General features: G+C 33.3%; 1 protein-coding gene, 1 long non-coding RNA gene and 1 other non-coding gene across 3 annotated transcripts; 2 read left to right on the forward strand and 1 right to left on the reverse strand.

Annotated features, from left to right (window-relative positions):
• Positions 1 to 12,119: 12,119 nt before the first annotated feature.
• Positions 12,120 to 236,678, reverse strand: LOC129748803 (uncharacterized). The gene is made up of 4 exons (XR_008737830.1): positions 236,653 to 236,678; positions 90,649 to 90,676; positions 47,595 to 47,660; positions 12,120 to 12,151 (listed from the first exon to the last, which is right to left on the reverse strand). It is a non-coding gene; the product is annotated as an uncharacterized LOC129748803 (long non-coding RNA).
• Trnar-ccu (transfer RNA arginine (anticodon CCU)) lies at positions 122,457 to 122,529 on the forward strand. Its single transcript has one exon. It is a non-coding gene; the product is annotated as a tRNA-Arg (tRNA).
• LOC129748802 (cytochrome c oxidase subunit 6A2, mitochondrial-like) lies at positions 180,833 to 181,351 on the forward strand. The gene has a single exon (XM_055743555.1). It carries the CDS (start codon positions 180,885 to 180,887, stop codon positions 181,239 to 181,241), a length of 357 nt encoding a protein of 118 aa, XP_055599530.1. The 5' UTR covers positions 180,833 to 180,884; the 3' UTR covers positions 181,242 to 181,351.
• Positions 236,679 to 288,358: the final 51,680 nt, after the last annotated feature.

A 288,358-nucleotide genomic window follows, 5' to 3' on the forward strand; every position in this document is an offset into this window, starting at 1 on the left:
TTTTTGGAAAAATTTAGCAACTCGCCGACTTTGACATTTTCTGACAGCTTGTAACTTCAAGTTTCTATGCTCCAAAAATTAGAACGATATTTGAACCCGTTGATGAACAAGAAGCATTTTCGTGGGAGTAAAAAAATTGCGATTTTTCTGAAGTTATGGGAGACTTGATCCCTTTTTAAGGAGACTTGATCTTTTATTCAGGAAGCCCTATTCCTTGTATAAAAATCAAACAAAACCCCAAGATAGAATTTTAATTGACTATTTTGGTCATGTTTGTTCTCATTTCACAATTTATAGCAGATATAAGAAGAAAATTCTATAACTTTGTCTCAACGCTAATAACATTGCATACTTAAAGGCGCTATTTTTTATAACTAAGAGAAATCAATTATTTTTGCTCTTTTCTTCAGACAATTGTTTGATAAATATTAGTTTTTGGATAAATATTAGTAATATCGTAATCAGCAATCATATCGATCAATTCAGAAGAAGAATACGCCGTTTGGTCTATTTTGGCACATTTTTCTAGAACATTTGATCTTTGTAAGACATTCCAGTTTCGAGATATAGCTAAGGAATCAAGTATCCCCAGGGATCAAGTATCCTCATTCTCCCCTATAGTTCTTTAGTTCGAATATATTAAAAAATAAATAAATCTCAATTTCCGCTTATGAGAGGTAGAGAAAAACTGTACGATAGAATAACATTTTGTCAATTTTAAAATTAAAACGTGTTATTTGATTTGCTGTCCAATAGTGGCTCCAGAGATATTCTTTCAACAACGTGATGAATTATTTAAATTTTTTTTTAAATTGTTACGAACGTTTGGTTTATTATTTTTTGATAATTTTAACATAAATTTCATTTTTTCAACAAAAACCAACTTTTCTTGGTTTGTTGACGATTTAAATTATGGCTATCAAATTGTGAACATTTTCGGAAAATTTCGTCACCAGCTGCCCGGGAAAATGGCTAGCAGCTTCAGCTCCCATATAATAATTCATTTCAACAAGCACTGCGGTAAAGCTATATATTATCGACCGTTTTCATGAGGCCTCTCGAAAAAAGCTTGTGGCAGATATCTTATGTTGGGGCATGGCATGGCTCGAAACCGCATCCATTCCATTTTTTGAGTGGTCATCTCCCCAAAAATTGAGTGGCGTTTGTTCGATAGCTGCTGCCATGTTGATGATGTTTACGACTTTGCTGGGGTCAAGTTTTTTTTTTATCGAGATTGACCAATCAATGGCTGGAGCTGTCTTGGAAAGACCAGAAGTTGTAGAATAGGGGGGGAAAACACACACCCCATAAATAAAATTTTTCGGAACCGGATGCGGATCGCTTTCAACGATTTAGGCTGGAACGAATCAGCTTTAGGGTGAGGATACAAATCTTAATCGGATCCGCTCCGATATCATAATGTCTGTGAAGAATTTGTTGAGTAGGACTCAGAAAACTTTATTTCGTTAACTTAAAGTTTTTCTAAATTTTCAATTTGAATATTTTAATCAATTTCATAAGTGAACTTGATCAAAAATTTCAAATTTGTTTCGTTTATTGTATCAGGAAACCCTCAGTTTGTCATCTGATGATACTCGTTAACCTGAAGTCTGAAAATCTGCACCTGCCAGGGCCGTTACCAAAATACTCCGATTATTACGTGGACGAATAAAAATGGCTTCCCAAGTCCTTTCCGAACCCATGATCCTCCCAAGTGTATTTAAATTTATGACACATCATGCGGATCCATAAATTATGAAAACGGCCAAGCAAGGACTAAGACAAAACGACGGACGACCCAAAACATTCTAACGTAACATATATCCAACGTTATTCGGTCCTTTGCCTAAGTCCTGGGGAAAACAAATGAAGTCCATTTGCCTGGTACTAAGAGGAAACTTCTCCTTCCTTTGTTGGCACAAGGTTTGCATGATATCGGCCCATAAAATCCTCATCACTGACTGAGACTGTAGAGAGACCCCGGGGAATTTCGAACGAATGGAAATTTGTACCAACCAAATATTCACCGGCACCGACGAAAGTTTTGTTTTCATTCACCAGTAGGTATCCATTGATTGGTGGCTGCTCGCTCGCTCAGGAAAGACGAACGACGGGCATTGTCTTTCGCAAAACTAGGCGATTCATTATCTGCTACAAATAATCTCGTCTGATTAAGACAATCCACCCTCCCCTCGCCCTGCTTGAAGGTGCTCTGTAGTATGGAACCGCCCCCTTTTAGACTCTTCTCCCCACCCACAGCGGAACGTAATCAAGGTTAATCCGTTTCACTAATCGAAGACGTGTCTGGCCGCCATCCTGCACCAGTTAACAGCAGTCCAAATTTAGTCCTGGGAAGGTTTGAACGGAGCGGAAAGCATCGCCCTTTTTTTTTTCAAGGGATATGAACCGATTAGAGCAAATTGGATCGGAAGGGGCGCGATGAATAATTGATTTGGTATAGTTCAGGACTGCTTTTTCGACGAGGAGCCCCCTTTTTGAGTACTGAGTGGATTGGTGAAAATCAATCTAGATTCGAGTTATTTTGATGGCCCTTTTGAACCAAACGAAAAAAGATAGCTTAAAAGCTTTCGACTGGATTAGCGATGGCTCATGACAGTTTGTCTGCCGAAGGTAATAGCGATAAGTGATTGAGACTGTCGTAAGATTTAGCGAGTTCAATGGAATCTGAGAATCGAAGTGTCTTTTGAAAAGATGATATCTCGTTTCATTATAATTAATACGGCAATTTAATGCTTGATTAAGGATTTATTGTATTGTTTCAGACTGCTGAAAACTCACTGTTCATTTTGTGTCAATCAACTGAAATTTTAGGAACAACCATTTGATGTAAGTTGATTTTCAAACATAGTTTATTACAGAGTAAACATCTGAACATAATTTACATAAGTTTAATGGTGGGAAATCAAAAAAAATAAAATTGTAAAAATTAAACGCTGTGTTAGTGAATTCCTGAGTACACTTGCTTTGAGTCAGGTTCAATGAAAAATATATATATTTGATATGTTAGCTTGAAACTCAGAAAAGTAACTAAAATTCATGAAATTATATACCACGACAAATGTTGTTTGGATCCACTTCAAATGTGGATTTGTCAGATCTAAATGTTAAGTATGAGAAGTATATTATTCAAATTGTGGGGAAAAATTAACAAAAAATTATCAAATGACGTTAAATGGTGCAACATGTGTACAGAGTTTAGAAATGTTCAACAAAGTTATAGATTGTATCTTTTGAAGAAACTTTGCTGAAAATATCAAAGTCCTGTAATGAAACAATTTCGTTCTATGATTTTTTTCAAAATTGAAAAAGTAGGGTGTGTCTTAAAAACGAGTTTTCGCTAATAACTTTTTTTTTATAGAAACTCTACAAGTGTGATGAATTTTGAACAATTTATCAAAATAACACAACCTTTTTTTTGCAAGACTGTGCATGGATATCTTATTGTCTTTTGAAACTAAGAGCATTATTGTGTTTAAATTAATCAATTTTAGAGCTGCAATATCTCCAATTGGGTCTAAAGAAGAAATCTGCCCTTTGTTGTATAAACTAGGTTGTAACACAAGTATGAGATTCTTAAAAAAACTGGAGAGGCGTTTTTTGTTTACCTCGAGATTTTGAATTTGAACATTAATTATTTTCATGTTAAAAAAAAATAATCAAATCCCCCAATCAATGGTGGGTTTTCTGCAAGAAGTGTAACTGAAATTAGATACATCAACAAGCCATGTGACAGGCTTTTATTAGGAAAAAAAAATATTTTGAACTTATTGACCATTACTTTTTAGCAAATCACTTTGATTATACATTTTTTTGTCTCTATAAGTTTTAAGCTGAATTGAAATATTTTTTAGAAAACTATTTCTGCCCCAAATTCTCAATTTTACATTTCAAAGGGGTTTGATAAATTGTACAAGGCAACAAAATTCATATTTCTACGTGGTGTAAAGAATTTATTAACTTATTTAGATTCATTTGAGGGCCCTGAATCAGGATATGGAATCAATTATCAGGTTTCGATTTTTAAATTCCTTTTGTTAATTTGAAAAATCTTTGAAGAATTTCACCATTTTGTTTTGACAAATTGGAAAATTTAACCATATTTTTAAAAAAAGATTTATATATTTAAAAATGATCAAATTGCACGAAGACCGCAAATTATTTTGACTTTTGCGAAAAAAAAAAGTTTTCTTCACATTTGCATCTCCCCATTCTGTAAAAAAAGAATTTTGACAAATTTGAACAAAATTGAATTTGAGTATTTTTTTTTATAGAAAAAGGCAAATGTGTCATTTCAACAATTTTGTCAAATGAAATGAAACCCTTTTTAATCTTTATTGTGTTTTTTTTTTTTTAAATTTGTTATCATAAAATGTAGAATTTCACTTTTTAGATCACTGTATTTTTTATATTAAAATATCTGAGCGGAATATTTTAATCATCAGTTTTCGTTTTTCATTTTAGGTTTTTTTACATCAGTTATCAATGATTGATTTCACCTTAATCTGGTTCATTTCAAAAATTATATATTCTACATAAACAAAACTAGGGGTGATGGACGAAATCCGACAAAAGATTCGAGATCAGAACTTAAAATTCATCAAAATCAGTCATTAAACAATAAGCACCAAAAATGCTGTTCCCTGGAGCTATCAAGGGAATTTTATAACCAAGTTTCCAATAAAAATTTGAAATTTTTTTTAAATTTAAAATGCTTTAAAACTTTTATTTGGTATTAATGTTTAAATAATTTAACCAAATTTTTAAAGTCTTCTTATTTGGATTTTTGCATTTTTTTAAAATAAGTATGTTATTGTTTTTCAATTTTAAATTTTTGTGTACAGAAAAAAATATTTTCCTGAAATCCAATGAATCTAAAAATTCAATATGAAATACGAAATACGATGAACTTATATTTTTCTTTTTAAATCTTTTTTTAAACTTAAAATATGGATTTTTTTTATTAATCTTTGAAAAGCTCAAAGAGTGAGTTGATGTAGCAACTTCAAAGATTAATTTTAATTGGCTGTGTTATATAAATTAGTACATCTTTGTGTTTTCATTATGTATAACAAAACTTGAAATTCTTTTTATTAATTTGTATCAGTTTATAATTGTTCAATAAATTTAATCCTTTAATGATAAATTGAACACACAAATTTGTGAAGTAATTATTGTGATCTTTACAAATCAGCTTTTTTCAGCCTTGTATTTTTATAACTAGGAAAAAATGAAAATAAAAAATCAATGCATTTCTGATTTTGATCACTTAAATTCAAATTTAGTAATTTTTCCTGTCATAGTAATAAAAAATCAAACATCAATAAGCTTTGTGCTTTGTGTAAATTCTCTAAATTTATAAATGAATTTTAATTTTTCCTTTCCGTGAATTCATTTTTCAATTCATGATTAAATTTTTCTCTAATAATTGTTCGAATCGTGGGATGTTTTGATCAACATTTCCATTTTAAATGCTGAAAAAAAAATTTCAATCAAGATGAAAGAAAATTTACAATTATATACATATCATCAGTGTTCGGCATCGCTAACTGAAAAATTAGCGCCGCTTATTAAAACGCTAACTCATACAAAGTTAGCGATCGCTAAATAAATACACTAAATATGCCAAAAAAGTTATCGCTTTAAGCTTAAAGCGCTAATCGCTAATCGCTAACTGTTTACCAACAGGTCGGAACAAATATTAAATTTTTCTTTAGTCACGCACTTCCCCCTTTCGATTTTTCCAACTCCCCAAGGGGGAATTAATGAAGTTTCAAGTATTTAAATTGAAAACAGATAAATTGATCGTGCTTTCATAAAATTATATGAGCAAAACCAAAACTGTCAAAGATAGGAGTATTATCGAGTCTCTGTGTTCTTTAAATTAAAACAAACATTTTCGAACAATTAAAGAAAGAGCAAAAGAACAGAATGTGGAAAATGGGAGCTATATCTCTCTTTTTTTTTTATTGCTCATACCACTTGAAAACAAATGGTGATGAAGAGATGTTTAAAATAGTTTTATATTGTTGAACACCTTTTATAGTTATCTTCTTCAGTAAAAGTTGCTAAAAAAAAGTGCTTAAAGAGAGAAAAATGACACTAAATACATCTTTTCTCTAACTCTAGTACGCATTCCTCCAATGGATCCAATCAGAATGATGCACAATAGACTGCCCCAAATTTGTATGGGAAATTCAAAACCTGTGAAATGTTATGCGCTGCAGGCTAAAATTGATCCTTGGCCTAGTACAAGATCTCATGCCAAATTTGGGCCAGATCGGACCACGGGAAGGGGTCGCTCAACGAGCCTGAAGTTTGTATGGGATTTCGAGACATTTTGTTCGAGAGAAACATGAGAAACCAGTTTTTCATCAATAACTTTGATTCCCGCCGGTCGATTTCTTTCAAAAACGGTTTTTCTTAAATCCTAAATTATGAAAAATATTTCATCCGAAGACTGCATTTCAATCAGAGCTAAGATAAGAAAGTTATTAGGCTTCAAAAATGGGCTAAATTTTTTAAGGATGGTATTCATCACTGTTAATGAGTCGAGGCAGTCGAACATATTGACGCCTCATTAACAGTGCTGAATACCACCGTTAAAAAAGTTAGCCCATTTTTGAAGCTTAATAACTTTTTTATCTTAACTCTTATCGAAATGCAGTCTTCGGATGAATTATTTTTCATAATTTAGGCTTTAAGAAAACCCGTTTTTGAAAGAAATCGGCCGACGGAAACCAAAGTTATTGACGAAAAACTGGTTTTTCATGTTCCTCTCGAACAAAATGTCTCAAAATCCTATACAAACTTCAGGCTCGTTGAGCGACCCCTTCCCGTGGTCCGATCTGGCCCAAATTTTGCATGAGATCTTGTACTAGGCCTAGGATCAATTTTAGCCTGCAGCGTATAACTTTTTCAAAAGTCAGGTCATTTGGGGCAGTCTAATGCACAATGTAACTTTGGTTTGATTAATGAAAAAAAGTTTATTCTATCACTAAGAATTCGAGAGATTGATACAAATATATGGGAGTTAGCGATCTTCAATTAGCGGAACCAAAAAATAGCGGAACTTTTCAATTCGCTAAATCAATTCAAACTTAGCGTCAAAATTAAACCACTAACAAAAAGTTAGCGGACTAATTAGCGAATAGCGGATTAGCGCTTTTATGCCGAACACTGCATATCATCATTTTGCTTTACAATTCTTAACCATAGTTGATTGCTGATTTAATATGAAATTTATTTTAAAACTCGGTATAAATTTTTTTAATCTACACTGCCGGTCAAAGTTTGGGATCACCCGCTAAAAACATGCAAATTTTGATCGTTCATATCTCAGCCGTTTTAGATCATATTGCAAATTTTCTGATCTCATTTGAAAGATAATGAGCAATAGCTATTTCGGAGGAATTTTGCCTAGAAATAATGATTTAGTTTTGTACCTTATACTAAACCTAAAGTTAGAACATTTTCAAAAAATCGCTCTCAATATTCAAAGCCGATCATCTCGAGATAGGGTGGACCATATTTCAAAATTTGAGTTGGATTAGAATCCTTATTCTATACTTTTCAAAATACAATCAAAAAATTTTGTGCAAAAATTTAAGAATGTACCTTTAATTAATAAAATAGACACTTAAGTTATCGACCAAAAGTTTGGGATCACCCCTCAGTATGGATCATTCTTTTAAAAACATGCGTATTCATCTCATTCATATCTTTCTCATCTAACATCGTATTGCAGATCTTAAGGGTTCATTTGGAAGCTTAGAAATTGTTGTTTTTTCGTAAATTTATACAATAATTACATTTTAATTCGATAATGATTAGAAATTTACCTGAAATTAATTTTTTTTTTTGAAAATTCAAACTTATGAATTTTTTATGCTTATCGATTTCAAATATAATTTTTGAATGAATTTACGTAAAAAAAAACAATTTGGTCCACCCTATCCCGAGATGATCGGCTTTGAATATTGAGTTCGATTTTTTGAAAATGTTCTAACTTTAGGTTAAGTTTAAGGTGCAAAACTAAAACATTATTTCTGGGCAAAATACCTCCGAAATAGCTATAGCTCATTATCTTTCAAATGAGATCAGAAAATTTGCAATATGTTCTAAAACGGCTGAGATATGAACGATCAAAATTTGCATGTTTTTTAGCGAGTGATCCCAAACTTTTGGCCGGCAGTGTTTTAGGTTTAATATTTCTGATTATTTTATCCGATGCTTTAAATTCTGGTTTTATTGGAAATGATAATTCGTTTTCATTTTCTGGTACTCCGGAAATATTAGTATGAAATTTGTAAACAAGACTGTTTCAAATTTATTTCTCAGCAAATTTCTAGTTCATAATAAGAAACATCATTAAGAATAATTTTCAAATGACTTACCAGAAAAAGCATTGTTTTGAAACTTTGATTCTGATTTATTTTCGATCGTTTACTATAATTTATTATTATTTCGAAAAATGTGATGGTCTTCAGGAGAAAAAGAGTTAAAGAAATCAATTTTCTTATTTATCGGGCATTTTTGGTGCCGTTATTATTTCTAGCTAAATTCAATTGTTGATGTATATATATACAATTTGCGAATTTTATTTAACGTATTTTACCCCTGAAATTAGGCAACGCCACTTACAGAAAAGTGAATTGAACCAAACTAAAGTAGATTTGCTTAGCTGGAAATCATGCACTCATGAACGTTTGATGCGGTAAAAATTTTAACAATTTAATTTTTGCCATTTAACAATGTTCGAATTCTGGGAGTTCATCAATTGAATAATTCAATTTGAATTATTGCTCTCCCGATAATAACATTTGATTGTTTTCTTTTATTTCAATCAGTTTTATAAAAATTCTCCAATAAACAGCACATAAATCCAATTGTTGGCTGAAGAATAATCACAAAAATATGTAGGCCGCCTACGAATCTGATTCTTTTCTGTCGTTATGTTTTTAACATTGAATATTGCAGTTTGCACCTTTAAAAAAATTGCTTTTTTAAATTAGCTTCAGAGCCCTCAATCATGAATCCATAATTTAAATTCGAATAGATTTCAACTTTGAATATTGTAGTTTGCACCTTTAAAAAAAATTGTATTTTTTTACTTTTATTTGAGATAACAGGTTGTGCAAACCTAAAATAAATTCCTATTATATTTGGAGTCATATGAACATATTACAGTCTACTTAAATCTTCTATAAACCATCTGAGAAGTTCACAGATGATGCCGGAAAGACCTAGGACTGATACAATTTTGAAAAAATTGTAAAATTTAAAAAATTTCAAGTATTCAAGAACAGATAGAAAAACTGATAGAAAAGGTTTTTTTTTTAATTTATGTACCATGTTTGTTTGTATGTTTTTTTTTTTATCTGAACTATATAAGATCATCATGATTGTAAACGAACGAAATAAACTTTTCAGAAGTGCTTTTAAAAGAAATCACATTTAATGTTGTGGATTAGTTTTTAACTTCTTTGTGCCTAAATTTTAATTTGTGCCTTTAACGATCTCTGATATATGTATATTTGCGTGATATTTATTTAATAGATAACAAAATTTCTCCATTTTACCATAAAATTTTAGAAAAAATATCTATAGCCATATTGTTTTAATTTTTAACTCAAGATATGCACAGCTTTTTTGTGGAACCATTCACCAATACTACTGATTAGAAGTTTGAAAGTAAGGATTTTATTGCGTTAAAAAATCGATTTTGTTGAGTTTTCAAATATGTTTATGGGAATAAAACTTCAAATGTCTACACAGAATTTTTTTTAACTATTACGTGTCACTGAAACTGCAACCTTTAAAAAAAATCAACCTGTAATTTTATATTGTTTTCCTTGAAAGTTAACGAAGATTCATTTATTATTACAGCAAATGTCCTGTAAAAAAGTTGTACACTAAAAATTAAATGTCACGTAATGTGTTTTTCGACCTGTAAAATTACGGTAAATGTCCTGCTCCTTTTTGTTATAGGACACTTGCGTAATTTTACAGGAAATAATTTTTGCGATATAGGTAAAAGCAGTTAACTCTCACCCGTCCCTGAAATTTTCACCAGTTACAGTCTCTGGAGTGGTTATTCGATACCCCTGACTAAAACCAATCTTTCTCTCTTGTTTCTCAACCAATTTTTACAAAATTTAAAGTTTTGGAAACCAAATGTCACAGAGTTTTTAAAGAATTTTTAAAGGTAGCTGTTTTTTTTTTAACTTTTTGGCAATTCGATCGATTTTATAACACTTAAATTCGATTTTGCACTGGATTTTGAGTATGCCATCGCGAGATTTCCATTTTAAATTTATATTCATCAGAAATTTAATTTCAAACCAATTCAATGGTGTAATTATAGCAATTATAGAAGCGAGTACATATATAAATTTCCAAATAAATTTTGTAAAAATCTGTTAAGAAATAAGAGAGATACAGCGGTTCTTAGTGAGGAGTGTCTTATTGACACTCAAGGTCTGATTGAGGATTTTTTTTTTGCTGGGCTTCCAAGGTGCGTCTCTATAGGAAGTGATACAAAATTAAAAATATCAAGAATTCATTGAGGGTTCTCAAAAAAATTGTTTTATTTGGATGTACCCGAATTTACAAGCCGCCAAACTTCCATTAGTGTCATATTGACACTCAAGAGTGGATTAGGGTCAAGCAACGTATTATCCTAGAAAGTAAAAATTAAAATTCTTTAGTCATTTAGAATTATGTTCTTTAACTTTGATTGTTAAAAGGTGTCATTCTAATGAAAAAAATCAGCTCTTAAACTAAATCACTACGAATAGAAATGAGGCCCTCAGAGCCAAAAGGGTATATGTGCAGAATGGTAGATTTTTAGTCATCAACGTCAAACGATTCTTCATACTCCAAACAATATTTGATGATTTTTTTCATTTTTTTTTTCGAATATTATTTAGGTACTCTTACGTTTGAAGATATATCAAAATTATCGATAAATATATGGAAAATGGTCAAACACAATAACTTAAAAGCGTGATTTTTCTGAATTAGCTTTTATGCATTTATATCTTTTTGACTCCAAGGTCTTTGAAAAGCCTCTGGAGCCACCATTTAACAACCAGTAAAATCGAGTAGAATCTAACAAGTTTATAAACCACCGTAAAAAGAGTACTATGAATGCCGTGAACGGAATTTGATCTCAAAGCTCATTGATATTGAATGCTAAATACCAACTAACCCTCAGCAGTCCTTTCAAAGGAGTTACTAGTAGAAAGTTTTCTTGTCGCATAATCATCTAAAAAAATGTAACAAATTCACAAAGTTTTATGATCATGATCATAATTGCATTTTAAACTCTATTTTTGTTGAATATTAACTTTTTTAAACTTCATCTAAGCTTGAAACTTGTGATTCCACTAAGAGTTTAGAATAATAACTCTGAATTTTACCTCGAAACGATTTTTTTTTCCTGAAACTTAACTTAACGTCATCTGATAATACAACCACAATATTCTTTAAACGTTTTTCTTATTCTGAATACTGATTTTTGAATCTATTTATTTTTAAGATAAGTTAACCACCGTTAATTAATTTTGTAAATATGTTTTTCGGTATATCGGTGAAAAGTAGTAATGAAATTGATAAAGATGGATAGAGAAGTGAGAAGAAAATTTACAGATGTTGAAAAGAGCGAAAGAGCATTTTGCGAGGAAACTTATTAACGTATACCATACTTACAGAATCTATTTATCTGAATTCTAAAACTGAATAATAAACGCAATATCACAGCTTGAAAAATAAGTTTTACTCAGTACATTTTTGAATCTGGGTTCAAAAATTTAAATTTTAAAGTTAACAAATTCATCATTCATTATAATGTATTCTTTATTCTGAGGTAAATCTTAAATAAACTTTAAACAAATAAAAGGATGAAAAGTGTGTGCCCCATGTGAGGAAGTTTTATTACAAATTTTTTATCCGCCCCAATTCATCCTATGCAATGCTATTTTTTTCCAGTAGGGAGATGTAGAAAAAACTAGCGCCAAATTGGTGTAAAAACTCTTTATGACTTTGAGAATTCTATTTCAACGAAAATTATGGTTTTTCACAAATCAAGCATACGTACCTTCATCGTTTGTATTGGGTGTTGATGAGCATTCTGAAAATAAAAAAAAAATCATTAATAAACATTGAGTAAGATTTCTTTATTGTGGTTCTTTATTAATAAACTTTTAAGTAAGATTGACTTTATTATGTTTCTATATATATTTGATCTAAAAGTACAGATTTAGTATAAATAGAAGAATTTAATCGCATAAATTATAATCTTTAATATTCACGAAATATCTTATCAGTAACTTGCAGTCAAAAAATTGATTTCTCGATAAGCTTTTGCAGTTTTCAAAATTCAACAATTTCCAAGCACGTTTTTGCGTTATTTAGTTAGTTGAATTATTGATTGTTTTTAATTTCTAGTGCTGAAAAAAGTAGGGGTAAAGGGCTACAGGTCATTTTCAGCTTTGCCAAAATGAATTGAATTGAATTTTGAATACTATTTTTTATAAACCAGTGAGTGCAATGAACGAATTTATTCACCAAGGTTTTTCTTTCCTAAACACATCGGTTTTACTCATTTTAGTTGGTTTTGCCAACGTAAGAACAACGGTTTTCTCAAACCACCCCGGTATGAAGCTTTCACAGTTTTTAAGATATTTAAAAATAAGATCAATATTTACTTGAGAAAAGCTTGAAAAAGCCAAAAAACCATCAATCGAGCCTCTAGTTTATAAGCTTGATTTATCATCGTTAGCCCGAGAAAAAGAACAAAATTCTAAAGCCGCTTTGCATCATCTCCTCCGCTTAGGTAGGACGAATTCCAAGGGACCTCACTCAATCAAAAAAGTTTTCTGTTTGCTGGTGTTTTTATTCGGCGGCACCCCAGCTAAGAAGGACTCCAAACAGCCACGGGCAATTTATTTTTGTGGCAACGAAGTTGTTCCGCTTTTTTTGGTTCGAGTGAATTCAAAATAATGTCAGCAAAAAAAAAAAATGTCAGCATCACCTCAGTGATTCGGTGTGATTTTTTAACTTGCAAAGCAAACGACTCGGAAGACACGGAGGAAAAAGATTTGATTTGAAAACTTTGTTTGAAGTTTTAAAGATTTGTCATTGTTTTCAGAACGGAAATTTAATGTTTGTGAAAATACATAGATTTTAAGAAAACAAGAAGTTTTTTCTTAGTGTCCTCCGAACAATTGTTCCACGAAAGGACAAATGTCACACGTCTTGCCAAGCATTGGCATTCAGTCAGCTGGTACCAGTCAGTGTATCTTCGTAAGATACATGTGTATGTTTTGACAGCACAAGTCGATGTCGAAAAGTCGAAACCCCTGACAGCCGGCAACCAGCACAACAGATTGAAAACAACAATCTTTTTGCGGAGACAGGCCCATGACAGAAGGATTAGGTTGGTGGCCCCCGCCCTTTTTTCCTCCCCATCAATCCACATTTCCCACCAAACAGCTTATTCTCAATGAATGTGTCTTGTTGTTTGGTCTTCTATGGATCCTGCGGCAATTTTTCATATTCCTATGCCGGAGCCATTCTATCCACGGTAGACTGACTGTGTCAGTTTTGGGATGCTGTTTCCCGGATTTTCACGGAAACCACCAACAAGAGAGTGACTTCAACAACCTCGCATGTTGTCTCTTTAGTACATTTATGTGCCTATTCATGGCTTTCTGAAAGAAGGAACCGGAAAAGCACCACCAGAAGAGAAGAAGATATTGTTCCAGCTCTGCTGATGTGAGCTGGTGATTATTTGAAATGAAGTCTCAAAAACGCGACTCTGGGAAGAGAAATGTGTTGGCACCTATATTATGATGTAGTTTCTTGTAGGCGCAATTGTCGATGATTTATGGAATTGTTTGTGCTGTCAGTTGGAACGCAGATTGTTCATGAATCTCCGGTTCTGTACATGTATATCAATCAAAAAAGGAAGCAGAAAATTGAGAGAAACCGACGCCTCGGGGTGAAGTTCATCTATCATTCTTTTAAGAGGATCATAATTGCCTGTTTTTTAATGTGTGTTGTACTAACTCGCAAGATCCCTTAAGAAAGACAGAAAGAGAGAAAGACAGAAAGACAGAAAGACAGAAAGACAGAAAGACAGAAAGACAGAAAGACAGAAAGACAGAAAGACAGAAAGACAGAAAGACAGAAAGACAGAAAGACAGAAAGACAGAAAGACAGAAAGACAGAAAGACAGAAAGACAGAAAGACAGAAAAAAGAGAAAGCTAGAAAGACAGAAAAAAACAGAAACAATATCCTATCATAAATCTCCAACTGTCCAGAAGTATGAAAAATAAAAAAAGGAGAAATATTTTTCGCTTCAACCAATTTAAAGTAACCAGTAACGCAAACGGACGAATTCATTAGAACTCTCCCGGTCACTTTTTTATGATCCACTCGGCATTAACTGGTACCCTGGACCTCATCAAATGACAAAAAAAGTCCAGCAGTGTGACGACACCATGCTCATTTCCGTGTTTTCCTTACTAAAAGCAGCCGAAACAAAACAACTTCTCAGTGGGTCATCCGCAGCCTGACCAGAGAGAGATCATAATGGCCAAACTGGCTGGTAAAGGGGGATGAAAATAAAAAAAAATACATAAAAGCAACAATACAACCAAAAGCTGTGACTTTGGTCCATTACTAATGTATTTTTTTCGTTTTGTTTCGTGCTTCCGGTCCTCGCTTTTGTCGTCATAAAGTCACTCACTTGACCATGTTGCGGACTTCAGGGATGGAATGGAAACTGGGAAGCTAGGAAGGGAAGTAGAAACCACCACCAAGCATCAACAAACCATCACAGATTATAAGCTTATCAGTAGCGTAATCTGACGTTTGATGATTTTGTGAGTGGTTTTAATAGACATGGTTTTGGATTGTTTTTCAGTTATTAGAAAAGCCGAACAAAATTCAATCCTATTTAGTGCTATTACTTAAAGAGCTTGTTCATTAAATACGAAGCATGAATCTTTCTAAAATTCATAGTATTTTTTATTCATTTTAATGAAAAGTTTTTTAAGAAAAACACTTAATAACATTAAAATAACTCAAAACTTTGTGGCAGTGATTAAAAGTAGCTAATGGTATTTTGCTTTTTTTTCATCCACGTGTGAAGATGTCTAGTTTTTGGAAAACTGGTTTGTTCTACAGTTTTGGAGAATCCAACCTTTTTTTGGCCTTAGCCAATCACAAATAATTATAGTAAAACAATAAAAAATCAAACAATTTTCAACTTTGACGAGTGATCCCTATCACTATACTCAGAAAAATTCCTATTCTGAATTTGATAAGACACGTCTTATGAACCTCTTTTTTGTGACCAAAATAATTTTTCATAAGAGTCTTATGAATTTCTTTCATTTTCATAAGAATATATTATGAAGAACGGAAGAAACTGCTTTGTGAAAATAAATGAACACATTCATTCTAAGCGACAGGAAAACGCACAAGATTGTTTATCATCAGAACCAATTCAGAGAAAATAATATACATTTCTATGTAGTAATCGTGACATTGATCTTCTCAATGGTAAGTTTATTTAGCAAATTCTATTATTTTAGTGAATTTTAAAAATATTTTGAAAATATTCATAGTCTTTGAATTTTCGAAATTTTTGTCCGCTCTTTAGCTTACTGGCTGACCAAAACCGAAAGGCCCAGAGACCGAAACCAGTAGCGGATTTTCACAAGGTTTTTTCGTACATCCACCAACAACTGACGTGTCTGCTGATTCTGTGAGAGAATTTCATGTCTCATTACGAGGATAGCAAACAAATAATCTTTTTTACTTTGTTTTTTGGACAATTTCAGCCGGAATAGAATTGCTTCTGATGGCCACGATTGTGAATTAAAGATTAATAAAAGGTGATTAAATTCAAGAAATGGGACTCAAATTATCAATGTCTCGGAAAAAAAATGCATTTTTATGACATTTCTATGCTATTTGAAAACAATCTTATGAAATGCCAAATGTTTTGACAATATCATATGATTATCTTATGAAAAACCAAACTTTCTCTTTAAAAAGATGTTCATCCAGAAAGTTCATTTCAGTCATAAGATAATCTTATAATTTTCATTAATTTTCCTTATGGCGCCAGTTCATAAGATAATCTTATGGCATACATCATAGTATTTTTCAGAATGTAGAGAATAACAAAATATCAAGATGAGATATTTTCATATTGAATTTTTCCTATCAACATAAGTTATAATTTTGTACTCGTATGGGGTCGTTTAAATATTACGTAATACAATTTTTTATCATTTTGGACCCCCCTTTCCCCTACGTAACACATTCTTGTGAGATTTTCTATCTAAAATTTACAAACGGTAACACCGTATCAAACTGCTATACCTCCTTTCCCCTCCTAAACGTATTACGTTATATTTGAATGGTCCTTAGGATGTTAAAATATCACAAATGATTTAAAAAATTCCACGCAAGAATAACTAAACTATGTCATCTCTTGATAGCATAATATCAAGATTACAGCTCATTCAGATAGGATATTGAATACCACATATGCAAAAATCTAAATCATGCATACAAGCTATCATGCAGTGCTTGCTATTGTCCTGCAATGTTCAACTGCCTCTAGACTTGTACTGAAAGTTGTTTACATTGTTTTAAACTTGCTCAACTTGAAAAGTTTGGGTACAGCCAGGAGGATTCGAACCTCGACCTTCAAGTTGAGAGGTGCACAGAACCATGCCTGATGCATTAGAATGAGAGCTTCGAAATTCCTATATAAGCTTTCGAAGCAATATTGAGGCAGAAAAAAAAACATCTGATTGTATAAAAGGGGATGTAATATTTTTTCGCAACGACAAACAAAAATGATTTAAATTTCAAAGCTATATCAGAATTGACAATAATATCTCGTTAGGATGGGTGTGTTAATAAATTTTGATATACTTTCCTGATCGGATTAAATTTTATAAAACTGAAAATAACGTTTTCAAACCTATTCTTTAAGGTCTCACATTGTTCCTAGGCAGAAGGTCTCATTACAATTTTAAGTTCAATCGATCAACTCGTAGGGATCACTCAGGGATGTTCAAGTTTATGTGCGACTTTGTCTTAGCTTTTCTAACTTGAACAACTGGAGGTTGAATGTCATACAAATTTGAAAAAAAATCCTTTGAATGATTCTCCAAAAATGTTTTCACACGTTTTTCAGAACTTTCTCAAAAAAATAGAAATATGGTGTGGAAATCGGTTTAAAAAATAAGACACATCCCCCACTGGGGATTTTCGAACAAAAAGATACTTATTTCGTGTTCAATCACATCGCGAGTTTTAAATTTTTGTAAACCGTCATATCTTATATAAAAAATATGCGAGGAATCGATTGGTGTTAACCGTTGTAAGATACAATAACTCAAAAATTCCTCATTTTACCCAATTTTTTGACGTTTTAAGAATAGCTAGATAATTTCAATAGTAACAGTCAAAATCGCCAAAACAATCAAATATTTGTTTGTGGGAAAACATCTGCTGAATCGATTAGTGTATATAAAATTGGTTTTACTCTTTCAAATGGCAAATTTTGCCTTTTTTCACCTAATTTACCTGTTGTGCTTGTAAAAAAAAGTATAAAGTTGCTTACATTATAACCTTTGCTTGACTCATAGTCACCATCATTTTTTGACAGAGCCTCTTCTGATTCTTTTTAATATGTCATTAAATTATGGAAAAGTACCCAAATTTTGGAAAAAATCTTTTTTAATTCCGATTTTCAAGTCCGGAAAAAAATCAGATGTACGAAATTATAGAGGAATAGCTATTTTGTCTTGCATCCCAAAACTTTTTGAATCAATTATAAATGAAAAAATTTATCAACATGTAAAAAATATTATAACGAGTAAACAACATGGTTTCTTCAAAGGACGCTCTACAGCAGTGGTTTTCAAACTTTTTTCCTTCACAGCCCCCTTTTGAAAAATTTTCGAGCTCAACGCCCCCCTGGGCAAATTTTAGAAAATCTTGAAAACAAAACAATCTTGATCGTTGAAAAACCATTAGCTTTTGACTATATGTTGTTGTAAAACTTAACTCAAAATTCATTCAAATTTATTTGAGGGATAACATATGCGTTGTTTTTCGAAATTAGCTTTTATGAACTTATAACCCTTTGGCTTCAAGGGCCTCATATTACTTGAAACTTCCAGTAAACAGTTAATTCTGTGTAAAGTTTCCTCGACAAAATTCTATAGTCAACATTGATTTGCATTATTATTATAAGGTACTAATAATAACTAATTACTGTCAAGCTGGCAAAACAACGTAAAAAAAGTATTATTTCTTAATATCTGAATTTCAATCCTGTTCAAAGTTATGCAGCATTCACGGGTCTTCAAGTTTAAATAAGATTTTAATTACTGAATTCCAGCAATGTAAGTGATAACCGAACAGATTAAAACATTTAATTTAAATTTGAAAGATTATCCATGGCAAATGGCACAATAGATTTTTTTTAAACCGATTGAAATAAAAACTTAAAAAAAAATTTCTTTCCTGAACCATTTTTTTCATTTTTTCTTTCTAAGAAATCTATTACTAAATCATAAATAACGCCTTTTTACACAGATCTTTTTGAAGGTTAAGCAGATTTTTTGAGATAATAAATTTTAAAGATTATGAAGCATTCTAAAATCAATTAAAAATCAAGCCATTAATCCTTCTAAGCATAACCCAAAATAATCTTACAAAACCAGATCATCATGTGGAGCGTATACAAAATCTGTGACAGTTAAAAAAAATGTAGATACTTTTTAAGAAAAAAAATATTGAGATAACGGAACAAAAATTTGCTTGCAGCTTCGAGGAATTATAGATATTTAAGTCTTGAACTTGATGTTTAGTTATGTAACGTAATTCGTAATTGTTATTTCAAATCAACATTGTTTCGTGATTTGTGAAAATGGTAATTACGACCTTACCGCCCCCTGGAGCCCTTACAACGCCCCCCGAAATTCAAAATGGAGCTCACCGCCCCCCTAGAAGCTCTAAACGCCCCCAAGGGGGCGGTAGGGATCACTTTGAAAACCACTGCTCTACAGCATCAAATCTTCTCGAATTCGTTACATACGTTATCGATTCTATGAGCAAAGGCTTTCATGTTGAGGCTATTTATACCGACCTTAGCAAAGCCTTTGATAGCATTGAGATACCCCTTTTAATCTTCAAATAAAAAAAAATTGGCTTTCATCCAAATCTTCTCTCCTGGTTACAATCATATTTAACTGATCGAACACAAATCGTTCGTTTCCAAAACGAATTATCCAAATCTGTAGCTGTGACCTCTGGTGTGCCTCAGGGGTCTCATTTAGGACCTCTCCTTTTCATACTGTTCGTTAACGACATTTCCTTTATTCTAAAACGGATTGAATACCAAATATACGCCGACGATATTAAACTATTTCTGAAAATAAAAACAACCGAAGATGTTGAAACATTTCAAAACGATATCAATGTTTTCTTTGAATGGTGCAACAAAAGTTTACTTCAATTGAATGTTAAAAAATGCAACTCTATATCATTTAGCAGAAAGCAAAGTTACCCCATCATTGAAACAAAATTAGGCAATCAACCAGTTCAAAAATGCAAAATTGTAAGGGATCTCGGCGTCATACTGGATTCAAAACTCACGTTTGTAGAACATCAGAACAATATCATCAATAAAGCAAATTGCATGCTAGGATTTGTAAAACGTTTCAGCAAACACTTTCAAGACCCATACACCATAAAATCACTTTATATATCCTATGTTCGTTCGATACTGGAGTATTGTAGCATCATATGGAATCCTTATTAAAATATTCACGAGCAACGTCTCGAATCAGTTCAAAAACAATTTTTGTTTTATGCGCTACGTAAAATAAATTGGACCACTTTTCCTCTGCCATCGTATGAATCTCGTTGTAAGCTTATTGATATAGAACCTCTCAGTAAACGCAGAGAATTTTCCCAAATTGCATTTGTAAATGATGTTGTTACACAAAGAATAGACAGTCCTGAATTACTTTCAAAACTAAATTTTTACGCACCCTCCCGTCCATTAAGAAAAAAACATTTGTTCTACATTAAACTTTACGACAAAGACTATGCAAAACATCAACCTATTAATCAAATGATGTACAAATACAATTTACAAAGTGAAATTATAGACGTAGCGATGAAAAAAACACAATTAAAAAAGGCATTCAAAAACAACTTCATAGAACAACAAAATAGCTTACATTAGTTTTAAGTAGTTTTAAGTATTGTAGTCTACATAGTTTGACTTAATAAATAAATAAATTTAACACATTCTGAACAGTGTTCCGAAAATCGGAAAAACTTATGATACTATCAACAGATTCGTAAAAACAACACTGATTCTTGTTCTGATCTGACAGAAAAAGAACTTTGTAGTGTATTTATATTTGCTCCTATATGAAAATTTTATGTGATGTTGTTTGTATGCCAATTCCATGCAGAACTTTTAATGATTTTAAAACCAAAAATTGAATATTTTTGAGAAGTAAATTTCAAAGTTAAAGGTGAAGTTATTTGCCAGCTATTTGTCTTGTGTTAACAATTTGTAATGCATATCTTCAATATTAACCTTCCCTCGCGGTTAGGGTCTATATCACTCGAACTGTACTTTCTCTAAGTGATATCTCAAGAACAGTTAAAGCTAGATTTCCTGTCTTTTCCTAAAATGAGAACCTCTACAATTAAATTTTTAGATTTTTAAAAAGGAATACCAAGGTCACCCAGCAAAAAAAAAACAGACAACTGGCCGGTTAGAGCCAATTAGAGCCGAATTATTGTTTGGGTAATGAAACCAAAACTACTGAACCAATTTTCATAAACACTACCATTTTGAAATTGTCTAAATGTCTGCTGCAGATGTTGCTTAAAAATTTTAAATTTTTATGGTCTTCAGAAAACGACCTTAAAACTTAAAAGTTCTTAGAAAATGGTTGTTTTGCATCAAAGATAAATAATTTTGTTTATGACTTCTTGAGAAATTTTTGATTGATATGAATTCAAATCGATTTAGTGCTCATATTTATAGAAATAAAAAAAATCTTGGTTTCAGCTTTAAATTCAAAAAGTTCATCAAAAATATTTTTTTATGATTTTTTAACTATATTTTTAAGAGGATCAATGAATTGTGATGAAAAAATACCATTTTGTTCAGTTACTTCGAATTCCAACAGTTAGTGCTGAATTAACAATGGAAAGACTGATAGGGTGATGAATAGTAGTATTAAATCATAGAATTTCGACATATTGAGGACCAAATCTGAGGTTAATCGACTTTTACTTTACGCTTTTTGTTACCCTGAGCACAACTGCTCTAAAATGTAAAATTTAATTTTTAAGTAATATTTTAAGAAATCAAAAACGACTATTCAAATTACTCAACAACTGGAAATCTGCATATTTCATCCATTTTATGTTAAAATACGGCTAAAAAAATTTGTGAAATCACTCGTTGTATGTTTGTAACGATTCATGTGATAAAAATATCACAAAAAAAATTAATTAAATTAGTTTCCATTGGTTTTCATGATTTCATAGATTGAATAATTTATCAGCCCAGTTGTATGAATATGAGCTAATTATCCAGTAGAAAAAAAAATGGTTTTCGAAGGGAAAATTATTGATTTTCCATTTTTTTCTTATATTTCCATTGACAATTCCATTCAAAAACTTTTTTTACTTTGATTGAATCTTTAAGTTTGCCAAAGTTTTGCTAAAATTGCGAAATTTCAATATACGAACCGGGATGATCACGATCTTGGTTAAAAAGGCCATCTTTTTTGACCATTTTGTCTCTCGGCTAAATTTTCAGACATCAAAAGACATCAATCGCGGTGATAAAACCAAAAATCCAACATCAAAAGAGTTAATTATAACATTTCTTTCTTCATAAATAGATAGTGAACATGTAAGCTATTCCAAAATGCTATAATGGATGAAAATCGGTTCAATAGTTTTGAAAATACAGCAAAAATAGTAATCCGGGTAATTGTCCTTTTTTTTAACCGTAAAGAAAGGTTTAGGGAACATTTGGTGAAAATTTTCAACGATTTACTGTCATGTAATAAACAATCCTCGAAAAACATTAGTTCTGGCATCATAACTTTATTCTACAAAAAAGGATCAAAATTGCGATAACAAGTTATTTGCTGTCCCTCAAATAAAGACCAAAAAAATAATTTTCTAAGATTTTAGCAAACGGAGTCAAGGAATGTTTGGATGGTCTTTAGGTCCGGAGCAAGCCGATTGTAGGCAAAATCGATCATGCATTAGGGATCTCATGGATTTGACCAGAATTTTTCTTAGAGTTAATGAAACTTGTAGATCCAAAGGAGCGCTAGTGAGCATCGATTCAGAAAAGGCTTTTGATAATATCAATCAAAATTATTCATTGAAAATTCTTGAGATATTTTACTTCTCTCTAAAATTTATTCAGTGCTTTAGAAATTTGTATTGATCAGCAACATCTCGCGTTCTTTTTAACGGATTTTCAACAAACATTATTAATATAAGATGATCAGTTCTGCAAGGTTGCCCTTTTAGTATGTATTTATTGGCTTTATACGTAGAAAATGTTTAGCCATAATCCTGGAATACTCATCTATAACAAGTTTTTAAATTCTATTGCTTACGCAGATGATATTAATGTTTTGATTACAGATGAAATAGAGTTCGATTCGCTTATGGTAAGTATAGGGGAGAATGGGGATACTTGATCCCCTTTTCTTATTTTCATCATATCTTTTTGGGAAAATTTAGCAACCCACCGTCTTCTGCATTTTACATAGAAAGATACATGAACTCGTAGATGAACTAGAATCATTTTCGTGAGACTTAAAAAATGTGGTATTTTTAAGGTACAGGAGACTTGATCCTCAATTCAGGGTGAACTGACTCTAGGACCAAAACCTAGTATAATCCGAAGATAAAAGGTCCGTTGACCATTTTTCGCCATATAAGTTCTCATTTCACAGTTTGTAAGTATCATACAAAGAGAATGCTAAAAAATTGTCTACTACCCTAGAGCCATTGCATACCTTAAGGCGCAATTTTCTAGTTTTTGGATAAATACAGTATTTTTGGTCCATTTTATCAGATAATTACTGGAAAAACATTAGTTATTTGGCAAATATTAGTAATTTCATTTTTCACATTTTAAAGTGATAAAAAAAAGTCTTCAAATCACATTTTGCTTAATTTCTCAAACAAAGTTGAATAACTCGTAAAATTTTTTTTTTAATATTTCGAGATAACAGAATTGCGGTTTAGTTCTATTCGGCACATTTTTCTAGAGCATTTCATATTGGTAAGACATTCCTGATTCGAGATATAGCGACGAATCAAGTTTCCCCAGGGATCAAGTATCCTCATTCTCTCCTAAATTATTTTGATCATTTTATAGGAATCAATATGAACCAAATTGTAGACCCGAAAAACCAGGATGGTTAAAAGGTCTCAAATAAATTATAATAACAATAATAATAATATGAACCAAAGCAAATTAGTGTTTATGAGATTTAACAACTGTGAGTTGAGACCACAGCAGATCAGAAAGGTAAACTCACTAAACGTTCTTGGAGTTGATTTTCATTCGAAAATATTTGATATTATAAATGTGAATTATGATTATTTGATAGAATATATAAATAACATCTTCTATCTACATGGGTCGATGAACTTGAATTTATATGAGAACTATTAACTATTCTAAATTACACCTGCTTTCATTGAATTTCAGAGATCGAATTGATCAGGAAAATTGTCTTAAGCAAAGCGGATTTAGAAACTTGTGATTTGATTTATAACAGTTATTTTTTATAAAAAAAAAGTTCCAAAGGCCTATGCTGACGATATCAACCTTTGTATAAAAAATGATAATGAATTTGACTTGGTAAATCGCTGTTTTGCTAATTTTGAAACTTTTGGTAGGATTAAAATCAATTCGAAAAAATCATTTTTTTTTTAGATTAAACAAATGCAATCTAGGACCCCAACTGATTAAGGAAGTTAACTCTTTGAAAATTTAAGGTGTTGAATTTTGCTGTGAAATTTTGGATATTATTAATTTAAATTATGATCGAATTAATAAAAATAGTAAGTATTTTTTCTATTTACATGGATCGAGAAATCTCAATTTGTATCAAAAATGTTGGCTTATTAACGCTTTTGTGTTATCCAAGCTCTGGTATATGGCCCAAATCTTTCCTCCTAACAACAAACATATAGCAGTTATAAAATCAGAAGTCGGAAAATTTTTGTGGGCTGGATTTATTTTTAAGGTAAATAGGGATCAATTATATCTAAGCTGTACTGATGGAGGTTTGAGTCTTGTAGATCATGAATCTAAAATAATGGCTTTATTTGCGAAAAATTTGAAGACTAAAGATACAAACAACATAATGACAGAAAATTACATTCTAAGTCATTCCAAACCCCGTGTATTTCCTGTCTCCTTAAGAAACAGTAACTCAGTGCAAACCCAGATTTAGTCGAATGTGCTCAGATATATACAGATATACTAAATAGAATTAATGTTGTCCCAAAAGCAATATTAATCATCCCCATATTAACTTCGATATAGTTAGGAAAAATTGTCATCAAAAATATCTATCATCTGAGGACCGAGCTAGGATTGTTGTATTCTGTAACGATATTGTACAAAATCGCGTGAAGCTTTTTGCTTATGGTGTTGGAAATTTGGTTGATGGTAATTGTCAAAGGTGCTCCATGGCTGATAATAATTATCACAGAATACCTGAATGCCCAGAATCTAAAAAAGTGTCAGATTAGTGAAAGAAATGATTTGGAAAAAGGTGTAAAATGAAAATTAATAATCTAGAAGATCTTCTCTTAAAAGAAGTGGATTCGAATAATAAGAACGAAAAGGCTGCTCTGTGGTTTTGTAGCAAAGCAATGACGCATTGCTTTAAATTTTTTCCGAATGTTTCATTGTACCAATTGAAAAGAGAGTTGCGCAATTTGAGATGGGAGAATCGAGAAGTGTTTGAAAAAGAATTAGGAGATCGTTTGAATTGCTTTTAATTGTATGTGGAAAGAAAAAGGTTAGGTTAGGATGTCAGGCTGGATAATTATTGTAAATTAATTGTAAGGCTTCTTTTAAATAAATAAATTTAAAAAAAAGGCACAATTAGATTATCTAACTATTAAATGCAATATAATATGTCAAAATTTCAAATTTTCGTTTGTTTTTTCTTTGTTTTATGCACTGATTTGATTCCGTATAAGGACAAGTTTTCCACGTTCAATATTGGAAGATTAAATACCACCTTAGGTGAATCATGTAATGATGATAATCACCATTGAATGTCAAAATGTCCTTCTGCTACAGAAGTTACAGATTAGGCAAAAAATTTGATAAGGAAAAGTTATAAGATTACTCTTCTTGATCTCGCAGATTTTCTATCACTGCAAATTGACCAAAACAGTCAAAATGAAAAACCAGCAATGTGGGTAGTTATTTATTGTTTGTCGCACTGCATCAATCATTTTCCAAACGCTAATCTATACATGTTAAAAAAAAACCGAAAATTGAGATGGGATAATCAAAGACGATACGAAAAACGTTTTGGCCTAAAACTATTATATTCAAGAGTCAGGAAAAATTTGAGGTCGTTGTTGTAGCATAAAAGACAAATGTACAGTTAGTTTTTAGATGTTGATTTAATCTCAATAAAATAAAGGCTGATAAAAAACAACGCAAAATTGTAGTGATTAATCAAGATAACCTTCAAAGGATTTAAAATCATCACCTTATAGGGCTTGTGATATAGCTCAGCTGGCAAGTCTGTTGTCTCCTGAGCAGATGTCCACTAGTTCGAGCCCAAGAGCAAACATCGAATACAGTTGTACCGGATAAGTTTTTCAATAACGATCCGCCAACTGTAACGTTGATAAAGTCGCGAATGCCATAATGATGGTAAAACGACTATAATCGAAACAAAAAAAATCACCTTACTCGATTTTTTATACACTGCCGGTTAAAAGTTTTGGTTCACCCCTTAAAAACATGTAATTTATGATCGGCCATATCTCTGCCATCTTGCGACTTATTGCAATTCTTTTGATCTTTTTCAAGAGATCGTGAGCAAAACCTTCTTTCAAAAAGTATATGTCAAGTTTATATTACCTAAACCTACCTTACAGTTGTGACACTGCTCTTAAAATTCAAACCCGATCATCTCATGGTGGGTTGGACTAAATTTCAAAATTCGACATGCATTCCAATCCTTTTTTCATACTTATCAAAACATTTTTATTAAGTTTTGTGCAAAAATTTGAAATATATTTAAAATATATAAAATAGCTTCTTAAGCTACCGTCCAAAAGTTTGAAATCGCCCCGTAGTATTTATGATGTAACGGCCAAAAATTTGAGATCAGTCTTCTAAAACATGTATTTTTATATCTCGCGTATTTATGTTATCAAACAACGTATTGTTTGTTTGGTAAGCTGATTTGGAAGCTAATGACTTGAACTTGCTTTATGGATATTCAGTTGAAATAGTTTTGAAGACTAACTTTATTAAACCATTAGCTGAAGTTTGATCATTTTCTGTTGGTTTTCACCAAACAACCCGACCGTTCAAAAAAACATGCAAATTTGTTTTGACCATATTTTTGTTGCCCTACAAGTTATTGCAGATCAGATTGGCTAATTTGTAAGCTTATCAACTACACTTAGTTTGGAAGGCTTAGCTCAAAAAATGTAATAGATTATTATCACCGGACTGTTAACTTAAATTAGAACACTAGTTTTTAAATAACTTTGAAGTTCTGATAACATTAATAATATGATTTTAAGATTTATGCTTTCAATAACTATTTCATAAGTAAGTGCGGTCACCTTACTCGATTTTTACTGATTTTAACAAAAGATAACATATAATAACTAAAAGCAACGATCCATTTTCAACCAACTGTGACTAGCATGGACTGACCCCAGGTGAATTTGTTACCTCTTAAGCTTATCTCCCAAATTAAGTTAGAACCATTATATTAAATCCACAAAAACATGAAGGTGATAAATAATCGTTATATCAGTCTATCTTCTTAAGCTGAAACCCTAGGAAAAAGCCAAAGAATAAACCCGCACTGCCAAGAACCGGTCAATCTGTCCGGGGCCAAGCATAACATAATTGAAAGGTCTCGGAAAAAGGTGGATGGACTCGACTCGTCCAGCTCCCCCATGAAGCGTTTCCATCGTTAGTTGATTCAATTTCTTTGCCGGTGACACTTTTCCTTTTTTTTCTCGTTGCTTCTCTATGCTTCGCCTTGTTTTTGAGCTAAAGATCTGGCAAACATCTCGCTCGTCACACTTGGAAAATGATAAATGTTTTCCTGTCGACTCTTTAAGGAGACCATTATGACTTTAAGGTTAGATTGCCAGATTTTTTTCAGCAAGTATCCAGACAAATCCAGCCAATTTTGTATAAAACCTGACACAATCCGGGTATTTGATTTCCAAATTGATGACCATAATTTCAGTCAATATCCGGAAATTTTTTGTCAAAACCCAGAAACTACTCAACAAAAATAAAAAAAATCCATCAGGATTCCAAAAAACCTTTCATGATTATTTTTATAAAACTTGCTCAAAAAATTTCGTTTTGGAGGAATATAAAAAAAATTACGAATCAATTTATTTTTTTGTTTGATTTGCCAAATAAAATGAACAAATTCGGGCATTTTCAATTAAATCCGGATAAGCGGGCTGGACTGTTCCCAAATTTTGTATTAAATATCCGAAGAAAACCCGGATAAAACCGGGTAGTCTGGCATTTAAGGAGACGATCTTTACAGTATCTTTTTTTATTCTCGAAAAAAAATTATCAGGATTTAACTGGTTGAAAAGTGATTTCTGGGATTGTAATAAATTTTCTCCCAAAAAAAAATGGCAAGTAGTGATTCCCGTTTCCTTTGAAAATTCCTGTCGCTGTAAAAATAAATAAAAATTCCACACAATTCACAACGCTATAAATTGTGCCAATTTTTCATCCTGTCATCAGGGAAATGCTTAGATTTCTAAACCGTTTTGAGTCCCATTTAGTTTTGCATTCTTGGCTTTAGAAATCTCAGTTGTCAAAATATTTAAAAAAAAAAACATCGAACTCCACAGTCCGATACTTGCAAATGGAAAATCAAACAAGTCAGGGAAGGAAAAAAAAAACAAACTCCACCGCACTCATAATAAAATATTTAAACCAACCATTTATCACCAGTTTCAGTTTGTGGACAGTTTTTCGCATGTTTGTTTTTTTTCCTCCATCGGAACAAGTGTGTTTGTATGTGTGGGCGTTCATTGTTTTTATTTCAACGAAAAAAAGGAGGAAATCATTGAAATATGACCTGCGATTTGGCCACAATTTGCGGAATTCCACAAAGCCCACACGTTTTTTCCCCAACTCTCCTTTCTCTTCCTTGTTTAAAAAAATTGAAACAACAACAATGACACATGGGAGGGTCGAAAATCAGTCGGGAAACTCTTGCTTGCTTGGCAACAAATCTCCCTACTTGATTTTTTTCTGATAAATAAATAATACGCAACCCTGAATGGAAACAATATTAAAAAGTCAGGTTTCATTTAGCCATCTTTTTTTCATGCTTCCTAGCTGCAGAATTGCAGCCCAGAGAAATTTTTATTTGTTCTGCAACTGGGAAGACTCATGAATGTTGCGTGAAATAAACTATCAATTTGAATCTGAATTTTAAATATTAATTCTAAATTTGAATTCTGAATCTGATCAAGAACTGAACAAGAAGATCAAAAAATCCAATCCGACACATGAACTGATCAAGAATCTTTTCTTTAAATTATGTAAGAAAAGACTGACGTGTACATAAGTGAAAGGTATCAGTGAAATAAACTGATTTTTATTGACCAAAAGTGAGGGAATTCATTTTCCCAAAGAATTTTCATTCAAGGTAAACTAGAGCATGTTCAAACGTTCAACTTTTCTCTGTTACAAAAAAAAAATGTTTTCTTCTAAAAATTGTTACTTCGGCCCAAATACATAACTAAAACGAATTTAGAAATGAAAATGGGAGCTTTTAATTTTTAATAATTCTGAAAAAAACATCGTACTTTTTGCTTTCATACCAATTCATGTACGTACTTAACATGAAAAGTGTTTTTGTGTTACATGGCTGCATAAAAGAGACTATTGACCCGCTTCTTTTTTGAAAAGTGAGACTTTAGAACTGATATTCAACTGGAAGCAAAAATTTTATGAGAAATTTTTAGTATACTTTTAAAGTGTTCAAAACAATATTCCCTCCTGTGTTGACGGTCACACGGTGGGGCAAGGGCAAACGTCGAACTTTTAAGAAATTCATCTTCAAAATGATTCAATATGTTGGAAAGACCAGAAAGGGTATTCCGAATGTTGAAGCAGATATTAAAAATTCTTAAATGTCTTTGTGAATGAAGGTCATTTGCTTTGGACAGCATTCGTTAAAAGTGGAATAACAAACATAAATTTATACTGCTGGAATACTGCAGATATATCAATGAAACTTGATAAAACAAACAAACAGATATAAAAGAAATTTGCACTGTATAAAATCGATAATTTTCATACCATGATAAGTGTTGTTTGGGAAAACTATGTATCCCATCCACGAGTGGCATATGGTGAAACATTTTTTTAACATAATTTTGGCGCGAACAGGATGGATATTCAAACTGCTTCGAAGGGCGAGGATGGTGAAAAAAGCTGTTTGAAAATGTTTATTAAAAATCCTTTTCATCGTTTTTTTTTCAAATTTCGATAGCTTATTTTTTGAACACAAAAAAAAAATACATCATCTAAAGCTAATCAGGGGCTGGAAGTGCTCATAATAAAGAATTTTATGAATATACTCAAAAAACTGTCCCGATTCACGCTATTGATCGGTTTTCAAAATTCTATTTCCATAAAGTACAATGTGCAATAAATTCCAATATGCGAATCTTTTTCTTTCAATTAGAAACTTATGTAAAATCGAGTCGGGTAAATCAGCCTACCTTCTTCAATCAGCGGGGGAAAAAATTGGAAAAGATGGGAGAAGTTTAAGATAATAAGCTTTCAAAAAAGGGACCATATTTTAAAAAAGGGTTTTTTTTTTGCGTACGGATATTAGGCATAACTCAAAAATAGATGTGATAAATGTTTTTATGGAAGTTCGTAACTTCCCACTTTGGGAAAAAAGGTGGAAAATCCATACATTTTTAAAACTTTTGAATCATTATGAAGCTTTTAAAACAGAATACAAATTTCAGATCTTGAAAAACAAGTTTAGAGATCAAGCTTCAGTAAATAATATATACCATCTTTGAATTGCAAGTCGGAACTCCAGCTGCAGCTCTCAATTCAAAGTTGTTTGTTCTAAACCGTGATGAGGTTTAATTTAGAAAAATACTTACAAAAATCTAAATTTTAATAAATTTTTGCAAATTTCACTTATTTTTTCAAGGTGTAGCAATGCACACCGGGTCAGCTAGTTCCTAATAAAAACCGGAAATCATATTAAAGAATACTATTTAAAAAAAGGATACCCAGCCATGTGTTTCAAATGATTCAACGTTTATTCTGAGAAACCTCTGGAGTGCAGGATATGGAGATTTGCAAAAAATAGTTGGATGGAAGCATATTTGCATCTCACTTACTCTCAATCATGATATATCTATTAGTCATATTTGTGTCAGTTTTATTAATTAGGGCATATTGTCAAGTTGGTCAATTTTGTAAATTAAGTTTGTATAGTTTTTGTCATTTTTGTCATTGTTATCCATTTTTTGCTTCCAGGCTTCATCAACAAGTCACCGTAAGTTATCACATATCCATTTCATAACAGCTAGATGGGACGTTCAAGGTATAGATTCGTAAGTAGAGTAACTTACGATATCCGAAGGGTTAGGATCGATTGGGCTCGAGATGTTATTGCCGAATATAAAACTTACTCACTATGCAAGTCTCTGTAGTCCCCGTCCCCGTCCCCAAGATTTGTTTTAAGCAGAAAGCGTCTATTGAAAATTTGGTCAGTTTTGTAAGATCTGTTATTTTTGTGAAAAAAAATGTTATTCTTGTGATTTTTGTCAGTTTTGTCAAATTTAGAAAAATTAACAGATTTTGCATTTTTGTAAAATTTGCGAATTTGATCAGTTCTGTGAAATTTGTAATTTTGTCAATTTCGTAATTTCGTAATTTTGGTTATATTTGTCATTTCTTTTTTCAAATTTGTCATGTTTGTCATTTTGGTTTAATTTGCCAAGTTTAAGAATTTTGTCAATTTAGTAAGTTACGACATATTTATAATTTTTTTCATTCACTCAAAGAAAACTTGGTGTTGGAACCAAGACAAAATTGATATTGATCCAAAAAAAAGTTCTATTGAAACAAACTTCTTTTCATTTGAAACAATGTATTATGAGTTTGATTCTGAAGAAAAAAATTTGAAACAAAGGTTTATTCTTTGAACTTAACAAATCTTTAAATCAAAGAATTTGTTTTGATTTCGAAGAAAAAAATTCTTTGAAGTAAAGGAAAACAGGTAAGAAACAGAAAGAATTTCGATTTGTCCTAGAATAAAAAAAATCCTTTGTTTGGCGACTAAACAAAGAAAAATTCCTTTGCCCTGAAAAATTTTTTTTTCGCTGCAGGTTCTTGTCAAATTTATCAATTTTGTAACCTTTGTCAATAATGTCAATTTTGTTAATTTTTCCAATTATGTCGATTTTATCATTTTTTGTCAACTTTGTCATTTTTATTATTTACATGTTCATTATTTTGTCACTTTCGTCATTTGTTATTTTGATCATGTTCATTCATTTTCGTATTTTTCACATTTTTGACATTGCTGTCATTTATATTCATTTTCGTAGTATTTGACTTTTTGTCATTATAGTCATTTTTGTCATATGGTTATTTCAGTCATCTCAGTTCATTTTCGCCATGTTTAGTCAACTTTTTTTTTACAAATTTGTTATTTGTACCATTTTAGTTATTTTATTTTTGTGTTTTTTTCTGGTTTTAGATGAATTACAAATTATTTGTATATGGATTATGCTGATATTTTTAACGAAAAAATTTTATCTCAAAGAACTGCTTTTTAGTAGGTATATGTTTTTACCAGAGGTATTAAGTATTCATCGAATCCCATGTAAATCGAAAATCAAAGCTGGAACGCACATCTGATGAACTTTTCTGCACACTTGGTGACACTTGATGAATTCTGTCGCATATCTGATAAGTTTTGCTACACATCTGGTGTATTTCTGCCCTTCTCCTTTACTTATCTTTGCTAAAGTCTACTGCGGCGTTTAGCAAGATAAATAAATTTGAAGATACTAAATTTCATTGAATCTTAATTGACACAGCCGTGTAAAGCTTGACCCTAGTATTCATGAATTTTCGAACAATATGTACGGGATTTCGAACAAAATAACGATTTATGAAACAGTGAATGCTTTTATTGCCCAGAAAGCTTTCAGCATTCGGACAACGGGACAGTTGTTTTTTTTTTGTAAATTGAAAGTATTTAGCATAATATTGAAATTTCAAAAACTTGTTTCAAATCATTTTAAAAAATACGCTTTAATTAAGAGTTGTTACAACTGGTACTGAATGTTGTTTACTTTAAGATCTCACATAAATCGAAGATGGAATTTTTTAAATTTTTTTTGATTGGCCTACTAATGCATATGCGAGGAACTAATATAGTTTCGTCTAAAATCAGGACTATGCGAAGCTAAAACTCAGGATTTTTCAGGACACCTCTTGATTTATGGAAATAATATGCAGTTCTGCTTATATTGCATTAACGAAGGTACAATACAGTTGCTGTAAACGCTTCGATTTATGCAACAACAGTACGCAGCTTTTTGGCTGACCTGCTGTTCATATTGAGAAACATACCATTTAAATATCATCTGAACCGAAGATTACCATCTGTTAATTGGGCTTAACTATTTATTATAGATTGATTAGATTTTCTCATAGTTTAACTACAAATTCGATTAAATTTGAGAGGTTTTCATATAAATCAGGACAATTCAGGACATTTTAAGCACCAATTTTAAAAAATCAGGACAACTCGAGAATTTAAAAAAAATGAGGACGGTCGACGAAAATCAGGACAAATCCTGATTGATCAGGACACCTGGCACCTCTGAGCACAAGAAAAACAACAACAACAACTGAACAATTGTAATGCACGTCAAAGGTGCCAGGTTACTTTATTGTTCAGGATTTGTTCTCGCTTTCGAGAGGTTATCCTAATTTTCAAAAACTAAGGATTTTCCTATTTTTCGAAAATTTGTCTTCAAAATGACCTGAATTATCCTGATTTGTCAATTTTGACAATTTTGTAAATTTTGTCAATTTTGTCAGATTCGTGAACTTTGTCAGATTTGTTAACTTTGTCAATATTGTCAATTTGGTCAAATTTGTCAATTTTGCCAATTGCGTCAATTTTGTCAATTTTGTCCATTTTATCAATTTTGCCAATTTTGTCGATTTTTAATTTTGTCTTTTTTGGCAGTTTTTTTCTATTTAATCAATTTTGACAATATGTTTAGTAAATTTTCTTAAGAACAACTTATACTTGACAATATTCAAAATATGTATTTTTGATATTTGTCTTCAACAACTTGTCAGGATACATGCTACTACTAGATGAATTGATCCTAGTATGGCATTTTTTTCCAATAAGATTCTATTTTCCCTACCCAGCATGAGATCAGCGGCGGTATCGATTATTTGAAAAGGACGTATGGCCAAATGTAAACAAATCGAGTTGTCAGCTGGGTGAAAAAGTACCTTCCGAAGACCTACATTACAGCTCAATTTCTTCATTTGTCACTCCGAAATTTCCAAAAAACCCAAAGGGGAGGATAAATAAAGTTTGAAATATTTTATGTAAATTTTGAAAAAAAAAAAAATTAAAAATTCGAAAGATTACAAGATTAAAAATCAAATTTTGGAAGATGGGAGTTATTTCACCTTTTGTATTTTTGATTTTATTGATTGATTTATAGATTTTGCGCAATGATGTAATATGCCATTTTGTTGCACATAAACTTTCGTGCAATTTATTCCAATTTATTTGTTTTTCGCACTATTTTTTTATTGCTCCCTCCCTCCCCCCTCGCGATGTTCCAACAGGATTTGACTAGATATTCTGAAATTTCAAACGCGTTTTTTTCGTTCCGAGCTAACTACTAGTTTCGCCCTTATGAAATGTTACGCTAGATTTGTTTACATTTGGCGCGTTCGCCCTTTTCCAAATTTACTACAAAATTTTATGGCAGATTCCCGCTAGCGTCGTAACCCTTTAAAATTTTAGCACAAAACGATCACGGTTTGGGCACAGACACTTCCCGGCAATGCTGTACAAACCGTATGGAGCACATCTCTCAGATTTTCCCTCAGATTTCCCCTGTTTTGACAGATTTAAGTTTTTTTCATCAGATTTGAGCTTTCATCTCCTATGCTCTCAAGGCAAAAAAAGCTTAAATCTGAGGAAAAAAGCTTAAAAACGAGATTCACGAGCACATATTTAAAAGATGTTGGTCACACGATACAGAGACAAATCGTGTAACGTTGCAGGGATCTGGGCACAGGCTAAAAGTTTGAGTCAATGCTACTAAATGGAGAAATTTGGTGCGTATGATTCGGACGATGCACACCAACCCAATTTTTCTCATGCTGAATAGCATGACCACGAACGACATAAGCTCGAGCGGTATGAGAGAAATTGAGATGGTGTGCTCCGCTTGCGTCCCTTATGTGGTTTCTCCTTCTAAGAGCAACCTTTGCTTGCGAATATAGCGCAGGGCGAAGTATCGAAGCCCGCCATCGCTGCAGAAGAATGCGATATCGGATGTTACACCCATCGATTGGATAAGTTAGGTTCGGGGTCGTACCGTACCCCTTTATAAAAATCCATATTATTGTAATGTGGTTTGGAGTTTCGACTCCAAAATTTTTGAATCCGGTTCGGTTAATACTGAACTGGTGCAAGATTTAAACATTAACTATCTAGCGTGTAGATAACTTTCTCATTCCTTCTACTATCTCCTTTCACTCATTTTGTCGGCATGATGACATCATGAGTGGGAGTGGAAGCTGTAAATTTTACCACTGCACACAGCGAGCGCGCCCATCGTGTATATGACGTCATGTATAATATGACGTCATATATACGATAATCTTGTTGAGTGATTGCTGGATGTGGAAGGCAAGCCAAATCGACACGTTTTTTGGAGTGCTCATTTTATGTTAATTTGTATGAAATTTTTTTTTTCAAACTATTTTGTTTTTTTTTCTTCCTCTTATCTATTGGAGGGGGAAAAAATCATTTTTTTCAAGATAAAAATCATTTTGATTGTACTACCCTGTTTCGCAAAAAAGGTGAAACAAAATCACACTAATACACACAAATACACTGACATCGTCTGCACTCGCCGAGCTGATTTGATAGGTACCTATAAAGGTATATCCAAGACCTATAATTAATGATCTCCCAAATCGACCGATAACTATACCTTTCTGAATGAAAGGCAAATAAAATAAAAAAAAATGAAAAACATTAGAAAAAGAAATGAAATAAATGAGTAAAAAATCTGATTTCTGAATCTGAATTCTGTGTCTGAATGCTGAGTCCGAATTCTGAATTGGGATTTTAAATTCAAACAATTAAATGCCAACATCACTTTTTGTAGACTTTTCGGAAAGACTCATTTCTGACGGTCGCCATGCAATGTTTTAGGTAGGAATTATTCTCCTAAAATGGTTCATCCACTGCACGATCGAATTCAACAAATTTGGTGGTTTGAGCTTTGAGTTCATTTTCTAGTATTTGTACCCACTTATTTAATTTCGATTTTGTAGAAGATATTTAATTCGGCTAAATACCACACTTTTATCGGAAACGTGCATCAACTAACAACTATGCTCAATAAAGCAGAACAATAATATCGGTCTAGATCCAAATGTGGCAATTGTATTGCAACAAACCAAACGACAAAAAACCCAAATGAGTTAGTAATGCAATATGCGATCCTAATCTCCCGGTTGCGAATTATTACCCAGCAAATTTTAAGCTCTTTTCGGTTGTATAAACGCGTGACAAAATTTCCCACTGACTTTTGGGGTTTTTCGGCTACTAATAACACAACACATGAATTGACCGAAAAACTGCCCGAATTAGCGGCGCCTGATGCTGGAAGTAATTTGTTTTTGTTGTTTTTTGTTTTTTTTTGCTTGATTTTCCGTTCATTTTCGTCCAAATATCGTTTCAGGGGATTAGAGTTTGGCTACACGGGTGGGTAAACATTAGCATCGGGTGGGATTTTTCCAGGGGTTGGGACTTCTCGCCTAGATAGACAGACTAAGGGGTGCTTTTTCACGGATAATATAGATTTTTGGCTTTTGGGATTTCCTTCCATACAATGCACTGGCTGACTGGTTGAGCTGAGCTGATTTTGTGAGTGTTTATTTTTGGTTAGGTTTTCGGATGTTTATTTTAAAGTTGTCGGGGGTGGGATTTGGGATTATTGTTTGGGTTTGTCGTTTATGAAGCATCAGCATATTTTGATCAACCGTAGCCAATGGTTGAATGGTTTCGTTTGGTCTGGCTAGTAATTTAGCTTTTTGCGCTATTTTCTCTTACATTTTTTTCCTTACTTTTCAAGCCAAAGGACTTAGTATCAGATTGTGATCCACTTAATGAAAAACCGAAAACCGTTTTCGGACAAACCACATTTTTTAAACTGCTTTTCAACTTTTTGACGGTCGCCATGTAAGGAAGACAGCTAACACAAAAAAAACAAAACGTCTGCGGGCTTCGTACCACTACATCAATCTGCATTCTAAAACTATATTTTAAAGAAGTTCGAACAACATTTTTGATATTTTGTAATACAATGAGCCAGGCATTTGATTTTTTCAAAACTTTGAACACAAATTCATGCCACCACTTAACCTTAATCGAATCCCATTAAAAAAAAAAAAAAAGTTGACCTAACCGATACTGGTCAGAATGACCTTCCAGAATGTTTTTGCTCGCTTTTTTCTCCCGAACCAAATTGATCAAGTCCATTTTTATAACTGTTGGGCATAAATCACGCCATAATTGGGAATTGAGGAACATTTTTCGCGCGCAGAAACCGGGGCGCTAGAAATATTTCCAATAACTGTATCCGACATAAATCTGCAACATCTGCGACTGCAGGGCGCATATATTTCAAAAACCCGACACGGCCCGAGGGCTTGATTCATATGCAGTTCAAGTTTTCCCGTTCATTTTCTCTCGGTGTGGATCCGGATTTTTTTTTCAAATTTCTGTTCAGGGGCCAGAAAAAAAGTATCCGAAAATTCGTACATTCCGAAATACAGGAGGTAGTTCCCTGTTGCCGTTATGTCAAAAAAGAAACATGAAATTGAGTTCGAGTGAAGCCATTTGAGGGCAAATATATGCAACAGCAGTAAAACATTAATACCTTCTGTGTTTTGTGAAAACTTTATCTTCTCTCGTTTACCGAGGTTCGGGCTTAGAGAGAAGGAGAAAACGTCCACCCACACTTGGTTTGCTTGAGCAGATTTTCCCAGATGCCACCCGGTGGGGAAAGTAGAGAAAGGGGCTGACGAGACAGATTCTTTTAAAGTGACCACTTTTTGCGTTTTTCTGCCTCTGTTCTGACAAACTTGTCAGCATTGTATGGCCAAAGTTGGACAATTTTCTCTGGTTTTCTTTATTGTGGTAAGTTTCGACAAGTTTCCCCGAGGGAACAGCGTCAGGTCAAGGTGAGCTCCGAACTTCTGTTGGTTCACAGAAGTAGAAAATGTTGAAAAGAGGTACTCCTTAAAAAAACATATTAGAATCTTGGATCACTCATAAGTTTTCAGCTCAAATTATTAATTCATGTTTCAATTTTTTAAGCTCAGGTCCAACATTTTGATTTCTTAATTAACATTTTGATTTCTAAATAAAACTTCCAATTCAATTCCGTTGAAATTAGATAGTGTCTCTTATAGCAGATTTACCTGCTTTAAACTTGGTTATTCAACCTTACTTAGCACACTGCAACTTGAAACTTTAGGTGAAGATTTCAAAATTCTCATGATGAATTTGTATAAACTTCAGTCGGTAGTTCCTGAATTCAAATCTTAAATTTGATTATCAGACTTAGAATTGATCAACTTATTTAAAATTTTACCTTAAACTTCAGGTCAATATATATTGAAATTAAATTCAAATCCTAATTTGGAATTCAGATCGCCCAAACAGACCCAATGTTTGAATTTTTAAATGAAAATTACAGATATCATACTCAGATAACGGATTTAGATTTGAAACAAAAAAGATAGTTTTAAGATATAAATTTCGATTTGGTAGTGAAGTTTCAACTTATTTCTCATCTCGCCTCCTGCCCCATTGTTGTACATAAGTCCGCAGCAAAATTTGAATGAAAATTTCAAATTTATTAATTTTTTTTACCTCCAAAAACTTTGTTGGGTTGTTTTTATTGCCAAAAATCAATAGCAATAAAATTTTTGAAAGTAATTAAGTGAGTCCTGAATTCGCGCGTTTTGATTTGTACGGGAAATGGAAAAAATTTCATTCAAAAATCACCAGAGATGTACTGAAAGTTGCAACACATTTCCTGTGAACAAAAACCCAACCTAACTTGTACCCCAGTATTAATATTCGAAGTCATACAAAAAATTCGAAAACAAAATTAAATTTTAGTGATTTTGATTGCGAATTTGAAAGTTGTTTAACACTATTTGTACAGGAGGGGGTCAAATGACATTTTTTGGGCCGGGGGTCAAATGACATTCGCTTAAACCGATTTTTACAAAATTTATAATTATGGAATGCGTGTAACGTGACTCAAATATAGTTCGCAGACAATATTCAGCTTCAAAGTCTAAGAAAAAAAAAATCCGGAAAACCAGCTTCGGGTAAAAGGCTGTAAGTCAGTTATAAGGAGCTCGACCAAAAATGCACTTAGCGCCTGAAAATGCTGAAGTTAGAAGCGATTTTTCAATTTTTTTTAAGGTCATGCCAACAAAAAATGTAAAAAAGTGGTTTAAAAATCGTACTTTTTAATGAATCAATCGCCAAAGCTGTTCTAGTCACAGAAGAAATTTTTTGAAAAGTGACTTGGAAAATTGACGTAATTTGTGACATTTTGACATCTTTAAATTCATTAATCACGAAAAACAGAATTTTTGACAGCTTTTCAAATGTAGCCATTTTTAGACATTTTTATCAATTAGCATTTTCTGACAATATTCTTACAATTACGTTCGGCTTTGCACCGAATTTTAAGTATTTTATCGCAAGATTTAAGCAATAATGTTACATGCAGAAGAATTGCAATTTCATACTGTTTCTAGTGATGTGACAATTTTTGTTTTTGCTAAACAAGTGGATATTTACGTTTAATTATCAATTTTAGTAATTTCTGTGCACTAATTAACTGTTTCCACTCCGAATTTTCATATTTTGTGCACTTTTTGTTGATTTTCAATAATTCAACCTTTATTCAAAGACATTTAATTTTTCCATTAATACATTTACCTTATCTTCAAATATTTAAATTGACGTTTTTAGATTACTGAACTCGTTGAAAAACTCATCTATGTATTAAAAGTCAGATAACTTGCAATGTCTGAAAAGTGTCAAAGCCACTTAAAGTTCTTTGTTGAGGGACTACTTTTTTATCAAATTGATTTTGAAATTCTTTGTCCCGACCATTCACTAAACATTTTATGCAAAGAATCTGCAGATTGTTCTAAAAAACCCTGTTTCTCAAATTTCAAGACGAAAAATCCCAAATAACTGTATTCTATGTCAACAGCAAACTCCTTGCTTTTGATAATAATATTGTCACATAATACAGTAGTAAAACTTTGACTCTAAATCCCAAAAAACTTGAAGTTGCAGGTTGGAAGACCCGAGATATCACTTATCATGTGCATTTTTTTTTCAATTCTAATCTACCGCCAAGCTAGACCGCCGACATTTGGTGAAACTTTATTTGGCTAACATAAACAGCCATAACTTCGTGAAACTTTATTTAATGATGATATTACATGATCTTTTTAAAGTAGGAGTCTCTCTGATTAAAACAATGTCACCAATAACTGAAAGGACTTCAGATGACTTGTCGCTTCTAGAAAGTTTATTGCCAAAGAAAATGAGTGTAATCTTTGCGTCGAAACAGATGCCAAGCAATTTCAAATTGCCTCTTTAATATCGAATTAGATGAAAGACGAATTTGAGCAAGATATCTTCAAAATAGAACGATGATCTTTAACCTTAAGCATACCATACTTTCAACCTCACGATCGGGTAATTCAGTACAATTTAAAAAAAAAAACAATGTGAAAAATGGCAAATCTGAACAATATGCAGGCCAAAAACACCCGAGCAGACTTAGATGCCCAAATTGATAGTAAACTGAGACCTTGATAAGCTCAACAGCAAACTGATAGCATTTTTTTTTTGTCATGAGAAATCATGTATAGATAATTCGAATAAAATTTAAACTACAATTCAGCTAAGCACGTAATAGGTACTTAACTTGGTACATTTAAGATTACTTCCAAACCAGACAATAGAAAATGTCAAAACAAATCTTATATATTACTGAACATTTGTCTTTTGTATGATGTATTAATATTAGCATAAGTAAAATGATTATTAAATGCTTTGACGTAAGTCACGTACTATGGATTTATTACAAACCAAATCGCGATTATTATAAAACGTTGTAGTTAATTTAACCTCGTCTGATAAACGCCTGAATGTTTGTATCTAATTACTTAATCAACAATAAAATGCGAGACGTTATTTGGTTTATTTACAAAATTCTAAGATTTTCAAATTTATTATTTGAGCAAAATGCACATTCATCGAGATATTATTAGTTTTGACGTGATAAATCTTGTTATTGAGTCAATAAGGATACGAAATGTATCGAAATCAACATATCAAATTATTGTTTTTTTTTTTTGGATTTTTAACCGATCAGTTTATCCATCCCCAACTTATCATATTCAATTATTCACAGATAAAAAAATGTAACCTTACAATACAAGTGATTTTACATTTTTACATCGCCACTTGAAAAATTTCGAAAAAGAGTATAGCAGCTCAACCATTTCTATGAAAATTACATGTCAATGCATGCTTATTCCAGCGCCAGTGTCAGTTTGTCAGTTTTGTTTTGTTTTCATTCCTGTTCGTTTCCCGTCCCGTACTGCGTCGGCAAAAGTTGTTAGTTTTTTTCATCAATCAGACCGTGGTTGTTGATTAAAGGTAAATCAATATTAAAAATAAATGTGATTGACTTGATAATTTCACACTCATTGCTGTTATTTAAAGGAAATTGATGCTGAGTTCCCAAAACATCATAGCCCCAACTGTATGACATGTTTCCGTCGTCGGGGGAATCGGCTGGGAAGATCAGTTCAAGTGTTGATAATCAACCAGGAAGTGTGATCAATGTGAAATAAAAGTTTTTTATTGCTTCAAACCAGTGACTTTTTTGATTTTGCGAAACCACTCCCTGTCCAATAAGATTCGTGAGATGTGCTAAATAATGTAAATGTACAGTAAACAACAGCATTGAATGCGACCGGGAATTTACATGAGATGTGCAGTATCATCACTTGTAATTAGCCGATTCCTTTCTACCCATGCAGTTGCATGTACCTAAATCTACTTGGATTTTTCTAAGTGTGTTGAAATGACTTTTTTGGGAAGAAACAGACAAATGATTCTAAAGTATTGATCGAATATACTTCGCAACAAAAACAGGAAACCAAAATTAGAGCTCCAATGGAAGATTCCAGGCGACCTCTCCTCATTCCCCCTGTTTTCATTTTTCATTATTTACAAAAAAACCACATTTCTTTGAATTTATTTTTCTGCCATCACTGTGAGGGTAATAATATGTTTTGTTGATTTGTTTATAGAAAACGTCAGCTTTTAAATTGTTACGTAGGAAAAAATAACAAGCTTTTACAATTTTATGCTCATACTTCTCTGTTTCTAGGAATATAAATTTTCGAAAAATGATTGAAATATGACTCGACATGTTGGAGGCGCTTATTCTTGCACGAAGCCGCTAATACGCTGCCTACACAAAGGCGCTTATCATCCAACTCGGTTTTGAATGCGAAAACTTGGAAGCAAAGCGATGCCGAATTTAGCTTTTTTGGAGATCCAAATGATGCCTCGATTTAAGATCGTTTTAAATGATTAATGATGCTAAATTTAAAAAAAACCCACTCTAAATCATGATAGAAGCCACTCAGATCAGGTAAAAGATCAATGAGACAAACCTTAAATGTCACTTAGAGATTTGAAAAAGGCTACTCAGAGCCTTGAGAAAAGCTTTTCGAAGCTACAAAAAAGGGCCCCTTAAAAACCTCAGAGAGGCCACCAAGTTTTGTTAAATCAGGTCACTAAGAGCCATCCCGAGCCTCGGAATTGCCGACAGACGGAACAGTCAAAGAACAGTGGTGTGGAATCAAGAATGCCTTTATCACGACGAGCCATGGTACTCTTGGTAAAGTTCGTGGAAGAAGAAGTGATTGGATGTCGGATGAAACTTGGAGGATGGTCGATGATCGGAGAAAGGCGAAAGTCGGAATTGAGCAGGCATGTACCGGGTCAGCCAAAGCAGCCACCCGCTTACGATATGCGGAGCTGGAAAAGGCAGTTAAACGAGCTTGTAGACGAGACAAGAAAGCCTGGACAAACTCCCTAGCCAAAGAGGGAGAAAGAGCCGCCGCCAATGGAGATATCCGATTACTCTATGGCATTTCTCGCCGCCTCATTGGGCAAGGACTAATGCAAAATGCCGCTGAAAGACCGAGCAGGTCAGTTATTGACCGATCGAACAGACCAGCTCAAACGATGGACTGAGCACTTCTAACAACTCTTCCGAGTCACGAATAGCGATGGCCAATAGAATCTGCAGCTCGAAGCGCCAACAGTAAGTCGCATAAATGGAAATAGAAGCGGCAATCAAAAACATGAAATCCAACAAAGCACCTGGGATCGATTGCATCACTGCTGAAATGCTGACCCTGCCCTGTCAGCACAAATGTTGCACCGTCTTTTCGCTGACATCTGGGATACTGCAACATTCCCGGCCGACTGGATGCAGGGTATCCTCGTAGAGGTCCCGAAGAAAGGAGACCTGACAGAGTGCGGTAACTGGCGAGGCATAAGGTTGATCTGTACAACCCTCAAAGTAATCTGAAAAGTGATCCTGAACAGGATCCAGGAGAAAATCGACGCTACACTACGACGGCAACAAGCTGGATTCCGACCCGGACGATCATGTGTGGACCACATCACAACGCTACGAGTCCTACTGGAACAAACAAACGAATTCCAGGACTTTCTTCTGCTGGTGTTCGTTGATTTCGAAAAAATATTCGACCGACTTAACCATGAAAACATCTGAACGGCTCTAAGGCGAAAAGGAGTACCAGAAAAATTATTCCATCTCATCGAAGCACAATACGAGGCATTTTCGTGCAAGGTCTTGCACGACGGTGTCTTGTCCGAACCAATCCCGGTAACTGCTGGAGTGAGACAAGGATGTATCTTATCACTGCTACTTTTTCTAATTGTAAAGGATGAGATTCTGACTTAATCGATTGACTCTGCACCGAACCGGGGATTGTCGTGGAATCCTTCAACAATGGAGCAACTGAACGATTTTGACCTGGCTGGCGAGCAAAACGCCCAAACACAACCGGATATGCAGAGCAAACTCGACGACATCACCGAAAGTTCCAAGGCAGCAGGTCTCAAAGTCAATGTCGGAAAGACCAAGACGATGAAGATCAATACAGGAAATCCCTCCAGTTTCATGGTAGCTGGGCAACAGGTTGAGAAAGTGGAGTGCTTCCAGTATCCAGATAACGCCTTATGGTGGTACCAGGAAAGACATCGAAACCCGGATCAGAAAGGCCCGATTTGCGTTTGCGAGTCTTCGAAACATCTAGCGGTCACGCCAGATCTCTCTACGAACGAAAATCCGAATCTGCAACTCAAACGTCAAATTCGTATTGCTGTACGGCTGCGAAACTTGGTGCACATATGCGGTGACGACGCAAAAACTTCAAGTATTTGTAAACCGCTGCCTGCGGAATATCACCCGCGCTTGGTGGCCTGGCAACTGGATCTCGAATGAGGAACTACATCGTCGGTGTCATCAAAGGGCGCTAGAAATCGAGATTCGGGAACGTAAGTGGAGATGGATTGAGCACACGCTGCGAAAAGATGAAAACGAGATTTGCAGAGAGGTGCGAGTGGAGGTCTTTTACCACGGCCCTATGCACCGGAGGATCGATCGGCGCGGGATCATTAAAAAAAACTAAGAGCCATGAGAAAAGCCCTTCTGAGCTTTGTCAGTCAGTGCTGTGAAAAAGGTCTGTCATAACAAAAAAAGTCACTTAAGTTCAAAAAACCACTAGAAGCTTTTGAAAAAGGTCACTCAATACCGTGAAAAAGTCTCTTCGGTTTGAAATTAGATTCTTTTTTCAACTTTTTGGTTTTGATGTGTCTAAATAAAACGTCAGGAAATCTGACAGCTAAATTAAACAACATGTATTCGGGAAACCATTTTTCCGTTAACCTCAAATCTCATTGAGAAAGAGGCACTCCCACTTAGAGAAAAAAAATGCTACCATAATCCGGCGGAACCATTAAAAAGTAGCGCTTCTGTTCGTAAAATTTACCTTATTTCAATTGCAAACAAACAAAAAGACACGATTGTCGCATAATGTTCCGGCCAACACCCTCGAGTGGCATAATTGTTTTACTGGGCCACCCCCACTCTGGCTTTCCCTCGTCGAGCGAGGGCCTCAGGGCAATAAGGAAAGCCAACTGCCGCAAAAGCGCCTCCATTGCAGCACGTGTTTCTTGCTTACTTCCGGTTTTTGCCGGTATGAAGGAAAAGCGTGGGATGGGCGCGAAAATTTCGGAAAACCTAAGTGCGGCAACCAAACGCCGACACACGTAAGTAGGTACACCGAAGAGATAACATTGGTTTTTACGACCGGATTACAACTTCGGGGAGCACGTTCCGTCATTACCGAAAGAACTGGCAAAACCGGGAGGAGGCAAAATGTGTAGAAAAAAAAGAGAAAAACGACGCAACAATAACAACAAGAACCTCAATTCAAAAATGGCCGGGTGGGAGAGATGCCAAAACTTTGACTGACGACGTGCGAAAAACTTCGCTTGGGGAAGATTCAACCTCAACCAGTGCTCTGTGCTGTGCTGATTCTGTTTCCGGTTTCTGATTCTGTTGATGTATAGGGGAGAATGAGGATACTTGATCCCTGGGGATACTTGATTCCTTAGCTATATCTCGAAACTGGAATGACTTACAAAGATCATATGTTCTAGAAAAATGTGCCAAAATGAGCAAAATAACAATGCTTGTAGTTTAAAATTTTTTAACAAAATAATTGTTTGAGTAATTGAACTTTGTTTGAAAAATTTCACAAAATGTAACTTTAAGATCTTTTTTCATCACTTTAAAATGTTCCTTACATGGGAAAATTATGAAAAAAATATTTGTTCCAATGTATCAATCGTTCGAGCGTAAAATGAACTTCATAATGCCATATTTTCAAAGCAATGGAAAACTCTCAACTTTTTTCAGAAAAAGTTTTCTAAAATGTTGATTTTGGGTACAATTGATCCCCTAGAGTTGGGTACAATTGATCCCCCTTCCAAACGGCATATTCTTCTTCTGAATTGATCGTTATGATTGCTGATTACGAAATTACTAATATTTATCCAAAAACTAGTATTTATCAAACAATTGTCTGAAGAAAAGAGCAAAAGTAATTAATTTTCTCTTAATTATAAAAAATAGCGCCTTTAAGTATGCAATGTTATTAGCGTTGAGACAAGGTTATAGAATTTTCTTCTTATGTCTGCTATAAATTGTGAAATGAGAACAAACATGACCAAAATAGTCAATTAATATTCTATCTTGGGGTTTTGTTTGATTTTTATACAAGGATTAGGGCTTCCTGAATAAAAGATCAAGTCTCCTTCAATAGGGGATCAAATCTCCCCTAACTTCAGAAAAATCGCAATTTTTTTACTCCCACGAAAATGCTTCTTGTTCATCAACGGGTTCAAGTATCGTTCTAATTTTTGGAGCATAGAAACTTGAAGTTACAAGCTGTCAAAAAATTTCAAAGGCGGCGAGTTGCTAAATTTTTCCAAAAAGATATGGTGAAAATAAGAAAAGGGGATCAAGTATCCCCACTCTCCCCTACACATTTATGTGACGTCGCGGAAAAAGTATTGCGCCTAAATGGAGGCTACAGGCGTCTTTTGTGTAATGTGTGGTCGAGCTTTGACGGTTGACGTCACTAATGACAGCACAGCCGGGACGTTTGGGTTGACTTCGTTGGCTGAAAAAATGTTTTCTGTTTAATTGAATTAAATTGCAGGATTTGGATTACAAGACAAAAGGGAATAGAACCGGTTTTATTCCAGAAGAACAACAAAAGGGCTAGATTTTTCTTTAATGTTTTTATTTAAAATACCTAACGACACAAGTTTTACATTTTTAAGTCGTAAATGATATATTCTTAACGTTATTTTTATGTTATCTTATCTGCGTTATTCGCGAAATTCTATTGCTATTTTCGCTAGGTTTAAATTAAGGGTTCTCATCAAAAAATACAAAAAAAATATACACAAAAAAATGATTCAATTGGAATTTTACATTTTCTGTCAGCGTCATTCTAATCGAGCAAAACACTCGTCAAACCAAAAATTGGATTTCAATTAAATATCAAAATTGAAATTATCGCGCCAGTATTTTTTTCCATTTTACGGCTTATTTTAGCAAAATTTGATAAACAAATTTCAAATCCTCCTCTTGTCACTCGGAGTTGAATCATAGCGAGGGAGGGGATAGTATAAAAAAATGCGAAAAACAAAGAAATTGCAATAAATTGCTCGAAAGACTGTATACAACTAAATTGCATACTATATCATTGCACAAAACCTTTAAATCAAGTAATTTTTAATCAAAATAAATAAATTTAATAAAATCAAGAAAACAAAAGGTGAAAAAACTCCCATCTTAAACAATCTGTTTTTGCTTTTGTAATCTTTGGAATATTTGAAAATTTTTTCAAAGTTTCCATAAAACACATCAAAATTTATTTATTCCCCCCTTCGGGTTTTTTTTTTTAAAATTTAAAGGAGGGGGGGGGGTGACAAAAGAAGAAATTGATATTTATTTCAGCCTTATTGCATTTTAAAAAAAAGTTAATGTAATCAATACATGAAATAACATAATATTGATCAACTTCGAACAAAATGTTGATGCAGAAATGTTTACGAGAGGGTGATTTTTCGAGGTTTTGAGACAATTTTCATTTATTCTAAGCAAAATTTTGGCCTTTTGGATCCTAATATATTACCTTAGTAAGGAGACAGACTGGAGTCAGTCGGTAAAACTACTCATGTGGTAATCCCATAGGCGACATCTGAAATGAGAAAAAGAAAGGACAAATTAATCAGTGTAAGTGGCAATAGTCTAAGTCGAAGAACATTTATCTAGGAGAAGCCTATAATGATTTGTGTCTTGGAAAATCCACAGAGTTCGTGGAAGAAAGAAATTCGTGTACGTGAATAAAATTCCAATAGAATTGCATAGATGCAGACTCCGTAAGCTCACAAATCAAATGAATAGGGGAGAGTGGGGATACTTGATCCCCTTTTCTTATTTTCACCACATCTTTTTGGAAAAAAATAGCACCTCGCCGTCTTTGACATTTTCTGACACCTTGTAACTTCAAGTTTCTATGCTCCAAAAATTAGAACGATACTTGAACCTGTTGATGAACTAGATGCATTTTCGTGGGAGTAAAAAAATTGCGATTTTCCTGAAGTTAGGGGAGACTTGATCCCCTATTGAAGGAGACTTGATCTTTTATTCAGGAAGCCCTAATCCTTGTATAAAAATCAAACAAAACCCCAAGATAGAATATTAATTGACTATTTTGGTCATGTTTGTTCTCATTTCACAATTTATAGCAGACATAAGGAGAAAATTCTATAACTTTGTCTCAACGCTAATAACATTGCATACTTAAAGGCGCTATTTTTTATAATTAAGAGAAAATTAATTACTTTTGCTCTTTTCTTCAGACAATTGTTTGATAAATACTAGTTTTTGGATAAATATTAGTAATTTCGTAATCAGCAATCATAACGATCAATTCAGAAGAAGAATATGCCGTTTGGAAGGGGGATCAATTGTACCCAACTCTAGGGGATCAATTGTACCCAAAATCAACATTTTAGAAAACTTTTTCTGAAAAAAGTTGAGAGTTTTCCATTGCTTTGAAAATATGGCATTATGAAGTTCATTTTACGCTCGAACGATTGATACATTGGAACATATATTTTTTATAATTTTCCCATGTAAGGAACATTTTAAAGTGATGAAAAAAGATCTTCAAGTTACATTTTGTGAAATTTTTCAAACAAAGTTCAATCACTCAAACAATTATTATGTTATAATTTTTAAACTACAAGCATTGTTATTTTGCTCATTTTGGCACATTTTTCTAGAACATTTGATATTTGTAAGACATTTCAGTTTCGAGATATAGCTAAGGAATCAAGTATCCCCAGGGATCAAGTATCCTCATTCTCCCCTAACTATTTCAGAGTTTGTGGCAGAGTATTCAAATAATAACTAATTACCAAGAAATGGTACAATTTCAGCCACTTTGGAGGACCAATTTAAAGCATTTTTGGCCAAAAGTTTGCACCAAACTTTTCATGAATATTTTTTTAAATATCCGAGAGCTGTGTATAGAAGAAAAGCTTGCTCAGATATTGTAGTATGTAAGCTTTAATGTTTACATCAATTCTATAATCTATTTGCAAAATCAGAAGTTCTGATGTGTTTATTTAGTTGCATAATATTTACCTATGCATGAGACTTTAATCAATAAATTCTAAATTATCGAAGTCATTATCTTCCTAGTGATGTGATAGTTGATTTAAGAAAAGTGGAAACATAATCGGTTCCAAGTAGAGTGTCCTACCCGGTCGAAAATTTCCGGGAATAAAAAATAATTCGAGAATTCCGATTCATGGGAAACGATAAAATATCCTTGGAATTCTTGAAGCCAATAAAAAGTGCTATAATTACTAAAAAAATACACGATCTTGATTGGAAAAATGGATCAGATTGAACAAACAAAATTATAGTTTCAGTTTTATATATGGCTCAGACTAATATGTTTTTTTTTTGTTTATTCTTAAAACTCGTAAATACATTGAATTTGTTTTAGAGAAACATGTGTAAAAGTGAAAAACGACAAAGAATCCATAAAAACAAACAATTCCAACAAATAAACGCTACGAAAAGAATTTGAATGTTTTATTTTGCAACACTCATCATATCGCTTTTCCGTTTACCAAACATTTGGCGGTAGGGGATATTTTTTTTATTACCTGACAGGTTTGCGCCAGAGGTGTTTAGATCTTCCCCAAAACTGAAAATTTGATTCATTCTTACGACTTAAAAACACATGTTTTTTTTCCAGATTTCAGATTCATTTTTGTTTTTCGAATTAGATTAGAAGATCGGTTGTATTTTTTTGTAAATAAATTAAAACCATTTTTCAAAGCTTCATAACTCTGTTATTTTTCAACGGAAATCCTAAAATAGCACATCAAAACGCGTTGAAATTGCATCAGCTTTCCAAATCAAATATTTTTAAAAAAAATTAAGCAATGACCTTAAACATGGAAAATTGAAAATAAAATTTAAGTGATGTCTAAAAGTACCGTATACATCACCGAATATTTTGCAAAAAAATACCATTGTATTGCCCAGCTCATGATGCAACTTTCATCTCAAGACACCAAAATGAGCCATCAACTCCTTTGAGAAGTATTTATTTATTTATTTATTTATTTATTTATTTATTTATTTATTTATTTATTTATTTATTTATTTATTTATTTATTTATTTATTTATTTATTTATTTATTTATTTATTTATTTATTTTTTTATTTATTTATTTATTTATTTATTTATTTATTTATTTATTTATTTATTTATTTATTTATTTATTTATTTATTTATTTATTTATTTATTTATTTATTTATTTATTTATTTATTTATTTATTTATTTATTTATTTATTTATTTATTTATTTATTACAAATCAACGGAACACATATTGGTCCAAATGATGACTTAAAATTAATATAAAAAGAGTACTAAGTCTAATTACAGGGTTCTCAATACACTTAAAACTAAGTATGAAAGATATAATGAAAATATGAAAATATTTTTTTTTTTGCTTTAAAATGAAACAAAAGTCGAACGACTCCAAGCCCGCCGCATTAGAAAGGGGGCCGAAGAAATTTTATACTCAAACATTCCTTTCTCAAGAAATCTTTACAGTAAATTTTTGCTTCGATATCCTGCAAGAAAAATGCTGGAAAAGTTCACCAATTTTTGCTGGAAACCAGCAAACATTCTCCGTATTGCTGATTTTTCCAGCACTTTATCTTCATTGCTGAAAAACTAGCAATCAATCTGTCAAACTCGATTTTGTTTTTTTTTGTTCATCATTTTCAATGCACACGAATAGTGTTTGACTACATATTCTAGCGAAGAAGCATTTATAAAGGTTTATTTTCGTGAGATAAAGTATTTTGTTGAAGAAACTAATAATTTTTATTTTTATTTCAGATGAAGCATGATGTCCAATACTTGGCAAAAAGTGGCCATGCTACTGGCAGATATTATTTAATTTTGTTACTTTAATGTTAATTTAAATAAACGTCGCTGAAGAAAAATTTGCGAACAAATTTATTTTTATACATGTGACTACCATGGGGGTTTAAATTTACAGTCTAATTCAGATTCCAAAAAATTCCGGTTGGTTTTTGAGAAAAAAAACCGATTTCCAGCAATTGAGATTGCTGGATTTCCAGTAATTTTGTTTGCTGGATTTTCCAACAATCAAAAGAACTGGAAATTTTGCAGGAATGCCAGCAGGACAAAATCCAGCAAAATCTCGAATGTTCCACCTTAATATAGGTAAAGTGGGCCCTACAGTTAACATAGCAAAATTTTTTCCGCAGTTTTGTTGGTAGAGCAAATTTTAAAAATACCTGGCAAAATCTGTGCAAATTTTTCAACACATAATCTGAACAAATCTAAGCTGAATTCGATGAAAATTTAAAAGAAATCTATATGAAAGTGACTTAAACCACCTAAAATTTTATTTTTGTTTTATCAAAACACGTCAGCAGTATTTGAAAATCTTCTCGAACTCCCAAAAATCAATTTGGAAAGAAAAAGCACAGAAATATCAATTTAATTTAATTTTATCAAAACACATCAGAAGTGTTTGAAAATCTTTTCAAACTCCAAAAAACACCATTTGAGATTAAAAAAACAAAAATATTGAGCCTAATTTAGACCTGAGTTCGATTTATTGGCCCTTTTACTTTGAAAACTCAGGCATGTTCGAACATATCGGGGAAATCTGGAATGCATTACATACAATAAATAACTTTCTCTTATTTATTGATTTAAGAAAATACTCCAGGAGTTTCCAGCGAATCAAGCATTATGTTCTGATAAGAAAGTATTTTTCTCTCACTTAAAAAAGTATAACGACTTTTACGGGGGATTGATGAACTTTTTCTCTAATTTGTAAAAAATTAAAAAAAAATACAAATTATCAGTTTTTGAAGGATGATGATATATATTTAAGACTTGTTAACCTCAGAGATCTTTCGGGTCTGAAATTTTTAAACGAGAATTTGCAAAAAAAATTAAGTAAAACGATTAAAATGCTTTTAAATTCAAAGTTTTATCGTGCTTTATTGGGAATCAAATTCATTGAACCGGGAATTTTAAAATGCTCACTTTATAAGCGTAAGTATGAGTATGTTTTATGCAAAATTGATGTTAGTTTTCAACCATTATTGAAATATGCGTTGATTTATACAATCTACAAAATAAACAAAAAGGAACTGAAGTGGACTAAATACGATCAACCGGCAAAACTTAGTTCTGCTATTTATTGAACTTTTATTCCAATTTGAATCTTATATTGGAAATTCTAATTGAAACTTTTCTCACTGGTTAAGCCGAAAAAAATCCATACTATTTAATGTTATGTACCGTAAACTGGGGAAAATTTATGACTTTTTCAATTTATTATCGAATATTTTGGAAGGGGATGCTTTTTTGTAAGTATAAAACATGATCATTTACAGCAGAATATTCAAACGAAATTAGGCTGGAGCAAATATCCATTTCTTCTTTTGTCACCCACCCCCCCTTCGAAATTTCCAAAATCTCGAAGGGGGGAATAAATAAAATTTTAATTATTTTAGGTAAATTTCAAATAAAAATTCAAATATCCGAAAGATTACAAGACCAAGAACCAACTTTTGGAAGATGGAAGTTAATTCACATTTTGAATTCTTGATTTTATTGAATTTTTCAATAAAAAAGATACATGATTTCTAAGTTTTATGCAATAATATAGTATGCAAATCGGTTGCATACAAGCTTTCGTGCAATTTATTCCAATTTATTTATTTTTCGCATTATTTTTTATTGTCCCCCCCTCGCGATGTTCCAACTCCGAGTGACAAAAGAAGGATTTGAAATTTGTTCCGGCCTTAGTGGCTATAACTAAATGTTTGTTACCAAATCAGATTTCAGTGTCAATTAGCACTGAAAGCTTTAAACATCAATAACATTTATTTTTTGTCTGGATTCAATTGATATTTTCAACGTTTTCTTTCTAAAACATATATACTCAAAAGATGGATAATGTTGCTGCATACATTTAGGGGCAAAAATTATACACATTTCTCAATATTTTATGGCCTCAAAAATAAATATTTAACCTTCATGCAATTGCCTAGATCCTCCCTTGTTTCAATGTTCTTTTTTTCATTCAAACTTAACCATTTTATAGAATATTTAGCCATTTGTTCTACATATATTACAGGCTTTTTCAAAGAAAATGTCCGTTTTTTATACACAAAAATCATCATAGAATGACCATAAAAATAACTTTAAAACTATTCTTTTACAAAGAAAAAAGTTAAACTTTTAGTTGAAACAATGCATTTGCTTCTAAATGCTTTCATTTTATCAGGAGAGGTTTTTGTTTGTGAGTCTTCGAAAAAACAGATATTTTAAAATTTAAGAACAAGATTTTAAGTTATAAAAAAATCTCCAGCTACAAACCTAATTTAGCCAATTTTAAACTCAATTAAAAGGCTTTCAAACATAGAACACAGGTTTCCGATATTTTAACTTCAGACTTAGTTAATGATGATAATCTGAAAAAAAAATCATGTTGATCAAAGTTACCCCAGATTACGGTACTTTTTTTTTAATTATCCTTTTCTTAAGAAAATACCCTTAGTTGAGCATATTATTTTCCAAATGATCGTTCTCAAATTATTGTTATCATAAAAACTTTCTCATAGTTAAATTGCGAAAATCATAGAGCGATTCTCTAATCGTGAATATTTTAATATTTTGGATCTTATCTTTTTCCAGATTTATGATTCCGTGTCTTTATCATATAACTTTCATTCTGAATTAATGTTTTCGAAGATAACTTTTGTGACATTTAGAAGAACTGTTTGGCAAAATCTACCATTTTTTAAGTTTTTTTTGTGTAAAATAAATAAAAAATTTATCAATTCCCGTTTTACTCTGATTGCATTTTTGGCTCTCAATTTCAAGTCCGATTTTAATTTTTGAATTTCGCTCTTGCTGATACAGGCTTTCTATAAAGCCTTTTTTCCATAAAACCTGCTTCCTTCACAAAAAGCAGAAATTTTGTTTTCATCAATTTGTATTATTATTGAATGATTGATTATTTGATTAAAAAGTCTTTAAATGTGGGTATTATCATTATGAAGTATTTCGAATTTCATATAGTTAACAGTTTGGGTTCTAGAAGTGGTTGAATTGCTTCTGGGAGAGTTTTTTTTTTCAAAAATCAATACTTTTTTACAAACCGTTCCAAAGTTAATGATTTAAAAATTTCAAATACCGCATTTTTTTCTAAAATTTTTCGATTCGTATCGAAATTCAATTTTGTTGGATTTCAGGCTAGTTATTTATGCAAAGTTCAGGATTTTCATATTCTGACATTTTTAATCACTTTCGAGATACCTTGGAGTCGATTTGATGCACACGTTTATCATTTATTTACTCGTACATTTGAAAGCCTTAATTTTCATTGATTTTTTTTTTGAGGTGATGTAATAGCCATATAAGTTATATGGCTTTAAGCGTTCGAAAGTTTCACATAGAAGGAAAAAGTTATTTTTTCAAATTCATGGTGTCAAAAAAGAATTTTTTGCAAAAGTTCTTCCTCAAAATAAAAAGTCACTAGCTTTTCAATGCAACAGAAATTTTCTGGAAAAATTTTTGATCGCCATAATTATTTCTAGATTTGTTTATTTTTAGTTTTTTTTTTGTCTTAACATTTAAGATAACAACTTATCTTCTGAAATCCTCGACGTTTCACAACCATTTTCGGTGGTCTTTCTCAAAGGAATTCTCTGTCTGTTGTAATGGAAAATTTTGTTTTGTCCAACGTTTAGGAGTTCAGTGTTCGAAATTAATCACCAAAAATGGTCGAAACGTAAGGCATTTCAAAAACAAAATTGTTTGATTGAATCCCTAGATAGAACAATAATTAAAAATTTTTAATATCTATCGGCTAATCTGACGCATTCTTTTAGAATTTATAGCTTTCAAAATATTTGTGATGTCCTTACGTTTAAAGCACCAACTTCAGTAATTTTTGGCTTTGTTCGAATTAAATTTTACATTTTTCTGTCAAAATGTTTTAAAAGAGAAAGCATAAGGGTGTTGCATACATTTAGGGGTAAAAAAGACTAGAAAAAATTCTACTAGCTGAAACCATAAAAAATAATGATTGGATGAATCAAATTTTGAAGTAAACAATTTCGTGATGCAGAGTAATTATATTTCAGCATATGGAAACGAGATTTAAGAGGGGAATTTTTGATATCATTTTGCACTGGTAACTGAATGATAAAAATATTTACTTAAAAAAAGTTGGTGATGGTGTGGAAAATAGTGTTGGTAAAAGATAATTAAAGCAATTTGAAGTTTGTAGGTGATACTTATCATTAAGCCAATCTGTCATACTGGGTAAAGCTTTTACAGCATCCAAAAATGTTAAAAATTGAACATCTATTGTCTGATTTTTTAAATTTTCTATAGGAATCAAAAACTTTTAGAAAATATCTCACGATATGAGAAACTATGTCATGATTATTTTGTTTTCATAAAATGATAACTGTATTACATTATATTAAAATGAAAATTGAATAAGTGTTGTGGTATACAAATGTTGCAACTAACCATACTGTTGCATGATGCCCCGTTTTACTGTAAGATTATGCAGTATTTTATTTAAACAGTTGAATGAAGTGTACCTAAATATTTTATTTTGAGTAGCAAATATATTTCGAAATTTTTGCTTAAGTAGTATATATAATTATAAAAAATAATTTTCACGTCATGACACTTCGAGCTTAAGAATTTTCATTGGTTTTCATCACGGTTTTAAATTTTTTAAGTTTTTTTATAAAAACCCGTCTTATAATTGAAAAATTGATTTTCAGAGAGGGTGGAAAAATGAGATTATTTATATCGCAAATCTACATTTCTGTACAACATTTTCAAACATCCAAATTCACGTACATATCATTCGGTTCCCACGCTTTCCCCGACGCTTGCCAGAAATCTTTTTCGAATTCCTTTTGCCATAAACGTGGCAAATCGAGAACAGATTGTGAGAAAATTCGATTCATTCTTCCATTTTTTCTGTTGTTTTTCCTCAACAAACGCTGCTGCTGCTGCTAGACAATACTCTCTCTTGACCCCTCGGGTTCCTTTTTTTTCTATAATCTTCATACTTAAGCTTTCCCCGAAAGTTTTCTTCTATCATCGGCTGTGCGGGTTTTGTGTTGCATACTTTTTTTTCGCTCCGTCCTTATGCTCTTTCCTTTGCTTTGCCACAATCCCACTGCGCCAAAGATTTTCGCTGCAGATTATGGCCGATTAATTATTATTCCGATGGCGATTGGGGAATAATTGGGCGTAGCAAGAAAAAAAACTGAAATGGTGTTCGAAAAACGAGATGGAAAATTGTTTTTATTGATCGGGGTGCCGGGACGAAGAATATACACGGTTGATTGATTCCGATTGATGAGGAAATTATGACTTCGAGGGAAAGAGATCTGGAGCTGGAAGCGATTGAGAGTAAACGATTTGTGGTCGGGTTTCGACCATATTCTTTTTTTTTGTCTTGGAAATAAGATCCGATTATGATATTGAAGTTTGAATGTTGCTTTTTATCGAATTTATGGTGAGCTCTTGAAATTCTAGTTTATTTGAAAACATTTGCGAAAGATTTCGTAAATTTAACTAGGATGTTGATATAACACAAAAATATTAATAAACGAAAACCTGACGGTTGTTGTTATATTAATTTCTTTTCCAACTCTGTTGATTGTTTCGTGCCCAAATTATGCCATCAAAATTTCCCGGAAGCATTCCTCGAGTGAGTCTCACTCAAGCTGAAGTGATTTTTGTTTTATTGTGGCCTTCACAAAAACCACAATGTGCCTGGCCCCATTAAACGGGCCCTAACAAAATTGCAGGACAAACAATGAAACGGCAAAACCCGACGAAAACTATCGGCAAGAAAGGGAAAACTTATTCTTAATACCGGGCAACCGAAAGGCCAAATTCCTCTAGAGGCGTGTTGTAGTCATTGCCTGGATGGAGCCACGTTGGCGCCACGCCGGTTTTACTTTTTTTGCTTTTTCATCATCATGCCTCCCCCCGAAAGAGTCCTCCTCTTCCTGCAGAACGGCTTCTGGTTCTGATTGCGAGGAGAATCTCAAGCCCCAGAAAACCTCCGGAAAGCTGTGGAACATGAATGAAATTGCGGAAGTGAAAACGAATGAATAGGGGCTTCTAAATTGAAACTGAAGCTTCCTATCACGGGTTTCTTATGAGAGTGCTTTTTGATTTTCTATAATCGAGCAGGGTTAAGTCTGTGTTTAGATATAGATATAATTTGAACCGGGGGGTTGAAAGCAAACTTTTGAGCTCCACTTTCTGGAAGTGAATTTTGCTGACAAAGCATTCCGCAACTCCGCCCTTCCGATAACACCAGACAGTGGCAGCAATCATCTAGATCATGGGTGGCCAACATTTTCAACACGCGGGCCAAATTTTAGAAAAGAGATTGGCTGGCGGGCCACAAAAACTAATTATTGTGGTGTATTCAAAAAAGATTTAAAACATATTTTTGAAAACGCTATGGAAAAAAATTAGCATAGGTTAGCATTAGCAAATTGTATAAATATTATGCAATACGATATTATTTATACTTCCCAACTTATGTATGATTTTAAGGGATCTAAAATCTCCTAGGTTTATTCATCCCAGAAATTCAAAATTGCGTGACTGCAGTAAGTCAATTTTGTGGTTTCCAAATTTAAAAAAAATGACTGCATATTTTCCATCAACTCAATACAACTCATTTGAAATTTTCCAGTATCACGAATTTACAAGTTGATTAAGAAGGCCTTCTTTAAACAGGACGTTAACGAATTTTATTGTTTTATCATCATTGCACCTTATTTATCTAAAATTTTTACTGAAAAAGTGGTTCTTCTGAGAGATTTGTCAGTATCAAACCGGTTCTAGTTTATTTTACTACCCTACTTTTTTCGATTATAGTCGTTTTACCATCTTTATGGCATTCGCGACTTTATCAACGTTGCAGTTGGCGGATCGTTATTGAAAAACTTATCCGGTATAACTGTGTTCGATGTTTGCTCTTGGGCTCGAACTCGTGGACATCGGCTCAGGAGACAACAGACTTGCCAACTGAGCTATATCACAATCCCTTACTACCCTACTGTAAAATCTCTCTTGTTTCTAATTAGAGATGTACACAAATATGAAGAACTTTTCCAACATAAATGTATTTGGATTTGGTTTAATTTTCAAAAATATACTCTTTTCTTGAAAGTTGAGCAAAAAATTACGAATTGGAAAAAATACTGAGCAATGTCACATAATTTGTAAAAGTTATAAAATTTACATGGATGAACGAAGGTTATGTAATAGAATTCAAGTTACGAATAGTTGAAGTTGTTGTGAGAGTTAAATTTCAAAAATGATGTTTATATGGCTTGGTGATTTAAAAAATTAAATTTTTTTAACGATATTGATAGAGTCTTACTATCTTTCTGAGGCCAGCCAAACTCCTCAATATTAAAACTAGAGTCCGCTTGAACGCTCTTCATATCAATAATAGGTAGTCACCAAACCCCAATCGGAAAACATGGAAAATGTGTGATACAATTTACAGATAATGTGTGAAATACCGTACAATATTAATAATTTAAAAATTGTAATTGTTATTGTTTTTACTTTCAGTGACGGTAACTTTTTTTGTAAAATTATATGAGGTCCTTAGAGGGTCAAAGGGGGTATAAGTGCAAAAATTATCGATTTGGAGTAACTAATGCCAAATGATTCTTAATATTTCAAATTATATTTAGTGATTTTTTTAATTTTTTTTTTTAAATTATATTCGGACACTTTTAGTTCGACTGCAAATTGCAAATGTTAAAAAAATGTATGGAAAATGACAAAACACAACAATTTAAAAGCGTATTTTCTCGTAGTTAGTTTTTACACTCTTTTAAAGGCTTTTGAAGGCTTATATATCATTTCAAAGAAAATTTCCGATCTTTGATTTGAATTTAACTAGTGTTGATGCAAATATATTTATCCATATGATATATGAAGAACATGAAAAAAAAAACGTTCAGTTCATAGAACATGGCTTTTCCAAAATGAGCTTCGCGGGCCACAAAAAGTTGGTCGCGGGCCACATGTGGCCCGCGGGCCATGGTTTGGCCACCCATGATCTAGATCTTTCACTGAACAGCAGTAGAGATGATCTGTAAAAATGATTCGGAAATGTTGGAGGAAAAAAATCGAATGTCGTCGATTCCATCGGATAACGCCCAAATCAAGATATCAGATGCTGCGAGATGACTAAAATATATCTGACAAGACAGCTTGTAATGTTCGATAAAAGAATGACAGGGTTTTTTTTTCGTTTGCACTCGATTTTATGCGGGTTGGTTGAAATGTCCTTCGAATGTTGTTTTTTTTTCGGGATTTTCATCCTCGCGGATGTCCTTCGAAGAAATGGAGCACATCATCCATAACTCTATCAAATTGAACATGAATTTGTAGCAGGTTGGTAAACCGGTAGAAAAGTGATGTTACTATGTAATGTAAAGGACAAATTTATCTATTGATAAGATTCGGAGAAGGAATTTGGGTCTAGCTTTTCATATCCAGATACCTTAAATATGCCAAATGTAGGTTTCACTGAAGCCAATAAGGCCGGAACAAATTTCAAATCCTTCTTTTTTCACTCGTAGTTGGGACATCACGAGGGGGGGAATAATAAAAAATAATGCGAAAAACAAACAAATTGGAATAACTTTCACGAGAGCTTGTATGCAACAAAATTGCAAACAATATCATTGCACAAAACCTCCAAATCAAGTATTTTTGATATCGAAAAATTCAATAAAACCAGTTATACAAAAGGTGAAATAATTCCCATCTTCTACAATTTATGGTTTTCATGGTCAATTCATGGTCTTGTAATCATTCGGATTTTTACATTTTTTATCGAAATTTTCATAAAATACCTCAAACTTTATTTATTCCCCCATTCGGGTTTCTTGGAAAGGGAGGTGGGAGGGGGGGGGGGGGGGGGTAGGGTTGACAAAAGAAGAAATTGATATTTGTTCCAGTCTAATGTTACCTTGTTTGACTAACGTTCCACAAAGAATTTTGATACCAAAATGATACCACTTTTCGTTATAACTTACAGCCAAAATTTGAAATCATTGTGCTATTTCTTTTACAAAAAGCCACCAAAACGAGGCATAATTCAACTTTCATTAAAACCAAAAGATGGCTTAGCTGTAAGTAGTATTTGTGTAATTCATTAAAATTAATGACACCTTAGTGAAGCTTTGTTTTGTTATCAATTTAAATAACACACCAAAATATGGTATCAGTTTGCTGTTAGTACCTAATTTGGTGTCAGTTCACTATCATTTAGCAAATTTTTGGCACCTAAATAATGCCTAGTTGTACCATTATGGAAAAATCGAAACCAAATTATGGTGCAACAAATCTTAATATCATTTCCATCTCACTCACCTACTCGATGGAAATAAGGAAACCTTGGTGGCCTTGTTTCGTTATCTTGGGAAAAGCAATACGAAACAGTGCTTTCATTTTGGTCTAATTGCTTTATTTGGCAGTTGGTTGGGCATCATCTCTCGACATATTGATGCATAAATGCCATCAGAAAAAATTGCTATACAAAATTATGCTACCATTTGATAGCCATTGGCATTGGTTACTGTTTGTTATCGAATCAGGCATCAAAGTCTACACGGGGTTTCTAACAATTGCAATAATTTCGATGATATGCATGTTCCATTAGACCGCTGCAATAATTAACTTTTACATCCATATGTTTTGCTGCCTTTTCGGTCACTAAGAATCAGTGTGAAATTTCATTTAGATGACTTGGTTGATTCCTGAATCAGTGCAAGGCGTTTCGATTAGTAGAGAAGTTTGTATGGGGGAACAAAATTTTTCATTTGAAAATCATCTGTCTAATGTGCATGTACTCAATTTCAATAGAAATGAACTATACTGCACACCTCCAGCCAAAGTTGTTCAGATAAAGTAATTAAAGCTGGATATTTTTAGATTTACTTTGAAAACTTGAATACTCAAGAAAAAAACCATCTTTGTATGCATTGGACTCTGTTGAAAATGTTGTTGTTGAGTGTAATCGTAACAACAAATTTAAAGAAAGGTACTGATTTACCTGATTCATTAAAAATGCGTTTTGATAATCCACCAAGTAAAGTAAAAGCTAAGTAATTAAACTTGTTTCTTAATTCGTGCATTAAAATAAAAGTTATTCAAACATTCATGGTTTTAAAACATACACATGTTTACTGTTTGATTAAGAATAGAAAAATATAAATAGAAAAAAAAAAACAAAAACAGTGACTAATTTGCTTAAAATTAACGGAAACAAACTGTGCAAAGACGATTTATTTTTAGAAGGTGGGTTATCGGTGTGTAAATATTTGATTGAAATGATAATAAAATTATTAACAACGCCAATTGTGAGAGTCAGGGTGGCCACAACTTTTTCTGTTTTGAATTCCCGTTTTTCCAGGTTTTCCCGGTCATTAATTCAAGGTTTTGTAGGCTTCGATTGTCTAATTTATTCAAAATATAACAACATTTTCAACTTGTTTTACTGATTTTGTTGCTCTTTGATCATTTAGACGAGCTCGATTCTTGTGTATGGTTTTCATCACATTTTCTAAAATAGATTAAGAAACCATCCTTCACAAAACAGTGATGTGCACAACAAAACTGGGATTAACGACACTGCAATGAATTTTAAACATATTTTTGAAGGATGTTTTTAGATCACGTTCACAAAAAAAATAAAATGGTGTGTAAAACAGTAAACTTCAATAAATTTAAGGAACCAAAATGTATTCAAATGTGATATTATACCATTTTTACATAAATAACACTCATAAACTGGCAGTTTAGCTACACCAAGTGAGTTTTAACTGTCGTTTATCAAAGCCAATGAATTCAAATGAAAATCAATTTGATTTTTAAAATTTTTTCAAACCATTAATCAAACATTGCTTTTGCATCTTTTGAGGTTCTCATTGCAGAATTTGGAAATCAATATCTCAATTTTGAATTCTTATTTCAAAAGTTAAACAAAATATTGGCAACAAGTTTCTGTGGATTAATTTACAGTTCTGTGGATAATTTTACAGCACATAAAAGTCAAAGATATTTAAAAACTTAGAATTGTTTTTTTTTTTTAAACAAAAATCACCCACTGAACTTTTAAAAATTCAAACTTCTTGGAAACTACTATTTTGAGACAAAATAAGCAGAAGGATTTCATAATTTGGAACTTTAAATATGTGATCTTTGGAACCTTAGCAAAATTTGAGAAAACACACTTTTGAGTTGTTGTGTTTAGTCATTTTCCAAACATTTTTGGATAGTTTTTTTTTAAGTAAAAAATATAAATAAAATTCCAAAAATCTTGAAAAAATCACCAAATAAAGATTGACATTAAGAGAACTGTTCGGCTTAAATAACTAAAAAAAAAAGAAAAAAGAAAATAGTAAAACATGTAGTTTCAAACAGTTTTAAGCGAATTTTCATAACAGAATCTGTATCACAAAACACAGAATTTTGGAATATACATAGATTTCTCAGAATTTTTGGATTCGGAATGGATTTCTTATATATACATTTTTTGGTCAATATTAAATTAAGATTTTGAACTTTGCATTTGAAAAGTATGATAAGATTATTAATGTAAATTGATTTTCCCAACCAAAAATTTAAAAAAATCTCCAATTTATCTTGAAATTTCAATCAAATAAAAGGAAAAAGCACCACAGAAACTTATCACATAATTTTATGAAAAATCATATTTCTCAAAAACTCAGAGTTTATTCCGGCAACCCTACACTGAGGGCCGTTATAATTAGAATAATCCTTCAATTGTTTATTACGCAGTTAGCGTAGAAAAATTGTAGTTAAAACCTTTGCAGTTCAAATTTGGTTGGAACACGAATTCAACTACACTATTTCTAAAACCTCGACTTAGAATTCAGAACCCATGAATTTAGAATCCTTTGTTTTAGTAATCATAGATCATTTTCTTTAATCAGTGGTTTAAAGTTTAGATGTACCGAATATTATCCGAATTCCTTTCGGTGCAAAGCAGCGGCTCTATACTTCAAGGAGTTAAAATTTTTAAAATCTCAAGTGTTTACTTATGATCTTTTTCGATTGATGTCTCTAGGTGTTTTCATAGAACAAAATTAGGCTTTTTGGTTTACTGCCTACTTGTGTTCGGCCATCATTAGAAAATAACTATATTTTGAGAAAATGTTTACAATAACTAATTAATATATGAAATGAACTGTATATTATAAACTGAAGTTAACTAGAAAAAGTAAGCACACTCAACGTAAGTTTTCTTTCTTGACAGATGAATGTTTTCCTTGGATCTAAAAAGAAAAATTAAAGAACTACATTGAGCATTATTGAAAAATCTTGTCGAGAGCAATCCACCATATCCAGTTTGAAAAAATGTTGAGATTTAGAAAACAGTTAACGTTCTTCTTTTGAAACTGTGATACAGTCGTTAAGGGTCCGAAGCAATTTTTGCTTGAAGCCAGAAAATTTTCGCAAACTTCGTTCAAATTTAATCAAAAGGAACTAACTATGCGACTATGCGTAAAAAGTCTTAATTTTTTAGGTTTAGCTTTAATTCTAGAAAATCATCGAATGATGATAACCGGAATCTTTTCTGCTCATTTGAAATTCAATAAAATATCTAAACTATGTTTTTAAATTTTTCGAATTTGAACTTGAATTTGAATCATGTTTCTTTTGAACTCTTGAAAATGTGTCATAATTTTGCAGAAATCAAGTTCTTCGTTTTAATTTTTTTTACTCAAGTTCGTAATTCGCAAGATCGTGTTTTGAAGCAAAACTATATTGTTTACTATAAGCTATGTGGTGAATCTTGCTTTGGAATTTTAAGAACGGACAACCCTTTGAAAAACAATACAACAACCGCTTTGAAAGAAAAAAATAAACCAAATCTATTCATTATCCTCCATTCGATAAAGGAATATGATTTTGGAGGAAAAAAAGGTAACTAGGTATTACTGATTACATTTATAATGTTTTGTTATACAAGATTTCAGTTTCATCAATTATTTGATGAAGATTGCGAATCGATTTAACTTATGCTTTATGAAAAATCTATGATTCATTTTAATTAATAATTAATTCGATATTCTGAAAATTCTCATATTTTACTAGACTGTGATAAATGAATTGAAAGAAAACTTCAGTAACTTTTTTTTTTCAAAAGTAAAAACTACTGCGGTTTTTGAAAAAGTTGATCATTGATTTGACACATACGAGTTGACTTATGTTCTAAAATTTTGACCAACAATTTTAAATGGATTTTTACTTATTTTTATGAGTTAACATGTTGCATATTTGAATTCAGTGCCTTTTCTTCCTTTTGCATTCACGAAAAAATGTGAATTTTGTTGTCTTTTGTTATCGAGCAAGAGAAAAATAAAGTAGAAAAACCAACTCTAATATAATTAATTTCTTTTTTGTTGTTGAAATGATGAAACAAAGTCTCTTTTTTCACTCAAATACAAGGATTTATTCTAAAATTCTTCACCTGAAACACAAATACATTTTGAGGGAGGTACAATTTAATCTTGAATAATTATAACATTTTTGAAAGATTTAAACCATGTCGTCTTCAATATTCATAAACACTATCTCGTTACAAAGCTATTCGAAATTCTTGAGTGTTACAAAAACTCCTAGGTAAACCTTTTCTAGAAAAATTCCTCTAGAAATGTTTAAATTGTTTTCGAACTTTTGCCACGTATTAGGTTAGAAATTTGTTTATTCGTAAATTTCAAAACTTTTGAAAATTTTTAAAGAGAATGTAACATATCTATTAAACAGCTGCAAAAATGAATTGGGCCGTGGGAACGGGGAGGTTTTGGGGATTAAACCCCCACCCCCAAGAGGAAAAATTTTGAACGTATGAATAAAAAAAAAGATTTACAACACAATTTGATTTTTTTTTTAGTTTGATTCAAGAATGAGAGCAAACCCGGGGAAAATCCGGACCTTTCCAATGAAATCTTTGCAACCGGGTCGCACAAGACTTTTCCCAAATTTTGTATTAAATATCTGGTCCAATTCGATTAAATTTGGCAACCTTATCATAGAAATTCTGGTCTGAATATTAAATTTTAAATTAAACCCATTTTGGACGTTCTCGTTCCATATTCCTATAACCAAAATTGTATTTCTGCATATTTTCGTATTTCTGTTTTTCTATCAAGTTTAGGATTCTTGATTTTCAGTACGGATAATCATAAGAAATTAGAAATGAAAAGCTGCTGGAAATCCTTGTTCGAATTCGTTTTTGCATTTCATATCAAATCTGAATCATGTTTTTCGAAAATCAAATGCATTTTTAATATTTTGATAATAGTTTTCCGAATATGGAAACAGAAAAAATGGTTTTATATTCAAATTCGAAGTTCTTAAACTTTATTCCAACACAACATTTAACATTGAAAGCTTCTAAATGGCGATCCAAAATTGAAAACCATATTCTGATTCATCATTCGAAATTCACATTTTAAATCAGATTCACAAAACAGATTAAAAATAAATAATTGAAGGCTCTGATCTGGAAATAAGGTTAGGAAATCGTATTTGTTGTACATTCCGGAAATCGTATAGAAATTCGGAAACAGATTAAAAGTTCAATTTTTGAATTCAGGTTTAGAGTTCAGATTTAAAATTCAGAAAAAGATATAGCTTATGAATGAGTTTTTCAATCAACATAACATTGTTTAAAAATTCAAGAAAACAAAAACTTTAAAATTTGCTTGTCAATTTAATTTCCAGATTTCAAAGCTTTTAATCAGAATAAGTTTGTACACACAATTCTGCTGAAATTCACATATATAAAGAAGAATTGGAGTATATTTTCTAAGTTTTGATTCATGGAAATATCCCAAATTATATTTATAAAAATCATCCACAGGATTTTTAGTATGGAATTGATTCTTTATGAAAAATATTTCCTGTTTTAGAAACATGTACCTGATTTTCACCGAAAAAATCTGCACAATTTTTTTTATTTTTTAGGTGTTTGTTAAACATTATTAATATTGCAGCTATTTTTAAAGCCAATTTTCAAACTAAAATCATAAATTTAGTTCAAAACTGTATCAAGCAAATTTGATTCAAATTTTTTTTATCTCTTACTGTTTTTTTGGAAAATTTTGTTTATTTTCATCAAAGGTTATAAACTTGGAATTTGCTAAAGAGTTAAGAATATTGGGCTTGTTTGATTTGAGTAAAGTAATTAGTTTTTTTTTGGTTACAATTTCATACAAAAACTATTAATGAGTACTCAAAAATGAATAATCATAAAGGTTCCAACATAATTTGTTTCAATTTTTTTTATTCGTGTTTGGTTAGACAAAAAATCATAGGAAAAAATTAGTCACGAAACCTCCCCTCCCCATGAGTCGGTTCTTCCTACGGCCCTGGCTCCCATATTTTTTTTCGATGCCTTTTGGATCACCAAGCATCAGTGTAAAATTTAAGATGATTTGGTTGATTTCTGAATAAGCACAACGCGATCCAAATTTGTATGGAAATTTGTTTCGAAGTAGACATTTTTGCGAATTAAATCGTTCAGCAAATTCAAATAACCATGAAATAAAGTTTGTCTTTTATTAATGGTTTTGCATATTCAAAGCTTCATTTTTTGGTAATATGAGAATATATTTTTTGGAACTTTCAGCACATCGATGGCGATTTTTGAATGAAAAATTTTTTAATCCCAAATAAATTTCCATACAAAGTTAAAATGCGTTGCGTCAATTCAGGATTGAATGGATTGCTTCCAAAATTTTTGTGACTATTTGTGGCAATAAAAACAACAACAAAAATGTTATTAGAGGTGTAAAAATGTATAAATTTGTAATTTTCATATAAAGCTAGCAGCGGTCTTATATTCATGCTTTAGAAAGAGTAATTCGAAAATTTCTGTAAAAATTAAGACCACTAGTTTGAATAAAAAAAGATTTTTTTTTTAATATTATTCCAGACTTTCTGATAATTCATTTTCATAAACCGTTCGTTTTCTGTAAAAATTAAGATCACTAGTTTGGATAAAAAAAAGATTTGTTTTAAATAAAGTTCCAGACCTTCTGATGGATTTTTTCATTAACTGTTTGTTTGATGCCAGAATGTTCCTATTTTTTGTTTTGCTGCTGACAAAAAAAACCAAAGTGCAGTACGTAAAAACGATTTAAAGATATGTTTTAAATTATTTTCAATATTTTGTGTTTAGCTCTTGAATTAAACACTATCATTGAAAAATTATGATTTAGGTCTTTTTTTTTGCATTTCCAAGTTTGCAACAAAAATTCTGAATTCAAATTCTTTTTTTGATTTATTTGTTTTAATGTGATTGTAATGAAATGCGGTACATGAACAAATTTTAAGTGATTTTTTGAATTTCTTATCTCATGCCTCGAGACTGATTCAAACTCTGAGATCCTGTAAAAAATATAAGAAATATAAAAGTAGTTTTAAAATTCAAAACTCATGATTCTGGGTTTGAGTTTTTCCGGTTTATCCGGTGTGATTTTCAATTCCCGATTTTTCCGGTGGTTATCCTGAAAAGTGTTCTTATATAAACGTTGGATTAAGCTTGTGGTAAAGGTATGTTGATGATTTGTTAATAACATTGAAACTTTTATCGTCTTCCTCCATGTTTGGATTTAAAAAAACGAGCAGTAGAATTTAGCGGGAAAATGCGAAAATATTTTAAACTACGCTTAAATAAACTTAAAAAAGCATCATGTCAAAAGTGATTCATGATTTTATTCTGTATATTTTTAAAAGATCCTGGAGGCATAAGCCTATTTTTCGTCACTTAAAAATCTACAAATTGATCTAAAAATTATAAAAAAAAATGTAGTTGAGCAATCAGGTTCTAAGCTTCAGAATTTAAAATTCAATTCAATTTAGCATGAAATGTACTTAACCCTCAGGCAAGATTTTCCATGCCAAGCTCGTGTATGTTCATTTTCCCGGAGCTTCATTCATTACCTTCCTATTCACAATTTGCTTTAGTTGATAAAGAAATGAAGAGAAAAAAAAACTCGAAGAAAATCAAAAGCTTACCCGCAACATAACAGCTCGTGGTGGTACCTTCTTACTACACCTATCCTCATCTACCCCTTTCTCGGAAGTTTAGAAAATTCCTTTCCACAAAAGTCGATGCCAAAGTGTAAAAGACACTTAACCAGACCTGGTGTTTCCGTTGAGGCTTGCGAAAGAAAGCCTCCAACTACCCACCCACCCACATCCTTCTATGAATGAACGTACTTTAACGTGCGAAAAACTGGAGGGTTAATAAATTTAGTTCGTCGTCTTCTCGTAACAAACCGCAGAACCCACATCGGAATTTTGCTGAATCCTACCGGCATGGACCCAAAGGATCGCTTTCTTCGCTTCTGGGAGGCAGGGGATTGCAAAAACACTGTCTGGAGTTCCTCGTCTTCCCTCATTCCCAGTAGCAAAAATTTTCAATTGAAGACCATTATTTTACATTCTTTACGGGAGATTTCGTTTTGCTCGACCCCTACCCCTACAAGAAGATTTTCCAAGTCTTTTTTTGCCATATCTTTCACCGGAAACGACAAAGAGTTTGCTCCACGGCACAAACGCTGGCGGCAGACACACAATTTGCCCTTAGATATCTGGCGTTCAGCTGATTTTCCCTGAGGCAATTTGTCGTTCCGAACAGGAAATGTGGGAATAGTAAATTTTCCCACGGAATCACCATCGGCATCAGATGGGGAAGATTTTTGTTCGCCGATTTGCAGCTGGGTTGTATTGAATATGATAGCTGAAAGAAAACTGAGAGGGAATGAGGTTTTTGAACATTTTATCTTCAAATTCGAATATTTGAAGTGAACTCATAAAAATATTTAAAAGGTTAATAGAGGTAAAATCGTGGAATTCAAAATTCTGATTTTTTTTAGCAAAGATCAGATCAAGGGTACGATTCAAATGGATTAATCAGAATAATAACAAACATTCAGGATCAGAATTTAACAACAAAATACAGATTCTTCAAAATTTCCTTTTAAAGAAAAACTTAGGGATAACTTCATTTAAAAATATTGGTTTGGCCTCCATTTTTTTTCTTTTCAAGCGTTTTGTTGAATCTTACGGTGGCTCCAGAGAAACGTCTCAAGGGCCACTGATTATAAAATCATATTTTACTACACCATACTAAACCATTTAATACACCACTCAAAACATATTAGCGAATATTGCAAAAAGTTGAGGGATAGTGGAGTATCGTGGGCCTTTTTTTCTATGCTTCATATAATCTTGATTATAAAACATAAAATAAAAAAGGTTATACGGTAAGGTTTTCTAAATTTGTGACGCAGATTTTTTTTTATCAATTATTGGTAAATAATTTACCCGAGTTCTGACTGTTTAAAAAAAGTATTTTTTTTTTATTTTGAAAAGTTGTGGGGAATTGTAGGCCACAATATCCAAATAGACCAAATAACAAGTAAAGTTTATGAGATGACCCAAAACTGTAAATTAATGATTCATTGAGTTATATTAAACCAAATTTAGATAAAGAAATAAAAAAGATAGTTTTTTGTCGGATAGATTCTAAAGCATGACTCGTTTACGTTTTGGCAAAATTCATTATAAAAGATTTATGTTCGTCTCTATCGCATTGAATAAAATTGACAAAAAATTGTCCACATCTCTTCATTTGGCATGATTTCCCACCGAGGCCAATTTCGAATGCTTGTTGTATTATGTTAGTAAATTTAATTAGCTAGTTGAATAAATAAAGCATACGATGCGTAAATAAGTCAACATCATATAGAAATATATGCTTACAACGATGGCAGTTGGCTTGAGATTTTTATCTCAACACACCGCTGAGATATTTAGAGTAGTCCACGTTTTCTCATGGCCCACGTTACCCCACACTCCCCTTGTAAATAAAATTATAGTACTAGATATATCTACCCAAACATTTAGTTATCTTTCAATATTTTTTTTTAAAGTGTTCTTCAATTGGTATGAAAAATATGATTTCTTAACAGAATGGGTGCTCCAGAGACGTTTCTCTGGAGCCACGCTTACACGCATGAGACTTGTTTGTGTGAGAAATATCCATTCTCATTTTTTCGCTTGAAAATTCCTATAAGCACATTTCATGTTTGTTATGAAATAATGAAATTACTGATTGTTGAACCAAAATTGTTTTTATGATAATGCTTGGGTAGTTTATTTGTATAAGAAACGTGTAAAACTTAAGATTTGCCATTCACTCAAATGTAATATTAAATTTTTTAAGCTTTTTGTTCTATCCGACTTAAAAATTCTTAATTTTAAATCTAATTCGTTTATTTCGCATGTTAGCAGTTGCAGCTAACGGACTGATCGAAACTTCTAGTTATCAACTAAAACACGCCAGTCCTAAGATTTTAAATAGAATTTCTGCGGAAAGCAGTTTCGACAACCATGAATCTAGATATTTGCACATAACTGATAGATTGCGTACTGATTCCATTTATGATGGGTGAAATGGATTCAATCAAGGATTCAGATATTCCCTTAGTATTATAGATTCAGAAATATATGGCTTTGGAAAATTTAATTCAACAATTTTTAGAAATTTTAAACAGATAATATTACAACTTTTTCTGACACCGCTGAAGAAAGTCTCCGAGTAGTGGGTATTTAAGATTTTAACTCATTTATGAACTTCGTTGAAGACTGCAAAACGATTGGACTTATGGATTGAGAAATATCTAATATTCAATGTGGGTTAAAATTTCACAAAAAATTTGCCAAAATTTCAGTGTTTTGCAAAATTGGAAAACATAAACAATATGAGAACGTCTATAACTTTTTTCTCAGAGGCCAAAATTACTTGCGGATCTTCGGGAAAGTTGATCATTGAATTAAAACCTTCAATTTCAAATCTTTGTAATCTTCTAAAGTTATGCCAAAAAAAAATTCACAAATTGAATTTATGATCTTTGACCTATTTTCTAAAGTTACCCGGAAACAAAAGCTGTTAATAGCATATTTGGAATAAGCGTTCCAAAATACGTCTTAATCAGCTCTTGAGGTTTATGCACCATTTTGTTGCCATGAGTTATCATTAGAAGTTTTTGGTTTTTAAATCAGTAATGTTAATAAAGCAATATCAAAACATGTAAGAATAGCAACTCTTAGGAATTTCCAAACGTAAAATGAGTATTTTCTTCTTTTTCTCAGCTATTTCACAATTTATTAGAGTGATGTTTCAATAAAATATGTGTAATTTTAAAGATTCATCGAATGGCATACATATTTTTGGTGATATTCTGTTCTAAATAAAAATGAACCACAAAAATGTGTGTGCGCTTCATGGCCGTGCAAAAGGGGAGGGAGGTTTAGAGGTTTAACCCCCCTCCATGGAGATTTTTTTTCGGGTTAAATGTTCACATGAATATTCTCCGGAAATTTTTTATCCCCAAAAGGTGTTGAAAAATAAGTTTTGATAAACATGTCAGAAAATTGGCTCACCTCCAGCGGAATTCAGTAAAAAATCATTCTAGGTCAGAGATATTTCATTTTACAACACTATATGACTTTCACGAATTGTAATTTATTTTTTTATTGTAAGCAATTCTATTCAATAAACCCTTTGTTATGAAACTCTTGTTTTGAAACTCAAATCTTGACACGCAAAACCCTACACTAAGAATGAGTTTTTATTAAGAAATTTAGCTAAAAAAATTTCTGAATTTTAAACAATCCATTTGAATTAAAAAATCGTCCATAGAATCAGCAAAATAAATCTTAATCTAGTTTCTTTTACTTTATTACTAAACATTTCGGTTATAAAAAAAATGTTTTTGTCATTGCAAATTTTATGCTACTATGAAATATTCTTCAAGAAACCAAATTCAGCCTCAGTAAAAAAAATCTTGTTCTTCAAAATTCTCAACTCCACATTCAAAAGGGTTTTAAAAACTACACAAGGCTACTAAATTCACATTTTTCAAGGTGCAAAGAACTTAAGACCTGATTCATCTGGGCGCCCTTAAGTATTTTCTTATCAGCCATTATTTTTTGAATAACTTATGAAAACAGGTAAAAATCAGTTGAGTAATTTCTGCATTTTTTTTACTAACCTTAAAAATTGAAAATAGTAGTTTGAAACCTATCATCAACTACGAAAAAAATTAAAGAAGATTTTTTGTCTGTTACGTTACTCCATTCTGTAAAATGCGCGAGTATAAACGATATTCAAAAAAAAATAAACAAACTTCAGGTATCAGAAAAGGGGTAGGCTTGATAGCGGCACGTTATCCAAACAAACTGGAAAATTGTGCCTAGCCTTTTTTTTACAGATTTCATCATATACCTGAGAAACCTGAAAACCATAAAAGGATTAGAAAATAAATAAATATTTAGGGCATGAAGCCGATCCCCGTAGGAATTTTGAAGCATTGAAGCTTATAACCACATTGGGTGAAAAATGACAGATTGTTATTTTAGTTTAAATTCTTAGAATGAGGCACACTTATATCAGGATAGGCGAGAGTACATAAAAGCTTTCTAGCAATCGAAAAACAGGCATATATGAGCTAAAAGAATCATACATTATTGATTCACAACTACAAAATTCAGGAGATTTGAGTTTACAACGATTAGAAAATGTTCTAACCAGGATGCTACCATGAGGGCAAATAAACGATTTTATAATGGCAAAGTTGGCATTTAGCCTATCCACATAGGGATTTTTAAGCAATGAAGCTTTTTTTCAATCAAAATATTGGAAATAAGTACATTTTTTTAAACTTCCTTTGTTAAATTCTGACATACATTAAAAAAAAATAGAAGTCGGGCAAAAGAGGGACATGTACATACTAAGTGGAAGGTAAATATAGGTACAACAGTACCTCTGAATCATAGCGATTATTGCAAGTGGAGTGGATTGCCAACCATTGTAGGTTTCTTAGGGTTGGATGCCTTCTCTCGACGAACCATCGGCCGTGGAAGCCCTAGAAGTCAATTCGAAGGCCAAGCCACACAGACATAGGCTGGACCTTGCTACCGATGGGGGAATCATACATACATACATACATACAATAGTACATCTGAATCATAGCTTAACCATAAAGCAGATTCAGAGCACAAAGTCTTGAATTTATATATTTTTATTTAACTGACCAGTTAGCGCTCTGGTTAGAGGACTTCAATGAGCTTCTGTGACGCCAAATTTGAAACAGGCGATATTAACACTGCACGAAGCTGTAGCAGTGGATTCCAGAACCAGGATTGACGTATGATACGGAATATCAGAGTACGATATTAGAGGAGCTTTGACTCTTCTTAACACTATACCATTCTAAAGCTAAGGGAACATGTGTCAATACAAGAGAAGTGACATATATTAGGTGAAACAGATATGACTGTCGACATGCGGTACAAGTTTTGATCAAAAACTTGATTTAATAGGGAACATTGAAGCCTTTAGGCAACCCTAAAAAAATATATTTTTTTGAAATTTTTTTTTTCCACAGAAACGATATTTGTACGGCTTCAATGATTGAATAACCATGATGCAATTTCTACAATTTAATATCTTTATATAAACGGACGTTTATATCCACAAAATTCTGTTGCCAATCCAAAGATAGAAGGGACTGAATACTTGTCCATTATAAGGAAAATACACTAATTTTGCGCTTGACGTAACAGATATAACTAACGTAATTTAGATCATATGCTTCTATGATTTCAAATCGGTTAATATTAACAGATAGCCAGAAGCAATGGGACCGTAAGAGATTTTATTGAACGGAGTTACTAGGAGAGCAAAGAGATTTGTTAAATGAAAAATCATATTCCAAATTGGTAGAACGAGAAAATATGGAAGAATACAGCTTGTGCAAATGCATATGCACTATTGGCATACCCTTCTCGAGAGAAAATACGTACAAAGGTTAAAAAATACTAGCAAGAATTTAAAACTGATTCAGATTCAAAACATTTCCTTCCAATGTTTTGAACTTGAAAAACTAACCTTAAAAATTGAAAATAGTAGTTTGAAACCAATCATCAACTACGAAAAAAATTAAAGAAGATTTTTTGTCTGTTACGTTACCCCATTCTGTAAAATGCGCGAGTATAAACGATATTTAAAAAAAAATAAACAAACTTAATATTTGATATTTAGCCGCCGACCGTGGCCTAGAGGATAGCGTTCAAGTCTTCCAAGCCAGAGGTCATGAGATCGAATCCCGGTCACGGCATACATAGAACACTTTCTGTGGGTCGGTGGTTTTAGCATTTGTAAGATGCTTGCCATCTTATCCTTGAAAGATGTACGCCTTAGAGTTAAATAAATTAGATCTCTTCAAAGAAACATGAAGTTTCACTGAGATCTTATATGTGTGTTCGTTTTCTTTCCAAATCATCAAATCGTTCTGCAGGATGAAAGAATTTTATTTCATCGTAATGAAACCTTTTTATTTCAAGCATTCTTCAGTAATGTCAAAAATACTTGTGATGATATGTTTTCAAATTTTTGAAAAATTTCGAATTCAAGTTTTTACATCATTTATCATTATCTTCATCAAAATATTATTCTTCGATTAAATGAAGAAGAAGAACAATAAAAAAATCTACAACTTTTGTATTTCATTTAGATTAGTAAGTTCATCAGTTATAAATGATTTATTTATCTCCAAACTCAACTCACCTTGTTTTAATACTTATAAACATCGTAAACCCAAAACTAGAGTTGATAATTTTGAATAAGCTTTTTCACATGGTATGAAGGTTTTATTGAATTTTTTTTTCAAATGTAAAATGTAAAAAAATATTTTTAATTTTCATATTTTGTTTTCATTTTCAAATTAATTTACCAGAATGTGAGTCGTTTTTAAAGGTTAACCAAATTTTTAAAACATACTTTCTAATTTTTGTATAACATTTTGATTAAGTTTGTCTTTGTTTTTCAATGCTGAATTTTTATTGTTTTGAAAAAATAATCTTCTTAGAAGCCTATAAATCAATATTTTTGATTAGAAAAACATATTTCTAATTTTTGTCCTTCCCAGGACTCAATATTCCAATGCTTTAACTTTCAATACTTTCAACAAATCTGTGCATTCCTTATTTTTATTTCTATCAGTTTCTTTTGAATCATTGAAGAAATTACCCATCACCCAACCGTTACATTATCAGTTTAAGCTTTCAGTGATGAATTGAACATGTTGTAATGTGAACCTTTCAATTGAAAATGAAAAAAAGACATTTTAATTAAGATGGTCACCAATCCATAATTATTATCGTTTTGCTGAACAATTTTTAATCATGGTTAATTTCTAACTTGGTCTGAAATTCCTCATCAATAAGGATTTGATTACTTTCTAAAAGTGGTGTTAAATTAAATGTTTGTGTATTCTATTTCTGTGCACTGATTCTCATGTATGAGGCTTTAAATTACGATTTAATTGAAAATTTTAATTTGCTTTCTATTTCCGGTGTTTCTGAAAGCCTTGAGTCCAGAGTTATGAGTTCTGAGCTTCGAGTTTTTAGGTTTTAAGTCTTAATTTCTATTGTGTCTAAACCTAACATATTGCTTTTTGAATACTGAAAAAAAAAATCAAGATGTTAAGAGTTTAAAAAAAACTTAGTTTTATCCAGAAAATAAGATATAAATGAAAGGATCATCTCAGGAATTGATAATTTCGATTCCGTTTACAGTATTCCAATTATTTTTTATGAAAAAAACTCTTATATAGTAAAAGTTAAGAGCTCTAATGTTTACTTTATTTAGAGATAAATTAAAAAAAAAATATTTCCACAAATGTTTGTTGTTATCAATTTCGATTTTCGTTTTTTGAAAGAAATAGAGACAGTTATTCAACAATCCTTTTGACATTTCAGGATAAATAATGTGCTGCTTAAAGAAATTTAAAAAAAAAAATGTAAAAAACTCATAAAATATCGATTTTTTCCAGATAAAAATGCAAACAATGCAGATAAAAATATCAAAAATAAATCGGAGTAGAGTTAAACAGAGTCTTACTAAAATAATGAACACGGATTCGAAAATTAATTCAAAAATATATTGATACAAAATGAAAGTTTTACGATTAGCAAGCAACGAAGAAAATGAACTATCTTTAAAACAAATTATTTTGTTGGTTGTTGAAAATTCTGTGTCGAAAAAGAAAACCAATCCGATGATTTTTAATTTTTTTTGTTTAAATTTCAATTTAATTTAAAGTAAAAAATATCAGAATTTTCACTAAAGTTTTCTGGAAGTCGTTGCAAGAAAGTAGCAAATACGCTTCCATCAGACAAAAAAATAATTTGCTAAATACCTAAAAATCAATTGTTACGAAATTTTGATCATTCGATATCAATTTCTGATTAACTATAATGAATTTCGAGTTTAAAAAAAATGTTGAAAATTTTAATGTTGAAAATTATAATGAAAAAAAAATAACTGTAAAGTATATCATTGCGATTTGTACACAACTGGATGAGATCATCTCGGGCAGGTTCTTTTCAATATTCGAGAGGTAATGGCAGATGACAATATGACAAAAAAGTTCTACGATACCTTAAGTCAATTCAATTTGTATGATGAATTTAAAAAAAAAGAAATCGAATTATAAATATAGGTTTTTTTTTTGACAATTTGCGCAGGGGGTCTTTAGATCTTCGCTAAAATTTAAAATTTGGTGCATTTTTACGACCTAAAACCACATGTTTATTCTCAGATTTCTATTATTTTTATATTTCCAGAAAATTTGGTTAGAACGGAAATCATAAAATAGCACATAAAAACGCACGGATGAAATTGGAGTCAGTTTTGGCAAACACTCTACAAGGCGACATTTTTGTGTTTTCAACCTGCTTTTATAAGTAATATTGTTCCCATGTTCTTAGGAACGCGCGTTTCCTGCATATGTGAGTGCTATTGTTCGACAACTTTTGGCGCCGAATACCGCCAAAAAACCGTTAAGCCGAATATTCGGCTCACCGAATAGTTGAGCTAGGTATTCGGCCGAATAGGCCGAATAGGCCGAATATTTATCTTTTCAAATATATACAAAAAAGACTTCTCAAATTTTTCAAATGATGTTGGATAATTCATAAAATATCTAAAAGTTATGTTGAAAAACCTTCAAAATCTTCAAAAATTTATGGTTTCAGTAAAACATTTTAGATGTACCCGTGTATTTTTTCTCTGTTGACAGCTTTATACTTTGATTATCGATTATTCCAAATTTTTTTCATACAGCCAGGCTTGCCCATAAACTAAATAAAAAAAATAGAGTTAAATCTCACCGGGATTGACACATATTTTTTCTAAAACATTCCGAATTTTACCGGGGCTTATTCAGGTTTTTTGCTAAGTCAAATAAAAAAAAAATCAAATTTGAATTTTCTTTTACAAAACGATTTTTAAGCGTAAATTTATTCGTTTATTTTAAATTGAACACTGCTGATGTAATTTGATGAAAACTTTAAATTTCAAGTAATTGTATTTCTTTTTCCTCTTGTTTGTTAGAGAATAATGCCTTGTTTCTGTTCAGATTTTCCCTATTTTTTACAAGTTTTTCAAAAAATCATTCAGACCCAGAAGTGTAGATAAGTGTCGTAGAAAGGAGTATTGTATGCTTAAAGTTAGAGATCATCGTTCTTTTTGTCAACTATTTTGATAACATCTAGCAAAAATTAGACATTCATCCATTGCAATATAAAAAAGCTTTTTCAAATAGCTTAACGCCTGTTTTGACATGTTTTTTCCCAGATTTCACTGGAATCCAATCTCTTTTGTGAATAACATCCTAGAATCTACAAGCCAGCTGCTGTCTGATGGTGAGCTAATGGTGACATTTTGAAAAGGAAAGAGACCTCTATTTGAAAAAGATCTCATACATCTGATTGGAAATATTCGACTTGAAAACATGAGGGACATTAAGATGGCAGACATAGAAGATTTCTATTAGAAATAGCGGTAGAAATAGAAGTATTTCTATTGAAAACTCAGCGGAATATTCAACCGAATATTCGGCCGAATATTCGGCCGAATATTCGTTTGGCCGAATAGTTGAAAAGGTCAATATTCGGTATTCGGCCGTTCGCCGAATACCACTATTCGGTACATCTCTAGTTTCGATGCAGCACTTTATGATCGCTGTTGAAAAATAACAGAGTTATGAAACTTTGAAATATGGTTTATTTTATTTCAAACCTAATCTAATTAAAAAAAATAAAATTCTTGGAATCTGAAAAAATCATGTGTTTTTAAGTTGTAAAAATGATCCAAATTTTCAATATTGTAAAAACGCAGGTTTTAGTTGTGGGAAAAAATTATATTTATTTATGCTTCGTCAGTATAGCCGTTACATTGTTATCTGTCTGTGTCTGTGTCTTCACTCATCATCTTCCCTAACCGAGAAAGTACTAATTTCTGAATGAGTAAATGAAAAAACTGCTCATTTCTGTGCGAATGTTCTAAGTTATCCACTCAGAATATCTGGCAGCACTGCTGAGTTACCATGAACTTAGTTTGAGAAGTTTTATTTAACCGTGTGATGATGTAAACATTTATACTGTCATCATCTTCACTATCCTATTGTTCGGCAATCATTAATTGCAAATTGCCCAAAGCAAGTGGAGAACCGAAACAAACATTGTTTTGGTTCTGCTGCAATAGGCAACAATGTGGAAGCGGCGGATCGGAATGATCCCATATATTTCTGAATAAGGATCTAAAATGGGCCGAAACCATCATCAAAATTTATTATACACAAGTTATTTTTGAATACATAAACAACTTTTAAACATTATCATCTCAGCAATTTGTTTTCTCATGATCTGGTCCTTTGAAAAATAGGGCTTACCTTCAAGAAATAATTTTTCCTATAAAAAAATAATTTTCCATGAAAATAAAGAATTTTTTACAAGAACTGCATAACATTAACGAACATTTTTCTCATAGTTTTCTAGCATCTACAACCACACTCCCACAGTAAGGAGACGCCAAGCGTGACTTTGACGTAGACGAGGTAGCTGACTTCACGTCGTCATCACCGCCGCCATCATTTCAAGGCACATCCCAACCCATTTCCTCAATCATGCCACGCGTGACGAATTTGATGAAAGGCGGCATGCCCCGGAAGAAAAATCGGAGGAACAAACTCGTCAACAAGCAGCCCCCGAAAAGATCTTAATTTCAGCCTTTTTCTACTGGGTTCCAGCCGAGGTTTTTGGTGGAAAATCTCAACTATCAACATATGGATGTTTGAATCGTAAGTGTGTGTATGTGTGTTTGGGTTCCGTTTCGAGGTTAGGTTTTTGTGCAAGGGAAGTTACACACAATGGAAAGCTGAGCTGGCAAAATGTCGTGTGTGCCTCCTAGCTAGGATCCGGCTTCTTGCATGGTGTGAAAAAGGTTCCTCTGGAGAAGTTCGTTTTTGCCTGCCGGAAGGAAACGTTTCACTTGATTGAGCAGTTTATCGAGCGAACTTGTGAATGTTGAATCATGAATTGATTAAATATTGATAGACCTTGAAGGTTGAATTTAGAATGCTCTTTCGAGATGTTTAACAATTTCTGCCTTTGAATATTTGATATCTGACCCAATGATTTTGGGTGGTATCGGTTAAATTGATCAGCAACACAATTTCATCAACGTGAGGGAAATCTTCATCAACGTTCGAAGCCAACCGATTTGCATATCTTCTCTACCAAAACATATCAACATTTTTACTGCATCGATCAGACTGATTGATGGTCTAAACCATTCTACTCAAAAAGCATCAGAATGAAAACATATTTTCCACTCAGTCACCTTTCTCAATCAAGGTTCATGTCGTCATTCGACGGAGAGTGCAAACATCTCATATATTTAGTATTCATACTTACAACGAAATTCGCCACCCCGAAGCAGCACAAACGTCAAAAAGTTATATCATTTGAATTTTTTTCCCTATCCAGGCTGTCTTCCCCGAATAAAGCGCCATCCTTTCACCAGAGCTCCAGGGTTCAGGGAAACTGCTGCAAAAGTGGTCATACGAATACTTTTTTTTATGATGAATTGCTTGCCGGCTGATGCAGATGATGATCAGAAATTCCGACGAGCTTCCATCACCATCATATCACCATCAGCAGCATCACGGTTCTGATTCAGGATTTTCCGTTCTTCGTTCTGATGCTGCCCTCCTCTAGACGTCTAAAACATCATACAGCTACGAGGGATGCAAAAATATTTTCCAAACACTTTTGCTGCATTGAGCCAGCAGCAGCATAACTGGCAACCAGATTTATGGAAAGGATGGTGAAAGACAGTGAAGCATGAAATGTATTCAAAACCGGAGATCAGAGCCTGTTTTCGATTGGATTTGTAAAAAAGTTAGGTTTTGTTTTCAGAGATATTTGAAAACAAAATTAAAAACTGAATTAACAAATTGAAAAGGTTATACCGTGTGTGAAGATGAGATGATGAATCTAAATTAGGAAAAAAGTAATAAAAAGTAATTAAATAAATATGTGGCAACACTGAAATAGAAGCTTCACAGTGTAAACATGACACTATTCAGTTATAAAAAAAAGTTCTTTTAAAAAAAGACATACACCGTCTTAGCCGATTAAGGCTTTACAGACTCTTTTATTCAGTCTGGACGTGGCCAACTTAAGATTAACATTTAACACCCATTACCGAGATGGGAATCGAACCCATGCTATCAGTGGACCAGCGATTACTGTCTTACCACGCTAACCACTCGACCACCGAGACCGACTCTTGTGAGAAACAGACGTGTTAGAGCGAGGTTCCTAATTAGACTTAACTCAGATTAATCGTCAGTTCACTATATTGACGTAGTTGGTACGATGAGCACATATTTGAAAGACTGCTGCTTTGTTTGTTTTTGAATGATGCCTATTCCGGTAAATAAGTTCGACTGAAGAAGCGCACAAAGTTTGGTGCTTTGGTTCTTTGATATGATGGCATTTCCGGTAAAATGACGGACTGAAGGAGCGCACATTAGAAAGCAGCCTTTCGCTTTGTTTATTTTTAAAAGATGGCAGCTACAGTAAATAAGTCAGATTGAAGAAGCGCAGATTTTAAAGGCTTATGCTTTGTCTGTTTTAGAATGATGTCAATTCCGATGAAAAAGGCGGATTGAAGACGCAAAGATTTGGAAGGCTACTGTTTTGTTTGTTTTTAAATGATGATTTTTCCGGTAAATAAGACGGACTACAGAAGCGCAGATAAAAATTGCTTCTGTTATGTGTGTTTTGGATTGATGCCAGTTCCGGTAAATAAGACGGATTTAAGAAGCGCAGATTTGAAAGGCTGCTGTTTTGTTTTTATTGAAATGGTGCCAGATCCGGTAAAAAAGACGGACTGAAGAAGCGCAGATTTGAAAGGTTACTGCATTGTTCGTTTTAAAATGATGCTAGTTCCGGTAAATAAGACGGACTGAAGAAGCGCAGACTAGAATAGCTGCTGCTTTGTTTGTTTTGAAATTATGCCAGTTCCAGTAAATAAGACAGACTAAAGAGGCGCAGATTAGAAAAGCTGATGATGTGTGTTTTTTGAAATGATGCATTTTCCGGTACATAAGAAGGACTGATGAAGCACAAAATAGAATGGCTGCAGCTGTGTGTGTTTTAAAATGATGCCAGTTCCGGTAAATAAGACGTACTGAAGAAGCGAAGATAAGAATGACTTTTGCTTAGTTTGTGTTGAAATGATGCGAGTTCCGATGAATAAGACGGACTGAAGAAGCGCAGATCCAAATGACTGCTGCTTTGCTTGATTTAAAAAAATCCAATTCCGGTAAATAAGACGGACTGAAGAAGCGCAGATTGAAATGGCTGCTGCATTGTTTGTTTTGAAATGGTGCTAGTTCCGGTTAAAAAAGACGGACTGAAGGAGTGCAGATAAGGAAGTCTGCTGCTTTGCTTGATTTTGAATGATACAAATTCCGTCTAAAAAGATGGCCTAAAGAAGCGCGATTAGAAAGATTGCTGCTTTGTTTGTTTTGAAATGATGCTAGTTCCGATAAAAAAGACAGACTGAAAAAGCGAAGATAAGACTGGCTGCTGCTTTGTTGATTTTGAAATAATGTCCGTTTCAGTAAAAAAGACAGATTGAAGGAGCGCAGATTAGAATGGCTGCTGCTTTGTTTGTTTTAAAATGATGCCAGTTCTGGTTAATAAGACAGGCAAAAAGCGCTGATTAGGAAGTCTGCTACTTTGTTTGTTTGAAAAAGATGCTAGTTCCTGTAAATAAGCTGAATTGCAAAAGCCCCGATGGAAAAGGCTGCTGATTTTTTTTTTTTTTTTTTGGAACGACGCCAATTCCGCTAAACAAGACAGACTGAAGAAGCGCAGATTACAATAGCTGTTGCTCGGTTTGTTTTGAAATGATGCAATTTTTGGTAAATAAGACGCAAGTTCCTGTTAGTAAGACGAATTGAAGAAGCGCCGACTAGAAAAGCTGCTGATTTTTTTTAGAAGGACGTCAATTCCGGTAAATAAGACGGACTAAAGAAGCGCAGGTTAGAAAGTCTGCTGCTTTGTTTGTGTTGAAATGATGCCAGTTCCGGTTAATAAAACTAACTAAAGAAACAAATACTTGACTGGCTGCTGCTTTGTTTTTTATTATATATGATGCCAGTTCCGGTAAACAAGATGGATTGAAGAAGCGCAGATCAGAATGGCTGCTGTTTTGTTTGTTTCTAAATGATGGCTTTTCCGGTAAAAAAGGCGGACTGAAGAAGCGCAGATCAGGAAGGCTGCTGCTTTGTTTGCTTTGGAATGATGCCAATCCCGGCAAAATAGACGGCCTAAAGAAACATAGAGAAGGAAGTCTGCTACTTTGTTTGTTTTGGCATGATGCCAGCCCCGGTAAAAAAAAACGGAGTGAAGAAGCACAGATTAGAGTTTTGGAATGATACCAGATCCGGTTAGTAAGAAAAAAAGGCTGCTGTTTTGTTTGTTTTGAAATGATGCTAGTTCTGATAAATAAGACGAACTTATGAAGCGCAGATTAGAATGACTTCGTGTTTGTTTGTTTTGGAATTATGCCAGTTCCGGTAAAAAAGACCGACTGAAAAAAATAAGATAAGAAATGCTGAAATTCGTTCTTTTTGAAATGATACCCGTTCCGGTAAATAAGACGGGCTGAAGAAGCGCTGTTTAGAATGGCTGCTGGTTTGTTTGATTTGAAATGATGCGAGTTCCGGTAAATAAGGCCGCCACTGAAGAAGCGCAGATCAAAATGGCTGCTGCTTTGTTTGTTTAGGAATGATTCCCACGATCAAATTTCATAACAAATTTTAACTTTGGACTATCCACTTCCCATGGCTTGTGATAAGGAAGTTCCAAATAATTTAAGTACTTCCCAATCACTGTAGCCATAACTAACTCTCATATATGCAGCTAAGTCCGACTATTTATGCTCGCTCGGAAAAACCTTCAACATAAAACCCGAACATCAACAATACAACAAACTATATACCATACACGTATAGGCATTCTGGCGGCATTTTCGAACAACAACATGCACCGAAGATTTATATCGTCTACCCGAAAATAAATGCGATTTTAATTTCAGATAAAAAGTTTATTGAGCTTCTACGGGTGGTATTCGGAAGCCAGTTAGTTTCCCTTAAAATGGGCAAAATTAAACTCTGGAGCTCAGAGACTGCCCCTAGTGCAGCACACTAGTTTGGATTGCATGGGTTGGGCGCCGTTTTTGCTGATTCTGGTGTTATTGTGATATTTTTTTTTTGCATTCGCTCCTCTTTCTGGGTGGGCCATGGATAGAAACTTTATGTTGCGGTTTCGCTAACTATTACTCATTTTTGGGCGAACCTGCGTATTTTGCTGCACTTTAGACTAAGGATGCCAAATTTTACGTGTCATCAGAATCTGACTTAATTCCCAAAGGCAACAGTGAGCAGCCGTAAATGTTCTCAAATTAGTTGATTTGAAATAATTCATTGCAAACAAAAAAAAACGAGCAGCAAAAGTGAATTATGCTCATAATTGTGACAGCTAGTACAGGTAATTGTCAGCTCGTTCATCTTGTTGCTGTTGCAAAATTCCTGTTCTGAAATGGTAAGGAAGCTCACAAAAAAAAAACAAATCTTGGAAGAGACAGCTTGGAGGTAATTTTCAACCCGGCTTGAAATTTTTCTCTGTCAGCTCAAAATCTTTTTTTTTAGCGTATCTTGAATGGTGCAACGTGGTTTGGAATTCCAAGCGGATAACTTTAAATTCAAGTTTTTATCTCGTTGTGAATCCTTTTTCAAACAAAATTGCCGAGAAAAAAATCTTTGATTTGACGAAAGAAAAAATTCTTACTTTCTGTGATTCTACCCAAAAGTTCTTATCTTACTTTCTGTGAAAAAAAAAGAAAGTTCTTAGACGGTGTTTTATGATACTTTTTTTGTTAATTTCATTCAACATTTATGTCAAGTTGAGTCTTTTTTTAATTTTAAATTACTTCTAAAAAATTAATTTAAAAAACCAATTTTTTTAAATATTTCCAATTTATAATCCAAAATTTATGTAGATAAAAAATTTAATTTTGAAACATCGTTCAAAATTTTCAATTTGTTGAAATCTGAGATTATTTCAAAAACTTTGTGTTTTGTGACAAAGATTTTGTGATGAAAATTTGCTCAAAAATCTGTCAGTTCGCGTCGTGCTCTTGCCGTGTACGGATGATTTCTCTCTTCCTCCTGTGCGCCGGTGGTATGGTTTAGCAAAATCGGGTGATAGTTATGTGTAACATAATGGTTTAAAGTGAAGGATTGGCGATAGATTCGCGATTTAAAGCTGAAGGACAGCGTGTCGTTTGAAGATAATTAATAAATTTGGGAATATTATGGTGTTTGCTTCGCGTTCTTTGCGTACTCCAGCCGATTCCTTTTTGCTCGCGTCCGGGGAGTGCAGTGGCGCAAATTTTTAGGCTCAGAAACGGCGGGCTGGCAGTAGTATCTCTAACATGACGGTTTCCGTGATTTGGTTGAGAAATTGACTACCTAATAGGTTTCGAAATAAAAAGAAATTTGAGGAATCGAAGCAATTGTCAAAATTATCCATTGAATGTCGCGTTATTGTTTGATTGTGTGCGTGTTGGTTTGGCTTCTATCCTTTGCAAACATAATTCATGGCCTACTTTGTCCGAACGAGGGAATGGACAGGCACAGAATCGGTGAGAACGGAAAATTGGGGTTACCAGTTGATTGAAATATGCGAAACGAGTGTTTTCAAATATAAGTTGATTTTTGGGAAGGGCTTACGCGGAGTGTTTTGGTCGTGAAAAAATGGAAAAAGAAGAAATCGTGGTGAAAGTCTTCCTGTTTTCGATGCGGCAATCAGAGTCGAAATTTCACCTGGGAAAAAATTTTGTTTAAAAATATGACATTTGTAAATGGAATCCTAGAATGGGAAAAAATACGGTATACATGATTTTTTTTTTTTGTCATTTCTTCAAAATTTCAATTCAAAAGAAATGTGTAGCGGTGAAAGTGATAGGAGAAGAGCTGCTAAAAGTTTTGAGTGTTGCATAAAGTTGGAGTATAAAGAATTACATGCGATGTGTTTTGGGGGAAAATGAAAGTGTATGAAGAAGGAATGGGCGCTATTTGGAAAAAAGTTAATAATGCAGTGATGAGGTGAGAGCGAAATGACGAAAAAGAAGCAAAAATAAATATGAAATTAATATAGCACCATTTAAAGTTATCCTGATTGGTTCTGTGGTGCTAGTATGGCCAAGGTTGTAAGACAAATTATTTTGGATCATGAGGTCGGCTGTGAGTAACGGGTTCAAGTCCTGTTGTCAGCCGACGGGTAAGATGTATTTTTTCGTAAAATTGTATAAATTAGAATGATCAATCAGCTGCCAGCTGGCCAGGTATATACACGGATGCCGGAATACCTGTAGTAAATGTATAATATTGACAATGTTACACATTTTTAACTGGTTGTGCACTTGATTGATTCATTCCCCCAAAATATACTTACATAAACACGTTATACATTCATTTCATAACAGCTTACACGAAGCCATGGTTTCGGGTACAGGGTTCACTGCACTGGAGATGTGTCCGTCAAATTGTATCATCTAAAGAGTGCATGTGAGCACATACTTTGATCAAACTGCGGTGAATCCGTGCACCCATGGTGGATTATCATACATACATACATACAAAATTTGCTCAAAAATCTGTAAAATTATAAATTTTTCTGTGGTTTCGGCAACCTTGGTTTGCACAGGTGCAAAAAATTTCCTAACAGAAAATTTGGTCGAAATATCTCTAATTTTTCTCTAATAGCTTTAAATTTGGAAGATTAAGAGGTGAACTTATCAATAAAAAAAATTGCAAATTGTGTCAACATGTTAATATCAACAAACTTCCTTATAACTCTTAACCCTTCGTTTCATGATTTTTTATTTTTCCTTTAAAAAATCATTTTAAACAGTTGAAAATGATGTGTACATCAAGAAAAAGAATTAAAAAAAAATCCGATTTTTTCATTTTTCCATACATTAATTTTTGCAAATTTGTAACTTTATGAAACGAAGGGTTAATTATTTTGGCTTTGGCAAACAAATTACATTAATAATAGTTTTATTTGGTAAAATAGAGTGATTTACAAAAAAAAAAGTTATCTAAAACACAAAACCAAATTCAATGTGCATAAAAAATACGAGACGGGATTCGATAAAATTAAAATGGATTCTATGATTTTGGACAGTATGGGTTTTTAACGAAGTTTAATTTCCATTCAGGTATATGGACAAGAAATGCTACCAACCATCACTGTTTCCATGAGATTAGTTTTTGTGTTAAGACTCTAGGTATTCGCCTTTTGAATTTTTTGAATTTTTTTAAAAGAAGACCCGATGCGATGGATGAGTAACAACTGATCTAAATTTAATCTAGTTTTTTCTTATATATATATAAAAATGAATGTTTGTCTGTCTGTCTGTTCCCTATAGACTCGAAAACTGCTGAACCGATTATCGTCAAAACTGGCATCTGAGGGTTTTTGAGGCCGGGGATGGTTTCTGTAATAGTCAAAACTCCATCCGACTTAAGAAAGGGGGGGCTTCCATACAAAATTTGTAGTTTTTTGAAACAAATTAAAGTCATGGGTCATTGGGTGGTTTGTTTTTCGTCTCTATGGTCGAGGCGTCGCGAGTAACCCAGGCATAGCATACTGATCAGTAGGAATATTTTGGCGCGTATTTCTCAACCAAGCATATTTTCTTTGAGTGGTTTGTTTTTCGTCTCCATGGGCGAGCAAACGTCGTCGCAAGAGGATAGTAACCAAAACACACTGTTCATTGATTGCTGGAAAATTTAACAATAAGGCGCCTGTTTCTCAAACACGTGGGGGCGATATGCAACCTAGATGTGTTTTTTTCTTGCTTATTTGATTTGTACACAGCACGTGTTAATAAATGACGCTTAGATGTGACACGGATTGGTATTTTATCAATCGAATCAAAACCAATTTAAAGATTTGAAAAATACTTCCATATTTAGTTCATGTTAATGTAGGTAGCATTCGAATTTTCATTCAAGGAACATTAGAACATGTTCAAACGTTCAACTTTTTCTGTTAAAAAAAATAAAAATTATGTTTTCTTCTATAAATTGTTACTTCGGCCCAAATACACAACTGAAACGAATTTAGAAATGAAGATGGGAGCTTTTTATTTTAAATAATTCTGAAATAACCATAGTACTTTTTGCTTACATACCAATTCAAGTGCGTACTTAACATGAAAAGTGTTTTTGTGTTACATGGCTGCATAAAAGAGACTTTTGATCCGCTTCGTTTTTGAAAAGCGAGACTTTAGAACTGATATTCAACTGGAAGCTAAATTTTTAAGAGAAATTTTTAGTATACCCTTAAAATGTTAAAAACAATATTCCCTTCTGTCAACTTACACGGTGGGGCAAGGGCAAACGTCGAACTTTTAAGAAATTCATCTTCAAAATGATTCAATATGTTGGAAAGACCAGAATGGGTATTCCGAATGTTGAAACTGAAGCGGTTATTGAAAATTCTTAAATGTCTTTGTAAATGAAGGTCATTCCCTTTGAACAGCATTCGTTAAAAGTGGAGTAACAAACATAAATTTAAATTGCAGGAATACTGCAGATATATCAGTGAAACTTGATAGAACAAAAAGCAGGAATTCGTATTTAATCCATTTTAAAGTCATTACTCTGACGCATCTGTAAATAAGCTTTGCAATGACACTTGCCTTAATATACGGGACAAATGTAAACTTAGAAATTTGTTTTTGCCACCATTTTTGAATATTTGACTTTCAAAGAGAAAATTTAAAAAAAAAACGCTGAGAACTTATTTAGTGATGCAACTTATAATTTTTTTTAAATAAATATATATATTTTTACCGTAGGAAATTTATTTAAAAAAAAAGAAATTTGCACTGTATTTAATACATAACTAATTTAATATATTTTTCATTACCATGATAAGTGCTGTTTGGCTATCGAGCCGGTTTAATTTGCTCACCTTCTTCAAGCAGCGGGGGACAAAATTGAAAAAGATGGGAGAGCTCCCATGTAAATTTAAGATAAAGAGCTTTTCAAAGAAGGGACCATATTTAAAAAGGTTTTTTTTTGGGTACAGAGTACAAATTTCAGATCTTGAAAAACGAGTTTAGAGTTCAAGTTTCAGTAAATAATATATACCATCATTGAATTGCAATTCGGAATTGCAGCTGCAGCTCTCATTTCAAAGTTGTTGGTTCTGAAGTATTATGAGGTTTGATTTAAAAAAATGCTCTCTAAAATCTAAATTTGAATAAATTTTTACAAATTACATTTATTTCCGGAAGGTGTAGCAAAGCACAACGGGTCAGCTAGTTTTATATAAAACTTGCTTCAGATAGAATTGGACAAAAACAATTGCCCGTATTTCAGTTATTTATTTTTGAATTTTCGATTTTTTCCTATCTCATTTGACTCGGTCTTTGTCTGATTGATATCTTTGACAATTTTTCCCTTTGCCTTGATTCTCTTCTCAAATATTAATTTTTCAAAGAAAGACCCGATGGATGAAAAACAAATTATTAAAACTTTTTCATATTATCAAATGTAAAGAATCGATAATCATAGTCTGATGAATTTAGTCAATTTTATTGGATTCACGATGGCTCCAGAGGCATGTCTCTGGAGCCACCGATTCTTCAAAAATCAAATACAAAGGAAAAATTTAAATTTTCATTTAAAATTTCATAAAACTCTAATGGATTGATACCATTTATTTGTTTTTCAAAAACCTGCAGCCTTATTTCATCTCTTAGAGTTTTCGAATCTGCTCAAATATTCCGAAATATTAAATCGGTTTAAAAAAAAATCTTTTTAGGCGTCCAAAAGTGCTTGAAATCCTGCTAGCAAAAAATATGTTATGTCATAGAGATTCCGAAAACAAAACTGTGTGTTGGCCAGGTGAAAATCTGGGGTTCATTGAGGTTCTGTGGAAAAAATAACTGTAATATACATTATACTAACAGTACCGTTCATAATTGTATAGAAATTGGAAATACGCTTACTGTCTCTTCGAATTTGAATCTATAACTTTTTACTTTGATGATATTTCAACTATTACACTATTTTTTTTACAAAATTTGAGCTTTCTATAGTTGATTTGGCTTGAAATACATTAGTTCTACGAAAATCGGATTTTTTGGACTATAAAGTTCAAACAATACTCCAGAAACTATAAAACGGGTATTTTTCAAATTTGCAGAGTATTTGTTGAAATATTAAGCTAGCAAGCTTGAAGTTTTTGAAATGTTTTATTTATGGGATAAAAAGTTACGCGAGGTACAATATTTTAAGGTTAGACCGAGAAATGCTATTGCTATACAATTTTGAACGATTCAATGGAGCAATATCTTCTCCATCCACAAATCAGTCATAAAATGTCTTACAAAAGCAATAACGCGTTTCAAAGTTTCTGAGATATTGCAGATTGAATGGCAGAAGTCTAAGAAGGCCACAGAAACTTTAGAAAGCTCAACTTTGGGATACAATAGTGTGATAATTCATCTATTTCACGCAGAAAATTTGATCAAAAAATATCCAAAAAGTAAAAAGTTATTTAGTACAAAGTCGAAGCGATAGTCTGCCGGCTTCCAATTTCTATACAATTATGAACGGTACTGTATATTCAATGACTCAAAATATTACTATTTTTGTGTTCCATCCTCAATATGCATTAATTGATTTGAGATTTTCGAGAAAATTCATAGCAGAAGTATGAGTTTTTTGTCTAAATTCTAATCTTTCGTCTGAACGTAAGCTGATAACCCTGAAATATGCAATGTGTTTCAGTTTTGAGTCTCAACTATGAGAGTGTTTTTGTTCAAAAGATAAACCTCCGTTTTAAAGTTAAACTCTTATTTTTTATACCTCTCAATCTCAGATTTGAAAAAAAATCATCAAAACAGTTGTAAGGACTTTAGTTTTCCATATCATTAATGTTAAAGCGGATTTATTACCTAGAATATTCTTTCTGTCGACGCACATCTGAAAAAAGATAAAAGAAAAAAAAACTGTTATTAAAATCATTGATTTAAGGCTAGTAATAAACATTAATAAAAGCACAGGTCTAAAATGATTTTTATTCGAACTTTTAATTTACCACATGGATTTCACTAGGGTCTTTTTCCTCAGTTCTAAAATTTGGGAGTATTCAAGACAAAATATTGTAACAAACTACAAGTAATTTTAGTTTAGTTTGAATAAATAAAGGCTTTAAAAAGCATAGAGCACTCCTCGTTATGTTGTTAAAGTCTTAATCCATAAAATAATAGGTATGTCAAAAGAAAACTCACCAGTGTTCATCAGTGATTCCAGAAATATTCAAGAACCGTCAACTAAGGATTTTCCTATTTTTTCCCCAGTGCATAAGGTTGGGGCTATGTCAGTCAAATTGATTGTTTTTCAATACCAAAAAATATACCCCTTAGCAAAAGGTTTGTCTTATAAAATACGAAGATACGGAATTCGACCAAGTTGTTCAGTAGGAAATTTTCGTTAGAAAATTTACAAATTGGCACAAAAACCATCAGCAGACTCGGTTGCACAGAATAAACAAAATCGGTATTGATTTTTCAGAAAAAAATATTCAAAAGAACGCTTAATTTCCAAATTTACTCATGTAAACGTTTCCCAAAAAATCTGCAAAAAATCATATGATTTGTATTGAACCTAAACGATGTTTTCAAAGCCCTAAGATTAGGAAAATTCAAAAATTACCCCAAATCGACTGTTCGAAATTCAAAAATAAAAATCCAATGAATCGGAAGTTTTCGAAAAACTTTTCCCAATGTTCGATCGATAAGTGTTCGTAGAATTAATCAACGAAGGTAAAAAACAATAATTTTTTATCAAGAACTATGTTTTCCTTTATAAAATATTTATGTTTCACCAGCTTTTGAGGCTGTTAAGTTTTGAAAAAGAAAAAGAGGAATCCGGCTAGCCAGATTAAGGCAACGGGAAGCCCGGGGCAATTTTTCTCGGGAGGAGGGGTCTACGAATTAAATTAATATTCTATGGAGATACGGATATAAGAGTTCAAGAGCATAAATTGAACCCTGAAATCAGAGCACTTTCAGAGTTTATTGAGAGCCACAAATCAGTGTCTCAAATTAAAATAATACTTTCAAATCAATATTTGAACAACAAATATTAAACTTAATTCATATACCAACTTGAGAAACAAAGTGACAACCAGTGCCAAAGAAGGAATTACTAAACTTTTAATTGAAAATATTTATTTTATTTCAATTCCATGTTTATAAACACAAAAAGCGTTTTTAAATATTGTGTTGAAATTTTAAAAATGAGATGCGGATTTAAATTTCACGTTTATTAAATTCATCAAATAGTTATTCTAATTTTGACAAAAATTAAATTTGAAAACATAAAATCAGAATGCAGATGTTCAAAACTCATAATCAAGAAACCTTAAAATAAAACTTAGATGAGTTTAGAACAAGGTTGCGAGATTTTTTGCACCACGTATCCGGGCCGAACATTTTATCTAAAAACATGGCAAACTCCGGGCATTTGAATACAAAATTGTCGACCAATATCCTGAAAATAGCCAGACAAATTTTGTAAAAACCTAGGAACTTATCACAAATTAAAAAAATTGTTGAAAGACAATGTTTTCGGTCAAATTTCTTGGTAGATATTAAATCGTTTTTTAGGATTTCAAAAAACCTTTCATAATTATTTTTACGAAACTAACTAAAAAATCGATTTGGACGCATAAATAAAAAAAAAAAATTACAACAAAATTTGTTTTTTTTTTTGTTTGAATGAGAATGAGAATAAATCCGGGCAAAATCCAGGCTATTCCAATGAAATCCGGACAACCAGGAGAGTTTCCCCATTAACACTAGACTTGGAAATGTCAATAAACTGAATCTCTTTTTGTATTGAAACACTTTGAGAATTATCAATTCTGAAATTATATGCTGAATTCAGGATTTCTGACTCCAGTAAGAATTTTTTTAAATAAAAGTAAATCAGTATCAATTGTAGAAAACTTCAGTTGAAAAAGTTCAGTTGAATTTCTAATCTAACAAAGAAATTGGAATGAAAATTAAATGAAGAACCTCAGTATGGCCGATTGAACAGGTTTAAGCCACTTAAAATTTTTTTTTAATTGATTTTAGAAAATTTTAATAATAATCCAAAACCTGTCAATGATTTTGCACTATTTTTTCTCATAATGATGCTTTTAAAGTGAGAATTTTATTCCCATTTATTTTCAATGTTTCTTTTCATAGTTTGTTTTAATTTTGATAAAACTCGGAATTTGCATTGATATTGTCCGGTTAAAACTCAGAAAATTTTATTTTGCAATGTCTTTAAACCAATTTAGGAAAACATGAATTATAAATTCCTAAAAAAACGGTACAGTTTATGCAATAAAACTTGCAATTGTGCAAAACATTCGAACTTAATGAAATAGTAGGTGTTTTTCTTCGTTCTTCCTATTCTGTGCTGTAAGCTTTCATTCAAAGGCTGATTATTAGTTACTGCAATTTCTTCAAATCTCGACAAAGCTAATGAGAAGTAATTTAGGTCGCCGTTAAAGCCTTAACATTTTTTTTTTAATTTTGAGAAAATATTTCATATTCAAAGCATAATGCTTCATTCACTAGGAACTCCTTAAATTTATTCTTTATTCAATAAATAAGATAACGTGATGTATTATTTACTGTGGGCTGACATTCAAGATTTTCCAGACTTTTTTGGGTATACACGAGTTTTCAAAGTAAAGTGAACAAGTAATGAAAACTACTGTCTTACTGGATTCCACAATATTGAAAAAACAAGTCTTTTTTTTGCTGAATTAATATGCAGGAAAAATAACAAAAAACTCAAGTTGAGCTACAGTTTTTGAGCTAGCTTTATCTAAATGTGTTTTTATTTGGAAGTTTGGAAATCGATTTTAACGATTGAAATTTGTAGTATTATTCCTCATTTTTTTTCGAAGTGATCTGGATTTTTTATTTTTGATTGACATTGAATTCTGCCTAAGTTTTTTCGGATTTTTTTTTTTTATTATTTTTTTAAATCATGTGCTCAGATTTTTCCAAGTTTTGGATAAAAATGGTCCTGATTTGCTCAGCCATCATAATTGCGGGAAAATTCTACAATCTTATAGCATATATTCGAGTAAAACTATTCGAGATATTATTTCAAACAGTCCTTTTTAGCTGTTATATTTTACGTTTAAATTCCGATTTTTTAGTTTCTATTTCCATATCTAGATTTCTATTTGGTATGATTAAAGAAAGTATAATTATTTTTATTCGGGGGCCCCCCTAGGTCAGAGGGTACAGCCTTGCTTAACATCCTTTTGCTACTCCCAATATTTGTTCTAATTCATTTTAATTTTTTTTTAGAGATTATCGATGTCCAAAACTAACAAAGCGCCAAACACCGTGACACTGCTTTTTGTGTGCTTGAACGTGTTTTTGGTTTTCTCGTTAGAAGTCGTCCATACTCGTGGCCGAGTTTGGGGCCTTAGAGCCCAAATTTACTTTGGTGGCTTCAAATAAACGGTTTCTATAGTTCTATGAGCTTTTCAATTCATTTTGAGCAAATTTGAGGTGTTTGAGGCATCTGAAATAAATATCAGGCAAAATTGTATAATTACTTTATATGAAAAAAATGAAGTTTCAATGTTACAGGAAAGAAGACAGGGTTTAAGAAAAATTTAAGTCAATGATGATAATTTAAGTGTTAATCCTTACGAATTTTATTAATGTTTTTGAAAATGTATGGCGTCAAGCGTTTGTGACATTATCGTATGTAGTTTTACGTTAAATATGATGCCAAAATTTCGTGCATCCAATTCGGTTTTAATTTTCTTGAAATTCAATAGTGTTTAGGTTTTGTTTTATTCGGATATTGAAAGATTTGATTAATATTTTTTACTATTTTTAAACAAAAATGATTCTGAAGAGACAACATTTTGAAGATATTGAGGCCAATTAATATTTTATTAATGTTTTATTAAAATTGGTCGTATTTTTTTGGAAACTGAGTGAAATTATATGATTATGATACTTATCTTTTTATTGCTGTATCTAAATTGAGATTAAAAATCAAAACAAAAAATCAACGAATGTACTCTAAACAAGAGATTCCAGTCGATTGAACTCTTACAAACGATAATGGTGCCAATGATGATTTTTCAACGTGTGTGGTATACGAATCCAACTCTGAAACGCGTATAAACGACGACTTCGGTTGAACGAAGCAAAGAGATCTCAACCTATGTGCCCTCCTACGCACAACCAACACGCCAAGTGACGACGACGACGACGATGATCGGATTTTGCGGTTTCGTTCATGTCGTCGTCCTTTGGATGGAGAAACAGTTCTGGAAAAGGAGCGAACTTCCCAGTTCATTCACGTTTCATGCAACGCAAAGATCCAAGACCAAAAGTGGCCCACCCCTCTTCGTAATATCAATTACCATTATCGTTTTCGGTTAGCTGAGGAGAGTTTTTGAATTCGAAGGAATGGGGTAAATGTTTTGCTTTCATTCAATGGGTTGTGATTGAAGTTTAGTTTGTGCGTTTTGGATTTTCGACACCCGACAGACCGCCCGACCAGGGAATGGAGCGAATTCGGTATGAATATTCATTCCTTCATTCGGAAATTTGATCTTTACGAGCAAACGACGACGACAATAACGTTTGTTGGGGTAGTAAGACCGAGGAGAAAGTTTACCTTCACCCCCACAACACCGACGGATTCAACCTCTTCAATAATGTTATTATATGGTTATGAAGAACCAAAACCATATCGCCTCAATTTGCTTAAGGTTTTGGTGCGATTTCGTGAATTTGATCCGGGGCTTATCGATGGTTCGGTGAAGGTAAATTCAGTAAAATGGTTTGCTTTCCGGAAGATTTGTGAAACTATTTAGGCCAGGGATTAAAAGTTCATTCTCGAGGATTCCGGAAACACATTGTGGATAATTTGTTCTAATTAATACAGCACTGCGGAAACTTCGAGGCTTTAGCTTTTTATGGAAAGTTAACTACACATTTTTTATGCGAGCTTAGCCTGAGTGATATGTTTTTGGTTGAGTTTAAGCTGCTGAACTTAGCTTATTGGTCATTAATGCTTCAAATGAGGTTCAATACTCCATTAGAAATCAGAATAAAATAATTAAACGAACGGACAAATGTATAGAAATACGGTGGAGAAAGGCGGGATCTCAATAGATACTGTTCCATTCTATTTTTTTTCTGCTTCCATTTTTCCATTGCTGAAAATATTGAGTTTAGCTTTTAAAGTAAGTAAATTTCTTCAATATTTTTTGTTTAAATAAAAATTGAAAAATAAGGTCTCATCATTAAAAATACATTTGATCAATCTCATCGAATATGGCCACTAGGGTGGCAATGCATGTATGGGGAAAATTTCATGATAAAATTTTGAAAATCGACGAAATACATTTTTTGATTGGCCCAAAAAAATGAGCTGTGCAACATTTCGGCTCAATCGGATTAGATCAAAGGGGGGCCTTAAAGCGCTCAAAGTTTCAATTTTTTACCCTTAAAAGTCACCAAAGGAGAGACCAAAGGAAATCAGAATAATTAAAATGTCTATTTCGGATGCCAAATGACCTAAAAATGAATAAAAAGTCGGTGTTAACTCGAAAACAAAATTTCTCAAAAATCGGCATTTAAGATTAAAAATTACATCAGGGGTGAACGAAAGAAAATTCATCAAAATTCATGCCAAATGACTTAAAAGTGCATGAAACTTCGAGATCTGGTGTTATCTCGAAAAAAAAAATTGTGTTCAAATATCGAATGTTTAAGTCCCAGAAAGTCTATATTAGAGCAAAATTTTGTTTCAAGTTAACCCTTCGTTTCATAAAGTAACAAATTGGAAACAAATAATGTATGGAAAAAGTGAAAAATCGTATTTTATTTAATTTTTTTTTCTTAATGTAGACATCATTTCCGATAGTTTAAAACGATTTTTAAGGAAAAATAAAAGATCATGAAATGAAGGGTTAACACCAGATTTCGAGTTTCTATGCATCTTAGTCATTCTGGATCAAATAAAAATTTCGATTTTCTGGATTTTCTTTGGTCCTCTTTACTACATTTTTGAGGGTTAAAAAACCGAAACTTTGAGCGCTATGAGGCACCCCTAAATCAAGTCCCATTGAGCTGAAATTCGGCACAGGTTAGTTTTTTAGGCCAATCTACAAAATGCATATGATCGATTCCCAAATTCGAAATGACTGTTTTGACTGCCCTATTGATCACTGTAATCCAAACGTCAAGTAAGCTCCTGCAATTGTTTTTGTTAGTGGTTTGCTGAGTATTGCAAGTTCTTACATCTTTTATGTAAATTTGCTATTTTTGAGCGGAAAATTTGCAATCTTTGGTGTATGTAGAATAAATGATCTAATAGACCAGAATACTTATTTTTAAAATTTATACAATAAAAGACTTGTAATTTTTTTTTAAATCATTCTGGATCTTTTATAATGTATCCAAAAACAATGTTGAAAAAGCAACACAATCACCAAAAATTATGGTTTCAGTAAAACATGATAGGTGTATCCGGGTATTTTTCACTGTAGATCGTACAGGAGAATGCTGAAAAGAATCGCTTCATACTTTGATTTTCGTTAATTGTAGATTTTCTTGGTATATCCTAACGTGCCCTTAAATCCAATCACGAATTCGAGATAAGCCAAATCTGGTCAGGATGCCCTGATATTGTTGAAAACCTCCCGGATTTTGCCCAGTTGTAAACAAATTATTTGCTGAATCATAGAAAAAACAAGCAGTCCCTTTTGAAAATTTTTAGACTTTGTGTTCAAGATTAAAAATAAATTCGAAATCAACATAAATTTATGTTGAATCCTGCTGTCATTTATTAAAATCTTTTTATGTCAAGTTTTTTTGTTTTTTCTCTTGTATATAACGTCACATTCTTACACGAAAATGGGAAAATTAAACGAATTCATGCTCAAAAGGAAACAAAAAATTAACACCATTTTTTTAAATAAAAGTTGAATAATATCAGCCAAAATTGAAGTGGTACCTGCATAATTAAGATTTAATCATTTTTAGTAATCTTAATTTTTTTTTCGATTCGAAATTCTTTCTTACAAGCAGAAACATCGTTTGTTTCCCTTTTTATAAGAAACGAAAACTCTGGAGGTATTTCTGTGATTCGTAAAAGATTTAAACCCTTTTCTAGAAAAAACTCTATTTTATTGGAACTGATGCTTTTATTTGTCATAATTTCAGTTTAAATAGGAATTATGAAGCTTAATCTCAGCGAAAAGTTTAAGTGAGAAAAGCATATGTTTTGGAAATCACTATCTTTCCAACGTTCGATGTTGAATCGTTATTGAAATTTGTAGAGTTTGAATCCTTTTTCTGGCCCATTTTCGGAAATTTTCTCCGTTTTTCAAATTTTAGGATCAGATTTTTTTTAACAAACGATGCAAAAACTTTTTTTTTAAAAGAAGTTCCGTATAAGACATGTTGCATGCTGCATGTTGAACGATGTTTTTAAAATCACAAAAAAAAAATTTCAATTTCACAGATTTTTATGCAAGCTTCGTCAATGCTACATTTTATACTCTTGATCCTAGAATTATTTTAACGAAATTCATTAATTTTCACGAATTAAATTTAGATGCCACGATAGGCTTTTAAAAGCATATTCATGAAAATCTTATGACTAAAGTAATGTCGACTGCCTATTTTCAAGTTAAATTACTCTATTAATTGATGTGTGGCATGATTTTTCTGTGAGATTTCTAAAATTATCATCACATATAATCACGAATGATAAATATTGTTTTTGACGAGAATTCAGAATTTTTGTCGGAGACTAAGATGATTAGTCAAATCGATAAACAATCTGAAATCATTTATCATTCAAATAATTGAAAAAAAATCAGTCGTTTGTTATTTTTTTAGGTTTTTGAGTGCTAGCAGAAAAATACATTTTTCCGAATTAAATGAAATAATTAAATTTTGGGAAAAAAATAATCTGCTGACCATATTCATTATAAAACTTTATATTTGCTTGGAAAAAAGATCTCACTAACGGACTTAGAAATGCCTGTTATCAACCGAAGCTTTGAGATTTTTTGTTCACTCTTCCGATCCGTTTAGTGTAATTTGATTTTGAAAGTCGTAGTTAAATAATAATAAATAATAAATATTTAATCTGAACAAAAAAATCAATGCCTATTACATTTAACCAATACATAAGTTTGCATCTATGCTTTTACAAAACACAATAAATGCTTCATTTCTAGAAAAATTAACAATTTTAATGGTTTTTGGACAAATGCAAATACTAACTAGTAAAATGCATACTTAATAAGATTACAGACGGATCATTTTTTAATTATTATGGATAAGTATTCAATGGTGATTTACAATCTATCGTAAGAAAACGCAAAATAAATACAATTTGAGATAAGCTTATCAGGCCACGGATTGCTCATCTCTGTTTTAAAATAATGCTTATATTCTGTTCAAATTTTCCATTTTTTTTAATTTTTTTTTTTAAATTGTCCTGAATAACCCGACCGTGTGGTTCGACCGAATATTCGTTAGGCCGATTAGTTTAAAAGGTCAATATTCGGTACGTCTCCAATCAAAGTATTGTAGAATTGAAAAATTATACATACAAACTAAAAGTCGAAAACTGTCTCGATTTGAAATATATTGTCTCACAAAAAAGCAGACTGAATTTGATATCGATCATCCGGACTTAACTTTTCGAAGACATTTGCATGTAATAAAAGGTTAAAAAACGATAAAAAAAAGTATTTTCAGAATAAAATTTCGCCTTTTTTCGACTAGATTTACACAAATTTTTCTTTCTATGGACTTTAAATACCAACTTTACTAAAAAAAAAATTGTAGGCTATTTACCAGATTTCGTTGAAAAAGGTGGAAGATGTGATTATTTCATAATGACAGTTGTTTTTTCCATTTTTTTATAATAAAAGACAATTACCACAGTTTACAGTATAGAGTCACTAATCTGAGTACAGGAAAAATAATCATCATAAATCTTACGTGTTTCAGGCTGAAATTGACCATTGGCTTACCAGAAGCTCACTTGTTGAATAAAAGCTAGATCAGACAACAAAAAGGCATTGCACAATGGGGAAAAAGTATATAAACTGCAAAGAAATTGAATGTCTTCTCTTCTACATGAACCAAAACTATAAAAATAAACTTTGGGAATCATTTGGAAAATCAATTGAACATAGTTTCAGACTCTATACGAGCTTACGAACGAAGATATAGGGCCATTTTAACCCCTAGTTCCCCTATATTTTGTAAACAACCCAGAAAAAACTGTTTTTTACTTGAAAATTTTGAACAAAAGCAGACCTATCTTGTGGATTTTTTCCCCTAAGAATCGATTGAAGGCTAGTTTAGCCGCCGCACGCTTTGGAAAATGGAGTTATGAAGGATTTACCTTCATTTCTCCTTTATTTTTCAATTATTTGAGAAAAAAACATGCATCAATTGACCCCTATCTTGAGTGATTTTTTCCAAAAAGTCGAATGAAGGCTGAGCCACCACACGCATTGTAAAATGGAGTTATGGTCGTTTTACTCTCAATTTTCCAACAGTGGAATATAATTCAGAAAAATCTTTTTTGAACTGTCAGATTTTGGAGCAAATTAGACACATTAGATAGTTTTTTCCCTACATTCCCTACATAGTCAATTCCCCTACATTTTTTCAATATTTCAGAAAAAGCACGTTCTGACTTGAAAATTTTGAAACAAATGAGACTTATCTTGCGTGATTTTTTTTCGAGCAATCGAGTGAAGGCTGTTTAAGCCCCCGCACGCATCGTTAAATGGAGTTATGGCTGATTTTACCCTCGATTACCCTATTTTTTCAATAAATTATGTAAACAGTAAGTTCGGATTTGAATATTTTGAACCTAATAAGACGTATTTTGTGTGATTTTTTTCAACGATTTGAATGAAAGATATTTGAGCCACCGCACGCATTGGAAAGCGGAGTTATGGCTATTCTCCCCTCCATTCCCCAACATTCTTTAAATAAAATTAATGCAGTGAGTGATATAAAATAAACTTATTTAAACCAACTTTTAGAAGTATAATTTTTTTAGGAAAAACTGTCCAAAAACGGTTATCACTATTAGCGAGAGTTCACGAACCGTCAACAACTTCAACCCACACAATTAACATCGCAGACATTCCCGTCGAAGAAATCGAAAAGTGGTACGACAAATAGACAGAAGGAGCCTGCTCATCAATTGGCTCATGACATGACAGACAGGAACTCGACAGCCTCCGAAATTGATAGCACGTGTTTTCCGATTCCGTTTGCAGCAGAAGAAGACGGCAACATCAACATTCTCAACTACGCCGTGACATCCGATCTGTTCCGTTCCTTTTTCGATTCGATCCGATCCGAGATCCACCTGTCTTGCCATTTTCCGCAAAACACACCGGAGGGCATCTATTTTGTGACGTCCTTTGGGAAATCTCTCGATCCAAGTTCTAAAACCTTGGGCCGCCGCCAGGTAGGAAAGGTAAAAGCGAAATGAACATCGTCAATTTTCCACCATTTTCTCCACAGCTTTCTTGTTGTCGGCTGCAGAAGAAAGATTGAAAGGCCGGGCTCGGTCTATTCATTGGGTTGTTTTTTTTTTTGCTCTCGTTTCTCACACAGTGCATCATTTGGAGAAACGTGTTCCGAAGAATCGTGTCGTTTCAAACCACACGGGAACGGATGCGGAAATGACTTTCCACTTTTCCTACGGAATGTTGCAACGGCTTTCAGTGTAGAACGGTTTTTCGCATCCTTCCACCTGTGGGAATTCCAACGAAATGATATGCATAAATTTGCACCATTTTGGTGATTGCTTTTTCCGAGAAATGCATCGACTGGTAATTTATTTTATTTTTTCATTCGAGTCCTTTAAAAGACAGAGAAGAAAAAATTATTGTCCATTATTGTCACCGACAACTTCGCCTCGCCGCCTGTCGGAGCATCTAAACAACTTGAAAATTCGCAGTTTTACGACTCCACAGCATCCCATCAACAAACATTACATCTGGCCATGTGTAAAGTTTGCTGACTCGAGAAAATGTTCCCCGCACGTAACATTGCTTTATTTTTGTTTTTCTTTTTTACAAGTCGGAAAGCGAGTTTGTTCAAATTTGTCCACCGAAAAAACAACACACCCAACAACAACCATGAATTTGTCCTCAAGCTAGATCTTCTATTTTTTCCTCGATTGCCCTCAAAAGTATCCGAAAGAACCCGAACCAACGTCCCTTTTTTCTACTTCCGTTTGGGATGAGCAAGGATAGTCCGAAACCTCGACCGTGTTAGCGGACTTTGGCTGCTGCTACAGGAGAATCTTGAATAAGAATCTACAAACAGAGCTGTGTGTGGAACCCGACGAAATAATGGTAGCTTACACCAGGCAACAAACAAGGATGCGGAGGAGGGCGAAAAAACGTGAAAAAAAATCTAGTGTGAAAAGATGTGATTGTTTAGATTATACGTTTGGTGCTCTGTGGCAAGTGCTATATTATTCCACCCACTCGGCTTCTAAACATACACACTCACACTTACTTACTCAGGTGCACAAACATTGCACTTAGGTGGATACATTAGTGCTAAGGTGTCCCATTTGGGGAATTCAAATATTCTGGTTCAAATTCCTGGATTTGCTAAGATTTTCTTTTACTTAATTTGGAAACTGAAAACACCAAAACATCACGTTTTTCCTATCCTTTTCTGATGAATATTGCATCTCGCCTTACAAACGTTAATCCCGATTACCAGGAGCAGTTTTGTTACTAAGAATTCCTAGATCTAATATTATGCGGGTGCCCGATTCACATCATCTTGAGGTGTTCATTTCACCCCTTCTCAGAATTTTTATGGAAAAACTGGGTTTCTTATACATTAAAGTAAAAATCGAGGTGAATTTTGAGTTATTATGCTTACGCAGTAAAGAATTTAATCGAGCATCAAATCAAAGGTTACATTGGAAATCGTCAGACACATGCTAACCGCCGCTATAGCTGGATATCAAGATGAACTCTTTTTGAGAGCTTCTCCTTCCAATCTTGATCCACGGTAGAAGCGGTTGTCTAGCTTAGTTTGAGTAGAGACCGGCAACTGACCGTAAACTAAACAACCTCCCTTAAAGTGCTAAAATGCTCTTCCAGCACTTTTCAGCTCACTCATGCTGACTGCAGCGTAGCACAATATCACGAAAGTAAAGCTCTCGGCGGTCAGCGTCATCCTAGATCCGCTTCGGGCTAATCCTCCAGCTGGACTGGACTACTTCTCCTCAGCACTGACCAAACTCGGAAGCTCTCCTCCCATTCGTCAGTAAAGGATTCACGCTACCATCTGCATCGTAACTCGAGAGAGTATCGAGAGTAACCCCCTCGGAAACCGCCTTTATGTGTTCGAACTTCAGTGGCACCGCTGGATGTTTTCTGCGCTGGTTGGCTCCTGTGGCTGACGAACTCCTCTGCTTTGGGCGCTGGTACTCTTGCTTACCACAAGTCTTGAGAGCACCTTTCTTCCAATACACACGTAATTGGGCCCATAACCTGATTAAATGAGATATTCAACGGAGGTTGAAATAGAATTACCGTTTAGTTGATATCTCTACAATAGCGATTGTTAATTCCACCAGCGATCTTCAATACGCTAATTGCCAATCGTGTGTTTCGCGGTATTTTTTCGAATTATTTATATTAAAAACCTGAACACCGCTAATTTCGTAGGTGTGTATATGTACAGAATGATGCTTCTGTTTGGATTTTGACATTAAATCAAAATGGCGTCCTAGCAAGAGGGGCTACGAATCAGAATTTTGTACATGCGTCGTGACAATCCAAACTACACACACGCAAAAATAGCAAAATTGATAAAATTTGCCAAATCAACCGAAACTCAAGTAATAAAACTGTTCGTTAAACGTTTGTCGACGACTACCCAGTGAATATTTTGGTCTGTATATTTCAGTTGATTCTTAGATATACACACTTTTGTACAATCTGAAAAAGTTCTATAGAATATTCTATATGAGCCTGTTCGTACCAAAGTGGAGGCAATACACGGACCGAATTTTGCTCACCTCGAAAATATAAAACTTTGTATTGCGTTTTCAACAATTTGATAGCAACTTTGCTTTGCACAAAATCTCAGGATTGTACAACTAACATCTTTCTATTCCTGTTTTACAATTTTATTACAATTTCCTCTTGCAAGTAGCCTGAGGTTTGTACAACTTTCTTATCCATTTAATACAATTTTTTGCTACTGTATCCCAAAGCAATTATATTTTTTCCTTATTGGGATTCTACTATGAATCGCCGTGAACATAAATACAATAGAATTTAATGTTCACTGCGAAAAAAATGGACCATATACAACTCTAGGTGTCTCTTTTCCCTCAGTCTCGAACTCACAATGTTCCGATCCTTGCCCTTCGATATTTCCTCGGCGCCATTTCATGTTGATACAAACAAGAAAATTTGTTCATGTACAGTTTAGAGATCCGTTTAAAAATCAGTGGATCGTATAAAATACCACTCACTGCATCATTTCGGGCTCCAAATCCATTTATGGAAGCCGTTTTTTTATATACAACTTTAACCTATCTCATAGACGATTCTATTACAATCAATGTATTCAGCGCTGTGCGATATTAGGTAGTTATTTATTGTACTGTTAAACGATTCGACAATCTGCAATACATAGATGCCATGGGACACTTCGTGGGAAAACAGTGGATCTTTTTCTGTCGGAGATGTCTTCGAAGCAGCATCTGATTTTATGGAATCGTTTATCACAGGACCGGATGTTTTGAAGCGTCGCCTGTGTTTTTGCAAACGTCACAGTATGTGACACTTTTTCTATTTTTTAAATTTTTTTTCTTAAATAACCTTCCAAAGCTGTTCGCCAAATTTCCGTACAAATCTATTTTTGATAAATTTGACCTATAGTTTACGTACGTTTTCTGGCCGCAAATATTGACCGATTTCGATGAATTTTAATTCATCGTATAAATAATTTATTCTAGTTTCTCAAAGTTTGAAAAATGACATAAAAAATGTGAATTTCATTACAATATACTGAACAACTGAGATTTTTGAGGAACCAACTATGTTCTACGAAAATAGTAAAAAAGCTAACGAAAAAAAAAAATTTGAATTTAGAGTATTGGTTCATTGGTAAGCGAGATACAGCAATGCAAAGCCAAAATTGTTTAACTTTTTTTAAGTAAGATTTTTTTCTACCGGAAGTTCCGGGATAGCGGCCAAAACTTCCTTTGGACCACCAAAAACTTATACATTCATGGATAGATTTATTCATGACAATTCCAAATATTATAAAATCATCGCAATATTTGGAACCTGGGAATTTTTTTTTTTATCTGACGGGTTTGCGCCGGGGGTCTTCAGATTTTCCCCAAAATTGAAAATTTGGTTCATTTTTGCGACTTAAAAACACATGTATTTTTTCAGATTTCTAACATTTTTATTTTTTGAGTTAGCTTCGGTTAGATTTTTTTGTAAATTAAAAATAACCATTTTTCAAAGCTACATAACTCTGTTGTTTCTCAACGGAAATTATAAAATAGCACATCAAAATGCATTGAAATTTTATCAGCTTTCCAAATAGAATAGTTGAAAAAAATTAAATAATGACCTTCAACATGAAAAGTTGTAAATAAACTTTAAATGGCGTCTAAAAGTACCGTCTGCACCACCGAATATTTTGCAAAAAATACCATTGTATAGCTCAATTCATGATGCAACTTTCATCTGAAGACACCAAAGTGGGCCATTAACACCTTGAAGAGTTATGAAAGAAATAATGACAATAAGTCTCTTTTTTTGCATCGAAAACAAACAATGGTCGAACAACTGCACTCACATATGGAGATAGCAAGCACTTTTAACAACATGGAAACAAAAGAACTTATCAAAGCTGGTAAAAAAACACTATTTTTTCGTCCTTTTCGGACTGCCCCTACTCGCATAACAGTCCCATATGAATTTTCATCATTTTAGGTCAACATAAGGCTTCAACATAAAAGACTAAAAAAAGAGGTTTTGTTCTAGAAATTTCGAAAAAAAATATCAATTCGTGGCTGTCCTATATGAAATATACCTGAATAACAGTCCCATATGTGAAATACCACGGATTTGGTTACTTTTCAATGCTTCTTTCGGCGAAATAGTCTTTGGTTTATTGCTTTGAATCATTTAAACATTTTTTTTAACTCACTTGATGTCGAATGATGCACACTAGTTTTCGAAGGCAGGTCTGACTTTCTTAGGAATGACTTCCTGATCGAAAAACTATCGGATGCAATCAAAAATCGTAAAAATATTCAACTTACAATGTGGAATTCATGATATTTTTTTGCAAAAGTATGTTTCTTTTTCTGACAATTGCATTTAGAAGTTCAAAAATGATCAAATTTAAGTCTTAGAAAGTAGCTTGGTGAGAAAAATATATTTTGTATGGGACTATTATGCTAGTAGATTCGAAAAAGGTTTCAAATATGGTCGATTAACAGTCCCATAATGAATAAAAATGGTGCTCTCGACCTTACCAATAACCCAATTTCGAAAATTTCAGACCTAACAATTTATTATGACAACCTAGAAACGATTTTCGTTTATGCTGAAAGTGGTGGTCACAATTTAAAAATATATTCCAAAACAAAAAATGCTGATTGTCTCGCTTGCTTATTTTTGTATATGGGACTGTTATGAAAGAAGGGGCTGTAGATTGTTGCAGCTTTACTGACTTCATGTTATATCCAAAAATCTAATAACGTATTCGTTTATACCCAGTTTTGCACCAGGTCACAACAAGTTATGCACATTTTACTGTCATTTTTAGAAGTTTATGCGCTAAGTTTTGCATCCGTAATTCCTCAGATTTGATTTAAAATGGACGGTGGAACACTGAAGATTCGTGTGTGAGCGATCGAGGTAGCAAAACACTGACGACGAATTATGTTCGTTCTAGTATGGTAAACCTCAAAACTGGGCGAATGTAGAAAACGAATACGGTAAGAGTATCATATTTTCATCATTTTACAGCCTGGGCTGGCCATACTGAGCTCTTTGATTATTTCTACAACATTTGTGCCTCTTTCTCATACTTTTTTGATCCATGGAAAAGGATTTTGGTGTCCAGTACTTAGCTCCCGATATAAAAACTATGAAAAGCACGTCTATAATCCATTTTTTTAATATCATTTTTGTGATCCCAAACACAGGGACTGAACCTTCTACTATTGGCATTGATTATGCTTCACAATGATCTTTGATCGAAAAATTATAAAGTTCTATAGTATATGACCAGGTTGTAAAAGCAACATTCCCATTATTAGTTATATCACATAAACAATACGATACTGAGAATTTTGGTTAAAATTTAAAGTCAGTTTTGCTGCAAACACTCTACAAAGCACGATAAAGAAGTGTTTTTTACCTGCTTTGAAGTTCTTTTGTTTCCATGTTGTAAGAAGTGCGTGCTACCTCCATATGTGAGTACAGTTTTTCGACCATTGCACACTGGTACAGAACATCAATCTAGCGGAACTAAATTAATAGCACCCAGGGATGAAAAGATAGACTTTTGGTGTCTTCGACAACAATGCATAGTTTTACAAGGCGCATACTTTGAAATAAAATACAGAGTCAAGGGGTCCACCAATAGCAAGATAAAAATGCTAACTTTTTTGTTAAGCATTTTAGAGCTTTAGTTTCTTCTACAAAGTTGTTTATCTTAACAAAATACATAACTTTGCTGAACAAGTCATAGTTCTACAATTTTATTCTAAGGAGTTACAATGAAATTAAGAAAAATACCTTGAAAAAACAGTTTTTTAAATCTGAAACGTTGTAGGTAAGACAAAACAATTTTCAGTCTTCGAAACAAAGTTGTAAAATGTTAAGTTCTACAATCGCTTAGTACATTATGATGTGTTTTGAAATTGCTGAAGCGCTGCAGATAGCATTTAGTGTAATATATTAACGATTTTCAAAGCAAAGTGGTTCGAATTGCGCAAATTTTCGCACCATCAGCCAATGTGGATTTTATTTTTGGTATTAAGAGGAATCATTACCATATAAAACTAGCGTGGAACTCGGTGGAACTTGAAGCAATTTTAAGATTAAAAATCTAGTATTTTGTTCACAAATATCACTTTTTTTAGACACTTTATTAGTTTCTTAGTTTCTTTGATGCAATTTACTTGCAGAATTTGAGAAAAAGAAATATTTAGATGATTTAACCGGTTTTCCGTTTCAAATTTATCAATAGAATCTTTTCTAGTACATCATTATATAAATGATAACTGTACCAAAACGTGAAAGTGATTTAATTCCAAAAGTAAACTAGCTTTCAGCTTTCAGTAGCTGGTGGCAGGCCAATTTTGGCTCTATTTAACGATAAAAACACTTTTGAGATAATAAGCCTTTATATTAATTTTTCATGTTTGTAAGCGTTCCTAAAACAATAGTAATATACTGCCTTTACAATTTAGATGCAGTTAAACGGCATCTAACGGTTTATAAATTTCACACAATTTTCAATCGTACATGTTTTGTGATGGATTTACAAGTGCCATAAAAAGAGAATTAAAAACAATTTTATATGTGACGAACTTTTATTTATGTACAGAGTTGACTTCATAAAGGTGGTTTTTAAGGATGATAGTTTTCTCTTTCTAATTACATATTTCAGAGTTGATCCAGACTTTATAATTATGTTAAAACTAACTAGAATTGGTCAATATTTGTGATTTGTTTTTTGTATTCTTAACTTTTGGTTTTCTAGACAATTTGGAAGTTATAAATTGGAAAACTTAAATATTTGAATTATTCAAAAATGTTATAATTTGGATATTAGGAAACTTGTTTTTTTAACATTTTTGAGATAAAACTTCTTCGAAACTTGAGCCCGGAATGGTTTTTTATAAATTTTTTATAAACTTTATATAATTACAATGGAAATTTTAAAACAAGTGGATGTTCGAAATTTTTAATTAGAAAGTTTGACTGTTTGAAAAATAAAACATGAAAATTCAAAAATCAAAAGCTGGAAAACTGAATCATTTTATGATTTCAGACCCAAGATATTTCGAATGTTTGCATTTGATATCCAATATTTGGAAATTTGAAAATAGTTTACTCTAAAAAATTTTAAAATTTAGGAAAAGACTTAATTAAACTTGATAAACTTTGAAACTGGAACAATCAATATGCAAGAAAAATAAGGAAATTTCATACATTTCTTATACTAAATGGAGTTTTGAAATATTCAAATTTGTAATATGAATATTGGAATATTGAACTCGTTGATCGATATTTTTTAAAAGTTTGGTACGTTCGAAATGGAAAAAAAAACTAAAAATAGGTTGAGGTTAGGTTTCATGATTTCTTCTTTGATCAAGTATTGAGTAAATTTTATGTAACACATTTGTCTTTTTCAATATTTTTAAATTGAATACTTTTTTATCAGAATATAACGCATTACCCCAAACATTAGCGTGAGATTTGTGGAGATATGGCATATAACCGGTCTCCGTAAAACAAATCATCACAGGTACTGCACTTCCTTTCCTCCATCGTTTTTTATTATCGATCACAAGATGGTAAAATTGAAATAACATTTTTAAGGTTCTTTAAGCAATAATATTATTTGTTGTATTGATTCGAATTCAGATGGTTCCACAATGGATGAATAAAAAGAGATTAATTATGTCGTTTTGCAAATTAGTTAATGTTATAAGATCCAGTTTGAGGGAAATAAGAAACTTTCATTGAGGTTTTATTATTTCGCAGTTTCGATTTTTAATCGTTCTTACGTACTGTTAAGCCACTTGAAATACTATTGAAAAATCACTATCATCATTTAAACATGAAATCAGTAATTCTTTATTTTAATGTTTTTTCCTTGAAAAATTAGTTCAAAAGGGTTATTTTAACATTTTAAGAAAATATATAATTCTTAAAATAATAGTCTCATCTTGTCTTAACTAATGTAGACGATTGACTAGGAACCGTGGGAGTGCAAGAGAAGAAAATAAAAGTTTTCACTGATTTGTAGTGAGAGAAAATTAGAGATGTTTTCGGAAATTTCCGTTGCAGAAAAATTACTAAATGAAGTACATATAAATTGATAAGATAACCAAGGATACATTAGTTTTCTTCATCATGTTTTATTATTCCAGATTAAATATGTTTTCAGTAAACTTAACTTACTATTGATTTACTATTGATGAGAAAGACTTCCAAAATATGAGGCAAAGAAAAGCGTAGAATCAAAGAGTTTTCAGAAAGGCAATATTCATAGAAAAACAATTTGGAAAAATTTGTGTCATTTTAAGTTACTTTCCGTCTTCAACCAATGAAGCTTTCGCAAACTCTTTGGTTCAACAGGGCTCATGTTTAGGAAAAAGATCTAGTTTATCAAGGAAGAAATTTGGATGGTATTGATTTGCCTTCAGTATTTTACTCGATCCATTTTAATTGGACGTTTATCAAATGCCTCAGAGAAATAGGAGTTTCCTTAAGAAATGTCTAGGAGCATAGGAGGTGTAGGAAACCCACGATCGCACCATTTACCAAAATGGATCCTGATCTCTACCTTTCACCAACTTACACAACCCCTTCCTTGGATAACTGAATATGGATTCGCAGACGTATAGACGGTTTCCATTGTTTGTAATACTAGCTTATAACTGGTTCTGATTATTCAATTTTTTTTGGAGTGCAGTAGCGAGAGGTTGCTAGTTGAACTTAAAGATTATCTTACTAACAATCCTTCCTTTTTCCCCATTGACTTCTAGGACGTGGCCGGCGCCGTTATTAATCATATAAAAAAGGGAGAGCATCAGTTTTGTACAATGAGAATGACTGCTAATCCCAAGCACCATTCTTTTGGACTTTGTGCAAAATTGATGGCCTCGATCAATCACGGAGTAGCAACCATTATTGGCGATGTGGAACATGTTCTGCTTAGCCACGCCAGCGATCATGGAATTCGAAATGTATAGTTTGAAAACAAATGTAAAAAAATACGAAGTTCCCCTTAAATCAATTTGAAAAAAAAAACTGTAAATTAAGCATTTCGAGTTCAATGATTTAAGGTGGATATGAGTAGTCAACCAAGCTAAGCTAAGCTAAGCTAAAAACACTTTTGAGATAATAAATTTTCGTTGGATTACAAACTCAATTTGAGTAAAGGATCTATGACCATTTTGAAACCAGAGCTGTCAACACGTTGATATACACCATTTACTCCTGACCGAAGCAAATGTTGTAAAAACAAGTGTCTAAAAAAGTGATATTTGATACTAGATTTTGAATCCTCAAACTGCTTCGAGTTCCACCAAGTTCCACGCTAGTTTTATATGGTAATGATTCCTTTTAATACCAAAAATAAAATCCACAATGGCTGATGGTGCGAAAATCTTCGTAATTTGATAAACTTCTCTTTGAAAATCGTTCATATATTTCACTAAATGCTTTCTGCAGCGCTTCAGCAATATCAAAACACATCGTAATGTACTGAAAGATTGTAGATCTTAACTTTTTTCAACTTTGTTTCGAAGACTGAAAATGGTTTTGCCTTACCTACAACGATCCAGATTTGAAAAACTGTTTTTTCAAGGTTTTATTTTTAATTTCATTGTAACTCCTTAGAATGAAGTTGTAGAACTTTGACTTGTTCAGCAAAGTTATGTATTTTGTTAAGATAAACAACTTTGTAGAAGAAACTAAAGCTCTAAAATGCTTGACAAAAAAGTTAGCATTTTTATCTTGCTATTGGCGGACCCCTCGACTTTATATTTTATTTCAAAGTATGCGCCTTATAAAATTATGCAATATTGTCGAAGACACCATAAGTCTATCTTTTCATCCATGGGCGCTATTAATTTAGTTCCGCTAGATTGATGTTCTATACCAGTGTGCATTGTTTGTTTTCGATGCAAAAAAAGAGATTTATTGCCATTATTTCTTTCATAACTCTTCAAGGTGTTAATGGCCCACTTTGGTGTCTTCAGATGAAAGTTGCATCATAAATCGAGCTATACAATGGTATTTTTTGCAAAATATTCAGTGGTGCAGACGGTACTTTTAGACGCCATTTAAAGTTTATTTACAACTTTTCATGTTGAAGGTCATTATTTAATTTTTTTCAACTATTCTATTTGGAAAGCTGATAAAATTTTAACGCATTTTGATGTGCTATTTTATAATTTCCGTTGAGAAACAACAGAGTTATGTAGCTTTGAAAAATGGTTATTTTTAATTTACAAAAAAATCTAACCGAAGCTAACTCAAAAAATAAAAATGTTAGAAATCTGAAAAAATACATGTGTTTTTAAGTCGCAAAAATGAACCAAATTTTCAATTTTGGGGAAAATCTGAAGACCCCCGGCGCAAATTGTCAGATAATAAAAAAAAATCCCCACCTGTCACAAGTTATAAGCATTCTAGAAAGAGCTCTTTTTCGGGACTTTTTTCATTCGGAATCAGCTACTGGGGATCTCGTAAAATATTTCGACTTATTTTTTCGATATTGAGAAACTAGAATAAATTATATATACAATGAATTAAAATTCATCGAAATCGGTCAATATTTGCGGCCAGGGGAACTTACGCAAATTCTCGGGCATATAGACCCGAAGAGCCTAATTACGGATTTTTTTGAGGGAGCACTTCCGGTGGTCACAGAAAGTTGCCTGGTACTACAGATTGTGTATTTCGTGATTTCCCAGGAAGGTTTTCAAAATCATATTTTTGCGATTTTTTCTCGAAAAGTTATGATGATTTGAATGTGCGCTTCGGGTCGTATTGACCCGAACGACTTTGGGAGGTTGACTTTGCTTACGAAATCTGCTGACTTGAATAAAAAAAAATTGAACTGAGAATTGAAAGTCAAAATTATCACATGTCTTTCCATATCGAAATTTTATCAAGTTGATTTGATTTTCAAATAAAATTTCTTGTTAAAATGACGAGTACTAAATCAGAGCGCTGAGGTTCATTTTGATTTTCGGATCAAAATTCCGCGAACCCTTAATGTGAATATACAGATGATAATCTGAAAACAAAAATTATTGTTTAACCAAGTGATAATACATTTGAAATCTTAATAAGAATATGAACTTTGAATCTAAGTCCTATAGCTAAATTTTTGAAACTATGAACAACAGATTGTGAGTTCAAGTTCTGTTGGTTGGCCGTTGTATCTTTTTCATGTAATTTGATCTTTTCATATTTGAAAAATTGTCAAATTTAATTTTTTAAAAGGGTTTTATACTTAAAATCTAAATATCTAGGTTAAATCTGAGTCCATAATTGAATCAAGGATCTTACATAGATTGAAAATCTGTTTCTGTTTCATTTAGGTTGATTATTGAATCAGTTACTAAACATTTATTTTACTCAGAACTTATCAATTTTGGCAACTCCACATGCCAAAACTAGAGTTGGTAGAGAAATTCAGATTTGAATTCAGAACCCAAAAATCTTTCAAAATCAATTATTAAAGCAAAGGCAAAAAATGCTGTTCCCTTGTTCATTTTGTTCAGTTCATGGTATGAATCCGATTCTATCTTTGGATTTGAATTTTTTCTGCTACATTTTTTGCAATTAGATGAAAATGTATCGAGATTTAATAATTTATTTCTAATTTTCGAAAAATGATATTCATTCTAGTCTAAGGCTGACAGATTGCAAATCTGTCTGGCTTACATATATGTCTAAAATTGCAGGATTTTAGAAAGTTTTATGACAATACAATATTACAATTGGAAAAAAGTTGAACAAATACTGCGTTAAAGGTTTCAAAAATACAAAAATCTATGAAAAAGTATCTCTAGCGCACCACACACTAATTTCGAAAATCAAGAGAAAAAATCTCCTTGCTTTAAAAAAATGGAAAAAAAATTCACCCAGCTGTGACAGAAAAAAACCAAAAAACAACGTGCACACAATTGTTGATTCAGGAAGTGCAGAACAAGGAAAGATTTTGCCACGATTCCAGGCACCACTTTGTAGCACACAACAACATGATTGTAGTTCGTTGTTTCGGTTCAAAAATCTGGCAAAAGTTCCTGGGCTCCATTTCAGAAGCCAACAGGAATGTTATCTTGTATTGTTGTAGGTATGATGACTTTGCACTGTCGCTTGTTGTTGATTTGTCAGGTAGTTAGACGACATCTTCCATGAACTCCCCCACACTATGGAAAGAAGAGGTTAAAAAAAAGCTAGCCACAAACATTTACAAAAGTTGTTGGTAGCACTTTTCGTTTGTTGAGATTGTGTTAGAGGTTTTTTTTGTGTTAGAGGTTATTTCTTTTCTTTTTTTAAAGCTCAACTTGGCACCGGGTTGTTGTTTCCAAATGTGGTCAAACATGGTGGACTTTCAGAAGTTTCAGGACATAAACCGAATGCAAACTTTCATGAATATGAAGTGTGTTTGCACGACGGATCAGAGTTTTGTCGAGGTTGAAATGGCATATGTAATTTGAAAAAGTGTAGAACGTCAGTTTTCATATTTCAAGAAATTTAACCTCTGATAAGATTAACTTATTATAAAGTCGAAATCACTTCAAGAAAAAACAAAAATCTTCAAGCTAAAAATATCTGTTATGATGATTTAAAGAGGCCATATAATTTCCTATACCTTCCTAGAAAGACCTCCTCGCAGAAAAAAAACCTTAAAACCCTAGATCAACATTACAGCTGTAGGCATCTCCGACAGACAAAACTTCCCCCAAGAGGGCTTCCAATTGGATAAATTCAAATTAGTGCCCTCAACAAAAAAAAAATCTTCTCTTTTAAAACAATCCTCAATTTTGGCGGATCAACTTGGGCAGGCGTGCGAAAAGTTCAAACTCAATAACCGTAAAATTTCGTCCCGGCAAGTAGAGGGAAAATTAAATTTCCCCGGGTGCCACTTTCCCTTTTACTCACTTTTCCTCTCCAGCCAGCCGCAACCAAACACAAAAGAAGGAAGCTTTCGGGTAATTAATTTAATATCTGCCAAATTGTATCACCATTGCGAGAGTTGGCCAACCGCCCACATCTGCCAAACAAGACAGCAGCGGGGGTGTAAATGGGGCCGCCAAATTTGCTGCCGGCTGCCATCTTTCATGGCACTGCGTCAAAACGTGAAAAGTGACAAACATTTGCCCACAGTTAATTAGCGAGCAACGCTTCTCCTTTTCGGTTCCGTAAATTCAAGAATTAAAAAAAAAATGGGCCATGCTGGACTACCGAAGTTTGAATGCCAGATGACGTTAAGTAGATGCAGTGTATTAAGTTTTTTTTCTTCAAAAAATAGTGGTTTGAAATTACATCACTTACTTTAAAAATGACGACACATGTACAATAAGGCTAATAATTTTTGCCCGGGTTTACTAGAGCCGACTATATTTTGTTTTCGAATGGGTTTTGTGAGTTTACTTGAGAAAAAAATAGTCAAAGCTTACTATGTATGCTAAACTCCCATTATGGGTTGAAAAATAGATATGAAATAGAATGAAAAAAAAATGGGACAATGCTGGACTACCGAAGTTTGAATGCCAGATGACGTTGAGTAGACGCAGAGTATTAAGTTTTTATATTGATATAAAAAAAATGGTTTGAAATTGCAACACGAAGTTTTAAAATGACAAAATACAAAAAAACTGATTATTTTCTGATTTATCTGAAATTTTCGATTTTATCCGGGTTTTCCTGGATTTTTGTTACAAAATTTGGAAAATGTTCGGTCCGGCTGGGTTGTCCGGATTTCATTGAAAATAGCCCATATTTTTGCCCGGTTTTATTAGCCTTAATCGCCGAATCAAACAAATAAAATCAAATTGTGTTCTTATTTTTTTTTTATTTATGCACCCAAAGCGAAATTATTTAAACAAGCTTTATAAAAAAAATTATGAAACGTTCAATGGAAGCCTAAAATACGATCTAAAACCTACTGATAAGTTTCGATGAAAAAAATGTTTTTTCTAAGTTTTTTGTCTTGATTTTTGTTGAGTAATTTTTGGGTTTTTATCAAATTTCTCGGATTTTGACCGACAATTTTGAAATCAAAAGCCCAGATTTTGTCAGGTTTTAAGACAAAATAGCCTAGGAATAGTATTTGTCCGGCCCGGGTACGTGCTAAAAATTTGTGGCAAACTTAGGTTGAAATCACTTCCATTGAGACGTTGAGTTAAGTTTTTTCATATTCCAAAATACAAATTGATAATTTTAACATTTTAAGTTTAAAATTGGTGGTTCATACTAATTTTTCTGCAAATCAAAAGATTAAACTTGGATCACTAAACTCAGTTTACTTGAGCCTACTATATTTTGTTTAAGAATTGGTTCTGTGAGCATATTTTGAAGAAAAAAAAAATGCTGAAAGTCTCCTTTTCATGAATTTTCATCCTTGCCTGGAATATAGATAAAGTATTGTTGGGTAAAAGTACGACCTTAGTGTTATCCTATTTTTAGAAAACTTTGCAGTTGTTTTTCCAAAAAAAAAAAACCCAAAACAGCATTTGATTTCTTATACTTTTATGTCTCTTATAAAAAAAATTCGAAGATAATCGATCGACGCATTTGATAGCAGTAGTGAAAATGTGAATATTACATCATTCATGCAAAAAAGCTACTTTACCTCATTTTTCGAATTATTTTCAACTTCTACGAATAAAAATTATGTCTGAATGTAGGCAGTCCAAATCTAAATCAATCCACGTCAGAGTTTTGAATTTTACTGTTCTCGGTTTAGGATAATCTCAAAATGTACTTTTACCCGACTCCTACTTTTAACCCACCTTACTCTATATTTAGGAACACGTTAAAAAACAACCACGAAATTATTCAGACAATCTGGGAGTTTAAGTCTAGAATGTTTATCATGTTCCGAAAAGAAGAAGAGAAAAATTATTAAATCAAGACTGTATTCCTAAATTTCGATGCCTTTTGTCGAGTTTAATCTATTGAAGTGACGGTAAAAATGGTAACAGTAATTTTTTTCTTTTTTTTTTTTTAGTTTTGTCTATTTATTTATTTTAAGATTCAGATCCAAAGTGGAAATCGGATTTTTATCATTAACTGAACAAATTATACAAGGAAACATCATTTTTTATGCCATTGTTTTAATAATTTATGTTGGAAGATTTTGGGGTTCTGAATTCATATCATTCGTTAGAACTTGTCTACCACCTCTAGTTTTGCTGATATGATGTCTCAAAATTTCAAAATAAATTAATAAGATAAGTTTCGAGTAAAATCGATTTTGATTGCTGATAAATTAATAAACCTACATGGAACAGAAACAGATTTTGAATCTATTTATCATTCTGAATTCAATCAAGGATTTATATTTAGCCTAGATATTAAAGTTTCAGATATAGAACTCTTTTAAAAAAAATTAAATTGTACATTTTCTTTAAATTAAAAAAAAAACAAATTACACGAAAAAGTTACATAGACTCACCGGCAGGACTTGAACCTACAATTTTCACTGATTACAAATGTTTCTGTCATCATTCAGGAATGTCTTAGTGTATATGATATTGGAAATTTTGATTCATTTAGGAAAATTGTTGAACAGTGTAAAAATACTTGACCAATGCTTTGAGGAATATTTTCGATTTTTTTTGGATTCAAAATTTCTCTAAATTCCAATATTTTGCAGAATTAATAAAAATTGACAAAATGAAAATTTCAATAACTTTTTTCTTAGAAGTCAAAATAACTCGCGATCTTCGAAAAGTTGATCGTTGAGTTAATTTTTTAATCTTTGTTATGTTCTATAGTTTTACCAAAAAAAAGTGCACAAATTAATTTAATGAATGTTATTAAATAATACTTGTAAATGTTTACATACTTTAAGAAGTTATCTTGAAAACAACAAATGATCTTGAAAAACTTTTTGATTTTATTTGAAAATCGTTTATGGGTGGGATTACCATTCGCAATCCTAATAATGCATCCTAAAACTATTTGAAGATTTCGAATTGTCGCCTTGAAATTGTTCAAAAATACTTAGTTTTTTGGCTTGTACTTTTTTTTTGGATTTTGGACTTGGAAGACAATTTAACTTTTGGGACTTCATGCTTCAAGGCATTATAGAAAAAATGCAATCATAAACAGAAAAGTGCCATTCTAGCTGCCAGTAGCATAAACCTGATAGTAAATTTGTTATTTCCATTAAAATTGTATTTATTTGAATGCTAAAAAAAAAATTCCATAGGGTCCGGGAACTCAATAATAGGATGTTCTTTTTAATTTAAAAATTAACAATTTTGAGTTAATATTTCATTCAAAATAATTGACGATTGATTTGAAATACATATTTATTCAAAATTTGCTATACAAACTGAAAATCGAAGGTCTAGTCGAAAATTTCACCAAAATTGAAAAACTATTGAATTATTCAACAAGAATTAAAAGGGAAATATTGAAACAGTATGTGATGAAGATTTTTTTTTTAAATTTAAATTTAAAACTAAAAACCAGTTCAGATGTCAAAAGAATCACTCTGCAGTTTTATCACACTTCATCTTTAATGAATAATGAATAAACTACTTATTTTTTCGCTTTCTTTGCTAGTTGATCCATTATTTTATCATTTCAAATTAATGTTTAACTATAGATTTAGTTCAAAATTGATTAAAAACAACAAACTACAAAACTTTCCTTGCTTTAAAATTCAGTTAAAAATTTCAAAGCTGTTATTCCGAATAGAAATGGAAAATAGTATGGAAAATCTTTTGATAGTTAGAATTTTAAACTCATATTTGAAATTTTTAATTTCAAGTCAGCAGCTTTCATAACAGTTCGTGTACAAAATGCTCCACAAATTAAATGGTCGAAGTTTGAACGACTGAACTTAAATTAAAATTATATTTAATCACGTTTCGAATCGTGAATTTTCTCTTAGAAAAAAAAATATTATTTTTGGACTTGAAAGAATTTATTAAAAACAAACAAATGATGATTGAGTTGAATTTGATAAAATAGTAAAATGTGTATTCAATTTTATTTCAAGAGTGAATAAGGTAAGAGATGAAATTCTTCTTAATATTCAAATTCTTCCAGTAATAAAAATTAAAGCTACAAAAGTTTGATTTTTTTTTGTCATAATCGAATCGAAAATAAATAAAATATTTTTTTAGTAAATATTCCAACGCCGTCAATTGAAATATCGGGGCCTTGAAACGATAAAAGGTAGAAACTTAGTTTTTCTTGTTAACCCTTTACTGCATGGACTGTTTTTCTAGCATTACTGAAGGAATTTGTTGAAGTCCGCAAACGGATTTGATTTTTAATTTTAATAATTCCCTTAACTAAAATCAGTAAATATTTCTTTAAAAATTCGTTAAAAATCCATTATTTTACAGAACAGGGAAAAATAAACAAATTGAAAATCTATTACTTTTTCCTCAGCAGTCAATGTTACTTGAGGTCTTGGAGAAAGTTGATATAAACTTTTATTTTATTTTTATGTTCTTAGAGTTTCCTCACAAAAGTGAAGAATTTCCTTAAAAAATGTTTACCTATTTTCAAAAGTTTCAAGGCATCCAAATTAATCAAAATTCTCGCTCTTAAATTCTTTGCACCTCAGAAAAATGTGAAATTTGTGGCCTTGTGTAATTTTTCAAAACCCTTGTGGAATTAATGAACTAGAAACACAAAATAAAATGGAAACTAAAATTGTTTTTTAAAGGAATTCTCATATCTGCCTGAAATTCGGATGATAAAATTGTAAAAATAAAAACAATTTTTTTATTATAAAAGTATTCCATGAACTTAATTGGATACTCTTTCCATTAAAAACCAATTTAGAAGCCAAGGTAGGATTTTTGTGTATCAAGATTTGAATTTCAATACAAAGAGTTTATCAAATTGCGAATCAGAATTGACAATAAAAAAAAATAGTTTTCAATTGAGCCAATTTTTTGACATATTTAAACATAATTTAGGATAAACTTATTTCACGTTACTACAGTAAGTTCATTTTTTGAAATGAAAATTTTACTTGAAAAAAAAACTCCATGGAGGGGAAGGTTAAACCCCATTAAATTTTGCAAAATGACCACTAGAATTTTAATAACTTTAACTCACAGGAGAAATCTGATTTTTGGTTCTAACCAGCGCTTAAAAGTTAATATGGAATAGTTAAATTCTTGGTACCTCGAAAAAACTAATTTTGTAGACATATGGAATTTCTTATGAGTATGTGATTAATGAGATAATTTTTTTTAACAAATTTAGCGTACAATAATTAAGTTTTTGAGACTTTTTTTTATCACCTTTAAGGCGCCATTGGTAATTAATTTATTTTTTATGATAATTAATGTTATTCAAAGAAAGACTATTCTTTAAAAATTATCAATTCAACGACTTAAAAAAATATCGAAAGACACATTTTACGCGGTTGTACCGTTCACAAGTGATTTTTATCCGTTCTCACATAAAAAAATCTCAAAATCGTCAATAATTTCGATAATTCAAATAACAAAAATGTATCCAAAAAAAGGGTAAAAATTTTTATTGATGGATTTGTTAACTTTGACAACTTCTGCAAAATCATTCATTGAAAATATATGCATTGATTTTTTCGCAATTTGCAGAACATGTTTGGAAGCCAACAACGACAGCTTTATGGTGTAGAAGAACAGATTTCTTTATTTTTAATGGATTTTTTTTGTTGTGAATTCTTCATACCTCAAGGTTTTAAGGATACTGGAGTTGTTCTAAAATGCGATAAAAACAGCCACAAATGAGTTAATTCACGTCACAAAAAAACTTTTATCTTTACGAGCTTCTACATTTTGTAACAAAAATATTAATGATCTTCTTTGAAAATAACAAGACGTTTCTGAAAAACCAGATTTTATAAAAATCGGTTGAAATTCAGTTGAGTTACATCAGCGTGAATGAGTGAATTCACGTCATAAAATTTGATATTCTCAGGGATTTCTAAGGGAAACATGCTCTCAAAGCTATCTTAAATCTGCAGATAGGATCTACAATCGGATTTTTATAAATCTGTGTCAGCACACAAAATTTTGGAAATATTTACAGATTTCAGAGATTTTTTAAATTATCTACTTTATTCCAAGACTATAAATTTTATGTCAGCATAAATTATGGATTTCAAACTTTGGTTTTGAAAAAATATGCTAAGATTGGTAATGATAATTGATTTTTCTAAAGTGTAAATAAAAAAAAGACTAATTATTCGTGATTTTTTAAAACAAATTTTGGCTGTTCCCGTTACAGAATTTCTGGGTGGAATCACAGAATGTCAGATTTTTTTTGCAAAAACACAAAAAAAAATTGTCAATCCTGTTTATAAATCTGTTATGTTTAAAGTCACAACTTTAAAAAGACATACCTTTATTTGTTCAATCAGAAAACTACATATATCAAATTGTTGGTTTATCAATTTCCTAACAACTTGATCGAAGACATTGATGTTTAATTTAATTTGCGACCGTTTTTCTGCGATTTTTTTTTTCATTCTACATTAAATTGAAAAAGTTCTTTGAAATAACAGGTTACCTCATCCGTCACATTGGTTGACAGTTTTCCAGAATGATGACGTAGTTGTTATGAATAATAGCGAGCATTGTACTGAATTCATTAGTTTTTCCCTTAAAAAATATTTTAATGCCAGCCACTTGTTCGAAACTATCCTCAAATTAGCAAATTTGGCTTTCCAGATTTATGAGCTTCTTATAAAAATACGGTTTGGTTTCGGTTCTGCATGAAATGCGAATTTACCGCGGAAATATCCAAAATTTCGTGAAAATTGTAATAACTGAAAACTATTTCCAAGCATATTGTGAGCTTAAACTTGAAAAATATTGGAAGAGGACACATGAAACAGTCCTAATCTATTATTTAACACGCAAGTTTCGAGCTCGTTAACAGTAAAATTGGTTAATCATCTTTTCTCGTAAATTTTTCTTTTTCGTGACTTGGAATGATTCTAAGCTTTTTTTCCAATATGTTTCATACTAAAATCAATTGTTTTATCACGAACTTTAGTTTCATTACACAGATTACTGACTTTTCTTAATGCATATTACGAAAAACAAAGATTTAAGTTTGTTTCCTATGTAATCTATGAAAAATCTCATAACAACTACGACATCCTGCTTGGCATGGGCTAATTTCACGCTCGATGTACGGTACTCTATAATGAATATACTCTGGTAAACTGGTTGACTTCTAGAATGAAACCAGCTCTGAGAAGTTTCGGAAAAGGGAATTAACATCACGGTGGTATGTGTCGTAAGTTTTTGATTTTAATCACAAATTTATGCAAAGTATCACCTTTGATTACAATCATTATTTATCAATTAAAACTTGTTTGAATTCAACCATGAAAAACAGAATCAACTAGAATAGGTATTCCTATTCCAACCATAAAGTTAAAACGTCAGAGAGTCTCAATCACTGTGTAGTTGAACGAAATGTGACTAATCGGCGGCGCACTTCTAGTCGGTCGCGACTAGAAAACGGATGATGAAAATAGAACTAATAAGTAAGTCCCCCCTGTCTGTCGCTATATGAGAAAATCGCGTACTACTGGGTTAAACCGGTGTATTTATTTTTCTTTCGTTAGTCACTAAGTAGCTGCCAACGTCCCGAATGAATTGTGTGCTGTTAAACTTAAACCTAGCCAGCATCTACGCCCCAGTGGCCTAATGGATAAGGCATCGGCCTCCTAAGCCGAGGATTGTGGGTTCGAGTCCCACCTGGGGTAAGAGCATCGTTTATTTTGTATGTATATTATTATTTCCCGTAGGTGGTTACACTTACTGATTGTGTTAAGTTTCAAAAACTTTTAAAACAGAGTTTAAGAGATTTTTAACAATGATTCGAATTGTAATAAAACATTGAATAGTTAAAACCCAATTTGGTGAAATTGAATGTTCAAATCTGATCCATGACAACTTCCCCCCGGACGTCGGTGTCAACATACGAGGGCATCTCTAAACCTCCCCGAATGTTCACACAGCAGTGAGGCATCAAATGTGAGCAAACTAACAACGAATCTCGTTCTCTTTGGGGCAGAAGACAGCTGCTGAAAAAATTATTCACGCGTCAATCTCGACGGCTGAAACAACAGAAGCGATTCGTGTGCCGAGAGGAAGGACAACTCCCACATAAAACATTTTCACCACAGAGGCAGCCCCTACGTCGTCATATCATGAACATGGAAAAGGGAGGGGGTGGGGAGAGATGGCATTCGGAAACAGGAACGAATTCCAATCGCAACGGAACCGGAAGCCAAACTACCGACACGTTCTGTGGTGTTCCTGTTTGCTTTTGTAACAGTTTTACAGGGTGGGTGATTCCAGAACCGGATCTAGCATTCGAGGCATTTTTTTTACGAGGAGGCTTCTTTTTTTACATAATAATAAATCCATTGAATTAAGATAAAATGATGAATTTTTCAGTTATATAATAAATCACGATGTGCGAATCCATGAATACGTGGCAATTAAAAAAACAGTCTAAAATTGTTCAAATTGCCTCGTATTATATGTTGATTTTATATGGGAGCCTTCCTTTCCCTAAATAGGAGGGATTTTCAATTACTATACAAACATCCTAGGCCGCTCAAACACCCGATTTTAAAAAAATCCCGTCAATTTTAAAGAGAATATTTCAATAAAATTAGTCGTCAAACTATACTGAACTTGGTTGGCAATAAATTTTTTGGAGGATCACGTGAAAATAATCAGCAATATTATTGGTTCCACCAGTTTTTGTCAAATTTATAAAAACATGCAATTTTCACCTACTAAGTAAAAGGGTAAGTTGCAACAAACTTTGTTTTTTACTTACCTCTAACTTCACACATTTACATATATAGATTTGTTAAGCTTCGGGTTTCTATGTAAATTTATTTTTGAACAAAGTTTCATGCGAAATCCAATATATTACTTTCTTCTTAGGGACTGGACAATAAGCCCCTTTTTTGATCATATCCTTCCATGTCTTTCCAGAAATTCGTACCTGGATGATTCGTTAGTTTGTGAAGTAGATATTTAAAAAAAAATGCAAAAATCATCATAATATTTCTTGATACCTTCCTAAGGTCTTTCTTATGAAAAGGGTAATTTAATTGTTAAGTAATATTGCTAACATGACATTTTTTTCAGAAAAAGCCTTAACTTGACGTAACAGTTTGATTCGGAAAGGGTTCTGATAGGTCACGACAGGAAGTCCTGGACCCTCGCAAAAACTTCACGAGTTGATTGGGCTGGAGAATTTGGATCGTTTGTGTCGATGGCCCAATTTCCACCCTCAGCAGGAATCAACCAGCCAACCTTATACTGGCTGTCTATCGTCTGAGGATGTAGGATGTTTTTGCTCGACATTTTGTTGGTGATATTCCGGCTGTTCCGGCTTTCCTCCTAGCTTTCTCTATAGATAGGTACTGCTCCATCTGGTTTGGTGCCACAAGAATTCCGAATGGACACTTGCACACCTCGCTCGACTGACAGCTGGAGCAGATTTGCCCCTCCTCCACCAAAAAAATAAAACCAACAGCAAAAAACGATTCAACCAACAGCTGGTCAGATTTTCGGTTCGCTTCCCGCCTGCAGAGAAAATTGATTGAATTTAGATAATGGCGGACGCCTGTAAAGCTGGATGGGATATTTTTTTCTGATGCCCTCTTGATTTCGATACCCTGGAAAGCGAAAATGTAATGAAAATTTCCTATCTGATCGAAAGCTGTTGGTCGCTACTCATATCGAAATAATTTTCATTCGTATGATTTGAATAAATTCGATGTAGGGCGTAACGAGCATTCAAGGCCAGAGAGCACCCCGAAAGAACACATTTCCTCCACAAAAAATGCATGTGTGTGTAAAACGTTTGTATGTGTAAATATGTAAAAGGAAAATATCAGCTGTTAGCAAGATTCTACTTCTTCTATTTAATCCCTTTTATCCAATACCCATATTGTGAGGATTTCATGCGATTTTAAGTCATTTTCAACATTTTAAAGTTATGCGGAGGTCGCCATATTGGATTTCAAGATTGCGTCAGACAACGAAATTAGACTTCATTTCATAATTTATTGCACCGTTCATTTACACCCAATCCCTTAATCATTTCATCCAAAAAGTCTGTATTCATTAACTGTACCAATGATTAACTATTCAGAAATGAGGAACTCATCCTATGCGTGTAATGTAAGGTTGCCAGATTGCCCGGTTTTATCCGGGTTTGCCCGGATATTTAACACAAAATTTGACAAAAGTCCGGTATGTCAAAGTATGTCTTTGGCAAGTTTAAGATTGTAAAAAATGGAGCAATTTTGTTGAAGACGTCAACACCATAGAAACTTACCCAAAAATGTTTGAAGGGTTCAAAATAAAAATTTTTATTTATTCAAAATTTTTAGATTTTTAACGGCCGAGCTTAATCAAGCAAAGTATGTTTGAAAAAGTTTTGAGTCACTCAAAATCGAATAGTTTAGTCAAATATAGTTAATTAAAATATTATAACTGAAACGAGATTGGAAAAACTATGACAAAAAAGCTGCTTTTGAACACCTGTATCTTCCTAGTTCGGATGAGTTCGGTTCATTTTTTTTTTGGTTTCGTTAGAATCAGACAGATATCACCGATTCAAAAACATGGAGTTTACACCGTGAAAATGATTACTTTGTAGCTTTATAAATGATAAAGTTAGCTATTATCAAGGAATTTAGAGAGCAACTTTTTGCAATTATTAAACCAAAAAATAAACTCGTAAAATAAATTTTATTTTAAGCGACAAGAAAGGTTGAAAGGTTCGCCAATGGGGGCTTTAAATGTCATACGCGAGCAAAAGAAGGATATGGCTAAAGTTCCAACAAAATCAAAACGGCTTAAATAAACTTGGAATTTTTCCTCTTAAATCTTTGAAAATTGCTTACTTAAATCAATGTTTAAGCTACAAAGTAAAAAAACTTTTCGTTGCAAACCCCATGTTTTTATGACGGTGAAATCTGCTTGATTCTAATGCAACCAAAAGACGAACTGAACTGACCCCTACTAGGAAGATACAGGAGTTTGGAAGCAGCAATTTTTTTGTTAGTATTTTTCAATATATCTCGATTCAATCTGAATAAATTTAGTGTATTCTACAAAACTATTTGATTTCGAGTGACTCAAAACTCTTTCAAACCTACTTTGCTTGAATAAGCTCGGCCTGAAAAGATATAGTTAAAAACTGAAAATTTTGAATAGAATTTTTTCTTATTTTGAACCCTTCTAACTTTTTTTTGGGTTAGCTTCTACGATGATGACGTCTTCAACAAAATTGCTCACTCACAATCTAAAAACTGGCCAAAGACATAATCGCTCCAAAATGAAAATTACAAAAAGTTTTTTTTCTATCGCACTGCTAAGTGATTGAATCATTTTTATCTAAAGCTCATTTTAAAATGCTTCAAAGCTAGGTGAAATGATCCGAAAACACTACGGGTCTTAAACACTCCGTTTTGGCGTAAACAATTTTGATCATATTTTTACATCGTTTTCCCTTGTGTGCGACAGTAGAAAAGAATCTCATGTTTTATAAAAGCTGTGATAGCAAAAATTTTACAGCATAATGATTTTTATCGAAGCTTAAAAAATTTTGTCATGATGACGTTTCTAGAATAGAGCCAACTAGACGGTAGACCAACTACCAAATGTCTAAAAATTCTCGCTTAATGCCTTAAGGCAGAAACACAATACAGCGTCGGTCGTCGCGTCACGTCAGCGGTCAACGCTGTCGATAAGTACTAAAACGCGGACGCGACGCACCCGACGATTTTTGCTTCACAATTCAGCGTCAAGAGACCTCTAAGATGTCTCTTGACGCTGAATTGTGATGCAAAAATCTTCGGGTGCGTCGCGTCCGCGTTTTAGTACTTATCGACAGCGTTGACCGCTGACGTGACGCGACGACCGACGCTGTATTGTGTTTCTGCCTTTAGAGAGCTGAAGTTAGGAGCTATACGTGGCGCACAAAGATATTTTTATCAGATTATGACCTTAACAAACGTTTAAAAGTGGTGTAAAACCATAATTATCAATCAATGAACAAAAGACAAACTTTGAAATGGGGATTGGAAAGTCTACGTAGTTTGACACATTTTCGCATCTATAGATTCTCATACCTTATGAAAGCACAGATTTTTCGACAAGTTTTCAAAGGTAGCTGTTTTTAGAATTTTTTATCGATTGGCAATTTCTCAGATTTCCTAATATCAAAATTAAACTTTGCGCTGGGTTTCGAGTGTTCAATCGAAAGTTATTTGAAATAAAATTAAATTCATCAGATAGGCAATTCAATACCAGTTCATTACTAGAACCGTCATGAAACTGTCTTTCTGATGATAAAAATTTTATTGCGAAAATCATAAGTTTCTAGTACTCAAAATCCAGTGCAAAATTTAATTTCGGTTTTAGATAATCTGAGAAAACAAAAATTAATAAACAGATCGAAAACTTTGAAAATTCGTCAAAAAATTTAATGACTTCCAATTGACAATTTTCCAATCCATTTTTCAAATTTTTTCAACTGCGACTGAAACATTTTTTACAGTTCATTGATTGAAAAGAACGGTTTTACACCAATTTTACATTTTTGTGGTCATGACTTAAGAAAATTAAATGAAAAAAAATAACCTTGTGTGCAACATAAATATAGCTTCTAACTTCAGCTTTTTGAAGGCACTAAGTAAATTATTTTGGGCATTTGGTAGCTGTATAGTTTTTTTTTTCTAATCATATATTTTTCGGATTTTTTTTTCATAGACTTTGAATGACTTAAAAAAATAATAGTTGTAGCTGAAAATTGTCTGTGAAACATTTTTTAGCTGCATTACAAGGTTTCCAAAACTGCAAATTGTACAAATCGGTTGAAAAACAAAGAAGCTGTAGACACATTCCACACGCTTGTACTACTCACAATTGAAAGAAAAATCTCATACTGGCCAATAATTTTGATAATTCAAATCACACAAAACCAACAGTAAAAAGAGAAAACAATTTTTTACATGTTTTATATGATTTTAAAAATCAATTTTTTTGTTGGAAAAAGTGTAAATGTTGACAATTTTTACAAAACAATTAATTGAAATACATGGATTGTTTAAATATTAATACATTTTGAAGCGAACAAATACTGCTTCACTGTGTAGAGAAAAGATATTTTTCATATCCAATAGGAGTGTTTTAAAAAGTGAACAAAACAGTCGCAAATGGGTGAATTTACGTCACAAAAAAGGAAACTGTTTAATTTTGAAAATCGGTTGGAATTCAGCTGAGTTACAACAACGCAAATGAGTGAATTCACGTCACGAAATTTGATTTTTTGTAAAATTTTCTAAGGAAAATATGCTCTGAAAGCTGTTTTGACCCTCCAGATAGTCGGATTTTTTTTAAATCGCACATAATTAAGTTAATTTTATTCTTACTAGTTCGTTGTTTTCAAATAAAGAAATACAAAAAAAAGAGATAAAAATATTTTTTTATAAATCTTTTAATAAAGACTGTGAGAAACAGTAGTAATTTTAACGTATGATTCCTCAGTATGTTGCTATTTAAGTGTCAGTCAAAATAAGGAAAATGTTAGAAAAAGATACTGAAAATTTATGATTGTTCAAGTCAGAATAACAGAATATCACTTTTAAAAGTGTACATAAAATTAAGAGCCATCAAATTTGTTGAATTGTTCAGAATAACTTGAAATTTCGTGACGGGAATTCAGTACACTACCCTGTTCTGCTCAAACTGAGTGAATTCACGTTACAGCTTAAAAGAGGCATAATTTTGTTTGTTGTTGTTCAATCGAGAAGCTATGAAAATCAAATTGTGGGAAATTGATTTTTATACAACTTATTTGAAGACACCGATATCCTATTTCTACAGAAAGAACAGGAAATCAAAGTGGTATCTACTGAAGTAAAAAATTGTTAATTCTAGCGTGAAAAAAGAGCCTTCTAACATCGCTTCGATTGATAACGGATATGAAAAAGGTTTCAGTCCAAAAGTGCTAGAAGAAGACTATTTGGGATAGTACTAATCAGAGAATTAAAATTTTAAATCAATTGTCAAGGTTCCAAATCAGAACTTTGAATAAGAATTTAAAAAAAATCCACTTTTAAATTCATTTATTCTCTGTGATTTTTTCTAAGCTATACCTGCTTTTTTCAGTTTCGTTTCTGGTACATACTTACAAGTGTGATAACAAGTTTTCCAAAGTTACCTGAAATGAAACAAAACATATGTTTTTATAAATAGTTGTATCCAGTATAGTCGGTTAAATTGCAACATTTTACAAATATTCAAACACCTGGGGATTCAAAATCGTTTATTTGGTGCATATGGATGATTGATGATTTTCAGATTTTCGGAATGGAAATGGAAAACCTTTAAAAATTTAACATTGGCAGACCATAACGATCAATGCTGTTTATTTTTTTTTGTAAACATATATATTTCGGGTTTTATTCTCTACAAAGCATACATTCTACAAGTTCTCGCAATGCAACGTAAAATCTAGAGCCCCTACCGTTAAATCACTGCTAGCTTCTAATATATAGTTTATATATACAATAAACAATTTTAGAGCTTTATTCCTGCTCACTGCTCTGGTATTTTTAAAATCGGGAAAGGCAAAATCATGAAAATTTACTCTCTTATTCAAAACTGACTCTAATTTAGATTTTAGAAAGGACCACAAATGTACAATTCTACTGCAACTGGATAATTTATGTTCCAAATATTCAATAACTGTCGGACAGGACAGTGCACACAAAATGCACTATCTGCTCTATTCTGCCGAAACATCAACGCTGCCTGCATGTGGTATCCTTTGATTCACCAGAAGATAATACAGGGATTTCTCCGTTGTAGAGAGAAGTCGGTTCCGAATGTTCCTCCAAACTCGTTTCCATTCCACCGATGGGTTTTCTTCGACGATTTTTGGTGATTTCATCTTCCCTCTGAAGACCTCCAAAAGTGATGTTGTGGATGGGTTTTCTCGAACTTGATCAGCGATGTAGGCAGGGGCGGTCCTAGAGTTGGCTCTTGGGGGGGTGATTTTCCAAATTTTCAAAAATCAGTCAATATGAAGAAACGTAATCAGAGAGAGAAAACAATCATTTTAAAAAGCGAAAAGGAGGGGGTGACGGGGTGGGGGAGGGGAGGGGGGTTTGAGGGTTGCTATTTTCAAATGAGTACAATATAAGCTGCACACTTCTCCTCCTCCCCCACTTCAATTTCACTGAACATAACCAGATGTATTTTGAAAAAAATGAAATAAGAGAAAAATAATGAAATCTTTTAACAAACTTTTTAATATTTATAGAACAACCAGCAAATCTATAATATTCACTGCAAAAAAAAGTTAATGAAAAGAAAATTGCCACAATTTGTACATCTGCTAGTTTAAAATTGTTACTTTCAAAGATCTTTAAAGAATTTCTTGTTATAAATGTCATTTTACAAATGAAAATTATACACATGTTGTTGAGCTTCCGAATATTAGTACTAGGCCAAACAAAAAGTATAGTTTTGAGGTAAGTTTTAGTTAATTATTGCTATGAATTCCAAATTGATTAAAGGTGATTAAATTTTTCATTGGAGTAATTTACTGAATAGTGATTTGGAAAATTCGTAATATTATAATAATTATAATTATAATAATTATAATAATTATTTTCAATTTGGAAATACAATCCTCGTTCAAAATTCTGGTTTTGATTTTGCATATTCTCAAAATAAAAAATCAACACTCTAAAATAAATTTAGTTTAAAATAAGATTTTTAAAATCAGATACGGAAGTATGAAGCTTCTAGAATTTAATTCTATCATAGATTTGCTCTTGAATTTCAGGTTATAATACACTATTTTCAATTTCAATTGTACTGAAACAAATGAAATAGCAACAAATAAATTATAAAGAAAATTAAATATCGTTATTTTTTTCTTCATGTAGGTTGCTATTCATAATTCCAAACTCTTGAAATAATATTGATTTATTATTAAAAAACATGGAATGAAGGAGTTAATTTAGTGAAGTGTTTTTAACAATTGCAATTGAAATAGTCAAACTTTCAGATGTAGAGTATCAAACCTTAAACTGGATATTAACCTAAAATTTCAAATTTTTTATGTAAATAAGCTGAAAGTAGTTTCGGCGATATAATTGGTGTAGATCTTTAAATCCAGCAGTATAAGTCAAAAGTCACAAAAAGCTCTTTCGATTGTTAGCTTGATGGATTGCATTCTTGCCGAAAAAATAATCAACTGATAACGGGAAAGTATTAATCCATAAGGGCATCCATAAATAAAACTATGGCAAACTGATTTTGTAAAATTTTTGAATCCAGTACCCCTAAATAAGTCAAAGTCAGTTTTCAAATTCTTTTCACATCAGAAAATTTGAATGATTTTTAACGCATTACCTTGAATTTAGAAATCTATAAAAGGTTTTTAAAACTTTAACTCATACTATTACAATTTCATTTTTAGGTTAGTTTGAAGTTTCATAATTCATATTTGAATGATGTGAAATCGAGGGAAAGATGAATTCGTGCAAGAGAATCTTTACTGTGATTCAAAAACTGTTATTTGGAATCTAATTATGAATTCCTTGTAAACGCAAGTTAGAATAGTTGCATTGGATTTTGGAAAGAGTTAAGGCAGCCACACAATACCGCGTCGTCCGTCGCGTCACGTCAGCTGTCAACGCCGTCGTTGTGTACTAAAACGCTGGCGCGACGCACTCTACAATTTTCGCACCACAATATAGCGTCCACTGACAGGGAAATATTGAGAGAAAACTCGCAAACTCCAACGCAAAATGTTTCATTTATTTTTATTTAAAAAAAAACGGAACATACAAATCAAGTTAATATTTCTAAAAAACGCTTTATATGTAATTTCATCATTATCATTATAATGTTAAAAATAAATTTCAATGACATTTTTCAACAAATGTTTATCATCGAAGAGATAAAATAACGATGATATGATTTTTGAATCTGTTTGTGTCAATCTTTGACGAAAAATATCAAATACGATTAGTTCAAACCCATGCTGACGCGCTTAAATTTTGATATTTTTCAAAATCAAAACGTCGACGCTCGAAAACGCTGCCGTTTAGAACAAGTTTTGCGTTTTAGTACAATGCCTTCGCTGACGCGACGCACCATTGTGGCGACTCAAACGGAAAATGGCATCTTCAAAATTAAATGTCAACGCGACGCGACGATCGACGCTGTATTGTGTGGCAGCCTTTAGACATCACTTTGTAAAGATTTAAAATTGTCAATAAAGCAACTGTCAACAAAAGAAAAAAATACAGAATTGGAAATTCTAATTTATATTTGAATTTTGGATTCGTCTTACTTTTCATTCTTGAAGCAAAATTTTGTTATAATATTTTGTCCCGATTCCTCCGGTTTTTTAATTATATTTAACTTCAAAGAAAAATCCTAATGAGGAACTTTCCGTTTCCGAATCTTCCTTGAAAATGGATTTCATGCGGCTTCAACATGTTGTATATTACGATTGAATTTATTTTGTGTAATATTTGTGTCAAACAGAAAGATTAGAATGCACCTAAGACTGTCAATTGAAGTCACACGTTTCTTAAGCGCCTACTAGAAAACTAGTCACTCCAATGAAGAATGTGACTAAATTTTAAATTTCTTTCTAATAAAGCAATTTAACACATAAAGTTCAAAGGTATTTTTTCACTTCTTAGAATGACCAAAACCTTTAAATTTATTAAACATGATAGTAATTTCTGAAAATTAAAGAAAATTACCAATCATATGATTCCGTACATATGTATATAGTTATATTTTTTATTTTTTTCTTCTATCTGACCGAATAAAAAAGAAACTGCATGGTAAAGTAAAACTGCAATATATGAGGTCAGACAAAAAAATATTCAAGTATTTCAGTGTTACAACAATATTCACTCCCCTATTTGACTTTTTAAAATTTGTCATTCCATTGAAATTCAAAACATAATGATGAATTAAGAAGCTCAGATTTTGGAACAAATACAAAATATAGCAGAATTTGCCCATGTAAATTTAGGCGTATGAGGGATAGTAGTGACAATTAAAAAAATGTCCCTACATTTCATTACCTAGCTCAAATGCTAAGTAGATAAATGGTTAGAAAATTCAAAGCCAAAACTCTAAGTAATTCAACAGAAGTTGATTGGTATAATTCGGCCCAGGGCATTGCAACTTACAGCTGCTTGAGTTTGGTAGACCGACTTTTCTTCAGTCTTGAGCACTTGTGATAAACAAACTTTTTCGTTGAATGAACCCCCCACGGAGTGGAAAATTTTTTAAAATTCAATAGCACATCTACTAGGGGAAGTTCAAAGCTTTTATAGAAATTCGAGCATTTACGGATATTTTGTAATGGTTTTTTGCCGCTTGGGGGGGGTGATCACCCCGATCACCCCCCCCATAGGACCGCGCCTGGATGTAGGGCAGCTCACGAGCGACCATTTTGAGGCATGGATATAACGCTGGAATCCCTCTTGGATAAGGTGGATTAACGATTAATCCATCAAATGTAGAAGCAAAAGGAGTGTGTTCTCGACAGCGTACAAAACGATTGAGAAATAGTGCTTTGCATTTTTGTATCGGTAAATGAAGATTGAGCCCACCATTCTCGACAGCAAGACCAATCTGCTCCATTGACACTCTGGTTGGGTGCCGTTCCCAGATAAAGTTTCCGATCTGAGATGTTATTCGAGCTGCTGATGAGTTGGGGATGCCAAGGATTGATGCCATGAACCACAATTTCGACGTGACAAAGGTGTTGATTACGGAAACTTTCTGAAGCAAGGACAGGATACGCGGTTTGAATTTCCACATAAGCTGTGATGTCTTCCTGATCAGTGCTGCAAATTTTCAGTGTCAGTGAGAAATTATCAGCTGACTTTATTGCAGTGTATCGGTCAGTTCAATTCCAACTAGATTCATACGAGAATGAACTGAAAGCTCAGTCCTGAAAGCTCTCTGCACACTCATTCACCAATCGGCAACATCGGTGCTTAGTATACATTCAGGCTCTTTCCAGGTTCATGAGGTTATCCAATCTTCATTTTCAGTTTCAAGCGAACATTGCTGAAAGTGAAAAAAGCTTCCTTCTATTATCATTAAGTTTAGTTGAATGGTGACAAAGATTGTTCGACTCGCTAGACATGCGCAAATTTAAGAATTACTGCTGAGATCGCTATTTTTGAAGGATTCTGATAAAAAATACGTCTGTTTCAAATGGTGTGAAGAGGTGGGAAGGTTTAGAAATGAGTGTTCGGGTTGGCGAGACGAACGCTGGCGAGGGAGCGTGTAGACGAATGTGGGGGACAAAATTATGACAAAAAGTTGGCAGTAAAATGACAAAACATGACAAATGTGGTAAAAGTATGACAAAATTATGACAAAAAAAATCTGACAAATAGGAATGAAATTTACAATACAATGGAAAATATTTACTAACACAACTCTGTCGAAAATATGACAAATCTGATTAAAATGTGACAATATTTTAACAAAAATATGACAAAAAAGACAAAATCATGGCAAAAAAAATGACAAATGTCGTAAACAATTGACAAAAATATGACAAATATAACAAAATTATGACAAGCGTGGTAAAAATATGCCAATAAATTGACAAAATCGTGACATGAACCTCATTGACCTCATTTTATCATATTTTTGTCATTATTAATTACCATAAATTCAATTTTTTTTATATACATCCATCCTCTTGTCCCGCTTCAAGTAAACGTATAGTCTCAGCGATTTTCAATTCGCGTTTTCTTTTTGAATCCCAATTCATAATTTGCAAAAATGGCAAAAACAAATGCTTACTGAAATTATCAGCAACTTTCGCTGACACTGATTGAATGCTTAAGCTGCAGTCACTGATCAAAAACAGTAAGTGACAGAAATGCCCAAGCGAAAGACGCTTTCGTAGCTTTCGAGTGAAACAAGTTAGTTCGGGTTTACGAGTGAGCTTTCTACTGACTGATAGACACACTCACACAGCTTTTTGTAGGCACGAGGATGACCGAGCCGATCAGAAGCTTTTATATTTGTTGACTTTTCTATTCCGTTCATTTCAGATGAAGCTTTTTACACTGATAGAAAATCACAGTCAGTATCATTCGTGCTTGAAGATAATTTGCAGCACTGTTCCTGATGACGTCGCACCAGTTTTCCTCAATTGTACGCTTAGCTGAATTGAAGAAGATGACGCCAAGAATCTTCACTGAATCGCAAAGGGTGAACCGACCAGGGGATCTCGTACTCTGTTGGGTTCCGATGTTAATTGCCATGGTCTTGTTAGTGTTTAGAACTGCTCCAGAGCAAAGCCCAAACTCATTGAATGCGTCCAAAATCCGTTGAAATTTGTCGTCGTTCTCCACGATTATAGAGATGTCGTCAGCATACGCCAAAACTAGCTCTTGTGGGTTGTTACATATGGATAGGAGTTTTTCTAGGAGAGGGTGCAAATAAAGGACAAAAAGGTGCATGCTGAGGGAATCACCTTGTCTAACGGAGCGTTGGATGGGAAAGGAGGGGGACAGATTTCCGTTTATCATTATTTTTGAGGTCGATTTCGACATGATGTTATCCAACAAAGAAACAAAGACAGGATGAAATTGCAGACTTCTTAAAACACACAACAGATAGCTTAGATCAACAAGATCAAAGGCATGATCGAGGTCGAAAGAGATGAGCCTTCCTGATCTTCTTCGACAGTTGTTTTCTACAACGCGGTCTTTAACGGCTGTTAATGCTTCGAAAATGTTACGATTACTGTTCGAACATGTTTGTGATGGATTCAAAATATTATGGTGTTCCATTATTATTTCTAATCGCTGCTTGAGAATCCGTGATAGGAGCTCATAATCAAAGTTAAGCAATGAAATCGGACGGTATGCTTTGATTGTATCATCACTGGTTTTCTTCTTGGTCAGCACTATGATTCCCTCCAGAAAACTTTCAGAAATGTTTCCATTAAGCGCTTCGTTCAAGATCAAATTTAGTTGTCTATGGATGATATCGAAGGCTTTCAAATAAAATTTCTTAGGGATACCATCATTTCCAGGAGATTTTCGAGAGGCACTTGATTTAATAGCACAATAGATCTCTTCAGTTGTTATATCTCTCATCAATTGTTGGTTTAATTCAGAAGTTGGCTCAATTTCTCTATTTACCGGAAAATTCGAGCCCGTCGTTACGCTTTGTCTGCTATACAAACTACGAAAGTAGTCTGTAATATAGTTCTCGATTTCAGATGGATCAGTTAAGACTGTATCCTGATGTCGGATCGTCGAAATATGACTCTTTTTTCTACGTTGCATTCGTTCACCCAGTTGAAAGGAGGAAATTTTTTCACCTCCTATGTATGTATCGTTCAGACGTTGAAAAGATCTTGAAAACCGGTTTTGATGCAACATCATTTCTGCTTTTATTTTGTTGACTTCTGCAGTTGATTGGGGATTATTTAAAAGATTATTATATGCGACCGTCAAATTGCGATATAAAAGTTTATTTATTAACATGAAAGAAACAACTAAACGTATTACAAAAGAAAACCTAAACTAATAAAAATATTAATCCAGCATGTCGGATTCATAAATCAAATGTACTTAACCTTTAGAATAACATATTCATTTAATTTATTTTCCCAAGAGTTATCAAGGATTTTTTATAGGTAGCTTTTTTCAAAACCTCAAATCCTCTTATTTGAATCTAAAATATTAACGTCCGCTTCATCCTTGAGTGATGATGTATTCATTTTTGAAAGAAAGTAGCATATCGTCTCTCTCTATCGTTTTCATTTTTCCCAAGACAGTGAACGTTCCGTGGACTTCAATTTTGGCTTCAAAACGAACTCGTCCCAAGCATATACTTTGCACCAATATTTTATTATGTGTGTATGTTTTTGATTTGCATTTTGTGAACCATTTGCTAGAAACAAGAGCACTGTTTGCACTGTGCTGTTTACTAAACCAGATCAATTCATTTTCACGAAAACAAGTAGGAAAATCTCAATCAAATTGATTGTTGGAAATTTTCATCCTGCACTAACTATAAACGACAGATCATTCTATAAATTCCTCGAAGGAAAATAAACATACATTTGGATTTGAATATTCACTCCTCAAACGTGTTTTTAATTTCAAAATCGACCCAATCTAACGAACGAATGAAACCTGCAGTCTATCCTAAGTTTGTAGTTTTTGTTTCTTTTTACCTTTCCTTTAAAGGTTCTACCCATGACGTTCGTTGGTAGAAAAGTCCGAAATAGTTGTTCCGGATGCTAACAAAAACGAAATTTCGAAACCATCTCTGGTTTTCTTAGGGATTTTCCTGCATCCTCTTTCTCCGTTGCTTAGAACGTAACAAAATGTTGCGTTCAATAGCCCCATTCAGCGCGCGTTCGTGTATACCGTTTTGCATATCGAACAATGTACGAAGGTACGTCATTCACAGGTTCAACCTGGAAGTTGCATTCCGGATGGTCGGACATTTTTTGGAACAGTTTTCCTGTTTGGAATATTTTATGGTTGGTCTTTTTTAAGCTGCCAACTGTAGCTGTAGGTTGATATTATTTTTTGCTTTAAGCGATTTTGTTTCAAAGTTCCGTTATTGGTGGAATATAAAAATTTTTGATGCAATAAATTGACGAAGCTTAAAAACATAGGATTGTACCTATAGAAAATTGATCAAAACCAAGTTCTATTTATGTGTATGATCAATCACTTGGCTCAAGACATATAGAGTGATCTACTGCAAATTCAGTTTTAGGAACAGATCAGTTTTATTTTTGTGTGAATTAAACTTTTACCAAAAATCATCAACAAACAAAATTACTAATTCATTGAACCTATGAATCGATCTAAGAAGCAAAGTGATTAAGCCTTATCCGCTCTTGAGTGTCAATATGACACTATTGGAAGTTTGGCGGCTTGTAACTTTATTCGGGTGCATCCAAATAAAAAAAAACTATGAATAAACTTTTCAATGGGCGCGCCCTGAAAGCCCAGGAAAAAAAACCTAAATCAGACCTTGAGTGTCAATTTGACCGTCCTCGCTTAAAATCAATATAATATATAATATAAGATATTATCTCTCTTATTTCTCAACCGATTTTTACAAAATCTATAGTTGTGCAAACCTCTTTCTGTAAATTTTCAGAAATTACAAATTGACAAAAGGTTGCAAAAACAGCTACCTAAGAAAATCCGTCCGAAATTCTGGACTCGCATTTCGAGAATCTAAAAATGTGAAAATGTGCCAGCGAATCTGAAATAATGGCAACGTCGATAGAACTGTTCTCGCATAAGGAAAGCTCAGGAGGCCCATGGGTTGCTACGTTTTTGCTCGTTTGAAGTGTGCGTAAAAACACGCTCTCAAACTCTTGGGCTCGCTATACATGGGAATTCTCTTTCTGGGTTTCTCATGTATAGTTAGCTAATGCAGAGCAAAGGCGGGAGTAATTCATGGGAGCTTTTCATCAACATGCCCTCTAGCCTAGGGTTACCAGATCCCGCAACACCAAAAAGAGTACATTGAGATCATTTATCCAAAAAGTCAGAAGAAATGATATAATTTCGGTTTTCTGAGCTTCCAGCCATCAGGTTGATACAAGATCCATTTTATTATTGAGCTTTGCTCCCGGATGGTATGCAAAACAAAAGGAAAAAGATGTACACTTCGTATTATCTGAGGAGGCCCCTACTACCTCGAATAAGCGGGGTTCTACTGTAATTGAAAACCGAGATATACATATCTATTCAATCAAATTCTGACAATTTGTCATGCTTACAAACCACAAAAAAATACACTATAAAACAATCCATTTCAAAAAGAGCTTTTTTTTTATTGACGCGTTCATTTACTTTACAATCATTAGTTGAGATTAGACACAAATGCCATAGCGCTAGTAAAGTGTTGAAAATAAAACCTTAAAAAAAATATTTTAGATTTGAGCGAATTTTAGCATTGTACCTAAATGGTGTATATATTGATTACTGTTTGCATACTCAAAGGCGTTAATCGTGCTGACTTTATTACGACTAAAAATGCATGTTAATGAAAACAAAATGTTAAAGTAATTTGTTTTAAGTCGTATTCCTTTCGTAGTTTTAGCAATAGATTTAAAACAACCTCATAAAATGGAAGAAATACGTAGGTTTTTCAGATCAAATGTCTTTCAACAATAAAAAGAGTACATTTGGTAAAATTTCACAAAAAGAAGAGTACGCCCATTTCTCGACCGAAAAAGAGTACATGTACTCTTAAAAGAGTACCCTACTCTAGCCTACAATTTCAATACCTATCAAGCTTTCTCCTATTGGCGCACTAATCACTGTCTATCCACCTTTCTTTCAAATTCTATAAAATAAATTCTCTCTAGTTTTCATTCCGCCGCACATGCCATTAAAATTATAATCAAAAATGTGCCAAATAACTTCAACTTTCCAATCCTCTTTACAAAATTTATCTGGTGTGACTCAAACAATTTTGACGATACATAGATTATAAAGCTCGCTGTAAAAGTGGTAGCGTTACCGATCAGGAATGTATACCAAAACTAATATACAAACCCATCTTAACGAGGTATTTTTATCTTATTCAGATATAGTTTTGATATTAAAATTTTAGATTTTGTCGTTTATAAAAAAGTGTTTTCCTCTCCTTTGATACAAAGCTTATGCCTCAAAAGCTTATATACAAATTTTGAAGCTCTCCTTCGAATGTATCAGGAATGGTTTTGTAATAGCATGCGCGCCTCTCAACTTGTAGGTCGAGGTTCGAATATCCTAGATAAGTATCCTAACTTTTCAAGAATTGAGCAAGTTTGAAACAATGCATAAAAGTTTGAGTACAAGTCAGGAGGCATTTTAGCATTGTACAGCGTACACAAGTAAATAAGTACAAGCAATATTATAGCATGAAAGCTTGCATGCAAGGCTTATATTTCCGCATTTTTTGGCATTTAATTCCTATCGGAATGAGTTACAATCTTGTTATAATGCTTTCGGAGGGTGATTTAATATAGTTATTTTGGATGGATTTTTTAAATGTAATTTGGGATATTTAAACATTCAACAAGAGCTGAATTATATATAATTTTGTTGAGAAAAATTGAGTATCAAATTATCTCATCTGAATTAAAAAACAAAATTCGCGATATTAGCTGGAATAATAGAAAGTTATTTGATAAGACAGACTTAGCATTTCTGAACGTAATCTTAAACTTTTTTTTTGAAACTGTGACCCAGAGATGGGTCTTGACTCAAACATTCAGTCAGCGAAACTTTTTTTTTGTAGAGAAATGAATCCAACTGTAAGTTGAAATTTCAGGGACTAGACAAGATGAAAATTAATGTAGAAAAACATGTGAAAAAAATTCGCCTTGTCTCCCGGTAGGACTTGAACCCACATCTTGCGCCTCTCCGGGTTTAAAAATAGAAAATAAGGCGGTGCCAAACACCGAATTTGGTTGGATATCCAAATACGGCAAACGCATCATTTCTCATCAAAACTGACAACCCGTGCAGTATATGAGAAGGCAATGCAAATCTTGCCGTGCCTAAAATATCCAAATTTGAGTCCAACTACCGTAAGTTGAAATTATGGGAATAGAAATAGACTACGAAAATGATGATGATCACATGGGAAAACAATTCCCTTCATTCCGATAGACATTGACACTCGACTAGTATAACTTCCATACGCCAGGTTGTCTCCTGTAGTAGAATGTTAATACATGGGCCCCGGAGAGGCGCAAGATGTGGGTTCGAGTCCTACCGGGACACAAGGCGATTTTTTTTCACAAGTTTTTCTACATTAATTTTCATCTTGTCTAGTCCCTGAAATTTCAACTTACAGTTGGATTCATTTCTCTTCAAAAAAAATGATCTAAAACTTTAAACCCAAATAACGTCTTGATTGACACATACAACAGTGAAGATAAAATAGAATATTTGTGAAACATTAAAGAACAGATTAAAACAAACTTAAATAGAACTGGAAAAAACTGTTAGGCTTCGACCACTTTTACTTACTTTCTTTTTTGGTTCTTCAAATGTTAAAATTCTTGGATTTCGAAGCCGCCCACATACCTTTCGTTGATTGGTCTAAAAAACTTTTCTGTGGAATTATCCGCTCAATAAGACTTGATTTGGGGGGGCCGAAAAGCGTTTCAAGTATAAATATTTTTATTTTAACTTCCGGCAAAAAGGTTGATGGATTTAGCCGTTTTGTTGAAAAACTGGGGGCAGTTCTATGAAATGATTTTTTTGATGTAAAATAACTCATAATTTCAACACTCATGAAACTCATTTTAAAGTTTCTGAGACATCTAAGACTTAATTGTTAAAATAGGGTTGTCCTACAAATAAATTCAAAACTCAAATAACATCAAATAATAAACTTCCTAGCAATGTTTTACCAACTTTGAATTAAAAACGAAATTTTTTGAAAAATATCATTTTTCGTTTTTTTTAAATTTAGTCGTTTTTCTTGAAAATCTGGGTGTTTGTCATTTTAAATAATGTATATGCTATTTTAAGGTTTTTTATTACTATTTAAGAAACCTTGAAACTATATGGTTAACATTTGGTTTGGAGCAAATTGCCATTATTAGTACAACCCTATTCTTAAAAATTCCGAGTTAATCTATGGGAGAAATAGACCAAGAAATTCGATTCAGGCAAAAGATTTTTTTTTTCAAAATTACACTAGATCTTGGTGATTTCTGCAATTTTGAGTTATTTGGCGTCAACACAAAATTTCGACTTTCCCGATTTCTTCTGGATGTGGTAAACTTTAAGCGCTTTGATCAAGAGGGCTCTCGAAGAGAAAAAGATTAGAAGTTTGGCTCAAAAATCGTTCAAAACCAGCAAAATATACCTTAAAGTTCAAAATTGATCAAATAAATCTGAAACGGTACCTAGGGCCAACTATAAATTAATTCAGGATTTAAAATTCAGCGTTTAATAAATCATATTTTATTGAAAATATTTCCTGCAAGAGCCCGCTCTATTTCGTAACAAATATTCTCAAAAAAAATATTCTCAGAGGCATTCATAACTTGCTACAGAAGCCAACACAAATCAATAAAAGTTCTTAAGTATTAAATGTTTGAACAAACCTTGAAGATAACAATTTGATGAACTTCAGCAATGTTTCCGATAGTAATTAACTTATCTATATATATAAAAATGAATTTCTGTCTGTCTGTCTGTCTGTCTGTCTGTCTGTCTGTCTGTCTGTCTGTCTGTTCCCTATAGACTCGGAAACTACTGAACCGATTTGCGTGAAACTTGGCAGGTGGGGGTATTGGAGGCCGGGGAAGGTTCCTATTATGGTTTGAGACCCCTCCCTCTCTCATGAAAGGGGGGAGGGGCCTCCCAAACAAAAGACAATTTTTCGCATAATTCGAGAACCAATCAAGTAAATGGTATGAAATTTGGCATGGGGTGGTATTTGGGAACGAGGAATATTTCTAAGAATATAAGGTACCCCTCCCTCCTTTCAGTGTGGTGATATGAAGGGGGGAGGGGGGGCTACCTTACAATTTTTCATATAACTCGAAATCAAATCAAGATATTGGAACCAAATTTGGCATATGAAGGCATTTGGATACGAAAAGTATTTCTATGATTATTTGAGGTCTCTCTCTCTTTCCAGTAGAAAGAGGGAGGGGCTTCTTTTAATTTTTTTTTACATAAATCAAAAACTGATAAAGCAAATGGAACCAAATTTTGCATGGGAGGGTATTTGAATACGAACAATATTTCTATGATTGCTTGAGACCCCTCCCTCTTTCCAGTAAGAAGATCATAAGGGGGGGGAGGGGCTCTTTTATAATTTTTTACATAACTCAAAACCTAATTAAGCCAATGGAACCAAATTAGGCATGGGCGGGTATTTGGGAATGTTACATGTTCTAATGATTATTTGAGACCCCTTCCTTCTTCCAGCGGGGAGAAAGGAAAGGGGGAGGGGAGTTTCATACAATTTTAACTGCATAACTCGACAACTACAACAGCAACTGTAACCAAATTTGGCATGGAACGATATTTTGGTACGAGAAATGCTTCTATGAAAATCCGGTATCCCTGACTCCTTCAAAGAGGAGAATGAAAACGGGGAGGAAAGGTCTCCTTTACAATTTTCAGTATAACTGGAGAACTGATCGAACAATTGGAAACATATTTGGCATGTGAGGTTATTTGGATACGAGAAATGTTTCTATTATAAATGAAAGCCCCACCTTTTTTCAGCGGAAAGATATAAAAGAGGAAAGGGGGGATTCCATACAATTTTCTAGCATAACTCTAGAATTAATCGAGCAAATGAAACCAAATTTGGTTTCATTAAGTATTTGAGTACGAAAAATACTATTATGAATATAAAGTTCTCCTCCCTCCAGTCAATGGGGAGAACGGAAGGGGGATGGTACTTAATTTCAAGTTTATGCATAACTCAAGAATTTACTAGGCAAATTAATCCAAATTTGGCATGGGATGGTATTTTAATACGAGAAATTTTTCTATGTGAAACAAGGGAAGGGAAGAGGAAAGCTTGCATTTAACTTTTTTTTTACAAAATCCAAGAAATGAACAAAACTTAACATGGAAAATCATTTTGGTATGATTCTATGATTATCTGACACACCATCCTCCTTTAAGTGAGTAGGCACATAGGATGAGGGAGGTTAGCCCAACACAATTTTGTTAGCATAAGTTCTTAATTTATGCTCACAAAGCCAATAAATGGAAACAAATATGGCATGGAAAGGTACTTGGTTATGAGATATGTTTCTACGATTGTTATAGACCCTTACGCTTTAAAGTGGAGAGAGAAGGGGAGGTGTTTGGAAAAATGGGTATGATTATTAAAGACCACGACCTTCATTCAGCAGAGGATGATGAGAAGGACAGGGGGGAGGGGCTCTCTTATCAGTTTTTAGCATAAATCCAGAACATATCAAGCAAAAACAACCATATTTTAGCGTAAGATTAATTTGAGACCCTCCTTTTTCAGGGCAATGCTAAAAGAAACAGATAAAAATTATCAGAACTAATAGAAAATTAGTTTAAGTCATCTTTGTATTGCAATTCGAAACTCCAGCTGCAGCTCTCATTTCATAGCGGTTGCTTTTGAATTATGTTATAATTTGATACAAAATAACACCAATAAAACAATAAAATTTTGAATAATTTCATTTGTTTTTGAAAGGTGTAGCAAAGCACACCGGGTTAGCTAGTCTATATATATAAAAATGAATTTCTGTCTGTCTGTCTGTCTGTTCCCTATAGACTCGAAAACTACTGAACCGATTTACGTGAAACTTGGTAGATTGGGGTATTGGAGGATGGGGAAGGTTCCTATTATGGTTTGGGACCCCTCCCCCTAACAGTAAGGGGGGGAGGGGTCTCCCAAACAAAAGACAATTTTTTGCATTACTCGAGAACCAATCACGCAAATGGTATCAAATTTGGCATGGGGTGGTATTTGGGAACGGGGAATATTTCAATGAATATGAGGTACCCCTCCCTCCTCTCAGTGGGGTGATAGAAAGGGGGGTGGGGGTCTACCTTACAATTTTTCATATAACTCGAAAACTAATCAAGATATTGGAACCAAATTTGGCATGGGAAGGTATTTGGTTACGAAAAATATGTCAATGATTATTTGAGACTCCTCCCTCTTTGCAGTTGAAAGGGGGAGGGGCCTCTATCATATTTTTTCACATAACTCAGAAACTAATAAAGCAAATGGAACCAAATTTGGCATGGGAAGGTATTTGGATACGAAAGATATTTCTATGATTATTTGAGACCCCTCCCTCTTTCCAGTAGAGAGATATAAAGGGGGGAGGGGCCCTCTTTTCAATTTTCCACATAACTCAAAAACTAAACAAGCAAATGCAACCAAATTTGGCATAGGTGGATATTTGGAAACGTGGCATGTTCTAATGATAGTTTGAGGCCCCTTCCTTCTTCCAGCGGGGAGAAAGGAAAGAGGGAGTAAAGTTTCATACAATTTTTATTGCATAACTCAAGAACTACAACAGCAAATGGAACCAATTTTGGCATGGAACGATATTTGGATACGAGAAATGCTTCTATGAATATTTGGTATCCCTCACTCCTTCAAAGAGGTGGATCAAAAGGGGGAGGAGAGATCTCCCTTACAATTCTCAGTATAACTGGAGAGCCGATCGAGCAAATTTAAACGTATCTGGCATGTGAGGGTATTTGGATACGAGAAATGTTTCTATTATAAATGGAAGTCCCACTTTTTAAGCGGAAAGATATAAAGAGAGAAAAGGGGGCTTCCATAATTTTTTTTTTGCCTAACTCGAGAATAAATCGAGCAAATGAAACCAAATTTGGTTTCATTAAGTATTTGAGTACGAAAAATACTTTTATGAATATTAAGTTCTCCTCCCTCCACTCAATGGGGAGAACGGAAGGGAGGATGGTTCTACTTTTGTGCATAACCCAAGAATTTACTACACAAATAAAACCAAATTTGGAAGGGATGGTATTTCAATACGAGATTTTTTTCTGTGTGAAACAATTTTTTTCTTGCTGTAGAAGGATAGAATTGGGAATAGAGGAAGGGAAAGGAAAGCTTATATTTAACTTTTTTTTACAAAATCCGAGAAATGGACAAAACTTAACATGGAAAACCATTTTGGTATTATTCTATGATTATCTGACACCATCCTCCTTTCAGTGAGTAGGTACATAGGAGGAGGGAGGTTAGCCCAATACAATTTTGTTAGCATAAGTTCTCAATTCATGCTAACGAACGAAGCCAATAAATGGAAACAAATATGGCATGGAAAGGTATTTGGTTAAGAGATATGTTTCCACGATTGTTATAGACCCTTACGGTTTACAATGTAGAGAGGGGAAGAAAGGAGGGGGCTCCATACAAATTTGGTTGTAAAGCAAAAAACTTATCAACCAATGAAACTATATTTGATTTAAGAGGATTTCTGACCTCGAAAAAATGGGTATGATTATTAAAGACCACGACATCCATTCAGCAGGGGAAGGACAGGGGGGCTCTTTTTTCAGTTTTTAGCATAAATCCAGAACATGTCACGAAAAACAACCGTATTTTATAAGTTGGATTGTTTGCATAAGATTAATATGAGAACCTCCTTTTTCAGGGCAAAGCTTAAAGGAACATATTAAAATTATTAGGACTTATAGATCAAGATTCACAAAAATAGTTGAAGTCATCTTTGTATTGCATTTCGAAAATCCAGCTGCAACTCTTTTTTCATAGCGGTTGCTTTTAAATTATGTTATAATTTGATTCAAAATAATGCAAATAAAACAAATAAAAATTTTAATGATCCTGTATGTGTTTGTGTTCGTTTAAAAAAAAATGTAACGTTGATATGAAGTGAAATTTGGTAACCGAAGGGTTTTGAGGTCAGAGATTGTAAAACGAAAGTTAGCGGGTCTTCCAGTAGATATATCAATATTTATTCATATCATGATATCATGATTCATGATAATTTAAGACGTTAAGGGGGGGGTAGGGTCTAACACTTTCAAAAAATCGATTTTTTTATTTTTTTATTTTCTTATTGTAAAACATTTCAAGAATGTTGTGTCAAATTTTCAAGTCAATTGAAGCAAAACTGTAGAAGTTATAGGCCTTTATCTCCTCCTATCTAATACTGCAAGAAAGCAAGAGCAGAAACTTCAAACGCGTTTTTCTCGAAAGCACATTTTTAAAGTCCGTGGACATCGTCATTTGAAAACTACTTATCCGATTCTTTTCAAATTTGGAACATAGTTTCTACATATAAAATACCAGACCCCAACGTTTTTCTTTTTTGATTTTTTTACTTTGAGGAGATTTTATAGGTGAAAAATGGCGGATTTTTAAGTGAAAAATCGTAGTTTTTACTTCAAACAGCCACAAAAATTTCATAAAAATATTTTTAAGTTAAATAAAAACGTTGGGGTCCAGAGAAACATCTATTAAAAATATTTTGCTCTGATTTTTTGAATTCAGATGATTCTGTGCTGAGATACAGTGTCCACCGCAAATCCTGTTTTCTAAAAGGCATCCTCGAAAATGCTCCGTCACCGGCTCATTTTTCAATATTTTTCTACGAAAAAATTACTAAATGTTCTTTTAACAATGCTTTGTATAATGCAAAAAATTTGAATACATTTGTTTGAACGATAGCTCTAGATAAAAATCGTGAAAATGGTGTTTTTTTTTACCCGTTAGACCCTACCCCCCCCTTAAGCTGAATTTCAGTTTCAAACCTACAAACTTTTGGGCGAAGCAATACATATTTTAACAACCCATAATTTTTGAAAGGTACTCGTCAAAAATGGTTTGATTACTTTTTTTTCTTTTTATCTAATAAACTTCTTATTATTTAAGAAAAATTAATGAATTAGTTTCTCTTGAAAAGTTTATACACACTTATTTTGGATAAGTTTTGAATTTCACAGTTTTCAAACTGGAATCACTGGAATGTTTTTTTTTTTTTCAATTATAGATGCATTATGTATTAAATTTGGATGACAGAACCAAGTTCTGTGCATTGGATTTTAACACTTTAATGCATGACTTACTTTAAATTTGAACAATAAATATTAAGTCAGTGAAAAAAACATTTTGATTCGAATAAGACAACTTTACATGTTTGAAGCCATTATTTTGAGTCTTATGAGAGTTATGGCCCATTAAAGTTGGAACATGAATTTTGAAATAACTAATTTGTTTCGATAAGATATTGTAAATTTCTTCGAAACATTGTTCATTAGGTGCAGAAAGATGTGATTTATTGAGTTGAAAACATTTGTCAAGCGGCAATTTAATTTATAATAACAATTGGAAGTTTCATGGAGATTTGAAATATATGTATGTATGTATGTAGATAATCCACAATGGGTGCACGGATTCACCGCAGTTTCGCCAACGTATGCGCTGAATTGCATTCTTTAGATCATGAGTTCGGCTAATCTTCAATGCAAATCACCACATACCCGACACCATTGCTTCGTGTGAACTCTCATATTATTTTTTTTGGGAATTTAACACCACGGTCATTCTTTTCAACCAGACCACTGTCATGTTATGAATGTGTTTCGTGTATGTGTACGTCTTATTTGTAGAACGTGCAAACAGTTTTGCAACCGTATAAAAATTCGTCACATTTTCAGTGTTACGAATCTACGACAGGTATTTCGCACTCGTGTATATACTGATTGAACATTCATGTTATATATTCTGTTGTACTCCATTTTCCCGAAAACCGTTGCCCAGAATGAAATATCACCAGAATTTCAATCACCAGTAATCCACTTCCCCAGATTTTTTTCCCAGAATGCACCAATTTACAAAAAATCATTAAAAAAAAACAAATAAAAATACTAGAGGAAAAAATCTGGGATTTGTGCCATTCATGGAAATGTTCCATTCTGGGGAAAAAGATTCTGGGATATGGTCCATTCTGGGAAACAAATTTCTGGTAAATGGTGCATTCTGGGTATTTTTTTTCTGGTAAATGGTTTATTCTGGGGTTTGATTTCGGGTACATGTCATTCTGGGAAAAATTCATTCTGGGCAAAACTTTTCGGGTAAATGGCATACAATCATATAGTCAGTTATAAGAGAAAACACATCTTACCTGTCGGCCACTTATGGGATTCGAACTCAAAAGTTTTCTTGCCGATACCGGGAATCGAACCCAGTATGCCTGACAGACTAAAACCAGACTCGCGCCAGCCTATCCGCTAGACCAAATCGGCGCTCTTAAATTTGTAGACTGCTAAAAAATTTTTTCAAGCTAATTTCTAGTTCAAAATAAGCATTGTTTTTTATGAATTATTTTTTTATGACCTACCGGAAATCACCATAATTTATAACATTTATTCTGGTTGATTTTGAATTGTATAAGTAAATTTTTTTATTATTTCAAGCATGTGGGATGGTCTTACGTAAGTAAAAAAAATGGTTTAAGAAATCAATTAGCTTATTTGATGTCCTTTTTTGGAATTGTTATTATTTCTTGCTAAATTTAAATTTCAGAACTCATCAACCTATTGTTCTCAGCCATCATCAATTGCGAATTGGCGCAGAGAGAACAGAACCAAAACAAACTGTTGTGGATCTTCGACGGCGGTTGTTGCTGGATCGGACCGATCCTCAACCGGGAAAATCGTAAGTCTCAACATTTGAATATCAGAAAAAAATGTTACTTGGCCCAGTGACAAATATCCTTCCGGAAATTTGTTCCGCTTCTTAAGAATGTTGGCCACCCATCCTCAAAAACTTTGGAAGGAAAAAAATCGGGAATGGATGGGGTTAAAATGTATACAACAAATCCTACACATATTTTTTTTTATAGATTTCTTCCTTTCAATGTTGTGTTGAGTTTGATAGAGATATGACCGGTACAAGTGGTTCTAACTTTTATTATTAGAGTAGTTCCGGATTTTTCCAAATTGTTTTTTTTAATACTCATTTAAAGTTTAACATCGTTATACATTCATAGATGAATGCTTCAATGCATATTGTAACCTATATTTCTCTTCAGAAAAGTGCAGCATAACGATTCCATCGACATCGTCTGCCAACTCACCGGCTACAACTTCTCGACTGTAAAGTGTACTACCAACTAGTAGTAGTAGTGGGTAGTAGTAACTATGGGCCAAACAGATAACAGTGCTTACTTACATTCAGCCAGCCAGTCAACCAGCCGGCAGCGAGCCGAAGGGGCCAACTTTCAAGTGATCTAATTATGGTTCTGTTTATATTTCTCCCACGTAATTTGCCCCGGCTTTCCATGGCACTGCTATTTCCGCTGATGCTTTTGCTTTTGCTTCAGTGTTGTCTAGTGAGGTCCTTCGACACAAACCGAAGGATCTGCTTCTAGTTTGCTCTTAGGCTAGTCCGTCGGTCGGTTTGTTGGGTGGCTGTAAGTAGTGATGATGGCACAGTAAAGTTGCCCTTGAATTCAGGGAGTGGGCGTTGAGGACGTTGTTTGGATCCGGGGGTGGGACGAGCTTCTTGGTTTGGTCTTTTACGAGCGATTCCATCCCTACTGTAAAGTGATAATGGGTGGCAGTTTGCCGTTTCGCTTCGATGCCAAAGTGGCTGCTCTTCTGGAGTGCTGCCGCCGTCCGGTTCTCAGAAAGTTCAAATTTAACGAGGGGCAACATCGTGGCGATACAGACAGATTGTTTACTTTTTTGCGTTTTGCCGCGACGCTGCCCTGCTTCCTACTGCTACTGAACGTGTTCAATACTTTGTATGCTCAGATTATATAAACTTTGCTTGGATGATTTTTAGATTTTTTCTCGAGAAGGCTTATAAACTTGAAGAAGTTTAACTAGCATCCCCGGAGCAATATATAGTATACACAGTACTATCATCTTATCGCATACCTTGGCGAGCTAAAAAAAACTAACGCACTTCAGAATAGCAAACAACTGAAAATCAGAAGTCAGGTGTATAACATCAAAATGAATTGAAAAAATATCTCCTCTCCAGTGCATTATGCACTTGAACTTTCATTTGATTTGATAAATCCTAATTCGATTATTCATCCGACAGTCCATGTACAAATAAAATGTACAGGAAGCGTGATTCTTCCTTGAAAGCACATACTGATTTTTTTGTTCGTGAAAAAACCTTTTTAAAAGTTCAGTTCCCCGTTTTCGTCGTTTCACTACCGAGCAAAAGGCAAGAGAAAGAGCTGGAGTCGCAAATTTCTTCAAAATAAACTTAAACAAAGAATGGCTTTCAACTTTTAGCTGCATAATTGAGTTCTTGCTTTGCTTGTGATAGCACGTTCCCTCGCACATTGTTGCCGGCCGGGTGCTGCACAAGCAGAGCTCTCCTTCTGGTGGCGGCGCGGTATGGGAGTAGACTAGTAGAGTAATTCACATGCACTCACGAGCAGCGGTTGACAGTAGAGTGATTCAATTTATTTATTTAAAAAAAATAACAGTCGATCAACACCCAAAATATATAGGGAACAAATTTTATTTCATTTTTGAAATTCTCAGATATCAGCTTCATCTTTGAGAACAAACTTGAAAAAAAAAGTTTTGCCTCGTATGCTGCAGGGAATAGTAGACACTGAGTCGATTTAGGGTCATTTTTGAATTTCCCAAACCTTGGGATCTAAAAAGCTTTGTTTTTGGTAAAAAACCCATCCATGATTTTTTGCTAAATTTTCAAGTAACGTTTACATGAGTAAATTGGGGCATTTAAGTTTGATTGGGAAAACTGAATATTTTTTACTGAAAAATCAACATATTTTTTGTTTCTTCTGTGGAACCAAGCTTGCCAATGGTTTTAATGACAATAAATTTGTTAACCTTCCCATGCCGTTCGCAAAATATCCGTTTCGGGGAAATTTGAGTTGTAGTTTGATTTCGTTCTCCTGACTGTAAATGTTAACCGATTTTGATGATATTATATTCATTGTGTAGGTAATTTGTTCTTATTACTCAAAATTTTAAAATAAAGTCGATATGTATTACCAAGTTATCAGAAACTGGTTCAGAAAGTAAAAAGTCCGAAAAATCAATTTTATTTTTAAAATGCTCATAACTTTTGACAGCTTTTATGTATTTAAGTGTTTCATTAATGTTTGAAATCGTCAAGAATCCATCTTTCCGACAGTGTATAGATATGTTGGGGTTCAATGAAAGTTTTGACCGCTATCTCAGATCTTCCGGTAGAAAAAAAATCTAACTTACAAAAACGATATCCAATTTTTGCTTTGCTTAGCTGTATTTCATTTCCCAATGAACCGATTTTCAAAACTCAAATTTCAATTTTTTAACGTTAATTTGATCATTATTTTCATAGAACATACTTGGTCAGTCAAAATTCCAAGTTCTTCAGTATATTGGAATGAAGTTAAGAGATTTTAAATGTGCGCTTCGGGTCATATTGACCCGAACGGCATGGGAAGGTTAAGGAAATTTTCCGCTGAACAACTTTGACGAAGACCGTAACTTCGTATCTTAATCCACAAAAAAGTTGTTTGGTGTTGAATAGGGGCATGTTTTTTTTCGAATTGATAACCATTAAATTCATATGACATACATACTGGGTTCCTGGTGAGGTATTGCATGACTACTTTTCACCTAGACACCAGCAGTGTTGTCAATTGAATTTCATTACCTTGTTAAACTGATAATAACATTTTTGCCTTATAAGAAACTAAATTATGGTTTTCGAAAAAGTTGTTAAGTGGAAAATTTCCTTCTTAAATCGACACAAAAAATATTAGCAGGCTCGGTTCCACAGAAGAAACCAAAACGATGTTGATTTTTGAGTAAAAAATATTCAATTCTTCCATACAAACCAAAAAGTTCAAATTTACTCATGTAAACGAAACTTAAAAATTCTGCAAAAAATCGTGGATGAGTTTTGAACCAAAACGAAGCTTCTTAGACCCCAGGGTTTCAGAAATTAAAAAGTGGCCCCAAATCGACTCAATCTAAGGAAATAGTTGCCCTATTTTGATTGCTGCAACTTTGCGTATATCTCATATGTAGTTTGGAAAACTAGAGTCATGTCTTGAAGTCTTCGTCGAAAAAAAGGGGAGACCTGTTGAACGTTTCATTATTAAAATCTAGCTGTGATCTGGAGCAGTTAATTTCAATTTTTAAGACATCTCTTACCAAATGTTTGAAACTTGAAGCCATCGTCGTGCAGTACCTGAAATGTAAGAAAAAAAACAGAGTTCAGTAATTAGTTCAAGGAAAATTGTCAAGATTTTCAAAAAAGAGCAGTTTTATTAATGCACACAAAATAAGCAAAATTCTATTGTTTTTTTTCTTGTACCTCGAAAATAGCATTCTTGAGTTTGGCATAGGATTATGTCATGAGCGAAACGAAGAAAATCAATTCTTCATTCCTCGTTATAACGTCACGGCCGTAATAGAAACTCTACGAAAATATACTCGCTATTATTCAAGACCATCGTTTTTTATCAAGATTGATGATTGGCATGGTTGGCATTTCTCTTCAGTTCGGCTTATCCAGTGAAAGAGATTGTAATTTTTTCTTACTGCTCCTCTCATGTCTGGAAAAGATGGCGAACTTTATAGCTTTCAACCTTTTTTTTTTGGTCACCAAATCGCAATGATGCAGATTCTCATTACTGGATTATATTTATACATTCTCCACATTATTGATGCCTTAGACTATTGCAGTGGTAATACGTTATATATTTAACTTCCTGGTTTACAGTCATCTTCGTAGCATTTCTTAATTTTCAATTAGTACTTATTAAAATCATTTACTGCTCTTTTATCACGAAAAGTTTGAGTTTTAATTGTTTTTTCAAGCAATTTATATTGAAACTCAAAAGTCTGAAAATGTCTGGAAGAAATGTCAAAAATCTGGAACCCTAAATAGCCCAAAAAGTCTGGAAGATCCCGACAAAATCTTAAAGATTGACATCACTGCTGCTAACATAAGGTTGCCAGAATTTTTTCCAGCACGTATCCGGAACGGACAAACCAGGCAATTTTAAATAGAAACCTGGAAAAATCCGGCCGTTTGATTACAAAGGCGACGACCGTAAATCCGGTAATATCCGGGCAAATTTTCTCAGAATCCAGAAATTACTCAACAAAAATCGAAAAAACAAATAGTAAAAAAAATTTTGTTTTCATCAAAACTCATCGAAAGATTTTGAATCGTATTTAAGGCTTCCAAAAAACATTTCACTTGCTCGAAAAATTTCGTTTTGGAGGCGTTCGTTGTTTATTTTTGTTTGATTTGCCAAATAAAGTGAATAAACCAGGGAATTTTTCAATGAAATTCGGACAACCGGGCCGGGAGAGACTGTTCCCAAATTTTGTATTAAATATCCGGGCAAACCCGGTTAAGACCGGGCAATCTCGCTACTTTATGCTAACAAGAGTGAGATTGTCAACATATAAAAGTAAGCACATCTGCAGATGAAATGAATACCCTTCTCCGGAAAAGTCTATGGCGCACAGTGTGGCAGATTTACGGATTTTGAGCACTCTACAGATTGATGCTCCTACCCCCCCTAGTAAGATTTTATGTTTTTTATTCTTTGAGAAATTGACACGTATTTGTTTTTCAAAAATAGCTTGAAAATGTTAAAAATGTGACATACATGCTTCAAAGCAAAGCACTATTTGTGTTAAATTTAAAAAAAAACTGTATTTGATAAGCACAATCTATACAAAACAACAGACGAAATGTCATGAACGATTAAAGAAAACATCAAAGTTACAATTATTCTCGATAAATTTCCACAATCGAATAAACAATACAAAATCTTAATTCCGATTAAAAAAAAAAGATTAGATTAGCAAAAGGTACCATATAATTTTGTTATGTTTTTTACTTGAAAATCATGAAAATCGTTAAAAAAAACATCATTCTATACAAGAATTGGGTCAAAAATGTTTAACGACAATCACGTTGTCAACTAACCTTCAAGCTCAGACTCATTCAGCGGTAAGCAATAAAGTTTTAGGATTTTTTTTAGTAAATCGTTTGTAAAATATAGAGTTGGTAGTGTCTATCACAGAAAAGACTATCTAGAAATTCATTATTTAAAGCGATTTATATTGATTTTTATAGATTTTTCTGGATGAAGTCATTTTCGAAATATGATGGATTCAAATCGTGGTGTCACAAAGCGCTATTCTTTTTTTTGTTTCTATAAATATCAAAATTTAAAAGATTGTTATGATGGAAAGCGAAAAGCTACGATCTTTTTTAACAATGTGATTTAGTGTTTTTGATAGCGTGTTGGTTTGCATTGGTTCTCTTTAAGTTTTATAGAACCTGCAATTTTTTTTTATTATTTCAAAGACATTAAAAGATAAATAACATAACATCAAAATTAACCAACCAATAGGTAGTGAGTAAAAAAAACCTTAATAATATGGTTTCGATTGGCAGTGGCTGTGATGAATTTTTAATATAACATTTCTTACGTAAAATTTTTGGAAATCCCCCCTACCCCCCTAGTAAGAGATCGTAAGCAAATGTGAAACCGACCAAAACCCCCCCCCCCCCCCCCCCTATGTGCTTACGAAATTAGTGAACAGCCCCTAAAATCAGTACATTTTACGTTTTTCGTCAGACCTATGGATTAAAACAGTTTGCAATCTTGCAACACTGATGGCGCATTTTATAGATGAGCAATCTAAGAGTGAACACAGTTTTTTGTGCTTTTACGAGAAAAACGTGGTCCTCCGAACGCTATCTTCGACAGCTACATATGTTTAGAAGAGACAAAAAACCCACTACAGCTGTGGCCATGGTTGCCACGAGTTCAATTTTAGCTTGAAAAATAGTTTTCGGATTATTTTTTGGTACAGATTTGGTAGATATTTTGTATATAATATTTATTTGAAGTTCTTCAGCCATAAAAAATAATATTTGAAACGAACCGCTCAGCAAACATGGAATAGTATCATAATTTATAACGTTATGAATGGTGTTGCAAATCGCAATCCCAACTGCATAGTGAAAAGATCGTACAAAATGTCGCCTGAAGTCAGTTTAAATCGGATATGATAGAAAGTCTGCAGTTCGTGCTGTTGGATTATCAATTAAATAAGAAAGTCTGCCATGTTTGTAAATTTTGAAATGATTTTTGCTCCCGCGTGGACTACAAGGGAGAAAATCCTCGTCATGTTCTCTCTGCAACCAGCAGTGCATTCAGATGGATAAAAATCAGATGCACAGTCAACGGAAATTACCGAGTACGGTATTTTTTTACCGAAATCCTATCATGTGTAAATCGTTAAACTGTTCGGTAATTTTTTCGGTAAAAAAACGAACATAGGTAAATCGATTCTTCATTTACCGATTTTCGTTTATTTTTTACCGAAAAAATTACCGAACAGTTTAATAATTTACACATGTAAGGATTTCGGTAAAAAAAATTACCGAACTCGGTAATTTTCGTTTACTGTGCGGGAATTGAGATATATTGACCAATGAGAGAAAAAATTGTCGCTAGCAACGATTTGAAAGCTATGAGATCAAACGCTTGCGCTCTCTTGCAGTCTTCCAGTAGGTACGAACAAGGTGTCGGCTAGCGCCCAATTAGTGTAGTTTTTAAAGCTTTAGAAAGAATGAATTGGTAGATAAATGTTGTATTTTCAACTTTCGTAGGATAATTCTATAATATATGGAACGTATATCAAAACAGCATAAGAAAATAGCAACAACAATGTTTACTGAGCGTGGCTTAGGGGATAGCGTTCAAATCTTCTAAGCCAGAGATCGAGTCTCGATCACGGCATATATAGTGCTCTTTGTGGAGGCTTCTGGTTTTAGCATTTTTAAGATGCTGGCTAATTAGATCTTTTCAAAAAAAACATGAAGTTTCATCGAGATCCTAAATGTGTGTGTTCTTTTTTGTTGAAATCTACGGTTTCCTAACGACGTCCTTCAACAGCAGCAGATTTCTGCTGCCACAAGTAGAACAAAAACATTGTTTGTTTTGGTTCCTCTTGCTATGCAAGGTTGCCGAGGAAAAATTTTGTGCTTTGCCAAAAAAAATCTGAATTTCTGTGATTTTCTCAAAAATTCTGTATTGGTTTTCTGTGACGCTATTCCACTGAAAATTCATGAAAAATTGGGTCATTTTACATTTTACTTGAGCAAAATCAATAAAACTTACTCATCTTACCATATATTTCCACTCTAAACTTAGACATTCAAAATTTCTATTGACATTGATAAAAAATTAAAATTTGGAAATATGAACTACATTTAAAAATCTGTGAAATCTGTGAATATTCCAAAAATTCTGTGTTCTGTCACACATATTCTGTGATAAAAATTTGTTCAAAATTCTGTGAAAATACAGATTTGTCTGTGATTTCGGCAACTTTGTTGCTCTGTCCACTTCGCAATCGAGAACAATGGATCAATGATTGCTGATGACAGGTGATGATGATAATCGTGGAACAAATGTTTACATCTTCACACGGTTAAGCGAGACTTCTCAAATTGGGTTCGTGGTAACACAACAGTTTTGCCAGATATTCTGGGTAAGAGTATCAAAGTACTGATTCAGAAATGTGTACTTTCCCGGATAGGGAAGATGATAAGTGGAGAGTGAGACAATAGCAATCGTTAATAAATTGTGTAGTTGTGTAATGACTAGACTGGCGAAGCATGAATAAAGTCAACTCTATTCCAGGACTGAAACCTGCATTTTTAACAGTTTTAATATCAGAATTTCAACTAATGATCTTTTTTATTGTCTTTTAAGATCACAGTACACATCTTTTTAATGAAAGGTACAGATTTAAAAGATTTTTTCAATTGAAAGCACAAATTTGAATGTGGTAACGCTGCCAGTGGGGAAGAAATTGTTGATATTTCTTGTACGTTATGTAGTTAGGAATCAAAACAATTTGGTTCTCCAATACCACTGAGGGGTATGATTCAAATACCAGGACCCTCTTGACTAGAATCAGGGTTGCAAATTTTTTTTCAGACATTAGGGAATGGTGAAATAAAAATCAGGATTCGCCAAAGTAACAGAAATTTTCAGAAAGTGATGACCATTTTGGCATTTCTTGCTAGAATTATCATTCTCTCACTGATTTGCGAGCCTTCTCACACTTGCTAATCGGCAAGGGGATAACTTAAATCGCCAGTAGAATTCGCATTTTGCAGCATAAGATCACCACGCCATATGCGTGTCTCGGGTGAGTGCCACGGAATAACCTAATACAGATGTTAGGACATTTCAGTTGGAGTGTACTATCTTTGCCGCAATACATCGGTATGACAAGCATATTTGTGGCTTCAGTGTGTCGCTGTAATTAAATATTTTATTCTTAGTTCGGTGACTCAAAACTCAATGTTATGCAAACTCTGTCGATGGTCGAGTATGGTGGACCAAAACTATGCAAATTACGGCCCAGAAAAAACTAGCGAAGCTTCAAAGACTAGCAACGCTAGCTATAACTGGCGCAAAGCGAAGCACACCGAATGAGGCTCTAAACGCACTATTAATTATTCTGCCTCTACATTAATTCATTGAGTTAGAGGCGGAACGTAGTGCCTTGAGACTCTCCAAACACAAAACTCTCTATGAAGGAGATTTGAATTAAACTAATTTATTGTGAAAAAATGAAAACTGGATAGAACCACCTAGACATACCATATAATGTAACTATCAATGATAGGGACGTATGGAAGTCAGGTGGACCTGCGGTTCCTCCCAGATCGATCCTATTCTTCACTGATGGGTCAAAAATGGATAAAAGAACTGGGGCAGGGGTTTTCGGACCTAGACTCAGGATCTTAATTCCTATGGGAAACTGGCCAACAGTATTCCAAGCTGAAATTCAAGCAATTCTAGAATGCACTTTAGCCTGTTTGAAAAGGGGATACAGGTACACAAGTATCTGCATCTTCTCTGACAGCCAGGCTGCTCTCCAAGCACTAAGTACGTATACATGTTACTCCAAACTAGTTTGGGAGTGTATAGTTGCACTAAGAAACCTGGCCATAAGGAACAGAGTATCTTTATTCTGGGTACCAGGCCACTGCGGTATCCTAGGGAACTAACAAGTAGACCAACTAGCTAGGGAAGGATCTCAGGGACTGTTTATTGGACCTGAACTTTTCTGCGGGTATTGAGAAGTGCATTGACTTTGGAGCTCAAGAACTGGGAAGCACCACTATTGTTTCCAACTGGAAAATAGAGCGGAGGAAGCAACTCAGGCAAAAGATTCATTGAACCAAGCGCAAGACTCTCCAAAAACAAGTTGAACTTAAGTAAGCACGAGTTAAGTACTTACACTGGTCTCTTGGCCGGACATTGTCCAACAAAACAGCATCTCAAAAGGATAAACATAATTCAAAACGATGACTGTCGGTACTGCGGGTTCGAAAAAGAAACTGCAGAGCATCTCCTATGCAAGTGCTGCGCCCTCCTAAATAGGAAAGAGCGTGTACTTGGGGCAAAGTTAATAAGCGCACAAGACATATGGTTGCATATCAGCCCTAAGAAGGTTATATCATACATCTTTGATATCATACCCGATTGGGATAAAATGCTTAGTCAGCAATCAACTGTCACTCCAATCAATAGTGCAGGTAAACCTGAAAGCATATAGTAACGCGGAGTAATTACCACAATAGATCAACTATCGCAGTGGGCTCTCCAAAAAATATATACGATGTCTATTAGAAAAAAATGTTTGAAAACAAATCAATTGCTCTTCCTAAGAAGGTATATTATGAAAATCTATGTTTATTTTAACTCTGATACTTTTGAAAACTAAATTTATCAAATAAATTAACATTTGAATTTCAGACACTTTCTTTCCCCGTCAAATCACAAAAGCTGAAAGCATCTAACACCGGGCACATGCACAAGAAGGCAAATATCTGTCGAGAAAAATCACCGAAGAAAAACTACCTCGCTCGCTACTTCCCCACTAGAGAAAGAACAAAGTCATTCAAGAAGAGGAAGAAAACGCCCGGGAAGGAAGTGCGTGGGTGGCTACAGGTAATCTATTTCTGAGAATAATGGTTCTTTTTTTCGCCGTCATACTTTCCATCGGAGTCAAGAATGTCGCCACGAACAGCAATGTAGCTAGTAGAGAGAAGGAAAAAAAGGCATCGAGCACCTTTCGACCTGAAAGTTCTTTAGAGAAGCTTACATTCAGCCAAACAACTTTCCTAACAAAGAATGAACAAAAAAAAAGAGAAAAAAAACTGAAACGAATAACACAGACCCGGAGAGCTCGTTCGTTTCTGGCTAAGTTTCTGGTAGTAATTTTGTTTAAATTTGCATTTTCGGTTCCCATATATGGCGGCGGTGTGTGAACATAATTACACCGCCTGGATGGCTGCTTTTCGTTGGAGCTCCGCGCCCCTGAATTGCTACAATATAACCCCCTGAGCACACCTGGTAGGAAAGCTAACTGCAATCTGCTAAATGGCACGGCAGGTGAAATGTCCGGGTCCGGGTTCGGAGTTCAGGTGGGTGGATGTAGGTTGGCCACCCGCCGCGGGTCGACATTAAATTTTCCAAGGCAAATTAACGTTTTTCCAGTCAGTTCCACCGAGCAGAAACCCGAGAGAAAGAAAGAGGTTGTTGGAACCATGGATGGAGAAACAAGCACGGAGTTCAAATGCAGTCAAACACAAGCACCATTTTTGCTGCAGTTTCGTGACACGACATGCCATTACGATGGCAAGATGCGGGCGTTTTCGGCGAGTTAATGACTTTTGCGCGTCGTAATAATATTCTCTCATGATATATATTTTTTTCCTCGCCATGCCGCGCGTTTTCTGCTGCCCGTAATAATAACCTTTTGAGGATTTTTTCCCCTTGAAGGATGGGGATTAGCACGGGGGAGGTCACGGATTCGTGATTCGAATTTTGATTCTGGAAAATGGCACGAAAAGTTGCGAGATCGAGGCTGAATGAATCGGGTTATGTATCGCGAATAATCAGCAATTTGGAAACAGTTTAATTACAGAAACGTTGTTGTCAGCAGCTACATCAACAGAATCAAAATAATAACAACGGTTATGAACGTTGAGATATGATTTGATAACCCAAGCATAGAGCTGTCAAGATGTAAAATTGAAAACTTATTTGAAGAATCAATTCTAAGTTTGAACCACGGAAAAGATGTTAAAATTCCGGTGAATTCAAAGGCGACAACCGTTAATTGTATAATTTCATTAGAAATGCTAGAAACTGTAAACTTCCATACGTCAAAGCTGAAGATTTATAAAAATTTATTTCTTGTAGAATAAACCAATAGTAAGGATTGCCACATTATGGAGGCAGTTCATCCATAAAAAAAATCTATCAAATCTGTGATGAGATCTTTAATTCTCTCTTAAGATATTGATTAGAGCTAGGATTCAAAGTTTTATTGATAAAAACCATATATTCATACTATCGACCCTGTTATTTTAGGTTCGAGGCATTTTACAAACATGATGGGGGCTTACAAAAACACTCTCTTATTCCACTTTCCAATCATTACGAACCCATCATTAAAGCTTAAATATGTTTAACTTTTTAAGTTCATTTGAATAAAAAACAAAAACCAAGTTTTTGTTTTGAGCTTCTTTACGTACGATTTTTAAAAGTCAAATTATTACATTAAAAGGTAACCTTGTATGAATTTTCAATTTTTTTTTGGGTTGGTTTATTTATGATATTCTTTCTTGCCTTATGTTCTAAGCGTATTACCCTCAAAATACATTGATTAGATATGTTGTCTTGTCAGCCATTTCCTCAAACGGTCGTATGGTCATTTAACCCGATAGGCCCATTTAGGAACACTTTCCCTTACTGATAACTTTCTGTTCACACATATTGATCGCCATGTTACGAATTACACTTCGCTTGTTAACTTATAGTTCTCAGAACTTTCAGAAAGGGGACGAATACAAACTAGCTAAAATATGTTGAAGATTAAAGCGTTTAAGCTAACTGGGTTGGAATTGGTTAAACATTTCGAAAAATTGGCAAAACTTCGAAATAGCTTCGTGCAGAATGACATTTTTTGAATGAAAAGAAATCGTTACGTCATATTGGTCTGATTTAATCACCGACCAGTGAGTGGGTAACTAATTTTGTTTCTTAAAAATGCTGCAGCGGATTTCTAAATGCCTTTCCTAGGTTCTGGTAACACCAAAATCGAAAGTATCGCATTCAAAGCATCGAAAGCAAGAATTCGTTTTTCGAGTTCGATCTACGAACGTCAGATACGTCTTAAACAATAATAGAGGTGAATGTGTCAAAAAGAGTAAACATTTGGATTTTCTTTTCTTTTAGCTGAAACTAGCTTATATTGGTTGTTTTTTCAACATAGTTAAATAATTTAACTGTATGAAGGTGACCCGTTTGGAGGTTTGTAGACTTTTTTAAATTATCTACAAGAACGACGACAATTATAAGAACTTCTAAAAATTCTAAAATCCATTGATAAGTTGAAGGTTCTTCTGGCTGATAAATAGATATTTGTAAAAAATGGTCTTATCTTCTTGTGAATTCCATTCGTTACAACTACCTTAGATGTTTTTCGGAATATATTCAACCGTGAAGCCGTGTGATGTTCAACTGGATTATCCCAACTGAATAAAGCTGTGTTCCTTGTGTTCTTGTCTTGCAAATATTTTTCATCTGTTCAAAATTTCTTTGGAAAAATTTCTCTCTTTTTTTTTTTAATTTGTTAGATTTGTTTACAACGGGTTATTTTTTTTCTTATTTTAAGACTAAGCCAGAGCCAGAGTATTTCTTATCGATCTTCATGAGAGCAATACATTGCTATATTGACTCAAAAAATATGCATACACTCATAAAAAACCATGCTTTGATTTAGGGTGAGTGACCCAACTATTAACCTGGGCCAAAAATCCCGAAAGTTGAAAATAATTCGTTTCGCGGGCTAAGATTTAGGATTATCCTATGCTAACAATAAACTTTTAGTCTATTTTCATGCTATCACACCGTTATTGGCAATAAAAAGTAATTCTATCAAAATTCTCGACGTTTTTGAAAATCTCCTTCATCTACAGTGAAAACAGACAGCTCAATTAGTATGAGAACATTATTAAAAATAAAAATAATAACAAAAATTCACCTTTTTAACTGTTCAACTATAGTTTAAAAGAAAGCAACTATCGCTGATTTACCTACTATTTACCTAAAATAAAGGAAATACTTCAAGAAACTTGAAACATTTGGAAGCTGAAAATTTTAAAAAGATACAGAAATTCGAACACTGTCGTTCATGATTTTCCATTTTAAAACCTGACACCTCCAAAAAAGTATCTTTAAATACTAACGAGTCAATTAAGGTACTTTCAGGTTAAACTTTGCCATCGAGGAAGAATGACCTTGATGCGTTGAATTCCTAAAAAAAAGACAAAAACAAAATTTTTCCATAAAAATTTTTGATTAAAATCCTAATAATTGAATTTGATTTTTTTTTTTAATCGAACTTAAAATACTTTTCAATAAAATTGACATTCTTCCGAAGTGCAAAGAATTGAAAAGGGGATTTCGGATTAATTTGGTGACGCTCACCTCAAAAATGCAATATCTAAGTTTCTTTTATCAGCTTTTGATTTAGAGATAATTTTTGAGAATAGGTTTAAATTCATTAAACAAATTGGTGCAATTTTTGGGAAAACTAGAGAACGATACAAAGATTTTGAAAATAAAGGTTCTTATTCTTCTCCAGTATTTCAAAATTATCTTCATAAACGAAATTCGTTTATGAATATTAAATTTTAAATGATATCATACTCAATCCAAAGTTTCTACTTCCCTATTATTAAAATATCAGTTGCATTTCTGTTTTCATATTTCGGATTCTTTCTTCAGATTGGGATTCTTGATTTTCGGTTCAAATCATCATTCAAAGTAGAAATGAAAAGCTTTTTTGTAATTGCAAAAATTCGGATCTACAGCAACATTCTCGACCACGTTGTCAGCCCAGATACGATGATTGAAGCAGTATCAAACGGAACAGTTTCACTCGATATAAGTGACCACAGCCTGGTTATGACTATAAGTAACCTAAAAAAGAAAATAGTTAAAACTAGAAAAATCACAGTACAGTATGATCAGATTAATGAGGCTTTCCGGGCAGAGCTCAATAATCTACAAGCGAATAGTCCAGCTGAAATGCTTGAGAAACTGAGCTCAAATTACAGTCAACTGTAAAAAGATACTCAAAAACAATATTTAAACTCCTTAAATGTCTCATTATCATAAACGATTTTATTGTACTTATTTGTATACTTTAACGATTGCCAGCAAATACGTTTTACGGAAAACAGACATGCGAATTAATTTGCATAGATATACCATTGCATGCACAATATTACGAATCAATGCAGTTATATACGATTGTATAGCATATATCTCCAAATGGCAAGTAGAGTTGCGAGCTTATTTTCTGTTTTTCAGTTTACAAGTTTTGTTTAATTAACGAGAAATGTCATAGTTTCAGTCGAAAATATATTCACGAAATTTAAACAAATTTTAGAACAAACATTTATGCTATCACAGAGTGAGTAATGCTTTTGAAACATACTTACGATATTGCATACAGCATCGGCTTGGATTTTGGGGTAGAAATGTTTCGCCGCCGCGCTCAATGTGAACACTTTGGGAAGAACTTTTATTAGCAGCAGATACCTTGAAGTACTTTTGTATAGCTGAACTAATCGACTGTAGGTACCACTCTTTAGACATTCTTTTTTTTATTATTATCTCTCATTTTAGCAATCGTTTTTTGATAGAAAAATGTACTTTCTGCTAATATCTAACACCTGGTTGTTATGATAATATAAATCGGATTTCATGATAAAAAATCTTAATTTCGAATTATTTTATGCATAGCTCGACAAAATCTTTCAATCACGGCTGATCATCGTATATCGGTCGTTTCACGGATTTTTTGCGAATTTCCGTACACAAAGGTCGAGTTCATATATACATAAATACGAGTCTCTCTTCTTGTCGTAATAAAACCATGCAATGCATTTAAATACGATAAAGAATATGCATGGGCCGCACTTTGTTGGTGCAGATATACGGAAATGAGTTTAAATAACATTCTATACAATATAATCTGTAAAAAAAATACGACTTCTGGTTGTCTGGGAAACGTCCAAATAAACAAGTAAACTAGTAATCTATGCAACTTGTCTGTTGGGGTTCCTCAGGGCAGCAACCTGGGACCTCTTTTGTTCATCCTTTATGCAAACGATCTGCAAAAGTTACATTTACATGGTAAATCCAGACTGTTTGCTGACGATACTTCATTGTCCTACGAGCACACCGATGTTGGAACGATTATTTCCCAGATGTCGACTGATTGAGAAAAACTTCAGGAATATTTTGATGCAAACCTCCTCTCACTCAACCTGGATTTTTGTCTTTTGTCATCTTTAGATCCACGAACCGACTTTCTGCGTGCCACAATCAGCACAAAGTTGGTACTACAATTATTGAACAAGTTAAAACTTTCAAATACCTAGGCCTAAAGTTCGACGAGCAGGTAAGATGAAACGCGCATATACATGGGCTTAGAAATGAACAAAGCGCCATACCCAGCACCATATGGAAGTTTTCGGGATTGGTTCCTACTAAACAATTAACCTGTGTAGCATTATAATTAAGTTTGTGTAGCTATTTTATTTTGAGCGTGTAGTTCTACCATGTGATTGAAAAACATATCAAAGAATGAGTGCATAGAAATAAGAGTGTAGCTGTCGAACGCGCACGTGGGAAAAAAACAACAAAAACAAAGAGCAACGAACAACAACAATCATGATCGTAATTAACCAATCAAGCAAAATCGGTTGAGCGGAAAGATTCGCCATCGCGCTTTAATTGGTGGATATATAGAAAGTTCCTGCAATCATTGATGTACCGAAGCCGCAGCCATCGATCAAGGAGGATAACCCGGATTAGCTCGGTGAAAAGCTCCCAGACAACTGATTGTGGGTGACACGTAGCAGCATCGACCAAGCCAGCACCGACAAGATTCAACCTGTGCGGAAGCAACGGTTGATGTTAGCGTTGGGCTGAGAGAAGAAGTAGAGCGCGAAAGAATAGGTAGTAGGAGCACACACGGAACTGCTGCCCTGGGATTCATCCATCTGACGTTGGGAAATGGAGGTGCAGGAAGAAAGCGACCCCTAGCGGGTCGTTTTTGGGAGCTGAGTCAATCGCTTTTCGGGACTCGATTTTCGCCATCTTGGTTTTGCGAGTCCCGTTTTTGCAAAAGTAAGCTGCGGACGTTGTGAGATCCAGCCGGATCGAGCCGGAAGTCGTTGGAGGTGCTCCGGGCAGCTGCGATACGCCCGTCGATGCAGTGAAACCTGGCAGTGTTGCCAGTTCACCAGATACGACTGGGATACTGAAAAAGAAAGCTGTGATACCTCTGTGCCGTCCAAGCAGCTGTGATATGATTGTTGTTATTGTTTTGATGGTAGGAACGGGCACGTGAGTAATAATGTAAGCTAGCTTAAGGTTTTAAAATGTCGTGTGTAAGTAAATAATTATAATTGCTACAGATTTGGGTTTTGCGTGTTTGTGTTTTGGGTAAAAGTTAGCCGAGCAGCACACACTGAAAGGCAGTGGTACTCAACATGTTTCACCTGTGTGTATCATGCATTTGTGAAATCCAAGTTACAGTACAATGTCTCTTCAAGTCATGCAGAACCGATGCTTAAAAGCAGTTTATAAACGGTCAAGGCTTTTCTCCTCGCACGATCTATACCAAGCAGCCTCGCACTCGATACTACCAATAGCCGCTTTAAGGGAACTTTATAGAGTGATTCAGATCCACAACAAACTATATAATCCGTTTTTCCATCACAACCAACAAATTCAGCATCTGAACTACAGATTTCCAACACGCTCAAGAAGAAATCTAGCAACTAGGAGAGCCAACATGGAAAAAATGAAAAGATCGCCCGAATACTAGAGCAGAACGAAGTACCTACAATAATCTCCCAGCATTCTTGAAACATGTAACGAACAAAGCTAGTTTCAAGCGTCAAGTCAAAATTCACCTGAAAACCAACTTTACAAGCTTCCTCAATTGAAGTAAAGCAAAACTAATTAAGTTGTGAATTCTTGGCTTGTAATGGAAATGCTGATTTGAAATTTAAATGCAGGAATCGTTTTTTTTTTATATATTTCAGAAATCAGAAACAAATTTTATATAACATCGAATAACTTTTCTGGGGTACAAGTTGGGTTTGTGCTTAGTTCACATGAAATGTACTGCATGCATTAAGGAATATTTTTCATCCAAATTTATATTTTTTGAAACTTTTAGAAAGTCTCTGGCGATTTTTGAGTGAGAAATTTTGTTTTTCCATAGAAAATGGATGGATCGCTTCCATAAATTTTGTTGCTATTTTGGCAGCAAAAATAACCAAAAAAAAGTTATGGCAGGTATTAAAATTTTTGAATTAGAAATTTTGTTGCTATTTTTGGTAGCAAAAATAACCAAAAAAAAGTTATGGCAGGTATTAAAATTTTTGAATTAGAAATTTCCATACAAAGCTTGCAGCGGTCTAATAAGCATATTGGTATTTTGGTCAAGGTTCAATAAAGGTCCAGTACCAAAACAGGCATAATTGGTTCAAAGTTAGAAATGTTGATCGGCTGTATGTTTAAATCTACCAATAACTTCTGAACCAAAATTTAAAATTTTCATTTAAACTAGCAGCTAAAATAAATTGAGCTAAAGAAGAAAAAAAAAACTCTCGTCCATTTATGAAAAGAAACATTTTTTTTTTTTAAACCACTGCTCAAAGGGTCAAATCAGACTTATCCTTCGTTTGAAGGAAAAATGGGAGTGAATATTAAAAAAACGTAGGGATTTGTTGAACCTTTATTTTAATATATTAATGCAAAGGTCAGCGGAACTCAAAATTAGAAATTGACAAACTAAGTCGACTTATTTCAATCCTTATTGATACTCCTCAGGAGCTCGAGCCAAGTGAATTGAAAACCTTCATTAATCATGAAAGGTGATTAAAAATAGACTTTCAATTAAAGAGTATTCATTATAACTTACGAGCTAATTTTTCAAACTTTGGTTGTTCAAGCGATTTTCCCCGTGTGAGAGTTGATAAAACACGAAATTTCCTGGAATTGAGTTGAAAAACAAAAAATTAAACTAACCCACGGAGAACTCAGTAAAAACAACATTAAAACCCTTTTACGCTTTGCAAACTTCAACGTTGAAAAAACGGGGAGTCTCTGTTTTTTTACGTTTCATTCTAAAAAGCCAACTTTCCTAACAAACAAAATAAATCCGGGCACCTATGGGAATACCTTTTACTTCTCCAGCGCTCAGCCTCAGCCAGAGTAAAGGTAAACAGTTGGAGTGAAACGTTGTTACCCGACATACACACAAATCTCATGTCTTCTTGGCGGTTCCACGAAGTTGCCATGTCACGATGTGGGACCTCTTCCGGTCTCAGTCCGCGGGCAGGCATCCTAAACGTCCTGCTTCCATTTACGCTTCGCTTCGCTTACACAACCCTGGCAAAGTCTGAGGATCCTTTCGCTTGTCTAATAATTGAACATCCCGTTGGGCTTTCCCCTCTAGGCTGAGGCATTCGGGATGCAACCCGGCGATGTTTGTCCCTGCTTAGTGGGAAATCTAGAAGAAAGGATGCACTGTTTACGCAAACAATTTGTCTCCGATGTGGGCATCTCTAAACCACAGGATTCACACACTGACTCAAACACACATGAAGTGGTTCAAGTATCAACCGAGAAACATCCAGCATCCTAAAAACCACAGGGATAAGCGAACGGCAGTGGTGACAGGATCAAACCGCGAAAAGTTAACGCCATACTTTACGGTTACTAACCAAAAATTAAGTGGAACGCAAACAGATTTGCCTTACTTTTGCATCTTTCGAGTAGTAAATTTTAATAGTTATAAAATTGCTTTTAATTTTAAACAGTTATTTGAAAGTTAAAAACGGTTTTTTAATCAATCCAACGATTACCCAAATAAGATTTCGGTTTAAATATACGGAAAGATTTACTTTCCGGCTCGAAATAAAAACAAAAAAAAAACAGACTGATAAAACTCCCCAAAACAGACAGACAAAACTTCTGCAATTTTAAAAACAGCTTCCAACAGCCTCGCTCGATTTGAGGCAACGAAAACACCCCAGAAAAACAAACCCAGAGCCAGAGGAAGGAGAAAAAGACTGAACCAAAAAAAAAAAGAGCGACGAGTGATTGAATAAATACGACTCACCAAATTGAACGTAATCGAATCCAAATACAAATCAATTAGCGTTCTTTTGTTCCCGTACCCGGAAAAGTTCGGGGAAATCGAGTGGGAGAAGGTGGGAAGTGATAATGGACGAAAAGTTTACCCGATGGATTCGAAATAAGAGAAAAACGATAGATCGAGGACCGGGGTCGAGACTTTGCGCCGCAAACAGTGGAAATGAATTGGTATCATTTGGCACAAAACGATCTAACGGATTGGTTTTGCCAAAGAGGAGAGCCGAATTTAGTGCAAAGTTTTGACAGAGACGAAAGCTTTCTTTCACCGGCTGTGAAGAGTGAAGCGGAATTTCCGGCTAAATTAGTATTTTTACACTTGGGGGATTTGAGAAGCTTTTGGAGCTGATTTTGTCTACTGATGAGTCTCGAATTCTCATTGAATTCAAGAATGTTTTGCAACGAAAAAAATATCTTGTCTTTGAAAATTTTTTTAAAAATTCTTCCCAAATGACTACACTTACACTTTTATTGCACGTATGACTTGAGAAGACAGGTATACTAAACCCAACTTTAACATCTACAGCAACCATCTGTATAAAATCTCGTATAAACTATCCATGCATAGGAATATGGATCTGACATCCATTCTTCCTTTTTTATCTCATCATTTCAACAAGCTGTTTTATTTTTTTCGTTCAGTTTCTGGATCAACTCACCCCTTTCTGGCTTATTTTTGCACATCTGTACAAACTATCATATTTCAGTCCACAATTCAGATATTGCGAATCATAATTATTGTTTGAAAACTTCATTAATATAGAATGGCAAATGAATTTCGATTTTTTTCTTTAAATAAAATAGCAGTTTTCCTATTGAATTTTTAGTTTACCATCAAAATATCAGAAATAGTCGAGCGTAAAAATTCAAACAGCTATAACTTGCCAACTCCTGAATCGAATTTCACTAACTTGACCTTGTTAAGCTATTTGAAGTGTCTAGTTTTAGTTAAAAGAACTTTTTTTCCTTAGAGCAAGTTCACTGGTGTTGGGAAAAAGTTGTAGAAATTTTGACATTTTGAAAATGTTTTCAAGATCTTGGGGCGTTATATTTTTTAACAACACTGTTTCTATTTAAGACGTATTTGATAGAAATATTGCTATTTTTGCATCACAGCATGCGAAAATTCAACACGTGTTGTAAAAAATACTAGAAGGCCACAGATCTTGAAAATGTTTTTGCATGGCAAAATTTTCAAAATGTGCCGTAAGTGTCAAAATTTTTACCACTTTTTCCCAACACCAGTGAACCTGCTCTTAAAAATTCAAGAGTTTTGAGATATTTGTAAAAATACAGAAGTTACCTAAGTTTCGCCTGTGTTTTTCATCGTTAAAAATTGGTTTAAAATGTCATCGTGATCGTGTCATTACTTTTGAATTTTCATTAGTTCATAAATTCAAAAAATCATCCAAACAAAATAGTCCTGAATTCAAAACATTTATCAGATTTTATCTATCAACTTTAGTTTTGGGGATTTGGTGTGTGGAAATTTCAAAATTTGTCAAATTTGGATGAAATCGATTTTTGATAATTAATAAACTAATAAACCTACATGAAAACTAAAGGCTCATTTTAAATCAATTTATTTTCCTTCATTCAATTTTGATTTCAGATCTAGCCTAGATGTTCTTGTTTCAGAGATACAAAGCAGGCTGGCTAATGGCTAATTGTATTTCTGACATCATCTGACATCACATCTGACATCAAAGTCATTGAGTATTCGATATAAGATTTTAACTCTTTCAACAACTCTTTCAAAACCAAAGTGATACAGCTTTTGAAAGAAAAATTGAACCATTAAAACAGTCGATCATCAACCAGTCTTTGTTTTGCTTACCTTTTGCATATTTGTAGCGTTAATTTCTAATATTATTATTCTTTAAAAAATTGTAGTTTGTATTTTTATCTTATTAAATTATTGAACATAACTTGATAAAATTAGTAAATATAATTAGTGTAATAGTAAATATAGTATAATGAATCTCTTCAAAGGAAATTATTTTCCATTGAGATTCATATTGTTGTCAATTTAGTTAAATAATACATTTCCTCGCACGACATTAAACAATTTTGTGTTCTCAGCATGATTAAAATTTGCTCGCGTTAACTTTTATTATTCATTGCTGCCAGACATGCTGAGAACAGTAGCGTCCATTACCAGGGGGCTCAATTGAGCCTTTTGGTGTGGGGGAGTGTGGTGGGCCGCTACAAAAAAAAAACACCTTGGTTGAAAACTGTGAAAGAATTTATCTAATGGATTAAAAATTATCAAAAATTCAATTAAGCTTAAAATTTGGTCAAATGTTCCTTTTTTGCAAATTTAGAAAAAAATAAAGAAAATAAAACTTCAATATCTTTAGTCTCAGAAATCAAAATACTCGTGGACTTCAGAAATCTTTAAAGATTAAGAACGACCTAATCGTTAAATTAAACAACGATTAATAAGTGAAAACCTCTATTTTCAAAATATTTGTAAAGTTTTAAAGCTTTTACAAATAAGTGCACATATTCATTTAATGAATTTATACCAATTTTCAGTAGTTATCCCAAAAATATATGAATATTTGGAATCAGCGCTCCATAACTAATTAAAATTAGCTCTTATGTTCTTTGCACCTCCATTTTTTTTATATTGTTATCTTAAGCTATTCCAGGTTAGCCAGCAATTGGAAAAACCAGGAATTGAAAAAAGGACCGGAAACCAAGGGAAAAAACTAGAATTTCGAAAAAATTGTGGATTGATTTTTCTATACATGAACTTATTGAATTCTCAAGTTCATTCATTTCATCATGACTCATTTATTTCTCTGAAGCTGGGAAATATCGGGATTTATTCATTCCATGGGAAAAATGCGTGTAAACTCGGAAAACCTAATAAAAACAGTTGTATGACTTAAAAAATCTTGAGACTTCAAGTAATTCAATGGTGTAAAGATTGTAGAATTCGGTTCAGTGGTTCCTTAGTTATATACATAAGCATGCGCGGCGTAAGAGGGAGATGATAAGGTTGATCAAAATCATTATTTAAATTTTCAATTCGATTAAATTCTATTTCCTTTCAAAATTGTCTGTTATGTCTTTAGATTTCTAAGTTTAAGTGTTGGTGGTAAAACACAAAAATTCAAGCAACAAAAGGGGATTGCTTGTGTTTTTAATTATTGCGTTTATTTAGAGTTTCAGTGCCAAAATGGGATAATAAGTATTTAATGATGCTTTTTTTTTAACTTAAAGAAATTAGTGCATTGACGATATACAATTAAATTCATCTCCAGAACTAATCATTCACGAATAAAAAAAAGCCAATTTCTTCACATTTTTCCGAGATGCACGGAATGTGAGAACTAAAGGAGTGTATTCGAAAAAAATGCAACACTTTGTTTTGTGTATAACTTTTGAATGCATGGATGCATTGATGAAAATTTCGACGAAGTGACCTGTTTATGTAATGTTTACATTTGCAAATTTTCGTGATGTTCTGTTAAGTGGTTCTTGAGATAGTGTCCAATGAAATTTTTTTTTCACTTTTGGACAACACGTGCGCCATCTATAATGCATGCTATAAACCACCTTTTTTCCAAATCAAGGCTATCTTTGATTACGTTTGCAATTTCCTGAAGCTTGACCTTCAAAATAACTCAAAGTTTTGAATTTGATTGAAGTTACAACATATTTTGTCAATTGTTCTCTTTCGGCACAAAAAGAACAAATTTGCATTTTTAAAACTCCATCACCGTTTTTGCGTAATGGCACGATTCCAGATCCAACTTAACCTTTAAATGCATGACTTTTTTTAATTGATAATAAATAGCAGTTAATGATTCAGTGAAATAATCAAACTATAACTCGAATATCACTACTGAAAAAGTTTGAAGTCGTTATTTTGAGTATTATAAAAGTCATGACTCATCAAAGTTGAAAAATAATTTTCAAAATTCCTAATTAATGTCAATACGATTTGACAAATTTCTTTTAAACCATGTTATTTGGATGCAGGAAGGTGTTTAGGATTAAGTGACATTGAAAAATTTGTTGGAATTTGCAAATCTGAAGAAATAACACCAATTTTCCAAAAACTACTTTTTTCAGAAAAAAAAAGGAATTTGGATTTTGCAATTTTTTCACATACTTTGTTCGAAATCTCACGCATACATGAAAATTCCGTAACAAAAATGCCATGGGCTAATTTCTTTTAATCTCTAGAATATTTTTTTTGAACACATCATTGGAAAATATTCACGCGTTTGCGAGATACATATTTGAATTTTGATTAGTGTTGTTTTAAAACAACACTATGCATTAAGGGGGGGGGGTAGGGCCTAACACTTTCAAAAAATCGATTTTTTTATTTTTATATTTTCTTATTGTAAAACATTTCAAGAATGTTGTGTCAAATTTTCAAGTCAATTAGCTTAGCTTAGCTTAGCTTGATTGACTACTCACATCCACCTCAATCATTGAACCCGAAATGCTTTATCAACAGTTTTCAAATTAAAGATAATGTTTTAACAATTATTATCATTATTTTTTGAGGCATAGAAGTTTAATACAAATGATTATATGTTTGTCAGTGTTTTGAAACAAATGCATTTCCAATTCCACGATCGCAGGCGTGGCTCAGTAGAACAAGTTGCACGTCGCCAATGGTTGCTACTCCGTAATTGACCGAGGCCACCAATTTTGAACAAGGGTCAAAAGAATGGATCTTGGGATTAGAAGCTCATTCTCAATGCACAAAACTGATGCTCTCTCTTTGACCATCAATAACGGCACCGGCCACGTCCTAGTAGTCAAGAGATAGTGAGAAAAATAGAGAAAGGGATGAAAGACATAAATTTGCGCTTTAGGACCGAGGTTATCTCTGCATCCTAGCAAAAAAAATCGTAAGGGAATGTGGGCAAAAGGATAAGATCTGGAAACACTTTTGACAAGTGTATGGATCTGACTTTTATCAATCTTTTTATCTCCTAAAATTTCCTAACGAAACTCCTTAGTAATATTATAGACACAAGATGCTACATTTTTTCCAAGGTTTAAGATCGTTGTCTGAAGCTGTTGTTAATTATTGTTTGGAAATTGGCGGACACTTAAAAGTTTACTATCACACAACTTACAGATTTCATTTTTGTGTATCAAACCTATATTGAAATATTTTTAAAATTTAATGTTTCCTAAATTTATTACTGTATGACCTAACTTTCAATGATTGTTTCTGCGACACTTTATTTTAGAATAGACTCAAAACGCAATCTGGAAACTTGTTACCCCACACATGCCAAATATTTATAGTTTATTACCCTTCTGGTATTACTCTTTTGAAAACCCCTAACTTTAAATATTCCTTGAAGGTAAAATATTCTTCTTCACATATCTCAAAAACCCAGATAAAAAAAATATCTCAAACTTTCATCATCCCTATTGAAAATAACCAAAACCTTGAAAACGTTTAACTAAACATGCATAAAAAAAAATTTAGTGAATATGTGCTGGAGTAGTTTGTCACACTGTGCGTTTTTAATTGTTAATTTGTTTTTGAACTAATTATTATTAAGAAAAATTTTAGAACAAAGCGAAACTCAAAGCCAATTCAAACTGTTTCACATGAAATGAACGAGTTTTCATAATTTTTGAATGTTGGATATTCAAAGCTATTAGGTATGAGTTCTTGACCATAATTTTCGCCAAATCCCTAATTTATATCGAAACAATCGATGTTTTAAAGGTAGCAAACTAATGAGGGGTGAGGTGAACTGCATACGAATACTTAATTCTCAAAAGCTACGAACATTGTATTCAAACTTATAAACAAAACAGTGATGTTCAATAACTTTGCTATATTCGAACGACCGATTTTTAGATACTGAATTGTAAAATAAATATGGATTTTATCTCAGCTCAACGACCGATTTTTAGATACTGAATTGTAAAATAAATATGGATTTTATCTCAGCTCCCTATGACATCAAAAAAAAATTGTTCTATTAATGAGCGAGTACTGTACAAAACAAACTTGACCAAATCAAAAGTATTCCAGAATAACTTTAACAAAAAAAACAAAACACCATTGATTCACATTACGTCAATCGGTAATCCGATACTTGAATTGAAATTTTCGTTTGAAACTATTGGAAGAATAATGTTGATTTTTGGATTTTTCATCATCAATCGTAGTGCAAATCAGCGTATTTAAACAAATGTCAACCATCAATAAGAAAACAGCTGATGAAAAATCTTGCCAATTGGTTCTACCGTTAAAATAATGTTACAATGATTTGAGAAAATATAAATCAAAATAATACTTAGCTTTGGGAATTTTTTTATCTTCATCATGCCACATTTTTGAGATCTTCGTATTTGCTATCAACTGCTCTTTTATGAAAAACCTCGGATCCGTTCTTTTCACCCACTTTTTCTTCGCTAGCTTCCAATTTCACGTCTTCACCGCGCAAAGTTCAGTCAAATTTCTCTTCTACATTCTCGAAATATCTAATAGATCTTCATAATAAATCTTCGATTTTGACTTAAGATTTACTTCAGCAAAATATTAACAATTTGAATTCGGATTTGAAAATTTTTGAAAAAATTTCTTCAAAAGTAAAAGTCGTCCGTCATCGACGGTCACAGCCTACCCAGTCCTGTTGTGTCAAATTTTCAAGTCAATTGAAGCAAAACTGTAGAAATTATAGGCCTTTATCTCCTCCTATCTAATACTGCAAGAAAGCAAGAGCAGAAACTTCAAACGCGTTTTTCTCGAAAGCACATTTTTAAAGTCCGTGGACATCGTCATTTGAAAACTACTTATTCGATTCCTTTCAAATTTAGAACATATTTTCTACATATAAAATACCAGACCCCAACGTTTTTCTTTTTTTTTTTTTACTTTGGGGAGATTTTACAGGTGAAAAATGGCGGATTTTTTCGTGAAAAATCGTAGTTTTTACTTCAAACAGCCACAAAAATTTCATAAAAATTTTTTTAAGTTAAATAAAAACGTTGGGGTCCAGAAAAACATCTATTAAAAATATTTTGCTCTGATTTTATGACTTCAGATGATTCTGTGCTGAGATACAATGTCCACCGCAAATCCTGTTTTCTAAAAGGCATCCTCGAAAGTGCTCCGTCACCGGCTCATTTTTCAATATTTTTCTACGAAAAAAATTACTTAATGTTCTTTTAACAATGCTTTGTATAATGCAAAAAAATTGAATACATTTGTTTAAACGATAGCTCTAGAAAAAAAAAATCGTGAAAATGGTGTTTTTTTATACCCGTTAGACCCTACACCCCCCTTAAAGGGTTAAACAGTGTATATACTTTGTGAAACCTATTACAGAGCTTTGGAAGGAAAACAGTCGAATTTGGAGGCAATCTTTATTGTATTTTTAGCCATTTATCGTGTCAATCGTTATGAAAGACTGAGTTATTTGCAGTACTAGAGACATTAAATTTTTCTTTTTTTTCTCCTGTTTATCTCCGGGCAATATAGGCGAAACTTTTCAACGAAAAGTTTCTGGTTGGAAACCTGCCAGGTGACCACTATTTAAAGAGTTCATTTTGCTGTTAGTTATTAAATTTTTCATAATATCTCCCCACAAGCAGTCCAAATGTTTTACGCGCGATTTGACCACCGTATTTTATTTTTCTACCTTGTAGATATGAAGTCAGCCCTATTTTGAAGTCAGCATGATTAACTGTTCAGAAAAATTTGACTTTGTCATCACTTCCTCTATGCATATTTTCGGATTGAGCTTGAAAAAACCTCTCACATTCTACTCACTTCATGGAAACAATATTCTTCACTTTTATGCAAATTTTAGCTCACTATTGGGTCCACAAGGACTTCTCAAACGATTTACCATGTGAAGTTTGGTCGAATAGTTTATGTTCATCTGTTTTAGGGTCTCCCACTGGAATATTATTGATTTTGTCTTGATGAATGAACTTCACTAATGGACGCTATCTCAAAAATCACTTCAAAGATTGTCACCAGATTTTGCATACGTATACATCACATTACTAGGTAGCTTCACTGAAAATGTCATCAATTTCTATCCATGAATTCAAAAGTTATTCACAAAACAAAGTGTTGCATTTTTTTTTCGAATACACTGCTTATTCACTGAATTAAAAATTGAAGTTTACTTGTTTTTTATCAGCTTTTGTTTTCGGTATATCTTTTTAAAATAGGTAAAAAATTTATTTTAAAAATTTGTGCACTTTTATGCTAGAAAACAAATGGAAATAAAGGCTTTCACTAAATGATAAATTCTCCTGAAACCATGAGTAAATTCCACTTCTAGGTAAAAATGATAGAAGCATTTATTATGTTATTTTTCCCCAAAGTTGTTAAATGATTAAAATTAACTAAACAAAATTTCCTTTCTAATATCAGAAATAGTTTTAACAAAATCTATTTAATTTTCTAAAAGTTATGAAATACTTTCAAAGCGTTGTATCTCTGAAACAAGATTATCTAAAAAATTTGTATCGTCTTTTGCGAGAATTTGCCACAATTAAGAGTAGCAAATAGTTTTAAATTATTTTTTTTTGTTCGTGTAGGTTAGTTCTTTAATCAGTTATCAATGATTGACCCTATAATGATTAATTTAAAACTTCTTAGCGCCATATCTCTAAAACTAGAGGTGATAAACAAAGTCTCAAGAAAATCAAGTTCAGGACGCAAAAATCTTCCAAAATCTGTTTTTCTTATTTAATTTTTGGCATTTCGGCGAGTTGTGAAAATTCAAGGTAGAATATTTAGAAAGAACATGAAAGTATTATAGGTGGAAAGATCAAAGCTAGAGCGCTTTGGGTAGAAGAAATTGAATAGTTGGTGAAAATGTGAGCAGGGCTTTTGTTGTGTGAACAGCTTTTGAACTACTTGCGTGATTCTTTGCCGCGCGCCGTTTCAATGTTGATAGGAAGCGATGAAGAAACCCATCGCATTCCTACCCACATTGAAACACGGATGGGTCGAACACAATCTCACATGTGTTCGACCCGTCCGTGTTTCAATGTGGGTAGGAATGCGATGGGTTTCTTCATCGCTTCCTATCAACATTGAAACGGCGCGCGGCAAAGAATCACGCAAGTAGTTCAAAAGCTGTTCACACAACAAAAGCCCTGCTCACATTTTCACCAACTATTCAATTTCTTCTACCCAAAGCGCTCTAGCTTTGATCTTTCCACCTATAATACTTTCATGTTCTTTCTAAATATTCTACCTTGAATTTTCACAACTCGCCGAAATGCCAAAAATTAAATAAGAATATATCCCGGCGGCGATTAAAATAAGATAACAAAATCTGTTTTTAAAACAAATGCGTCTATGTTTTCATGTTTCCTCAAAAAAAATCCAGCTAAAATTTTCAAGTATAAAATTCATTCTGGAAATGGTACTTTGGATTTTTAAATAGCAATTGATTAAGACTTTTCATCAAAAAATAGTATCAACTGTCAGAAACAAACTCTTGATTTTATTTTTTATTATATTTAAAAATTATGCAACAAAATAATTGGAAATAATGTGCATGTATATGAGGATATTTTTTTCAAACTTTTATCACAAATCATTTGTTACAAATATGTTACTATTCCATTGAATTTTCAAAATTAGGAAAATTAGCCCTAAATTTCGTTCTGATTCAAAAATGTTCAGAAATGTCTGTCTGTTGCAGTTAAATTTTAAAGCATTTTACTTAGATAATCTGGGCTTCAAATAAACGAGTGTTTAAAAATCAAATTTTCAAAATATTTATTGTGCCATGATTGTTTTGCTTAAGTATGGTCAGTAAACAAAAACACGTTTTACATGTTATCGATGATTATTGATCATTGGAACCTGTCACTTAACAATTTATTATGCGGTTTTTATACAAGATACAGCCTTACAGCTCTTAAAAACAATGCTTTGGAAGTGGGGAATGTATCGAAATATCCCATTCTCATTTACTCAGATAAACCTTTTTATACGATTTTTAAAGTGTAAAGTAAGTAATTTTTGAACTAATATTCCGACATTTAGACATAGTGGAGAATGGGGATACTTATTATTTTTTTCTAACTTTAATAATATATTGTTAAAAAAAAAAATAGCAACTTACCGTCCGTGCGTTTTGTGACATCGTGTGATTTCAAGTTTATCTGCTCCAAAATTTATGAAGCGAGCTGTAAGCCCATAGAGAAAAATTGAAAGTATCTTCCTGGGATGAAAAAAATTGTGATGTTTTCAAAGTGTTAGGAGACTTGATCCTTTATTCAAGGTACCCTTACCCTTGGCAAAACAATCAAGTAAATTCTAAAGATAAATGATCCAGTGTTAATTTTTGACTATTTATTTTCGTAGTACTCCATCTTACGACATAACTTGATGATTTTTGGCCATATTAGTTCTCATTTCTCAGTTTATAAGTGTCAGACAAAAAAAAATCAAAAGTTTGCCTACTACCCTATATTCCTTGCATTCTTAAAGGCGCAGTTTTATGATTCTTAGATAAATGAACTTTTTTGAGTTTGAATGGATGAATATTAGTTTTTGGATAAATTTTAGTAATTTTGCACTGAGCAATGAACAAAAGAAAAATATATCTTTTTGTACTCTGGAGATCAATTAAATCCATAACATAAATTTTGGAAAACTTTCTCCAAAATAAATTGGGAGTTCACCATTGCTTTGCAAATATGGCATTATGAAGTTTATAATATACTTTAACGATTGACACATTGGACTGAATTTTTTTTTATATTTTTCATATGTAGGAAACATTTCGAATTGTTTCAAAAGATCTTATCTTATCTTCATTTTATTAAATTTGGCAAACAAAGCTCAATAACTAAAAAAAATTTTTAAATTTTTATAGACAACATCATGGTTGTTTTGTTCTCTATGGCACATTTTTCTAAAACATTTGATCTTTGTAAGACATTCCGGTTTTGAGATAAAGCTAAGGCATCAGGTCACCCAAAGGTTCAAGTATCCTTGTTCGCCTCTAAATATTTCACTTAGTTGCAAAAGTATTAAAATTTTAAACGTGAATATGATATCTAATATAAATACAAACTTATTTAAAGTTTTTCGTTTATGACTTGGAAAATGACAATAGATATTTACAGCTACAAAGTTTATTGCGACATTTAAATGAAAACAATTTTGTGAATGTACTTAAAACTAAATAAACTTATCTAAGCGAATTTTTAGAACTAAATTATCTTATCATGGTATAAAACATAGAGCGCTTTTTATCAGTTAGCTTATTAAAATTGTAGCTATTTGATTTGAAAAAGCAATTTTTAATGTCAAATTCAAAAAATTCAATTTAAAACATCTAAAAAATAAACTAAAATTTTAATTTATTAAAGTTAATTTTAAAAAATGTTAATATAGTTTTCAGAGATTGAATGTAAAGTTTCAAACTAATTAAAAAAATTTTATGTTAGTTTATCATTTTTTGCCTCAAAATAATAAAAAAAAACTCCCATTTTTCACATCTAGCTAGACCACAATCCAGCATACCAGCTAAGTTTCTCCAAATCAAAAAGTTTTCGACCAATTGTTACCATCATTGTCCGCAATCGAGAGAACACAGCTTGATCTGTGGGTCTGTTTCCGGTTGACCAAAGACAAAACCAAAAGTCAAAGGAATAAAAACATCAAGCAGACACACCAACCACACATTCACATACACACATACACAAATCACCTTCAATAAATTTGACCACTCTGTCCCAGGGAAAAAAGTTTCTCTACGTTCTGGTCTCTAGAGGATTTTTCGTCGTACGATTCTAACACTTGATAATAAAAAAAAAGAATCGAAAAGAGAAGAAGGATTTTCTCGGTGCCAAACTGCTGTCCATTGGTATGTGATCATCTATTTGTGGAGCTTTTTTCCCCAAATGTTTGCAGACAGAAAAATAATCTGTGATGATGAGCTTAAGGGGAATTAAAAATCTACTTTTACGAACCATATTATTCGATTACTTCATCTTTAGAGGTATCTGGTTGAAATCTTTTTTAAAGTAGAAGTCTTTCGAGAAAAATGTTGAAAACGTTTTTTTATAAATATTGTACATCTCAAGTATAGTCTTTTTCTACTAGCCTGTTCCATAAAATAGGAGAAAAATAATTCTCAGTAGGCCTTTTTGAAAAACGAAACTTCATTCATCTTCTGGAAACCGTTCGATCAAATTCACCCGTCAAGAATGCTCCCGATTGCGAGATTCGCCAAGCCGGTATTCCGTAAACCTTACTTCGGAACGGCAATTCGACCCAGCAGCGCGAAATGTTCCCCGAAGGATGTCCTCGTGGGTCATGGTGGTCCATCTGGAGCCGGAACCCGGAGGTGGCGCAGCTTGTCCCTGTTCGTGGCATTTCCGGCCTTGGGGTTAGCGATGGCCAATGTATTTTCGACGCCCTCGGAGGACCTCGACCGGGAGTTTGTCCCGTACGAGCACCTGTACAAGCGATCCAAACGATTCCCCTGGGGCGAAGGTAAGGAGAGCCTGTTCCACAATGACCACACCAATGCACTTCCTGGGCAAGGATTCGCCCACAAGTGAGCAGTCGGAAGGCGGCTGATTTCATGTTGAAGGTGAATGGAATATCGTTAAATTTTGAAACGTGAAAATAAACTGTTCATTAGACCTGTAAATAAATCCTTGTGAATTAATTTGATTTTTCTATACACACTTTCTTTGTGAGAGAATACACCAAACGGAAAAAAAGATTTCAGGAGCTACGGTAGGAATGTCTTACAAAAATCATAAATGAATCCAAAAATTCAGATAAGAAATGGAATTCAATTTCAAAAGTTACAGCTTTTTTAATTTTTATTTACATAATTTTAACTTCCTAGTTGGATTCGATAAAATATTGAAATGCGAATCAGGAAATTCAATTCAACTTTCAAAATCAGTCTGACTTTTCTTATGTCAGGTTCATAACTTTTATTCAGATTTGGGTATAAATTACAAACCGATGATAAAACATTCAATTTTCAGAACAATTTTGAGGGAACCAGTTTAAAATTATCCAAAATTTTGATTCAAAAACTCAGTTTTCCAAATTTTAAGGTTTCACTGAGCGATGTTTTACAAAAATATCAGGCAATCAAGCAAAAATATTTTCAATGCTTGAATTTATCCGTACTTTTTCCTGGATTGATTATGAAAGGAAAATTTTAAAAAAACGTCAATTAAAAATCAAATCACTTTAGAAATTTAAAACCGGAATTATCTTATAGAATATTTGAGATTAGAGTCCAGCAGAGTAGGGAGACTAGCCTTAATGTGTTGATGACCAATTTTATACTACGATATTAAAAAAAAGAAACTTGGGAAATACACCTATGAATCTTTTAAATGATAAAAATAATGATAATGATAAAAATCTTTGAATCTACTGAAAAAAAAAACAAAAAATAAGTTTTTTTAAAAAAAAAACCGTTCAAATAAATAAAAATTTTTCAAAGTAGTTCCAAATTAAGTTTTATGTTTGGCTTTTGAAAAAAAACTGCCACTGTTAATGGAAAAAATATGGAATTTTCAGCAATTTGTTTGAAATTTTTTTATACCGAAAATCAACTCCATGACTGAAATCCTGTGGATGATTAAAAAAACAAAAATCTAGTTTTTTCATTAAAAAAAATGACGAAACAAACTCTGAATCAAAGCAATCCAAAAATTCCTTTTAGTTCAACCACGGTAAATGAAAAGTTCAAATATGTAGGTACCGGAATTTCGATAGCAACTTACTAGCTTCTTCAGTGAACGTTTTCGATTCAAATTTTACTTACTAATATTTTTCAAAATCGAAGAAAATCTCATCTAAATTGTTCGATTTTCGTCTCCTTCTAAATTTGAAGACGACCTTTTTTAGAAGGTTTCTATTAAGTGAAAAATTATATATTTCAAGAAAAACAATGTAAAAGCTGTTCAACTTGTGTCGCATTCTCTACATGTAGACCTTTGTTTTGATAAAAGGTTTTGCCATTCCTTAGAATTATATTTTATGTCAAAAGTTGACGATATTTGATGAAAAAAAACTTGAAATTTAAATGGTTTCTTGGGCGTTTTGTCTCTTTGTGGGATGAGTGCTGCAATACATTTATTAGTTCTGTTTTGTCGGAACTCGTTTGTGTTCGAAGCTTGATGATACTCACTAGACAATTGTTCGAGTTTCGTCGTATTTAAAAAAAAATCAATTTTTCCGTTTCAAACGTTTGGTTGAGAATGTAATTTTTTTAAATACCACCTGATTTTTCATGTTTAATTTTTTTATGGAAATAATGCCAGATAATAGCTGTTATACACAAAGACGATTCATTTTAAACTGCAGAACAAATTTCAAAAATAATCTAGCAAAAAAGCGGCAATCATATCATTAAAGACGTTTTCCTGCTTATGATTATTTTTTTCGATGTAGAAACAGAAAGCTTTACTCGATGAAATTTCTACTTAACAATTTTTATTTCTCATCAAAAAAAATTTGCAAAGAACGCCAAATTTATATTTATGATGCTTCAGGGTTTGAGATTTGTAATAAGTATGGAAAACTGAACTAAATAGAAAAAAACACAACTGATCTAAATAGTTTTTCAGTGTTTTGCTCACCGATAGTGGAATTTATGGCCATATTGTTCTTTGATATTTACCTGAAAATAGAAGAAAATATATGATTAAAGAGGAATGAAAAACTACATAATAAATAAAGTGTGTAAATTGTGTGTAATTTATTATAACAAGTAAGCATAGAGACAGGCATTGGAATCATATTAACTTAATTGATAGGACTCAAATAAAAGAAAACTTGGAAACTTAGTTTCAGGGAGCATAATTCACCATGAGAATGCACCGTTGTCCAGAACAAAACTTATTCGTGAAAAAATTTTATAACGTCATAATCTCAAAGATCCCATTCCGGTAACAGTGTAGAGGGCTTAATTTACATTACTCTGATTTTTTTTTATCTTTACGTTAGTAATCATTAGGCGGAATGAAGATACTTGATCCCTGAGGATATTGGATTCCCTAGCTAAATCTCGAAAAGTAATTGTCTTACAATGATCAAATGCTCTCGAAGAATATGGCAAGTCGAAAAAAACAAACCTGTCATCTAAAAAAATTGAAAAAAAAAGTTTTTGAATTCATGCACCTTCTTTGGAGAATCTAACGAAATGTGACTTGAAAATCTATTTCAATTACTTTTAAATGTTTCCCTCATGAAAAAGTGTAATAAAAATATTTATACCAATATGTCAATCAATTAAGTTCAATTTAAGCTTCATAATGCCATACTTTTAAAGTAATGATAAACACTTTTTTTTTTAAGAAAATGTTTTCCAAAATGTATGCTTTCGGTTCATAGAGTCCAAAAAGATTATCGATATTTTCTAATCATTGCTTAGCAAAAAATCAATAATATTTTTCAACATCTAATATTTTTTCAAAAATTGCTATAATCTGAAAAATAAGGATATTACGCCTTTAAGTATGCAATGGCACTAGGATAAGGTTTCCAGAAATTTTTTCCACACGTATCCGTAATTGATCTAAAACCCTGGCAATATCAGTTCAAAATTTTTGACCTCAAATCCGGGCAAATGTGATCAAAACTCAGAAATTTCTAAACAAAAATCACGAAAAAAAGCACTTAAAAAATTGTTTCATTAAAACTGGTCGGCAAATTTTAGATGGCGATTTAAAATTCGGGATAATAAGGGGTCGAACAAAAAAAGGTTCTTAAAGTTTGTCTACTAACTACCCTGTAGTAAGCTTGCCAAATTGCCCGGAATTTTGCCAAGGGCTAGAACCCACTGGATAAAGGATCAAGCATCCTTTAACGTTAAAAATAACACAGTGGGACGAATACCCACGAAAATGCATCTTGTTCAACTACAGGTGAATTTTTCGTTCTAACTTTTTGATCATAAAACTTGGAAATTACACGCTGTCAGGAAATCCAAAAGACGGAATATTTAAATTTTTTCAAACAGGTATAATGAAAGTAAGAAAATGAGATTGAGTATCCTGGTCCTTCTGACATGACCTAACATTTTAAACATTGATAAAATCGCAATATTAAAAAGTTACTCAATCCACCAAGACAATCTGGCATTCCCTGAAGATTTTTTCACGTGAATGTTTCTTTATCAGTGCAAACTGTTCATTTAAAATCAAATTAAATAAAGAGAAATAAAATTTAGCTATTTCTTTAAAAACAACTTGGAAATAAATTCAAATATATTTGTGATTTTCTGCTATATTTTATATACAAACTGATTGTGATTCAAAATTTTAAATTTAGATAAGTCTACGATCTAGTGCTATGTTAAGGTTGCCAGAATTTTTTCCACTCCCATCCGGGCCTAGCAATTCCGGGCATTTTTTCAAAAAAACCTGGCAAAATCCGGGCATGGATTTCAATTTTTCAAATCCAAAAACCGGGCAATAACCGGGCAAAATTGAGGTGTTATTAGATATAAAAGCAAAGAAAAATGCAAAAAAAAATGAAATTAATATTTTATTAATGTAATTGCAGACTTCCAAAATCTTTTTGGAACACTTCAATATTTAAAGGTTAATAAAAGTAAATCAGTGAAATTATTTGAAACAACCGTTGAAAATGTCCATACCGTTAATCGATTTAGCCAAAACTTACTCAAAAACTTTGATTTTTTTTTGGTTTCTTTGTGAAAATTGTGAAAAAATCCGGGCAATATCCGGACTTTTTTCACGATAGCCGGGCAACCGGGCCGGACCAGATTTTCTCGTAATTTCGCATCAAATATCCGGGCAAACACGGATAAAACCGGGCAATCTGGCAAGCTTATGCTATGTATTTGAATTCCTTAACCAAATAGTTAGCTTGATATTTTTAAAACTAAACTCATTTCTGAACGAAATCTGAATCTGAATTTTGAATAATAATTCTAAATCTTTATTTTGAAACTGAATTCAAAATTTGTTTTTGTATTCTGTTTGCGAATTTTAATGAGATCGCTCAAATGCACAAAAAAACGATTTATGTACAAAAATCAGCAGGTCAGAATTTTCAAATATGAACTAAGAATTAAAATTTGTTAAGGGCTCTCAATCAAAATTCTTTCATTTGAATTCTGATATTTTGGTTTGGATCTGAACTCATTATTTAATTTTTTTGGTTTTAAAACATTAAGGCCCGCGAAAAAATCTAAGCCAAGAAACACCGATTGGTATTCGATATCTCAAAAATCAAATGGAAAAAAACATTTCAGTTATGCTTGTAAGTATAGCAAACTTGCGGCGAGTGAAAAAACCAAAGGGCTGAAGAAAAGAAAAATTCCAGAACCAAGTTTTCAGTCGAGAAACCCGCAGGAAGAAGAGAAATGAAAGGAGTGAAACACGTATAGGGGCAACATGGCGTCTTCATTGCAAAAATTTCGACCAGAGCCAAATTTTTGATAATCTTTAAAATCATTTCTGCGGCTCGGGAATGTCAATCAAAAGAATTTTTGGTAACATTAATAAATTATAGTTTGGCACAAAATGCAGAGTTTTTAGTATAATCATTTTTAAAATTGATCCTTAATCTGCAGTATGACAAAAACAGATGCGTTTGGCAATCAAAACGTTACCCTATTTTGAGTCTGTTTTGGGGTGAAGTGTTCAATTCCCGGAACCACACTGACGTTCTGGTACCAAAAATTTGCAATGGTCCTCTGAAAAAAATGAGATATCTGACATTTGGTCTGCAATGTGTTAATCCGCAATCTGTTAATCCAAATTAAAAAAAATAATTTCGAATTATCAATCTGATTCTAAGTTTTGAATTCTGGATCGATAGTTAGAAGCTCTGTTTAGTTGATATTTTTCATAAGAATTGAGTTTAAGAATTTCTCATCTGAATGGTGAACAAAGAGTCAGCATGGTTTCTAATTTCCTTTTTTTTCCTATTTGGAAAACTATTATCTAAATATTGAAAATGCATTCAAGTTTCAAAAATTATTAATAAAATTTTGAACGAAACGCAAAACCATATTTGAACCAAAGTTGCCGAACAGTTTTCCATTTTTTTTTTCTTTTGATGATTCGAACTGAAAATCAAGAATCTCACACAGGATTCTGTATCCTGTATCTTGATTTTACGGATTCTGTATCCGTAAAAGAAAACAAAAATACAATCTAGATTTTGAAAATATGAAATCAAAACCCACGAAGCAAATAAAAGCATGTTATCTTAAATTCAATATTCATTGCATAGAACATAATTTCTATCAATAAGTTTCTATCAATTTTTTTAATTATAGCAGAAAACTAAACCTGGGATTTTTTTCGAAGTTTTGGCATAAATTTTGAGTAATGATTATAACTCTTGAATAACCTTTCTAAATCATTCAAATTTAATGGGGAATTTAAAATTTTGAGAGTAGATTGGAATATTTCGCTTTCTATTTCTGGACCCTCATGAGGAAAGGCTTAAGGCCCATTCTCCTGGATATATCCACTATACACAAATGCAATATCCAAACAAAAAACTAAAATTTAGATAACAAAGTTTATGTATTTAAGCTAAAAGAAATTTTTTTCGAGCTTCTTTCGACGAAATAAATTTAAAAACATTTTTTTTTTTTCAAATTTCGACATTTGATTTGAATGCCGCTAACATGCCTCGATAAAAAAATATTTCTCGTTTGATTATCTTTCAATTTTTTTCTTGAATTTCTATGATAAATTTTTGGAACTAAATGGATTTAGCCGAAAATTGTTCGGAATTTTGAAATGCAATGTCTGGATCTTAATAGGTTTCTAGGTAAATATGCTTTCAGAAAAACTTTAAAAACTTATCATACACCCAGTTTTAAATATTCCATTTTGAGTTGGATATGGTTGGAAAAATCATGAGGATAGAATGTTTCAACCATTATTTAAAGACATTGGTCTGTGTCATTAAAATTTTCTTTGGCATTCTAAAAATATTTAACTATTACAATATCAACTTTAATCATCAAGTACATACACGAATCATAACCATCCTAAAGTTTTTTTTTACTTTTGACACATTCCACCGTCACGTGAAATCGCTTTTTCGGACTTTTCGGAAATTCTATCATGCTAGATGTCAATCCATTTACTTAAAAATGAAAAAATAAGTAGCAAACGTTCACAAATTGATTTTCTTCAAGTTGAAAACAATTTGGTCATTAAAAAGTTTAAGATGTTTGTGTTGTGATAAAGCGTGATACGGTCAAAATTTGGTCAATATCAACTTGACGCATTTCTTTCGATTTTGCATTTAAAATCTCGAACACCCCTTATTTTGAAGGTGTGTGTGTGTAGAATGTTGCTCCTATTTTGATTTTGGAATTCACTCTTCATTTGTCAAAATGCCGTCCAAGGAAGAAGAGCAGCGTATCAAAATTTTGCTCGCGCATCGCGAAAATCCGAGCTACTCGCACGCAAAGCTGGCAAAATCGCTAATAGTTGCCAAATCAACCGTTACAAATGTAATTAATGTGTCGAAAACCGGAAGCCGCTGAGACGACAAAGAGAGTTGCCGGTAGTTTCAAGCGAAACCCTAACCTCTCTCTCCGAGATGCCGCAAATAAGCTGGGTTTATCGTCTACAACCGTACATCGAGCCAAAAAATCGAGTTACAAGAAGGTAGGGACTCCAAATCGCGATGATAAACAAAATACGACGGCCAAAGCGCGATCCCGGAGGCTGTACGCGACGATGCTGACAAAGTTTGACTGCGTGGTAATGGACGACGAAACCTACGTCAAAGCCGGCTACAAGCAGCTTCCGGGACAGGAGATTTATACGGCAAAAGGAAGGGGAAAGGTAGCAGATATTTTCAAGCACATGAAACTGTCAAAGTTCGCGAAGAAATATCTGGTTTGGCAAGCCATCTGTACCTGAAAAGCTACAGATGGCTGCTAGAAAAGCAGCATTTTCATAGCTTCCGGGACTGTCAACCAATAAATTTACGTGAATAAACGTCTGCTGCCTTTTCTGAAGAAACACGGTTGTTCCGTACTGTTTTGGTCGGATTTGGCATCTTGCCATTACGGTAAAAAGGCCAATGAGTGGTACGCCGCCAACAACGCGCAGGTGGTTCCCAAGGACAAGAACCCTCCCAACACGCCAGAGCTCCGCCCAATTGAGAAATACTGGGCTATTGTCAAGCGGAACCTAAAGAAGACCAAAAAAACTGCTAAGGACGAGCAGCAGTTCAACGCAAACTGACTTTCTGCGGCGAAAAAGGTGGACAAGGTGGCTTACAAAATCTGATGGCAGGGGTTAAGCGTAAGGCCCGGTAATTCGGATTTGGAAAAGCGGAAGCCCAACTGAATATTTTTCCCTAAATTAATACTTATTAAACTTGAAAAAAATTATAATTTAATTTTTTAAATAATCGATTTCACCGATTTACACGCGTTTTCCCTTGACCAAATTTTGACCGTATCACCCTTTATCCTGTTCTCTCTGTGAAATTAGGATGTTGATGTCTTCATATATGTTGTAGAGAAATCAATTACCGTAAAACGGGGTAACTTTGACCATCAATAAATTTTTCCACATTATCATCAATAACTTAGTCTATAATTTAAATTTTTGAAAACTGTTTTCTACTATTGAAAGCCTGAGTATCAAATAGACAAAATTTGGTTTGTATTTGAAATTTGTTTTTTCTGTTAGTGAAAATGTAATTTAAAATTCTTAAAATATCTACATATTTTTCCAAGGCTCGCAAAAAAACAGCTCTCCTGATGATACCAAAAAGTATTTAGAAGCAAACGGGTAGTTGAATGTGAAAGAACAACTTTTATTCTTTGTTTATGTATAGCTGTAGTGTTATTTTTTATAGTCATTTCATAATAAATTTTTGATAATTCAAAATTAAGGACATTTTCCAAGAGTAAGCCATTATTAGAACAATGGATAGGTACCCTATAAAATGATTAACTTTTATGAAAAAAATGAAAATGGAAAAAGTGGGAGGGCTTAGGGGAATGTGTGAAGGTAAAATTTGACTTTTTTTTTGAATCTTAAACAATTTAGCAATTATTATAATTTTTGCTCCTAGATGTGTGCAGCATAATTGTTTTTTTTTTTCGATTATAAATGTTTTTAAAAGAAAACGTTCAAAAGCAAGGTAAAATTGATAAATTAGAATTTTTTAACAATTATGAAGGTGTTATGTATCCTTTTTGATCAAGAAAACTCGTTAAAACCTTCAAAATGGAGACTGGTCAATGTAACCCCAAAGCATCAATTCCTGAACAGCGACGAAATCGATTTTTAATCAAACTTATAGTAGTCCAATAAATTTCTGCAACCATGTTTTACGTTCATAGGAGTCCAGTACTGGTTTTAAAAATATGAAACATGACACATTCCGCTTAACAGGAACAATAATCGAAAAATATTGAAAAAAGTTATCAATATTACCCCGGATTACGGTACTCACAATTTGATGTAATAACTTCTCGATTGAACAACAACGAACAAAGTTATGTCTCTTTAAAGTTGTGACGTGAATTCGCTCAGTTTAATTAAACAGAACAGGGTGGTGTACTGAATTCAAGTCACGAAATTTCAAGTTATTCTGAACAATTCTTAAAAGTCTTCAAATTTTATGAACAGTGTCGGAAAGTGAAGTTTTGCTATTCCAACTTGTTCAGTAATAAATTTTCAGTATTTTTTCCTAACTTTTTTCTTATTTTGACTGGCACTTGAATATCAACATATAATCATACGTTAAAATTACTGTTTCTCACAGTCTTCATTTGAAGATTCAACAAAAAAAAATTAATTTTTGAATTTGGTTTTAAAAATATTGAAAGAACTCATTTAAAAATCAACCAAATTATGTTCGATTTGCTAAAAATCCGACCATCTAGAGGCTCAAAACAGCTTTCAGTGCATATTTCCTCTATAAAATTTTACGAAAAATCAAATTTTTTGTGACGTGAATTCACTCATTAGCGCTGTTGTAACTCAGCTGGATGCCAACCGATTTCTTTAAAATTTAGTGTTTTAGAGTCGTCTCATCATTTTCAAAGAAAATCTTATTTTTTATTGCTATAAAATGTTAAAGTTTTGTCGTATAATTAAAAAGTTTCCTTTTTGTGATGTGAATTCACATATTTGGAATGTTCATCATGCCCACAGGGGTGCTCAGTTTTCCCCATATAATCGATGGTTTACAGTTTTTGAATCACCAGTTAAAAATACATTTTTGATTTTTTTTTTCTTTTTCACTTCCCGAGAAAACGTTTTATTTATATCTAATAAAAATATACCTACTATTTAAAGTCACATATTAAAGTTGTATGTTCAAATTACGGGAGCTTTCTCCCGTAAGGCATAAAAATGTTTGGCATCTAATGCAAGTACGGAATCTATGTCCTTAATACTGTCTCAAGTAATTAAATGAAGAATTCTAGCATCTATGGTTAATTTGATAATGGCAGTATAGCCGAGACCAAACAACCATTGCCCTTCGCTCTGGCTTAATAACCCTGGCTTATCGCAATTTTCCATAACGATAATGTCGATATTATGTAGAAAGCATTTTTAGAAACCCATTCGTCCACGTTTACGATCCTGGGGCTAAAGGATTTAAAGCAAACCCCATCCAATCCGAAATCGCCGGAGAGAATTCTGTCTCCTGACTTTAATACTTCCAGAGCAATTTAATATTAAACACAACAGCACTCTCCGGAATCCACAAAACAACAATTGAATTATCCCATTCCGAGACTGAGACGACGACGAATACAAAGACCGGAAATGGTGACTTTGGCGCAAAAGTGAAAAACTCATAACAATTATTCTTCCACATGCTCTTCCTTTGCCGGGCTTCACACGAGTCGGGTGTTGTTCGTTGGAATTTTGTTAGCTGGATCCGGAACTTTGTCCCATTTCCTCGGTCTCGGTTTCAGCTAGCTAGCCTCCTTCCAGTACCGGAAGCAAAAATCCTAGCACATTGGAACAGATTATGGGAAACAGAGTACTTTTGTCGCTCTGAGTGTGACCAATTTGTGAGTCCGGATTTGCTCGTCCCCGGTTTGTTCTTCATCGATGTGTATTTACTTATGTATACTTGATGCTAGGCCAATGAGATTCCGTAAGCCTGTTCTGGATTATTGAATGGCAAATTGCTGCTGCAATGACACCAGTTTTTTTTGTGAATTGTCTATTCGTTGTAGATTTGTTGACCTCTAGTTGAAATTTTTAAACAATTCTAGACATATTAAAGTCATGACTTTTCTGGAAATTTTTCTGACAGGATTTAAAACGTCAAAACACAAAGGAGAAGTTAGAATAATTGAATTCGAATGCCTCAGTAATCATCTACGAGCAGCATCAAAAGTTTTTCCTCACAATCCGCCGGATATGACACGCTTTTCCAACAGTTCCAAGAATAAAAACGGACCAAAAGTGGGGGAAAACTCCAAGCCACATCATGTCCTTAGCTTTCAAACTTTATTCCAGCTCAGATCTGCCTTCCAATCCAAACTTCCGCAAAGCCCTTCAACCTTATCCAGGAACGGAAAATCCCTACACATGTAGCACCGAGTTCCGAGCACAGAGAAAACGACAACGACAACTTTTGCCTATATTGGTTTCCATTTAGACTGAAATATGCTCAAAGCTGAACCCATTTTTGGTTTGCTTTTTCCGGTTTCGCTCTCTTCCCTTTTTCCAATCGGGCCCTTCGTTTCCGGGTTTCTTCTTGCCATCGAGTTAGAGTCGGGCAAATGTTTACGGTATTTATTATTCAATGAATAAATGAAATATTATGGCACACTTCTGGCAGTGCGGTGTTGTCGTGTCGTAAGGATGTGTGTTTGAGAGTGAGTGAGCGAGTGTTTGGGAAAAGTTTTGTGTTCTGTTCCCGGGTAAAATTGTTCCGAACGAAGAATTGCATTGAAAATTGCTGCAGGGAAAAGCCGACGATGAGGAAGATTAAGTAACACTCGGGTTAGCCGAGAAGTTCGAGAGTTGAGCTTTAATCTGAACTTTTATCTGAATATCCCAAACACTAGTTTTTCTTCATGTGCAAATAATTATGATAAAAAAGTTTCAAAAGATAACAGTTTATGCTTTAAACTAAAAAATTGTTTGAAATTGCCAAAGTGGATGATTGAGCTGTTTTATTTTAAATTAATGATATTGAAAGTAAAGTTTTCCTGATATATTGTTTCATGGTCTAGAAAAAATACTATTTGAGTGCAAAAAAAGATAGAAAGCATTCTGAATTCACATCTTAAAGATTAGAAGATAAGACAGAAATAGGAGCTTGTAAAATTGAACAAAGTTCAGTGATTTAAATTGATGTTTTCAATATTTAGTCAGTAGTTCAAGATCTCAGCTCATTAGACTGAGTCGATTTGGCGTCATTTTGGAGTTTCTTAAACCCTAGGGTATAAAAACTTTCGTTCTGTTTCCAAGCTCATCCATGATTTTTTGCATAATTTTTAAGTAACGTTTTTACTTGAGAAAATTTAAACTTTCTGGTTCGTGAGAAAACATTGAATATTTTTACTGAAATACATCATCATTTTTGTTTCTTCTGTGCAACCAAGCCTGCCAATGATTTTTGTGCCAAAAATTTAGGGGAAATTTTTCGTTGAACACATTTGTCGAAACCCGTTACTAAATATCTTATGAGACAAAAAGGTTATTAGGGGAGATGAGGGCATAACGAGCACCCGAGGCATAATGAGAAGTCCATTTTTCTACATAAGTACGTATTTTCTTAAACAAATTTTCATGAGGACTTGTTTCGTACTACCTATAGTATTAATTTTTCACCAAAAAAGAAATATCCTTTTCATATTTACACAAATATTAAATAATAACCAGCTAGGTTCTCAAGTGACGAAAATATTATAATTTTTGAGCACCACCAAATAAGCTTTTATGACCTTTAAATCATCTTGATCTGAAATGTATGCACTGCAACATGATCTACACATTGTTTCTAAATTTTTAGCATCATAAAATTTTTGATTTTTCACTTCAATCAATTGTAAAACGCGTTTTTACTTTAATTTGTTCACTAGAGGCGAACAGAGCACTTTGAATGAAGGCATATTGAGCATTTTCTGCCGGAGAATCTAGCAGCGAATTCAACTCGATGAAGTCAACTGAATAATAGAGCTACAGCTTAACTTGTATCGTCTGACGATTTGGCCTATTGGTTAGATGTCGGAGAGGTAATCAGTAGACTCGAGTTCGATTCCTGTCCGAGGGGATTTTTTTTTGCACATACCATTCATGATTGATTTTTTTTTATTGTTACATTATACGGCTAATAGCATCAACGCAGCATCCGTCAAACAAAACACCAGAAACATAATGTATGAACATGTGTTAATTCTCTGAATTCTACAAACAGACCTAGATTATTTTGTTTTTGCTTTGTTTGATGAATCTACGCCTCGCCGTTTAGTGCAATCATGATCATAAATGATAAATGAAGAAAAAAAAAATCACCTCCACCAGGAATCGAACTCGAGCCTACTGATTATCTCTCCGACATCTAACCAATAGGCCAAATCGTCAGACGATACAAGTTGAGCTGTAGCTCTATTACTCAATTGACTTCATCCAGTCGAATTCGCTGCTAGATTCTCCGGCAGAAAATGCTCATTATGCCTTCATTAATGGTGCTCATACTGCCTCGGGGGGTTTCTCATTATGCCTCTACAGTGACTGGTTTTCAGCTTTCGGCAAAATTTTTTAAAATGCATTTTTAAACGTTTTTATCTGCTTTTTCAAGTTTCATCCAATTAGACAATAGACTATTTGAGTTTCGGAACACGAAACAATGATGTAATTCACATATTACAGCTGTTCTCTATGGTTAAATAAGCATTTTCCTTAAGGTGCCCATTATGCCCTCATCTCCCCTAAGTGTTGAATGTAGGCATGTCTTTTGGCATTAAAAAATTATAAACTCAACTGATATAACTGCTGGTTGCCTCATGAAGTATTGTATGACTAATTTTTATGCAATACTTCGCTTGGCACCCATATCTGGTCGACATATATGTTTTAATATTTTTACCTTCAGCCTTTCCATTTCCATTAAAAAAAATTCAAATCTTTATTGTTAGCTTTGTATTTTGAAATCAAAAATCATTTGCTATTTCGAAATCTAAAATATTTTTCTCAATATCATACGTCTAACATCTCACGACCTCAAATCCTATGTCTCACGTCTAAAATTTCACGGGTTATCATCTTTTAATGATCCATTCACATTTTGTGCCTCACTTTTCACATCTCACATCTCGTTACTCATATTTCAAGGTTTGTTTCTCATATTCTCACGTTTCATTTCAATTTCCCTTTCATTTTCGAGATGGCAAATTTAACTATAAGATGTTCTTCACCAAGTTTTTCCCCTTGTTATTTTAATAACTAAATATGTTAAGCATTAAAATAAAATATTGGTGTTTTTTTTCATTTTAAGCGTTCTGTGATTTTATAATATCTAACTTAATCTACTAAAAAGAGTACATATAACTACTATAATCTAAAATCTGAAATCATAGTTCAAAATTTAAACCGAAACCAGTTCCACTAAATGGAAGAACAAACAATTTTACAGAAATTCTTAACTGTTTTATTGTCTTCATTTGAGCTTACCAAATCTTATTAGGAAGTTTTTTCCTTGTTTTTTTTTCAAAAATTAAATCCCACAATAAAACAGAAAAAGTTTCAAATCAAAATTAATAAAAACGTAAATTAACTATTTATGAAGTAAAAAAGTTATTATTATTTTTTTTTTGTGTCTTAAAATTAAACCGAAAAACAAAATGATAAAAAAAAGATTGCGTTTTTGAGCAATGATAGTGATGTTGAAATAAAGAAATATCACTATGTCAGCTAAATTAAAATTGAATTCAAGAATCATTTCAAGATAAAAAAAAGTTTTTGGTTTCCGATTTCATATGTCATGAATGAAAATTTAAACATGAAATTCAATGGAAGCTAGCAAATTTTTTTTGTGGTATTTTATCACAATTAAAACCGCGAAAAACATACAACGACAGATTTCAAAAATTCGCTTAGCCGTATTTCAACATAAAATGAGCTAAATGTGCAGATTTCAAATTCTTGAGTTAATTGAAGTGTCGTTAAATTGTGCTCAAGGTAGCAAAAAGCGCAAAATAAAAGTCGATATACCTCAGATTTGGTCCTCAATAGAGTGCCCCAAATTTGTATGGAAAATTTAAAACCTGTGGAATGTTATGCGCTGCAGGCTAATATTGATCCTAACCCTAGTACAAGATTCCATGCCAAATTTGGGACAGATCGGATCACGGGAAGGGGTCGCTCAACGAGCCGGAAGTTTGTATGGGATTTTGAGACATTTTGTTGGGGAGGAACATGAAAAACCAGTTTTTTATTAATAACTCTGGTCCGCTTCGGCCGATTTCTTTTGAAAACGGTTTTTCTTAAAGCCTAAACTATGACAAATATTTAATCCGAAAACTGCAATTTTTTTTATCAAAATTCCTTGATGCTCATATAAATAAAGTAACAAAATCATTGAAAATTTGTTTTATGAACTTTTCAGAAAACCAGCTGTGGTCTGTAAAACCAGGCATTTTAATTATTTTAATATGAGCTTTCAATCTTTTTGTATTCATATCAATAAAAAGCTTTTCAATACGATTTCAAAAAAAATGAGTAATCTTTAATGCTATACACCCGTCTTTTAGAACTTTTTCTGCTTTAAGGCCGTTTTCTGAAGACCAACAAAATCAAATCTTTATAAAGCATCTGATTGGGGGGTTACCCCTTCCCCCTCCCCCTCCATTGAGGGTCCAAAGATAGCAAGTGAGGTATACTACTCTAGACTTAAAATTTTAAATTCGTAATCAAATTTCGATGATTCAGTAAGGTTATTCATGAGTAACAATTTAGATTCAAAACTTATGCCAAAACCTCGAAAATCCATCCCAAGTTCAGAATTCTGCTTCAGTTTTTTCAAAATATTCAAACTTTTTTATAAGAATTCAGTTCTTATAAAATATCAGAATATCAAATTTTGATTGAAGTTAAAATCATTTCAAAGATTCTGGTTTCATATTACCAAACAAAAAGTTTAATTTCTATTATCATATTTCTGATTCTGTAATCAGTTTAAGGTTCTTGATTTTCAGTTCGATTATGAAAATAGAAACAGAAAGCTGCTTAAAAATCCAAGTTCAAATTTGTTTTTTTTTACAAAAGCTTTGTGCATTTTCAGGTTTTAGTAAAATAATAATTTTCAGAACATAAAAAAGAAGTTTTTTGTTTCATATTCAGTATCAAAGTCCTTCAACTTAATTGTAATGAAAAATTCTTATATAACAAAGCTTCTGCTGGCGATCTAAAATTAAAGACTCAGAATCAGATTCATCATTCGAAATTCATATTTTAATTCAGATTTACTATTAAGATTTAAAATAAATAATAAAAACAATGAATTAAGATTAAAACCCACAACTACAGAATTTGAATAATAGATTCGTGAATGAGGCTCTGAAACTTGGATTCTGTTATTCTGATCTGGGACTAAGATTCAGATATCGGATTTTATTGTACATTTCAGTAATCGTATTAACAATCAGAATCGGATTGAAAATTCTTATATTGAATTCCGGTTCAGAATGTTCTGAAAGTTCCCTTTTTCAAAAACAAAATCTAATTTTTATTCTAAAAATGTTTCCGTAGGATTATCATTATGGAATTGCTTTTTAATGAAAATTATTTACTGATAAAAAAAAAACATGTAGCTGATCTTCACCTAAAACATCTGCACAAAGTTCTATATTTTTTCGGCGTAGCTCGGTTCCTAAACAAAAATCATAAATTTGGATAAAGTTGCAAGAACCAGATTTCAACCAAACAATTTCAGTCTCTTACTTTAATTTTTGAAAGTTTGAGTTTTTTTCATCAATATGGTTAAAATCTTGGAATTCATTCTGAAGTTTGGAAAACAAAGTTTATTCAAAAGAAATTGAAAACTTTCCATAAAAAAACTTTTTTTAGACTCAATTCTAATCTAACAAACTCTTGAACCAATTTAAAGATTTTACTCCTCGATGAAAGTGGATTCCATTTTTTTTACTTAAAGTTACATTATACAAATTAAGCTCACCATTTTCAATAATTCGGGACGTATTTTCTCAATTTACGATTTAGCCTTCTATAGGCCAAGTTTTTTTCCCTAAAAAATTCTCAGAAGCTAAGTTTTATAATCTCAAACAACTAAAGTTCTACGAAAATTTCATAGATGACAAAAATCTTTTCACAAATTTTTTTCAAAAAATCCATAAGCTCAAAGGCTAAAGGACTTGACTTTCAGTATTTTTCCGGATGTAGTTTTTATATACTTAAATCAATTTTCCTAGATTTTGAAACGTATTGACACTGATCCATAGCTATATTATTGTCGTCCTTTCCCAACCCTGCCTTAAAACGAGATTTATGTTCCATCTTTTCTTCCTAACTTAGGATTTTTTCTCAAATTATCAAGAATGACGGTAACTATTTGACCTTAGTGCCAATAATTTTTTGGATCGAACAACACACTGACCAAGGATTTCTGAGACTACCAAACTGATCATACAAATCATTGATGCGAATTCATGATCCTTTTAATATATCTCTAACAAAAGCGGAGTTGGGCGCTAGAGGGTGTTTAGTTTTATGTAAAAGTACTCAAAAAGAACAATCATAGACTAAATCAATCTTGAACTTCAATTTTGGCTAACATGAGAAGAAGCTTAGAGTTTTCGGAAATGAAGTTATAATCATGTCAAAGTGAAAAAAACTGAATCCATTGAAAAGCCAAAATATGCCATGTTTGACTTGATAAAATATATAAAACTGAAAGTTATATTTTTTTTAATTTTCAGTACCTACCTGAATTTCTTTTGATTATTGATTGAAAATTTTTGTATTCCCATACAAATTTCCATACAAAATTAAAACTCGTTGCGCTCATTGCGCAGCTTATTTTCTCGGGGAGACCCATATGAATAGTTTTTTTTTTCATATGCTATCTCAAAGAACTCATAATTTTAAGAACATACGAAGGAACTGAAAATTACAACTTATTTCCTTCAAATAACCATTATGCCTCGTAAAAGGAAATTTCTGGTATCTTTAAACAATAATTGTTAAACCAGCACGTGCAAACATCGTGAGTTAATCAATGAATCGAAAATGTAAACTCTGATAAGGCCGTGTGAACGGGGAGGAGGGGGTTTAGTGGTTTAACCCCCCACCCCCCCCCCCCCCCTGAAGATTTTTTCCAAGTGAAATTTTCACCGTAGAAATGGAAAATTACTTCATCATAACATGTATTTGAAAATAAGTTAGAAATTGTTCACGCCTTCTGAGGAATTTAATCTTCAATCACTCTTAAGTTGAGACATTTCGATCTACGACACTATTCAACGTTCACGAATTGAAACCAACTTTGATTCTAAATTTAAATTTTCAATTGAATCAATTTTTTGTATTGGAACTCAAAACTAGACATACAAAAACCCTATCTCGCCCACCACCCTATCTACAGAATGTGACTAAATAAGAACAGAGTTTGAAACGAATCATTTTTTTAATTGAAAAATTGTTTATGTCTTTACAAATGTTATACTGATATTTAATTTTCTTCAAGAACCCAATTCCAGACTCAATTTTATTCCTTGGTTATGTTCTTCTAAATGCTCAATACAATAGGTTCAATTCGGGATGAATAAACCTACCTGGTTAAAAATCCCTGAGAGTATCGATTTTCGTTACTCGCGTATCGCTCGTAACAGAGAAAGATTTGGTTCCGAATTCGTAAACGCTCCTTTAATCCGTTCGAAGTTTGTGGTACGTTTTAAAATCCTACGATAACAATTCTAATAATAGTAACGAGAACATATTAGGAAAACATTTTCAGCTTACGTTTAGTGACCTTTCTCTTTCTTTCATCCTGTCTAGATTCCAGCCTTTGCACTCGCTATGACGCTTCACCTTTAATTAATTGGTACAATTTCACAATCAATTCTATAGGTTCTCAACTACTTTCTCACCTGCTCGATGATGCCTACTCCAAATTGTACAGTTTCGTACTTCCAGATAACTTAGGCCTTAGCTTGCATATGCAACCCCCACCGGCACTTGCGTACCTATTCGGTTAAGTTATTTGCCTAAGCACATAAATTTGAAGTAAATTTTTCTAATAGAGCCTTAACGTAGAATTCAGCTATTGTTCAAACACCACTAGAATTCAACTTTGAAGAATGATTCTTGTTTGTTTACTTTTTGTCTACGTTTTGCTTCTAGCCTTCCCGCTTAATTTCAGCTTTCTTTTCTCACTCTCTCAGCGACCCAATTTGAGAACTGTCATCTATACGAGTGCGTTCAATGCTTTCGGCCCGTTAGGCCCGTTCGGTGACAGAGAGAAAAGAATTTGAAAAACAGGTATTAATAATTTATAGAAGGCCACAAAATTTACATTTTTTTTTGAGGTGCAATGAATTTAAAAGGTGATTTCGACTAATTTGGGTATGCAATATTTCTATCAGCTCTTATTACTGAAATGACTTTTGAAAATAAGAAAACAAAGCATTTGTGAAATTTTCGCACATTTTTTCTACAAAATTTCAAATCAAAAACATATAATTTAAATATAAAAGTTTTAAACGAATTATCTATTTTCCTCAAGGCTTCAAGTAATTTTGAGCTCTGCGAAAAAAGTATAGAGGTTCTATGTTTTTTTTTACTTTTCCTCATTTAACAAAATTTTAGGAACTTTCAAACTAAACTGAAATTTACATGTATTTATAAAGCATAGGTTCATGTAATATTTTTGCAGGTTTCGAAAAATATGTTATTTGAAATCATTTTTTTTTACACTTTCTGCAGTGATGTCAAAAAACTTGTTATAATAACTTACCATTTTTATAAACTGTTGAAATTTACTTTTTTCGATCATGTATCATTTTCATCATAACATTGTTCCTTAATTGGATGAAGTATGATTAACAGAATCGGAATCAGATTTTTCATAAGTGAAGGTTCATTAGATAATCAATTCTCAGGACCTCAGTTTTTTCCAGGAATAAATATTTCGTTCAAAAGTGACAAAATATTCAAAGTTTGTAATTTAAAACTTTAAAACCGGTGATTTTTGAAAATTTAAAACTTTTCATTGATTTTTTTTGAATAAAATCACGCTTTATGAATCAATCTTTAAAAAAAAATCTTAAAATTAATCTAAAAAGGTTAGAAAACAGGATTCGAGGTAGCAACTTTAAAACTAAATTTAAATGTGCAATGTTAACTAGCTTTGTATTTAATTTCTGTTCTCAACATTTTGAACAGAACTTAAAACTCCTAATTTTTTTTTCAAGTAAATATATTAATATTTTCTTCTTTTTATCAAATTGAATTAAATCATCAACACTTAAATGAATTTTCCAAAGTTCACAATAATTTTTTTTCAGTTATCGAAAATTACATTTCGAATCGCGATTAAATATTTTTAGTTCAAATTCAAAATACTACAGCGAAATTTTTCAATAAAACCTTCAATTGAAAATGATGAAAAGAATTTAAATTAAGATGAATAAAAACTAACATTTATTATCTTTTTCCTAACAACTAATCATTATAAATATTGTACCTGATTTGTCATTCATTCTAGAGTTCAGATTTTTTTAACTCTGTGTTTTGGAAACGTTTATTTTCAATTTGCTTAGAAAATTACTTTGAAACAAATTTAAAATTTACAATTATCAATCAATCAAAACATCATTTGGAAAAAAATAATCAATGGCTTACCAAAAATTTAAAATTTTCATTGTGAAATGTTTAAAAAAAAATGTTTTTTTTATCAGTTAAAATTTTGCATAATTTGTGTGGTGATCATGAGTGTAAAACGGTGTTAGTAATCCCTTCCCTTTTTATTGTTTATTTTTGGTATTGTTATAATTTTTAGCTTAATTTGAATTTCGAAAACCCCCTTCCATGGACAGGTCTTTCGCACGGGCCTGGCTAGAGTTGAATGCTAAATTGAATTCGCTATTTATTCAACAGCTCTGCCACTAATTGAAATTCTCTGTTTTGGAAAAAAAAAAATCAAAGATAAACAAATACATGTTTTTCATTTCATCATTGTATATCATAGAAAGTAACGATCCTTTAGTAAACGAAGAGACGAAATGTCACGATTGGAATTTTCGTTTTTCTGTCAGTGTTATTCCAATCGTGCAAAACCAAGCTGTCTTTAAAGAAGCCCTACAACAGGGTTGCAAGTTTATTATTTTTTGACTGCGCCTCTTGAATGTAGTCTCTTTAATAGTAAGCGGAATAGTCGTCATGATAATTTAGAAGTAACATAACATTTCAGACTGAGAGTTAAAAATTTGAAAAATTACACCAATTCAACTTATATTCCAGGGAGAAACAGATAAAAAAAAGTTCAAAATCATAAATCATAATTAATCTAATTTAGCGTTCTCGGGAGTATGAAAACGATACGAAGCTACTAACGTGTTTTATAAAAAATGAAAACTCAAAGTTTTTTTTTATCACTTTCTTCTTGATTTTTCTTCGAATAATCACTGGATTTTGCTTGGATTTTGTGTTGAAAAATTCGAAATCTAATGTGTATAAATTATTTTGTTAGAAAATGTCTTGATTTACCATCTATCAATTCTAGGGGTAATTTATAATACAGTGAAACTATTCGAAATATTGTTTCAGGGGGCCCCCTTTGGTGTTATAATTCCAGTTTTCTACTTTTGATAATCTTGATTTCTTGAACTTCAAGTAGTATAGTTAAAGTAATATTAAACTTTTGTTCTTCTTCAATTACCCTGATTGCCCCCCTCTCCTAATCCGGCGTTGATACCATCCTCAAAATATAAGGTCAATTTTTTGAATTGTAATTGAAGCTAAATAAATCAAAATGGTCATTCATGTTCTTCCCGAACAAAATGTCTCAAAATTTCGATTCGTTGCAAGACCCCTTCCCGTGGGGTTAGCTCATATGCACTTATGCACACATTTAATATGTGCCAGTGCCTCATAGAGTTTAACATTGAATCATTTTTTTCCGAATTGCTTGGCGGAAGACATTTTGGTTTATGAACTATTCGATTTAGATAGATGGTGAACTGAATCAGTAAAATAACTTCCAAACGAGACACTCTTGGCGCTCTTTGGGACTTTCCCAATTCTCCAAAAGTAAGGTGGAAGGTGAACCGGAAGAACCCTACCATGTGTATGCCAACAAACGAAAAAAAAACCGGAAGAAAAATGATCTCGCCGGTCACCGGGTGGCGACTGACCAGACCAGTCAGATTCCCACCAGCAACAGCAGCTGCAGAAACCTTCAAGTGCTTTCCGGATGTGTGTGGTGGCCATGTGCCGTGTGTATGGGTATAACTATTCGGTTCAAAGATCACCCCATGATTTATCCCATTCTACCAGGGCAGGAAGGGAATTTTTTGGTTGTTGGTCTACTGAATGAAGAGCTTGAATGTGCGCCATTGTCACTTTTGGACCGACAGAAGAGCCAACCGGCCAATGATAAAGCACACATGCCAAAATAAGGAACCCCGAGGAAAAAGAGAGGAGAAATGGGGCAGGTTGCACCAGATGGATCATTGCCAATACATTTTTCCCGCTTGCCGGATCGGGGAGGGTCGAGTCCTAAACGAAGAGGAGGTAGAATTTAAAATACCCGAAAAGCAGGAAAAGGAAAAAAAGAGTTCGGACTCTCTAATCCACAGGGCAGAGGTCTACTATAAATTAATTTCACATTTTTGGTTTACCGTTCGCTTTTCGATGGGCTTTTGTAGAGAATGCTTATGATGCTGACTGGGAGTACCAAAGAAGAGTGAGGAGGGCAATCCGGAAAGTTGCGTTTGCGTTCGGCTGGAATCCGGAATCCGGATATGAGAAAACAAGCCGGGGAACACGTGTGTGAACATGGCCGCCGGACGACCAAAATGGACGACGATGAAGACGATATAGGCGGCCGGTTGGGAGAAGGAAAAAGTTTCGGTTTGTTTGATGCATAGCTTTTCCGGGGACTCCTGTCCTCGGTAGAGAGGTGATCTGCTGTTGTTGTGTGTTTCTGACCAGACCGGGGACACTGGACACATTCCAAGCCAACTGGTCAACCCGAAACTGGGACCGGCTTTTTGTCGAAACGAGACAACCTAGAGACAAAGTTTTTTTTTTCATCCCCAAACATCCCCAAACTATGTGTAGAGTTTTTCGGTTTTTGCTTCTGCTTTTGCCCAAGAGTGAATGGGCATATTGTGATTTAATGGAGAAAAATTTTCAATTTTGGATTTTGGGCCCCTTTCAACTGCAACGACAACACCGATGTCGTTGTTGATGTTGAATGGGCCTTTGACATAAAGTCTCTCGGAAGATGTAATTTAATTTTCGTTCACTGGGAAAAATGATGAACATAAATCATTTTGGGTCTCCGCACACTTGATATCGGACGGATGTGTTTCTGTAGCAGCGTTTTTCTTTCGTTCTCTATTTTGTGTGTACCTCAAAAAATGTGGAACCCTTAAATTTTATTTACTTTTCGGCATTTGCTTCGAACGATCCTTTCTGGTCAGCTCGATAATAGAAAACAAGCTCAGAGAACGCCTTTTTCCTAGAAAGGGGTAGATCAAAGCCCAAAAAAATGTTTAAATATCTTTAAAATAACACAGCAAAAATAGGGTTGGGGCCTTTAATTGAATTGACTGACTAAAAAAAACTGACAACTGCTATAAATAAAATTTCAGAAAAATAAGAAATTCCAATCCAAATCTTAGTCAAATTTTTTCAAATGAAAGTTTAACTGTGGAAAACACATATAGAAAAATATTCTTCGACTTTCCTGGAAACAAAAGATGTTTAAAGTTATGCGATGATTAAAGATATGCATGATTCTTCGAAATAAAAATACTATTTCAGAAATAATATTTTAAACTGTAAACAAATGTGATAACCTAGATAAGATAAAAATGATTTTTATTGGGTTCAAGACTTAAATCAATTTAAAAAATTAATGTGATTATCACATTTTAGGGAAACAACTTACTTACTTACTTATCCTTAGGGAAACAAGAAAAATAAAAATTTGAAATGAATCCATGATCCATGGTATCAGAGATGCAATACCATACAATTTAGAGTCATAAATCTCAAAACGGAAATTTATTCTATTTCAGAATATAAGGGATCATCAAATATGAACTTATTACTCTGAACGCCATTCTGGGAGTTCTAAGCTCAAAGCTATGAGAATGAAGAATTAAAAAATTGTATTGACTTTTTCATTTGCGAAAATTAGCTTTTGTTAACTTTTTTTATTCAGCCAGTGAAAAAACTTTAAAAAAAAGTGTTAATATATATAAGGGCTGTCTACGCCAATGTTTAAAAATAGATTCTTTTTCAAAACACCAATACGGTCATAATAAGGCAGATTTTATAATTGAAAAATTATTGAAAATATTTTAAAACATTTGAGTCCTTCAAAGTCAAAGGGGTGTTAGCAGAGATGCCAATGTGCCTGATTTTTCAGGATTTGCCTGATTTTTTGAAGCTCAGGCTGACAACCTTATAAGTCATTGAATTTCCCTGATTTTTGAAAATTTGCCTGATTTTTGCGAATGTGATGAAAAATTGTAAGGAGTAAGGAACTGGAATAGGTACCAGGGCTGAAGTTAAAAAGTGAAAATGAGGCTGACTCAAAGCAATCGAAAGATTCTCTTTAATTTTTTATTTAAAAAAGAGAATTAAAGGAAATCTTTCGATTGCTTCGATTCAGTAGAATAATTCAACCAAGTAGGCTCACAATACACAAATGTGGAACGATGACCAAAAAAAAGATCATCACTTTGAGCGAAATTTCCGGTAATTTAACGGAGCATGATTTTGCCTGATTTTTATTTCACCATTTCTCTGATTTAAAAAAAAAAAAGTTGGCAACCCTGGGTGTAACTGTTAAGTTTTCGATAGAAAATTTCGTAAAAATCTGAAATTTACAGACACAAACATTGCAATTTATAGATTTTATTGTCATTATTATATCAAAATAGTTGAATATTCCATTTATACTAAGGTCGCCAGATTGTCCGATTTTATTAGGGTTTTGCTCAGATATTTAATATAAAAATTGTGAAAATCCATTTCATTAGAAAAGCCTGGATTTTGCCCGGGTTCATTCTCTTTCTCAAATCAATCTAAAAACACTAATTGTGTTGTAAAAACTTTTTATTTATGCGTCCAAAACGAATTTTTTTAACCAAGTTTCATGAAAAAAAAAGTCTAAAAAACACAATTTAAAATCTACTGATAAACTTGAATGAAAAAAGGTTTCGTTTCTAGTTTTTTTTTTTTGATTTTTGATAAGTAATTCCTAGGTTTTGACCAAATTTACCGAATTTTGATCAACAATTTTGAAGTCAAATGCCCGGGTTTTGCCAAGTTTTATAGATAAAAAATCGCGGATTTTCCGTTCCGGATACGTGCTGAAAAAATTCTGGCAATCTTAATTTGCTTCCCCTTTTCTCCACACGCGTCATTTAAGATCATTCCAAATTACACAAAAAATAAGATTTCTATTAAAAAACGTTAAAATAAGTGTTAGCCAAGTATTTAAAAAATACAAGTTCATAATTTCAAGAGTCACGATGATTACTTCAACATCTCAATTAAAAAAAAATTAAGAAATCCAAATCTCATACTTTTAATCATTGAAAAAAAATGAAGCTTAGGGATTTCAATAACTTGCATTTATTTTAATTTCTTTAACATCGCATAAGAAGAAATAATTTTAAAAAATCCAGGCATTGTTTCCAAACAAAATTCATTTTTACTACAGAAAACTGCAAATCAAAACCCATAATCCACTTTCCGAAATTGAAAACAGGCACTTGAAATCATCAAAAATGAAAATATTTTAAACCCAAGGTATTTAGGAAATGTAGATAAGTTCGAATTTGCCACAGCCTTAATTAAAAATTGAAGATATTCTTTTGTGATCTTTTCAGAGCCATACCTGCGTTTTCAGTTAATTTGAGGTACTTACAATTGTGATTACATGTTATCCAAAGTTACCTGAAAAGAAATAAAACATGTTTTTATAAATAGTTGTATCCAATAGAATCAATTAAATTGCAACATTGAACAAATATTAAAACGCCTGGCTTAGTATATATTTAGTTGCTTATTTTGTAATCGAAATGTGGTGCAAATTTTTCAGATGATCAGAAATATTAAATCAAAGTAAATAACTTTGAGCTCCTTATCATAGTAAAACTGAGCTCTGTAAACTTTAGCTAATGATCACTAGGGAATATTTAAACGTTGGAATCTTGTCATAAATCCTTTTTTTATGTGAGGGTAAGGGTCAAGGCCGTGTAAACGTGGGGTTTTTTAGGTTAAACACCAAACTAAACTGAATTTTCCGTTCAAAAAATGAAATTTCCGTAGTAACGAGAAAATTGCATGATCCCAATAGGTATTTAATAAACATGGATTAACAAACAGGTCAGAAAATTTGCTCGGCTCCGGCTAAATTTTTTTTATTTCCTTTTACGACACTACATCACGTTCACAATTTGAAACTAATTTTAAATTGTAAATTTCGGATTGCAATTTTACAATCCTTTTATATAGAAACTAAAATGTTGACACTCAAAAACCCTGAATTTAATTTAAATTCAAATTCCTTTTCTGGTGTTTCGAGAATATCGATTTCGATTGTGTAAACTAGAATGTCTTTAATAAGTTTTCAAGGAAATTTCAAATTACGAAGAAGAAACATCAATTTGAACAACTTATTTATGACAAATTTAAAAATAACATTGATACGATATTAGCATAAGGTTGCAAGAATTTTTTCCACTCCCATCCGGGCCTAGCAATTCCGAGCATTTTTTCAAAAAACCTGGCAAAATCCGGCATGGATTTCAATTTTTCAAATCCAAAAACCGGGCAAAAACCGGGCAAAATTTAGGTGTTATTATATATAAAAGCAAAGAAAAATGCAAAAAAATGAAATTAATATTTTATCAATGTAATTGCAGACTTCCAAAAACTTTTTGGAACACTTAAATATTTAAAGGTTTATAAAAGTAAATTAGCGAAATTATTTGGAACAACCGTTGAAAATTTCCATACCGTTAATCGATTTTGCTGAAACTTACTCAAAAACTTTGATTTTGTTTGGTTTTTTTGTGAAATTTTTGAAAAAATCCGGGCAATATCCAGACTTTTTTCACGATATCCGGGCAACCGGGCCGGACCGGACTTTCTCGAAATTTTGCCCGGAATGAAACCCGAATAAAACCGGGCAATCTGGCAAGCTTATATTAGCATTAGACTGAGTCGATTTGGGGTCATTTTTGAATTTCTCAAAACCTGGGGTCCGAAAAGATTCGTTTTGGTCCAAAACTCATCAATGATTTTTTGCAGAATTTTCAGGTAACGTTTTTATGAGTAAATTCGAGCTTTTAGGTTTGTATAGGAAAATTGAATATTTTATATTGAAAAATCAACATCATTTCTGTTTCTTCTGTGGAACCGAGCCAGCTAGTGTTTTTGTGCCAATTTATAAATTCTTGAAGGCAAATTTTTCGCTGAACCACTTTGTCGAAGACCGTAACTTCGTATTTTGTTAGGCAAAACTTTATTAGCTTTAGTTAGTATGTCTTTTCGCATTGTTAAGCAATAAATCCAATTGACATCACTGCTGGAGCCACGCGAAGTATTGCATGAAAATTAGTTATGCAATATACCACCCCCCCTCCTAGGGGTTAATTCAACAACATAAATATAAAAATAAAAATTATACTTTAATTTGTACCACAAGCTATTTTTTTCTTATCAGTCAATTAAATTTCCATCATGTCAAAATGTGTATCTACTTTTAGTCAGAGTTTTTTTTTTAAACCAATGTCTTCAAAAGGTGAGGACTTTTATGTTCTTGAACTTTGCTGTATAATGCTAATTCTTTTTTTTAATGTGTGTTAAGTTTATAACGATTCAACGCTTACTCAATGTCAGTTTTCGACATCCAGGGTTTTTGTTTTTTAATTATAAAAAATCGGACAATGACATACTAGTGGTGTTATATAGATTTTTCAAACGCCAATACGCCCAAACGCCAATATGCCCAAACGCCAGATACAGATTCTTAAACAGATTTTTAAACCTTAATACAGATTTAATCAGATTTTTGAAAATTGAAATCATCTAATCAACAGATGTCAGACTGCCAATCTACCATAAAAACAGATACGCTTGCAACTAAAGAATTTAAATTTAATTTAAATAATGCTTATTTCAAAATAGGGTTGGAAAGATATTTACAAAGGAGTCACGTTATAAAATGTAACACGTTCCATAAAACTTACAACTTTTTTTGAAATACTCGTCGTTTCGACCATTTTTTGTGGTCTTTCTCAAGGGAACTGAAAGTTTATTTGAGTATAATTAATTTTGAGCAGTGGACTATTCTAAAATTTGTAAGCTCACTTATCTGTCTGCTGTTATTGTCAATATCATTTTTATCCAAGTTATTATTTTTTAAGAACCAAATGATGCCCATCCCCGATAAGAGTAGAAAATATTCTTAAGTTGCATAAATTTCACACAAGGAATAAGAATTGTTGGTCTTTATGTTTTAAAATAGTTTTCTATGCAGCAAGTTGCAAAAAATGATTTTTTTTCAGCACGAGCCTTAAATTGATCCAACATGGCTTGCCGAGCAAATTCGGGAAAAATTTCATTGGAAATTCATAAATCAACCAGCAATAAGCACATCTGAAAAAAAAAAATTACTGCATGTCGATGAATATGCCCAAGACTGAAAATGATTTTATCTTTTATCTCCATTTCTGGAGATATGATATGGGGATTTTTTATAATGGATCGATTGTTAATAAAATCGATCTTTTAAAATTAACACGAATGCCAAAACGTTGAAAAAAATTAACTCACTGGTGAATTTAAACCCATATGAAAACAAAAAAAACCGATTTTGAATTTTTATTCAATCAAACATTCAGATCGTGCCATGATATTCTAGTTTCAGAGCTTCAATGCATTAGAAAATAAATTTCTACAATTTTAGAAATTTAAATAGATAACGTTTCTACTATTTCTGAAATCGTTAGAGAAAGTCTTTGGGAATTTGATATCAAATATATATTTTCATTAAACAATGTTCAAAAGGGCTTGACAATTTGACTTATGTTTTAGAAAGAAGAAAAAAAGGAGATTCCTTCTAGATCTAATCTTCTTTAAAATGTCTATGAAATTTTCGTATTTTGCCGAATTGGGAAAAATTATCATAACGAAAAGTTCTATATCTGGTCAAAATTACTCACGACCTTCGAGAAAGTCGATAATTTATTTTCAAAACGTTTAATATGTTCTATAAAAAAAATAAAAAAAATAAAGTTCTATATGAAGCTTTGCCAAAACAGTTTCATAAATGAATTTTAACCTACATATTTTTAAAAGTTATGTCGAAAATTAAAGCTGGTAGAAGAAATGCATTGCAATTTGGATTCCGCGCCACAGTTAGAACTCATGATTTTTATACAAGGTTATAACTTCGACAAGATTTGAGCGAAAATAAAGATAAAAGTTTTAATTTTTTTTTAACGCAAGTAGTCTTATCAAAATAAATACACTAAGGTTTTCTTTTTAACGCGGTATGAATTCCGTCGTTAACGTATAGGACTTGGAATATTTTCGCTCAAAAAACGTGCAAATTCGCGAGAGCCGTGTAGAAGAATCATATCAATGGTAAAACACCGCGTAAAAAGAAGCCGTGTTAGTAAAACTGAGCAAAATCAAACCGCATAAAAAAAGACCTTAGTGTAATAAAATATTTGATTTTTAATTTTTTTTAATGATTAATGGCATTTCGGTGAATTATACATTCTGATAGGAAGAATTTCAAATGAAAGTAATGAAAATTATAGACGGATAGATTAGATTAGGAAGCATGAAAGGTGTTGAAAATGAGCCAAGAGCGTGATTTGAGAAAACTTCTTGCCGCACAAGACCATTTGTCCCACATCGTATTACTGTCTAGAAGAAGCAAAGTCGATAGGCTGACTTTGCATTGATCTATACAATGATACATGGATGGATCGAAGCACGTGTTTTTCGTACCCCGATCGGACTACGAAAAACACGTGCTTCGATCCATCCATGTATCATTGTATAGATCAATGCAAAGTCAGCCTATCGACTTTGCTTCTTCTAGACAGTAATACGATGTGGGACAAATGGTCTTGTGCGGCAAGAAGTTTTCTCAAATCACGCTCTTGGCTCATTTTCAACACCTTTCATGCTTCCTAATCTAATCTATCCGTCTATAATTTTCATTACTTTCATTTGAAATTCTTCCTATCAGAATGTATAATTCACCGAAATGCCATTAATCATTAAAAAAAATTAAAAATCATAAACCAGCGGTGATAAACTGTTAACAATAAAATATTTGGCAAAATCCGACTAATTTCTTCAGAACCACAGAAATATTCAATAAAAACCAAAACACATCATCAGTTTTTCAATCGTATTTTGAGTTTTCAAAAACCGTTTATTGTCATTAAGATAAAAATTGCTGAAAAAAAATGGTTTTGAAAAATTGATAATTATGATAACTAAATTTGTGATGAATTTGGAAATGAAGCAAATAAATGCTGACATAATCCGGATTTTTTTCAGGAATCCGGGCAACCAGACCGAACCGGAATTTTCCTAAATTTTGTGTAAAATATTTGGAAAAGTCCGGCTAAAACCATGCAATCTTGCAAACTAAATCCAAAACATGCTATTGAATAACAAAAAATATTGAAAACGCTCAAAAATTGACAAAAAGGTTAAAACTAATTTTAATAAAAGTAAAAAAAAGTCGTTGGATTTTGGTAACACAAAGTGCTCGGGCGTTTTGCCTTAATCGAACAGGATCTTTACTTGCAATTATTTGCCTTTGCTTTTTCTGATTTACTTAAAACTATAACATTTTTACTACTTAAAGTTCGATTTAATTCATTGTAATATTTCCAACTAATACTTCTACACTATTGAATCTTCGTATGACGGGCGAATTTTATATTATGGTTTATCAGAAACTGAACATACGGAACGAAAACAGGAATTTTAATTCCGATACAGAAAAATACAGATTTTTTTTTTCAAAACTTTTAGACAGATTAAAAAAAACCAAGTTGGAACCCTGGACAAAACGTTCCTACAAAAAGAAAAAAAATATCCGAAAAACTCATTTATTAGTTTCCAGAAAGCAGAATGACGACAGAAATGTGTTCCATAATAAGCCTGTAGTGTAAATGAATTTTAAAACATTTTTTTCTGAAGAAGCTAAATAATGTTGTGCTCTACTGGTCCATTGTATTTTGTAGTAGATTTTCTATAAAATTAAAGCATTGCACCCGGAAACCGCATTGTGAAAGTTCTTTTTCTAACCAAAAAGAAATTGCGCTTCAAAAATGGTACCCCGGTCTTATATTATCTCATAAGCAAATCTATCTTATATATTCTATACATGTGTATCTTCATCAATGGGTTTGAATTTCAGGTTTTAAGGTTTCTTACTTCAAACTTGATGGTAGCATAAAATTTCTCAACATGGAACTTCGAAGTATACTATTTCGAACGCAGCTTACGGTCCTCTGATTCGGTGAGTTTCATTTTCCAAAACAAATTCCAATATCAAATGCGTTGAATCTTAAATCTCGTACTTTTCACGATTCCATCGAATCATATTTCATAACGAAATATCATTTCGTCAAACGATTCAATTATCCAAATCATTTAACTCAGATTCGATAAATTCATCTCCTCTTAACACCCCGAAGAGAGTCGTTTCACATTTTTCCCTAATATCAAACGCTAAACACCGTTTAAACTTCTATGTTGGTCGTGTTTCCAATTCCAGCACTAAAAGCTTCACCTTATAACGGGTGGCTTTTAACAAATTTTCCCTCAGCAGAAGCTGATTGGTTTTCCACCTCCATCCGCACCGCCATTTTAAAGGTGAAATCATCATCTTCCCCCGAATATTTCAGAGGACAAATTATGCGACCAATCTGGCAAGCATCATGAGAGCTTACCGTCCTCAGGTACTCTACTAGCACTAGCCGGAAGCTAGGAAGCATAAGCTTCCCACCTGAAATCATCCCCCCTTACTCGTAGTGGTTGAATTTGCGACAAATATCTACCTACAGAGTGGGGAAGCAATTGATGTGAAAGCATTTGCCCTTTTCCATTCGCACCGTTTTGCGTGTTTTTTTTTCCTCCTTCTCTAGTCTGGACTGGCTGGGTTGATCAAACTCACCTAGAACAGATACCTACCTTCAGAGAACATCGACTGTCCAAAAGCATCGTCTGCCCTCACCTCGGGATCGAGCCGGTTAGGTAATTTATCTTTCGCTTTGAATCGAAATTAATTGGACGTGGCATCGATGCAAATTGTCTGCATGCGTCTGCCATTCGTCACATAATTTGCGCTCCCTAATATGTTTTTTTTCGGGTGGGCTTCCGGGTCAATGAGAGAGAGAGAGAAGAGGTGTTGAAGGGACCCTCCGGTTATTCTCTGGTAATTCTACGAATGGACCTCCAACTAGCCTGATCTTCTGAAAACTGGACGGCTGTGTCAGGGGGTAATGAATGAAGAAAAGGATGAATGAATGAAGGGGGTGTGTAATGATGGTCGATTTATCGTTTGCTGGCGACGTGATGGTTGATTTTCTACCGACGACGACGACGACGCTCCATGTCCTGGTTAGAGGTGGTACATCGTTGTGGTTTTTCTGGTCAGTGGCCGATGAGTTTGTTCAAAGTAGGTATCTGGTCTGGTGTGGTTTTGTGAGCTCATACTGGCAAAAAGTTCAGCAGTTGAGTGAAACTGATAGCAATTATTAGAAGACAAATTGATTGAGTATTGGTGACGGTCGATGAGCAGTTTTTTTTTGCAATTTTAATAAAATCAGAAATTTTAGCTTTAGAATATTAGATTACACATTGCGGACCAAAAACGAGATATCTCGTTTTTTCGTTTAACGCAATTGCGGTTTACCGAGAAACATAACTCAAATGTAATGCATTTTATAAAGAAATTTCATCAACTCAAAAATATTAAACTTGTAGAATTTGATCCAGTGGTTTCTGAAACATAAAATGTCAGATTTTTTTTGGCTTCGATTTCTTTGCCGTCGCTAATGTGATAAGACGTTTCTATTGGATATTTTGTTTCTGAATTAAAAAAATTAACTAAGGATTCCAAATTTTATGTTTGTTATTGTATGTTTTTTTAATTATCAACAAGGTAAATAAAGAACAATTTTGTTGTTTATTTATTTCAAAAAGCTTTGTGTGTTTTGGGTACAGCAAATTAAAAAATTGCAAAATACTGGATTCTGGTGAATCGGGATGATGTCTATAAAATTGAGAAACTCATTTGAGAACTCAAATCAATGCATCGAATTAACCGTCAAATTTGCTTGCGCTCGAGAAAAAACTCCTCTGACAAATTTAATGGAAAAATGATTAACTTGGGAATTTTGAACATTTTTTAAACACTGGTTTATCCTTTATTTGTCTCTAGCCGTAGCTCGAGTTTCGAATTAGGTCAGCTGTTCTCTGTTCCGGAGCCCTGTTCTTTCAGGCGGAATTATTCATCATCTAGAATTTACATTTTATTTGGCATTCCCTGTGTACCCGTTCCTTTATGTAACTTTTTTGTAAAACTTTTAAATCATGCCAAGGCCGTGTAAACGAAGGAGGTTTTAAAGTCAAACCCACCCCATTTAAATTCAGTTCAAATCTCAAGCAACCAAAAGTCCCATATCTACTTAAACTCGTGCCTCAAAAGTTCCAATTTCGCTGAACAAAGGTTCCAAGAGGAATTAGTACCGAGGTTTCTCGAATGTGAGCATGAAAATTACAAAGGTTCTTCAAATAATCTTTTTTGTGACACGGCAATCACATCACTCAGTATTAAAATTGCAATAGGGCCTCAAATAGCCTTCTATGGACTTGAAGTGCCAAAAAATTCCTCAAATAACCTTTTTTGTGACATATCAATCGCATCCATTCAGTATAAAAGTTACAAATTGGGTCTCAAATAACCTTCTTTGAACACGAAGTTCCTTAAATAACCTTTTTTGAGACATGTCCGCCATTTAATGAACATGAAATGTGAATGAACATCACAAAACGGCATATAATCAATAAATCATTTTTTTGTAGCTTGGAAATCGTTGAAATGTTAAATTTATATTGAAATTTCAACTCCGAAAAATTTAAAGCTTAATCGTAAAGGATTGTTTTTGAAAAGAGAAGGGTTTTTTTACTTACAAAAACTTCATCTAGCTGTATTTACTTACCACAAATTTATCACACATTGAAAGTCATTTGAAGCAATTCATGAATCTCGCATACGAATAAGATGTTGAATATCGCCCAATTCGTATAATTCTTATCGCTCTAGACAGAAATTTAAAATATGTCTGTATATTGCCTCCACTTTGGTAGGTAAATGCTGTTTTTTTTTTCGAGTTTAATACGATGGTTATATAATGTATATGAATCGCATAACAAATTGTGTGGTGAAATATTCCTACAAAAATGTTTGCTGGGTATGTTTCAACGCCAAGTGAAAACAGAAGGATTCCAAATTTGTTCCGGCCTAATTGAGAAAAAAATTGCAAAAATAATAAATTCGGAAAGAAAAAAAAACCTGCATTTAAAAAGTTTTTATATTCTGAAAACGAACTTCACAATAGGAAACTTAATAACGAAATGAGCACAATGTGGATAGTGACTGGTGAAATTACTTAATCCCATTTTTAAAATGCTTCAACGGTTATGAAAATTCGAAATTCAATATGAACTCGAGCAGACTTTTATGGCAAAATTTAATCTTATTTTGCTATCATGCCATGAAAGTAAATTTGCTTAGTATGCCAAAATTTGGGTGTCACTTTTCATATTTCATTTTCATTTAAATTTTCTACCCATGTCCAAAAGATGACCATTTTGTTTATTATGTGCCGAGTATAGCGGAGAGGTGGGCTAAATGCGCATATTAAGGAAAATACTCATTTTAAAAGACATACACCGTCTTAGCCGATTCAGGCTCACAGACTGAATAAACGTGGACAACTTAAGATTAACATTTAACACCCAGTACCAAGATGGGAATCGAACCCATGCCTCAGGTGGTCCATGCGATTACTGTGTCACCACGCTATCCACTCGGCCACCGAGACGTACGTTTTTTTTCCATATTTCAGTAGATACGAGTCTGAAAACTTTATGCACATGAGCGGACTTCTGTTTTAAATACGTTTGATCAATTTTTCTGTTAAAATCTTTTACGGTTTTTGTGAAAATAATTTTATAATAAAAGTAGTCAAAAGAGCCGATTTCCGAAGCCCGGCTACGAAACCGAGCTCGAAATGCGCATATTTATTTATTTTTTAGCAATATTTCAGTTACATTCGAAATTTTTTTTGATATGATTTATTGATTTTGATACGATGGTTTTGGTAGAAAATGATGTTGAACATATTTACATTTTGGCGAAATTTTAGATATCACTAGTTCTTTAGCATAAAATATAGTTATTGATGTCACTTATCTATTTTTCTATAAAGGCACTAGCTGATCCCATACGAACTCCGTTTCGCTTTCAACTTGTTGTATGAATACGCCAATTGTCAAGCATTTTCCAGATGCACTTCCGAAATCATTGTTTAGTTATTTTTGCAAAAATATTGGACGTTCACTTTTCTGTCGTCTGCTACAAAATTTGAAATCAGAAATCAATTGAACGTGCCAAAAAATCACCGTGTATGATTTTCGACTCGACAGTTTCATAACAACGCAATCATTGTCAAAAAGTTAAACCCCTTCAGGTGGCCTCTTATACAATCTTTGATATCTGTAATCAATTTCCTTCCCTCAAAACTCCCGTATGCAAATTTTCAAAGCAATCTATTGCATAGTAACGTCAATATTGCTAAAAGCAGTGGAAAACTAATGGACGACTCCTGTCGTAGACCCCTGGCAAAACATTTGACAACTATAATCGATTGTCCGTCCCTGAAAACTACCGTGTGCCAATTTTCATCCCAATCCGATGTATGGTAACGACGATATTGCAAAAATATGGAAACGTTAATATGGACGCCCACCTTTTGCCGGCCCCTTACCCTGAATTCAATACCTGAAATCGATTGCCCGTCCCTCAAAACTCTCGTGTACAAATTTTCATCCCAATCCTTCATCCTTTCATGAAAAACATTTTTTTCACCCATCATTTTTTAGGAAGCTTGAATAGATTTGGCTTAATAGTTTTATCTTCGAAAGATTAAACTGCTTTTTAATCTTTTCCATCCCCTATCTAATGAAAATATTTGTTGAAGATAATCCCACTTTTCAATATGGATGATCTCCCTGTAAAATGGTATATTTATGTTTCATTTAATTAGAAATTCCTTAAAAACCTTCGAACTTTTTTGAACCATGTAGAAAACCCACTTTGCATGTTTTTTTTTTATTTGCTTGTATGTATTTTTTCGCTTTTCAATTTCGCACTGTTTTATTATTAGTTTATCTTAAATGTTGAAAGTTCTACTAATAACTTTTTGAAGTTATCAACAACCAATCATCTCGGACACACCATTTTTATATTATGAAAAAGGTTTTTTTTTTTAGTTCTGTTATTTTTTCATGGGTACAAACATCCCATTAAGAGATGGTAGAATCGACCACATTTTTCATCAATGATAACTCAAAAGTTAGAAATTGGCCAGTAAAATAGAATTGTATAAAACTCAAAACCTCAAATTTCATTATGTTATCAATTTTCTAATCCCCCATTAAAATTCCAATTGAAGCGTTAAAATCGCAGCCGTGAACTTATAAACTCTGAATCTAAAAAAAATTTCTTTCTCTATGAGGAATTCCAAAAATATAAAAATGGTTGACCTTCGAAGCCCCCCAGCAGCGGTAAAGAGCACTCTGAAAGCCACTTCTATTCTAGTCAATATATTCCTAACAGGCTAGTTGTATTTTTCAATCAAAATGTAGGCTTATAATTGTATCCAAATATCTCGTACCGGTAGCATGTGCTTTGAACAGTAGAAGGTACAAAAAACACCCGCCAAAATAGTCACTTTCAAAATTTTAATGCTCAGCAAGCTTCGATTTGCTACCCAGTACATCATGTGAGCTCTGGATGGTCGTTTCTAATAGCCTGCCCATGGTGATGGTGAAAATAATCCCGCCAACGAAACGAACGGAAACGAAAGTCGGTTCACAAAATGGGTGCCATGACTTTTGGTTCGGGAGAATAAAACCGTTGTTGTTTGGACGACCGCCCTCAAAAGGGGTCATCCGAAAATCTAAAAACATTTTTCATCATTCCTGGTCCTAATGAGCACCTATGCCAAATTTCAGCTCTCTAGCTCTTAAGGCAGCTGAGCCTATTGAAGACAAACATACAAACGAACAAACGGAAATTACTTTTTATATATATAGACTAGCTGATCCCATACGAACTCCGTTTCGCTTTCAACTTGGAATATGTCATGAACAGTTTGTATGAAAGCTAATTGCCAAGCATTTTCGAGATGCACTTCTGAATTCATTGTTAAGTAATAATTGCAAAAATATTGGTCGATCACTTTGTCTGTCGTCTGCTACTAAATTTGAAATCAGAAATCCTTTGACCGTGCCAAAAAACCACGTGTATAAATTTCGATACGATCATTGCATAACAACGCAATTATTTCCAAAAAGCTAAACCCCTTTCGGGGGCTCTTATACAATCTTTGATGACTGAAATCGATTGCCCTTCCCTCAAAACTCTTGTGTGCAAATTTTCAAAGCAATCCATTGTATAATAACGTCAATATTGATAAAAACAGTGAAGAATTAATTTATATGGACGACCTCTTTCGTCGACCCCTGGCAAAACATTTGACATCTGAAATCGGTTGCTCGTCCTTGAAAACTACTGTGTGCAAATTTTCATCCCAATCCGATGTAAAATAACGACGATATTGTAAAAATATTGAAATGAACAACTATGATTATATGGACGACCCCCTTTGCTGGCCCCTTACACTGAATTTAATACCTGAAATCCATTGCTCATCTCTCAAAACTCTCGTGTACCAATTTTCGTCTGAATCCGATGTATAATAACGACAATATCGCATCAACAGTGAATAGTTAATATGGACGATCCCTTTGGCCGACCCCTGATTTTAGTTTTGATAAGTGAAATCAGTTGTTTGTCCCTAATAACTCCTATGTGCAAATTTTCACCCCAATCCGATGTATAAAAACGACAATATCACTAAGATACTGAAAATTTAATATGGACGACCCCTTTTGCCGGCCTCTTACACTGAATTAGATACCTCAAATCGATTGCACGTCACTCAAAACGATCGTGTACCAATTTTCATCTGAATACGATGTATAATAACATCAATATCGCAAAAACAGCGATCAGTTAATATGGACGACCCCTTTGGCTGACCCCTTACACAAAATTTGACACCTGAAATCGATTGCTCGTCTTTCAAAACACTCATGTGCAAATTTTCAACACGATCCGACGAAAAGTAACGTCAATATACCGAAAACAATATTTGTGTTCTATGGACGACCCCCTTCAGAAGGGGTCATCCGAAAATCTTAAGACATTTTTCATCCTTCCTGGTCCTAATGAGCATCCATGCCAAATTTCAGCTCTCTAGCCCTTAAGACGGCTGAGTCTATAGAGGACAAACAAACAAACAAACAAACAAACAAACAAACATACAGAAATTGCTTTTTATATAGGGTGAGTGCTCCTACTTTGGACCTAGAGCCTACTTTAGTCCTAAAATGTCGAAAATTGTAAATAGTTCTTTTTACTGGCATAGACTTAATAAATTCCTATGCACACAATGAACTCTTATTCTTCCTGAACCCAACCATACCGTTTTTTCACATTAAAAGTCTTTCTGATAATATTTTCAACGTTTTTAAAAATGTACCTCCTCATCAATAGTAAATCAGACAGCTCATTTAGTGAAGTGCGTTTTAAAAAATTAGAGCGTTTAAGGAAAAATCACGATTTTTTACTGTCCAAGTCGAAGTTTAAAAGAAAATTACTTTCACTGTGAAGAATATGAACCATCATACCTATTTTTCTTGAAATTCATGATAGTCAATGGAAAACTCGGAAAATTTGCAACGGGTCCAAATATAGGAAACTTTCGACTTTGATGTTCCATGTTTAGACCTAACATCATAAAAACTTTGTATCAATACCAAAAAATCAACAAAGGTGCGAATTTTTTACTAGGGCATAATTCTGAACCAATATTGAATATTTCTTACAGTTTTGCCAGCTTTACGCACATAAACTACAATTAAGTAGACACAAACAACTTTCAGCTTTTGTTTTGCTGATAGAGCTGACGAGGAATGAAAGTGTTTTTGATATTCATAACAGAAATTTAAGTTTTTTTAAATGATAAAAAGCTGTAATACTTTTGTATGATAATAATTCATTGAAGACTACATTTTCAATAAATTTGTTTATTTATTTTCGAAAAATCATACTTTTATACGAATTTCAGTTCTAGGTCCATTCCAAGGAACCGGTCCAGTACCAAAATAGGAACAGTAGGTTCAATGTTGGAACTTTGGATCATTTATATCTTTGCAAATCTCTCAATAACGGCGTAACCTAAGTTGAAAATTTTCATTGAAACTTGCAGATAAGATCATGACTTGTATATAAATTTCATAAACGATATAAATTTCCCGTCCATTTTTGAGAAAATCATGATTATTTAAAAACCATCGCTTAAAGGGTCCAAAGTAGGGCAACTAACCCTATATATAGATTTAACCTGCCTGATTGGCATTCGAACCCTTTTTAGAATTCCTGTTTATATCTTATAATTTATAACTTTGCCAAAAGATTTAATTTTTTGAATTTATGATTTTCAGATGAGTTAGAAAGAAAAACCATTAACATTTTTGTTTACAGATTCTGCACGCACGAGTATTAAAGTTCAATATATTTTAACAAAAAAAAAATATGTTAACAAATCTGTCAAAAATGTTGTTTGAATTTTTAAGCTTTTTTTGACTTTATATAACAATCAAATTTTGTCATTGGTATAACCTCAATTTCCAAAATAATGATACCTTAATGATGCCAATTTTTGCATTGATTAAAAAATGCTTCCACTATGCTGGTCATAAACAAATTTGCTGTTTGCTTTCAATTCATCACCTCGAACACCTTATTAAATTAGATTTCTCATCATAGAAATTTGAATACCAAATCATGCTATCATTCTAATTTCACTTTTTTGCTCTATTATAATAAATGAAACCTAAATGATGCCTTGTTTTGTCATCTTAGGGAAAAAAAACAAAATCAAATCCGCAGTGATTTTCTTTTGATCTCAATGACTTATTAAGGTATTGGTTAGGCATCATATTTTGACGTATTGATGCTTCAATGAAACCAAATTTTGATATCGGGAAAATGCATCAATGTTTGGTCGGAAATTTATCATTTAAAATCTTTCAATAAGCACGGTTTCTTTAAATTGATTCTTTCAAATAAATATTTGCACTAAGCGTTAAACTTTATGAAAAAAAAAATATTCAGATAATAACATTGTCGTCTACTGTAACTTCACAATTTTGACCAGCAATTTTATGTGGCTTGTTATGAAAACCTCATCATTTAGAGGTTTCTGAGTTCATCCACCTTCTCAAGTTTTTTTTTGCAGAGCGTGATTTTATATACACATTTTTAAATATATTCCCGTAAAAACAATATGTTGGCAAAATTAAAAATTTGAAATTTCTCGGAAAGTTTATATTTTTCTCTTAGGGCTTTGTGTTAGTGGATAATTGTTTTTTTTTTTGAAGATCTGCTTAAACGAATATTTCTTAGAATTTAGAACTCGAAGTGAATAAAAACCCAATTTTTTCCATTCAAAGCTTCCAAGAAACAACGAAAACAGTCCGAAAAATATACACAATATCATAAAACGGGACATCATGCAACAGCAGGGTTTTGTGCAACATTTGCAAACTACAACACTTATTCAATATTTATTTTAATATAGTATAATAAAGTTATCATTCAATGATAACAAAATTATGGTGACATAGAAACTCACATAGTGAGATAGTTTTTAAAAGTTTTTGATTCTCATAGTAAATTTAAAAAATCAAGCAATAGATGTACATTAATTTTTTCATTTCTCGATTCTGTAAACATCTTTAACCAGAATAACGGATTGGCTTAATGGTATCACCTACAAAATTTTTATATTGTTTTTTTTGTCATATACAAACACAGTTGGTGTAAAAATAGTTTTATAATTCAGTTACCAGTCTGGACTAAAAAGCAAAAAAATGTCATTTAAAGATTCAAATGCTAAATATCGTTTCCATATGCTGGAATTTGATTGTTTTGCATCACACGTTTGTTAATTTTAAAATTTCATCCATACTAACATTATTTTTAACATTTCAGCTGGTGTATTTTTTGTAATATTTTTACTACTAAAAGTATCCAGCACTCTTATGCTTTTTCTTTAAAACATTTTTGACCGAAAAATGCAAAATTTAATTCAAACAAAACCAAAAACTACTGCAACTTTTTGTAAATATGAAAAAAAAAACTGGTGAAACCAATAATTTTTTTGATGTCCCATCAACCTTAAAACTTTTGATGTACAAGCGGTATAACTATCTATGGACATTTAGTTTTAAGAAGCCATTGAAGTTGAAAAGTGTTGCATGATGCCCTGGTTGACGGTGTTCACTTTTCATTCAAGTCGAAATATTTCAGTTTTTAAGGAACAATTTTAACAAAATTAATTTAAGAATATATCTGTGAGTCGGTCTTAATATGGTTCAACATTTGGTTGGAGTTGGCGTGTGTAAAAACTACATCCGAAAAAGTACTGACAATCAAGATGGTTTGCCTCTGTGCTTAGTCAATTTTTGAAAATCAAAAAACTTTCCTCATTTTGAAAGCTTTTCGTAGAAAATCTGTTTTTTGTTATCAATAAACTAAGCTTCTGTTAGTTTTTCTCTGAAAAAAAATTGGATTCTAGAGATTTTGAATTCTACTAACAGTCAGACAAGATCTTAAAATTCCAAACTGTTTATCATTTAAAGAAAAATCTCAGATTTAAACAAGTCGACAATTTTCTTTTTTGTCATTTTTACTATTGAAAAGTTTCCTTTCTTCACAACAATTTGTCAAAAATTGAGGACTCAAACTCTTTCAAAAAGCTGGTACTTTCTGGCTCGATTTGGAATGAAATAAAGGGCACATAAAGCATGAAAAGCTTGAACAAAAACCTGAATCAACTACGATGAAATGTGACAATCATTCACAGTAATAAAAATTCATGCACTGAAAAGTGAAAGAAAGAAAAACCGTCAGAGGGAAGCAAAATCGCCCTTTTTGATCTAGATTCTGACGACACACACATAAACATAAATACACACACAGATTTTACGACTTTGGTCCAACAATTTGTCGCTGTTTTATATTATTTCTTCGGCTCGCCACCAACCCGTAAAAAGTCTCGATTGATTACCAGTAGATATTTTTTTATCCTTCTTTTAAACAAACGAGAAATGCTGCAACTGATGGGAAAATTATTGACTTTCCATGAAAATTACCGCGCGAAATGGGTGGAAAATTGTACGGCAGGTTTTATTTGCTCCATGTAGCAGCAATGGGCAGCAATTATTCGCCATTTCGGGAATTTTTATTCGATTGTAACCAATCTTCATTCGAGAATGGCGAATGGTTGATAGAATCAATGATTGGCGAAATAAAGCGAGGCCATAATTAAATAAAGTGGGGAATGAAAATGTGCACACTTCAAAGGGTGGTTGAAGTAAACTGGGAAAAATAATTGACTACGAATTGCCATAACTCTGGTAGAAAAATATGGATGTTTATTTAGGGAGAAAATGTAATAAAAATATATCAAATTTGAAAAATGACATGAATAATATTTTTAAGAACTTACAAACAGCTGCTTTTTTTTTTTTGTACTTCCTTCTGAATACCGAAATGCCATTGATTTCAATCCACTCTCATCAATAGAATAAAAACCGTTTGAAAAATCTCCAAATTGTTCATCGAACCAAACATCATCAGGCCTTATCATTTCGATTTTGACAATCAACCGACCGGAGTTTGTTGACGTTGGCAATGGCACGACGAACGCCAGCAGGAAAGTTTTTATCAGTCACCAGTTAATCTATTTTTACAACTTTTCAGTGCACGCGAATTCAGGCGGAAATTTTCGTGATAACAGCACTGTGAGAGACGAAAAAATAATCGAAGGAAAAAAAGAACTTCCCCCGAAAAGAGGTCAATTTCGTTCATCATGCACGGATGTTAAATAACTTTGGCCGACGACTGATAACAGCCGGTAGAAAAAAATATATAGGTAAATTGAGAGGAACGAAGCTTCGCAAAAGTCTTTCAGTGTAAGCGTACTTTTTTTGAATGTGTTAGCGTGGAAGTATGAAAACAAGCAGTAACTACAAAGTAGATCACTTCCAAAACACCTTCGAAATACCGACCGAGACTGTTGAAAGAGTTTTGTTGTTGGTGCTCGTATAATTTTTCATAATAATGGCACACTTACACGACACCGACTTTGCTACAACCCATCTACAACGCTAATGAGCGTCATGTTTATAATTATTACAATTACCTATTTCTACTTCTCTCGAACGAATCGGCATCGAGAAGGGTAACTCGCTTGAATAACAAGCAGCACCCATTCGGTAGGAAGAATGAAAAATAAAAACAACTTCGGTCGATAGATAAGAGAACACGGTAATACTTTCAATTTTAAGCAATTTGTTGCTCGGAATTTTAGCAATCAGAGATCGATTTTCAATTTTGAGGAAAAAAAAAGTATGAATAAGTGCTTTCGAAAAAATAAACAACACTCCGTTTTTTGAATGCATGAAATTTTTTGCGAAGCTGCCTAGTACTGTAATGTTTACATGTGCAAATTTTTGTAACGTTTTGGAAAGTTGTTTTTCTAGATAGCGTTCAATACAGAAGCTCACTGACAAAACTTTTTGGCCAGGATCGAGAAAAATCCAAGCAAGTCCCAGAGGGAGACCAAAAAACAGCCGGAAATCAACTATTTAACCAAAGTTCGTATGGAAAATCGATTAAAGAGTCCTAGAGTTCTAACAATGAGCTAAAGTGTGACTCAAAATAAAGCTGATTGATTACATGAAATTAAGTAATTTGTGAGGTTTTATCAATCGCAATCCGAAAATTTCAATAGGAGAAAAAACCAAAAAGACACATTTTGTTTCCATTGGCATTACATTACTAGTGTGTCAATGCATTTAACCGACATTGGGTAGTTCGCCTTAAGCGTGCACGCTGTCAGTCATTCAGTCGATGAGAAAGCGAGCAAGTCAGTAGTGTGTGTCGTTCGGCAGCTCGTGACCTGGGTGCTCTTCAGTGCGGTTTCCGAGTCTCGGAGATCCGGACTGGTCTGCACATTTGACGACCGTGGCAGGTAATTTGTCGAAAGCCTCAAAGAACGATTAATTATTTGAAAAAAAAATTGAATTGAAGGTAAACAAATATGTTAAACTATTCAAGCTGAAATAATTTTCATCAAGCTTACTTAAAAATAAAGCAGTTTAATGATTACTGTTGCGTATGCAGAGGCCCCTGGCTGGCTAACCACTCAGGGATAATCGACTGACAACTCTCATTTCTATAATTTATATCACCTTGTTTATAACCGTTCCATCCATGTCAATTTCATCAATCTGTTTATTGTAATTTAATTATATTATATATCACTTTGAGCAAATCAGTAACTTATTTGGATTTTTTAGTGATGAAATATTGATTACGCTTTATTTCTGTTAGTGTATAAAACAGAAAATAATTTCGGACACTAAATGTAAGTAAATCACATTGCCAAGCTAAACTGTGTCTAACATGAAATATATTACAGCTATGAGCCTAATTTCACATAGAAAAACGAGTTTCACTAAAGGATACCGAAAATATACTAACAAACTACCGAGTACGAAAAAAACTTGTAAAATGAGCAAATTATGTGAAATGTAAATTGCTTTAATTAATGAAAAAGCAAATAAGTGAGTTTTGAAATAATGCCGAAACTGGAATTGATGGAAAAAAAATTATTTAACTTAATTCAAGTATCATTTATTTATTTTTCGACCGGGAATAATTTATGGGTTATGTTCGGCTTTCGGACCGAAAGCCGAACATAACCTATAAAGTATCATTTAAAAATACTGAAATGTTGAGCGAGTCGTAGGGACAGCTAGACCATGTTCACAATTTAAAGCGAATTGAGAGGACAGCTTAAAACTGAAAGAAGAGTTGAAAGGACAGTCTGAAAATTTCGACAAAGATTTTAAGCGAGTTGAGAGAACAGCTTGAAATTGAAAAGCTAGTTGAGAGGACTACTTGAATATATCGATAGAAATTTCAAGCGAGTTAAGAGGACATGCGAGTCTGAACACATCAATAGAAATTTTAAGCGAGTTGAGAAAAAAATTGAAATGCGAATGAAGAGGACAGCTTTAAAACTTATCAAATTGATAATCAAGCGGGTTGAGAGGACAGCTTGAGATAAGATTTCCAAAGCGAGTCAAGGAGACAGCTTGAAATTTAACCCTCATCCGCATTAGATTTCATTACCCTAATCAGCACTTGTGGTGTCAATTTGACACCACAAGCTCAAATCGTTATAACTTTTGGCGTGTTAGACTGATTTAAACAAAACTTACATCAAAAGAAACCTTGTAATGTCAGTAAAATATGTTTTGAACATTATATACAGTTACAAGTTACAAGTTTTCTCCTTCTTCAGCATGAAAGAAAAAAAATCCGAAAAAACATGCCTCACGAAAACTGCTGTAGTTCATATGTTACACGTCCAAAAAAATATTTGTCTTATGCATATGAAAGCTGAAGTTAATGCCTACATCATGAAGACAAGAAATATTTTTTAAATTTTTTTTAATGAAATGGTCACAAAAAGTTCAAAAAAGTGGTCTAAAAAACCTACTTTTCATTCGATTGCTAGTAAATACTGTTTGAGCGGTGGTTGAGTTTTAGAAAAAATATGACAACAAACTTTATTAAAATTCTAACATTTTGCTGTCTTTGTTATAACGATTTAAGCTTGTAGTGTCAAATTGACACTCCTAGTGCTGATAAGGGGAATGAAATCTAATGCGGATGAGGGTTAAAAAGTCTTAGAGGTCTCGCAATGAGCAAAAATTTTAATCAAATTAAATGTGATTCATTCCATGAAGTTAAGTAATTTGTGAAGTTTTATCAATCGCAATCTGAAAATTTCACGCCGGAATATTTTTCATCAAACTTGCTTAAAAATCAAGTAGTTTAATAATTACCCAGTGCAAAAAAAAATGGTACAACGAGTAATTTATGTAAAATGTAAGTTGCTTAAATTAATGAAAAAGGCAAATGAGCGAGTTATGAAATAACGCCGAAACTTGATGGAAATAAATTTATTCAGCTTAAATCAAGTTTCGGTCAAAATAATAAAACTGAAATGTTGAGCGAATCGTAAGGACAGCATGGCCATGTTCACAATTTCAAGCGAATTGAGAGGACAGCTTGAAATTGAAATGGAAGTTTAGAGGACAGCCTGAACATGTTGATAGAAATTGCAAGCTAGTTGACGAGACATGCCTTGTAATCGAGAGGACAGACTGAAATTTTTGATAAAGATTTCAGGCGAGTTGAGAGGACAGATTGAAATTGAAAGGTGAGTTGAGAGGACAGCCTGAAAGTTTCGAAAAAATTTTCAAGCGAGTTGAGATGACAGCATGGAATTGAAAGGCGAGTTGAGAGGACAGCTTAAAAATTTTGATAAAGATTTCAGGTGAGATTAGAGGACAGACTGAAATTGAAAGGCCGGTTGAGAGAGCAGCTTGATCATATCTATAAAGATATCAAGCTAGTTGAGATGACAGCATGAAATTGAAAGACGAGTTGAGAGGACAGCCTGAAAATTTCGATAAAGATTTAAGGTTAGTTTGAAAAACAGATTGAAGTTGAAAAGCGAGTTGAGAGGACAGCCTGAACATTTTGATGAAGATTTCAGGCGAGTTGAGAGGACAGATTGAAATTGAATGGCAAGTTGAGAAGACAGCCTGAACATATCGATTAAAATTTTAAGCAAGTTGAGAGAATCTGCCTTGTAATTGAAAGGCAATTTGAAAGAACAGCCTTAACAAATCAATAGAAATTCCAAGCGTGTTGAGAGGACAGCTTGAAATTAAAAAGCGAGAGGACAATCTGAATATATCAAAAGAAATTTCAAACGAGTTTCAAATCGAAAGACGAAAAAAGAGGACGCCTTAAATCTTATCAAATTGATAATCAAGCGGGTTGACAGGACAGCTTGGGAAAATATAACAATTCAAAGCAAGTCGAGAAGATAGCTTGAAATTTAAAAAAAAAGTGGGTCGAGCTTGAATATTTCATCATATGGAAAATCAAGCAGATTGAGAAAGCTGCTTGAGATAAGATTCAACTATAAAACAAACTGAGAGGACAGCTTGAAATGAAGAAATTATGTTGAGGGGACAGTTTGAGGAGAGATTGAGGAGACTCCTTGAGATAAAAGAGAACAATGATGCAATTCTAGAGGACAACCTAAAATTTCAAGTTAAAACAAGTATTTGTCGAGTGAAAAGTATGAAGATAAATAGAATATAAATGTATTACAAAATAAATAATCAATCGAGTTGGGAGGAAAGTTTTACATAAGAAGAAACAAGTGGAGGACTGCTAGGCAAGGTAGACGCAAAAAATTCTGTGAATTGACGATAAAAAATTCAGACTTTCTGTGATTTAACTCAAACATTCTGTGATGGATTTCTGTAATTCTTTTTTCATTAGTTTCCTTCAAAAGTCATGTCAAATTGCGATTTTTTACATTTCACTTGAGAAAAATTAAATAACAATACCAATTTTATCATAATTTTCCAATTCAAAGATAAATTATCTAAAATTCACATTGAAATAAAAAAAATTATTTTGGTCAGTCAATCACACATACTTTCTTGAATCCGAAGGTTTGGAAGAAATGCGCAAAATCGTAATGAAATTTCTCCATGAAAACGAACATTTTGTGTGTTACGACAACTCCACGTGTCCGATTTATTTTTTTTTCTTCTTAAAAATGTATAAAGAAGAAACGATTTAACAGCCGTTTATTTTGTGATGATATTAATGTAGTTTTGTTTGGAATAAGAGAATCATTCGCCTCAAGCGTGCACGTAGTCATTCATTCAGTCGGTGAAATTTCCATCCAGGTATTTAAAAATTATTAACAAAACAAAGAGCTGCATTTTTTTCGAGCACACTTCTTATACTGAAATTTTTTGCATGGAAATTTTGATATACATTTACACGAAAATTTAAATTTTACTTGAACACTATCATTGAATTGTAACTTTTTTCACTTAACTCAAATCTTTATTCTGTCTTAGTTAGAAATGATCAAAGAGAAAAAAAGCCTTTATTACCGTGATTTTGTTAATTTGTTAGTGTTATCAGTGAATTAAAAATCTAATTCTAGATAATTACTAATTTTTATTGTAAATTTTCATATTTTTCTTCGAAATTTAAAGTTTTTGCCAAAAAAATTTGATTAAAAATCATTTCTATCAATTTTTTTTATTTATTTTTGACAAAATCTAAACACGTCTATGCTCAAAAATGAAAAATAAGAAGTTCTTCGGAGAAATTATTAGCGAAAACTTGATAATTTTTCTTTGGTATTTTGTCTGAATTTTTTTTTAATTATTTAATACCCGCTGAATATGTGTTAGATATAGGGAAATTTTTAGGAGATTCCGACTTTTTCTTTTTAAATTTCTAAAAGGAGTGCGGCGCCTCAAATGTTCAGTAAATCTTGCTTTTGGCAAAAAAAAAACAATTTAAAAATAAAACACAATAGTATTTATATTTTTATTTTTCTATAATGCTGAAACTACTGAGACAAGCTTTAAATTTGTAACTAATCTCAGGATAAATCTAGTCTTTTAAGAGATTTCCGGTGCTTACGCGGTACGAAGGAGCTGTTTGGGTAACAGATAGTAAAAATTTAACCCTTCAATCCAGATGTTGTTAAATCCATTCTATTTTTCGGAACCCCTAATGAATTCACAAGATCACTCATTTGAATCTTTTTTTTATGAACGCTGCCTGATAGTCCAGACAAAAAATAATCCGTATCCGGGCCGGACAAATCCAAGCTATATTATCTCAAAACCTGTCAAATTCCGGGCTTTTGATTTCAAAATTGTTGATTATTATCCGTGTAAAATCCGGGCAACCCCTAGGAATTAGTCATCAAAATTCAACGAATAAAAACTTTTTTTTTATCAAAATTTATCAGCAAAATCTAAATTGTATTTTACCCGAGCAGACTTTGATGCCTAAATCGATAGCAAAGTGTTACCAATATGAGCTATCAATGCCAAAATGATGCCATAATTCAGTATCGCATTTTTCCAGATGCCAAATTTAGGTTTCATTGAAGCATCATTATGTCAATAGATGATGCCTAACCAATACCTAAATAAGGTATTGAGACCAAAATTAAAGCACTTTTTGGTTATGTTTTTTTAAGATAACAAAACGAGGCATCTTTAAGCTTTCGTTTATTAGGATAGAGCAGAAAAGTGAAATCAAAATGATAGCATGGTTTGGTGTTAAGTTTTCTGTGATGAAAAATCAGATTTATTAGGGTGTTAAAAATTAAATCGAACTGAAAACAAACAGCAAATTTGTTCATAACCGGTATAGTGCGCCCATTTTTGAGTGTATTAATTTTTCAGCCATTGCAAAAATAGGCATCATACCATTATTTTGAAAACCGAAGTTACACCAATAAACATAAACCTCATTTCTTATATTTAGCTATTTTTAACAGTTGAGTAGCTGCGACTGTTTCGATCCTTTCTCCAACTAACTTAACCTTCTAAAGCTGTTCGCAAAATATCCGTTTCGGGGAAATTGGACTTGTTATTTGTTTTTTTTTTATTCCCGCGGTCGCAAATGCTTTTATAATATTGGATTCATTGTGTACGTAATTTATTTTCTAAATACTTCAAAATGAAGTGAATTTGTTCTACCAGGTTGTCTGTAGTTGGTTACGAATGAAAAAAATCCCTAAAAACAATTTTATTTTTAAATTGCTTATATTTTCTGACAACTTTGCTATATTTGAGTGCTTCTTCGATTTCTGGAATTGTCAAGAATACATCTATCTGACGATGCATAAATATGAGGGGGTCCAATGAACATATTGACCGTTATTCAGGATTTTACGAAAGAAAAAAATCTAACTCAAAACAATTTCATCCAATTTTGTCTTTGCTTTGCTGTATCTCATTTCTGAATAAACCGATTTTCTAAACTCAAATTTTAGTTTTTTTTCGTTAATTTGATTATTATTTTCATAGAACATGTTTGGTCTCTAAAAAATCTCAGTTCCTCAGTATATTGGAATGATGATTAAGATGCTTTGAATCTGCGCTTCGGGTCATATTGACCCGAATGGCTTTGGAGGGTTAAGGAAACGAATAAACTCGACACAAAATCGTTCAATATCAAACTAGGTAAATAAAAAAGTAAAAAAAAACTGCAACTGCAGCAGTAAAAACTGAAATCAATTTTTTAAACGTGTACATACAATCAAATGCCTTAAATTTGATGCTTTTTTTAATTTTTACTTAATTTAAACTAACCAAAGTAAACGAGAACATTCAACAAGATAATTATTAATGGACATACAGCCATCGTCACTGTTCCATTGTAAGCAGCTGTCAGTTCGCGCGCGCATGCATCCGTTAAAAAATAAACAACTTTCTGTGCTGATTTTGTTTTCTCACCGGCGTTGCTGCAGGAATTAAGAATAGTAGGTTTCCGATAAGTGATAAAACTTTTCAGTTTTCTTATTGCCTAAAATGTTTGTTTTCTAGCTCGACAACAGTTCCCAGAGGAATGTTTTTTTTAATCTCCGCAAGTGACTACTATCACAAGCGTGGTTAGGTGTTCAAGATTGCCGGCGGAAACAACAAGTAGGGTTTCACGATGGAGCAGGATTTGCTGACTAACACCGCTACCGACCACACCGCACTAAAGAGCGCAAGCGTAAATCAAGTGCACATTAGCGGAAAAGGATGAAAAAAAGCCTAAGTACAAGATTCCAGTCTCCAAGATCCAGAGTCTTAATCACCCCGGTCATTTTTCAGTCCAAAAGACATAATCTGGTCATCAAGATGCGCCGTGTCGAGAGCCTTAAAGAATCCGAGACGGACTGCCTGAAGAACTTGCATCTGGGCCATCGTAAGGAACGCAATTATCGTCGTCTATGCACACAATAATCGCGGCTATTAGCCGCCGGCTAAGATAGTTGCCTAGAACGAGATGAAAAACACCACCGAAGCGAGGCCGCCAAGAAGGCCGATGTCAAGCCCGGGGTTAAAAGCACGGAGCCAGTGGACAAGAAGGCCGCTGCCAAGAAGACCGACGCCATGAAGGTGAGGTAAAGAAGTCTGCCAAAAACGGTATGTACCAAACCTTTTTTTTGCAATGCAGTTCATAGACTGCGGTAGGCCAAACTTTTGTGATTAATATTCTTTCATTAATTCGATATCAGATTATGTTAATTCAAAACTTAATAAAAAAAAGTTTCGCAATTAGGCTAATCAATTCTTAACACATTTAAAATGCCTTCACAAAAAATTGCGCCATGATTTGGACGAGAAAAACAAATAATTACTTTTTTTTAAATTAATACGGGTAATACGAAAGTTTGATTTCTATAAGTTTTTTCATAATGTAAATTCAAGTGATCAGGTTCACAGAATAATAGTACCGGGAGTACCGGGACGAGAGGGGGGGTAGGGGTTCAAGTAAAGCTACGTAGCTTTAATTAAATATCGAAAAAAAAACGAAATTGAGCAAAATTATGCCTAATTCAATCCAGTCTGAATATGTAGCTTTTGACTCCTACTGCCCGACTGTTTTCAAGCGTATCAAGGAGCTTACATGCAAGAAATGCAATTTATATTTTGCTTCAAATGTTCTCCAAAAGAAGCATAGCAAAATCCACAAGGCCCCAGCCTCGGATAGAAAGATTCGTCCAAAGCGAATTGTAGGCAAAAGAGGACACGAAGTGCTGGTCATCACTCCGGAGGACGATAGAGCATCGCAGATGCAATTATTCCAGCCGAACAGACGATGGTGGAAAGCTGCCCAACGATTTCATTGGAATCCAGAATGGAGATAATTTGGACCGACGCAACTGATTGAATACTTACTAGCTATCCTGTTTGTTGAAAGGTGCTTGATTTTTTACACTGATTGATATGCTTTTTTAAACTTCCATTTATAACTTCTTTCCTTTTTTTTATTTTTTGTATTATTCTTGCAAAATGCTGATAATAAAAGTAAAAATTAAAAACTGATTTCTAAAAATGGGGGGGGGGAGGTTATTAAAGCTACGTTATTATCTAGGGGGGTCTATGACTTTGTGACGAAATGCTACGAGGGGGGAGGGGGGGTATAAAAACTCAAGAAAAAAGCTACGTCATTTATGGATGTTCCCTGTAAGGCCTTATGATTGCATAATAGCAGGAGATTTTTTTATCCTATGAATCCAATGCAAGCGATTTCAGAAATTCTTTACGGATCATCTTATAAATTTCGCTAACATGTCTTATTAGCAAGATTTGGTTTAATTTTGCTCGAGTGAAGATAGTACAGTGCAAATATTCATAAGCAGTAGTAGAGAACTTGCAAAACCATTTTTTGTAATTTTTCAATTATTTGTTAACAAGAACTTCGATTCAGTTTGCCAAATTTTCATTGCATCGGAAAAAAATTTTGGTTCAATGACATTTTGAAAGTACTTTTGTAAATTAGTTATTCAGTATTCAAAACAAAAGCTTTATTAGGGTTTAAAGCTAATAAATTAAGATGCTGTTACTTTTTAAAGACTTAGAAGTCTATAAAGAAGGTATATCAAAAAAACAAATTAAAACGGAATTTGGATTTCATGATCTGGTCGCACTATTATACTCAATAATCAATTCGTTGCCTACACAAAGGCGTTAACGTAATGACTCAAAACTCATAACTTTAAAACTCTTATTAGTTTTTTCGTGTCGGTAAGAGAGAACTTCAGGATGAAATGATTGAAAATGTTGCTATCATGCCTTGTTAGACTTGTTCATTTTAACTGAATAATAGTGTTATAATGTCAAACTTTGGATTTCATTTTCTAAACGTGGATAGCAAAGTACTGCCAAATTTGGGTTTCACTAAACGTTTTTTGATACCTTGTTTAGCCTTCCTTTTAAAGATTGTTTTGAGGGCACAACGATGCCAAATTTTGGTTCCAATGAGTACCAAAAAGTGGCATCATTATGCCCTCCAAACTCATTTTAAAACGTTGGCTAAACGAGGCATCATTAAGGTTTCAGTGAAACCTACACTTGGCATAATCGAGGTATCCTTATATGAAAATTGAGACCCAAATTTTGGCATTGTACCACCTTTATTCGGGCAAAATGATACCTCATTTTACTTTCAAGGCATGATAGCAAAATTAGGTATAATTTTGCCATAAAAGTCTGCTCGGGTAGGCTTTCAAAAAACCTTTCATGATTACTTTCATGGAACTTGCTCAAAAAATTTAGTTTTGGACGCATAAACAGTAACAGCACAATTTGTTTTTTTTTTTTTCAGTTTGATTTCAGAACAAGAATGAGAATAAACTCGAGCTTCAAATTTACTCATGTGAACGTTTCTTCAAAAACCTTCAAAAATTATGGATGAAATTTGAATCAAAACACTGCTAATTTAAATTTTCACTCATACTTTTATGAAGTATTCTGGAGTTTATTTTACAAGAATTTGCAATTATTTCTCAAGTTTTGTAAGAACCATCACAATTCTTCATAATCGCAATCGATTTCAGAAATTTGTTCGAAGGAATAATAATCCGAAAAACGGCGCATACTAAAAAATCAGGTCAAATCTTTGTTTATAACGACTTATTAAAACGATTTATTTTGCAATTTGATTGATTTTATATAAATCGATTCCTTTTTTAATAATATTTGGACCTTTAACAATTTTTCCTAATTTCAAATCGAAGAGGAATGATCTTAATGGGTTAAGTTCCTATAGAAAAGCAAAAAAAATCCTGCGATTACTTTAAAATTTCTTATAAAACTTTTTTTTCGATTTTCCACAATCATATTTGAAGAAAATAAAATCCAATTTGTAGTATGCTTTCAAACGAAAAAGTTTGAACATGGATTTCTCAGTCAGCCCACAAGTCTAATGTGTTAAAATTTTTTGTAAAGTATAAAAAAATACCTTAAAATAGGATAAAAACCTTGTGTATGTTAGTTTAAAACGCTACAACCTATTTTAAATATTTGATGATACACCCAAATAATTCATAATAGAACTGTAGGGTATGTAATCAGAAAAAAGGGAACTGAATTGCATTTAAAATGGTTGATTATACTAAGTTACTATTCAACATACACTTTTTAAATGAGTTATTGAAACCCCATGAAACCATGAAAAGTAACGTGTTTTAAGGAAATTAATATTTTTACTGAATCTTTTCCCAAATCACATATTTTTCTTCAATGTTTCTTTGAAGTTTTAAGTTTCTAAAATAATTTTATGTAAAACCATTATATGGATATGAAAAAAGTTCAGAAGTTTAGTCACAGATTCATAAATTTAAAAAAAATCTCATAAATTTTTAAACTGTGACCCAGAGATGGGTCTTGACTCAAACATTCAGTCAGCGAAACTTTTTTGTAGGGAAATGAATCCAACTGTAAGTCGAAATTTCAGGGACTAGACTAGATGAAAATTAATGTTGAAAAACATGCGAAAAAAATTCGCCTTGTCTCCCGGTAGGACTTGAACCCGCGCAAGACTTGAGGCGCAAGATGTGGGTTCAAGTCCTACCGGGAGGCAAGGCGAATTTTTTTCGCATGTTTTTCAGCATTTATTTTCATCTAGTCTAGTCCCTGAAATTTCGACTTACAGTTGGATTCATTTCCCTATAAAAAAATCTCATAAATTTTTGTAAAAAACACAATATTTTCGGCCAACATTGCTTCAGAGCCGTAGTTGATCATTGAATGTTCTTAGTTTTTGGATTAAGTAGTCAAATATTTTGGAAGAAAAACATTACACATAACCAATGCAATGCAAACTTATATCCAAATATCTCAGAATCACGTGAATATGGATGAGTCATATTTTCACAAAAAAAATATTCTAGAGATTAAAAAGAATTAGCTCATGGTATTTTATTACGATATTTTAATGTTTGTGTGAAATATCCAAGAAAATATGCAGAAAAATAACAAAAATCTAATTTGTACGATTTTCCAAAAACTACGTTTTCCAAAAAAATAGTTACTTTTTTTGAAAAACTTAGATTTTGGAAAATCGCAGTTAATTCCTCAGATTTGGAGATTGTAGAAAAATTTTCAATCTGGATCACTTGTAATCATCTTCTGGCACCTAATGAATAATATTTGGAAGGAAATTGCGAAATCGTATTGGAATAAATCAAAACATTTTTTGAAGTTGATGGGTCACAGCTTTTATAAAACTCAAAGTCACGACTTCAAACCTGCTCAGTTGTATTATTCGAATAAATATGTCATTATTTCACTAAATCAATCATTTCATTTGAACAAAAACACGCATCAAAGGGCTAGAGAGAAGGCATCAAAAACTTACCTTTAAGCAATATTTTTGTTTTTTTCATCTGTGGAAGAGAAAGAGAAAAATAGTGTTTAATTTTGACTCCAATAACTATCATAATCACCAATCAAACAATAAATACACAAAATACTACATACACTGCCGTCCAAAAGTTTGGGATCACCCACTAAAAAACCTACAAATTTTGATCGTTCATATCTCAGCCGTCTTAGGACATATATCAAATCTTCTGATCTCATTTGAAAGATAATGAGCATTAGCTATTTCGGAGGTATTTTGCCCATAAATAATGTTTTAGTTTTGCACCTAAAACTTAACCTAAAGTTAGAACATTTTCAAAAAATCGCACTCAATATTCAAAGCCAATCATCTCGCGATAGGGTGAACCAAATTTCAAAATTTGACTTGCATAAGAATTCTTATTCTACACTTCTCAAAACACAATCAAAAAATGAAATAAATTTGCATGTTTTTAAAAGAATGATCCCAAACTTTTGGCCGATACACCATACTGAGGGGTGATCCCAAACTTTTGGACGATAACTTAAGTGTCTATTTTATCAATTAAAAGTACATTCTTAAATTTTTGCTCAAAATTTTTTGATTGCGTTTTGAGAAGTGTAGAATAAGAATTCTTATGCAAGTCAAATTTTGAAATTTGGTTCACCCTATCGCGAGATGATTGGCTTTGAATATTGAGTGCGATTTTTTGAAAATGTTCTAACTTTAGGTTAAGTTTTAGGTGCAAAACTAAAACATTATTTATGGGCAAAATACCTCCGAAATAGCTTATGCTCATTATCTTTCAAATGAGATCAGAAGATTTGATATATGTCCTAAGACGGCTGAGATATGAACGATCAAAATGTGCATGTTTTTTAGCGGGTGATCCCAAACTTTTGGCCGGCAGTGTAATCCGATAAACGGAACAACACAACATGACACCACTATGAGGAAACGAAGAAATTCTAAATATATAAGGTACTGCAAAAAACGTTGCCAAAATCACAAAAAAATCTATAATTTCACAGAATTTAGAGCAAATTTTCATCACAGAATATGAGTCACATAGTTTTGGAAATATACAAAGATTTCACAGATGTTTTAAATTATGATCGCATTTCCAAAATCTAGAATTTAATGGCAACATAAATTTTGGATTTCTAATTTTTTTTTTTTTGGATAGGCATATAAGATTGATAATGTTGAGATTGAATGCACTTTAGACCCCTGCAAGCTTCGTTCGAAAAATTTAAAGATTTGTACACCTCCCATAACTTTTATAAATTATTTACACTGCTCAAAATTAATTATGAATTTACTTTAAGAGACAGACAAATAGTGTCTTTAGCGAAAATGCTCATCAAACCATGTGCTTTAATAATCTTTTATCAAATATTAGGGCGTGTCGTTTTTGCATGATTTACACATTAAAACTTTTTCCAGCGAACAAATAGAGCCAAATTCTCTTTGTAGCCAACAGTTTATGAGGCAACATTGCTAAAGACAGCACATCCATATGACGATTCGTAAACAAGCTATGATTTTTTGAAAGTTGAAATGTTAGGGTGTTTCGAAAATAGCAGAATTTCGGATCTAACTTTTGTGACTGAATTCATACAAGAAATTCGTTTTCTAAGCAACTGTTTGAAAGTGGTAAAGCAATAAAAGTTTTTGAAACGTTCTATTCAGTCTAGAATTAGTGCAACAAGTTTTAGTTTGTATGGAAAAACATAATTTTCCATTCAAAAATCGTCAGAGATTTTCTGAAAGTTAAAAAAAAGAGTTTAGGTAATAAATATTTCTTGACTCTTGCAGTATATTTCATGTGAACAAACCAAAAGCCTAAGCTATACCCCAGAAAAGATATTCGAAGCTATACAAAAAAAAAATATTTTAAAATATATGTTTTGCATTTTAACGTCTTTTACTGCCATGGCGTAGAAGATAGCTTTAAAGTCTTCAAAGCCAACGGTCATGGAAGATGAGGTACTGCGAGCATTTGTAGGACGTTAGTCATCATATACTCGAAAGATGTACGGCGTAGTGTTAAGTTAACGGATTTTCATCGAGGAATCATCACGTTTCATTGAGATCCAATATGTGTTTGTGTTCGTTTGTTTATTTGAATGCTGGTTAACCGTAGGATGAAAATGAAATAATCTCAAAAAACTGCTTTGTATTGCCATAAAACGTTGGCAAAAACAATCCATAAAATTATTGAAAATTATTGGTTCAGAATGATTGTAACTTGTTGTAAGAAACACTTTGCTCCTTCTCATGTCAGCAAAACATGAAGATTAAGAAAGAGCAAAAACAATAATATAAGTGCTACAATTATTTCAAGCTTGTTTAAATTTTCTGGAAGAATCATCAAGCAATAATTTCTTCTTGCATACAAATTTCCATACAAAATTGAAACTCGTTGAGCTAATTCAGGAATCATCCAAATCATCTCCTATTTTACCCAGATGCTTGGTAACACAAAAGTTATCGGAAAAATATATAATCAAAAGTGAATTTTCGCAGCGGGAAAATTTATCCCCTATCCGATATAATCACATTGCAACTTAGCTTCAGCCAAAGTGATTGAATTTTCTGCAATTAGATTAAACCCTGGGCAAACGCCATTTTCTAACTGCTCGGATACCTACGCAACCGGCTGAAATTAGATGCACATTCCGGTTGTTCCGAAATCCGACCGGAATTCAAGCACGTTCTCCGGCCAAACACTTTTGCAAAATTCTTCAGCAAAGCGCCGGAATGCAGCAATGTGGGCCAATTTTCTCGAACGGGCGGCGACCAAATAAAATCCCTCCACAAAAAAGGTCGAACCTCTTCAGGGACGGCAGAAGCGTCACAATCTCTCATACAAATTGCTTGTAGCGGTGCATTTGGCCCAGACTTGAAGCGGAACGGAGGAGGGAGATGAAGTTTGAAACAAGGCTCTCTGGAACCGGAAGTTTTTGTTTGACGCCCTCGGAATGAGAAACGGAAAAGGCCTACGCCTACAACAGAACTCTGGAGGCCCATCGGCCTGAGAACAAAAAAGGGATGCACCATCTTCATCCTCAACTAGCTCCTATTTAGTAGGAGGATGATGGCGATGCCATGGCCAGGCGAAAGATATCGGGCAAATGAAAATTAACGACCGATACGATTATGACAACGATGACGAAGAAGAATTCGATTAAAGGTGGAGATTGTATGAAAGTGTGTGAGTGAGGGAATCTTTTTCTGAGAAGACGGGGTGGAAACATCGAGCTTAGCATGCAGTGGATGCACCGGTTGAGGATCTTTGCGATAAATGAATGGAATGCTCAAATGGCAAAGAAAGCTGCTGTTACATATTTTCCATGAATTGCAAGTTTCAATTCCTCTGGAAATAATTCCTGGATTCCTGGAGATCCTACATCGACTGTAAAAGCCGTGAATGATTTCGAAACACCAAGAATCAAGCTTCAACTCAAATATGTATTACTATCTCATAATCATTTTCGAAAATTCTTTTAGTTACCGCTTATGTTCTTCACTACCACCCCACCCCCCCCTCCCCCCCCCCCCCCCCCACGATGTTTCAGCTCCGAGTGACAAAAGAAGGATTTGAAATTGTTGGTAAGTATTTTTATGAAAAGATTCATCCCCGTAATTTATGTTTGTTACTTTCATCTATCGGCCTTATCGGTGAAAACTGATGTCCTTTTTAGTAGGGACATCTAGGATTATGAAACTTTACAGATACATAGAACGTTAGATAAAAATGAAAGATGGTGAATGATGTTATAATAATGCTTCTCAATGAATTCTACCCGCTAATTTTCACCATCTTTCATTTTCATTTAACATTTTCACCGATAAGGCCGATAAATTAAAGTAACAAACATAATTTACTGTATTTTAACATTTTTGATGCCGTAAAAAATTTTACCCATTATGACGGATTGACCTAATGATATCACTTACAACTTTATATTGCTTTTATAATCCTGTACCAACACCGTAGCTGTAAAAATATTTTTCGGAAAATCACAAAAAAAAATTAAATAAATATTTTTATAATTCAGTTACCAAATTAATTCAAAACAGATGCAATGATGAATTTTTTTTTTTGTCCGAAAAGTCACTAAGTTATGATATTCGACAAAGTTGTTCGACTGAAAATTTCCTTTAGAGAATTTATAAATTGGCACAAAAACTTGCTAATGGTTCCACAGAAGAAACAAAAATGATGTTGATTTTTCAGTACAAAATATTCAATTTTCCCATACAAACCTAAAAGTTCAAATTCTTATGTAAATGTTACTTAAAAATTCTGCAAAAAATCATGGATGAGTTTTGGACCAAAACGAAGCTTTTGAGACCCCAGGGTTTGAGAAATTCAAAAATGACCCCAAATCGACTCAGTCTATTGTTCCAGCCTTATAGGATTTCATTCAATCGACAGATTTTCCATGACCGAACTCTCAATAGATCAAAGGCTTTTGAAATTATCTTTTTTTTCTTTCCTTTGCAATAAAGTATTAACAAGATTCGGAAACACATTCAAGATGTGATGTTTTCCATCAGTAGTGGCTGCTAGGTGGAAAACAACCAAGGCCGTGCGAATGGGTGGGTTTTAGGGGTTTAACCCCCCCCCCCCCCCCTGGAGATTTTTTTCCAAGTAAAATTTTCAGTTCAAGAAATGAATTTATCGTAGTAACGGGAAACATCTAGAGCCCAAAAATAAGTGTTGACAAACATGTCAGAAAATTGGCTCGCCTCCGGCGGAATTTAGTCTTATATCATTCTAGGCCTAGGACATTGAATTTTTTTTCGTTCAGAAAGAAGTTTTTATTTTAAACTTTTTGTATTAAAACTCAAATCTTGACACTCAAAAATCTTACCTCATCTTTGAAATGGGGGTTTTTAGGAAGTGTTACTAAACAAGCTCAGAATTTGAAATCTTATGATTTACTTCTTACGATACTCAACAGAATCAGTAAATAACATCTGAAACCTAGTATCCATTACTTCGTTACTAATCACTTTGATTCTAAACAACCGAGTATGTCATTTCAAATCTCATGCTGATATGGCAAATTCTTCGATATCCAATATCACCCTCAAATCTATTTTGTTATTCTTATTCTTCTAAATGCTAAACTCCACTTTCTAAAGGATTTTGATAAATTACACAAGTCCACAAAATTCACATTTTTTTGAGGTGCACCTCGTTTGCAAACCGTTGTTTGCAAACAATTTGAGAACTTTTTTTTCTATCAGCTTATTTGAAATAATTTTTTAGAATCGTGTAAGAAATTTTAAATTTAAAATAAAGGTTCAAAATCAATCATCAACGTTCCAGGAGACCGCAAGTAATTTTGACTTCTTCAAAAATAACGTTAGAGATTTTTTTTTTAGCTTTTCCCCATTCTGTTATGTGGGGGAGTTTTACAAATTATTAAAGAAATATTAAACTAAACTGAATTCTTAAGAAAAATTTTTTCGATGTTTTTTAAAGGAATATTTAAATTATAAGTTGAAGTTTTGAGGTCTACAACAAATTTGTTAAATGAAATAAAACCTCCTTAAAACTTTCTTTTGTAAAGTCTGAACTACTTTTAGTGATATCTTTTTAAATGTCCAAATATTCTATAATTTAAGTTTTTAGCGTCACTGTATATCTGGAAATAGCTTATCTAGGCAAAATATCAATGTTTGATTGAATGGAGGATAATAATTCAAATTCAGAATCATGTCTTACATGAAGGTTTGTTGGTTCATCAGTTAACAATGATTGATTTTACTTAAATCTGATTCATTTTTTTACTCATAAACGCCATATCATCAAAACTATACAAAATCTGATAAAAAATTTGAAATAATTTCTTTCTACAAAGTTTAAAAACTTATTTTTTCATCTCCATATTTTGCAATTACTTTTAAACAAATTTACCAAAATTTTAAAGTCCTTCCTTTATTTTTCCAAAGTAATTTTCTGTGTTTAATCTTTTGAAGCCTTTTAATCTAAATTTTTAATCACTAGAACATTGATTGTACTTTTTGTCCTTGGCAGGATCCAATTTTTCAAATGACGGCGACAAAATATTCAGAGCTTGAAATTTTTAACTACAAAACTTGCGCTTGGAATTCCTCAATTTTATTTTTATCAGTTTCTTAACAATTTTTCTAGAAACAAAATTTCGCAACCCATATTAATCAGTATAAGCTTTCAATGATGAATTGAAAATGCCTTTCTTAACTGGAAGATTTTTAATATAATTTGAACTCTAACTTGGATCACTGGCAGCCTTGAAAGAAAATTAATCAAATTAAAATTTAAATAAAATTAAATTGAATCACATACTATGTGTTTTGAATAAATTCTCTTAAGTCCAATAGTTTCAATTAAATTTAATTCTAAAATTTAATTCGAATTCATTTTTTGGTGTTTCGAAAGTATTGATTCCAATTTTTTTAGTTAATAGACCGCGTAAAACTTATTTTCAAGCAAATCTCTTATTGGGATCATTATCTTGAATAATTTATTAAAGGTTCACAGGAAAATGCATTGATTTGAAATTTCAATGAATGAATCAATAACAACTGGAACTACATTTCCTGATTAGACAGTTTAGCAGACTCAAAAAACTTTTTGGATAATTAAAACAAGAAAATTTCAACTCCTTGAAAATGGTATAATAAATGCCGAAACGTCGGATGAAGAAATAAAAACCGTTTAAAAATTTTTTTGTGACTGAAATCGTCGAAAATAAATTTATTCAACAACAATAACTTTTAGAAAAAATTAAAAATATCAGTGAAATAGCAAATTTTTGTCAAAAGTTGTTAACAACTTAATCTACATGATATGTATCATAATGAAATCTCACGTTTTTATATTAAAACATTGACTACACTGACATGATTCTAAGAAAAAAAATTATTTAAATTTCTGGCTAAAAAGCCATCTGCTGTCGGCATTACAAACTACTGATATTCATGAAAATTTATTTAAAAATACGTATTAGTAGCAAACATGTTTGTCAATCTTTTTAGTCCGCCCAAACAAGTGCACAAATTTGTTTAATGAATTTTCACCTATTTTCAAAAGGAATCTCGAAAACAAGAGCTGGTAAACTAAATGAATTTATGTGTATCCGCTTTAAATTTGCTATCACACCAGTGGCAGTGGGGAGTGCGTGTTTTAGCCGATTCCCAAATTTAAAATTGTGCTAAAACTGGTATACCTATATCCAATATTTACGCCATTACCGTTGCAGTTGCTCTAAGAGTGCAATTATTTGAACAAACAGATGAATTCTAGAGTTTGTTTTGATTAGGTCTTATGAGAAAATATAATCAAATTTCAGCGATCGACTACAAATTAGTGATGAAGTAGAATTTTAGGTTTGGTAAAAATTTGGTATCATGTAATCAATGAATAACTTTACCAAAATGAATTCAGTTAATGACGTATGATGATGACTTTTTGATTTTTGAGTACAATTTGGTTTTTGAGTCGTTTTGATCTGCCGTGCGTTGCCGTGATGCAAACACGACTTTTATATACGACGTTATGTAAATTCGCGAAAAGTGCATCGGTAAATGTTGAAAATTGACTGGAAAAGAAATGGAAACTACTGCAGAAGTGATCTTAAGCGATCTAAAGATAGACGCATAGCGATTAGCAGAGTGAGACGCTACAAATTCGTGTCAATAAGCTTCACTTTTCCTTGTGTGAATAGCTAGCAATATTTTTGCCATTACAGAGGCAGTTGAAATAGTTGAAAGCAATGGATGATTTTTTGCACTCCTCCATCGGCCAGTGGCGGCTCAGGTTGTGGCCAGTAATGTCCAGGTGGTTTCCACATGGTAGCTCCCAGAAAGCAAAAATTCCAGATTTTGTTGGAAGGTTATAACCATGGATAGGATGGACAAGATTATTGTCTTAACTTCTTCTAAAGGGCGAACACAAAATTATTGCGATATCGAAAATGTCATACCAATTTTCTTATGAATAATGTTTAGAATCAAACCAAAACTTTAGGGTGGTTTTATACATATATTTACTTCAAAAATCAAAAGAACAGTTAATCGATGGAGCCTTGAGTGTAACATTGAACGCATTATCGCTTGATGCCTTCCATCAAAGTCTTTTACAGTGTCATCCGTTACCAGTTTCTCAGTTTATTCCCCATTTTCTTAACATGTCTTTCTCGTTTTTGATTGTCTTTGGAACAAAATAGGAAGATTTGGCATCACTCCAGGACACTTTTAGAATAGTGGCATGATGCCAAATCTGGCCAAAATAGCGGAGCTTTGTCGAGCTGCTGCAAGAACGGCAAAAGGCACTTCTCGAGGCACTCAGATTAGTGGATCTTGCCATTTACTGTGCCCTTTGTCACGAAAAGCTCACTCCTCAGTCCACAAAAGCAGATGGCCTGCCAAACGAGATATTTGGAAGCGAACTTCGACATTCGTCATCCACATTAAATATGCTCTTGCCGGTGAAAAACTCAAACCCCGGATTTGCTTCTAATCGGCTTTTATATACGTTTTGTCGTCCATCACACAGCAGCCATATTTTGTCAGTATCTTCTCGTAGAGCTTCCGTGCCCGAGTTTTAACCGTTCTGTACCTTGTATGTATGTAGTCCAGCTCTCTTCTTTGCATTCTGGACGTAGCTCTGCGACATGCCGATCTTTTTAGCCAAATCACGGCTTGAGACGTTGGGATTTGCTTTAATCATCCGTTCACCTTTTGCTCCGTCTCTTTGTTCTCCGGTCTCGGTTTTCTTCCAGCGCTTTTGCCGTGGTCCAACGTCAACCGCTCCTAGAACCGCTTCAACGATCTGGAGACGGTGGAATGGTGAATGTTCAACATTTTTCCCAACTTCTGGTGCGACAGGTCAGATAATTCCAGGTGTTTGGAAAGAATTTGTTTTCTCGACTCGCGTTGTTTCACCTCCATTTTCGTTGAATCGAAGAACACGACTTCAAGTTTGACAGCATGTAAACAATACACATCAATGAGAGAGAGTTCAAAATTAGGTTAATTTTTACCCAATTGTTAAAAAGATTATGCCCAAATTACTGAATATTTTAGTTATCAAAACCAGTTTTTGAATTCAAACTTATCAATTGGCCATAAGAACGTTTGTGCCAAATGAGAAATGCATTGGGACGTGACAAGGATTGAAAAACTCATTCATACGAGCGACGGAACCTGCATCGCTCCGATTTTTGCTCATAAGAATGTCGTGGAACGCGAATGAGGTGTGAGCGAGAATCTCCTGTTCTCACGAATCAATCCCGACCAAAACGAAAACACGAACAAGGTTCCTGATTCCTTTTTATTTTGCTTCCCTCTTCGCACACAAAGTTGAGCATCAACCCGACGATTGCGTAGCAGCGAACTGGTTCGTGAACATTTTTACCAACCCGCTCATGAGCCGTGTTAGTAATGATATTATTTCTTCCCGTGGAAAAATCTTCGTCCCTTTGCGAAGCTTGAGCTTAAAAAAACACTAACAGCAACAATACTGACGCCAAGCTGTGTTGGCTTTCAACAGCGTTGGCCAACAGGAATTGAAAAAAAAGAAGAACAGTGTGCATACGGTCGGTAGAGTCAATTCATGTTAGTGATGTTATTATTCTTTTCAGGCAAATACGCCGAGCCAAAAGAATACATTTCCTTCGTGCTAGTGGTGTTATTATTGCTTCCTACGGAAGAATGTGCGTCACTTTTTGAAGCTACAAGCTTGAGGGAACATCAATAACATCAACAGCAACAGTGTACACTTATGTAGGGCAAGCCAATCTTCAAACGATCGGTGCCCGGATGGTACGGTACGGAGCCGAAAGATTCCTTTTTCTTTTTCTTTTGAACTGACGTACTTACTCCTCTAAACAAACAGCAAGCTTGGTATCTAAATTTTCACGAAGCAAATACGAGTCTCTCGTGATCCCGTTGCTCAGACTCGCTCATGAATATTTTGTAAAACGAGCAACAAAGAAACGGCCGTCGTAGAATCGTTTGTGTTGCTATTCGTGATTGTATTGAGCACAAACGAATTGCGAGCCGGCGGCGAAGCATTCTCATGTGCGTTTCGATGAGTGAGCGATTTTTATAGTCCTTGGGACGTGAGTACATTTTCATTCAATAGAAATTTGTTTAAGCTAATTTCGAATACGTCAGCATGATTTGCGTCCAATTTTACGTTGACTTGCAAATTTTTATACAAATTAGACTAGCATTAAAAAATGAGAATTGAAGAAGTGATACTGAACTTCAACATCAATATTCTCAAAAAAAAAAAAAACTAGTGGCTCGTTCGACCTAATCAAAACTAATTTTATAATTTTGAAGATTTCTTTTGTTTTCTTGATTATTCTGAGGTACACGTACGACAAACGACAACAAACCCCGTTTTTAATTGCATAATTGTCAGACATCAACCGCGGCTGCCACTAATCTGCTAATAAGGCATTATTGTCGAGAATTGCAGTGTCAATATTGGGACTGTCTGTGAGTGCAAGCCACTTACCATCAGTAGCTAGGTACCCGGTGCTTTTGATTTATTAATCTGCAAAGGTGCACTTCAAATAACCCCCCGCCATTTTCCACCTGTAAACACCCACTTTGTGAACTGTTTTGTGATTACTAACTGCCTACAACACAACTGCACACACTTTCAATCAGCAGCACTTTCCAAATCCGTCCGCTTATCTCTCTCACTCTGTTTCTGCCTTCTGGTTGTTCCTTCTTCTTCCTTCGTCAGCTCACAAGCAACTGTATCAGGCTACACACCTGTAAGTAGGCAAACTGTGTGGGTGAAACTGCATTAAATTACTCCCTCGAAGAAACATTACGACGTGTGGGCCACGTTTTCCCGGCCATAAATTGATAAATCGCGTGTTCTGTTTAACAACCTCGGCAATGCACTGAGTTGGGCGATCCTCACGTACCTACCTGTGATTTTGCTTTACTCAATTTTCGCCTCATTTGAGCGTTAATTAATTGATTCCCACCCGGAAATTTCCGTGAAATTATGGGGGAGGTGCGGATTGAGGAAAGTAGCAGCAGATGCGCCAGCCATCGACCGACTAATCTAATTTAGGAATATACATAGTTGGACACTGAACATACACATTTCACTAACTAATCGTCCGGGCATGGATTCCGGTGATTATCCGTTTTAGTAGCCAGGATTTGTCAACCCCTTGTTTTCCTTTTAGTTGCAGAAGAGAAGAGAGGCGCAGAGGCTACTGGGCTAACTCATCCCAAATTGCTGCTCATGATTGGCTGGGGACAAGTTGCAGAAGGGGATGACTTTTGGCCAATCTCTCTACTAATTTTCGCAACAAATGAATGGCTTTGGAGCTGGCCAGCGACAAACATAAATCCCAATAACAATCAGTTAAGGTGAATTGGTAATCATTGGATTGGGATTTAAGCCGATTGCAGTTCGTTGGCTGAATCAAGGATGCCCGGATGAATGAAATTTTGGGCTTTTACATACCTGTTAGAGGAAATATAAGGGGAAATTTACAACGTGACACATATTATTGTTATAATTTAAGGAAGTATTTCCAAACACTTTTTTGATAGTAACCTCCCATCAAGCTCTAGAAGCAAACATACTTTGCGAAAAGACAAACATACACCCGAAAGTCCAACTGCTGTTGCTAGCTCGTTCATACAACTCATTATTCATCCGGGTCATCTGGTCTTGGGAATAATTCGATTAGCTGTAATCAATTTACGGGGACTATCTTTGTTCAGTTATGCATGCGCTGCAGTTGCACCGGGCAATTGAAAATCCAAATAGCCGGTAGTTATTGATCGCTTGAAGTATTCGAGAGACTCAATTTTCGGGAAGATGGTATAGCAAAAACAATCAATTTTACGAAAATATTTAGTTTCTATACATCCCAAGTAGCAATTCAAACTCCAATAAGTTCTGTAAGCAAATGGCAGTGTATTTAAGAAGTGTTTTGAAGTACTCGTTGCTCAAAATCATGTTTCATTAACAGATACCTTTATAAACGGCCTTCAATACAGCTTCAAAAATTGCCGCCGCCCGTGGCGTAAAGGATAGCCTTTTCTAGCAAAAAGCAAGCAAGTCTTCAAAGCCAACGGTAATAAGAACGAATCCCGGTCGCGGCATACATAGCACACTTTCTGTGGTTTGATGGTTTTAGCATTTGTAAGATGCTATTTAGCCATCATATCCTCGAAAGATGAACGACATAGTGTTAAGTTAATGAATTCTCTTCGAGGAAACATCAAGTTTCATTGAGATCCAATATTTGTTTGTGTTCGTTTAAAAATAAACCAACCTATAATCACAGAGAACAGACGTACAAGCTAGCCTGCAAAACATGTGTAAAATTTCCAACGACCGTTTTGAACAAATTTTTGTTTATTGGCTGGGCCACCAGATGTCTCCAAACACACCAAAGAGAACTGCCAAAACCAAACTAAAAACAAAATTTCGGTCAGTTATGAACAGGTCGTATGAACTGTATAAAGGGTGATACGGTCAAAATTTGGTCAAGGGAAAACGCGTGTAAGTCTGTGAAATCGTTTATTCAAAAATAAAATTAAATTTCTTTTTCAAGTTTAATGAGTATAAAATTCAGGAAAAATATTCAGTTAGGCTTCCGCTTTTCCAAATCCAAATTGCCGGGCCTTACCCTTAACCCCTGCCATCAGATTTTGTACAGCCACCTTGTCCACCTTCTTCGTTTGCCTTGAACTGCTGCTCGTCCTTAGCAGTTTGTTTGGTCTTTTTTAGGTTCCGCTTGACAATAGCCCAGTATTTCTCAATTGGGCGGAGCTCTGGCGTGTTGGGAGCAACAACCCTCCTTGGGAACCACCTGCACGTTGTTGGTGGCGTACCACTCCATGACCTTTTTACCGTAATGGCAAGATGCCAAATCTGGTCAAAACAGTACGGAACGACCGTGTTTCTTCAGGAAAGGCAGCAGACGTTTATTCAAACTCTCTTTCACGTCAATTTCTTGGTTGACAGTCCCGGACGCTATGAAAATGCTGCATTTCAAGCCACATGTACAAATGGCTTGCCAAACCAGATATTTCTTCGCGAACTTTGACAGTTTCATGTGCTTGAAAATATCTGCTACCTTTCCCCTTCCTTTTGCCGTATAAAACTCCTGTCCCGAAGCTGCTTGTAGTCGGCTTTGACGTAGGTTTCGTCGTCCATTACCACGCAGTCAAACTTCGTCAGCATCGTCGTGTACAGCCTTTGGCCGTCTTATTTTGTTTATCATTGCGATTTGGAGTCACTACCTTCTTGTAAGTCGATAGTCCGGCTCGTTTTTTGGGCTCGATGCACGGTTGTAGACGATACACCCAGCTTATTTACGGCATCTCGGAGAGAGAGGTTAGGGTTTCGCTTTAAACTACCGGCAACTCTCTTTTTCGTCGCAGCGGCTTCCGGTTTTCGATTTCCCCCCGATCCAGACTTTCTGGCTGTCGACAAACGTTCCACAAACACTTTAATTACATTTGTAACGGTTGATTTGGCAACTTTTAGCGATTTTTCCAGCTTTGCGTGCGAGTCTTGCGATGCGCGAGCAAAATTTTGATACGCTGCTCTTCATCCGTGGACGGCATTTTGACAACTGAAGAGTGAATTCCAAAATCAAAATAGGAGCAACATTCTACACACACACACACACACACACACACACACACACACACACACACACACACACACACACACACACACACACACACACACACACACACACACACACACACACACACACACACACACACACACACACACACACACACACACACACACACACACACACACACACACACACACACACACACACACACACACACACACACACACACACACACACACACACACACACACACACACACACACACACACACACACACACACACACACACACACACACACACACACACACACACACACACACACACACACACACACACACACACACACACACACACACACACACACACACACACACACACACACACACACACACACACACACACACACACACACACACACACACACACACACACACACACCTTCAAAATGAGGGGTGTTAAGGTTTCTTAACACTAAACATACCGACACTTTGTATATACCTATTCATACCGCGAGCGGTCAAATGACGGCAAACACCGTTTTCGCTAAAACTTCCTTGTTTCTCAACCGATTTCTACCAAATTTATAGTTTTGAAAAGCTTATAATTCGACTCAAATATGTTTCTCAGACAATTTTCAGTTACAATCAATAACTTTGAAGTTATTTACAGTACAAGAAAAATTTTATGAAAAAACATGCTTCAGGACAAAGGTTGTAAATCAGTTATTAAGTGCAGGAAAAAAAATTCACTTAGTGCCTGAGAAAGCTGAAGTTAGAAGCTATATGTTGCACATATGGAAAAAAAAATTAAAAATTTTCTAAGATCATGGCCACAAAAAATGTAAAAAAATTGTGTAAAACCCGTACTTCTTAATCAATCAACTGCCAAAGCTGTTCCTGTTACAGTAGAAAATTTTGAAAAAGTGAATTGTAAAGTAGACGTAATTTGTCACATTTTGGCATCTTTAGATTTTTAAAATACTAAATGCATAATTTTTTACGGCTTTTCAAAGGTAGTTGTTTTGCGAACTTTTTATGAATCTGGATTTTCTGAGACAATCCCTACACCCAAATTCAGCTTCGCACTGGATTTTGAGTACGTTAACGTATAGTTTAGGCAATAAATCTATATGCAAAAGAAAGCAAATTTCATGCCGGTTCTAGTGATGTAACTGCATTGGCGGTGCAATGCTTTACAAAAATATAATAAATATATTTCTGAAAGTAAAACTAGAAAATTTGAGCTAATACTTGTTTGTTTTTTCGTTTCTTTTCATCCGTCTTCGTGTGCAAAATAGCTTTGAGATATTACCACCCACTGCGCCCGTCTGCCAAGCAAGAATTTGTGCTAACTTCTCAAAATTCAGAAACTAGTTCACTGTTTTATTTATCATATTTTTGCCAAGCATTGCACCGCCAATGCAGTTACACCACTAGAATTGGTATGAAATAAGCTTTCTTTTGCATATAGTTTTATTGCCTAATCCTCACGTTAAAGTACTCAAAATCCAGTGCAAAGCTGAGCTTGGTGTAGGAATTGTCTTAGAAAATCAAAATTGATAAAAAGTTCGAAAAACTGCTACCTTTGAAAAGTCGTCATAAATTATGTACTTCGTGTTTCAAAAATCTAAAGATGCCAAAATGTGACAAATTACGTCTACTTTTCATTCCACTTTTTCAAAATTTTCTACTGTAACAGGAACAGCTTTGGCGGGTGATTGATTGAAAAGTACGGGTTTTAAACAACTTTTTAACATTTTTTGTGGCCATGATCTTAGAAAATTTTCAAATTTTTTTTCCATATGTGCAACATATAGCTTCTAACTTCAGCTTTCTCAGGCATTAAGTGAAATTTTTTTCGAGCACTTAATAACTGATTTACAACCTTTTTCCTGAAGCATGTTTTTTCATAAAATTTTTCTTGTACTGTAAATAACTTTAAAGTTATTGATTGTAGCTGAAAATTGTCTGAGAAACATATTTGAGTCGAGTTATAAGCTTTTCAAAACTATAAATTTGGTAGAAATCGATTGAGAAACAAGGGAGTTTTAGCGAAAACGGTGTTTGCCGTCATTTGACCGCTCGCGGTATGAATAGGTATACCACATACGTTATTCGAAAACCGTAACACTTAAAAAAAATTTAAAAACGCAAAAATACTTGCATTTTAAAAACAAAAATAGTCCTGTAGTTAAATTTGCGAAAAATCAATTATATAAGGCGTAATCATCGTTTAAAGTTCAAAAACCGTCATTTGACCGCCTCCGGTACGTTTAGTGTTAAATGCAAAATTGAAAGAAATACGTCAAGTTGACATTGACCAAATTTTGACCGTATCACCCTTTAGCATGTTCCGAGAAAATCCCTGTTGATGTTTCGTTACACTTTCGTCACGTTGTATAATGGAAAAATATCCTCAAAGCTAATAGTTTTTTCCTACATGTTAGAAGTACTAAATTTTGAATAATGTAATCAAACAGCAATATTCGAGGGTAACCCGCTTTGATGTGCCTAGAATCAGTTCTGATGAGTAAGACAGATCGTCAAGAATGTTCCTGTTTGACTGTTTATAGCCGATTCGTCCTCTGGCGAAAACCTTCAAGAAGTGCAAAAACTTATTCCAAAACGATTAGTTATTGTAACTGTCACAGTAGTGCTAAACTAAAGAAAGTGAAATTTTATCCAGCCGAAGGTAACTCATATTGCATTTATCTAGCAATAAATTAAAACTGTCTATTTTAGACAGCATTAATTTATACGATTACGTCTTTTCGAAAACTGAGCACTTGAAAATTTGATTTGTACCTTTTGAACGGCGAAATACATAGCACTGTTTAAAGTCAACTTTCAACGTATTTTTTTAATGTCAGCATTTGAAATTTTTTCACACTTTTTGGATGATTTTCGATCGAGCTAGTTCGTCTGTTCTCTGTGCAATTATTCTCATTTGAATTTCTACTGAGGGTTTTTATAAAATTTTTCCAGAGTTGTCTAAGATTCTTGAAGAGATTTTTGAAATTATTATAATTTTTCTACTTATTGTAGAGGAGACTCTCTCCTATCCAACGCAATGAGGAAGAAATTGACCAGGGGATCGATTTTTTTTAAAGATTTGCTAACAAAATACATAAGCAACATTCTCAGTTTTTCGCTAATATTTTTTTCTAAATTTAAATTTTACATTTTTGAGCTAAAAGACGTGTTAAGATTCCTCCAAAAATGAATATCAACTTAAAAAATTTGTATTAAAACTATTTTCATCAAAAATATTGGCAAAAATGTTGATTTTCGAAGAAAATTTTAAATAAAAACAACAAAAATTATTTGGAATTATTCTTAAAATTAACTGGCAACACTATATCAAATTTACAAGAAGTGTATAAATAAAGGTGTATTCTCTATGATCATTTCGAAGACAGAATGTAGTTTTGAGTTGAATGCAGAAAGTTTTAATTCAATCATTCTACTATATAGGTATTGTTTCTCACTGGAAAAACCATAAAAATGAATTTTTACTCGATTTTCATAGGTTCCAGAAATGTGATGAGGCTTCCGTGTTAGCAAATAATCTATTAAGAATTTTAAAAAACAGTTCTGAGTGTTTGATAATTCTCACTTTCTTCTGAGCTGTTTGTAGTAAGCTGGAAAAGTTCTGATCCTACAAAAGTTTTAAATTCGAAAATCGTATTGAAATAAAGTTTAAAACAAACGATACAAGGCTTTTAAAATTTTATCAACCATATTCTGACAAACTTTGGTGATTTAAAAAAGTAATATGCTTAAAGCACTCTTTAAAATGGAAATTCAATGTTGAAAGAAAACCGTTTTTATAGAAACTCATCAAAATTACCTAGCTGAAAAATGTGGGGGAGAGTGAGGTAACATAGGCCACTGACAAGATAACGTGCAAAGTTCATAAGTTGACCCAAAACTGAAATTTCATGGTTTATTTCGTTTTTTTTTAAAGCAATTTCAGATCAGGAAATATAAAAGAGAGTTGTGTATGATCAAATAGTTCTTAAAAATTGGCTCGCGAACGTTTCGGCAAAATTCCTTTTAAAGGATGGACAAAATATTTTTCGTAACCCTTCATTTGTCATAACAAAATTTTACAGCTAGAAAAAACATATTTTAAGTTCTGAATGTGTATAAAAACACCAAAATATAGGTGACCCAAGATACCAAACAAAATGTGGCCCACGATTCCCTTCAAGCTATGATTTGCAAATTGCTTGCTTTTGGGTGACTTATTGATGTTTTATCAAAAATTCCTTTTCCACGTGAAAGAACACGACATAACTAAGATCTTAAACATATGAGCGTATTTTTGTAATGAACTTTAGGTTCCTCATCGATGAAATTAGCGAGTGATTGTTTAATTATGAATGTAAATTCTTAAATTTTTTTAAACTTGATAAATAAAAGAAGTATATGATGCGTATTTAGTCAACAACATATAGAAAAATATAATTATGCAAAGTGATGACGATACGGCCAGCGCGTGGAGGGGGGGGGGGTTTCAAAATTCAAAATTCTAAATCCAAACTCCAGATTTTCAAGGTTTTGAATCATTGCTCGACAAGTCATCAAAAAATTATTTAAAATGATGCTCTAGATTTTGAACTAGACATTTGCTTAAAAATAAATACCAAGCACTCAAGCTTACAAATTTTACATAAATATTTCCGGCAACACAGAAATCGAATGAGATTTAAAATGCTATTTAAACCTTGAATTTAAAGCTGCGTACATAAGAATCATAGAAATACCATTCAAAAAATAACCCAAATTTGAAAAAAAAATTAAATCCTAAATTCAAAAATAAATTTCAGACGTGGTAAGAAATTTATCATGTCTTGAAATTAACCAGAAAAACGATGATAACTCTTCGTCTTCATTAACATCCATGTTCTTCGTTTTCAATTGAAAAATTCCCCGGTTTTATTTTGAACTTTAAGAAATGTTTATTCACGATTTGAATTGTGAAACCATGATTAAGGAAAAAATCCATTTTGAACTAAAGAGAATTTATCATACCTTCATGATGACTAAATTTAATTTAAAACAAAGAAAAAAATCAATACTATTTCAAGAATTACAGTGATCAAAATAAAACAATTTTTTATATTCAAATTCTTTAAGTTATCAGGCTAAAAAAGTTCATTTTTGAAGTACACAATAATAAATTTATATATTTATAAAACAACATGTTCAATTCATCATTGAAAGCTTCTACTGCTAAAGTACAGGGTGGGAAATGGGTGATTTCTGGAACGATCAATTTAAAAAATTGAAGAAAATTAAAATAATAAATTTCGAAATACTTTGTAGCCGTCAATTGAAATATTGGGTCATAGAAGAAGTAAAAAAAGGAACTATGTTTTTTTTTTACAGAACACCAAATTCGGAATTGAAAAACAATGAGAAACTTATTAAAATTATTTTAAAAAAATGAAAAGTTTGACTTCAGTTAATTAATGTGAAAATTTAAAAAAAATAAGCAATTTCCTTAAATGTACCTACTTACTCATGAAAGGTTTTTTTAAAACCTAAAATACGTTTAAAAATCCGCCGATGAATTTAGATGAATTTTTTTTTTCAAGTTTTTTTTTTAATTTTTGATTAGTAATTCCTAGATTTTGACGAAATTTGCCCGGATGTTGCTCGGATTTCGATCGACAATTTTTAAATCAAATGCTCGGGTTTTGCCAGGTTTTAAGATAAAAGTAGTATAGTATATAATAACTAGTATAAATGGAGTAAAATGAACAAGTAGAAAACTGCTAAAACTTTTTTTCGCTAAAACCTAAATTACTTGCGATCTCGGGGATACTGGATAATTAATTTGAAGGATTTCTTTTTGTTTTGATGTTTTGTTAAAAAATAAATTTCTCAAATAATTTTTACTTATGTTCAAAAGTGATTTTAAAAACCAAAGCTGTTAGACAAGAACTCATAGAATTGCATATTTGGATTCAGGGCACCCAAATTAATAAAACAAGCTTTAAATTCTTTGCGCTTGGGAAAAATGTGAAATTTGAAGCCTTGAGCAATTTATCAAAACAATTCTGAATATGGAGTTTGGATTCAAAAGAATGAGAAACACAAAATACAGTTGAGGCTGAAATTAGTTTCTTGAAGGATATTTCATACCAGTATAAAATTTGCAATGACATTTATCCTTTTTTACAATCAAAGCGATGAGTTATATATAGAATCATCGATACTAGGTTTTTGTTTTTATTTTGCTAAATCTGTTGACTATCGTAAGTGTTAAACAGCAAAACATGGCTACCAACTTGTGATGCTTAGAATTAGTATTCTCTGAATGAATTTTGAAGTTCAAATGGTTAATTTCAAATTTTAACTTGTTATATTACACTTCTAAGTAAAAACCCGATCCAAACACGATTAAACGTTTTTGTGTGTCTTGATTTGAGTTTCCATATTAAAGGTTAACAGAATTGTTTATCGAAATCTACAATTGATTAGATTAGTGAATGTCATATAGAGTCGTAAAATGAAATGTCTCAGGCCTAGAGAGACTAAATTCCACCGGAGGCGAACCGATTTTCTGACCCCACTCTCCCCTAATGTTTTCACAGCGTTGTTTTTCAGAAACAAATATCCAGGTAAAACCTGATTTGAAAGATTCGAAATCTGTTTTTAGTTTTAATGTAGGTTTATAATTTTGTTATTTATCAAAGATTTTACTTAAAACTGATTAATTTTAAAATTTCCACCCACCATATCACCAAAACTTGAAATGATCGAGACATTGTACATTAAGACATTGAGAATTGATCTCATAGAAGTGAAAAGAATTTGCTTTTCTATAACAACTTGTTCGTCAATTTTTCTCAATTATTATGAAGTTTTTTATGAGCCGTAAACTGGGGGACACTTTCATCACTTTTTAAATTCATTTTCGAATATTTTGGAAGGGGTTGCTTTTTTGTAACACTCAAAAATTTAAAATACTTACTGAGGTGAAGAGTATAAAGCAAAATGATAGCAGAATATTCAAACGACATTAGTGGCTATAATAAAATGTTTGTCACAAAATCAGATTTCATGTTTCGGGGTAACTTTGACCACTATGGTTTTATCGTATCTCAACATCTTCAAAACTATCGTTTTGATGTCAATTAGCATACAAGGTTTAAACATCAATAACAGAAATTTTTTGTTTGCGCTCAATTGAATTTTTCAACGTTTTCTTTTTAAAACAAATATACTCAAAAGATGGATAGTTTTGCTGCATACATTTAGGAGCAAAAATTATTTACATTTCTCAATGTTTTTTGACCTAAAAAACAAATGAAATTTTACCTTCATGCAATTCTCTAGGTCCTTCCTCTGTTCTTATGATCTATTTTTTTATTCAAATTTAACCATTTGGTAGGTTTTGTTTTTGGTTCGATTATAGTCGTTTTACCATCTTTATGGCATTCGCGAATTTTAACCATTTGGTAGGGTTTTTAACCATTTGTTCTGTACAGGCTTTTTCATAGAAAATGTCCGTTATTTTTATAGATCAAAAAATGATCATAGAACGAGCATAAAAATAACTCTAAAATTATACCTATTCACAGAAAAAATGTTTAAATTTCATATAAAACAAACCATTTGCTACTTAATGTTATCATTTTATCAGGAGAGGTGTTTGTTTGTGAGTCTTCGAAAAAAAAACAGATTTTTTTAAACTTTAAAACTACATTTTAAGTAATTTGGAAAAACCTCCAATTACAAACCAAATTAAGTCTATTTAAAACTCAATTTATAGGCTTTCAAACATAGAAAACAGTTTTCAGATATTTCAATTTCAGACTTAGCTAATGATAATTATCTGCAAAAATTTCATGTTGATCAAAGTTCCCCCACTATTTGGCCCTGATTATGACATTTCTATCAAACAAAGTTTAATATATGGAATTTAATTACTATGTCACAAACCAGATAATCCTTTCGAGCAAAAACCTTTGTTCAAAAATAAACTTATCATGAATTTCTTAAAAGAAACAAAATTTAATAAGCTTCATCCAACGCATTTAAAAAAAACTAATTTCTGCGATAACACAATTCAAATCATTCCTTCACTCAATAAGAGCTTTCTTAGCTTCCACATTTCCAGCTCCATTATACCCAACATAAAAGTATTGAAAACGTCCCCGAGAAAAAAAAATGTCAACCCAAACACATTAGCGAGAACTCCATCGCCGAAACGGTAAATTTTCGTGTAACAGGATCATATTTTGCGATTTGATACCATTCGAAACGGAGCGAACGAAGGGAGCCATCAAAACATTTCGCGACATTCAGACATTCACCCACCTCAACAACTTTTCCTCAATGCATGGCAATGCGAAGCACGTGCCCCAAAAGCGAAAGGGCCAATTTGTTTGGATGTTGTTGTTGGTTGTTGATTTGAAGTTGTTGTTTTGGCCTCCGGACTTTTTCCTAGTTTTTTTTATCCTCTACTGTGTTTTGTTTTCATTTTTTGAAACATGTTTCTCTGCAGTAATTTAAAGTAAAATAAAACTAGACGAATCGACTAGGCGAAACAAGCAGCTAAGCAGACGTCAGAAACACGAAAAACCCCGCAAAATCCAGCCACCGTCCTTCCCCACCAAAATTCATGAAGGAGTAAGGGGGGATGATGATTGGGATAGGAGGTCCCAAGCAAGTACAGCGCACCAACAACAGGAGAGAGAAAATATAGGCACAAAGTTTTCCAGCAAATGACTTTCAACTACCGCCTCGAATGGGACCGGGAGGAGGCTCGCCCTTAAAAATTCGTCCGGATGGGTTTTTTTTTCGCATCCTTCCTTCCTTTCCTCAGGTTATTTCTGTCAGCTGAGCCTCGTCCGGCTTCTGTGGCACAATTTTGCTGCATTTGAAAATAAAAATATGGCCGATTTGGGTGGTGTTGATCAGAATAATGGTGGAGAAAAATTGGTTTTAGTCTTGTGTTTTTTTTTTGCTTGATTTTTTTTTATTTCCATCTGACTCTCGAAATGGCTCTCGGTTGGAGAGCTTGGTTGTATTTTTTTCCGAAATGGATGCAGTTTTGGAAAAATTTCGACCATGTTTTTCTGCCGGGCTCGGGAGTTGCATGTCTAGAATTTTTCCAATCCACGATTCATTTGAACCGTTTGCGTGGGGGGATGGTGGCGTGGCTGATTTTTATATGCAATGCAGTTTCGAATCTACCGAGGAGAGAGATCTGCTTGAAGCTACGTGCATTTTTTTTTTATTTTGTTTTCAATTCGAGTGATTTTAATCAAATGCAGCTAGCTTGTTTGCTGTACGCCTTTTTGCTTAAGTTTTAACTTTTTTACTTCTTCAACCAGTACGTGGGTGTTGTTTGATTGATTTGGATTGATCCAAATTCGCCGATGAGTCAATTGGAAACGAACACATTTGGGGCGTTGCTTCATTTAGCACAGACTTTTTTTTAACTGGGGGTAATTTTCAACACGAACCTAGTCTCTCCATTGCCATCGATGAACTTGCACATTTTGTAAGCGTTTAAATTGGGATAAGTTTGACTTGATTGTTTTCTGATTCGTCGATCTAGAACACTTTGATGAACCGTTTTATTACTATACAATTGTTTATTCATCGGACTACAGAGAAAATAGACCGCTTTAATTTATAAAGAAAATCACCGGCTAGTCAAAAATCGGCCTGGTGTTTGAATTGATGGCTCTTATTTTATTTATTTGAAACCTTACAATACCGAAAAAAAGCTTCCCACAAACATTGGGCCCCGAAAAAACTTCCTCGTCAAATTGCCACCAGGTGCTACCAAAGATTAATGGCCCCCAAGATGGTTGATCCCAACAAACGGTGGAAAAACATCAAACATCAACCGGAAGGACCAATCTGCTCAACAGGGAAAAAATCGCCAGAGTGAGACGGCCTTAAAGATTGATTCCTAGCAGCAGCCGTTCGAAAAATCTGTACAAAATTTATCACCCCACCGTTTGTGTTTGCCGCAGATCATTGGCCCCATCGTCATGATCCCAAACAAATTTCTACAAATAGTCTGTCGCGCCTTCTTTCCTCCCTCTCCTCGAATTGGACCATATCCTTATTTTGGATTTCCGTGGAAGCTACGCCGAGCTTTTCGTCTTCAGGCCAGAACGATAAATATTGTTGATGGATCATCAATGAATTTCGGCATTTTTTGCTTGCCTCTTTGGAGGATGTTTGCCAATTCATTCACAACAAATGGAACATTTTGCTCTATTTCGCAAGGTATTCTGAATCGTTTGACGTGTTTGTCCATTCAGGTTTGTATTTTAAACAAGACAAATAATTTGGGAAATGGAAAACAACTTGTGGAACTAGGATCGATTTTTTTTTATTTACGACACTGTACCATTCTTGTGGCATTCCTGTCTGAATAAATTATGAATTATGAATTATGAAATCTCTAAATGTCATTTTAAAGACGCTAAACAATTAAAAAAGTTTAACGACGACGCGGACGTTAGGAAAAATATAAGAAATAGACTTTCGAAGATTTTTTCAACACAAACACACAAATCTGAAAATTTTAATTTTAAAATTTTGCTGTTGGAACAATTTAAATCGAATTATAATATCAACTTTCTGAAATATTATCATTTAATTTGTTGAATAGTCAATCAATCAAACAAAATTTTAAATATTCAGAATCAAAAGGCTCAAGGTTTGTATATACATTTTATTGGTTGTTTTAACTGCCGAAAATAGCAATTCAAATACTGGAAGCGATTCATGCAGTGCTGTATAAGCGCAACCAGTTTTAACTTCGTATGAAAATTTGTATGAAAAAATTAAATTTTTCATTCAAAAATCTCCACAGATGTACTGAAAGTTGAAAAAATACTACTTTGGATTTTAAATATTCTTTGATCCCTGCAGAACATTTCAGGTGAAAAAACACCACAAAACTATAACTTTTATCTAAGTAAAGATATTCGATGTTTTACAAAAAAATTAAAAACGTTTAGTTTATTTTATTTGAGCTTTTTTGGCTGCTGATTTGAAAGCTTTAGGGCGAAATTAAAAAATCTCAAAAAACTGCTTTACAAATCCAATAAATTTGTTCATTTATAAAACCATGGCAAAAACATTTCACGAAATTTTTCAAAGCACTTGCAAATAAAGTATGCCTTTTTTAATAATTTTTTAAATTCTGGTTTAAAACTCTGATTATTTCGTTAAAATGGTTATATCTTTTTTTTATAAAATCCTAAGCTTCTTCTCATGTGAGCAAAAAAAAGCTTAAGAATAGGCAAAACTTATAATTAAGGACAAACTTCAATTCAAGCTTATTTGAATTTTCTGGATGAATTTATGAAAAAAAAATCAGTTGCGATCAAAAATGAATGAAATTGCGTGAAGCAGAACACTCGCTTACAACCTTGATCAGCAGCCATTTCTGTCTGTGTTGATATTTTTTCTTGAATTTTTTACATAATCTAGTTCAGTTATCCAACCAATACTCTACAAAATTTGAAGACTGTACTATGACTGAAAAAACTGATACAGCTTTTCTCGTAAAAAAAGGATATATGAGATTGCTTCACGAAATTTGCTGTGTTTTTGAACATTTTCATATAAAATACTTGAAATTTGGCCAACATATGTGCAAATGTTTGATTTAGTACTTGGCTGAGTTTCATCAAAATCGATTGACGTGATCAAAAATGGGACCACACCGTGGTCCAATTTTCAAAAAATCTGGCAAAAAGTCTGTTTTCAACATTTTTGGCTCTGAAACTTTTGAAAATTGTTAATAATCATAATTTCCCTAAAAAACTAATTATTTCCATATTTTATTTGAAATTTCTTTTTTTTTTATTTTAACCGTAAGAACTTGAAAATATTAAAAACTCATTTAGCAGTTTCCTGAACTAATATTTTCTTTCAGATTGCTGCAAATTCTCTCACATCCTAGGAAATTTCATTAAATCTGGAATAATCTAAAAAAAAAAAGCAGTATAAATAGAATTAAAATAAAACAGTTTAACATGACAACGTTCTGGTGCTGATCACTATTTTATTTTGCTTAATCAACGCGTCAATATAGAAATTTCATGTTCGATGAGAATTATTTAAAAAAAATCGCAAATACTGATAAAAGTTTTGATTTTTTTCCAAAAATTTTCATTTATTCCATCAATGGTTGTTTTGAAACAAAACACCTCATGTATGTACATTTCACACGAGAAAAAATACTTTACGCTCAATATTTTCCTATTTTTTTTATTTGACTTTTGATTTATATTTTAGTTTTTTTTTTTTTCATATTTCAAATCTTTAAAACAAAACCATAAAGATTTCTTACTATTTTTGAGGTTTCAATCGATTTTCATGAATTTTTATAAGCAAAAAGGTTCTAAGATTTGGTAAATAGTGAGAGGATATTTTAAAAAAAATGCTCAGAAATTCATACCTATAGGGCTTCAAAACATGTAAAGGATGCTTGATGAATGGAATTCTGAGAAAACTGGAATCCAATTTAATATCAATGAATGTCGTGATCCGGGAAGTTGAAAAATTCCAATTTCAAGAACAAAGTTGTTCAGCTCTTCGAGATCGTTCTCAAAAAAAGGCAAAAAAGGCAGCCAAATTTGCACTATTTTGTAGTCCAGAAATGTGGCAATCTATCCAACGTAAAATTAGAGTGGAGTTACCTATGTGGATTTTTTTAATCTCTAAATGCAGTTTAAAATCCTAAAATATTTATCGAGTATTGCAATAAGATTTCTAATAAAAATTTTACCTTTATCCCAAAACACATTTATTTTTATTGAATGAGGTGTAAAACACGCCTTATAAAAATTAAAAAATAATTTCAAAGCCAAATATATTTGCGATTTTACTATCTATTCGTCATTCCATGTGAGCAAACTTTTGCGAAATTTACAAAAAATATTCAAACTTTTCTCAGCATTTTCTTGAGAACTCCGGTAAACTTATATGTAATAATCATTTTCATGCTTTCAGGTAGCCTGAAAATGCCGGAACACGATGAAATATTTAGAAAGATGATTATCAGTGCTTCAAAAATCCACAGCTTTTCTGGGTTTTGGATCACTGTGGACCGGTTTGAAATTGAGGTTCATTATCACCCAACTGGCGATTTCATTCTTTTTCGGACGGATGTTTGTATGGAAAATATCGTTATCATTTTTTTAAATTGGATTTTTCTATCACAATTTCAAAATTAATCACTTCAAACGTAGTGATGGAAAATTCATTCTTGCTTTAATTGGAAATAGAAAATATTCAGTTAAGATTCTAACGAAAGAGCGAGAATAACACTCGCTTCAAGTTTATTTGTTTAAAATTTGTGCATCAACTATTTTTTTCAGATCGTTTCTGAAACTCTGATCTTCTTATTTGGAGATCTGTTAAAAAATATATTTCAAAATAAATCAAGAATGAAGTATTAATCATGTTGCTAAAATTTTGCTATAAATTTTTGAAATTGTGAAAGAAAAATCTCAAAAAAATTACAATATTTTCCATACAATTTTCCATACATTTTTTCCATCTGTCCAAAAAAAATAAAATTACCTGTTGGCCGATCATCAACATAATTTTTAAACCGGTCCCATTTTTGATCGCGTCAATCGATTTTGATGAATCTCTGCCAGGGACTAGATCAAATATTCGTACATCTGTTGGCCAAATTCAAGTATTTTCAATGAAAATTCTTAAGAATACAATTTGTGAAGCAATCTCTTTTTAGAGACCTGAGGCATGAGACATTCCATATTTTTTGGTGTACTGTATACTATTTATAATATTCCAGTTTTTTTTATTTGCATTGATGGGTAAAAACTAAATTAAGTCGAAACCTTATGTGAGTTAAGCGTAGAATTTTTTTTAAAGAAATTGATAGCTTTCTTAAATAAACGTATTTAATGCTCGAAGCAATTCACCAGATTGATAGTTGAGCAAGTTGAAAGATATAGATAAACTATCAATGAAAGTATGTTTCCTGTTTTGTTGATGAAGGGTTACTTATAAAAATCTACCTTACCATTTTAAAGATTTAAAAATTAAATCATTTAAATTTAAACTATTTTACATACCTTGTAAACCACATTTTCAATCCATATAAAAACTTTTCCGAGCGAACCAACTTAGAAATTGGAGCCGGGTCAAGTTTTTTTAAATTTTAGTTGAGGAATTCCTGAGTTTTGATCAAATTTCCCAGGATGTTGCCCAGATTTTTAATCGAAGTTTTTTAAATGAAAACCCCATATTTCGCAAGGTTTTTAGAAAAAATACCCCAGATATATCCGGCCCGTATACGCGCTAAAAAGTTCTGGAACCTTACTCTAAAACTACCAGAGAGGGGACCAAAGAAAATTCGGAAAATCTAAAATTTAATGTTAATATCAAATGACTTAAAAATGTATGAAACTGGGACTTTTTCAATTTTACGAAAAACATCTTCGGTCTTAGAAAGTTGATTTTTGGTCAAAAATTGGTTTTCGAGATATCACCAGATCTCGAAGTTTCATACATTTCTAAGTCGTTTGGCATCAAAATTAAAATTTAGATTATCCGAATATCTTTGGAACTCTCCTTATGTGATTTTCGAGGGTCTCAAAACCGAAACTTTGAGCGCTTTGAGGCACTCCTAAATTAAGTCCTATTGAGCTGAAATTTTTTTGAACTAATTTTCAAATTGTAGATGGTCGGTTCTCGAAATTTAACAGGACCCATTTGGTTGCAAACCTAGTGGATAAGTAGTCCCAATTTGGGCAGCTGACAATTAATCATAAGACATCATTGACATTACAATTGTCATTAATCTTTTTGTCTATATTAATGTATATTCAAATAGACATATGTCTAAATAGGTAGCGTGACAAAAAACCGCAGCGACAGCTAACGAATCATAACAAAATGCTAGGTGTTATACAAGTATAATTTTAATCAATTCTGTGGGAAAAGGTGTGTAATTAATTCAAAGTTTTACGATTGCGCCAGCGTTCGGTGCGATAAGCAGCGGGGGATTTTTGTTATTATGTGAAAATTTGCACCCGAGGTCTTCAGATTCTTCCCAATATTGAAAATGTGATAACTTTTTAGAACATAAAACACATAAAACAACAAAAAACATATGATTTTTTTCAGATTTCTTAAATTTTTACGTTTCAAGTTACAAGTTTCAAGTTAGATTCAATTAGATTTTAATGTAAAGAAAATAAACCATATTTCAAAGATAAATAACACTGATATTTTTCAACGGAAATCATAAAAAAGCACAACAAAGCGCATTGAAATTGAATTAGCTTTTCAATTAAAATATATTTAAAAAAAATCATGAAATGACCTCTAACATCGGCGTTAAATGATGTCTTAAACTACCGTCCACATTACCAAATATTCTACCAAAATAACCATGGTAGTCCAATTTATGATGCAACTTTCATCTGAAAACACCAAAGTGGGCCAACAACTCCTTTAACAGTTATAAAAAAAATGAAGACATTAAGTCTATTTTTGCAACAAAGTATGGTCGATCAACCGCACGCGTTTGAAGTTTGCACGAGCTTCTCACAATGTGGGAACCCAAGTTCTTGTCAAAGCAGGACAAATTCACTACTGTTGTGCTTTGTAGAGCTTTTGCAGAAAAGCTAACATTAAGTATCCACCAATAGACTGAGTCGATCTGGGGTCATTTTGGAATTTCTCAAACCCTGGGGTCTTAAAAGCTTCGTTTTGATCCAAAACTTATCCATGATTTTTTGCAGAATTTTTAAGTAACGTTTACATGAGTAAATTTGAACTTTTATGTTTGTATGGGAAAATTTAATATTTTGTACTGAAAAATCAACATCATTTTTGTTTCTTCTGTGGAACAGAGCCAGCTGATGCTTTTTGTGTCAATTTATAAATTCCTGAAGGAAATTTCCCGCTGAACAACTTCGTCGAAGATTATAACTTCGTATCTTATTGGACAAAATAGTTATTAGCTGTTTTATAGGGGCATGTCTTTTTGAATTAATACACAATAAATTCAATTGACATCACTGAGGAGCCTCGCGAAGTATTGCATTAAAAGTAGTCATGTAACACTTGCTAGGCACCCTGCAGTGATGTCAATTGATTTTATTGTTTATCAATGTGAAAAGGCATGCCCCTGATAAACAACTAATAACAATTTTGTCCAATAAGATACAAAGTTACGGTCTTCGACGAAGTTGTTCAGCCGAAAATTTCCTTTCAGGAATTTATAAATTAGCACAAAAAGCATCAGCTGGCTCTGTTCCACAGAAGAAACTAAAATGATGTTGATTTTTCAGTACAAAATATTCAATTTTCCCATACAAACATAAAAGTTCAAATTTACTCATGTAAACGTTACTTAAAAATTCTGCAAAAAATCATGGATGAGTTTTGGATCAAAACGAAGCTTTTTAGGCCCCATGGTTTGAGAAATTCAAAAATGACCCCAAATCGACTCAGTCTAATCCACCAATTGTTGTAATCGTTGTAATACGTCGTGTGTTATTTGTGTTCCACCAATAATTTAAAAGTGAATTCGTTTGTGTTCTGTTTTGCACCAGGTCACTGCCAATGTTGCATTCTTTGCTGTCATTTTTTTTCGTTTATGCACTCAGTTTTACATCGGTAGTGCTCCAAATTTGATTTGAAAATGGACGGTGGAACTCTGAAGATTCTGTCAGTGTTGTAGAAGAGCGTGTGAGCGAGTGAGGAAGCTGTTTTGCTGCATATTCAGTGATGCAGAAGGTACTTTGAGACACCATTTATACCATTTTTCATGTTAAAGTTCATTTCTTGAAAATTTAAAACTATTTCATTTGAAATGCTGATAAAATTTCAAAACATTTTGATGTGTTATTTTATGATTTTCGTTGAAAAATAACAAAAAAGCATGTAGCTTTGAAATTTGGTTTTATTTTATTTACAAAAAATCTAATCGAATAATTTAGGGAAGATCTGAAGACCTCCGGCGCAAACTCGTCAGATAATAAAAAATAAATCCCGAGCGACAAGTTTTGAGAAGGTACACTGTGTGGATTGAATTGAATCAGTCCAATTGTTGTATTTTCATGGGTGTTAAAAAACATCACACACCATAAATCATGACGTGTTTGCTTAAAAGTGAAACGTGTGCCTGTATTTAAACTTCAATGGTCAACTCCAATGTTAAGTTTTAAGCATTTTATTTGAAAAAAAATTGTTATCTCAACACCAAGCTTAAACATTTCGAACTAACTCTTTCAATTTGCACCCCCATGCCATTTAAGTCGTTGAAAAACTTTTTTGAAATTCGATTTTACGGCAAACACTAGCCAAAATATATTTAAACAGCCCTAAGACATAAGGTAACTTGAGCATAGTTAAAAGAAAACTAAATTTAGCAGAGTTTTGAGAAATTTGTTGATAATTCTCGCACTCAATCCCTATGCATGCTACTTGAGTGAAGAACAAAATAAGCATTTATGTTTTGTATGATTCAATTGACGTTACAATTCAATTGAATTTACTCGCTGGAGGTGTTGATGAAATTGATGAAAACAAACATGTGCCCAAAACAATCACTATTTGTGAATTTATTTTACATTTTAAGTTGGATTTCACAAACATGGCTAGGGTTTTGGAATTTCAGCATTTGAGAACAAGAGATACAGATTCTGTAGGTTAATGCTCATCGCACGATGCGCCATTAAACTCAAAGTAATAAAAAAAAAATGCTCGCAACGTTACATTACACAAGGGTTTCGTTCAACAATCTAAAATTTAGGCAATGATTTTTCAAAATGAGGGTTATTTCAAATTTTTGGCAGTATACCTATGAATTCCGTAAGATTTAAGGCTCACTTGTTTTTTAATTGACTTTGAAAATTCAAGTATCTAACAATGTTACCGAATTGTCTGATATCCAACTGTTTAAGAAAAAATCATTTGAAAAAATAAGGATTTATGGGTCTTAGAGTAAGCTTACCAGTGTGCCCGATTTTATAAAAAGGTTTGCCCAAATATTCTATTCTAAATTTTGAGAAAAGCCCGGTTCGACCCAGTTGTCCAGATTTCATAGAAAAAGCTGTGGTTTTGCCCGGATTTGCCAAATGAAACAAAAAAAAATGCTGTTATTTATTTTTTATACGTTCAAAATTAAATTAAAATATTTGAGCAAGTTTTACAAAAAAGAAAGCCATAAATACAATTTAAAATCTGCTAATATATTTTGATGAAATTTTTTTTATTTTTGTTGAGTAAGTCCTGAGTTTTGACAAAATTTGCTTGGATTTTTGGACGACACTTTTGAAATCAAGTGCCTGGATTTTGCCAGGGTATAATATGAAATTGCCCGGATTTGTCCGACCCGGATACGCGCTGAAAAAACTTGCTAAGCTTATCTTCGAGGCTATATAGAAGCAATGCGAAAAAACCTAATGGTATAAACGATAAACATTTCTCAAAAAATCCTAATTTCAACAAAAAGATATTAATTTGTCACAAAAAATTGGGGTTTTGAACAGTTTGAGTTAAGAACAGCTCAACGATTATTGAAATATGATTTATTCAATTTCTTAAATAATCAAACTGTTCTACAATTTGAACCAATTCTAAAAATGTAAACAAAAACCATCAATTATAGATTAAAAGTAAGTTTTTCAGCACGTTTACGGGCCGGACAAATACATGATATTTTAACGGATTTTCCTGGAAAAATCCGTGCATTTGATTTCAATATAGTCGACCACAATCATTTATCAGCATATTTTCAATCGTATTTTAGGCCTTCAAAAATGAATGACAATGAGAAATCTAAAATTTAAACGTTTTCCATCTCCATAAAAAAAATTAACGTTTTCACCTTAAGTTGAAATTCAATTTTTTTTCTCAATCAAACACAACAAAGACGATTGTAATGTGCCATATCCAGAAGAAGAATTATCGTTTAACACACACAATGTTTTTATTATAAGTTGAACTTTTAGAATGTTAAACCATTTCCGAACCTTCAAAATTTTTTTCATGCAATGCAGTGCCGAAAAGTCTACTTTTCGATACTGAAAACAGTATTGAAAAGTGCTAAATTTTTTTTCCTTGCAAGTATGCAGTCCGCGACCTACTTGATATAAAATTCTCAGACAATGGCACATGCGGTTGGTTTTTTTCCTTTTACAACATTTTTAGTTATTTCAGTTATAGAATTTGAATTAGGTCGATGGTCTACTGAAGCCTTTGAAATTTAAAAATAGGGTAATTTGAGCCATTCTAATGGATAAGTGAGATAATATCTGACTAGAAAGGTTGACTTCTTTTACGGTTTATCAATTTCAACAAAACTTTTCTTAAATAAAGGGATGGTTCAAGAATTTCTATTCCTATAGAAACAGATGATCTTTAAAATGCCTTTTAAAAGATCATTTTTGCAAATTCTCACAATTAGTTGTTAGTTGTTCGTTCCGACGTTTGGCTTTGAAAAGGCCTGCTTTTCCTACTGAAAAAAAAACAATGTCGAAAAGTAATACTTTTCGTATACTACTATTTTCAAAAGAGTGCTTATTTTCGACATTGATGAGAATAAACTAAAATTTGCGAAGGAGCAGGCGTTGACCTGATGGCATCGCACTTGTTTTGTTTTTGGGTCCGTGAAAATTTTTAAAAATTGATTGTTTTTAGTATAATTTTAGTGATTAGTTGTTTGAAAATATATTAAAAAACGAGTATCCGGAAGTTCGTAGAAACACTAACCGCTGGAAGTGTTGAAAAGGATTGTGAATGGGCTACGAGTTATGAGTGTGAAAAACTTTTCGATGTGCAGAAGGTTTCAATCGTTAATTTGCGCAAATGTTTTCATGGCGTCCGGATGTGAAGATTTTTATTTTACTTCGAAAACGTGCGCAATTTTGAAATGGTAATTTCATAAAATCGTTCGAATGCTCACAAATTCTGCCGAAAAAGCAAATTTCATCGCTCTAAAAATCTGCAGTTGACATAAAAATGGAATGTGTGTTGAACGAATTGAGTAATCCATTTCAATGAAGAACAGTCACAATTTATAATGAAGAACAGTCACAAAAGTGTTCAAATTGGTGTTTGGATTGCGATCTTTGGAAAACGAACCGGCGTTCCATGCAACTGTGAAGAAAAAAGAGTTCCCGATTCGGGCAAAAACCTTAAAGGTATTGCCATGCTACGATCTTATAAGTTTGTTTCAGTTCCATTTTTAGTTCGCTTAGTTTAGAGCAAGTTCATTGGTGTTGGGAAAAAGTGGTGGAAATTATGTCACTTTTTGCAGATTTTGAAAATTTTGCCATACAAAAACATTTTCAAGATCTGTGGCCTTCATGTTTTTTAACAACACGTGTTGTATTTTCGCATGCTGAGCTGCAAAAATAGCAATATTTCTATCACATACGGCTGAAATAGAAACAGTGGTGTAAAAAAATACAACGTCGAAAGATCTAGAAAACATTTTTGCATGGTAAAATTTTCAAAATGTCAAAATTTCTACCACATTTTCCCAACACCAGTGAACTTGCTCTAAGAGCAAGTTCACTCATCATGGGGGAAAGTGGTAGAAATGTTGACATTTTGAAAATTTTACCGTCCAAAAATGTTTTCAAGATCTTTGGGCGTTGTATTTTTTTTTTTACGGCACTGTTTCTATTTCAGCCGTACGTCATAGAAATATTGCTATTTTTGCATCACAGCATGCAAAACTACAACACATGTTGGTAAAAAACTTGAAGGGACTTGCTCTTAGAGCAAGTTCACTCGTGTTGGGAAAAAGTGGTTGACATTTGGACACTTGTAGCACATTTTGAAAATTTACCATGCAAAAATGTTTTCAAGATCTTTGGGCGTTGCATTTTTTTACAGCACTCTTTCTATTTCAGCCGTATATGATAGAAATCGGGTTCTCCCAACACCAGTGAACTTGCTCTTAGAAATTGTTGAAGCCTTATGATAATTCAATGATAAGTATTTTAACATTATTTTTGTAGTTTTATGATTTATTTTTAATATTTCATGTTTTTATTATTGAAATTCACACTTAATTCATCCCAGGGTAAAAAGCACATATTGTAAAACCTTTTCAAGTTTTTAACAGATCTTGAAAAGTTTTGTGTTCTATTAACTTTCTTCTTTGTTTTTCTTTTTTCCAAGAGCGAGATAAGGCGCTCAAACCTTGGTCAATGACCAGAAATGATGGTATACAGAAATACAGGAATTTGGAACATTACAAAATGATAAATGCATTATGTTAAAATATTAACAATTATTCCTTTTAATTATCACTCTGATCATAAAGTTTTGTGTAGAGTAGATTTGGGGTAATTTTTGAATTTCTCAAACCCTGGAGTTTAAAAAGCTTTAATATTGGTTCAAAACTCATCCATGATTTGATGCAAAATTTTTAAGTAACTTTAATATGCGTAAATTTTATTTTTTTTAATGTTTGTATGGGAAAAATGAATATTTTGTAATTATAAATCCACATCATTTTTGTTTCTTCTGTGGAACTGCTTGTCGTTTTCGTCCAATTAATCAATTCTTAAAAGGAATTTTTCTGCTAAACTGGTTTATCGGAGACCGCAAGTTCGTATCTTATGACACAAAAAAGTTAAAAGACGTTGAATGGGGCATGTCTTTTGACATTGAAAAACAATAAATTCAACTGACGTCACTGCTGGATGCCTAGCGAGCTATTGCACGACTATTTTTTCATGCAATTCTTCGGGAGGCACCAGCCGTGATGTCAAATGAACTTATTGTTTTTCAATGCCAAAAGACATACCCCTGTTAAACAGCTAATAACTTTTTTGCCTCATAAGATTTGATCTTACTATCTTGGACAAAGTTGTTCAGCGTGTTTCCTTTTGAGAGGTGTTAATTTTCAAATAGTACAGACTCGGTTCCACAGAGAAAACAAAAATGATGTTGATTTTTCAGTAAAAAATATATTAAATTTCCCCATATAACATAAAAGTTCAAATTTACTCATGTGAACGTTGTTTAAAAATTCGGCAAAAAACATGGATAAGTTTTTAACCAAAACGGAGCTTTTTTTTAAGGTTTAAAACATTTTTATTAAAACTAAGAAATTACCAGTTCACACTACAAATACGTTTAAAACATTAAAAATAACCAATTTCCTAATTCTTTTGAAACTTGCTCTTTATTCTTCCATCTCCATTCAATAATCTCTTTCCTCAACTCAAACATACTACTGTTAGGGTATCTTCTGATTATAAAACTAATCGTACGAATCACCAACCATACGCCTGACAGAACCCAGAGTTTCAGAAATTCAAAAATGACCCCAAATCGACTCAGTCTAATGGGCCATACTTCCGCTAAAGACAAGGAGTCTTATTTAGCTGTGCTTCCAACTAATCACCCCTCGGAGCGTATGGTACTGGTGGTCCACGCTTCTACTTTTCCTTTAATCCTGACTACTTTGCATTCTCTGCTCCACAGTGGGCCCAGCCCTGTTAACATTAACAATTACAAGAAGAATAATAACAATCTTTTATTATTCTCCGGGATCAGACATAAGTTCTAGTTGTGGAAGTATAAATAGAGAATAGTAGAATAGAAATTCTCGGTAAATTTTTCAATTTCACCGTTCCGATTAAATTTTCCCCAAATGAAACCAATCAAATCACCTGCAAATTTGCGAAAATCTCCAAATGTGTTAATGAACCGTGGAATCGTTTCCTGACTGCAGGCAACCCACCACGAGACCATAAGTAAACGATGACGATCCTCTTACCCGAACCGAATGGACCGAGTGGGTGGGTGTTAACCGAATACATCCCGATAAGTCCCGACCGACAACTGCTAGGGTGTGTGATTTCTGTTTTGCTAATCCGACCAAATAAATAAAGGAATAAAGCCGAAAAGTTGGTGGTTTGACAGTCAGAACTTACCTCATCGGTCGCTGATCTTGACTCCTTCTTTTAGGCACCACTAATGATCAGCCGGTTCACCCGGAACGGAAAGAAATTGTCAAAAAATGAAGAAGGAAGCTGTGACATCATCCCGAAGTGTTCTTAAAAAAAAATCCAGCTGTGTGTGTGAGTGTTGTGTAGAATATTTGACACCGAATCGTTCTCGTTTACCGAAAGTGTCCCAAAGTGTGATTCCTGGTTTGGCGGCTCTCTATTGTTTATGGGGTTTCTTTTTTCGTTTGCTTGTGGGCACTAGATTCTTCTTCTGTTTGGCGCGGCTTAAAACGATCTTCGGGAAGTTTCTTCAAATACAGAAAAAATTAACTCAAACGGACAAAAGCCGGGAAAACTTTTCCCTTTTGGAAAGTCACTTTCCATTGAACGAAGGCAGGAAAAACGAAACAATACTCGATGATGATAAATGATAGTGCAAATAAACACAAACTTATCGTCGGTACACTTTGAAACGAAGGGAAATTTTCAGAATGAAAAGTTTTATGCAGTAACTTTGTTTCTCTCTGGGCATTTGTCTCTATCTCTCTCGCTCGTTCGCTCCAGTTAAGTCGTTGAAGGCTTCTCGCGCAAAAACTAACTTTTGGCAAAGTTTTTTTAGCGCACACTTTTTTTTGTCCTCCTTCTCGTTCAACAACCAGGAACTGAATTGGAGCCCCCATTTATTGAATGCGGCGCGGGGTATGGTGCTGCTGCGCGACCGTAGTTTCTAGAGCGCGTCACATTTACGACTGTTTTTTTGCGTTCGGTGCTTTCGCTTAATTTTCGGGGAGGGCCATTCTCATTCGCACCAACTAAACCGAACGTCGACGACGACAAGGTCTCTTGGTAGCGAATTTCGGTGCTGTTTTTTTTCGGCAACCGGACTAATGAAGAGGGGCGCAACGAGAAGGAAATAGAATATGCGAACGAACAATGATGGCAAAAAAATTCGCGAAACAGATGAGCTAACATCACCACCACTATCAGCCAGCAGAGCGTTTGTTCGTTCTCCAGCAGCGATGGTCACAGCACATTTCGGTGGTCTAGAGCGTATCGAGCCAACCATACATTGTTGTTGCAGCTCGTTCGGCCAGTTAGATGAGTGAAGAATGGCTTCTTATTCTTGCTGAGTGGGATATACGGGGTCGCTCGGTGGGTTTGACCTTACGCAATGTATGGTAGATTGCTAAGGTTCTACGGATCAAGGGATTGGAAGATTAGAATGAACTCGTGACTGATCCCGGATGTTTCTGGGGCTTGAATACATAACAACTCGACCATTGAGATCAATATCGCGCCTTCGTTTTTTTTGCGCCATAAACGAGCCTAGGCAGACTGGTTCTAACTCAGCTGGTTTTTGCGAGTGTTGGCTTCTCGGTGGTAATAATCATGTGCAAATATTTGTTCATCTATCGAATTAGCGAATTGTCCACAGACGAGTTCAACTGCGGATGATGTCCTTGGAGCGATTCTGCGGAAAAAAATTGGAGTACAGGCCATTCAATTCTCGCAAATTTTCCTTACTGAACGGGCTCCATTGTTAAGCTGGATCAATGTACGTAGATAAGATTAGCCAAAATTTGTGGAGCAGGTTGAAATTGGACCAATGCACTGGATAATCACTGAGATATTACCAGGCGCAGCGAGCCATGAAGAGCTAGTTTGCCAAAAATCAACTTCCGGGTTCACTACTATTAGTTTACATTATTGTGCTTCTTCTCGTTGCCGTGTGCCAAATTGTGTCATTCAACTATTCGTGTTTCTTGAATCAACTTCGTATTTGAGGGGTATTCGTGTGTACTTTGCTCCAACCGCGCAAAAAATCAACCAAAAATACGAAATGAACTTAACGTAACAAGCACGCAAACACTCACTGAACTAAACCCAATATCAACTGAAGGCTGCCTGCTTGCTTAGGCTTGTCTACACTTGATTAACAAAAAATGTAACACAACGAAACCAGAAAAACCTTCCACTACATTCTTGAACCGCACTCCATCACTTCTCCGGTAGCACTGGTCAATGTAATTCAGGAGCCTGCAGTTCCAGGACATTTTACTTCACCGCACTTCACCGCGCCTGCGACACCCAGTGGGTCACTTCCTAACTACAACACACTCCAAAGCCCGAATCTGGAACCTGTTAGGCTAAGCCAAGTCTAGAGCAGGAGTAGAAACCGCACTGTTCCACGGACTGAGCGCGACTGCCGGTGTTGAACCAGTCCCGGCCACTGGTAGACCCGCACTACAACCCAACGAGCACACAGCCTCGCTATCGCCAAACGAAACGAGGCCTGACCACACGACGATCCGTTCCGAGCGGAACTCGGCCAGCAATCTCCATTTCGGCAAACACCCCTTGCCAAAATCGACATCCTCCAGGCAGACTGGCAGGAAGAGAGCAAAATCTCACGGACACGGAGTCACATTCGCGCGAAATTTGAGAACCCCCCTCAGACAGAAATGCCAGCACTCACCGAGAAGAAACCCAAAGGCAGAACTTAGCACCAAACGACGACCGACCCGGCCACCCGATTCCCGTAATCTAATCTCCAGCAGACGAACACAAACGGTTGCCCGCGCGCGGCAGCTCCACGTTACAGTCGATCGAATTTCAAACCACTCTACTCTCCAATAAACCCATCAACAAACACCAAATCCACACTAAATCAAACACGCGCTACGGCGATACCAGGGGCGAGAGAATGTGCAAAAATGAACAAACTATCACCGCAAGCTCCGGGACGATCCAGCAGCATACATTACTTGTCGTCACTTCCATGCCACCCATCGCCCATTCATTCAATTGCCCAGCACTGCGCTGCCGAAAAAGAGCCGAACATTTCGCAAACGTCGCCCGACCAATCTTCGGCTACCGACCGATGATGATCGTGCGCACATGCAGCCACCCGCCCGACCACGACGACGACGTATGCCGCAATCCTCACACCACCCAAAACCGAACCCGCAACAACGAGGCGAGGAGCAGAGACAAATTAAACTTGCCAAAAATCCTAGTCCAAGTCATCGGAACCATCAACATCGCCATAGTCATCATCATCATTATTATTATCATCATCATCATCATCATCGTGGTTGTCCAAACATTTTCATCCTCAGTTAAGATGGAAGAAATCAAAGATGCGGAGATGTAAACACAAATTACCACAAACTTTCTAGTACAGAGCAATACTAATTAACAAGGATGCCGTTCGGTGCAAAAATTGCACCTGCAAACTGCCAGTGAACGATTCCCCAAAATATCCAACATCTCTCGATTAACAAAAACTTCAGCATAGTAGCGAATAATTCTCGACGGTAATCGGCAATCATCGTCGTCGGTCCGTCATTCATTATCTATCAGCAAACGATGAGCGAAGAAACCACACGAACGAGCAAACAAACTAAGCAGCAAGTGAACGAGCCCCCTGTTTCGTTTGATGATGATGACGATGATCAAACGACGACACTACACGAGGTGGAACGAAATTTGCCGAAACTAGCCGAAGAATACCGATAAGAAACCGCCGAAAACAAATTCTCTCCCGCAACAGAAAAGAGAGGGCACCAAAATTCCGGGAGCAACCCAGTCAGTAGTGAGCTACTCGATGTTTGCAATAAGCACACGGTCGCTCACGCTAATGAGTTACTCGGCCAAAGGAGGTGTTGATAACAAATGTAATCAGCCGTTTTTTTTGTTGGTTCCTTACTTTTGCGTTTGCTTGCTTTCCGCAGCTAGACCAGAAGAATAAAGACCGTATCGAACTGTAAGACTAAAATTAATTAGGGTAGTTGGGCGTATCTTTTCGATTTTCTGTTCGAAAGGAGAAGTGTGCTGGTGTCAGTAAGGCGGTGAAAGATGGGTGATGAAACTGAATGCCTTCCTACCCGTTTTGGGTGTTTGATTTTTGGGAAACCCGGAACTGGTTTTTTTATTTCTTAGTTCATTCTCTAGGAGTTCGATTGAATGTGTATAAATTGTGATTCATTGTACAAACAATTGATGCTCCCAGGATCAGAGGGTGCAAATGGCAAAGCCGTCAACTTTGAGTTGAGTTGAGTATGCCAAACGATGCTGCGCCGCATGTCTTATTTCTGTACTGGTCAACAATTATGTTTAAAACACATTTTCATACTTTTTTAATTGAATTGAATAAACCACTTTTTTAATTCAAATCTTTGTGAAAATTTGGGTCTACCGAATAAATTGTGTCCTAGTTTATTCTCTAACAGGTCCAGTTTTAGAAATCCAAAAGAAACTTGTTTAAGGTGACTTCAGAAAAAATAATATATTTTTTTTCCACTCAGTAAAATATTAGTGTTTCGAGAAATTTTTAATGGAATTTGAAACCAATTGGTAAATAATACAAAATCTTTATGGTCGAAAACTCAAAAATGTTCTCAAGTAGTACTAAATTTTTCTATATTAGGGAAATTTTCAGCCTTTGGTCATTTCAGCTGGTTCGTCTCTGAATTAGAATATCTTATATGAATGGCAATAAGATGACTTGACTTGTTCGTTTATCAGCAATTGTTGTCTTTTTAACTTTAAAATTATTATTTTCGATTTTTACACGATGTATCACCAAAACAAGAGCTTATTGACAAAAGATTCAAAATTCAAATCTCTTCAACAAAAAACAAATCCGACTTTCAACAAAAACGTTTTAAAAATTTCAAACATTCACTTCTTTTGTTATTTGCAGTACACATATTCCACAAGAACAAAAATGTTTAAAAACTTTACACCGATTCGTGGTTTAGATTTCATAGACTATGAACTATTTCTTTTCAGCTCTTACGTGAAATGCAAATCCTTCAATAAATAAGATCATAATAAAAAAGAAACATACACATACAAAACTATTACCCTGAAACTTCCTGATTTACTTTCTATAAAAAAAATCAATTGTAACATTTTCAAAACTCTGCTATACTTGAAAAATGTTAGGCCGTTCAAATATCATGTGGACACGAATAGAGAGTGAGGCCTGAGTCATGTCCACGTGGACATAGGGTAAACGATCTTGAGCGGAACTAGTCGAAATCTGATCTTGAGCGGAACCATTTGTTTTTCCTAAGATATAGGCAATGATTGTTTATGAATCTTATCAAAATGATGAAAAAACACTATTTCAAAACCTTTTCATACAAAGATTAACATTTTTGCTAAAGTCTATTAACTGAAATAATGTTATTAGAAGATTTAAAAACATACGCATTTCTGCTGCCATTTTCATCAATCTACGCTGACTTTGAACGTCAATTTATGTAACCTTTGGCCGTTATAAACTGATTCTTAATGACTAAAATGGTAGAAAAATTCTTAAAGAAGCATTATTCGGGGTTTTGTAACAAGTTTTCCATCAAAATATCAATAAATCGCGTAGTTTTTAAAAGTAGAATATGATCTTGAGTGGAACCATCTTTGATCTTGAGCGGAACTACTAGCTTCCGAAATAAACCGCTAGGTGCGCTGTCTTATGCCTAATGTCTCACACGCGATTTTTACCCCTGAATATATGCAGCACCTTTTATTTCCTTATTATATCAGCTTTAGGGAAAGAAAAGATGTAAAATTAAATTCGAATAGAACAAAAAATAATCAATTGGTGTCATAGCGTACCAAACTAGGCACACAAAAAGCTTAATTTTTAGGGGTACACGAAATGTGTGTTTGATTCTTTCTTTCAGAGGGACGACGGGAAGGAGGAGGAAGGCTTTCATACATATTTTTGGCATGATTCGAGAACTAATGAAGCCAATAAAGTTAAGTCATTATTTCAGCATAAGAATCAATCTTCATTGCCGTCTCTATTCGTACTTTAAGAAGTAGCTTTCATTCATTTATATGTTCAAATTCCAATTGAAAACGATATGTACTACCTAATAAACAAAAATTCAAATTATTTTTGACACACATTCCTTCAGTTTTACAAAGTGTAGCAAAGCACACCGGGTTAGCTATTTTATAATACTCCACGATTCAATTGGTGGCCCGGTATTGAAACTCTATCCAATTCCCTTGTGTTTGATTTTTCACTTGAGCTCGAACTGGAAGTCGGTTTGAGAAATGATTGTTTTGTCAATTAAACTAAATAATTAATGTTTCCATAAATTATAAATATAAATAAATTTAATCTTGATTCATAAGAAACTGGAATTTACAATAAACTTTACTCTATGAATGAGTTGCTTAGAGCAAGATTGCCGAAATCACAGAAAAATCTGTTTTTCACAGAATTTTGAGGAAACTTTCATCACAGATTTCACACAATTTTTGAACTTTGATCGGATTTCCATAATTATATTTTTTTGGTCAATATTTAATTTAGGTTTCTTACTTTGAATTGGAAAAGTATGAAAAGATTTTCAATGTAAACTGATTTTTCCCAACTAAAATTAAAAAATGATCCATTTTATCATGAGTTTCCAACGAAATTAAAGGAATTAAGGGAATGAGAAATGACAAAAAATCAGATTTTTTTTTCTCAAAAACGTTGATTAACAGCAATGTACAGTTTTTTTTTGCAAAATCTGAAATTTATGGCATCTTCTTATGTATTTCTGACTCTGTCGTTACTTTCAAAGTCGTTCGGGTCAATATGACCCGAAGCGCAGATTCAAAGCATCTTAATCATAATTACAATATACTTAGTAACTGACATTTTTGAGAGACCAAATGTATTCTATGAAAATGTTAATCAAATTAACGAGAAAGAACTAAAATTGAAGTTTGAAGTATCAATTCATTAAGAAATGAGATACAGCGATGCAAAGACAAAATTGGATGTCTTTGTTTTGAGTTAGATTTTTTTCTACCGGAAAATCTAGAATAGCGGTCAAAAAATTCATTGGACCTCCACATATTCATACATAATTGGATAGATGTATTCTTAACAATTCCAGAAATTAAAAAAGCACCCAAATACTGCAAAGTTGTCAGAAATTATAAGCAATTTAAAAATAAAATTGTTTTTTGGGACTTTTTTCATTCGGAGCCAACTACAGACAACCTGGTAACACATAATTACTTCCTTTCAAATATTTAGAAACTAGAAAAAATAACCTACACAATGAATCCAATATCATAAAAATCGGTCAACATTTGCGGCCACGGGAATAACAATAAATTACAAGTCAAATTCCCCCGAAACGCAGATTTTGCGAACAGCTTTGGAAGGTTAAGCAAGCAATAAATTTGAACGGATATTTTGAGAACAACTTTGGAACGCTAAGTTTCTTTTTTTACGTAAAAACATTAATTTTTTAATTTTAAAATCTTCAAAGATGAAATTTAATTGAAGTTTCACAGTTACACAAGTATTAGGAATGAGAGCTATTAAAGATGTTGACAGAAGAAAATGGTTCCGCTCAAGATCATATTTTAGTTCCGCTCAAGATCAGCGTGGTTCCGCTCAAGATCAGAATTCTTACTCCAGTAAAACAGCTCTAGAGTTATTAGGATTTACTCTAAAATATTCTAAATATCATCATTAGAAAGCAGAAACCAAGATCTATCCGCTAAACTAAAAATTTTTTTGTTCGGTTATAACCCACAGCCATACCGCTTGATCAACTGTTTCGAGTTGCGTCGAATTGAGCCATTTAGTTCCGCTCAAGATCATTTACCCTACATGTTTTTTTAAAAAATTGGAAAAGTAAGTAAAGGTTTTTATATTTTCAATATAATCTAAAAAATTCTTGCATTACCGTAAAAAGTTATTGGAAAACACTAAAATATAAAAAAAAATTAAATGTGTACATTCAAAACAGCATAAATAAAACATATCTTTCAAATATTAAGTCGAGAATATTGCTCGAGATTCAATAAACTCACACACAAAAATGACCGCTTGAGCTGCCAATTTGCGTTTGATTATTTTGCACAAAATGTAACATCTGTAAACCACAACACTTATTCAATTTTGATTTTAATAAAATGTATGTATGTATCATTAAATGAATACAAAATGACGATGACAGAGTTTTTCACATCTTAAACTAGTTTTTAGACGTCTTTTAATGTTTTTGATTTTCAAGCAATAGATTTACAAATTTTAGCATTTTTCGATGCTGTAAAAAACTTTACCCAGTATGACGGATTGATTCAATGATATCACCTATAAACTTCATGTTGGTTTTATTATCTTAGTATAGGATTGTTAATGTAAAAATATTTTTCGGACAGTCAAAAATTTTTTTTAAGTATATTTTTTTTATTCAGTTACCTGTCTGGTGTACAATGCAAATCAACATGAGACCTCATAAATACGATTGTATTGCATTACGCGTTCGTTAATTTTTCAAAAACAAAATCCGGAAAAATCAAGGCAGAATGCAATGATTATTCAAAAAGAAAATCAAGAATCAAATAAGGAGTCAGACAACAAATTTCAGTATTTTTATCGAAACACGTCAGCTATGTTAAAACCATTGCCGACCTTTCATTTGAAAGCTTGGAAAATGGTTTTTATTCAAAAACAAATTTAGATAAAGCTAGCTCAAAAAATTTAGCCCAACTTGAGTTTTCTGTTTTTTTTTCCTTTGATTAAAACCAGCAAAATACGGACTTCTTTTTACAATATTATGGCAACCAGCCAGACCGCAGTTTGCTTTACTTGTTCACTCTTCTTTGAAAACCCGTGTATGCCAGAAAAAATGTGGAAAATTTTGATTGTCTGAAAGGGAAACATTTAAAACCAATTAAATTAAATTTATAAAACCGGACAATCCAGAATCCTCTCGTTATGAGTATAAGTATGAGTATGAACAACGCAGAAATATTGTTAGCTTTTAAATATTCATCGAAATTTGCGAAAATCAATTTTAAAATATATTTTAGTTGCTTAAATCGGGCCTCACAAATCGGCCACACAAATATTCTTCATTTAATTTTCATTCAATTTCTATCATAGATTAGAAAATTCTTCTGTTTATTCTGAACTTATCCTAATTTAAAATTTTTCTTACTTCTTGGTTTGGATAATAAGAAAAGGCTTCTCATTCGAAAATATTGATTTTTCATATCAGTTAAACACTATTTCTCCAGTTTTCAGTCGTAGATGGTAGCACTATCTTGCAGTTAAACTAAATTATGGCTCAATATCGATTTGCCATGTTTACTAAGGCCGTCGAAATTATCCAGCTTTGTTGGAGTTCTCGCTGAAGAAAACGTTTCAAGATTTGCAAAAACCCCCCAGCACAAGAATATATTCCCACTGAAGTTTCTGCTCATCCTAACATTCGAGTCAGTTTCAAATCATACCAATAATAATGGCAACCATCTGGCCCAACGAGTTGCATCCAAAAGTACAATGTTTTTCCGATTACCGGTCCAAAAAATCGCTTTAAAGTAAGCTTGATGTGATTCTAGTTATTTGGTTTAGTGATTTTGAATTTTTATGCCACCCACGCGAAACCTAGTACTTATTTCTAGACCAAAATGGGTCCTAATTTCGTTTACCAGCAAGTTGGTGCTGCCATGTATAACTTGAAACTGGAAAATTAGTGTTTTACTGATTAAAAAAAACCATATTTTCTCATGAAAAGCCTATTTTTGGTTTCAAATTCAGCCCAGATTCCGTGTTTCATCATTTCCTGTCATTTGAATGAAGAAACTTAGCAGTTTGACAAAATATTAAAGCTCAATAGTCGTATTTCCGTGCGCTATAGAAAAATCTCTTTGAAACCCCCCTATTGGGATACTCAAAAATGCATAAAAATCCAGTTGTCAATTCAAACAATTAAATTAACATCTTTTTAAAAGTTGCAATACATTTGGCATTTATTAAAAAATTTACTAATAAACCTGTTGGTTTAAAATTCCTTTAAAATTATCTCTAAATTTTTTATAATGGTTTGGTATGGGAGAAGACTCTCAAAACTCTCAACAATCTCAAACATCGAAATTCTGTTATCGATTAAATTGATACACTTAAAATACATTAAATTTGTCATACTTTTTGCTGGTAAATGATGGATAGTGTGCAACACGAGACCCCATAGTGGTCATAAAACCCTTTTATTCACAACTCCCCGTGCCGTGGTACCGGCTGGGATGCGAGTAACCTAAGCGGAGATCGGGTACCCAACCCCGGTGGATGCTTTGGTCGCATGCAGACTGAGAAGGTGGCCACACGCGTCTGTTGCCCAGGTCAGGGGCGGCTCAAACAGCGTCTGTCTAGCAGCGAGCGGCTGAATTTATGAAATGCGGCTCCCGCCAGCTAAGTCCAAGATGGCAGGCCCATCGCGAGATAGGGACTTTAGGCTAACAACTGGAACTTTGGCGAAGACTTTTAGCATGAAAACACGAACACGAATTGAAACTTGAAACGTTTTAACCCTTGCCCAACAAGGCAAGCTAGCTCAACTTGCTAGAGAAGCTAGCCACCTCAAGCTTGAAATTCTGGGATTGAGCGAAGTCCGTTGGCCTAATACTGGAGAACACAAGACACAATCCGGACAAGTCCTGCTTTAGTAAAGCAGCTTTACTCTGGCATTCGAGGAGAGCATGCTACTCAGGAACGAGGAGTTGGTTTCCTGTTAAGCCCGCAGGCCTACGCGGCCCTCATTAGATGGGAACCGATAAACGTAAGAATAATCGTAGCCAGATACAGAACACGATTAGAAACCTTACAGTGGTCCAGTGTTATGCCCCAACTGACGTTGCCGAATTAAAGAAGAAAGAGCAGTTTTACAGTCAACTGAACACCGTGGTAGAGAAAATTCCGAAGGGTGACATCCAAATCCATTTGGGCGACTTCAACGCAAAGATTGGCTCCGACAATCAAGACCTCGAGTGCATCATGGGGCGCCATGGCCTAGGACAGATGAGCGAAAACGGAGAGCTGTTTGTAGAACTTTGTGGCAACAACAACATGGTGATCGGTGGATCGCTCTTCCCCCATCGACCAGCACATAAGGTCCCGAGATGGCCGAACAGAAAATCAAATTTACCACATCTGCATCAGCCGAAAATGGAGAAGGAGCCTTCTTGATGTCCGCAACAAACGAAGTGCAGACATTGCATCTGACCATCACCTCGTCCTTGGCGAGATACGACTGAGAGTTGCTCGTGTCCAACGGTGCGAGGAGAAAGTCGGGTGTCGACACGACGTCCACCGGTTGGAGAATCCAGAGGTGGAAAGGGCATACGTTGAACATTTAGAATCCCGAGCCTCGGATTTGCCGACAGACGGAACAGTCGAAGAACAGTGGTGTGGTACCTATCAAGAATGCCTTTATCGCGACGAGCCATGGTACTCTTAGTAAAGTTTGTGGAAGAAGAAGTGAATGGATGTCGGATGAAACTTGGAGGATGGTCGATGATCGGAGAAAGGCGAAAGTCGGAATTGAGTAGGCATGTACCGGGTTAGCCAAAGCAGCCGCCCACTTACGTTATGTGGAGCTGAAAAAGGCAGTAAACGAGCTTGGAGACGAGACAAGAGAGCCTGGACAAACTCCCTAGCCTAATAGGGAGATAAAGCCGCCGCCAATTGCAATGGAGATATCCGATTACATTATGACATTTCTCGCCGCCTCAGTGATGCAAGGCTAATGCAAGAATTCCGCTGAAAAACCGAGCAGGTCAGTTATTGACCAATTGAACATATCAGCACACCGAAACGTCGGAATAAAATAAACGTCGTTTATAAAGATTAATTTGGACTGATTTGCCGTAAATAAAACACGTTGCACCGTCTTTTCGCTGATAACTGGATGCAGTGCATCCTCGTAACGGTCCCGAAAAAAGGAGACCTGACAGAGTGCGGTAACTAGCGAGGCATAACGTTAATCTGTACAACCCTCAAAGTACTCTGCAAGGTTATCCTGAACAGGATCCAGGAGAAAATCGACGCTACACTCCGACGGCAACAAGCTGGTTTCTGATCCGGACGATCATGTGTGGACCACATCACAACGCTACGAATCATACTGGAACAAATCAACGAATTCCAGGACTCTCTTCTGCTGGTGTTCGTTGATTTCAAAAAAGCATTCGACCGACTGAACCATGAAAACATATGGGCGGCTCTAAGGCGACGAAGGGTCCCAGAGAAACTAGTTCATCTCATCGAAGCACAATACGAGAAATTTTCGTGCATGGTCTTGCACGATGGTGTCTTGTCCGAACCAATCCCGGTAGCTGCTGGAGTGAGACAGGAATGTATCTGATCACCGTTACTTTTTATCATCGTAATGGATGAGATTCTGACTGGATCGATCGACTTTGCACCGAACCGAGGATTGCCGTGGAATCCTCCAACAATGGAGCAACTGAACGACCTTGACCTGGCAGACGATATTGTTTTGCTCGCCCAAACACAACCGGACATGCAGAGCAAACTCGACGACCTCACCGAAAGTTCCAAGGCAGCAGGTCTCAAAGTAAATGTCGGAAAGACCAAGTTGATGGATATCTACACAGGAAATCCCTCCAGTTTCACGGTAGCTGGGCAACAAGTTGAGAAAGTGCTTCCAGTATAAAACGAGATTTACAGAGAGGCGCTAGATTGGAATCCAGAAGGACATCGAAGAAGAGGCAGACCCAGAAACTCGTGACGGCGAAGCCTAGCCGCTGAAATCCGAACTGGCGACGAGAATCTTGACTGAGACTAGGTAAAGACGCTGGCTCCGGATCGTCAACAGTGGAGATCTTGTACCACGGCCCTATGCACCGGAGGATCGGCGAGGGATCATTAAGTTAAGTAAGAAATTCTGTCTTACCTAAACCACAGACAAATTTATACCCTATTTTCAAAAAGGCGAGGGGTCATTAAGTACAATGAATCCAATAAATAAAATGAACAAATCTTGTGTATTAGTATAACTACAATAAACCATTTAATTGCATGAAAATTTTTGAATGTATCAAATTTGAAGAAATCCGTCAGAAAATGATAGTAAAGTTTCATCACATTTTATGTTAACTTTGTATAAGAAGAATTCTGTAACTTTATATCAGTAGTTTTCAAAATGATCCCTATCGCCTTCTAAGGGTTTTGAGAGCTTTCAAGGGTGGTACTTACACGCAGAATTTAGGAAAGGGGGGGGGGGGCGTTAGAAGGTCTCAGGAGGACGGTGAACTCATTTTCACTAATCATGAAGAGGAAAATACAAGCAAAACTGAAATCAGATGTTTTTGCAAAGCGCAAAAATCAACACTTTACAAGCAAAGCTGACTAAATACACTAAGGTTTTTTACGCGGTTTTATTTTGCTTAATTTTTCTAACACGTATTCTTTTCACACGGTTTTTCTTCTATACGAAACTTACAAATCAATACGTTTCTTGAGCGAATATATTCCAAGTCCTAAACGATAACGACGGATTTTAAACCGGTTAAAAATACCTTAGTGGATCTGCAAATCTTTATTTGTTAATGTTTTTGAAGCAAACTTTTTTCCCAGAGTAAAAACGGTTAAAAACTTTTCAAATATGCACAAAGGCAAGTCAAAAAAAACCTTGATTCAATAATTTTCAACCTGCCCTAAAAATGTTTTATTTGGGAAATTTTCAAACACTTCCATTTAAACAATAACAATTATCCTATAGATGATCAAAAATAACTCAATTTCAAAGATGTTAAAGGATTGATTAATTATTTAAATATTGGAATTATCGGAAACCAGCTTTTTAAGTTTCAGGGAAAATTACTGTAAATATTTTTCAACAGTTCCATTGTTAATTAATGGAAAATCTTCGTCCAAATTTCAATTGCATTTTGTTTCATCATTTGAAATTACCACATTAGGAAAATTTTACTTATACATGCCTTCGAATTTGAAGAATATCAACCTGTGATGATATCGTTTGATTATATTTTTTTTAAATATTTCTGTATTAAAATAGCCATGACCAGAACAAAAATTTAAAATAATCATATATTTTTCTGTAAATTGTTTTTCCCCATACCGACACTTTATATATACCTATTCATATATCTAGGGGTTGAATGATCCCGAACACTCTATCTGTTGTAACTCTTTTGTTTCTCAACCGATTTTTACAAAACATACAGTTTAAGAAAGCTTCTAACATGACTCAACTGTTGTTGAAAGTATTCAGCTACAATGCTTAATTTCAAAATTATTTAAAGTCGATGATTTTTTTTTTTTTGAAATGCCTCGGGAAAATGTCTGTAAATTAGTTATTAAGTGCTCAAAAACCCCAGTCCCTGAGATCGCTGAAGTCAGCTGCTATATGTTGCGCTTATGGATATTTTTTTTAAATGCATTAAGATCATGTCTACAAAAAATTTGAAAAAAAAGGTGTAAAACCCTTTTTTTTATGAAGAATACGTCAGCTGTTCCAGTCTCAGTAGAAAAATTTTGAAAAGTGAATTGGAAATATTGTATCGTCAAAGAATTAAATATGAGACATTTCACGTTACAAGCTTTCTAAAACTATAAATTTTAAAATGTATAGTATTAACTATTAACCCTTCGTTTTATAAAGTAACAAATTTGCAACAATTAATGTAAGAAAAAATTGATATATCGTATTTTATTTTAATTTTTTTCATGTTGTACACATCATTTTCAACTGTTTAAACTGATTTTTATGGAAAAACCAAAAAATCGTTAAACGAAGGGTTAGATATAATAAAAAATATTTTTATTTTTTCCGAACAACCTATGTGATGTTCAGTAGATTATCGATTCTATAATAGAAAGTGATACTTTCTCTCAAAATTAGCTTAAGGGCGGTTAGCTTAAAAATTTCGCAAGAAAGGGCGATTAGAAAGAAAAAAGATTGAAGTAAAAGAAATGTCCTTGAGAAGTTTTTTTAAACCAACTATTTTTTCTGCTTGAACTTTATTCATACTATACAAAAGTACATTTTGAGAATTCTTTTACATCTATTTGACGTACTAGATGGTACATAAAAAGGTTGTAATATCAGGTATAATTTGCAACTTAAGTTTTTTTGCAATGTTGTTTAATATTTTTGCGTGCTTAGTCTAACGTACTAACCTTTTCAAAGAAGTATGAAGTAAATTAGTAAAACTATTCGCAAAGTATGATCTCTATTCTTTTAAAATCATTCTTAAATTAGAAGAGTAAAAAAAACGAACGAAACAAGATTTGGCAGCTTCACCAGGCCGTACGCAAAAGATGTGAAC

Source organism: Uranotaenia lowii, chromosome 2 (assembly GCF_029784155.1).
Source record: "Uranotaenia lowii strain MFRU-FL chromosome 2, ASM2978415v1, whole genome shotgun sequence".
Lineage (NCBI taxonomy): Eukaryota > Metazoa > Arthropoda > Insecta > Diptera > Culicidae > Uranotaenia > Uranotaenia lowii.

Bases quoted from the DNA above. Each gene is read 5' to 3' on its own strand.
- LOC129748802 (XM_055743555.1), top strand. From the start codon at position 180,885: ATGCTCCCGATTGCGAGATTCGCCAAGCCGGTATTCCGTAAACCTTAC.